General features: G+C 41.6%; 2 protein-coding genes and 1 long non-coding RNA gene across 3 annotated transcripts; 2 read left to right on the top strand and 1 right to left on the bottom strand.

Moving 5' to 3' along the window:
* Nucleotides 1–33,379: 33,379 nt before the first annotated feature.
* Nucleotides 33,380–161,942, top strand: LOC124144162. Its single transcript, XM_046513423.2, has 16 exons — nt 33,380–34,244; nt 78,201–78,525; nt 83,872–83,936; nt 97,359–97,433; nt 107,328–107,407; nt 112,257–112,377; nt 116,634–116,725; nt 117,397–117,523; nt 121,015–121,131; nt 129,812–130,007; nt 132,683–132,747; nt 138,803–138,910; nt 140,052–140,228; nt 143,829–143,926; nt 156,109–156,250; nt 157,586–161,942. The coding sequence occupies exons 1-16, from the start codon at nt 34,181–34,183 to the stop codon at nt 157,849–157,851; spliced, it is 2,118 nt and encodes a 705-aa protein (XP_046369379.1). The 5' UTR covers nt 33,380–34,180; the 3' UTR covers nt 157,852–161,942.
* A 42,579-nt stretch (nt 161,943–204,521) lies between these two features.
* Nucleotides 204,522–205,784, top strand: LOC125376212 (dentin sialophosphoprotein-like). The gene has a single exon (XM_048388166.1). The coding sequence runs from the start codon at nt 204,522–204,524 to the stop codon at nt 205,782–205,784; it is 1,263 nt and encodes a 420-aa protein (XP_048244123.1).
* A 26,778-nt stretch (nt 205,785–232,562) lies between these two features.
* LOC125376034 lies at nt 232,563–244,566 on the bottom strand. Its single transcript, XR_007218920.1, has 3 exons — nt 244,480–244,566; nt 243,680–243,722; nt 232,563–232,802 (listed from the first exon to the last, which is right to left on the bottom strand). It is a non-coding gene; the product is annotated as an uncharacterized LOC125376034 (long non-coding RNA).
* Nucleotides 244,567–261,831: the final 17,265 nt, after the last annotated feature.

The raw sequence follows: 261,831 nt of genomic DNA, 5'->3' as shown, positions 1-261,831 counted from the left end.
AGTGATAATTAGAGTTGCAGTTAAGATATCTAAAATATCCAAATTAGAGACGGACAGTGGTCTATTGTCTGTTTACAGTTGAGCTTTTTATGATGATACTGATCAAGGCAATGCCTCTGATCACAGGCATAAGTGAGTGAGTGAGTTAAAATTTAACGTCGCATCGGCATTGTCTCAGCCATATAGCGACCACAGGTAGAAGTAGTCAAATTCATTATATTAGAAAATTACATGATAAATTCTAACCCGAGATGCGGATTCCTTAGACTGTCTCACAGCCCCTGAACTATATCATTTCCTCTTCGTCCCACCCTTGACTGTTATGTCATAGCACTGCCTGAAGCAAGTCGGGATTTCAGGTCTGAATCCAACCTCTTACTGGGGTTCTCTTTCCGTTTTGATGTATAGTTCTATGACAATTATATATTTTCGGAGACCAAGCGTTAGTCTACGGATTCCGGTTTTCTGTAGGTAATTGCCAACTACTGTATATTGATGTCCACCGTACATCTCAAGTCAAAACCACCATTCGGCAAAATGGCTAAATAGAAAAAGGAAACACAATCACGCTTTTTATATGAAAATAAGCTTCAGTAACGTGAAGTTTGAGCGAAACAACGACAAAATAAATCTTGTTTGATCCTTAAATCGTTATTCAGGGCATTTATACGTGTCATAAATTCTCATTCATAGCACAACGCCATTACACATAATACACCCTCTTCGTCAGCCGGCAGATTGAACAAACGTGTTTACCGTATGGTAATTAGAGTGTTACCGATATTTTTATATGTACGATATGAAAAACCTTATGTATCGGTACAACATCAATTGTGAAAGAAATATATTCAATGAACAGAAGTTGTCATATCTTAAATGAACAGAAGCTGTCATATCTTAAAGTTAAAGTTACAAATTCCCCCTTCACACAGTACATGAAAATGATAAGGTTAATATATACAGTCGTGCCTCGTTTATACGGACACTTGCGTCATTTCACAATTCGTCCGTTTCAACTTCCCTTCAATTATGCAACTCATGACAGATGACAGAGCAAACAGATACAACCACTCAATCTTTATTCAAGACATACACGTTTCAAAAAATCTGTCATGGAAGTTTGAACTTTACCACATGAATTTTAAACAATAATTCCAAATTGTCAAGATCAATTGTCGATTTTCCTATGGTATGTCCAAATTCAGTGCCATAATGCTTACTAATGGTTACCAAACTTGCTAACGGGTGTAATGTGATCGGATAACAGTCGTGCTGTAAAATTGTACTGTTTATATTGGCAAAGTAGAATATGTTTTATCAGTCGTGTGGAATCTAAGGGGGAGCACTCTTGCGGTCTTATTATCCATGCACATTATGTATGAGATGTTGTGGTAACAGGCACACTGTACGAAATAAATGAGAATATGTTTCCCTGTTTTCGGTCTGCAACATTAAATTCTTGTACAGATGGAAAATGCAAAAACGTTTTGCATGGAGTAATGCGAATTGCTAGACTGACAAGTGGACAAATTGCTAGACTGACATTAATATATTCAGTCGTCACAACCAACTCGTCACTTCGTCTCACCAGAATTGTACAGAAACCATGCCACACGGCAGCAATGTTTCATTACACCATTCGACAACATAGTCTCGCTCGTAAATCTAACAACATAGCCATGCCCCCTCAAAGACGCAACAAAGTTTCGCCATTCAACTTTAAACCACAGCTTGCTAGCCCCATCTACACCGCCGTCTAAAGAACATATCACTTCATCCCACTACACAACCATGTAACGTTACTACAACTAACAAACGTACCTCAATCTCACAACCATGTTACGTTCCTGCAACTAACAACCAAAATACGTACCTTAACCTCACAACCATGTTACGTACCTACAACTAACAACCAAAATACGTGCCTAAACCCCACAACCATGTTACGTCCCTCCAACTAACAACCAAAATACATACCTCAACCTCACAACCATGTTACGTCCCTCCAACTAACAACCAAAATACGTGCCTCAACATCACAACCATGTTACGTACCTACAACTAACAACCAAAATACGTGCCTAAACCTCACAACCATGTTACGTCCCTCCAACTAACAACCAAAATACATACCTCAACATCACAACCATGTTACGTCCCTCCAACTAACAACCAAAATACGTGCCTCAACATCACAACCATGTTACGTACCTACAACTAACAACCAAAATACGTGCCTAAACCTCACAACCATGTTACGTCCCTCCAACTAACAACCAAAATACGTGCCTCAACATCACAACCATGTTACGTACCTACAACTAACAACCAAAATACGTGCCTAAACCTCACAACCATGTTACGTCCCTCCAACTAACAACCAAAATACGTGCCTCAACATCACAACCATGTTACGTACCTACAACTAACAACCAAAATACGTGCCTAAACCTCACAACCATGTTACGTCCCTCCAACTAACAACCAAAATACGAGCCTCAACCTCACAACCATGTTACGTCCCTCCAACTAACAACCAAAATACATACCTCAACATCACAACCATGTTACGTCCCTCCAACTAACAACCAAAATACATACCTCAACATCACAACCATGTTACGTCCCTCCAACTAACAACCAAGATACGTGCCTCAACCTCATAACCGTCTTACGTCCCTCCAACTAACAACCAAAATACAAACCTCAACCTCACAACCATGTTACGTACCTACAACTAACAACCAAAATACATACCTCAATCTCACAACCATGTTACGTCCCTCCAACTAACAACCAAAATACATGCCTAAACCTCACAACCATGTTACGTCCCTCCAACTAACAACCAAAATACATACCTCAACATCACAACCATGTTACGTCCCTCCAACTAACAAATTACGCCTCCTTACCTCACAACAAAAGAAAGCAACACTGTCACATCACTCTACTAGTAACACTGTCACGTCACGCAACTAGCATCACTGTCACGTCACTCGACTGGCAACGCTGGCACGTCACTCGACTAGCAACACTATCACGTCACTTAACTAGCAACACTCCAACGTCACTCAACTAGCAACACTGTCACGCAACTACCATCACTGTCACGTTACTCGATTGGCAACGCTGGCACGTCACTCAACTAGCAACACTGTCAAGTCACTGGACTAGCAACACTGTCACGCGACTCAACTAGCAACACTGTCACGTCACTTAACTAGCAACACTGTAACGTCACTTAACTAGCAACACTGTCACGCAGCTAGCATCACTGTCACGTTACTCGACTGGCAACGCAGGCACGTCACTCAACTAGCAACACTGTCAAGTCACTCAACTAGTAACACTGTCACGTCACTCGACTAGCAACACTGTCACGTCACTCGACTAGCAACGCTGGCACGTCACTTAACTGGCAACACTGGCACGTCACTTAACTGGCAACACTGTCACGTCACTCAACTAGCAACACTGTCGCGTCATTCAACTAGCAACACTGTCACTCAACTAGCAACACTGTCACATCATATCACGAGGTCTTGATTGGTACAAGCAGACACGCGCACACGCACACGCACACGCACGCACACGCAAGCGCGTTCCTGCACGTCGCTATATAAGCGCAATAACCTTGATCGCGACGTTAAACCAAGTTTCTCCTCACCTAAAACAGCCCATTACTTTCCCCAGACAAGTAAGTCACGTCACGCCACAGAATCATTTTAACATTGATGTGGTAATGAAATGTCATTCTACCTTAACATAAACTGGTCTGCTTGGTACAGACTCGATAATTTACAGTTCCCCGTGATATAGCTGCAATATTGCTGACTGCAGCGTTAAACAACATTCACTCATTCACACACTCAACACAAACTCGTACTGTTCCACTCCATCTCATTACAGCTGGCAAAAGAAGCTGCATCTCTGCTCCTTCACCCATGAGCAAGCATCGTTAACAAAACGCATCAAGTATTAATCCTTGAATTTTCACTCGTAAAATGAAAGAGAAAATGCAATAAATAATTTCGTTAAGTTTCGCCCCTCGTGTAAGCGAATTAACGGAATTTTCGCACAAACTTGGGAAGAGAGAATGAATTTTTAACGGAAGTGGTCACTCCCGGATTGGCATCACGTCCGTCCGTCAAACACGACCACATTACCGCACACATCCACGCTCAAACTCGGGGACTCCGGCGAACAAACGCCGGATTTAATTACATTCTTTTCTGTTCTACAATTTCTATAATTAGCGGTCTGTTTCATCTACAGATCTCGCCTCTAATATGACATATCGTACACTTGCATATTATATAACATTATATACGCTGATGCATCATTGATGTCCTGAAGATTAAACACCTCTTTTTAGGTGTGATTGACATTTTGAAATTCCCTGATTGGACTTAAATGCGTTGTGTGTTTGACACGTGATACAAAGTTGATGAAAAGTAAAATCAGGCAAAGAAGATGCTTGCGTCACAATTCGAGATTTTTTTCTATGTTTTGGACCAGATGCCACGAGAAAGTAAAATGCTATGTGTTAAATATGCAGCTCAGTTCCACGATGAAAACAGCCACGGACCACTTAGATTTAGTTTGTTATCAGGGAACTTCAAAAAAGGACAAACAATTTCAATTCTTTAATGATGCAGTTGTTTTTCCCCCGACATTAGTCTCCCATACAGACCCTGAAACAAATGTATCCAATACAGCCCTTGCAAGTCTATAATGTTTGGCAAGTCTAGATTACTGCAGTATGAGAAGAAAGTCTCTGGGCTCCTTTTTATTATATTTTATAACTATCATTTAACAACTATTCTTTTCTGTAAAATATGTTCATTGCAGAGACTAGATGTTACTCTTCACTTACAGAGGCTGTCAGCTGTCAGGGCAGACATACAGTACGTGAAACCCAACTACACCATGGTCATTCCTGGGTCTACACGGTTTATTCACATCCTCGATTATCCAGTGTATAATATATCATGGGTTCGAGTCCCAGATTCAATGCTTGGTTTGTCAGCACCATACTTCTGCTAGTTTGTCAGCACCACACCCCGCTCGTGGGTTTCACCAAAGCGGCAAGCATGTACAACCTTTGGGACTTTTAGCTTTCCTCACACATTAAGTTGACGCGATAAGAATGAAATAAAAATGGATTTTGAAACATTCACTGGTGCTGCCATTTTTTTCGGGCAACCGGAATACATCTTCAAGACCAAATTAACATATTTTGTTTTGTTTCTTTGTTGTTTATCGTCGCACTTACGACCAATTGCTTAAGACCAATTCTAACCCGGGTCTTCTCGTGGGAGCATCATAATAACTTCGATATATTGGGAACATGTATTAATATGGACAGCCGTTTACCTGCCGGGTGTGGATACCCGGGGTGAGTTTTCCATCAAGCAGGGAGCACGATGTGTCTTATATACATATTTCACAGGGTTGATTGAACCGGCGGAACTCGGTCTATTTTGCAAATGGGTTTACTTTGTACTTTCTATTTCTGTCAAGTATATCTTTTTCGTTCCATAAAAGAACAATATAAATTGTTTACTTGTTTTCAACTATACTTCACAACATCAGAAGATTAAAGGTGCTCAGACGTTGCATTAAAACGAAACCAAGCGTGTCTTAAAAGGCAACACTTTTCCCCAAAATGCACTTTTGTAAACCATACGATGCAGGTAAAAGAGTGAAGATTACACCACTATGAGAAAATTCAAAGCAATATCAAGACACTCTCTTGGATCTGTTTGTTTGTTTGTCTGCAAATAATCTAGCCTTAACCAGACAATCCAGTGATTGACATCATGAGATCGATCTACGCAATACGATGACGTGCATCAACCAAGACAGCGAGCCTGACCACCCGATCCCATTAGTCGCCTCTTACGACAAGAACTGGTGGCTGAAGACCTATTCTAACTTGATCGTCCCGGTTTCACTATCATGGAAATGACACACGGTGACATGACGTCGTTACACACTACAGTGAGTGAATAAGGTTTTACGCCGTTTGTAATATTCATCTCACAGCAGGGAGACACCAGAAATGGGCTTCACATTTTTTTACAAGTCGATCCCGGGTTCTCTGGATCAGGAGCTTGAACATCTAGGCTGTCCTATCACCCGAACTACTTAACGTAGGTTATAAGATATGAAACCATGTGGGCATTCAAGGTCAGAGTGAGTGAGTATGGTTTTTACGCCGCTTTTAGCAATATTCCAGCAATATCATGGCGGGGGACACCAGAAATGGGCTTCACACAATGTACCCATGTCGGGAATCGAACTCGGGTCTTTGGCGTGACGAGCGAACGCTTTAACCACTGGGCTACCCGACCACCCCATTCAAGGTCAGAATAGGTCCCAGATGTTCAGGCGCGATGACTGGGCAGAGTGCATCGTGTCCCGAATGCGTGGATCGCTGCTTATGATTTCACTCACTGGTTTTCCCTGGTCCAGATTTATTTTTTTACAGACAGACGTGATGTAGATGAGACACTTGTAACTGCGGCGTTAAACAACATAGACTCTATGTAATAGGAACAGAAAAGAAAATGGAAAGATGTCTTGGACTCATGTGCACGAAGCGATTTAACAACCAATAGCACAACGCACACGTAAACAGCCTTAGCACTAGTATAAGAACGTTTGTGAACGTTGGCCCAAGTAAGAGTCATGGTTAATCATTAGTGAGAGTGGGTGTGTTTAAAATTAATGTCTCTCTCACACACACACACACACACACACACACACACACACACACACACACACACACACACACACACACACACACACACACACACACACACACACACACACATTGTACCTTATCATCTTGCACTTGTTGCCTTAAATGTAAACCCGTGATCCCGCACTAAATGCTACTAAAGAACCAATATTCACTCCGGTGTAAGCGGAAGTCGGCGGATGGCGGGCTGCATGTCGAAAGGACATAGCAGTGAATTACCGGATAATCTGCGAAGTGTTTCCAACAGATGGTCATGCCGTATACAGTCGACTCTCGTTAGGTGGCGAGGCAAGGGACAGTGCCAAAGGTGTCTACTTTTCCAGAATTCTACTTATCCTGTGGCGTGTTCTTGTATTCCCATCATGCACCGCGGCTAGACGTCGCGCAATGAGTGCGCCCAAACAGACCACTCTTCCTGATCGAATTATGCAGTATTGTACCAAGAATAAATAGTCATGTGCTGACTAATTCTATACCAATATGAAAACAAGCCGGCGTCCGTGAAGATGATAACACGCTACAGCCGTGGGTAACACGGAAAACGGTAGACCAACGCTCGACTGGATGAAGGTCATGGCGTTGGTTTGTTGTTTAACGCCGCACTCTGCAATATTCCCGATCTGTAAATAATCCAGTGGTCGACATCATGGGCATCGATCTGCGCTTTAGGATACGATACATGCATCCACCAAGTCAGCGAGGCTGACGACCCGATCTAACTGGGATCTTCACGGTTTGACGGCGATCATCATCATCATCATCATCATCATATTATTATTATTATTATTTTCTATAAGTCTATAAGAAACAAAGCTACTTAGTCATGCGAAGCATCCCCTCGAATCCTAGATTTACTCTTATTATGAACCATGGTCTCACAGCAACACACGAGTGGAAGATGTCACTTTCTTTCGCCGACTTTTCCAAATAAACCCGATACGCCGCTTATTGACATGGCAGCGTAAAACTAAAACTTACGATTGTGATTGATTCGTGTTTCGTATTGGGAAGTTGTGTATCGACACCAATGCAAATGATTGCATAGGGCATGCACCTGTACGTTAAGTTTCTTTTTTTCCGAGGGTCGGTGGGGTAACCTAGTGCTTAAAGCGTTCGCTCGTCACGCCAAAGGTCGCGGTTCGATTCCTTACATGGGCACAATGTGAAGTCGATTTCTGGTGTCCCCCGTCGTGGTATTACTGGAACATTGCTGAGAGCGGCGTAACCCAACTCATTCACCCTTTTTCCGAAAGTATGTAGGCGAGTCCTCAAGCCATTGTTTTTTAAGACTTGACTTTCCTTATTTAGAGTTCATTGGAGCATGAACCTTCAAAGCTTGGGGGCTAAACATTGTCTGAACGTCGGAGCTTGCCGTTTTCTCTTGTCGAGAATACATCCATCTGTATGTATGTATGTTTATTTGTTTGTTTCTTCTTTAACACCGCACTCAGGAATATTCAAGCTATATGACGACGGTCTGTAGAAAATCGAGTCTGGACATGACAATCCACTGATTGATATCTTGAGGTTCAATCCACGCAATTGTGATACAATGACATATATCAACCAAGTCAGCGAGCTTGACCACCCGCTCCTGTTCGTCGCCCCTTACGACAAGCATAGTCGTCTTTCTCCCCAAGCATGGGTTGCTGGAGACCTATTCTACCCCTGATCTTCACGGGTACAAATCTGTAGGTACCCCTCCAACCAACGCTACACAATAAAAGGAAAAAAATAGCAAAAGCCTAAACAAACTATATCAATATACAAGTATAAACCGAAAAACACACAGAATATAAACATAAACATAACCAAACATTATACACATCTATGAACTTTAGGCGAATACTATCACATTTATCAACATATAGATCGTAGATCATGAGGATGTCTGATGCTATTTTCATAGAACGCTTACGGTTCTACAGGATTCGAACCAGAACAGAGCTGACAAGACGACCAAGGAACAGTGACCCCAAATGCAACTAGATATACAACTAACCTCTCCCCACGGAGCGCCAGATAAGAGGGGTCTGTGGAGAGATAGCAAGATGTCATGATCATTTGTGTGAATGTGTTCAATGGCAATCATTACCTGATCAATAAGCCAAGACAATCAGGACATGATAGCGGACGCGATCTAGTAGGAGCCAATCTTTATTGATAAGGTGTTAGGAAGATTCCTCCACCGCCGCCGTCACTGGGACAATAGCTGGATCTCTGGCGGGACGGGATCGTCAGGAAAGATGTACAAATGGTTAATAAAATGTCATCCATTGATCTAACTTGGGAACAGGTGAGGTGAAATGGGGTTTAACGTCGCGTTCAAGATTATTTTACTCGTATAGCGACGCCATGCACGTGTGTGGCTGCCTGTACTTGTCCGGACTTACGTTGTTTTACTAGTGCTAGCCCACTTGGATACCATGCCGCAGTTTAACATGAATACCCCATTCAGACACAGTCTACTTCGAGCCGGCGACCTTTTGCTGTACCCTGTGAATGTCGAGCGCCAGGCAGGGTAACAAGAGGTACAATCTTGTTCCGTCTTTTGTCTCTTTTGTTGTCAGGGGATCGAACCAAAAACTTTCCACTCTCCGAGCAGACAACGGAGGCGGATGCCTCGGGAACAGGAACTGGATATACATTTGTACATGGAGAATCGTACCACAAGTTGTACAAAAGAGAGGTTTAAAAATTCATGGCTTGTCTTATTTAACATTGTTACATTATTGTAACGAACTATCGATTTAATGAAGTTCGAGTTAACCAGGTTTCACCGTATAGGTCTTTCATCTGTCAGGTCAGGTCATGCTTGTATTGACCTTAAAATCCTTAGCGTACATACAGTGTTGAGTGATAGACAGCCTCATGTTCCATAGCATTAATGGCGATGAGTGAACAGTTTGGGAACCCCTGGCGCCAATCGAATACATACTACTCATAAGAAGTTAACATCAACCCGAATCCTTCATAATACTATAGTTAATCTGTCATGTGACTACATGGTTCTTGCTCTTGGTTTTAATAATTTTAGGAAGGAGTTACATAGATACATGTTGTATACGAAGGAGAAGAGGCATCACTGAACGCTCAACTGATATGGAGCTGCTGAGAAGGCCCTGTGCATATTCTTTAGATTTAGATTGAGTATGTCAAGATTATTAAGATGACATTTAGACCTGGCAACCATAGCCATACTAGATACGACCAGGGCCCTGTAAATCAATAACATAGTTAATTCATCAGCTCCCACTTAGTTTTTGAAATATAGATTGATGAGATCTTATTCCATGTGTTATACAAATGAGTTACATGGTGTGACCATGTTCATCTTTGACCAACATGAACACACCAAGAACACACCAAGAAATTTGAACTCTGACACAATTTGCAATTGATGGTGCCCGAGAGTTTGGTTGATATCGTAAGGTAGATTTCGTCTGATACTGATACTGAAACTGATGTAAGTTAAGAAGTTTTGGATAGATTCCAAGACAAATTGAAAATGATAAAACCCTCTCCAAAACGATCAATCATCTGCAGTCTGTTCAGCATTAATATTTAGAGGCAGGTCCTAGAAAAAGTAATTGATCATGATATTGAATAAAATTGGACTTACAACACTTCCTTGTGGGGTACCATCCCCAATCTCATGCACGCCCAACAGTTCTTGACCTATGCGAACTTGAATGGTTCTTTTGGATAAAAAACACCATATCCACTTAAACATGTTACCTCTAATTCCAAGTTTCCGCAAATTGAAAGCAAGCCTTATCTCCAAATCTTGTCATAAGCCTGTTAGATATCAAGAAACACACACAGCATGTACTCTTGATTGCAAATGGCTTCCGTTTCCAGACGAACATGCTGATCTACACATGAACGTCCGTTTCTGGATCAATACTGGATTTGGTTAAGAAGCTAATTTTGTTCAAGTTGATAGTTCACTCGATTAGTAACTATTCTATGCATGATTTTACATAAATTGGAAGTGAGTGCAATCGGTCTATAAGCGATGGATCTTTTCCTGGTTCAGGCACTGGAACTATTAAGGCATGTCTCCAGGTCTTAGGCAAGGACCCAGAACACCAACTTTAATTCAGCAACAGCTAGAGCAGAATGTGACATATGCTTCAACATTTCATACCATAGCTCATCTGCACCAGGACCCACTTGCACAAAGCGATCTTAGCGCTAAGACGATTGTAACTCCCATACTTTAACACAGGCTTACAATAGTCTTATCGCTAAGCTCGCTTTGTGCAAGTGGGCCCAGGAGACGAATTATGTGTTTTTGATATGGCTGCATCGTGAGTGAAAGCAGCATTTAGTTCCGAGTTATTTTCGAACATGGCAGAAGACAATCCAGGCAGAAAGTTTGTTTCAAAAACTTGTTTATATGCTCTCGAATCATGACAAGAAAATTCTGAACTGGTTACAGATTTGAATAATTTAACAAGAGCATTTGCTTTCTTACTTTTCATAATTAAGTTTCCCATTGACGTAAAGGCGGTCGAATGTTAGATCCACTGTTCGTTCACACCCTGGACCAGAGTTTAGTTAAAGGTGTGAACCTATTGATATTAGAAACGCATTCCCGCCAGATTGGACGTTTAGTACTACAAACATTATGCTGGAACATGGCTCGTCTTTGACGAAAGTCTGCCAAGTCACGTGGTAGTGATGAGTGACAAACCTTATGTCCTTTTGTCCTTGCGATGTTGGCCTTTTCACAGCCGCCATTTCATCATGACTTTGGAGAGAAAGCCTATTTATCACAAATGCTTTACCAATGGTCACCTCCGCAAATTTAATTATTTGTGTTGTGACATTTCATAAGACATAAGCTTATTTGAATTTCCACTGAAGGGGCGTTTTCACAAGAAACAAGAAGTGGTCGGTCCTGGGCCCACTTGTACCAAACGGTCTTTGCGCTAAGATGATCATAACTCCCATACTTTAACAGTGCCTTACGATAGTTATAGCGCTAAGATCGCTTTGTGCAAGTGGGCCCTGAATTTTAGAAAACACGCTGAAAATGGTCACTACCTTACGCATCTTCTTGAAATCCATCCCAGTTACAATTACTGGCTATTGGTGATGATATCATTGAGAGATCTAAAGGTGAAAAGGTCCATTTGCCATTTAAATTTTACCATAATTTAAATGGACAGGGGTGCCGCCTCCGTGGTCTTGTGGTAGAGCGTCCGCCCGGAGAGCGGAAGGTCCGGGGTTCGATCCCCGGCCGCGTCATACGTTAAAAGATGGCACTTGTTGTTACCCTGTCTGGCGCTCGACATTAAGGGGCTAAAACAAGGACTGGTCGGCTCGGAGTCCGTATACTGTGTCTGAGTGGGGTATTCATGTTAAACTGCGGCATGGTATCTCAGTGAGCTAGCACTATAAATCGGCATCAGTCCGGACTAGTACAAGCAGCCACACACACACGCGTGCATGCACGTCGCTATATAAGAGCAATAATCTTGGACGCGACGTTAAACCCAATTTCACCTCACCTAAAAGGACAGGGTCTTCTTCATCCGAAATACTACAGCGGAAATGAGTTCACTCCCTTCGTTGGAGGTTTTTGTTCTTGGTATTTAATATAAATGAAATGGTCTGTCAATCAATGTAATCATATAAACGATGCTAAGAAGAACAGCCACGTCCTACTCCTCAAACATCCGATGAAAATCGAAAACATTTCTGTGAACTGGTCACAAAATTGAATATCAAATATGTCCCACATTGACCGAACCCCGTGGGGCCTATCTTAGGACCGACCATGCATACAACTGAAGGCTTCAGAGGCGGTAACAAGGCCGGATCCAGCATGGCTGTCCCAGTCGTCAAAGGCGCGTCACTTTGTTGTACAGAGTTGCGTTTATTGGTCGTGCCAGGTTCCAATGGTCATGGTTTCGAATCCCGATGTTTCTAGGTCTGTCAGCACCACCCCGTACTCGTTGGTTTAACCCTTATGGTGGGGCGGTCGGGTAGCCTAGTGGTTAAAGCGTTCGCTCGTCACGCCGAAGACCCGGGTTCGATTCCCGACATGGGTACAATGTGTGAAGCCCATTTCTGGTGTCCCCCGCCATGATATTGCTGGAATATTGCTAAAAGCGGCGTAAAACCATACTCACTCACTCACTCAAGCGGCGTCATACCAAACCAATTCACGCAATGATATCACAGTGGGGCTGGGGATGCTGGTGCTGCTAACTATACGATGTAATAGTCCTTATGTGTACGTAAGGACGTGTTTCCCTTCATCTTCATCACCTGTTTAATCTACGTAACCCCTAATTAGTTTTTTTTCCGTAAGTAGATAAATATCGTTTCTTAGACCAGATCCACCAAGTGCTCGTTAGCTTGGATAAGAGGACTGGAATAGAAACCTGTCATTAAAATTTCAAAGCGTACGTGTCGGTCTGAATTAATGAAAAAAATATATTTCGACCCTTTATATTAACTAGACATCGTTTTGAATGTTGCATTTAATAATTCTACCACTTAACAGATGCAGCCCTTGGAATGGCCTTTTCACTGATTTACCAACACATTGTAAAGGAAAAAAATCGAAAGCCCATGCTAAATGTTTGATTAAATGCAATAATCAAACAATTTAATATTTCAGGGATATAAATAAAACGTTTGATTGAGGGATAGTTTCCTGGATCGTGTTAGGGACAATTTGACAAAACAAAATTTGCATCTATTGAAATTGAGCATTTCTGTGCGATATTATTGATTCGCCAGAGGGCGTTGTGCTGAAGAGACGAGCGACCCCTAGCGGCCTTTCTTCAAGATTGACACAACTGTTAATATCTCCAGTTTTCATTTTTTATTTTAGAAATAATCAGATTGAAATGAAATATTAACCGCTCACGTTCTGATCTTCAGGCGGTTAGCGTCAAAATGAACTATCAGCAACGAAAAGAAAGCGACCGACGGAAACATGCGTAGACGTCTATGAAAAAGAAGTTAAAGACTATAATTTATATATAATCTGAAAAGAATTCTCCCGGGCCAAAGCTATTTTTACACAGCGCTTCGTTTAATATTAATGATTGGCGATTTTAGGACAATTACATTACACTTTGCAACACAAATTAATCAAATCTCAGTAGGTTAAATGGAGAATCTCAGCCGAGTGATTTGTATATCAAATATATCAACACGAGTGGATAAAGGTTTACATCTCCAAAGATTGCTGACATCAAAAGTCACAATGGTGAGATTCCTTTCGTCATCCAAAACCATTCTTCCAACTTTCTAAGTTTTTATGCAGTTATAAGCAGTACGTGTCTTGTATATAGCTAACCAGCTCCAATGACATAGGGATAAGGTGATGTCATTTGATTGTGACGTCATGGTAACCGAAGACGTCACAAAGGTCTGCAAATCATTGTGATGGTTTTAATTCCCGTCATCTTTTGATGGAGTAAAACGAGGTTGCATAAATACAGCGAGAAACAAGTTGGAGAAAAACAGACCAAACTGACCTTTGACAATTTAAAACTGGAAGTGTTTTACGAACACCCGAACAACCCCTTTAATAATACGACTAATAGAATTATGGTTATGAAGTATACTCTTTTATACGTATAATATCGACATTAATCACTCTCTCATAAGCTTTGATTGCGTTTTCTGACGTTTACTGCCGTTAACCAAATTACCAGTGATCTGGTTAAAATGGACATGGCCCCCACGGCGTACTAGATACAGTTTGCGATGCGTAGGGAGCATTCATTACCTAGCGCATTAACGACGTAATCGCTCCTAATTCACCCAGGCAATGTTTTCTACTGTGAATAATAGCAATAATTTGGTGTCTAATATGTAATCATCTTACAATACAAACCATATCAAAATAACAAAACAACAGACACATCTGGTATGATAGATCTTGTGAAGTTAACCGATCAGATAGAAACACGGTTTTAAGTATTCGGGCATCCTAGGGCTATGTGGCACCTGGAGACCCGAGTGTTGGATTACCGGGCACGAATGTGGCCTGGTTGTCACTCGGGTTGAGAAGGGTGTGGCAGAGGGTGAGATCTGTCTGGAGTAATTTGCCGCCGGACGAGTCTAACGTGTCTTGATAAGGTGAGGACAAAACCGCATAGTCAAACCATGTCATACACAATCAGATCAGAATGTTGTCGTGATCGGTCATCGGTCATACGCAGCTGTGGGCACTAGGAATAGAGATTGAAATGGCCGATATAAAACCTACAGGGTGCCGTTGTACAAAGAGGTCTCAGCGCTAAGCTGACCGTAACTCCCATGCCTCAACATAGACTTACGACAGTCGTAGTGCTTAGGTTGTTATGTACAACGGCACCCTGGGCAAAAGAACTTATACACTTTAAACTTGGCTTTTGATGAACACATTACAATCATTAGGGACTGAACCGTTAGGCTGTTATGTTTAGAAGTTGGTAAGTAACTGTAAACACAAGCTATCTTATGGATGACAACTTCTTTATTCTATTATTATGCAACGTTTCGGCATTGATCCTAATACCGTTGTGAAGAGTGTTTACTTGATAAGGATCAGTTCAGGGACCGGTCTTTTATTTAGGGAGTCGGGGTAGGGGCAGGATGGGTGAGCGTTCGTTGAGATTAAGATGACATGAAATGGGGGAGGGCGCCGACATTGATCACAACTATATGGGGGTGGGTCATGTACAAATGACACACTTCTATTTTTTCAGATAAAACAAATATGAATTTGAACATTAATCAGCATAAATACTGGCAGGATGTAGATACAGTGTGAGTGAGTGTGTTTGTGTTTGTGTGTGTGTGTGTGTGTGTTTGTGTGTGCTTAAGGAGGCATGAAAAAGTATATTAAGTGTGTGAAAGTGTTTGAGTGTGTGTGTTTGCTTAAGGAGGCATGAAAAAGTATGTTAAGTGTGTGTGTGTGTGTGTGTGTGTGTGTGTTTGTGTGTGCTTAAGGAGGCATGAAAAAGTATGTTAAGTGTGTGTGTGTGTTTGTGTGTGTGTGTTTGTGTGTTTGTGTTTGTGTGTGTGTTTGTGTGTGTGTGTGTGCTAAAGGGGGCATGAAAAAGTATTATATAAAATGGGGAGAGATACAGTCCCCACTCACTCACTCACAAATGTTATAGTTCATTTGAGTAACGCAAATCGGATCGGATATGACTAATTGATTGTAACGTCCTGGAATACGAGTAGAGTTATTACAAAGTATAAATTTCACATGGTTCGGTTGCTGACCAGTGGTTAAAACGTTCGATAGCCAGGTTCAATTCCTCACATGGGTACAATGTGGGAAGCCCATTACATGTGTTCCCCGTCGTTATCTTGCTGACTGTTGGTAAAGTCGCGTAAAACAATACTCACTCACTAAAACCTCCACCTATCTTTTAAACACTTGAGTGTCGACAAACTATTAATATTAAAAACAAAGAAACCTTCTAGCACGCTTGTGTATGTTTAGAGGCATAGGCATGACGTCTTCTACGTCGCCAAATGTCATGCGCGGAACAACTTTCTTCTGTGGTTTCTAAATTTGATAAATACTATATATTATTAATATACTAACGAAAAAAGTAACTGTGCTTCATATAAAGTTGTGTAATTGTTATGTTATTGAAAATAACAACATAATATTTCATTCGTCTGATCAATGTTTTATCATAACAAATCCGTTGACAAAACCCATACCTGTAACAGGAGACACGCCCCAAGAAAAGATTGGCCCAACTGAGCCAGCCTTACCGGTTGGTCCTGTCGTAGGCGTCGTTACATCATATCCCAGATATGTTCTATTGGGGAGAGGTCTGGAGAAACAGACGACCATGGCAGTACAGAACAGAACAGAACAGTCGTATATTCAAGGAAAAGACTTGGGCTCAATCCCGTCTACTTCATGCTGCCTCAAAAGGTCTGTAACACCACGTGCAATATGTGGGCTGGCATTGTCCTATTGCAACGCCCCTGCATTTGCACAGAGGGTAGAACATGATCTCGTCGATGTCGACCCGGTAGCGTACGCCATTCATTAACAATGATGAGTTGAGTTCTCCCATGAGTTGTGATTCCACCTCACACCATTACACTTCAACTCCAAGATGAGGTGAAATGGGGTTTTAACGTCGCGTCCAAGATTATTGCACTTATATAGCGACGTGCATGTACGTGTGTGTGTTTGTGTGGCTGCTTGTACTAGTCCGGACTGATGCCTATTTATAGTGCTAGCTCACTGAGATACCATGCCGCAGTTTAACATGAATACCCCACTCAGACACAGTGTACTGACTCCGAGCCGACCAGTCCTTGTTTTAGCCCCTTAATGCCGAACGCCAGACAGGTTAACAACAAGTACCATCTTTTAACGTCTTTTGGTATGACGCGGTTCTGGGATCGAACCCCGGACCTTCCGCTCTCCGGGCGGACGCTCTACCACTAGACCACGGAGGCGGTACTTCAACTCCAAAGTGACGACATTGAGTAACCCTGACATCACTTAAACGTTCTCCTGGAAGCATGTAGACCCTTCCACAACCATCAGAAATGTCCAGAAGAGTATTCTACCCAAGTCTTCTACACCAGGCTAGACGTGCCTGGCGGTAACGTGGAAGCCAACGTGGGCGTATACGCTGGCCGTCGGGGCCGGATGTTGTGCTCCCTCAACTGGTTGTGTACGGTTCTCCCATAAATTGGTCTCAACCCAGGAATTGTCCAAGCTGTCAGTGTGGAAGTTTGGTATCAATTCCGTCGATGCACCAACCGAAAATGGTTTATTGTTGACGTGGCGTCACACGTGGACGACCGGCCCGTTTCTGGTAATAAGTGCTGTCCTGCTGTCTCCAAAGAAATGGTATTGTGTTTCGATCAACATAAAACTCGCTGGCATCATTGTTTTGCGCCATTCCTGTTGTCAGCATTCCCACAGTGTCTAGACGGAGATTTCTAGCTGGCGATGGCATTGCGTAAGCTATAATTACGGTTTAACAAAAGTGTTTCTATGTGCACCTAATAGCTAAACAATCACTGTGTGCTGTGCACATTCATAAACCAGGTGTAGGAGTTTTATGCTCACAAAAAACACACGCAAACATCCAAACTGTGCGCCGTGCATTAACATGCACGTGGAAAATGTGAATCACGACCTTAAAGTCGTGGATATGTCTTCATGAATATGTGTTGAAAGATGCTTTATTTTTTAAAGAATAAATGTGTTTGTTTTTTACTTCATATGAAGCACAGGTACTTTATTCCGTTAGTATACTTATGTCACAACGGTCTTCGCTTCGTGTTGGAGTCACTGTGACTTCGATCTTTGACGTCATTGACGTCAGTTACGTTGTGGAGATCACGGGCACAGGTATTCAAAGGACAAAACTGCGCTAGATAACAGGGCCACCTTCGTAGCTGGAGCTTGTCATGGGGAACCCCTCCTTCAACATATTAATGTGTCGATAATGTGTTGTCAGTCAAGCACATTACAGACCTCCATTTGTCTGTGTGTCCATATTTTTAAACGTCAATATTTAAACTCGTTCATATGTCTATGCGCCATTGGGGAAACCGTTTTTCACAATATCAGTCACTAGATTGTCTGGTCCAACCTCGATTATTTACAGACCGCCGTTAAATAGCTGGAATATTGCTGAGTACGGCGTTAAACAACAAACCAAACAACGCTCATATTTCTAAGTATCCATATCTGTATGTATCGCCACTCCATTGTCGGATATGTTTTACATATGCCCGTGCATGTAAAACTGTATTCAAGTACAGCCGAACGTATACCTGCATATGCTTCTAACATGAAACATGTGACACTCAGTTGTCATTTTGTAAGCTGGTGTGTCAGCTGAGTGACAGTAGCTGATGTAGCGATCAGCTGATTGATGTCAACAACGCCAACACGGCCTAATCGCCTCAGTCGATCTGTTCACGGGTGAGGAGCGTAAGGAGATGAAGGGCGGTTATCTCCCCTGAATCTCTTCACTCTTCTGACTGTTGTCTGGAATTCTGAGTCTGTCTTGACATTTGTCTCCAGACTTGTCAGCTCGGGAATGTCATTTCCCGTCCATATCCGCGCATTGTAGAGACGCATTAAGTGTTCATGGCCGTTTCCGGTGCGCTGGTGTCGGTTTACGAGCGGAATAGCTACGTTTAAAGTATTTAGTGTCGCGTGTACTGAAGGACCGACTCATTTGACACATTTCAACCACTATTGACTGATGTCACGTGACTTCCAGACATTAGATGGTTCCATTCACCCGGTAGATGGAACATTGTGAGATATATATAGTTGGGCTAGCTATTTAACGTGCTACTTCGAAGAAGAAAACCTCTCAGCAAATACAGAGTTCCTACACAAATATACATCCAATGTCGTCAACGGAAGAATACCGGTGCATAACAAAGCCAGAATGTCCCATTGTTGTCATAAGATGACTAAGATGAGTATGGTTTACGCCGCTTTTAGCAATATTCCAATAATATCACGGCGTGGAACACCAGGAATGGGCTTCACACATTGTACCCATGTAGGGAATCGAACCCGGGTCTTCTAAAATGAGGTCCATGCCAAACCGGAAGTTGGTAGGTAGCAACTACCATTTTCTCGCGGGACTGCAAAAAAATGATTTCTCCCGAGCACATGAAGCGTGATTTAGGCAAGTCTTTAGCCCTTTCAATTAGTATTTTAAATTTTCATAACCAGGGCCATAACCGTAATAGTATTTATATTCAACACTCAAAAATAAGTTCAATATTTTTATCTTGACTTTTGAAGTCATTGGGCGCGATAGCGAGGAATCCAAGACTTGGAGCTTTTCAGCCTGAAAACGACATCAATGATTCGTACTGGCCTACTTTTGTGTCAATGTTGGTTTTATTTTGCTATTTTAGGATTTGTCACCATGTATAACCTTTCTGTGATGAATATATTCTGAAATATTTAAACTGTACTGTACAAAAACCTTACGAGTTGATTGTAGTTGGTTTAAGACTATCTAGGTTGTTGATTTCCTATAAAAGCTGACTGTGGTGGACAACATCTTATTTATACTTTGTTTCTGACTTAATTGCCGATAAACGGGTGGCCCAGTCGTCTAAGGCGCAGCGATTCGCTGTGCAGAGTTGCGAGAAACCTATGATTGTGGGTTCGAATCCCGGTTCGCCGGGAAGAGATTATTCCGTGGCGACACTTTATGTACACAATAAACTCATGTGGAGGTACATGCCAATTCATACAAATAGTCTGAGCTTCACGTCACTTGCCCATTTTGGACTTGAATGTGGGACTACGGACTGTTCTCTTCCTCTGGCCTGATGATCTTCATCTCCAACAACTGTTCTCTCCCTCTGGCCCGATTGTCTTCCTCTCCATCATCTGTCTTCTTCCTCTAGCCCGACTATCTTCCATTCCAACATCTGTATTCTTCTTCTGGCCTGATGATCTTCCTCTCCAACAACTGTCCTCTTCCTCGGGCCCGATTATCTTCCTCTCCAACATCTGACCTTTTCCTCTGGCCAGATTATCTTCCTCTCCGACATCTGACCCCTTCCTCTGGCCCGATTATCTTCCTCTCCAACAACTGTCCTTTTCCTCGGGCCCGAGTATCTTCCTCTCCAACAACTGTCCTTTTCCTCGGGCCAGATTATCTTCCTCTCCGACATCTGACCCCTTCCTCTGGCCCGATTATCTTCCTCTCCAACATCTGACCTCCTCCACTGGCCTGATGATCTTCCTCTCCAACAACTGTCCTCTTCCTCTGGCCGGATTATCTTGCGTTCCAACATCTTACCTCTTCCTCTGGCCAGATTACCTCCCTGTCCGACATCTGACCCCTTCCTCTGGCCTGATGATCTTCCACTCCAACATCTGTCCTCTTCCTCGGGCCCGAGTATCTTCCTCTCCAACATCTGACCTCTTCCTCTGGCCTGATGATCTTCCACTCCAACATCTGTCCTCTTCCTCTGGCCAGATTATCTTCCTCTCCAACAACTGTCCTTTTCCTCGGGCCCGATTATCTTCCTCTCGAACATCTGACCTCTTCCTCTGGCCAGATTATCCTCCTCTCAAACATCTGTCCTCTTCCTCTGGCCTGATCATCTTCCTCTCCAACAACTGTCCTTTTCCTCGGGCCCGAGTATCTTCCTCTCCAACAACTGTCCTTATCCTCGGGCCCGATTATCTTCCTCTACAACATTTGACCTCATCCTCTGGTCCGATAATCTTCCTCTACAACAACTGTCCTTTTCCTCGGGCCCGAGTATCTTCCTCTCAAACATCTGTCCTCTTCCTCTGGCCTGATCATCTTCCCCTCCAGCAACTGTCCTTTTCCTCTGGCCAGATTATCTTCCTCTCCAACATCTGACCTCTTCCTCTGGCCTGATGATCTTCCTCTCCAACCACTGTCCTCTTCCTCTGGCCAGATTATCTTCCTCTCCAACAACTGTCTTTTTCCTCGGGCCAGATTATCTTCCTCTCCGACATCTGACCCCTTCCTCTGGCCAGATTCTCTTGCGTTCCAACATCTTACCTCTTCCTCTGGCCCGATTATCTTCCTCTCCGACATCTGACCCCTTCCTCTGGCCTGATGATCTTTCTCTCCAACAACTGTCCTCTTCCTCTGGCCGGATTATCTTGCGTTCCAACATCTTACCTCTTCCTCTGGTCAGATTATCTTCCTCTCCAACAACTGTCCTTTTCCTCGGGCCCGATTATCTTCCTCTCAAACATCTGTCCTCTTCCTCGGGCATGATCATCTTCCTCTCCAACAACTGTCCTTTTCCTCTGGCCCGATTATCTTCCTCTCGAACAACAGTCCTCTTCCTCGGGCCCGATTATCTTGCTCTACAACATCTGACCTCTTCCTCTGGCCTGATTATCTTCCTCTCCAACAACTGTCCTTTTCCTCGGGCCAGATTATCTTCCTCTCCAACATCTGACCTCTTCCTCTGGCCCGATTATCTTCCTCTCCAACAACTGTCCTTTTCCTCGGGCCCGATTATCTTCCTCTCTAACATCTGTACTTTTCCTCTGTCCCGATTATCTTCTTCTCCAACAACTGTCCTTTTACTCTGGTCTGATTATCTTCCTCTCCAACAACTGTTCTCTTCCTCTGGTTCGATGATCTTCCTCGCCAACAACTGTCCTTTTCCTCGGGCCCGATTATCTTCCTCTCTAACATCTGTCCTTTTCCTCTGTCCCGATTATCTTCTTCTCCAACAACTGTCCTTTTAGTCTGGTCTGATTATCTTCCTCTCCAACAACTGTCCTTTTCCTCTGGTCTGATTATCTTCCTCTCCAACAACTGTTCTCTTCCTCTGGTTCGATGATCTTCCTCGCCAACAAGAACTTCCTCCTCCTCTGATCCGGATCATCTTCCTCTCCAACAACTGTCCCCTTCCTCTCGCTTCGTGACAATGAATTATTGCTTCTGAAACAACAACAACCTTCCTTTGGCCCCAATCTATACCGCTATATAATCTTCTTGTCATCCTGTAAGCCCCTGTCAAAGCAACAATTACATACCAATTAGGTGTAATGCATGTTTCAGTTCTCTTGACTATTGCTGTAGGACTTGACTTCTCCAATCCCTACAACCCCGCTCTTCCATCACGACAATCCGATCATATCTTGTTTGTCCTGTAATGATTAAGGGGGTATCATCACATGAATGTAACCTTTTCAAACTCCAAAATATATAAAATGACAGTTATTCAACTTTATCACATTATTGAAATATTGTCCGAATCTCTGAATCATTCAGATTATGATATTCTATCATCATACCTGTACTAAAAGGTTTAAGTCCACCCACGACCTGTATGTCGTTCCTCCAAAATAACTGGCAGCGACATATAGAAAAACCTCACGGAGTGAGATTGGCTTAACGCCGCTTTGAACAGTATTCCAGCTACACGACGGCGTGTCAGCTTAATGTAGAAGGAAATCCCAGAGTGATGCAGATGTCTCCTAGGTATATCACATTGGTGAAACTCACGAGCACGATTATGGTGCTGACAAACAAGAGACATGATCGGGGATAACAGGGATTCGAACCAACGATCATAGTTTTCATGCACGCCCAGTGAATAGTGGCGCCTTAGACGACTACGCAATACATGCCTTCAAACTCACAAACTGCCAAACGTTTGACGAGGTCATGTCATACCAATAGCACCACACTTGTCTGTACTGGGAGGACACTGCACGGAGGCTAGTGTGACTGGTGTGAGGATGAGGCTAATGTGACTGGTGTGAGGATGAGGCTAGTGTGACTGGTGTGAGGATGAGGCTAATGTGACTGGTGTGAGGAAGAGGCTAGTGTGACTGGTGTGAGGATGAGGCTAATGTGACTGGTGTGACGATGAGGCTAATGTGACTGGTGTGACGATGAGGCTAATGTGACTGGCTTGACTGATGAGGCTAATGTGACTGGCTTGACTGATGAGGCTCATGTGACTGGCTTGACTGATGAGGCTAATGTGACTGGCTTGACTGATGAGGCTAATGTGACTGGCTTGACTGATGAGGCAAATGTGACTGGTTTGACTGATGAGGCTAATATGACTGGCTTGACTGATGAGGCTAATGTGACTGGTTTGACTGATGAGGCTAATGTGACTGGCTTGACTGATGAGGCTAATGTGACTGGCTTGACCGATGAGGCTAATATGACTGGCTTGACTGATGAGGCTAATGTGACTGGTTTGACTGATGAGGCTAATATGACTGGCTTGACTGATGAGGCTAATGTGACTGGTTTGACTGATGAGGCTAATGTGACTGGCTTGACTGATGAGGCTAATGGTACTAGTTGTGGAAGTCACTGGTGTGGTTCAGACTAATGCCCTTTTGTTTGTTTGTTGTTCTGTAAATAATCCAATCTGGACCAGACAATCTAGTGACTGACAACATGAGCACCGATCTACGCAATTGGGATACGATGACGTGTATCGACCAAGTCAGGCCAATGCGAGTGGTATAAAGGATCTGGCTAATTTTACTAATGTGATCATTTTGGTCCTTCTATTTTACCGATGTGATCATTATTGTCCTTCTATTTTACCGATGTGATCGTTATTTACCTTCTATTTTACCGATGTGATCGTTATTGTCCTTCTATTTAACCGATGTGATCATTATTGTCCTTCTATTTTACCGATGTGATCATTATTGTCCTTCTATTTTACCGACGTGATCATTATTGTCCTTCTATTTTACCGATGTGATCATTATTGTCCTATTTTACCGATGTGATCATTATTGTCCTTCTATTTTACCGATGTGATCATTATTGTCCTTCTATTTTACCGATGTGATCATTATTGTCCTTCTATTTTACCGGTGTGACCATTTTTGTCCTTCTATTTTACCGGTGTGATCATTATTGTCGTTCTAGTTTACCGATGTGATCATTATTGTCCTTCTATTTTACCGATGTGATCATTATTGTCCTTCTATTTTACCGATGTGATCATGTTGTCCTTCTATTTTACCGATGTGATCATTGTTGTCCTTCTATTTTACCGGTAAAATCATTATTGTCCTTCTATTTTACCGGTGTGATCATTATTGTCCTTCTATTTTACCTATGTGATCATTGTTGTCCTTCTATTTTACCGGTAAAATCATTATTGTCCTTCTATTTTACCGGTGTGATCATTATTGTCCTTCTATTTTACCGATGTGATCATTATTGTCCTTCTATTTAACCGATGTGATCATTATTGTCCTTCTATTTTACCGGTAAAATCATTATTGTCCTTCTATTTTACCGCTAAAATCATTATTGTCCTTCTATTTTACCGATGTGATCATTATTGTCCTTCTATTTAACCGATGTGATCATTATTGTCCTTCTATTTTACCTATGTGATCATTGTTGTCCTTCTATTTTACCGGTAAAATCATTATTGTCCTTCTATTTTACCGATGTGATCATTATTGTCCTTCTATTTTACCGGTGTGATCATTATTGTGCTTCTTTTCTACAAGTGAGACCTGTTATCTTCCTAAACTCCCACACTCTCGTGCAGGGTTATATGTTATAGTTCCATTGAAACCATCAGTAGATACATTATGTTATCAGTGATCACCACCACAAACTGGAATGTTGGAACATATACACAACTTTATTTGACGGCAAACTTTTCACGTAAATAGGGATGATAGCAGGTGTTCGCGAATAGCTTAGCGCATCCTGCCTCACCGGTGGCACCCGACATAAACACATGCACAGCCATGTTTGGTTAGAGATGTAAAATGAATATAAATGAAAGCGACACAAACCCTTTCCCTAATCAAAAGAAAGCTTCACCAAAAGCAGATTCCACTGTACGATTTTAACGAGAGCATAAACATATGTTTATGAATCACTATAAAAAAGTGATGATATCAGATGCTCACGAAAAAAGTGAGGGTATCCTGACCAAACGGTGACAAACACAATAGCAAGTCGACAGTACACCTCCAAAATACACATAGTCAAGGACCAACCTGTAGGTCCCGTGACCAAATCATGGAAACAAAGGTTTGAAAGTGTTTTTGAGTTTCCTGATGTATACTGAACAATTTTGACTTGGGCTGCCCGGTTGAAAATCCCGGGCATTTTGGGGAAGAGTCAACAAAGGTCAAACAGGGGTCAAAATTCAAAATTGTGTCGATATGCATATCAAATTACTTGTCCAGTCATAAGGAACCTAGAAATATATAGTTTGTTATACTTCCGACCTTAAATGGGGTAGCTATGGCCAAAAACGTTGAAAGGTCAACGCACTTTTGGCAGTCGGTGAAATTCACAAACACAGTTAACATTGTCCGATAGTCATGATTTTAGTGTCTAATAATATGTTTTCTGACATGACAAATTCAACCAAGCAACTTTTAAAAGTAAAAAAGGTTACCTTGACCTTGAAAATCGAAAATGGTTGCCATGCTTCAGCAAAGTCATTGGAAACAGGATCCTTGGCCAATAACGCAGCATATTTCAGAATCCATTGTCCAGAAATGCTTACTTGCCAATACGGTATTCACAGCTAGCACTGCCTCTACATCTGAGTGATGCCAGAGCAAACTGCTCTGTAGAATCGGACACAGATTCTAGATTCAAGTGATTGTGACAGTGATTCCGACTCTGCATCTGATCGGTATGACACAGAGTAGGATGATGAACTGTGCACTAAAGTAAGGTTAGAAAAGCATTACTGGACAATGGATTCTGAAATATGCTGCGTTATTGGCCAAGGATCCTGTGACTTTGCTGAAGCATTACAATTCTTCATGCAGCCAACCATTTTCGATTTTCAAGGCCAAAGTAACCCTTTTTACTTTTAAAAGTTGCTTGGTTGAATTTGTCATGTCAGAAAACATATTATTAGACACTAAAATCATGACTATCGGACAATGTTTACTGTGTTTGTGAATTTCACCGACTGCCAAAAGTGCGTTGACCTTTCAACGTTTTTGGCCATAGCTACCCCATTTAAGGTCGGAAGTATAACAAACTATATATTTCTAGGTTTCTTATGACTGGACAAGTAATTTGATATGCATATCGACACAATTTTGAATTTTGACCCCTGTGTGACCTTTGTTGACCCTTCCCCAAAATGCCCGGGTTTTCAACCGGGCAGCCCAAGTCAAAATTGTTCAGTATACATCAGGAAACTCAAAAACACTTTCAAACCTTTGTTTCCATGATTTGGTCACGGGACCTACAGGTTGGTCTTCTAGTAACATCTTTGAATTCAACTTTGTTTAAATCATCTGATCCGCATATATTGGATCCGCTTACTCTGTCTACAAAGGCATGGGAAAATAACAACAGTTGTTTAATATTTAACATTTATCTTTCTGCTCCGCATGATTGTGTCATCGTGTTTTAAGATAATATTATGGATAAGCGATGTCAGTGCTTATATAACTGTACAGCGCCGGTAACGAACAAACTCTACGTGTGACACGATAGGCTTCTCTTGGTTGCCAATCCGGCCCTGTATATTCATATGGAATAAATACGTTTAAACCATCTATTTTAGAACGATTCTGGATGTGCGCCGTTAACTTAAGTATAATATGTGTTATCGCTCGCGTAGCTCGCATGCAGGAACTACCGAGTCATTGTCACACCTGTATAGAATTCATTTACCCCCTGCAAAGTTAACACCTGGCCGAGATGAAACAATCAGAGGGGTCAGTGCCTAAACGCCGTGGTAAGTCACCTGGCCGGGGGCTTGGCCGCTGAGGTACGCTGATTAACTGGAGAAAACAGGTGGTTAATAAGTCATTTACAGGTGTAGCGAAATCTAATCAGTGTTTGATGTCGTCAGATGCCCATCGGTCATCCAGGTGAGAAAAAGGCAGAAATGACAGCTACCTGGGTAAATGACTTCTGAGTGACCTGCTTGTGGTATATGGTGTAACTGGGGTGCGAATCTAAGTGAATAGGTGTGAAGTTTGTTTGTCTGTTTGTTTGTTGTTTAATGCCGCACTCAGCAATAGTTCAGCTGTATGACGGCAGTCTGAATCGAGTGTGGGTTACACAATCTAGTGATTGATATCATGAACATCGATCTACGCAAATGTGAGACGCTGACATACATCAACCAAGTCATCGAGCCTGACCAGCCAATCCCTTTAGTCGCCTCTTACTACAAGCATAGTCACCTGTTACGGCAAGCACGGGTTGCTGAAGACCTATTCCGGACCGGATCTTCACGGGTCGCATAGGTGTAAAGGTTTTTTACAAGCCGCATTCAAAAATATTTCAGTTATAACACCGTCATTAAGCTTGTCGTGTGAGGAAATATAAAACGTCAACGCCAGAGAATAACCAGTCTCGATTATCTGCCGAAACAGATTCCATTGAGAATAGTGATGAAAATTATATGAATGGGTGGCTGAAAATCAGTGATGACACCAGGTGTTCGCGAAAAGGGTACAGATGTCCTACTCTACTGGTAGCACTGCCACTCATACAATGTTCATAATACATAAGCTTATTGTTAACGCCATACCCACCCATACAAATAGTTGTCTGGATCAGACAATCCAGTGACACGAATCCCGAAGATATGCATGTCTTCGATACATTTAATCGCTTTCATAAAAAACATAAACAAGTGCGGGTATGGTGCCTAGCAATCAAGATTATTATCAATGGGGATTTGGAATTCGAACCCACCACCATGTGATCATGGCACGCCTAAGGGACGCAACTCTGGACAGCGTATTGCGGCGCCTTCGGCGACTGGGTTACGCCAGCATCACGTGACACCGAGAAACATGATAGACTGTTGAACAAAGAAGCAAGTGGGAACCATTGACGACGAAATTCGGGCATCATTAGTTTCATATACGTACCTTTAACAAGCTAAAGAATTAATTACGTTTTAATACAATCACCCCACTCAAAGACGTATAGAGATATATACGTCTTTGCCCCACTCCACGATTCCCTCTCAAACACTCGTTTCATGTGTACGACAAGCATGGATTGCAGGAAATCAATTGTAACTCGAATCTTCACGGGAATGTGTCTGTCTCTTCCCCTTTTCTTTTCCCTATCTCTGTTTGTTTCACTCACATGTTTCTATCACTTAAATAACTCCTTAATTTCTCTCTCACCCCTCTGTACCTCTGACCCCCTCTCTCAATGTGGGATTTACTCAGTACATTACCCAACCTCATACTCTACAATGTCCACTCTTTGTTCAACGATTAAACCTATTCTAGATTGCCTTGAAAACAAAATATAAATTATACAACTGACATTAAACACATCTATATAAACTAATTAACCATGTGGCTTCTCTCGGCTTCTGTTTCGCAGGCATTTGTAAAAGAATTACCAGGCCGAATAAAATTAAACCATTAAATTGATAAACGATTCAAGAAAACATATACTTTTAAAATTGATGATAAAATTAACTTTTAGGTGTCTTAATAGCACGTCGTTCTTATACGCCACGAAGAAATAAGTTAACCTCGGCAACACAGGTCGAAGTAATACTATAGGGCGAGTGTCGGCAGAAGGGCTTTTTCTCTGTTATTTGATGAACGAGAAGTTACCTAATCTAGTTACCGCCGTGTCGATACCCTGCAGATCACAGCATAAATACATGTATACAATTACGCTACACAAAATAAAAACAACGTTTACATTGGGGTTTTTTAAAATTCATACGAACAGTGAATGCAATATACGTTAATGCTATAGATGTTTGTTTTTTAAATGGTTCCTTGAAGGTGAAGTGGTCTCACGTGTTTCCCGGGGGGTGGACATGTTTAACCTTTGCGCGAACACCTGGTGTCACTACTGGTTTTTCAGTGGGCCATTATCATACGGTTTTCACCACCGTCTTGCTGTTTTTTTCCAATGGAATCTGTGTTTCGGATATTCGAGACTGATTATCCTCTGGTATTGACGTTTTTTTATGTACATGAGTATATGTACTACGGAAACGTCTCTAAACGTTTTGACGTCGTGGGACATATTTACGTAATTTATTGTGATCATTTTAGCCATGTCGACATTTTTTGCGTCAATTTATATTAATTATTCAAGCAGGAACGTTTCGTTATGATTTCGTTCATTTTGACAAAAATTACATGCGGGGGCGCTCAATTGTTGATTTACATGCATGGGCGCCAAGTTAGTTCAATTGTTGATTTCCATGCATGGGCGTCAAGTTGGTTCAATTGTTGATTTCCATGCCGTGATATAACTGGAATATTGTTAAAAGCGGCGTTAAAACCAACTCACTCACTCACCCACTCGTTATAACCGTAGTTTACTGTATATGCTGACTCAATAACTGGGCCAGGAAAAAGGTCATTGAACAATTGTAATTGATCTGAAAAAGAGTTACCCAATGTTTTGTATTGTACCATATAGACGGACACGAACACTATATAGGGAACCTTGGAAAGCTGCCGCCCACACGGTGGGTAATATTTACAAGTATGATTAATGGATGTGTCAGCTTGGCATAATAGACTGTCGATATTTCTATTTTGTTCCAAGGTCATAAAAATGATAGCAGAGGTTTCTTGTTTGTCGTGTAAAGAAAATATCCGTCATTAAGAATGAACTTTGCTGAACAAATCTTGCAACAGAACTTCCTCAACCCTGGTGCACAAATAATAGTCTGATACGTATCTCAATTTAGATATTATCCGCCATTATTGCATTACAACAGTAAGTGAATGTAGGTGCCACCAGTTTTGTACCAACCTACTATTAGACCGTTATCCACTGACCTTTTCCTGTTTTTGTAATGCCCACATCTATTGTTAAAGTTTAAATTGTTTTGGTAAAGTTAAAAAGTTAAGAGATTTCACATCTATAAAAATAATTTCTAGTTCATATGTTTTAACTTTATCAGGTATATGCTCAACTCAATAGTATGCTATTTTATATTCGTACAGTTGATGTATTATGGGTTGTTTGCCTAAGCTACCGAATAAAGTGTCTGTCGGTCGGTCTGTCTGTCCTTAAGGACTGATGATATGCTCGTAATTCATTCGACAACTGATCTGTTACAAGGCCGGTGTAACGCTATACAGCATTGCTATCACCGTAGGATTTGTGCCTTTGGGAAGATTATTTTTTTTATTGCAATCTGAATTGTTCAACAAAAACTCAACTTTCAATTTTGATGCATTTAACTGGATTAAAACCCAGTATGATGACAAACATCCATTTAAAGTTTTCACCACATTTCAGTGTTCAACGTTCTCTGAGAAAAGCTGTTTTTTCACAAATCGTCTACAATAGCGGAAGCGAAATTCCGTCGATGATGCGTCGAAGTATTTATTGTGATTGCCATTCACACAAAGAGTTAGCTCTTCCTGGCTCTTGGGTTTCTAAGTAGATCTTAAAATAAAATACAAAGAAATCTTTTTCAGTTTTTTGTGGCATATCCTAACTCATTGTGACAGAAATTCACGATGGGTTTTGAAACAAATGGAAAGCCAGCATGTTGGGAAAAGCAGGGAGCCATCGTTTACAACAATCAAAGATAAAAGCCGATTATGATGTTAATAACAAACTTGTCAGACACTATTTGGGGCCATTATTATTATCACAAAGCGTTACCTTCTACTTGGTCTAGTGGATAGAGCGCCTGCCCGGAGTGCGGAAGGTCGTGGGTTCGATTTCCGGCCGCGTCATGCCAAAACAAAGAACGTTAAGAGATGGCCCTGGATAAAACAGACTGGTCGGTAAGGTAAGGTATGCTGTGTCTGTCGGGTACACATGTTTAACCAGCGGGATGGTATCTCATGGGGCTAGCACTATAAAACCTGCATAAGTCCGGACCAGTACAAGCAGCCGGCCACACGAACGCAAGCACGCACGCACGCACGCGCGCACACACACACATACACACACACACGTGCACTTACGTCGCTATATCAGTCTAATAATCTTGAACGCGACGTTAAACCTAATTTTTGTTCACCTTACCTGACAAAGCGTTAGCTTTCTGGACAGCTGAGGAGGTGTTACCAAACCTCGATGACGTCATTGGTGGAAACATGCATGCAAGCATTTCATTAGGCCGCTGAGAGGACTTCGAGTGAACGCGGCATAACTGCATATGATGCAAACAACTTCGGATAAAAAGATTATTGGTTGTAACGAACCCTTTTGCTATCTGCAAGCTTTATGTCTTTAAGTGACATTTATGATATGTGGAATAATGAAGACAGGTGTATTCGATATTCTTTGAATGCTACGTGGGGCCATGGCGTAGCCTAGTGGTTAAAGCGTTCGTTTGTCACGCCGAAGCTTCCGGTTCGATTCCCCACATGGGTACAATGTGTAAAGCCTATTTCTGGTGTCCGAATCAGGAGGAATATTGCTAAAAGCGGCGTAAAACAAAACTCACTCACTCTTAAGAAGTCCACAATGTTGAAATAATTTAAGATAGGGTGAAATGGTGTTTAACGTCGCGTTTAAGATTTGTGCTCTTATATGACGACGTACATGCACACGTGTGTGGCTGCTTGTACTAGTCCGGACTAATGTTGGTTTTATAGTACACGCCTACTGCCACAGTTTAACATGGACGACCCACTCAGACACGGTATACGGATTCCGAGCCAACCAGTCCTTCTTTTATACCCTTAATGCCAAGTGCCAGGGTACAACAAGAACCATCTTTTAACGTCTTTTGGTATGAGGTGAGGTGAAATTGGGTTTAACGTCGCGTCCAAGATTATTGCACTTATATAGCGACGTGCGTGTACGTGTATTTGTGTGTGTGGCTGCTTGTACTAGTCCGGACTGATGCCGATTTATAGTGCTAGCTCACTCAGATACCATGCCGCAGTTTAACATGAATACCCCACTCAGACACAGTATACTGACTCCGAGCCGACCAGTCCTTGTTTTAGCCCCTTAATGCCGAGCGCCAGACAGGGTAACAACAAGTACAATCTTTTAACGTCTTTTTGTATGACGCGGCCCGGGATCGAACCCTGGACCTTCCGCTCTCCGGGCGGACGCTCTACCACAAGACCACGGAGGCTGTCTCTTTTGGTATGACGTAACCAAGATCGAACCACCGACTTTCCGCACCGGGCAGGGGTTCTGTCCACAAGACCACTCACTCATTCATAAACTAACAGGGGTGATGGAATAGCCCTGTGGTTAAGGCGTTGGCTCCCTCGGGCTGAAGACCGGTGGTCAACTCTCAACATGGATATGATGTGGGTAAGTCCTGTTTGTATCCCTTATAGTGATAACGCTGGTTTAATGATAAAACAAGTGCGAAAATTGTCGTCGTGATTAAAAAAACCATAACATGTTCATTTCCCATGAAAAATATGCTTAATAATTAAAAATAATATTGGAGGATAAAAATCAATTGTCGCTAAAAGTACTAAAACGCCTCACAAAGGCTTGGATTTCAGTAAGTGATCTATTTTTTATGATATGCTTGATATTAAAGGACACTCGGGACACATCCTCGGAAACATATTCCCTTCAGCCAGTACAACAGAGATAAAGTTTAGTAAAAAAATGAAAAGATTCCAAGCTCCCTCGATATACAAAACCTTTACATCCATCTTACTTTTTCAAGTCATGCATCACTTCGAGCTTTCCCCCCACATGAAACTGAAAGGACGTGATATAACTGAAAAACTGTTCAAAGCGGCCTTAAACCAAACTCACTTACTCGTATTTCCGACAGCTAAGTCTTGCGTTCGAAGTACCGCACATATACTGTGTATCACATACAGATCGCTTGTTTACACCAACACAACAGAACATCTCCGCGTGGTGAAATCAACTGAAACACACCCTATAACCTCTTCCAGTGGCATCCGCACTCTCCCCCTGCGCTCTCCGGTCCCATCCCCCTTCATCAGCTGATGTTCAATTCAAATCATAAACAATGTCTGCCTGTACACCATCCCGCTGAGTCCATTTCTTCATCAATAATTACGACTCTTATATCACTTCGTTATGTTGCGGTGTAGCGGGTGTTTGTCTTTACTGATATTTGTTTTACAAGTGATTGCTAACTGTATGTTAATACGGTCGATACTTCCCTCTCTGCGAGTTGTCTTACAGTTAGTCCTCTCTCGACAGTCGAGGGAAGAGCCTGCCCGCCCGCCCGCCATCGGTCTGCGTCCCAATCAGCCAACCAGCAATAGAGCGATCACCAAGTACTCCGCTCGCGCTCATCTCGTGAGTCTCGGGGTACACTCAGTATAGGGGCAGACTCCTAGCATCACCGGTAGGAGGGTTCGGACATCAGCGGTTGTGAATGAGTGACACGTCGGTCTTAATTGACACATTTGAGCACCTTTGTTTCTCCCAAGACAGTGGTGTTTCTGAACGGATTGTCACAAATTCGGGACTAAGGAAACTTTACTTAGAGCATCTTGTTTTGGATACTTGGAACAGTGTCTCAACATCTTTTCATACGGATGATATTATGTCATTCTATCTGTGAAATTTCCCGTGAGGATCATTTTAATTATCTTAATGTCAAAGAACATAATTATAAGGTCTGAAGGCAACTTTGCAATGTGTCTAATTAGCTTTCGTAAATAAAGTCAACGAGTCCGCAAGACTTGAATATTCAAGGGCCAGATTAGCAGCGAAAGCTAGGTATCTTATCCAATTCTTTGACCAACACCTATCATCATGTCATCTTAACAGCCGCTAGCCACGAGATGTTAATTTTTAAAGAGCTTCATTGATACTGGTGGCGAATTTGGAAGAACTAAGGCAATTAAAGGAAGCTCCTTGACGATCCTGCTCAGGAGATACATCTTTGGTCTCGGCGGAGGCAAGAAGGATAGGCAGAGGATACCGGAGTCGTGAGGACCTGATTGGGAGTACCCCCAATCAGTGATTTGGAAACTTTCTGTGCTTCGTGTTGCTTCGAGTTATGGAGTGTTCTGGAATGTTTATTGCGGGGCTTGGTGTGTTTATCGTCATCCTGCAGGCTCCAGGTACGTTGTTTATTGTGCATGTCTACTACAGTGGTATGTTGTCTCAGTTAAGTGCATTCAGACGTAGCGCTAGGTAAACGATTTGACAAAGTGGTGGCGGCGATATTAAACTGGGATGATTACACTTTTATTGTGTATATATGAACAGTTAGAGCAGTAATAGTAAGAACAAGGTGATGGAAGATTACGACTGCATAAAATTTAGACGTTTTGACCAAAGGATAAGCAATGTCTACTTTTCACCTGTAGGTTACATAACGGTATGTCGATAACACGCTTGTGCTTAGACTATTTATGAGTTATAAAGGAAATGGGTGGATGGTATAATGCTAAGTGCCACATCGCGTCACGGGGGCACAAATAATCCTTAGTATATAAGGACATCTAACAGAACACAAGACGCTCTTAATGTGGAAGAAAAGGTGTGTGGATACGCCACAGTTGGTGACCACCACTGTCACCGAGCCGTCCACACTCGAATCGCATAGACATCACAGCAAGCGATGGCGACTACTCTAGGTCCTATGTGTTTCGGTAAACCGCCAACCATATAAATTATTTTGTGTATTTTGTTATCTTTGGTTGGAAACGTTCAGCGAAAATAAGATAGAGAAACACTAAATTCTTTATGTATAGATGGAGATTGATTTTCTATCCGTTAATGATATCGGACGCATATAGGTGGGATATCAGTTACGTTTCTTTTAATGTTTAAACATATTTCAAGTATTTGTGTGGAATATTACTCTCGTTTGTAATGTAACGATGACGAATGACTTATAGAGCATCACAATATATTTGGCAGTTAATTAATCACAAAATCAACGCTTTGGGAATAAGTGCCCCCGTACCTTACCATATTGTATAATTCTGGAGGTATTTAGGAATTAATGCTAAAATTATGTAATCTTTCTATGATCAAACAGCACATCTATTGCATGTATATTGCATACTGGCGCTGGACCATACAACATTGTGCTTCATCGCGAGCGATACAGAAACGGACAAATCTACTTGTGCTGGACCTTCACATGTTAACGTTTATTGCATGGGGTGATATACGGGTGGGGGAGGGTATTCTAACCCTGGTGTAGAAGTAAAGATTTCGAGTCGACAGAAACATATGGTATTCTTCCCTGTAGCTCAGTCACCAAAATAAGATCGAAATTATTCAAAATAGCTGTGACATATCACTGGCGACACCGGGTGTTCTCGTTCTTTTCAGGGGTAACACGCTGGGTGTTGAAAGGTCGGGCTTTGAGCAAATGACACAGCAAGTTGGAATCGAGCTGATGAATGTATTGAAACTATAAACGTCAATACTATAGTTGCACTAACATCGGGCATCCACCACACTGGTGTAGCTGGGTACATGCGTACTGTCGTTGTGTCGGTGGGGGGTGGGTTTTTTGGGGGGTGGGGTGGGGGTCGGGATTGTGTGTTGTCTGATGTGGTGTGGTGTTACGTCTGATGTGGCGTGGTGTGGAGTGGTGTTGTCTGATATGATGTGGCGTGGTGTGGTGTGCAGTTGTCTGATGTGATGTGGTATGGTGTGGTGTGGTGTGGTGTTGTCTGATGTGGTGTGGCGTGGTGTGGTGTGGTGTGCATGTGTCTGATGTGATGTGATGTGCCGTGGTGTGGTGTTGTCTGATATGATGTGGCGTGATGTGGTGTGCAGTTGTCTGATGTGATGTGGTGTGGTGTTGTCTGATGTGGTGTGGCGTGGTGTGGTGTGCATGTGTCTGATGTGATGTGATTCGCCCTGGTGTGGTGTTGTCTGATGTGATGTGATGTGCCGTGGTGTGGTGTTGTCTGATGTGGTATGGTGTGCCGTGGTGTTGTGTTGTCTGATGTGGTGTGGCGTGGTGTGGTGTGCATGTGTCTGATGTGATGTGATGTGATGTGCCGTGGTGTGGTGTTGTCTGATTTGATGTGGTGTGGTGTGGTGTGGTGTGGTGTGGTGTGGTGTGGTGTGGTGTTGTGTTGTCTGATGTCGTGTGGTGTGTATGTTCGGACATGGTGTGTTGTGTTGTGTTGTATCGTATGGTGTGGTGTGGTATGGCGTGGCGTGGCGTGGCGTGGCGTGGCGTGGCGTGGCGTGGCGTGGCGTGGCGTGGCGTGGCGTGGCGTGGCGTGGCGTTGGGGGAGTCTCTGATGGGGGGTAAGGGAGGAGGGGGGTCGATCCGATGAGGGATGACAGTCATAATCAACTGGAGAATATTTCTTGCAAGTGCAATTCTCCCCGATAGCTTCACCATGACACACAGGGCCAGCAGGACATCCCCACTAATTACATAACGTCCGTGTCGGCATCATGGTCACGGCGTTGTTCACAACCAGTAGCGTCACAGTGAGTTTACCACCCGGGGACGTTTAATTCAACTGCAAAAATAAAAATATTACATTAATCTTTCAATTTGTACCCCAACAAGTGGTAAACCAAGTTAAGGATTCTGTAATGTACACAAATTATTTCAACCACTCACTCCGAGTATATTTTCTTAAAATACCACCTGACGTCCACTAGTCCCCGCTTAGCCATTAGCTTACAGACAAGCCACGTAATACCCGATGCACAAGCACTCAACCGACAAGCTATTATTCGAATAGATGTATCTTGGGATTAACATTCAAATAATATAAGCTTGTTTTGATCACCAGAAAAAGGATATTAAAGACAAACTTCAAACATCGCATCTACTATCATGTATATTACATACAGACAAAAAAGCCTACATCAGCTCCTAACATAAAGAGCGATGCCTCATCACGGTTTGGGGGTATGTGAAACGCGTTTAACGTGCCTTGTTTGTCAATTCGAAGATAAGCGTTGGTTTATACATACTGTAGCAGATTCTTTGTGATTGGATATGATTCCAGAAATTACGTTGGAATTCTTTATATGGGTTGGAATTCTATGGGATCAATAGGGTATTATCGTGTATCTCGCCGCTTGTAAAGATGTGACATTTTGAATGCCAGCCACTAGATCGTCGTTGTGAATGAACTATTTACTCTGTCGATCAACTCAATTATTCATGCACTATTATCATGAAGTTTTCATGAACGTGTTTGTTTTCATTTCAATTCATCATCCATCACATGTCATTTAATACCCCATCACCCTGTACACGTAGGTCTATGTTGTATACACCAGCAGTAGGACACCAATGTACAACTGACAAGCGTTCCAGATACATAACACATTAACAATCGTAATATGAGACTCATTTGAAGTCATGACAATACCAAAGGGGTTAGGAGAGACTTTTTTCAGCAAGCATTATCAGTGACTACCAAAAAGATCACTAAATATTTATGACAGAAAATGTCACAGATCACTATCATCTACAAATATATATATATATATAAACTCAGAGTTGCAATATATATATATATATATATATATATATATATATATATATATATATATATATATATATATATATATATATATATATATATTGCAACTCTGAGTTTCACGCACCCATGTTATTGCGTACGATCATCAGGCATAATGAAACATGGTTTTTAGTTTGACTCTTTCTTTTTTGCTCGGCTTGGGGGTTTTACCATGGCGACAGGTGGAAATGAGCTCGCTTCTTTTGTTTAGCTTGTTGGAAGAGAAGCTCGAGATTCTCATGCTAACATCCAATAACAACGCAATAACATGGTTGCGTGAAACTCAGAGTTGCAAAATGATATAAGGAAAGTGTATCCAAATCTGTATGTATGTATATATATATATATACATACACACACACACACGCACGCACACACACACACACACATACACACACACGCACGCACGCACGCACGCACGCACGCACGCACGCACGCACACACACACACACACACACACACACACACACACACCCTATGGCCTGATGAGCGCTAGCCAATAAAAACTGTGTTCATTCTTACTCCACTTATTTAATTATTACTACATTGTGCCTGAGAGTTAGAACTTTACTGTGCTTTTTCTACACACACATATGTTATATAAGCCTGTCATTAATGCGGGTCAACCTTTGACTTATTTTCATTCTATTCCCATCATACAGATTATACATTTTATACATACGAGGGGCGTTCAATAAGTTTTGCAACTTCAATATAAGACCAAGTCGCAGAATATCTTTTGCACTTTTATTTTTCAATATAATCTACATTCACCTCAATACACCTATTCCATTTGTCCTTTAAGCTTTTAATACCACTTTTATAGAAATCCGCAGATTGGTCCTCTAACCACGCCTCTGCAGCAGCCTTTATGTCCTCGTCATCCTGGAAGCGTCTTCCACGTAGGGCAGATTTCATTTGCCGGAACAGGAAATAGTCACTGGGGGCCAAGTCTGGGCTCTACAGTTAAATCACTCACCCAACAGCCCTGGTCTTATATTGAAGTTGCAAAACTTATTGAACGCCCCTTGTATAATACATTTTATACACTACACATGTATTTTTAATACATTTATACATACAATGCATTTGTTATACATTTAAATATATGTTTTTAATAATGTTATACATTTTATACATATACATACGCATATACATTTGTTTATACATATTATACATATTTGTGTATTTGAAGAAGAAAAAAACCTCGGAGTGATGCAGGTCTTTCACATCTTCCAATTTTGTGGAACGTCCGAATACGGGCAAGCTGACACATCAAGAATCATAATCAGTGCGAATCTGGGATTCGAACCCATGATCATAGTATTCCGGCACTTGTAAGGGACGCAACTCTGCACCCTTGATCGGGAATAATAGCAATATTCTCATGATATGTAGATTTTTACATATATATGTATTTATATCGTATTGTAATGCCCTCATACCGCGAGAAATCGGGATGACCTATACACGTCCCTTGATAGTGTTATGTAATCAAATTATATGTAATGCTATAAGCACTGTAAATCTGTATCATGCCATTATCGATCGGTTTCCTAAGCTATGGAAGCGTATGGCATGCTGTTGCATTGTTTTATTTTGCTACATTTACTGCGGACTTTGTTTTCGTGAACAAATTATCGATAATCATGACACGCCGTAATTAATCATTTTCTGTTAATGCTAAGGATGCCGCAGTCCGCGTAAAAGGAAGACAGTGATCTAAATTTATCCCACGAGAATCAACCAATCACAGGTTGACAGTGAGGACACCAGGTGTTCACGGACTGGAAACGAGGCCGTAGTGTCCCCGGTGACACCAGCTTAAACAAAGGGACTGTGGGGTAGTCTTGTGGGTAACGCGTTCTTTCGTCACACCCAGGTTCGATTACTCAAATGGGTATTGTGTGGGAAGCCCATTTTGTTATCCTCTCCCGTGATATGGCTTGAGAAATCATATCTATAGAACCGCTCCTATAACGGTCCAGTATAAGCAGACACACACACACACACACACACACACACACACACACACACACACACACACACACACACACACACGTGCATGCACGTCGCTACATAATTAAACCCCATTTCAACTCACCCGTTGGGGTGCACTGGACAAAGGTGAGGTGAAATTGGGTTTAACGTCGCGTCCAAGATTATTGCACTTATATAGCGACGTGCATGCACGTGTGTGTGTGTGTCTGCTTGTACTAGTCCGGACTGATGCCGATTTATAGTGCTAGCTCACTCAGATACCATGCCGCAGTTTAACATGAATACCCCACTCAGACACAGTATACTGACTCCGAGCCGACCAGTCCTTGTTTTAACCCCTTAATGTCGAGCGCCAGACAGGGTAACAACAAGTACCATCTTTTAACGTCTTTTGGTATGACGCGGCCGGGGATCGAACCCCGGACCTTCCGCTCTCCGGGCGGACGCTCTACCACTAGACCACGGTGGCGGCAGCACTGGACAAAGCTGAACAACATTGCACACGACTTGTTGAGACGGCTAATATCAAGATATCGTCTTTTAAACTATAGTTATGTGAAGTGATTTAACAACACGACATTAAGGATATAAAGCAGATTAGATTCCCGAGATTTTGATTCACTAAATGGCTATTAAGGCAAGCGTTGAACGCCGTATGATAGCGTATTGCTTATCGGTCCATAGTTGTTGGGGCGGCCGGGTAGCTTTGTGGTTAAATCGTTCGCTCGTCACGCCAAAGACCCGGGTTCGATTCCCGACAGCCCATATACATGAGCGCTAGCCAATAAAAACTGTGTTCATTCTTACTCCACTTATTTAGGGGCGGTCGGGTAGCCTAGTGGTTAAAGCGTTCGCTCGTCACGCCGAAGACCCGGGACCGATTCCCGACATGGGTACAATGTGTGAAGCCCATTTCTGGTGTCCCCCGCCATGATATTGCTGGAATATTGCTGAAAGCGGTGTAAAACCATACTCACTCACTCCCAAAGTTGTTATGTGTCTCAATTGCACTGATGTTTATCGTGTTTATCGAGGTCGGTTTCATATAAACGATTTTGACTCGTGGCCACTAGTCGAATAAAATAGTATTCAAGAAATATACTCTGCAAAAATAAGAAGTAGTAAAATCGTAAATGTCTGACAGGGTGTTGCCGACGTCCATACAAAATATCAAAAATAAATTGGTCATTCCTGCATGGATTGGGATTGATTTGTGTGGAAAGAATGAGGCACTGCAGAAATTTGGTGAAAAGATGGAAACATCGCAAAAACACAACCACGTGAGAGCCTGGCGCCGAAACACACCAACATGACATGCACGTGCAACATCACTTGTTGGGTGATGGCCACAGCTACGATGGAGACAAGTTTGGTTTAGTGACGAGTCACGTTTCGTCCTTCGCCTTGCGGATGGTACACGTCGTGTTTAGATGCGCCGCGGGGTACGTTATGCACGAAACTGCATACAGAAAGCGGACAGATTTGGTGGTGGTAGTGTTAGAAAGAGGGCAGCCATCTCCTATGCTGGTAGCAAATTGGTGCAAGTTCTGGGGACGTTAAAAGCACAACCTTACACGGATGAGATTCCTCGGCCACACGTCCTTCCAATACTTAATCCATGTGTTCAGAGTAAGACCACAAGAGACGAGGGACGTTTACAACACTGGTGAGACCACACCAGGTATATGGGCATGACTAAGGATCATAATCTGGGCGAAACTAAGATTCAAACCCACGGAAAAAGGATCCTGGCACAGTTAAGGGAAGCTACCCAGGGTAATCACCCAAATAGCCATTGGTCCGAATTAGATAAATTAGAGTTTCATATTTATATTTATCACGTAGATTGGAGCAGCTTTACGTCAAGGCAACGGAAATGAGAATGATATAACGCCATTATCAGAGTTTTGAATAGTAAGCTCAAACATAACATATACATTGGTTAAAAATGCACAAATTTCATTTTTCCCTGCGCTCTGTGGTCTGCGAATCTGGTTTTGGTTTAGTGTGGCATCAACGGATTTGTCCAGAAGAATCTCACAGGAGAACGTTATCAGATCATTCCATGAGCATACCACATAGGCAAATGGCGTTCCTGGCGACAAGAGTATCTGGCACCTTTCACATTATTGTCAACGATTGTTATCATTTCTACTGCTAAAGCTTCTATTACCGATTTCTTTATCTAGTTTAAAATTCTGTAACGCTAACACACTGCAAGCAGCTGAAAATAAAATCATACTGTTTTTGTGGATGATCCAAGCAACGATATTAAATATAGATTTTTACCATGTTTTAACGCCATCTTGTTCAAGCCATTCATATTATTATATAAGGTTTAATAATTAAGTGAGGTGCGTCAGGCTCCGATGTCAGCACCATACTCGATTTCATGGTGTCACGTGGTGGTTATCGTTAAAAAAATGCCTCGTTTTGGGCTTCCTGACACATTGAACCGACACGCAATGACGTTGCTGAAGTTGTTAGCAAACACAACACCTCACCCAGTATAGACAAGTATCAGCTGATATCATGAAGTTAAAAAACACGTTATTAAAGTGGGCACGGGCGACCCAGTGATCTAAGGCGCCGCAATGCCGAGCGCCAGACAGGGTAACAACAAGTACCATCTTTTAACGTCTTTTGGTATGACGCGGCCGGGGATCGAAATCCGGACATTCCGTTTACTCGAGCGGACGCTCTACCACTAGACCACGGAGGCGGTCGCTTTACTCAATAGCTTGAAAGTGGCGTTAATCTGCACATTACTCACTCACCCATGGAAAACGACCAGAATGGGGCAATACCCTTTATATTTTATATAAATATAAATATATGAATAATCAGCCTCAAATATCTGCCGAAACAGGTTCATTTTTGGCATACAAGACAAAATAGTGGTGAAAATTATAAGAATGCATTACTGAATATCAGTGATGACACCAGGTGTTCGCATGTCCTGCTCCACCGGCACAACCCGCCACTCACACTATTTGCATTAGGTCTGTGTTTGTTGTCTGACGCCTACCATGGGACGACCTGTAAACAATCGAAGAAAAATGAAATATTATCTTGAGTTATATTACCCCCCAGTGTCGTGTGCTCTTGTAAAGACAGTTAAGTATATCTGAACGTCACGACGGGCAGGCTATTGGATGAATAAGCAATTACAAAGTGTATCTTGGTTATCTACACAGACATTCAGCATGATCACAACCTGCAGAAGACATGTTAAAAAAACCAAAATGTTAAAGGTTCTCCTCAAGACTGGTTAATGGTTTATGCTGCTTAAACACTTTGAGGTCGCTGTGACGTTAGCGCTATCATCGCATTGTTCTTCAAGTCAGGAAACCTCTAGGACAAACCATCATCAAACGTCAGTACAGATAAATATATAATGTATGTGTATAATTCATAAGGCTGATCCCCAGTTGTAAGACTGTATTCTACATGGGCCCATTAAACTGACGTAAAACTTTGACATTGTGAAAGATGCATCAGCATGCGTTGGAACTGTTTCAAGGGTAATCGCATTATTTCGTTCATATCATGTTTGCCACAGATGTAATTTTAAACTTGTGTTTCACAAATATCGCGTTCATTAAGACTGAATGTTTTACGCCAAACTCGTACTCTATATGTAGGTATGTGCATTGATTAATGTTAAAACCTTGCATGTCACTTCATCATGTGTACTTCGGCTGCAAGGTCATGGATGGCCAAGTCGCCTATGGTGCCGTATTTCAACGAGCACAGTTCCGGTCTTAATGTTCCCCAGACATCTATGATCGTGGGCTAGGAGCCCAGATTGGCCCTGATTATTATTCTAGATTACCCGTGCTCGTGGAATTTTATCAAAATGTCTCAAACTTACATCATTTTGGACTTTCCTCCCACACCAAGCTGACATGCCGTGATATTAATGAACTACAGTTCAAAGCGGCGTAAAACACAACTCAATCACTCACATGTATATGGCAGATTTTGATTAATTAGAATTGTGTAGTCATTGTGAATTAAAGATACATGTACTTTGAAATACTGTAATTCCCTTTTAATGTCAACACAATGCATATTAATGCCTAATGAAAAGAAAAGAATCAAACAAACTAAAAACCGCATGTTCAAGAACTACACTTACGAATCACTATAAATGTATTATGGCACCATGCCACCATGTGTTCACGAAACGGGTGAGATATATAGTTATGTGAGATATATAGTTATATGTGAGATATATAGTTATGCCTCACCGTTATCACCCCTTGTGAATGAAGGGGAAGGTCAGGGTGTCCGCCATGCAACAATGACGTGAGTATATATGTGAATATGGAAACGTTCGCATTAAAGTTTATTTCCGTGCAACCAAAACTGTATTCATTTACACTGAAATATCATGCTGTAGACATGTTAAACTTTTATATCTGCATTTATAAAAATGTCTGTAATTCATTAAAACCCCGAGTGTTGATTCTGAATCACAAGAGCATTTATGCTTAAACTTAGTTACTGTGAATATAATCTGCAAGGAGTAATTTATAACACATTTTGAGTGTTTATATATTATATAAATCGACCTTCCACTGTACACGCGTATATCATAAATATGAACTTTATAATACGTCCATAAACATACAGTTTGTGACCAAAGGTGAAACCACACTGGACAAGACGAAGAATCCATGTCACTGTGAGTTGCATTAAATATTTTCCCATACATCATGTTTGCAAAGTGAATCAATATTTCAATATTATCATTTACAAAATAATTATTACTCTTGTAACGAAATTTTAATCGCAAAAGAGATTACATATTAAAGAGAACTGGATATCAAACAGAAAATAGAAAGAAAAATGTATGTCGTACAACATGAGAAGTAAGAACGCTTGCAGTATATTGAAAGGCAAATCAAATCGCTAATACAAACCACACAAGGACCAGGCTGAGATGCACTTGCAGAACGAATATTTCCTTGCCTAAACTGAGGTCTAAACAGACATGACAAGACGGCTATTCAATATGCCCGAGCACGATGCATAACGGAGGTATTGAATGTTGTATTGATTGCTGACATTGCCATTAAGATGTATCATTACGTCTTTGCTAAACTTTCCCGTCGACTAAATCAGTGCAACAACAGGCCCATGCTTTCAAAAGCATGTATTTTTTCTCTGTGGCTAAAATCTCTTCACAGATAGCGATGTGTGATATCAATGAGGGCTTCCTTCATATGATATGGAAGAATGATGGCCTTGCTGTATGTAGGCCTGCTCTGGTAATGTATGTACTCGATGGTGGTAACGTCTTCACGAAAACATAGGACGTTTGTTGTTTGTTGTTTTACGCCACACTCAGCAATATTCCAGCTATATGACAGCGGTCTGTAAATAATCGAGTCTGGACCAGACAATCCACCGATTGAGATCGTGGGCATGAATCTACGGAGTTAGGATACGATGACATGCATCAACCAAGTCAGCGTGCCTGACCACCCTATCCAGTCTGGAATTCTAACCCGTATCTTCACGGGTGCATATGCGTATAGAGAATTCTTATCAATACGAAAAGGGTTTTGTCGCTTATATTAGCATTCTGCTACTCTCAGTTAGTTGTTCTTGGTAAAAATGATAATTTCGTGAAAGGGAACACAATATATTTTAGACCGACAAACAGAAACATTTTATTTGGCACAAACCCACCTTGGCCTCATTCATTGTATTTCAATATGTGTATATTTCTGGACCGTCACATTTTCTGCTGATCGAACTGTTTCAACCAAACAATCTTCAATACCGACTGATGATGATATTATTTCTAAATATGACGTGATCTGAGGTGGTCAAAATGATACTCATCTTCTAATTTATTATCCCTACCATTTGTACAAGGCCTTTCCGCCCGAGGAATCAGATTGTTACCATGTCTAACGGTCTCAATACATAACGCATGAGATGACAGTATTAACCTAGTTAGAGCAACACAATGTTTATGATTTAAAATATTACTAATATAATTTCCGTAGCCAAATACTCCTTTAAATGGCTTATATAACATAAAAGTAGACGTATCTCTAAGTTTATGATACCATAATGTAATAGACTGATCCTGCAAACGTTGTTTTAATAAAGAAACTAGATTAACAACCAGTGGTGACATCCAGACTTCAAACCATTTAATGTTACAATATATTTTATCTTACTGTACCACTTACAGGATACATCTAGTGTAGAATACATATCTTTCAATGTACAATTGTCAGTTCTGATAGCTTTAAACCAACATTTAACCATTTATAACAGACGCTGAATATGTGGGAATCTACCTGACTCCATATACCAAAACATTACTTTAACTCCCAAACTATTTTTACAAAATCGTCGGTGAACTATCTATGAACAATGAAGGTCACTATTCCCCATATCCCACAACCCTAATGCAATACTAGGACAACACATATATATATCAAAACATTACATGTATCCCCTTTCTGCTAATATGTTTATAGCCGCACGGAAATTACCATTTTGTGTCCATAATACATCCAAGTAGCCAAGTCTACTTAAACATTTTGATGGTACTGCTTCGTAATGAACAACAGATGTCTGTGGATTTTTTAAATTTAATTATTTTGGTCCTGTTAATATAAAGTTTAAGTTCCCAGGTATTACAATATTCTAACAAACTATTCAAATGTACACGTAATCCATTGCTGCTTTATTTATAATAAACGATCATTTATATCAATACCTGAAGTTATATATTCTTGTAATTTAACTTCTATATCCTTAATATAAATGAAAATAATTGGAGATAACATTTCACCCTGTCTTAAACCTGCGCCATAGCATAAACAATAATCACTGTGTTCGCTTTTGTATTGAACAGATGGTTTGACATCATTATACATCTCGTGACAAATGTAAATATATTATTAAAAATCATTTATCTTTGACACTGACACCTTTAAAAAAGATATTAATCAGATAATTTATTTTCAATTATCCAATCTTTTACATCCATGCACTTTTTGTATAGCCTCATTAGATACTGTTGCAGCATATTTGTACGCAAAAAAGCCGTTGATATCAGCTATGCGGTGTATCATATTCGTGACAGCACATATTACAGCTGCTTAAAATTGTTGACATCAAAGGAACTCCTGCTAAAGCCTGATGTATACCACCTACTTGGCTGAGCCGCATGGTTTCACGTATAAATGATTTCGCAAGCATATGTCATGGCATAAAGATGGCATGGAATCCTTACGCGTTTCAGAAAGTTACATGAATAATTCCATATACCATACAACTAAATATAGGTGTCAATATTCACGCAAGAGCAGCAAACGCAAAAGAACTGCCAGTCATACCGCGCGTTATACCACACCTAAGAATATTGCGTGTTCAACTGTATCTTCTTGTCTGCGGATCTTCACGCGGGACAGGTTTATCGATAAATACGGTCAAATTTTAATGCGAGGGGCAATAAAATACCAGTCCTTGTAAGTGGGGGATATGAGATGGAACCGTTTGCTTCAGTAATCCCACAGAAAGCAGAAAGTGTCTTTTTCATACAATAGTAATATATTTTCAGTAACTTTTTCATGAAATGGTTTCAGACCATGGTTGTACGACACAACGGAGAGCTGAAGCGTATTGAGAGCGTGAAAGGAATATTTGGGTAATGGGTTTGATGTAGGGAGGCAAATATGGGATGAATGGGAAGAAATATGTCCCAGGCATCCTAGATTCTCCAGTGTGTTATGTCTCAATATTACGGCAAGTACCCTGGATCCATTCACTAACATTGCTTAGTTTCGGAAGCGGCGTATCTCAATCTCTCTATACACTAAGTGTGGGACCGGCACATCGAATTTCCCCCAAAACAGTCTTCTTGTTTTTACGATATCCCCGTACCGATATATCGAATCATCAGATTCACTCAAGCAGAACAGGTACCGGGAAATTGAATTATCAGATTCAGTCAAGCAGAGTGGGACCGGCACATCGAATTTCCCCCAAAACAGTCTTCTTGTTTTTACTATATCCCCGTACCGATATATCGAATCATCAGATTCACTCAAGCAGAACAGGTACCGGGAAATCGAATTATCAGATTCAGTCAAGCAGAGTGGGTACCAGGACATCGAATCATCAGATTCACTCAAGCAAAGCAGTACCGGGACATCGAATTATCAGATTCACTCAAGCAGAGCAGAACCGGGACATCGAATTATCAGATTCACTCAAGTAGAGTGGGTACCCGGACATCGAAATGACAGATTCACTCAAGAAGAGCAGGTACTGGTACATCGAATTATCAGATTCACTCAAGTAGAGCAGTACCGGGACATCGAATCGTCAGATTCACTCAAGCAGAGCAGTACCGGTACATCGAATCATCAGATTCACTCAAGCAAAGCAGGTACCGGGACATCGAAAGAACTTTTCTTGACGCATTACAGATGTTCGATGTCCCGGCCAAGCACTGAATGTGTACAGGATTTATCTCGCCCATGAGTGAGATTTGATTGGACTGTTATTTTTATAGTGTCATTCGAACCGGTCTCAAAGAGAGGATAAGGTCAAGAATGGTTCGAGGGTATTTACCGTTTTAGAATAGAGATATGATACCCTGGGTAATCGAGGATACGTCCTAGACGGCTATAGTACTAGCTCTTCGTGAAGAATTAAGCCATGTACATGTTTAAAGTAAAACCTCGTTAGTCCTATCGGTTTATTCGTAGAACGAGACAAGCGGTATTATATCTCGTTAATTCGAAAATCGAGTTTTTCGTAGTTCGAACAAACGGAGAGCTGATGTTACCACATTGTTTGATAGAAGCTATTGGAACCATCGAATTATATCCCATTAAATCGATATATCGACTTGATGAAGTTCGTGTTAAGCAGGTGTTACAGTGCATACATACTATCCCAGACGTATCCTTCATCATCTTGAGGTTACTTTTGCTGTGGGCGATTTACCTCGACGTGGTGCATCACGTCCCTGTGGACACATTTGAAGAGCATTCAAACACAATGTGTCGTTTGATCAATAATTGAATGTCTCAAAGTGGATTGTAGGAGTGTCTGTTTGATTTATCACAATATATATCATATGATCAGTGGACCTAGAATCTCCCTTTCCCCTCTTATGGCTGCGATACATACTCAATCGTGTCTGCATACACAGAATTGTAGTGAGTGAGTGAGTGATTGAGCGAGTGTTATCGCCGCCCATCATTTTTGATACCACCCAAATATTTATGGATGATTTTGGTGTGCATATGAATACTGATAAGTTCCTACATCTCTGATACATGGCTTTCCCCATCACAAGCACACCATCACCACCACGTATACTACTACCACTGCTGACTGCATTACAAAATTACATCTACGTGGTTTTCTAATAGTGCCACAAGTTACAACAGGGAGTGTTGCATGAGCATTTTCAAGTAATCATATATATATGTACTGATACAAACAGGCATGTGTGTGAGACCACAAGTAGCCGGGGGTAATTGACTGACCATGTGTGTGATACCACAAGTAGCAGGGGTTCACTGACTGACCATGTGTGTGATACCACAAGTAGCACGGGGTCACTGACTGACCATGTGTGTGATACCACAAGTAGCAGGGGGTCACTGACTGACCATGTGTGTGATACCACAAGTAGCACGGGGTCACTGACTGACCATGTATGTGATACCACAAGTAGCAGGGGGTCACTGACTGACCACGTGTGTGATACCACAAGTAGCAAGGGTTCACTGACTGACCATGTGTGTGATACCACAAGTAGCACGGGGTCACTGACTGACCATGTGTGTGATACCACAAGTAGCAGGGGGTCACTGACTGACCGCGTGTGTGATACCACAAGTAGCACGGGGTCACTGACTGACCATGTGTGTGATACCGCAAGTAGCAGGTGGTCACTGACTGACCACGTGTGTGATACCACAAGTAGCAGGGGGTCAATGACTGACCATGTGTGTGATACCACAAGTAGCAGGGGGTCACTGACTGACCACGTGTGTGATACCGCAAGTAGCAGGTGGTCACTGACTGACCATGTGTGTGATACCACGAGTAGCACGGGGTCACTTTTATTTACTGAACAATCCTAATATTGTACAATTGGACATTAAACCAAATAATGAGATCAGATTTGAACAGTTTTAAACTGAACACAAAAATAAGTTCAGTAATTAAAAAGCACCTTTTTGAAAAAAAGTTCACTTTGACGCATCAGTGACAAAATAATGTCCGATGCAATTCCCTATTTTGACTTGTACCGTATGTTCCCGTGGTTTTTAGGTGAACATTTGACGTGCCTTTGCATGTATTTGTGACACGTGCCTTCGCGAACACCTGGTATCGTCACTATTTGAAAGTGATTCATAACACATACTCATGACATAGTCGGAATCGTACAATTTAGGCAGACAATTATCATAAATATGGAAAGGGTTTTGTCGCTTGTGTTCTATGATAGTTTGTACTGTTAGTGACTAATTTCAGAAGCTCTTGAAATAAGGCACGTCGTTCTCATAGTTCTGCCCGGATCAAGTAAAATCGTGGAAGTGAGAGTCAATCATTATATTATCTTTAGCTGTTAGACATACCACTGTTTTGCGTATTCCATCATGGGCTACTGAGACAAATATACGTATAACTGTCATATAGAGCATACCTCTGTGCTTTCACAACTGTTAATTGACTAAGAGGAGACGTTATTGATCTGGCCAAGGCCAGGTGGGGCCCAGCGGGAGGCTAATGACGGCTTGTACAGGTGCAGGTGCCGCGTATCTATGGAGTACTGGAAGGGACGTTCCCGCGATCATATTCAAATGTCGCATTAGGAATTTTGAGAATGAGGAGTATGTACTTACATCACAAGAAGTATTATGTACTAAAATCACTAAAAGTATTATGAACTCAAATCACTAAAAGTATTATGTACTAAAATCACTAAAAGTATTATGTACTCAAATCACTAAAAGTATTATGTACTAGAATCACTAAAAGTATTATGTACTAAAATCACTAAAAGTATTATGTACTAAAATCACTAGAAGTATTATGTACTAAAATCACTAGAAGTATTATGTACTGAAATCACTAAAAGTATTATGTACTAAAATCACTAAAAGTATTATGTACTAAAATCACTAAAAGTATTATGTACTAAAATCACTAGAAGTATTATGTACTGAAATCACTAAAAGTATTATGTACTAAAATCACTAAAAGTATTATGTACTCAAATCACTAGAAGTATTATGTTCTAAAATCACTAGAAGTATTTGGCACTGAAATCACGAGAAGTATTTGGCACTGAAATCACGAGAAGTATTTGGCACTGAAATCACTGGCAGTATTATGTACTCAAATCACTAGAAGTATTATGTATTGAAATCACTAGAAGTATTATGTACTCAAATCACTAAAGTAATGTGTACTAAAATCACTAAAAGTGTTATGAACTAAAATCACTAGAAGTATTTGGCACTGAAATCACGAGAAGTATTTGGCACTGAAATCACTGGCAGTATTATGTACTCAAATCACTAGAAGTATTATGTATTGAAATCACTAGAAGTATTATGTACTCAAATCACTAAAGTAATGTGTACTAAAATCACTAAAAGTGTTATGAACTAAAATCACTAGAAGTATTTGGCACTGAAATCACGAGAAGTATTTGGCACTGAAATCACTGGCAGTATTATGTACTCAAATCACTAGAAGTATTATGTATTGAAATCACTAGAAGTATTATGTACTAAAATCACTAGAAGTATTATGTACTCAAATTACTAAAAGCATTATGTACTCAAATCCCTAGAAGTTTTATGTACTAAAATCACTAGAAGTATTTCGCACTGAAATCACTAGAAGTATTATGTACTTGATATCGCCAGAAGTATCATGTACTAAAATCACTAGAAGTATTATGTACTAAAATCACTAGTAGTATTTTGTACCCAAATCACTAGAAATAGTATGTGCTAAAATCACTAGAAATAGTATGTACTAAAATCACTAGAAGTATTATGTACTCAAATCACTAGAAGTATTATGTATTGAAACCACTAAAAGTATTATGTACTAAAATCACTAGAAGTATTACGTACTCAAATCACTAGAAGTATTATGTACTCAAATCACTAGAAGTATTATGTACTCATATCACTGGTAGTATTATGTACCAAAATCACCAGAAATATTATTTAGCTAAAACAACCAGAAATATTATGTACAGAAATCACTGAAGTATTAAGTACTTAAATAACTAGAAGTATAATGTACTCTATCACAAGAAGTATTTTGAACTGAAATAACTAGAAATATTATGAACTAAAGTCACTAGAAATATTGTGTACTATATCACAAGGAGTATTATGTACGATATCACAAAGAGTATTATGTACTAAAATCACTTGAAGAATTATATATCAAATCGCTAGAAGTATTTTGTGCTAAAATCGCCAGAACTATTATGTACTAAAATCACTGGAAGTATTATGTTCTAATCTCACGAGAAGTATCATGTACTATTATGCACTGGTCAAATTGATCGAATATGTCTGTTTCAGTTTGGACACTCGTAGGTGTTAACTTTGAAGTAACAGTGCCGGTTATAAACCGGCGTCACGTGACCCAATGGTGAAAGGTGCTTCATACGGAGACACTAGTACTGTTCCCCGGATGGTGTATTGAGCCCCAGGAGCTCGGTGTTCGTGATAACGCGAGACCATTGTTGCAACCATGCGTATAACAATGACTTAACGAAAAAATCGTTACTTGGAAAATGTCCAACCGTCAATGAAATGTTTAATAGATGAACTCACAAATGTTATATATATACATTAGCAGTGGTATGAATAACACATGATAGCCATTGTCGGATCCTCAGATTTATATATTAATCTGGGCCACCTACACGTTGTTGTGCCCTGTGGGACATCCTGGTTAGAAAGGCCCCAGCAACACATGTTGGTCCTTGGTGTTGGCAACCAAATGGATCGGGTGGTCAGGCTCGATGACCTGGTTGATTGAGTGTCATCGTACCCCGACAGCGTGGATCGTTGCTCATAATATCAATCACTGGATTGTCTGGTCCAGACTCGATTATTTACTGGCCGCCGTCTTATAGCTCGAACATTGCTGAGTGCGGTTAAACAACAAACAATGCTGATAACCCGTTAGGCGTTGTAGCAAACAACACCTTTCTGGTTGCCGTTAAATTATTTGTCGGCATCATTCAGGCAGCATATACCTATATATTCTTTAGATATAGTGTAATATTCTGAAACATTTAGCTGGGAGAACGAAAGGAGAGGAATTTCACCTTCATGTCAACTACAGAAATCGATTAATTTCAACATACTTGTGAAACCAACCCACTATCTAGCTACGTGTGAACTTCATGGGAGGCGGAAAAAAACGCTTTTCACGACAAGCCATTAATAAAAGATGTATAAATCAAGATTATTGACGGTTTTCATGTATGTTTTATATTTGTAAGGGGTTTTCTTTAAGAATAGAATAGAGCATTGTGAATAATCCACGGCTGTTTTGTTTTAAAAAATGTTATCTAATAATAAATATGCCAGAACATATGCATGAAGCATAAACAACTAAAGTCCAAACGCTATATAAACACCATGTGTTCTGGGTTTTGCTGCGACATGCTGGCAATTACGTACACTTCTTAGCCTTACATGTCACACTCATGTTGCATCCATAAACACGCTTTTCTCTTTCTAATATGATTGAATATTACAGTTTTGCCCAGTAAGCAATTTCGAAGAATATTTTGTGTTTATTATATCAGACTCGCCTCTTGCCAAGCATCGCGGCATCAACATTTGCTTAAATGGACCAGCTACTGGTGTGTCTTGCAAATAATTTGATTATGTTTAGTGCAAACATAAAAAACTTCCAAATCTTGTCTGGTCTTAATCTTCATTTTTAGCCAGTCTCAGGGGTGTTCATGTAAACCTAGCGATTGTGGATTAAAAGCCATGTTCTTCACAAGAACATATACTTTTTGCTCTTAAAATAAAAACGTTATGACCTTTTATTTCTATGGTTCCGTTTTGGTAGATGTTCACAGACAGTTATGGTTTTCAATAATATTGTGTTTGTCTATAACTTGTGGGGAGATCTCGCAATTCTAATCCTGCTTCGTGAAAGAAATATGTTGTACTTTTGTTTACGTGGCTTTACAGCTCGTGTTCTTGTTCTCTAATCGTTCAAGGTCATTGCGTGAACTTGGCGTTTACTATTCTTTCTATTTTTGATACTAACAGAAGACGATGGCTCATAGCAGATATTGCTCTTGGGTAGGCATTTTTTGTTCTATTCATTCTTACTGTTCCAATGCTTGTCAAAACTAGTTCAGAAAGGCACATGAGACGCCGACGTGTATGCAGGGTGTTGAAGACGAGGGGGGTAGTTATATACATTTAGAGACCATCATGTCATGGCTGGGTTTTATTATTTCATGTGACTATGCTGAAACCTTTCTTTGTTGTCATTATGGTTTAAAGGTTTTTTTTGGTAACGCGGATGATACAAGATATGTAACTTGTTGCTGAGGTTTGAATGCTAAAATTAACTGTAACTAATACGACCAAATTGACGAATGTGACTTACATATTAGCAATGAGTCCATATGGATATATAAATGCGTGGTGAATATTGGAAGGCGATAAATATGGACATTAACTTATATGTAAAATGTAGACAATGACCAGAGATGAATCAAGGACATAGTCGATACGAAAGGTATGGACAATGGACAATTGACAATTAAATACGGAGATGGTGATTTGCAAAATGTGTACAATAATAGACAGTTATATAGAGCGAGTGAGTATGTTTTGAAGCCAGTTTTAGTATATCCAGCAAATATCGGGGCGGAGCACACCAGGTATTGGGTTAACGCATTGTACCCATGTGGGGAATCGAAGCCGGGCCGTCGGCGTGCCGAGCGAACTCTTAATCCACGAGCTACCCAACCGACAAGTGAGGGCAACCAGAATATGGACAATAACGTACGTTGAAATATGGACATTACCGACATGTACACTATGGACAATGACAGGGGTTGAGATATGGACATTGAGTTGTGTTGGTTTCATGATGAAAATGTCTCTTTTCCCCAAATCATATCTAAACTGCCGGGGAAAAGAAAGCATACACTTGAAAATTGGACTTGACTTACAAACGTTATCAAAACGTTACTGGGCTGAAACCAGTCGCCGAAACACTTCAGAGTTGATGTCCAAAACATAACTTTGATGCCCGAATCAAATACTTCACCATCAAAAATCCATTGTTTGTTTGTTTGTTTGTTTCATTTCAGCCATCATCAATCATGGGTGTATAGGGCTTTTCTGCCCGACAGTTTAGTAAATATCATAAAAATAAATATGTTGAAATATATTCCCACAACTTGGTGACATGATCAAATTATACAAGTAATGCATTAAGTGAATAAGTAAATAATCAGATTTAATCAGGCAGCAATGTTATAAAAGATAATTTAAATCTAATTCAATATGTGTGTATGTATCTACAACCATTGTGGATGAAATAATGGAAGTGCAAATTCCCATTTTTCCCCCGTTTGATTTGTTAAAAAGGTTGTGGAAAATCTAAAAAAATCCACAAAATCTTGTTTTTTCGCATGACTTAAACTTAGCAAATTTTCAAGAGTGCTAAGTCCCGAGGAAGAGGCGCTCCTGCAGATTACAAAATGGCCACTCGGAAAGACCAAAATGGAATGGATTTACCTTTGAAATCCAAGACGCGTGCAGTGATGATGCTAAACATAGTCAATTAATGACATAAAGCTAAATCAAAAAATCAAATTTAAAAAAACCAAGTTAAAAACTACATTAACACGAATATTCTTTTAAACTAAAACAAGTTTATCTGTACAGTCATTATTAATATCTGTTCAGGAATATTATGAACCTACAGCTTTACGTTTTTTTCTGAAAGTAATATAACACTACTATAATTTCAATCTGGTTTGAGAGCCGTGATGAAGCAGATCCAGTTTCTCAGATGGGTTACCATTCTAAATGTTATCTGTTCAGGGTACGCTCACGAAATGTATTTGACGTGAAATTATGAGGCTTTCAATGCGGAAAAATGCATTTCTGCGTTATTTAAGTTGTTTTTCAATTGTAAGAAAGCCAGCAGGTTTACCTTTGGGAAGTTGTCCACTGTGTTACGTCGAAACGTCATAATACTTGGAAGCATACAGTGAGGCATTCAGGGTTTAGGTCTACTGTTCCCTGGTCATCAAAGGGCTGCGGTCAAGTTTAGTGTTTAGTTTCATCAGAAGTCATGATAATCGTTGCAATGACGACTTACGATTATCGTAGTAGTAGTAGTAGTAGTAGTAGTAGTAGTAGTAGTAGTAGTAGATCCCACCACCCTCGTTTTTCCCTCAGTCGCTCATATTTACCAATCACAGAGGGAGGGCGTGATTGATTGGTTGATTTGATTAACGGATTTGATTAACGTTTGGGCTCTTCATGATAGAATTGTTTTGTGCACTTTAGCGCACGTTTATTTGTCTGATGATCCTCTTGTGAAGCATGTCAAGACTCATGATGAAAACAAGGCATTCCACAGTTTTCTAAAACGAGCCAAGAATGTGGGACATAATCTCAATGTCAATGTTGATTTTGTTGATGGTTCTGTACTGCTGGACGGTACAGAAATGAGTGTCAACCAAGCGAAGTGCCATATCAAATCGGCCCAGACTCAGTTTTTCAAGGAGAGGCTATCTGACCACTGCATCGAGTTTATGTGCAGTGTGTTGAGAGGGGCAGCATCCCTGCAGAGTCCTTCGCTTGAAGTCGGCTGGCCTGAAAAGTGAAACAGAAGGCTTTCTGTTTGCTGCTCAGGACCAGTCACTTCCCACCCAAAACCGTCAATGTGGAATTTTGCATCAAAATGTAAATACGAAATGTAGATTATGCAATGAATTTAAAGAGACTGTCCAACACATTGTCAGTGGATGCTCAGCTTGTCACGCTTGCATCCAAGTACCAAGTTGTCCGACTCCCCATTGTTCTCGGTGCCTTAGGTTTGGTACCTCCCAATCTGTTGACTGACATTGGGAGAGTATCAGGGTTTGCTACCAGGAATACAGCCCTTCTGACAATCTGGGTAATGCAGAAGGGTGCAGCGTTGGGGAGTCTCCACATTCTCCGAAAAGTTCTGGGTGCGTTTGACTAGGCAGCGCTTCCTGGGAGAAGTCCCATTCGCTGTCTGGGCTGCGTGTAGAGGGGGCAAGGCCCTGAGCTGATGATGAGCCTAACCAGCCTGGCTGTGCCAGGATCACCCAAACCGTCTTTGCTGCATTTTTTATTTAAATCTGCTCATAATAATAAAAGCAACAAAACCCTTTACAGATTCACAAGAAATCTCTGCAAAAAGCAGAATCGGTAAGACGATTTCGCTTATATCATGAACATGTCATGATAAGAAATGGAAAGGCTTGCGATTATTGCAGCGCTGTGGTGTGCTAATGACTAAAGGTTACAGGCAGAGTGGAATGACTGGCGAGTTTAGTCTGTTAGTTAATCAATATTCACAAAGGTTTGCAAATTATGAGAGAGAGCTTGAACAGCACATGACAATAGAACTTTTTCATTTCATTTTTGACAAAGGCAATGTTACGGAACAAAATACGAAAATTTTAAGTCATAACCTAAAATATATGATTGATTTGACCCAAAGACTTATCTTGTCGATTTTACTCACAGACACTGTTTCTTCTAGAGAAAGGTGATTGGTTTGACCAAGAAGACTTGATTTTTCTCAAACCTTTGGCTCTCCGAGGGACATGCTCGCGAATTATACAACAGCGTGTGGATGGTAAGCCAAATTGACGAGAACCAGTAGATCTAGCACGGGACAGACGCGATTAGCCTGTTATGAGGCGTTAATTACTTGATTTACAACGTTAGCATTGCCCGTAGGAGATGGCGATATTGGTTCACAAAATGACGCATTGGATCGTTCGCTACTGATATGACCGTATCGTATCAAAAGATCACGGGCTTTTAAACATTCTCATTTCCGAAATACTACATCAACACAAACATGGCCTCGGGACCAATTTGTGCATATAAACACATCGCTAGCCCAAGAAGCAACATGTATTTTCCGAGTATGCATTTCATTCGAAAACATGTAAATTTCTAGAACCTTTCATTATATTTGCGTTTAAACATTTTCTCTGGCTGAGATTGGACATTATGGATCAGTGTGGTGCATGGCTCCCACACGAGCATGGCTGGATATGTGTTTCCTGGTTGTATGATCAATGGGTAATATGATAATGCTGTATAGTGAACACCCTAACTGATTTAATAATTGGATGACAACCCTGCCGTTGCTCCATTGATGTTGCGTTTCACTTCAGTAATGCCATTGCAGTATTGTCAAATAAAGTTAGACAAGAGAGGGGCTGAGGGTTGATGTATGTTTTAACTCGCTTCATTAAGGTATTCTGTTACCGACAAATAAGGCATATCGTTGTCACGCAATGCTGCCCTTAAGACAGACACTCTACAAACTGGCTAGGGTGACATTGTTGGATTGGGGTAAACTTGTTGGTTACACGCAACATAGTTACGTGAATTGGTTCAACTTGTCAGTAATGTGGTTCATCTCGCCCAGTCTGAACGGTCAACGGAACAACGGCCTGTGCCCACCCAACACAGACCTAAGTGTCTTTCTCACTGTGTCCGCTAAACGCAGACCAAAGTGTCTCTCTCACGTTGTCTGGTTAACACCGTCCTAAATGTCTATTTCAACCCGCCCGCCCGACACGGGCCTCAGTGACAACTCACCTCATTCGTCCAACCCCGACCCGATGGATATCTCATTCTGTCCATCCGACCCAGACCCGAGCATCTGTCACACCCAAGCCACCTTACCCAGCATAAACGTCAAGCATCTGTCACACCCAAGCCACCTTACTCAGCCTAAACGTCAAGCATCTGTCACACCCAAGCCACCTTACTCAGCATAAACGTCAAGCATCAACATGTCCCGCCCTAACCGTATCAGCCTTAGCGTCGATCCCACTCATCTCACGTCGGTCTTAGGACTCACTCCGTCCACCCTAAGGATCCACCACGCCCACCCCACATCGGTTTAAGGATCCACCCCGCAATCACACATCGGTCTAGGGAACCACCACGCCCTGCCCTGCCCTACCCACATTGGTCTAATTATCCACCCATCCCACCCATCGGTCAAAGGATCTAACCCGCCGATCACACATCGGTCTAAGGATCCCCCCGCCCACTCTACGTCATTCTAAGGATCCACCATGTCCACCCAAGATCGGTCTAAGGACCCACCCCGCCCACTTAACGTCAGTCTAAGGATCCACCACGCCCACCCCACATCAGTCTAAGGATCCACCCTGCACCGCCACTCACACATCGGTCAAAAGATCCACCCAGACCCGCCCGCCCACCCCACATCGGCCTAAAGATCCAATCCACCCCGCACACCCCACATCGGTCAGAGGATCCAACCCGCCCCGCCCGCCCACCCCACATCGGCCTAAAGAGCCAATCCACCCCGCACACCCCACATCGGTCAGAGGATCCAACCCGCCCCGCCCACCCCACATCGATTTGAGGATCCAACCCGTCCCGCCCACCCCACATCGATTTAACAATCCATCCCGCCCACCTCACATCGGTCTGAGGATCAATACTACCCACCCCAAATCGGCCTAAGGATCCAATCCACCTCGCTCATCCCACATCGGTGTGAGGATCCAACCCGCCCCTCCCACCCTACATCGATCTAAGAATCCACCACGCTCATCCCACATCGGAGAAAGGATCCATACTGCCCATCCCACAGGAGTAAGTCAACATTAAGACCACCCACGCTCGCCCACCCGTCCCAGCCCTTTAACTCCCGAGAGCCATTTCTTGAACGGCAATAAAATACACACCCCCAACCACAAACTGACATGGTCTAAGAAATCCCCGTAACAGGAAGGGCCGGGTTAACCACACACGAAGTGTCAACCCTAATTAAACCGTCTAGTGTACATTTCCAAGGGTACAATTTTCCGCCGATCAGTTAAACCAAGCCCGACTCATTTCTGCCTAAGTGTAAAGCATGTTACGTAAGGTGAGAGTCCCTGTGGCGAGGGGGGGGGGGGGGGGGGGGGGGGGGGGGGGAAGCCAGCGAGCAATCCACTCCCCGGGGATCCGCTGATCAATGGTCGATGTATTGGTTGTCAAGTTGGGAACGCTCAGGCAGGGGGGGACGCCCGACCAATTAGCCAGCATCGGATTACCTGGATGTCACACTATTGACGAGAATCTCGCGAGATCTGTGACGTCACCTCTTTATCTAATTATAAACTTTGGTGTCGCCCCCTAGTGGCAAGTCGTTGTCTCGGGCAATCAAAGTCAAGATTTGGGAATCTCTTCCGAATTAATGTGATTAAGGGTCTGCTAGTGTTTGGAAAGGCCTTTCTTTGCTAATGTATGTGTCAGTGCGAGGGTCGGCGTAATCAATAGCCTTCGCGCCTCCCGACCCCTTGCCCTGCTGATTCACTTAACTTTACTCCCAAATGCCAATAGAAAGAGACCGCCGAATGCAGTTTTCTTAAAAAATAGCTATTGACCCTCTATTAAATTTACAAGACGAAGAATAAGGAAAACTTTTCTCGGCAAAGACTTCATGGTATGAATGGCGCCGTGTCTACTGACCAAATCCAATGAGTGACGTCACAACAGCGATACGTGACATGAGTTTAAGCGAGACACTTCAATATTTCGCTAACGACAATGATAATTTTGGCAAAGAAAGCTTTCAGGTTTTTAATGACCAAACCCAATATTCACAGCAATTTGCACACTTATTGAGAGCTGCCTTCCCCAAGTGGCTGGGGATTACATAGGGATTCTGGGAAGTGCACACACTCTGTGCCGGGAGTCACGTGGCACAACTCGAGATGTGTTATGGATAAAGACCATCCTGTGTGTAAATGGCTATCTGAACAAATATATGGTTTCTCAGATAAACCGTACATTGTTAATGAAAAGTATTTCAGATTTTGTAACATTTGGTAGAATTATTTTATTACGTTCAACTGATGCTAAACAAGGTGGTTGAGCTCTATTGAGGTTCAACGTTTCGTTCAAGATTATTAGGGTGTGGGTATGGGGGCTGCCGGTTTGTTTGTTTGTTGTTTAACGCCGCATTCAGCAATATCCCAGCTATATGGCGGCGGTCTGTAAATAATCGAGTCTGGACCAGACAATCCAGTGATTGACATCATGAACATCAATCCTCCCAATTGGTATGACATGCATCAACCAAGTCAGTGAGCCTGACCACCTGATCCCGTTAGTCGCCTCTTACGACATGCATAGTCACCTTTTAAATCAAACATGGGTTTCTGAAGACCTATTCTACCCCGGATGTTCACGGGTTGGGGACTGCTGGAACTTGTCCGGACTAATGCCAGTTTCATAGCGCTAGCACACTGAGATACCATGCCACATGAATACCACACTCTGATACAGTATACTGACTCCGTGCCGACCAGTCCTTGTTTTGTCCACTTAATGCCGAGCGCAAAGCAGGGTAACAACAACTACCATATTGTAACGTCTTTTGGTATGACGGAGCCAGGGATTGAACCCCGGACTATTCTGTGACTGAGTGGGGTATTCATGTTAAACTGTGACATGGAATCTCAGTGGGCTAGCACTATTAATCGGCATTAGTTCGGACTGGTAGGACTGCAGTCACAGACACACGTGCATGCAATATTCTTAAACGCGACGTTAAACTCCATTTCGCCTCACTTCACCCAGATATTTCCTACTCAATAGACAGAAAAAAGCTAGGGAATGTAAGCTTCGACAGTTCCCGTAAAGACAATCTAAGTGATATGGTAATTAGATCTGCACGCCTCTCCCAAGCATTAAAAACGCATTAAATTCTCGTCGTAATTAAAAATGCACGAGACCCACCTGCAAGCGAGATACTGTTTGCGTACAACTGACTACAGCCTCTGTGGTGTATAGTATTGTCCTTCGACTAATCATCAAGGAGAGGTCACGACACTGCTCTGGAAGGCTCTCAGATCGCCGGATCTGTTACGGTAACTTCACAAGCTTTGCAACTTGCATAATCCAATTGTGTTTCACTATCAATAATTACTTCTCGGGTCTGTATTCTTAATCAATGAGTTGAAACATTAGCAACAGCAATGCTCTCCCCTTGACCTAGTCAGGTGCATGCCTTTTTAGGGCAGGTCTAAAATCTTTAATCAGTGAAACAGCTGTGAAGGTTAGAGGCGTTGTGACTTAATATGTTTCAATTCTCAGTAGCACAATTATGATGGTGAATCGTTATATAATGACATGCGGCTTTGTGGTTTGTACGACGGGGTAGAATACGCTCACCTTTTCGGGAACACCTGGTGCCATCGCTTTTTGATACATATGCTTATGATGTTGTCGGGATTGGAATCGGAAGCAGACTCTGCATTTAGCAGATATTTCTTAGGATTATGAAATGTTTTTTGTCGCCTTTATGCATTTATCAATGGCAATACGACAGACATTATATTCAAAAATGTATATATATATATATATATATAGGGGCGGTCTGGTAGCCTAGTGGTTAAAGCGTTCGCTCGTCAAGTCGAAGACCCGGGTTCGATTCCCGACATGGGTACAATGTGTGAAGCCCATTTCTGGTGTGCCCCGCTGTGATATTGCTGGAATAATGCTAAAAGCGGCGTAAAACCATAATCAGTCAGTCAGTCAGTATATATATATATACATGACCATATTTTATGGACACTTTTATGGATTAAAACATGACACAACATTAATTAAGTAATCCTTATCAAATAATTATATGGAGGTCACGACAGTAATCGTGACATTCGTTCTCTTCAAGCACTCCTTGAAATGACCCCCACGTCTGTATAACAATATAACGCCAACGGGCGTTGTACTTACCAAGGTGTTAACCCGTGTATTTAAAAGGAAATCGCTTAGTACTAAAGTTCCCTTACTCGGAGTATAAATAGGCTGGTCTTTTCTGCCTATATGAACAACAGATACTCAGACCTGTGATTTACAGCCTAGCTCCGAGGCAGGAGGAAGCTTTGCCGAATCCCAAGAGAGTACTGTGTGGGGAGTTTTTCCTCCCAGCACCATGTCCCGCTCTTTGATTGCATGAAAAACAGAAGCCTTCTTCAAACAGAGGACGATTTATCACCCCCAACAGTTGAAACAGTTTACTTTTTAAAAAAACATGTGATTAATTTCAAACGTTGATTTTTTTTGTTTAATGCAAGGAAACTAGGCGTTGACTTGTTAAATTGTACTTTTTTCACGTTGTCTTCAGAACATGGAGTCATATTTTGTATCTCTTTATTCCTTGAATAATTATCAATAAACATCAATATTATTATTACGATTTTATCAAAAGAACGACGTAATAATGAGCATATTTACGGAGCTCTTTCGGTGATAATGAAACACTTTAAGTATTCAAGATGTTGTCTCTCCATTTCCCGTTGACCTACATTCATGCATAAAGTCACATGGCCTCAAGTAGGATTCACGCACACGCCACTCCATTATTGGAATCAAGTATATTTCTAACTGAGATCAAGTGTTATATGGGGGCACGGCTTGACCAGTCGTCTAAGGCGCCGCAATTCGCTGTGCAGAGTTGCGTCCCTTGGGCAAGCCAGAAACCTGAGATCATGGGTACAAATCCCAGTACGCCCCGATTATGTTTCTAGGTTTGTCAGCACCATACCCGTGCTCGTGGGTTTCACCGAAGTGGTAAACGTCAAGACCTGCATTACTTCGGGCTTTCCTCCCACATTAAGCTGACACACCGTGATATAACTGGAATACAGTAAGCTGACACACCGTGATATAACTGGAATACTGTTAAAAGCGGCGTTAAACCCAACTCACTCATATTCTTCCTGAAAGTTACATTGTTCATTATTGCCTCACTTAGAGTGAGCGAGGCGACCTAAACGTCGGAAACGATGGGAACACCAATGGTTATCACGCGTCACGGAATATCGAGAATCGAACCCGGACCATGTCCGCAACAAGCAAACACACTATCCATTTCCCTTTTCTGCTTATGTCCGAAACGCGAAAGCTTTGATCAACCAACATAAGAAAGGAGATAAGCTTTCCTCGCAAATATCATTCACAGACTATTGAATTACTAGTTTCATCCGAGAAAGATATTGACATATTCAGCCCCCCTTGCAAACGTGATATCTTCACAAGACCAGTTAATTTGTTTACTACTATTCCACAGTCTACATAGCAACCCCGACCTAATATTCCCTCAAAGAGCCAACAGATGTGATAATCCATGTTGTTTAAACCAGCATCTACTCGTTGACCCGTAGTGGGACCACTCTATTGCTCAGCAAGTCGAAGGATATGTTTCCTCTTTATTTAGCTCACGTCGGACAATTACATAATTCTGTTACCGACCCCAGCCTTCATCGACCGCTCCCCTCCCTCTCGCACCCCTCCCTATCTACATCCCCAATCTTAGCCAGCTTTTCACCAATAGCGAGTTCCAGCGAACCGGCCGACATCGCGGGATAGGAAACGTATTACCTCGGCTTCGATTATTTATCTACGCGTAATAAATTTTATTAGGCTTCTAATTCACCTTTTCCTTCCACATCGAGTTTGGTAAATCATATTATAAAGACATTGTCCCTTTGCTAATCCGATTACCATGACCATCCATCAATAATAAAATCGCTGTAAGAAAGCTCAGCCTCGGAGTTTGGCAAGGGATACTACAGACGTTCACCCCAATAACACACGCCCCGCTTTGCCAGCCCAGCTCGATGCCTCAGTAAAGCATATATTTGAAGTGATAACTTCGGGTCGCGAAATAAAGCTACGGAATCGCGCGAGGAGAATGATGTATGATGAGAAACCACTTGACCAGATAAGTCTTGACATCCAATATGATTTATAGGCTCTGAGACATATGGCTTGGTAGTACTCCGTCTTCTCATCGGGATCTTGGGGAGGAGAGACCGTGGAATAGACTGAGCAAGAATCATTGTCTTCTTTGGGAGGGGGGAGAGGGGTATTACACTCATCCCACGTTCATTAAGCTGATTGGTTCCTTCCTGTATCCACGATGCGACGGACACACTGTCCAAGGCGAGCTGTAGCTGTTCGTCAAGCAGACATGACCCTTGAATGACCTAAAATGATCCTTTGGTCCCAACCACAATTCGATAATGTCCTGATGAAAATTTGATAATATCCCTACAGAAAACTTTATTGTTTTGAAGTCTTTCTATTTTATATGGCAAGCTCAGCAACACATCCGTGTGTCAAATCTTGTTAGCGTAGACATTCTCCCTGTTGTGGCCTTACTGTTATTCTGTCTGTAGTGTTACGTAATAGTTTATGATGACTTGACATGTGTGGTATCATATAGGAAGTCAATGAGCAATGAGATTACTACCCTAGACGACTGTCAGAACAGCGTTAGCAGATTCGTATTGATTCACGCAGATGTGCCATTCGTAATTGTATTGAACAGCTCCATCAAGACCAGTCCGGATATACTACCTTCCATCTGTAGACAGTGTAAATATTTTGACGCGTTTAATAGAACAAAGATGATATGGGCTCCAGTAACTTGTGCTTATTTTTGGAATTGAAACCAGGCTTATAGTACGACGAGGGCAGCCCTGTGTGCGAGGTCCCACGCCTCTGTTAGCAATATCACAATGGGGGACGCCTGAAAAGAAATTCGCTCCCTGTACCCATGTGGGAAAGCCGGCTAAAGAGAGAATGTTTTTACCGTTAGACTACCCACCCGCCCGGTGTAACGAGGGAACTTATCCAACCAACATGTACGTATTTTATCCCCTCCGGTAACCGGAAGGAGGTGAATAATGATATGAATCTTACGAATGGCAACTGTCAATCCCCCGCCAAAACTCGTTGTTTGAATGGGTACCCGGAAGGAGGTGAATATTGATATTAATTCAACGAATGGCAACTATCAATCCCCTTACACAAACTAGTTGATTGAATGGGTACCCGGAAGGAGGTGAATAATGATATGAACCCCACGAATGGCAACTATCAATCCCCTTACACTAACTAGTTGTTTGAATGGGTACCCGGAAGAAGGTGAATAATGATATGAATCTGACGAATAGCAACCATCAATCATCTTACACAAACTAGTTGTTTGTATGGGCGCAAGTGAATAATTATATGAACCCCACGAATGGCAACTGTCAATCCCCTTACACAAACTGAATGGGTTACACGCCCACAAGAACAGTGCTCCTCCCCCTTCTGACAATGTTTTCCGAGAGCTGAATGGTTTGTGCACAGCGCCGAGGAGTTAAACAGAAATACTTTGTGTCTCACTCAAACGGTAATTGGAATAAATCTTCTGTTGTCCACGTAACGGCAACAGCACAAAGAGGTACAAAGTAGCTGACCGTTATTTAATGTGATCACAAAGGCTTTTTCTTTTTCATTCGGAAACCAACCTAGAGAATAACGAGTGAAATATGTCAACTGATTCCCCTTTGTTGTGGGGGCAATTCCACAGTAAATGAATAAAATGGTAGAAATCCGACTGACTTATATTTTAACGACATCCTTAAACGTCAAAAACATGTCACTGAGGCACCCACTTAAATTAAAGTCAAAGCATGCTGTTACTTCAGAGATTTCTGGCTGCTGTTTCAAAAGGCATACTGTATTCTTTCTTGGCTTGCAAAGTTAAAACGAAATTAGAATATATAGCAGTAGGGCATTACATTAGGGAATACTAATGTAGAATATTGTCCACGGCATTGTCAGATATAAGAACGCCCTTAATGATCAAAAGTTTACATTCTCGCTATTTTGAAGTCTTAATATTGTTTGTTACTTTTAAGACCGCATTAATTTGTTCGGAGTTTGTTCGCATTTTCTTCTTTTAGCTCACCTGAAAGTGAGCTGTTGAAGACGCATGTCCGTCAGTCATAAACGTTCACATTTATCACACCTCCTCTGACACCAAGGTTTATATCATGAAACTTTTCATGGACGATCCGGGCAATAACGTCTCTCTTTGATCACATAATTGCGGTCCAATGGTCCAAATGTCAACAGGGTAGGCATATTGAACGTATCAATGTTGTCAATTACATCGTAATTTGTTGAGGTATAATTAAGAGATTGTATTTGCTGTAGGTATATAGAAGATGAAAACATGTGATATGTTTTCTTGTATATCTAACAATTTGACAAAATGTATGTACGAGTAATTTATCATACAAGCAGCGAGGATGTTTGTTGTGTACAAACTGCTCTGTATCACATAATTTGAATGACCCTTGTCCGGATTGGATTCGATTTTCTAGAACAGAAACCAGGTTAGCTAAAGGGCAGTGTGGCTCGGGTATGCTCAGTTTGAATTCCGCTCAGGACTTGAATTTTAATGTAGCACTTCTGCATGACGACCATTATCTCTTGGGCCATGAAGGTATTATTTCATTTTACCATTTTTTATTCAAATATTAGCCGTCGTAATCCTACAATACAATCTCTAAACAACAATGCTGGAACATCTCCGTTGAAGGACCCTGATGGCGAGCATCTCCGTGGAGAACTGATAATGAATGGTTTCTTGCATGAATGCAAAAACTCTCACCTTTTGTTGCATTCGTAAATCGAATTTTTTGTGAAGCATCTTCATAGTGTATCCTTATCTACAATTAAAATCGATATTTCAGATGAAATCTACACGTGGCAATTATTTTGAAACACCCTAAAATGGTGCGTGGTTTTGGTGACGAATCCATACCTTCTGTAGAGACAATAGCAAATTGTATTATCAATAGACGATATGTATATGAAATATGAACAACGCACGTGCAACAAAGGATCACTCAATAGCCAGGAATCTTCACAAGGAGATTCCTATTCCTGATACAGTCTCACAGAGCAAACACCCCATAGGCTAACATCCGGGCTTCCAGTTCACAAAGCTGAGACCGGAAGTGTAAAGACCGGCCACGTGATCCAGGCAATGAAGATGTTGGAGCGCTACCGATGTTCCAAACTTAGAATTTCCGGTGTTGAAAGAGGTCCCATGTCGACGTGAATAACTTGTGATATTGCTGAAGCATTTATGACCCATGTCAGTTGCGTCGTCCTTCGATAGCCAGTTGGAGTCAACAGAGCAATAGCTATTTCAGGATTGGCCTTTTTCCATTTAAGCAGTCGGTGTTTCTGACCCAATTCCAACACCGACGACATAGTGTTAATCACATCTTACCATTCACAACACACGTTTGAACCAGAAACCTCCCAAAAGGTAGAGGAGCTTTATATAGTCCTCACGAACCAATGCTCATCTGGTAAATACTCTACGACACCTATTTTAAATGGACTGTGTTGCATTCATTTGTGATTAAATCATTACATAGACGAGATCAACGTCTGTTTAAATGGAGGAGCTAAAGTGTATAGCCCTCCGCGAGGTGTTTGTGATAGGATTATGCATAAAACAATACCATATCACCACGGGTTTCGACGTTGACAATGATGGCTATTGCTTCTGTCATCATGCAGGTGTTAGTGTTATCAATTAAGTGAGTGAACGGGGCGGTAGTGAAGCCCAGTGGTTAAAGCGTTGACGCGTCTCGCCGAAATCACTCACTCACTCACTCACTCACTCACTCACTCATGATCCTTGATGTGTCAGCTCGATACGCGTGATAGCCGGTTTCAGTAAAATGTTTTTTGTCCACAACATGCGACACTTCATACTTTGTTAAGACTAAAATATCGTGCATTTAACCCGACATACTTAATCGCTCATTTTCTAACCAAAAACACCACCTTCTACTGTATATCAAAACGCCAAAGTCATACCAAACAGTTACGTAGCCTAGTGGTTAAAGCGTTGGCACTTCATGCCGAAGACCCGGGTTCGATACCCAACACGAGTACAATGTGTGAAGCTCATTTCTTGTGTCTCCCGTCGTGATATTGCTGGAATATTGCTAAAAGTGGTGTAAAACTATATTCACTCACACTTAAACGTTGTTTCCCAACGCTGCTCGTGAGGATAGGGTCTTAGTTTGTAACTTACATCTTTCCCGGACTCGTTTGTGCTTTTCTTGTAACAGACCCCGTGGATATTCGGGGTTAGGAGAGGCCCCCAGCAACCATGCTGTCGTGAGAGGCGACATCCGGTGGTCAGGGTCAGTGACTTGGTGGATTACGTGTCATCGTACCCCGACGGCGTGCTCACAACATCGATCACTTGATTTACAGGCCGAAGTTATATAGCTGGAATAATTATGAGTGCGGCAACACATAAACAAACAAAACATTGTGACAGAGATTAGAGTATGAACAGCTCACGGCCTTGACGTTCTTTAATGTTCTGCCTGTTTAGTAACATGCTAGTCTCTCCCGGTGAACATTGCCCCTTCGTGTACCTTCCTTTTGACGTATAGTTGGAGTCTTTGTGTTCATAACCAAGTCAGCCAAATAATCAGAAATCAATTCGAACATAAAGTTTGCTTTAATCCTGGACGTGTCATTCAGTGAAGCACAACCACATCCATACCGCGGCTGCTTCACCGTCCATGCTCCACATTTCCACTAATAATGTTATGTTTGACAAACACGTCGACCGCGACGACCAAACGACGACCACAATGGCTGACCTTATGAGGTTCTGTCCATCAGTTGACCGAGCGTGAAAACCTTGCCTCACTCGCTAGGAAACAAAACCTACGTCCATCAGTTGAAATAGGCAATAATTAGCTCCATACACTGAAAATGAAAACAATTTACCTGCAATCGAAGTTCAATAGAAATCACACAGGTGAGAAAGTAGCCATGCTTGTATGTTATAGTAAAGATGGCACTCAGCAATGATTTTTGTTATGTTTACATTGTGGAATGTTATATTAGTTTGTTATATATTTATGAGAAATAAACAGGGACATATTTATGTTTCTTGATTGAGCTCAATGTTTTGTGTGAGTGTGAATGAAACGCCTCAAGGAAAGTCTTGGTAAAGCAAAAAAGACTTCACAGATAATAATGAAGTGTAGTTTGATCTATAGGATAGATTCATTTGATCTATCATTGGAGATATTATTATTATCACAGCGAAAGCTAATTATCTCGAACCTCACTTACTCGATACAATCCGGACTCGGCATTTAAACTGAAATCGTCAGGACTAACAAATGTCCAGATTGACGAATCACGTTCGTGTGAATGTCAGTTTCATTACTTACGAGGGGTGTTCATTAAAGATTTCCCCTTAACCACTTAGGGTTATCATATTTGGTTGAAATTACACATGTGTAATGGTACATGTATCTATGGGTTATGTCTGAATTTGCAGCACCGAACTATTAATCTTACCACTATTAAAGGTGTTATGATCGAGTAGGGTGTGACAATGGAGCCAGTAGAATACCGAGCAGTGATTAGGTTTTTATATTTGAAAGGTCGCACACCAAAAGAAACTTTCGATAAAATGAAAGCAACGTATGGCATCGCCAGTTCAAGTGTGGTCGGACATCTGTGGAAACAGCTGCCATTCCTGGTCGCCCCCATTCAGCCATTGATGAGGACACTATCCATCAAGTGGAGACCGCAATTTTGGCAGACCGACGTATAACTGTTCGCCAGTTAGCATAAGATGTTAAGATCATTGTAGGGTCTGTGGAAAAAATCACCCATGACAATTTAAACATGCATAAGGTGTCTGCACGATGGATTCCCAGGTTGCTCACACCTTTCCAAAAGCAGGAACGAGTCAATTGCTCAAAGGATCTTTTGGATATGTGCCAAAAAAAACAGGCAACTTTTTTGACAGACTTATCACACAGGATGAAACATGGGTCCATCACTATGATCCTGAGACTAAAGTTCAGTCGATGCAATGGAAGCATGTGGAGTCACCACCCCCAAAGAAGGCAGGTGTCCAACCCTCTGCAGGCAAGGTCATGCTCACGGTGTTTTGGGACCAGCACGGAGTAGTGGGCGACAAACAGCGTGCATTGAACGACGACTGTGGCGACCGCCGTGCCTTAATTCGGCGACCACTGCAACCCTTGAGACACCATGGCCCTCATTTGAGCTACCTGTAATGCCTCCTCAGCCTGCCCATAAATAGAGGGCTTGTACCTGCAGTGTTTCTCTGTGGTTGCAGACATAGAACAACTCGAGCAGTTACTGCTGAACAACTGCTGGATCAGTTGTATAGAAACATGATTTTCTGGGTTCAGGCGACCATTGAGCGTCCTGGCCAGTTTTTGATCGCTCAAAGTTGGCACAAAGGTCGCAGCCCTGTGTAATGGGGCTTTCAGCCCCGAAGAAGTGGATCCCGTTTCAGACGCGATCGTTAGGCTACGACTGCTGTAAGTATATATTTAAGCATGGGACTTACGGGAGTCGTAGCTCTAATGTGATCGTAACTCCCATACTTTAACATAGGCTGATGACAGTCGTAGTGCTATGATCGCTTTGTGAGACGGGTCCCTGATAATGATAAATGTATTGAAGGTCGGTCCATGGCCGAAGTGTAGACATAATAAGTTGTAACGGAACCGATGGTCACATTTGTTCTTTAATTCCTTTGTTCCTTACTTGCGAAAACATGTACGCCATTTTGACACCACCACCACCCCCCCCCCCCCCCCCCCCCCCCCACCACCCCACCACCCCCACCCCCGATTTCATAGCATCATTCCCCGTCTAGAATGCAACACTGTCTTAAACGACAAACATACTGAGGCATTGTCTTTGTACTTCCAGAGTAAACATCCGCTACAAGACTGATATATACTACTCAAAAGAAATAAGGATGAGAATTAATGGATGAACAACTTATTTAATACAATTAAATGCGACGTTTCGGTGTAGGCTCTAACATCGTTATATATACCTGACTGTATATATACTTGTTTACTTGCTTGATAACGGTGTTAGAACCTACTTAGAAACGTCGCTCTTAATTGTAATAAAGAAGTTGTTCATCCATATATTCTCATCCCTCCTTAGTAATCCAACTTCTAAATGCCTATCAAAGAAGTTACGCAAAAGAAGTTAAAGAACACCTAATTCTTTCATATCATAGTTAACCTGAGTGTTTAACTTCTTTTGAGTAGTATGCTTCTTAAATATAAAGAACACAAAGTTAACTTGAGATACTTGAACCAAGCCTGCCGTTACTGCCAGTTGATCCGAGGGATGTACTCCTTAAAGTGTCTACTAAGTGTGATTTTATTTATTTTAAATCACAGCTTATATGCCAAGATAATAAAAGAGGTGAGAAGGATACAAAATAATAAACCGGACGTGATTCCCACTGCACGAGGACACACCGCCCCTTGTGTGATGAAGGTGTATAAACAGTGTCCACTTTGCAGCCGCTATTAGCCCTGGCTATTCATCATCCGGCGATAGTCATCTGCAGGGGTCGCAAAACGCTGGATCAATTGCTGGCTGTTTACAGTGTCGGTTCCACCAGATTCACAATGACAAAATAGATGACTCGGTATGTGACGTCACGGCGTTATCTGCACGTGCAGGTCGACGGTTCAACATGGAGGACACTACACGGTGACCGGTCAATTGTAGGCAGTCCCATGGGGTTATGCTATCGGAGGATATCGATGTCAGGGGACTGTATACTCTTCACCAGACTACTCTGTACATTATACACCAGCTTTCATGTTGAGTGTAGTTTTAGTTAACGCGGAGTTATCCATGACAATCTTAAGTATTTGGTCTTGTTTTTGTTACTAATTCATTTATGATTTGCTTTACACATTACTCAATCGAATCAGGATAAAATGAACGATACCGTTCCTCGTGGAATCGTCCTGATTAACTTATTTCTGCATTAACGGTGAGGGGAAATTTTGGTTTAACGTCGCGTCTTATTACACTTATATAGCGACGTGCATGGTCTGCGTGTGTGTGTGTGTGTGTGTGTGTGTGTGTGTGTGTGTGTGTGTCAGCTTGTACTAGTCCGGACTGATGCCGATTTAGAATGCTAGCACATTAAGATACCATGCCGCAGTTTTAACATGGGTACCCGACTCTGACACAGTACACTGACTCCGAGCCGACCTGTCCTTGTTTTAGCCCCTTAATGCCGAGCGCCAGACAGGGTAACAACACGTACCATCTTTTGGTATGACGCGGCCGGGGATCGAACCCCGGACCTTCCGCTCCCCGGGCGGACGCTCTATCACTAGACCACGGAGGCGGTTGCATTAGAAGGATTTGGGTCAACGCAGCTTTGAACAGTATATCAGATCTGTCAGCTTATGTGGGAGGAAAGCCCGAAGTGATGCAGGTTTCAGACATTTACCCCTGTGGTGAAACCCACGAGCACGGGCATGGTGCTGATCCCCATAACCGGGGCGAACCGGGATTCGAACCCACGACCAGGTAGGCTTCTGGTATGCCCATGGAAACAACTCTGCACATCAAATTGCGGCGCGCCTAAGATGACCGAGCCACCCATGCCTCAACTGAATTAGGAAATCATGGGTGGTTAGTTATGGCCCTTTCATTATACAAAGACGTTCGAGACAATAACTTCTTGCCAGGATCCGCTGAGCAGTTGTCGGTTCGAATCTCCCTGATTATGATCCTCGGTCTGTCCGCAACAAACCAAAGACAGTGGGTTTGACCAAGATGATAGACGTCTACGGCCTGCCTCATTTGGGGCTTTCCTCCTGTACATGTCAGACACGCCGTGATATAACTTATATTCTGTTCAAAGCGGAGTTAAAAACGACTCGCATTTATGGATGCAAAAGCGTCGAAACAATTTCCATATTTTTATCATAATCAAAAGAAATCGCAGTGTCCTTTGTACGATTCCGACTATATCATGTGTTTACGAATCGCTATCAAGTGGTGGTATAAGGTGTTCGCGAACCGGCGAGCGTATCTGGCCCCACCGATGGCACCCGTCACCAACACTTGCAAAGGCCGGTCATTTCAAGTTGTTCGTGTAAATGCAGGAACTAAAGATTCAGTTGTCTGATCAAGTGGGTGTCAGCTGTGTGTTAATGGAGATAGCATTGTGGTCGAAGCTGAACATCCTACTCACTGTAACACCTTGGGGATAGCAGGCGGGGTGTGGTATGCAAGCGGTATACCATTCTTATAGGAAGTGACTTAAGTGAAGACGCATGCTGTACCCTGTACCAATGGGTTATCTGCCCCAGGTTTAAATATATATCTGAAAGTGTTGACTGCTGTTACTGAGTTACTTTTGAAATCAAAACTCACTGGCCTGTTTGTATGACATTTTGGAGGTGTTCTGGAGTTTGACACTTTGCAGCCCCGTGAGGATGACTGTCGCGAGAGGCGACTAAATGCATTGGACTCCATGACCTGGTTCACTGTTGTCATCGTACCCGGGTGGCGTTCACCATTCCCGTCCTTATCAAATAAGCGCTTGTGCCTTCGTCATATTGTAGATTCAGCATTACGTATACTCCCCGGGGAGTTGAGAATAAAAATCGAGTGCACACTGATCCACTGACCGGGGTAATAATGAACGCTTTGAGCATGGTTTATGGTGTGAGGTGAGGTGAGGTGAGGTGAGGTGAGGTGAGGTGAGGTGAGGTGAAATGGGGTTTAACGTCGCATCAAAGATTATTGCACTTATATAGCGACGTGCATGTACGTGTGTGTGTTTGTGTGGCTGCTTGTGCTAGTCCGGACTGATGCCGATTTATAGTGCTAGACCACTGAGATACCATGCCGCAGTTTAACATAAATACCCCACTCAGAGACAGTATACGGACTCCGAGCCGACCAGTCCTTGTTTTAGCCCCTTAATGCTGAGGCAGATTAACAACAAGTACCATCTTTTAACGTCTTTTGGTATGGCGCGGCCGGGGATCGAACCACCGACCTTCCGCTCTCCGGGCGGATGCTCTACAGCTAGACCACGGAGGCGGTCGTTTATAGAGCGAATTTAGCGCATGCACAAAAAGTATTATTAAGTTGACACATTGTCATGTAACAAAAAACCGGTCAAAGCGGCGTTAAAACCCAACTTATTAGTATAATAGTAACTACGTGCCTCCAAAAATATTTACATGACCTGTATAGGACATGTGTTTTAGTGATCCAATTAAGTTGAAGACCGCGTCATCAGTGAAAGATTAAAATCAAGGTTCATTTCATGTTATAGAACTTGTTAATTAAGAGTGCAGATGAACGGAAAGCTTAGAATCCTCACTGGCCACGCGAATCAATGCTCTTGCTGTTCCCGAAGTGACCATGTGAACAGTGCTGAGGGTAATCCCTTGTGCAAAGAGAGGCCAATTACTGCCATGTAAGATGAGAGCAACAAGGATGTGACTCTGTCCAGGCTCCCTTGGGATTCGCTGCCTCCCGGTACTGTCTAAACGTGGTGGGCAGCTACATGTTTCGACGGCGGTGTAAACATGATTGTTAGCCTGATTTCTTGATAGGCAACGAGGCTGTTCGCATTTTGAAATTGAACTGTGTTGAGTTTTTTATAGATACTATTGTGCAAAATGTGGCTTTTGTGATAAGACACAAGCATATAAAAATAACGATATTCCTCTCCTATAGATGCATATACAGTGTAAGTAATCTTTCTTATAAAGGTGCATGTGTCAATTTAGTGTTTCAAAAGTTTAAAAATAACTATATTTTATATTTTATTTAAAGTATCTTTTTAAATAAACTATATCATCTGTATTTGTTTACAATCCCGTTTTAAATAACATGATTTCTTAAATCTTGTTCTGTGTTTAAAGACAATGTTTTGAACTTATGAGATATTAGCTAAAGTCAAGTATCTGTATGTTCATAGCTGAACATTAATTGTAAATTTACGAATAATCAAGAAACATTCAACATTTAAGATAAAAGTGTTATGTACATAAATTTTTATAGTGCAACAATTAAGATAACTTGGTAATATTCTTTTTGCTTCCAATTTTCTTATCTGTTTCCTCATTTGGAATTTATGGAAATTACATAGGAAACTTTTCAATGAAAACCATTGAAGTTAGTTGTAATATTTCTTTTAGAAGCGATTAATGTATCATATTCATTTTATCCACACCACAACTGTGCTTGTTGTCTTTAGTTACACATTTTAAGTGTGGGATTGTGTGAATAACCGTTATCTGTAATGTTAATATGAATTTGTTTTCCCATTTAGATAGTTAGATATGGAATTTATTCCACTGTCCTTCACAAACATGAAGAAACACACGTGAAGATTTTTACACTGACATGGTACCATTTCCCTATACAAACCGTTAGCATATTCCACATCATGCTATATCAGTGGGGCAGGGTACGGTCACTTATTCGCGAACACCTGGTGTCATCACTATTTGATAGTGATTCATAAACACATGGTCATGATATAGTCGGAACATACACACACGCGCACGCACACGCACATTCACACTCACACAAACACGCACGCACGCAAGCACACACAAATCCGCACTCACACTCACGCACACAAACACACGCACGCACGCATACACACGCACGCACACACGCGCGCACGAACACTCCACATCAAAACATACGTGTTTTGTATGCTGCGCTGACCTAGTATACGACATTTACAACCCCCCTATCCCCCCAAACACACACACACCCCGTCATAATATACGTGTTTTGTTATGTCTGTCACACTGACCTCGTGCACGACATTCACACACCCCTCTACATCTGGTCAAACACCAGATTAGAATGTTACACTGATACGATATACCCTCCGGTAGGCATTAACTGTCGTAAATAATAAATAGGAATAGTTTGACACATATTGGAAGCACCATGAACACGCCATGCAGATAACAATTGATTTAAAGAAATAGCAATCTTCTCTTATCGTTATTGTCTCATCAGCATGGCCACATATCGGACTTCAGGACGACATTCAGAATGCAATTTGTCAAAATAAAAAACAACTTCTGATCAGAATGGTTGTTCCAGTCGAAACCCATTGTAAGAAAACATTGCTGGTCATTGCCAGATATTTAATTATTAAATGGTACTAATTAATGGTTGGCGTAAGAGAGAGTGAGTATGGTTTTACGCCGCTTCAGCAGTATTCCAACACTGAACCATTGGACAATCCCACCGCCCGCCGGTCGTCGTTAGAGTCAACTAATTGGGTTGGGTGGTCCGGCTCGGGGGTTTGGTATGTTTAACGTGACCCGACGCCGTGAGACGTTGCTCATGATATCAATCACTGGTTTGTCTGGCCATGATTCGATTATTACAGACCGCCGTGATAAAGACGGAATATTGCAAAGAAACAAACCTCATTGAAACAATCAATGATTTACCGCCTTTGTTTATGAATTCAGTCAGTATAAACTCACGCGCAAATGAATGTATGAAGGTATACACCCATGTTATATGGTGGTTAAAAATGAAACAATCCAAAAATGGTTATTCGATGATGATGTATTTGATGCGGGTATTATAACTTTGTTTTGGCCTTATGTTTGCAGTGTTTTCAGCCTTTTAACGTTTCGATAACGTTTATAATATTCATACATTCTTATATATACGGTTTTCAAGCGTTTAAATTATCAAGTGATTATATATTGTTTTTCGGAGATGCCTGTTCTTCATTTTCACGAATTACGGAATACATATATATGGCACTGGTGTTGAAAAATACTGAAACACTTGTGTAACTACAATTTTCCGTGTTCCTGATGTCATCACTACTTTACATTGTTTCGCGAACACCTGGTGTCACCACACTAACTTTGCAATCATACGCATACACCAAGTGTGATAATGGGTTCATAAATTTCTCATTCTGAATTTTGTTTTCCTTTTCTTGTGATACAATACGTAATGGAGAATCAACAGATTCGAGTGATTTCTCCGAAACAGACCATGTGGATATATTTTTTCTATATAATTTTGCATAATGACCTATAGTTGCGTCAGTTCTACTTGTTAAAATGCACGTTCAGAATGGCCAGTGTATTCCTGGCTCATATTAAACTGCAACAACAATAGACTGACTTTATCAATATGGTTCCGGGTAAGGATATTTATTATGTGGCATATGTACTGAGGAACCGTGAAGATCCGGGATGGAATAGGTCTTCAGCAACCCATGCTTGCCGTAAGAAGCGACTAACGGGATTGGGTGGTCAGGCTTGCTGATTTTGTTGATGCATGTCACCGTATCTCAATTGCGTGGATCGATGTTTATGATGTAAATCACTGGATTGTCTGGTCCAGACTCGATTATTTCCAGACCACCGTCATATAGCTGGAATATTGCTGAGTGCGGCGTTAAACAACACACAATCAAACATATGGTCTGAGTATTCTTACACAACAAGCTATGATCAGTCATATACAGGTTGACTTCTTGCTCCAGGTACGTTTGTCCAGACAACATGCGTGTTCCCCGAGTTCCTACAAAGCCCGTCTGAAGATGGTTCGCTGAAACCCTGGAGTACCCGGATGTGGTGGCTCAATCTACGTCACCTACCGAGATGGGTGGAGAAGCAAGACGTCTTCATAGACGGCCCGTGGCTGTGGCGGCACCGCGACATCCTCAAGAACTGTGACCGAGTGACCAGGCGAGCCTACAGGAAGACCAGCTTCGGCCAGTGCTCCCAGAGACAGCTTGTGTACAACAGAACATGTCTGGCAGCCAAGGGATTCAATAAGTTCCAGGTGGTACAGTATGGGCCGGACAGGTGAGTCACTTCTCACTTCTGACTTTAACGGAAAGTCTTATCGCAAAGAATTGCTACCTCTTCGGATCTGTTGAGGATTGAGCGGGTTCGATTTACGCCGTTTAAGCAATATTCAAGTGAGTGAGTGAGTATGGTTTTACGCCGCTTTTAGCAATATTCCAGCAATATCACGGCGGGGGACACCAGAAATGGGCTTCACACATTGTACCAATGTCGGGAATCGAACCCGGGTCTTCGGCGTGACGAGCGAACGCTTTAACCACTAGGCTACCCGACCGCCCCAAGCAATATTCAAGAGTGATTGTGAGTGAGTTGGGTTTAACGCCGCTTTTAACTTTATTCCAGTTATATCACGGCGTGTCAGCTTAATGTGGGAGGAAAGCCCGAAGTGATTCAGGTCTAAGAAATATTCAAGAGAGTGAGAATTGACTCCACATCATACTCATGTACAATCCAGCCCGTGTTATCAGCGTGACGACAAACGCTTTGAAGAAGCTGCTACAGCATCACCCCTCTTTGTGATAAAATGAGTGAATATGGTTCTACGTCGCTTTTAGCAATAGTCCAGCATCAGAAATGGACTCCACTCAATTTGCCCATGTGGGTAATAGAAGCCGGGTCTTCGGCGAGCGAACAATTTAACCATGTGGCTCCCCACCGCCCTTTTTGTGATAAAGATAAGAATGGGCTCAGTGACTGTATTGTATTGACCAAGTAATTTCGACTGATATATCTGGCGTTTATATGTTTCTCGTGCAAGCATGCAACGAAACGGGTGCCACTTCCCAGACTTTGTATTACTGAGTGGTTCATATTTGAGTAAAATCTGTGACAAAGCAGGCTTATTTCATACATTGATCAACATGTAAGAATCAGTTGGCTAATTGGAGACTAGATAGAATAGCGTGATCGTGGTGATAACGTTACAAGAAAACTAAATGACTAAAAAAGCATTTCCCCTTATAAATATTGCCCAAAGTTTTCATAAAGCTTTTAATAAAACATATCACGCGTTTTGCGATTGTGGGTTTGTAAGGTAGTTTGCAGAGGTTTAAGCAGTAATAAAAAAAGCTAGAACACCGATTTAGGTTTTTATAGAACCGTGCCGAAATTGTGTGACCCCCTTAATTCTATCTTAATCATTCCTAATTAGGTTTGCCTCACAACACTTGAAGCTAACGTAATTCTAGGGTTTGTTGTAAGGTCTTGGCCACAGAGCATCGGTATCATCGCAGTAGGGCGACGGCCAGAACATAAACTACACCGATGGCTCACGTATCGAGACCACGAAACTGGAAGACTTCGAGAACCATAATAACTAATCAAGTAAAGATTTAACCGCTGATTCAAGATCATAAAATGTACGTTTACTTGAGCCATATCACTTTAAATCAAGATGGTTTTTTTCTACATCAGGCCTTGCATTTTTTAGCTTAGTTTACGCTCCCAGCGACCACAAAAATCGAAAATTCAGAAGAACAAAAAATATGAGAATGTTACGTTTTTTTGTACTGTTGACAGTAAAGATCGCTTTAACAATAAAAATAATCCAAGGGATTTTTTGTTTGACAAAAAACAGAATTGTTTTCAACGATAAATCGTTATTTTATTTTTTATCATCTTACCTATGTTTACAACTATGGTAACAGAACAGCTTACAATGCAATGTACCTGTGCACAATGTATTTTATTTTTTTATAAGTTTTTATAATTTTTCACCACCAGTATCCGTCAACCAAAGAGAAAAATAAACTCTGGTCTCATTTTTTCTTGGGATCACAATTTCATGAAGGCTGTCGGTGCGTATGGTAAAACCTGGGCCAATACAGGAGATGAACCTGTCGAATATATTTCAGAGTGGGTTTAGTCAGTGCGTGGTGTTGTCATTGGAGGAAGGCACAAACTGAAAAAGAGGAAAAAGAAAAGGAATAAACCCATTCTGTCCCTAGCTGTCATCCGATATCTGGCTTTCCTACATGAACAGTGTGTAGCTGTTCCCACTGACAAGGCCTCAAAAACAATAACCATTATATGTAAGCGTCACTACATTACTTGTTTGGTCAAAGACATTTATATTAGTGACATTCTAGAGACATATAGTCAATACTGCCACATAGGAGGCCAGCATGTAAACTTAGGAAGAATCCTGCAAAGACTACGCATCAATACTATAAACGTTTGGATTGACGTTAAGACATGAAGACATGTTCTCTTCTCCCAAAGCTTCATAAATAGCCATACAAAGAGAAAAACATCGCAGGGTCCAGCAAATGTACCACCAATTCCCCGTTTCCAAGATTAACCATAATCCTTAAAGCAATCAGGGAAGTACTCTCTCAGAAAGCATTCGAGACAAGTGGAATTAATATCTTGTCTGGATTCTCAAAATGTTCTTGATTTTTTGCCATCTTACTAAAGACCAAAGTTTAATTATGTCAAATCATTTTATTTTATACTTTGCCTGAAATGAAAGGATATGTCATCTGAAGTTACTGTGAAAACAATATGTGAAATGCTAGACATGATTTGATCCAAGATGTCTGACAGTCGAAATGCGTATAACGAACTACGGTTATGGCGAACTAAAATTAATGGTTCCCTTGGGTTCGTTATAACCGTAGTTTGCTGTATAGAAAAATTAGGGATAACACATTTTGGCAAGAAGTTATCATCTCCATGGGCACCAATTGTGCTTCGCTCCTTGCTGATCTGTTTCCTGGCACAAAGGAATCCGAACTTCTGCTCGGATACATATCAAAACACGGGAATTCGGCCAAGAAATTGAACTTTAAGGGCAAGTCTCATGAGTAGGTACACCTTTGCAGAGTTAGAACGTAACATCGTTAATGCAAATATCGTATTCAAAACATCGAAAGCGGCGCGTAAATAAGGTTAATTTGCAGATAAATCGTAGATCTGATATTGTTTAATAATGGTCAAAATGCAATACTTTCCGTAGATTTACTCACCTGAACTAGAAATACAAAAGAACACTGAAACCGCCTCATCTGTTTCATATTTAAATCTATGCATAAAGATTCAGAGTGGCAATAAAGTGTCCACAAGACTGTATGATAAGTGTGGAGTCAATACAGTGTCCACAAGACTGTATGATAAGTGTGGAGTCAATAACGTGTCCACAAGACTGTATGATAAGTGTGGAGTCAATAAAGTGTCCACAAGACTGTATGATAAGTGTGGAGTCAATAACGTGTCCACAAGACTGTATGATAAGTGTGGAGTCAATACAGTGTCCACAAGACTGTATGATAAGTGTGGAGTCAATAAAGTGTCCACAAGACTGTATGATAAGTGTGGAGTCAATAAAGTGTCCACAAGACTGTATGATAAGTGTGGAGTCAATAAAGTGTCCACAAGACTGTATGATAAGTGTGGAGTCAATAAAGTGTCCACAAGACTGTATGATAAGTGTGGAGTCAATAAAGTGTCCACAAGACTGTATGATAAGTGTGGAGGAGTCAATAAAGTGTCCACAAGACTGTATAATAAGCGGGAAGACTTCATTATTCCAACAGTCAACTTTTCCTTTATGTCGAGCCATATTCCAGCAGCTCCAGCCTGGGCTGTTTACACTTCACACCTTTTAAGGTATAATCGAGCACGATCTTTCTACGAAGACATCAAAGGACATTTGCTCAAACGTTGTTCGATCAGGTTTACAACATCAGTAAGGCTTTCAAAAAGTTTTGTGGTAGATATATGGAGGATATTTCCAAATTTGACGCATCAGTGACAAAACTGAGTTCCGATGCAATTCCTTATTTTGACCTGTACGATAGGCTTCCGCGTGTTGTTAGGTGAATAAATGACTTGCCTTTGCATGTGTTTGTGACAGGTGCCACTCGTGGGGCAAAAATACGCTTACCTTTTCGCGAACACCTGGTATCATCCCTAAATGATGTAAAGAAGATGTTGGACTAACGTGGACTTTATTATTTTATTATATTTTACATGTTCACCGAGTGAACATTTACCTCATTTTGTGTGTGTGTGTGTGTGTGTGTGTGTGTGTGTGTGTGTGTGTGTGTGTGTGTGTGTGTGTGTGTGTGTGTGTGTGTGTATATATTGTGTTAGGAAGCATAGCCAGTACAAACATTAATGATTTAATACACCATACTAGATTTACTGTACAGTCCAACCAGTTCAGGTTATGAAGAGAAATTAAATTTCTGTTAGAAAATATATTGACAAAATCAGGGTTCGAATCCTCTTAAGGGTCATAAAATAAGTCTTGGTAATCGCCCATGATATTGCTGTACGATTGCTATCAGCCTCGTTAACGCTCCTCACTCATTCCTCAGCAGGGTTGTACAACAAGGAGATTATATGTCCCCCCTCTTCTTGTACTAATCAAGTGAGTCAACAGAGAATGAGCCGCAATTATACCTTTACGATACACCATACACCCTGTGGCACTGTGTGGAGTCTAATTGTATTACAGTCAGCGAGGGAAGATAGGTTGTCATATTAGGAGAGACTGAGAGCCCGCCTGTGACAGTTAGGGGCAATTTTGTACTCAACTACTGGCATGTAATGACCCAAACGGAGATTGATTTGTATGACTCGTGCCATCAATTTCATGTCGTTTATCAACACATACATATATCATTGCTCTAGTCGTAAAGACCGTTTGTTCGTCACCAAAACTATTTTTGGAATAGGTTTGAGTGCGTACAACGTCTTCCTTCAAACGTGCATGGTGGGACTTCACTAACGGCAACTGTTTTTAGTTCTTTGAAGAACGTGGTTTCCGAAATTTTATTTATGGAAATTCAAAATATCGGGATTCATACTGATTTAGAAGTACATGTAATTGATGTTGGTTATACAGAAATTAAATGACCGCACTTGGTGTCATACCGTGACTCCAATACAAAGCAGTGCGTGATGCATACAGTGAGGGATTCTCTAGACAATAGGCGTTAAAAGACGGTATTTTTTGTTACCCTGTCATCATGTTAAACTGCAGCATGGTATCTCAGTGAGCTAGCACTTAAATCGGTACACACACACACAAACACACACACATACAAACACACACACGTGCATGCACGACGCAATATAAGTGCAATAATCTTAAACCAAATTTCACCTCACCTCACCTCACCTCACCTCACCTCACCTCACCTCACTTCACCTCACTAGACAATATACACGGGTATTTCAATAAAGATAAGGTATTTTGATTTTCTTGGCCTGGGGTGTGTGTGCTCCTACAGTCTACTTTCCCTACTGTGATTAAATATATTACCAGATGATTTCATGGAACAAAACTCATCTGTAACTATTGTATACACTCTAGCGGATATACATCTTGTTTTCCAGAACACCCAAGTTCGCCTGTATGAAGTTTCTTCGTCGGAGCGAGAACGTTGTTCAGGTGCTAGAAAGTAAGTCGAATTGTGTTTGTTACATTGTCAGCATCAAAAACCTATACGTGCTTTATCGTGGTCAAGATGCATGACTTCGTTGCAATCTGGAGCTAGTGCACCACAAGTAAAGGACCTCCCGATTCCTTCACATTACTATCGTTAATTTGTCATGGTAAATATAGATGAACTATACTAATATGAGACCGCCTCCGTGGTCTAGTGATAGAGCGTCCGCCCGGAGAGCGGAAGGTCCGGGGTTCGATCCCCGGCAGCGTCATACCAAAAGACGTTAAAAGATGGTACTTGTTGTTACCCTGCCTGGCGCTCGGCATTAAGGGGCTAAAACGAGGACTGGTCGGCTCGGTGTCAGTATACTGTGTCTGAGTGGGGTATTCATGTTAAACTGCGGCATGGTATCTCAGTGAGTAGTACAAGCAGCCACACGCACAGACACACACGTCCATGCACGTCGCTATAGCTATAGCCCCTTAATGCCGAGTGCCAGGCAGGGTAACAATAAGTACCATCTTTTAACGTCTTTTGGTATGACGCGGCCGGGGATCGAACCTCGGACCTTCCGCTCTCCGGGCGGACGCTATACCATTAGACCACCGTGGCGTACAATCACTTGTTAACAAGGATGCAAATGTCATAGAATCTTGGTCAGCATATTCCCCTGTCTTAATGGTGCACATATTGAGCACACAAGAAGAAAATAGTACTATTTTGGCTGCATATTGGCAAATTTGGTTTCTCTAGAATACTACATATCGCCCAATTTCAATAAGTAAATACATTGCTTTAATGAACTGGACTCCTTGTGCACGACCGTCACATATTCATCACAAGAATGCATGCCGCGCATTTCTGTTACTTGCCTAACCAACCAACCGAAAGCACATTCAATGATGACTCTTCGTCAGTTAAGTATTTAACACCGAGTGCAACCGTTATCAAATGGATCAGACTAAAAAAGCCAAACAGGACGTGTAAAATACATCAGGAAACACGAAAACCTTTTAGCTTTCGATTCATCTTCGACTACTTTATCCAAGGATCTCTAAAAACGCGACACCGCTGAATTAAGCTTTAATTTCGGTAAGCGATTGTTGTTGTTATTACTCGTTAATATGAGCGACCATTTACACAGACTCGTTACATACTTGAAGCCACGCCACCGTCTAAAGGTTTGTTTAATACCAGATTAAACTCAGTGCTCCTTAAATATAGACTACGAATCAAGTCAATGTTTGATTGCCCGTATGTAAGTGTAAGTCCCTTAGACATAAAAACCGGTGATACACGCAAACCTGGATGGGTGCAAATATTCATCAAATATTTAGACATTAAGAAAAAAGCGGTTAGCATGGTGTTTATAGATTTCTCCTTGAAAGAACTTCGAAAACAACACTAAATAAAGCTTTTAAATAAAATCAACCGGAAAATACTCGTAATGTTTTGAAAAATTCATGGCAAACCAACCTGATAATACATCTTGATTGATCACGTGACAGGTTGGTAACATGGAGCCATTTTCACTGAGTTTTTATTGTTTTTTAGATTGGAACATCTTCCGTGTTTTGTAGGATTGCAACGTCATCAATATTACGCATAAAAAAATATTTAAAAAAATATTACTCATAAATGGGAATGTATACATTTAAAAATTGGATTTGACTAATATATTGCAAACGTTATCAAAACATTACCAGGTTAAAAACGGACACCAAAACACTGAAAACGTAAGGTCCAATGTTTTTTTGTCAATACTCATCTGGGGACACGGATGGCAGTGTGGGCTAAAGACTAGCGTCTCCTTGGTCGTGGATACGAGTCCCAGTTTTGCTCCGAAACCCGTGAGCACTATATCTGTATTCGGGGGATCCTTGTCGTGATCTCCTGGTTCATCGCTATTTGACAGTGATTCATAAATATATAACGACAACGGGAATCAGCAATCTGTCTCGGTTGTACGCCGACACAGATTCCATTGCGTAAATAGACAAAATAGCGGTGAAAATTATATCGATGGATCACTTAAGATCATTGATGACACCAGGTGTTCGTGATAGGGGAAACATGCCCCGCTCTACCGCTAGCACCCGCCACTGGCACAATTTGCATAAAAAGAAGTGTTTGTTTGCTGTCTGACGCCCCACACCTTGTCACATCGTCGGAATCGTACAACTGACTCTGTTTTAAGCCGTTATTTCTTATTATTAAGGATATGGCTTTGTAGCTTTTATTTTCACAGTTTTCAACGTCTACGACCTGCGTCAGGTTTGACTTTTCACCCTTAAAAAGATGACACGAAGTGATGTAACTGAATCCCACTCACTCACTCATCTGGCCACCTACAATAAAATAAAACACCCTCTGATTAGCATAGAGACACAGCAAGTTTGAATATCCTCATTCTCATGCCACTATAACTATAAACGACGGTGGTATATTTGTTTACTAGGGTCTTTTTCCACAAAGGCGATCTGTGTTAAAGTGTGCGAGTTGGCGTTATCATGGCGTTAACAGGGCCCGACTATATATACAACTCAAAGTTTGCTATGGATCATGTTTTTTTTATGAAAGAAACTCATCCACAAATAAAGACTGAAATATCCCTGGACACTATAATTGGGTAACCCACATTTCATGACGAACGGACAGCGGTATGGGCACGATGTCTGCGGGGTGCTTTAAAACCTGTGTTTGGATGTATCGTGACAGAATCTTTGCACATCATTATCAGAGAGCACACCAACATTTGCTACTGAAGATTGCAAGATCTGAATGCACTTATGCCCACTCAGCGTCAGTGACGACTAACTAATCAGGCAGATGAAAGGCATGCTTGAGTGAGTGAGTGCTTAGGTTTAACGCCGCTTTTAACAGTATTCCAGTTATATCACGGTGTGTCAGCATAATGTGGGAGGAAAGCCTGAATTGATGCAGGTCTGAGACGTTTACCACTTCGGTGAAACCCACGAGCACGGGTATGATGCTGACAAACCTAGAAACATAGTCGGGGCGAACCGGGATTCGAAACCAAAATCATAGGTTTCTGGCGTGCCCAAGGGACGCAACTCTGCACAGCGATTTTTTACAGACCGCCGTCATATAGCTGGAATATTACTGAGTGCGGCGTTAAACAACAAACAAAGAAACAAGTAAGACAGTCAAAGTGCGGTGATCGCCTTATTGAACGGGACCCTACTGTCAGTAATATATGATACAAGGATACTAGACTAAAGGCGTTTAATTAAAGGTTAAAACAAAAGGACCCGGTGTTTAATCTTTTTTAAATGGTTGGATAAAACTGAAGCGTTTCAACGATTAGACGCCAGGTGTCCGCTGGCTCTAACCTAATTAAACCGTGGCCAGTACACACAGAACATTGGCACCTAACATGATGATACACCATTGTTTTGATAACAGTATTTAAATAGTTCTATCATCAAAGTCAATGACAGATAAAAGAAATTCCGTTATTTCCAAGTGGTGTTATTTTATCAATTCAGTCAGTTGATGCGCAGTCAGAAACAAACGAGACACAGTTCAATCTGTCCCTATTTAGTTTGGACTCGTTTTGAACATGCCAATGTGAATTTGAACATCCTTAAGATATTAACGTTATTGACTGTCAGTCTAAATCAATATTACGCTATCCATTACCTTAATACGTGAACTTCAAAACGTGAACGGGAAACAGCGACCTAAGTATTAAAATTCATTTGTTTAGTCCAGTCATATGCAAAACCATCCCAAATGTACAATGTCATTATTTATCATGATCTTGAATTAGAGCCTTGGTTGTGTACTCGTGTTTTGCTGAGGATGGAACCATGGTTATTAACACAAGACAAAGAAGACACCTCTGTGTTTACCTGGCCCATCGATCTCTCTGATCTGATTGCAAGAGACACATGTGCTACTGACAGCACTGGGATCACCTAGGACCCATTAGGTTATATGGTGGCATACAACAATCAATATGTAATGCACATGCCCTCTCTGTCTGACTCATGACATGGCCGAGTGTTGAGAAAAGTGTTTAATAAAACACACGAACGCATGCTCTGTGGATAGATTATTTCAAAGTTAGGACCAGTTATTTCAAAGCTCATAAGATGAGGGCTTAATATTTGTCACTCTTGGTAAGTAAAAAAAAATACCAAGAAAAGAAGAAGACAATAACAACATTTTCAAATATTGCCATCCGCATACCGGATAACCATTTCAAGGCATCCGGCGTACTGCACTGCATCCGGAATACCGTCTAACAGTGCTCGGCATCCGGCGTACAAAAAGGGGTTTGGCACCCTCAATGATATCACGGCGTGTCAGCTTGGTGTGGGAAATAAACACGAAATGATACCAAATATCAAAGATACGATTCTGATCAACCAATTACGAATATGAGATTCGAACCCAAGACCAGCGGATCCTGACACGTCAAAGCGCGCAGCTCTACACAGCGAGTCCCGAAGCCTTGGTCGTTATGATAGAGCATCATCATGTTCTCCACCCTCAGTTAAACAGCGGGTCATTCAGTGCAGCGCTGGCACTTGCTAGGTGTACCTAACAAGTACAATTCCTGGGTTCCCTTGGGGGGTTACTGTCGCTGTTGCCAGGCGTCATAGTTCGTATTTATAGATAATTACAAATGAAAAATATTCTCAATACACAGGTGACTACTCTACAAAATGGAAGGCTAACAGCGTCAATACAAACACTGCATGGATAAACATCTCGCTGTTTTGTTATCGATGAATCGATAGACGTACCTATATCATTCCATCGTTTATATAGATAGGTAAAGATCGTATATTAATTTAAAAGAAACGCAAAGGATGTAAATCACAGAATGTCTGTAAAACGATAAGATTAACATTGTTATTATTCGATTGGGTTATTTAAAAGTGTTAATTCGCTTTATTGGTTTAATATTGGAATGAAAGTATCAGCTAAGCACATACAATAACATTGTATATTAATTCTATAATTGATTTCAGACCAAATTTAGCATCGCTGAAATTAATCCTATATACCAACAGAGAGAATGCGAGTTTGAATTTCAAAGATGACGTTGAACACATTATCTACAACTTACGTTCGAAAAGAATGTATAAACTGATCTATTATTCTGCTATACGTATTGCTGACAGCGATACACATCATAACGAGAGCTGTTACTCGAGCACTTATGTGATACATCTTACAAACATGCATGTTTTTTTAACATTTTTGAATATTTTATTTGTTAGTTTTGAGCTTACTTTAGTGCGTTAAAGGTCAGTAAGAGGACAAATAACACGAAACATATCCTACAGTAATTAAATGCCAGGTAAGAATGAGTCACAAAGGTCAATTAGAGCAGGATAGTACGTCGTGGTACGGAAGCCTTTTTATAGTGTTTTGTTTTGTCATTTATTTCTTAATAAATCAAGAAGTTATGTTGAAATTTCAAGATACATTCTAAGTTGAGTGAGTGAGTGAGTATAGTTTTACACCGCTTTTAGCAATATTCTAGCAATATCACGGCGGGGAACACCAGAAATGGGCTTCACACATTGTACCCATGTCGGGAATAGAACCCGTGACGAGCGAACGCTTTAACCACTAGGCTACCCGTCCGCCCCCATTCTAAGTTAAAATTTCAAGATACATAAGATGAAATTTTAAGATATTAACTTGAAATTTCGAAAGGTTATGTTGAAATTTCAAGATAATAAGTTGGAATTTCAAGATAAAAAGTTGGAATTTCAACTTGGTATCTTGAAATTTCAACGTAGTATCTTGAAAATGCATCTTAGTATCTTGAAATTTCAAGAAAAAAGCAAAAAAGGCTACCGTACCATGGGACTTTGTAATACATCAAGCATTATAACGTCAACTAGAACTCGACTGCTGTACGTATGCATGTCATACATCTTTCTCACATACATATTTCCATTTTTTATATGTATTTTAGTGGCTGTTTGAAAGGTCAATAAGTACGTATAACACACCCAAGATATATCTGTGGTTAAGTACTACAACTTAGACATTTCGGTTTTCCAGTAGATATGTCGACTCACAAAGGTCAATAAGTGTAATATATCACATCATACCATGGGACTTAATGCCATGCAATACATCAATAGTTTATCAATCAGTATCGAGTTGACAGAGGGCATTTTTACCAACTCCAACCAAGCCTTGCAAAAACTTCAGTATTCATTTGTCGTAAGTAGCTATGGAATTTGTCTGTCTGTTGCTAAACAATAACAATCAATTACCCTTAGTAGCTGTCATCCCTGCTTCTGTGAGTATTGATGATCTGTCGAGGTAGAAAGCACAACGAAATCAGTTAAGTATAGGTTTCATGAAAACATGAACTTTGAGCTGGAAATAATTAATGGCAAGTGATTGTTACTTTCAGTTAACAAAGTAATTAGAATTACATCCAGGTGAGCTGTGCTCACGAAGGCTTGGTTGGACGCATTAACATCTTACGATGTAACTATGTAATGTTTCAAGATGGGGTCGATGGATATGTTGTCAAAGGGATTTGAAACCATGAAGTACACGTCTAAATTTGTCCATCGCACACTCGTAACACTCAGCTTGTAACTGAGTAATGACTGTATATTTTAGTAGGAAAATATGATGTTTTTAGAATGTTCGATTTTCCGATCAAATCATGCTGAGAGCGTTTAAAATCGCGTTTCTAACATTTATAGTGGCATGAGGTAGGGGACGCTTGAGTAGCAAGTTGTCGTTGAATGCATCAAGTTCCAGGTTTCGATTCCAATGGATATTTAATGTGGAACCATTTGAATCCTCTGCCATATTATGACTGAAACTGAAATATATAATATATTCGCTCGCTAATTCAACAAAAAATGTGTTTCTTCGAACAATCGTTGTTCTTACAACTGCGCTGGGTGTGTTTAGATGCTATTCCGTATTTTGACTTGTACCACATGTCGGTGAAAGAATTGACTTGCCTTTGCATGTGTTGTGACGGGTGCCACGTGTGGGGCAGGATACGCTCACCATTATACGAATACCTGGTGTCATCACTATTTCATAGTGATTCATAACCACATGCTTATGAAAAAGTCGGAATCGTACAATAGAATATGCTTTTAGCTTTAAAACGTTGATTTAAAGGCTCATTAGTGCTGTATCGTCTACTGGTATTTACCAAAGATGGTAATGACTCTCGAAACCTCGAGTAGATATTCCTCCGGTAATAGAACATGCATTGATTTTTTTTAAAAAGCAATACTTTAGGTATTGTTATCAAATGTCTCGTATGTCGAACGTCCTCCTACATGAATACTTCCAAGAGTGAGTGAGTGAGTATGGTTTAACGCCGCTTTTAGCAATATTCCAGCAATATTCCAGCAATATTCCAGCAATATCACGGCGGGGGACACCTTAAATGGGCTTCACACATTGTACCCATGTCGGGAATCGAACCCGGGTCTTCGGCGTGACGGGCGAACGCTTTAACCACTAGGCTACCCGACCGCCCAATACTTCCAAGAAAACGACAAGGCCTGGTCAGAGCTGAGTGCACTCGGTTAGTCAGTTTACATCATGTGTCGAGATCCCGTCATCTTCATGACGCTGTGGTAGAAGTAATATATTTTTTGACGTACTGGAGAGAACGTAAGGAGACCCACATCCAGTCTCCAATTAAGGGCTTCCTCTGTGGATTCAAATATGGCACGTTATTATTTTAACTATGTCCCATGTCCCCTTGAAGTAATCAAGCTGACAGTATCTCACAGATGCCTTCTATCGTAGTCCTTTGTTCAAGGACATACTCCTTTTTTAAAACAAAGCGTTAATCATACAAATCATATTATCGTCAAGACCTGGGGGTAGAGGACGATGCACAGTTTGAGTCATTATAAAACTATGTATTCAAATATCACCTTGCTTAAAGCTCAATACAGCTGTCGTGGTCCTTGTATAAGTACGGATAACGTAAGTGAGAGGGATGGGATTTAATGGTACAACCGGTTACTACTGATTACCAAACTCATACTCATTTATTCTCAGAAAAAACACCCACGATGGTACATGAGATACAACTATATACAATTTGTATTATGTACAAAATGACAGCATTTAACAAGAATGATAAAAATAGGATGCGTGGATACTAATACAATTTACCAGTTGTATTGTACACATTGTTAAGGAATTAAGATAGGCTTTTTACTCTTACGCTGTTAGTGGCCATAAGTTTCTTAAATTGGGACAGGTTTGGAAACTTAAGATATTGCTTATTTAAGAGTTCATATCGCTGTTGGTGAAAAGCCTCACATCGGAATGAATAATGAGAGAACAGGCGGTGTCGTCGCTTCAGAATAGACGGTGTCATCACCGCATAACAGGCGGTGTCATCACTGCATAACAGACGGTGTCATCACTGCATAACAGACGGTGTCATCACTGCATAACAAACGGTGTCAGCACATCATAACAGACGGTGTCGTCGCTTCAGAACAGACGGTGTCATCACCGCATAACAGGCGGTGTCATCACTGCATAACAGACGGTGTCACCACTTCAGAACAGACGGTGTCATCACTGCATAACAAACGGTGTCATCACATCATAACAGACGGTGTCGTCGCTTCAGAACAGACGGTGTCATCACCGCATAACAGACGGTGTCATCACTTCATAACAGACGGTGTCATCACATCATAACAGACGGTGTCATCACTGCATACAGACGGTGTCATCACTGCATAACAGACGGTGTCATCACTGCATAACAGACGGTGTCATCACATCATAACAGACGGTGTCATCACTGCATAACAGACGGTGCGGTCACTTCAGAACAGCCGGTGTCATGACCGCATAACATACGTTGTCATCACATCATAACAGATGGTGTCATCACCGTATAATAGACGGTGTCATCACATCATAACAGACGGTGTCATCACTGCATAACAGACGGTGCGGTCACTTCAGAACAGCCGGTGTCATGACCGCATAACATACGTTGTCATCACATCATAACAGATGGTGTCATCACCGTATAATAGACGGTGTCATCACTTCAGAACAGCCGGTGTCATCACTTCATAACAGCCGGTGTCATCACAGCATAACAGACGGTGTCATTACAGCAAAACAGACGGTGTCATCACTGCATAACAGACGGTATCATTACCATCAGTGTGTACTGTGTATATCTACATGCCCTAAGCTAATGAGCGTGGGTCAAATACTTGCTCGTATTCAAATATTAAAACAAAGATTCCTGAAAACCAGCTTCATTGAGACAATTTAAGCCTCGCGTACAAAATACGTGTTGTTATAAGCCAAAAACAGGCACGTGCGGAGATGGAGAAAATCCCACCCGACGCATCTATCTCTGACACAACGCTGTCTTCTCCCACCTGAACCCATCTTTCTCTCCCGCCCGAATCCTTCTCTATTGGACGCTTTCTCTCTACCCTAAAATGTACTCCTCTCACAGAATCCTTCAGTCTTCCTCCCTCCCTTTCCCCCTCTCTCTCTTCCCCCTCCCTTTCTCTCCCTCCCTCCCCTCTCTCTCCCTCTCCCTCTCTCTCCCCACTCCCCCCTCCCCCTCTCTCTCCCTCTCCCTCTCTCTCCCCTCTCCCCCCCTTTCTCTCCCCTCTCCCTCCCTCTCCCTCTCTGCCCTCTTTCTCTCCCTCCCTCCCTTTCTCCCTCCCTCCTTCCCTGTCCAACTCTCCCTCCTCTCTCTTTTTATCTCTCTCTCTCCCTCCATAAGTACAGTTATAACCTTATTGCGTGCATATCTCTCGACGACATTATTGTTTACGTCAAAAGAGAAGAGTCTGTTGAGATGTGTACAGTTAATCCATTAGATGACTAAAAGCGCGACTTAACAGCCCTTCCCCAGCACTCGTGGCGCAATTATGCATATGATACGCTGTGTATGACGATTGTACTTCCCTTTGTGAACTACGGGGTGGCACTGGTACTATACACTGTGTAAATCAATGTATAATAGATAGGTGCATATGTTCAGGCACCGCGTGTACTGGGTAACCTTGATACGCCATCATTTATCGCTGAGTGCATATTACAAACACAAATAGAGTATGTATTTTATTTTTACCAAACAAAAATTCAAGAATTAAAATGGAATGATTAATGACGCCATTTTGGTAATATATATGATTATGCTGCGTATCATGTTTGATCTTACTGTGGATATCGATACTTAATTTATTTCAAATTGACAAAAAAAGGTATTACCATGTAAAATTGGTTTCCTTTAACTCGCTTAAGTACCATTATGTACCATAAAGGCAGTACCCTTATCGGCGTTGTCTAACATGGGTATTTCGCTTGTCTCGAGCTACGGATAGCTCGATATATTGACAAAATTGTCTGTCTACGACATGCTGAGAACGAGACATCAGGGCTCTACGTTAAATATTGAATGTGTGAGTGAATTGGGTTTTACGCCACTTTTAGTAATATTCTAACCATATCACGAGGGGGTAGGGGAGTGACCAGAAGTTGGCTTTACACATTGTACCCATGTGGGGAATCGAACCCTGTCCTTCGGCGTGATGGGCGAACACGTTAACCACTAGGCTACTCCACCGCCCCCTTTACGTTAAAAGAACTTCAGCCGTTCCTGTGTACCGACGCTTTCATATACATGTACGATAGTGTAACCTCATCAGCTGCGATACGGTTGGCACGGTGGGCGCACTTCATCACCTCAACATGTCAGTAACTCACGGCAGGTCTTGAATATTGATCTACCTGTCTTGATTGTTCTGATTAGCACAGAGAACAATAGGTAGGTATGCATTGTTTACCTACCTACCTATTGTCCGTTTGTGTGCGCTCTTTGGAAGACATGGTATAGCACTAGTGACGCACATTTCATAAACACGATCAATATCTTGACATGTGGTAATGTTCTGTATTTCGTTAAAGGGGTTACACACAGGCACAACATTATTGAAACGATAGCCGGCTAGATTTATCATCTATTTATTTTGTTTGTTCCATCTATATGACAGCAGTCTGCAAATAAATCGAATTTGTACCAGACATTCCAGTGATTGACACCATGAGCATCGATCTCCGCAAATGGGATACGATGATATGCATCAACCAAGTCGGCGATCCTGACTCCCTTTCCTTTATGAAGATGTTATTCAAAACTAAAAAGTGTTAAAGTGACCTATACATGCGATTATAATGTAAAAAAATACAAATACCAAGTACAATCCTGAAAAAAACGGTTCATACGTGTACGTTATCGGTTGTTTATTGTCTAAAAGGATGCTACAGAGGAAAACCCTGGTAGTCTGGAAATCTCGCTTTCTGAACGACTTCTGTTAGGAACTATACAGTAAACTACGGCTATAACGAACTCAAAGGGACCACTAATTTTAGTTCGTTATAACCGCAGTTCGTTATGAGCCCGGACTAAAAATTAAGTTCGTTATATCGGTCAGTTCGTTATAAGCGTGTTCGTTATAACCGTAGTTTACTGTACGTGATTTAAACAGGCTATAAATTCAATTAAAAAAAAATTTCAATCCGGACTTTGTCACTGTGAACGGATCCCGTCCGGATTAATGTCTGGGTTAACGAGGTTTTGCTTTAGTTCGGTTAATGCGAAATTCTGAATAATGTTCCAGACATAAATGTTTGTTTGTTGTTTTACGCCGCACTCAGTGTATAGTGTATTCGATTTACTACACATGAGTATTTGTTTGTTTGTTTGTTTGTTGTTTAACGCCGCACTTAGCACTATTCCCGCTATATGACGGCGGGCTGTAAATAAGCGAGTCTGGACCAGAAAATCCAATGATTGGCATTAAGAACATCGATCTACGTATTTGGGATACGATGACATGCATCAACCAAGTCAGCGAGTCTGACCATCCGATCTCGTTTGTCGCCTCTTACGACAAACATTCCAGATACAAATGATAGACATGCATTTTGAGCAGTATTATCACGTAGCTGATAGTGTTCTATTGCGAATCAGCACGCTATGTAAACCGTCTCTGTGATAGGCATGTGTGATATCTAACAGCCGTTGACTGCGAATCAGCACGCTGTGTAAACGTTCTCTGTAATAGGCATGTGTGATGTTTTAAACATCGGTTGTTGATTGCGAATTAGCACAATAAGTAAACGTTCTCTGTAATAGGCATATGTATCACTTGTTGATTGCGAATTAGCACGCAGTGTAAACCTCCGCAATAGGCATATGTGATAAAATTATATATCTGTTGTTGATTGCGAATTAGCATGCTAGGTAAAAGTTCTCTGCAATAGGCATGTGTGATGTTATTAAATATCGGTTGTTGATTACGAATTTGCATGCTAGGTAAAAGTTCTCTATATTAGGCATGTGTAATATATATCGGTTGTTGACTGCGAATCATCACACAAGGTAAACGTTCTCTATAATAGGCATGTGTAATATATATCGGTTGTTCATTGCGAATCAGCACGCTAGGCAAACCTTCTCTATAATAGGCATGTGTAATATATATCGGTTGTTGACTGCCAATCATCACACAAGGTAAACGTTCTCTGTAATAGGCATGTGTAATATCTATCGGTTGTTGATTGCGAATTAGCACACTAGGTAAACGATATTGACGGCGTTACAGAAGACTAAGCATAATTCCTTAACAATGTTACCAATTTCATATCCATAAAACGGAATTAAACTGTTAATGCAAACATTTAATTTCGCTAAAGCATACATGCAGAAAGGTCTTATTGTTGAACCGTATAAAACGCTATGACATCCCTATAATGACAATTGCATTAAAGAACAACATTGATAGACGAGAAATCGACTACATTAGAAACATATGCGTCTCGATTTCGTTGCCTCCTTCAGAGCTCAACAATAGGCGCCCGGTCTGCACAGAAGCCGTTCGTTTGACAAGATAGCAGAACCATGCTGATTTAATTTACAGCAATCATATTTTCTCGATATGCTCATATTTACTACAGAGAATCGATGAACTTTTGACTGCCCCATCTTGCGTTTAAATATCGCATAGTTATCAACGTGTTTAATCGTTAACTCATGCGTTCAGTCTAGTTAGGAAAGACCTCTGTATCTGCTTGTGTTCATGTAATCAAATAAGATATGGATTTTTAATGTGTTAGAAGCGAATGTGGTTACCAGCTTATTGTAACATGATAAGCTGTTTAGGACGAGAACGTCGCCAGGCCTTAGGGAAACTCGCTCTGATGATTGGTAATTTAGTTTGTTAGTTTTGACACACTTTCCCGGAGCAGAAATCATTTATGAAAGCGGGAGCTTTTATTAGATAATTCCTTGCCCATGTGCCAATCAAACTTTGTCAGCTGTCCGATTATTGCTTAAAGGTTTGACCAATCAGATGGAAGTTCAACTGTCACGTGTGGTTCTACTTTCAGGTACACCTAGAGAAACCAACGATGCCGGACTTTGTGATGAGAGTAATCTCAATTTGGACGAATGGCCTTGGGTTGGTAAGTGCTGGAATGCATTCATCCTCGTTGAAGATTTGATTTGAGAATATATGTATCGAATGTTATTTTAGACGAATGCCGAGGTATTTAATCCCAGCTATATGCCTTTTCTCTCTCTCTACACGGAATACTTTCTCTCTCCCAGACCAACATCTTATCTCTGCGCCAACTCCACACCTTCCCTCTGTCCCAACCAAAGTCACCTCTCTCACATCCGATGCTTTCTTCTCCCACCCAAATCCTTCTCTCCCCGGCAACTTCTGTCGACGTAACCGACGCATTCTTCTCCCAATCGATGCTTTCTACTCCATGCCAAACCATTCTCACCGTCAGTCTGCCCTCACCACCGCCTACCCGCTGGCGTAACCGAAGCTTTCTTCTCCCACCCAAATCCTTCTATCTCAGGCACCGTCAGTCTGCCCTCACCACCGCCTACCCGCTGGCGTAACCGAAGCTTTCTTCTCCCACCCGAATCCTTCTATCTCAGGCACCGTCAGTCTGCCCTCACCACCGCCTACCCGCTGGCGTAACCGAAGCTTTCTTCTCCCACCCGAATCCTTCTATCTCAGGCACCGTCAGTCTGCCCTCACCACCGTCTACCCGCTGGCGTAACCGAAGCTTTCTTCTCCCACCCGATTCCTTCTATCCCAGGCACCGTCAGTCTGCACTCACCACCGTCTACCCGCTGGCGTAACCGAAGCTTTCTTCTCCCACCCGAATCCTTGTATCCCAGGCACCGTCAGTCTGCACTCACCACCGTCTACCCGCTGGCGTAACCGAAGCTTTCTTCTCCCACCCGAATCCTTGTATCCCAGGCACCGTCAGTCTGCACTCACCACCGTCTACCCGCTGGCGTAACCGAAGCTTTCTTCTCCCACCCGAATCCTTGTATCCCAGGCACCGTCAGTCTGCACTCACCACCGTCTACCCGCTGGCGTAACCGAAGCTTTCTTCTCCCACCCGAATCCTTGTATCCCAGGCACCGTCAGTCTGCCCTCACCACCGTCTACCCGCTGGCGTAACCGAAGCTTTCTTCTCCCACCCGAATCCTTGTATCCCAGGCACCGTCAGTCTGCCCTCACCACCGTCTACCCGCTGGCGTAACCGAAGCTTTCTTCTCCCACCCGAATCCTTCTAGCTATCGCTTTCCTCCCTCACCTGAACCCGTCTTTCTCGCCCACCTAAATCTCTCCCCGTCTCACTCTCCCTCCCTCTCTTCGACCCTCCCTCCCTATCTCTCTCCCTCACTTCCTCCAACTCTCACCGTCTCTCTCTCTCTCTCTCTCTCTCTCTCTCTCTCTCTCTCTCTCTCTCTCGCTCTCTCTCTTTCTCTCTCTCTCTCTCTCTCAAGTCTTCCATGTCCTGGGAAAGTATGACTGGGAGTCCCCCCCCCCCCCCCCCCCCCTCCCCCCGACCGCTAGAGCCGAGTAGACTCCCCATCCCATACATCTCTGTAATGGCTGCCTAGTATTCACCTTCATATTATCTCCCCAGTCATTAAATGATTTACAAATCATGCTGCTTGATGGATCTGACTTTTAAACATCACGGGGCGTATTCGATTCGCCAACTCCGTTTAATGGCGTCAACGGTGAGCTTTCATTAACAAACATCAAGTTCTTTTGTCCGAGGCCTTTCTCTGTTGACAAGATTATATGTCCAAACGGATTCTTCGGAATGTCTTCGTGGATACTCGGATCACGGAGTCAGTGTTTCGAATTCGCCCGGGAGCATCCTTAATAGAGCCCCAATGTTTATGCATTGATGCCCGTATGGGCAGCTGTGACTCCACTAAGATCTGAAGTAAGACATAGCTGATCAATGCCTCCCTACTGTTCTAGTTTGTTGGATGGGTAATTATTGCCGAGCTTCTGATGGCACGTCGGTACATACTTACCATCCTCCGGAGGGGGAACTTTTTCTATGCTTTTCCTAGTTTTTTCTTTCAAAAAGCCAATTGATCATGCCCCCGAAAATGGACAGCAGATTGTTTGACGGCCGTCTTGAGGGTAATAAATTTGAAAGAAAGCCATGGCTTAGTGATCGATCTACGGAACGATTGGGCCTCTCTACGGATAAGTATCTCAGTCAAGCACGACTTCTCACCATTAACTAATCCTAGGAAAATTGAGAAATAAGAGATAAGCTGAGAGAGGCATGAAGAAACGGACAGTGATCTCCCGCCAATTACCACGTGCACGCCGATCTGCACACGGCCCGCATCCCACGTCCCGCTTCAGACAAATGCACCGGACTCGGGGGACCGTAGGAAAAAACTACTTTTACCATTTAAGCCAGACGGTAGACTTTCTTCGGTCATCTTAATTGTATTTTTAGTTTTTTGGTGTGAAAAAGGAGTTTTTTCTAAGACTCGGTGTAATAATGATTTTTTGGGTCCTTGTGAGTTGACATGTTACAATACTTACCAATCTGTCATAACGATTTATTAGCTGTTCGACGATTTATAATTTATACGATTATCATGACTTTCTCATGATGTAGCAGTATTTCCGCAGTTCGGCCTTATGCTGAAATGTCATAGGCGAAATATCCAATCTCATGTATTTGAACCACATTCCATGAATACACTTAGGGAGCAGGTCAAAAGTTGAATGGCAAATAAAAATCTTACCTTTATACACTTGTTCCATGACTTGAGTCTTTTTCTACCTGAAAATCTTTTTGAGGATTTCTTTTATTACATTTAAAGTGTTTTGGGGTATACATCTCAAAACGTAAAGAATTTCTTTAATCAGACATCCAACTTTTGAACCGCCCGCTCACAGAAAAAGAGTAAAGATCGACACGTTGGCCTTGTGGTACAAAATATAAGTCCCTTGGTTTCAGGGTTCGAATTCCGAAATATATACATTATTGATGTATCCCGTAGTTTTGTTACTGCAAATTCCTAGAACCACGAAACATGTCAAAACATAAGCTGTTTGTGATTTACGCGCTTGGTCACAAGCTGATCATGTGATCAGTCCGCAATCTATTCACTGAAGACATTGATCAAATAAAACATGCGCTGTTTGTGATCCGTTAGACGGAAGTTACAGGGAAAACGTCGATATCAGGTTTGAGGCCAGAGAGAGGGTATATCAACATAGACAATAGCGACTGACTTTCAGGGAATGTGTTTCATTTCCTAATACACTTGAACGCTACATCAAATAAACCTATTCTTAGAGGGGCATGGGTGGCCCAGTTGCCTGAGGCGCCGCAATCCGCTGTGCAGAGTTGCGTCCCTTGGGCACGCTATGAACCTATGATCATGGGTTCGAATCCTGGTTCGCCCCGATTATGTTTGGCAGCACCCTACCTATGTTCGTGGATTTCACCAAAGTGGTAAACGTCTGAGGCCTGCATTACTTCGGGATGCCCTCCCACAATATGCTGACACGCCGTGATATTGAATACTGTTCAAAGAGCCGTTAAAACCAAAATAACCCACTAGCTCACTCAATTCATAGATTCGAGCCGTCTCCATTATTACACAAAATGCAAATAATGTCTTACATTCCCTTAAAGTAAACCAAAATACAACAAATTATAATGATTTGAAACATTGTCCCCAAAAATGGTATATCAATTGTTCCTATCTTTTATGCATTCGGATTCGCTCGTCACGCCGAAGACCCGGGTTCGATTCCCGACATGGGTACAATGTGTGAAACCCATTTCTGGTGTCCCCAGCCGTGATATTGCTGGAATATTGCTAAAAGCGGCGTAAAACCACACTTAATCAATCAATTATGCATTCGGAACACACCAGTGAAAAGGAAAGACATCTCGGACTTTTTATGTTTAATGTTTTTAGTTTGTTTTGAAAATAGGGATTTCATTGAGTGTAGCCTGGTATTCGACTGTGGAAACCTTTATATATCAGAAAAGCATAAAATAGAATTGACTTGAAATACAGCCAGATTTACAGATGCAATCAAATTCAGACCACAAGTAACACTGGTGACCAGAGTTTTCTTTAGAAATCCTGTTTTTGAATATCGGAGTGTTGAAATTGCAGCAGAACTGGTGACTAAGAGATTCCTGGCACGGCTGCACTGGGGTAGACACATGGACAGTTAGTCTCCAGTAATTTGACATTACTTCGCCTCACAATAGCCAAGCTGACATCGACTGAGTGATAGATAACTCGGCAAGCAAGTCAAATGTAAATTTATAGTCAAATTACCAATTATTAAAGCAATACTTGTCCCGTTTATGTATTAATCGTATTACTTTAGGTTCATTTAATTGGAAGTAATGATATCGAAGAAAGGAACAAGAACTGAATAGGATTTCGGTTCGAAGGGAGGTCGTTTTTTGAGTAAAAAACTCCTCACTTGACTGAAGACGTTGCAAGAAGCTTGGATAGGTATGAGAGTAACTATAATCTCGAGACAACCTGACTGATGTGAAATTGAACGGAAACATCTCGCGCAACCGGATGTAATGATTGGAGATAGGTTTTCTACACAAACGCCGGCCCCAGCTGAGATGCCCTGTTTAAAGAAAGTCTCAAAACCGGAAGTGGGACTCGCGGAGCGCGTGAATAGCACGCGCACCTCATGTCTACGCTGTGTGTCTCTCGTCTCATTACTAGCGTCTTAACGGCAGGCTTACATTATCGTGTCTTTGCAATCCTTTTCTCAATTACGACGCTGATTTTATCTTTCATTCGTGAATATCGCCAGCAGTCGCTCGGAAGAATGGAAAACGGAAACATTTAAGCATCAGCCTGCTTGTAAACCGCCAACATTATCGCTGCGAGAAGAAAAGCCAGCATATCGAGATTGAGCGACTGCAAGGCGAGAGAGTTTGTCAAAGAAGGGTTAAATTAACGGCTGTCAGCACATTAAATGGCTCTCTTATCTGCTTAAATCGCTACTCTTAAATGAGCTGGAAATACCAAATAAGGAGCTATCACTGTAGATATAACTATCTCCTTTCTGAGTCAACATCATGTTTAAGTCAACGCCTGTGAAGGTCACGCATACCGCCGCAAATTACTGATCGATAATAGCCCAACTCTAAACAGCGGTATCTGAAAAAAGTGCCCATTTTTTATAACGCAATAACTCTTCTAACAGCTATACATTTTTAACCCTGTTGGTGTTAGATTTTAAAAGAGATACTACGGTAGAACGAGGCGCGGAGATAGAGACTTCTATTAGATGCTATCCTACAGTTTCCGGTTGGCGGAGTGATATTTGTTCTGCACTGAGGCCGGACTTCCGGCCATTGAACAAGTGTTTGTACTGGTTTTACGTTCCGCGACAAATAAGTGCGTTTAAATTGTAAAAGAAAACTGCCTCGGTTAATTGTTTCGTGGGTTCCTTTGTCCGATAAATATTATAGAAATAGACAATGCACAATAATCATCTTTACTATATACACGTATACACAATATATGATGTAATAATTGAAGTAAATACAAAATATATATCTGCTACTGCTACTAGAGGTGAGGTGAAATGCGGTTTAACGTCGCGTCCAAGATTATTGCACTTATATAGCGACGTGTATGCCCGTGTGTGTGGCTGCTTGTACTCGTCCGTACTGATGCCGATTTATAATGCTAACTCACTGAGATACCATGCCGCAGTTTACCATGAATATCCCACTCAGACACACCGACAGTCCTTGTTTCAGCCCGATCAAGTATCATCTTTGAACGTGAGTGAGTGAGTGAGTTGGGTTTTACGCCGCTTTGAACAGTATTCCAGTTATATCACGGCGTGTCAGCTTTATGTGGGAGGAAAGCCCGAAGTGATGCAGGTCTCAGACGTTTACCACTTCGGTGAAACCCACGAGCACAGGTGTGGTGCTGACAAACCTAGAAACATAATCGGGGCAAACCGGGATCATTGGTTTCTGGCGTGCCCACAGCAAATCGCGGCGCCTTAGACGACTGGGCCACCCGTGCCCCCCTCATCTTTGAACGTCTTTTTGTATGACGCGGCCGAGGATCGAACCCCTGACCTTCCGCTCTCCGGGCGGACGTTCTACCACGAGAGCACGGAGGCGGTCCTGCTAGTAGAATTCTACATAAATTAATGATGACTTTTCCGGAACACCCGGTGTTATTACAGATTATCAGTGATCCATTCATATAATTTTCTCAGCTAATTTTGCCATTTGTACCCAATGAAATCTGTTTCGGCTTATAATTGAGAATGGTTATTCTCTGGCGTTGGTGTTTTATATATACTAGATAAATCTAACCGAGGAGGTTAGATATGGTTAAATCAGCAAGCCAGTAATTTCGGTCATATCCATCGGATATTCTGAAGGCATATACTGTTTATTCTTCTACACGCCAACAACACGTATCGCTGTGCTAAAAACAGAACTCCATTTTGCTTGTTGATACACGTGCGACACGTGCGTTTGCACCTTTGATGTTTCTGTGTCAACGAGAGCGAATATTAATCTGATGTTTGGTTATGTTTTCGTGACGAGGGTATCGACTTCTGTCGATGGGTAGCGAGAAGGGTGATATATGCCGAACAAACAGTACCGTTACACCGGAACACATACAACCCGTGCAAGACGTGCACTGACTTGACCTTATTTATCAGAGAGCTGATGGCGCTCCCCGAACAGCCTTTCATCTGAACAAGGACCACTCTGAACAAGGACCGTTGTCGAGCAAATATAATTCAAGGTTAATCATGAGCTTTGATGTTATAGTGACTCGGATATATGCCCCTAGATAGACGTACGTGCTTACTGTCAAATATTGGAAATATGTTGATAAACATGGAATTCTCAATCTGTCATGTAAATATATTTTTTATGTTCAAGTTATATTTAAATAGGTCCATTGATTCTGTCTGCATCGTTGCGGTTAATTGTGAACAAGCAAAAAGTGATTGGTAGCCATTCCAGATAAAAACAGGACGACTGGTACCTGATGAAAAGTTGGTTAAAACTCGGCAATATCTTATGATGCAAAGAAACACAGGAAACAAACCCAAGGGTAATCAAATACAAGATGTTTTTAGATAATTAATTTCGCTTTCTTTATTTCAATGAGAATGTCACTTTGTGACAAAAAAAGATTAATAAAAGATATGATTTAAAAGTGTCTATTTTATATGGAAATATATGAAGAGCTGGGTTTAACAGGTGTGTATGTATTTCAAGCTAAAAGAAGACGAAGATGATGAATTTATTTGTTGAAGTGCCACACATTGTACTACATAAAAGTGTTATAATATAGGATGTTTGGTATCCATTATGTCTGGGTTAGAATTGGTCTTCAGCAAGCCATGTTTGTCATGGGAGGCGACTATGCTCACGGGATCGGGTGGCGAAGCTCGCTGACTTGGTTGATGCATGTCATCATATTCCAATTGCTTTCATCAATACGCATGATATTAGTCACTGGATTATTCTAACATCTTTATTGTGTCAAAATCGGAACAAAATAGGCGAAAGCAAAGGAAACGAGTGAATGAGTTGATTTAACGCCGCTTTAAACAATATTTCAGTTATATCGCGGCGCGGCAGCTTGATACACGAGGAAAGCCTGCATTGATGCAGGTCTTAGACGTTTACCACTTTGGTGAAACCCACGAGCACGGGTATGGTGCTGACAACCAAGAAACATTAGCCGGTGAAACAATCACAGGCATCTTGCGTGACTAAGGGACGCAACTCTGCAGCACCCTAACAACTGAGCCACCCTTGCATGGAAACGAAGCTAGAACTAGTTTTGAATACTGGATTCGTTAGCTGCAACTGTTTATTGTGGATATGTTTGTGGATATGCATGTGACTTTATTCTTCAGATTAATTCCCTTTGCCGTTTTAATGTATCCTGTATCAACGTCATTACACGTCTGTAGTCTGTTCCGAACCATCAACACCCGAATTCATTATTGTGATATTGAAATTATTCATGAGTTTAGGGTTCTGAACTTTTGTTCATTTCAATGGCAGTATTAATATATTACAGGTCCTGACATTTCGTGTGTTTTTTCGTATGACATGTCGAGATTGAGTTTAGAGATGAAACTACGCATTGGGGAGGCCTTTGGTGTTCGTTGTGACGTTGACATTAAAACAGGATTCAGTGGAAAGTCTACATTCCACACCTATAATACCATTATTATACCATGTATATTACACCATGACAAACTTCAGGAAAATCATCATTCCTTGATCCCTATGGCTTTGGTTACAAAACGTGGTGAACAAAGGTATATTTACATATCTATTTTCAGAGGTTCAGGTGAATTTGTCAAAAATGAAAGCAAATGCCTTCCGAAGTTTAAATTTCACAATGTTTGAGGTACAATCGAGCATGCCCTGTCAAAGAATATTTCAAGAGCGTCATGCAACACCTGCTCAGAAGGTGTGGTATCAGTGTTACAACATTCTAGGCCCCAGTTGAGGTTTGTAAATGTTTTATGGTAGACATGTGGAGGACATTTCCAAATTTGACGCATCGGTGATAAAAATGATGTCCGATGCGATTCCCTACTTTGACTTGTACCATATGTTCCCGTGTTGTTGCTTTTCAGGTGAACAATTGACTCGCCTTTGCATGCGTTTATGACGGATGCCGGCGTCGGGGCAGGATAAGCTCAGCCTTTCGCGAACACCTGGAATCATCACTATTTGATAGTGATTCATGAACACAGGCTCATGATATAGTCTTAATCGTACAATCGACTGTTTTTGCAGATACTTCTCATGAATGTGGAAATCGTTTTGTCACTGTTATTTCTGTTAACTCCCTCATTCCAGTTTTACGCCGATTTAGCAATATTCAAGCAATATTCAAGCAATATTACGACGTCCATCAAGAATTGCCGTAACACACTGTTCCCGTTTGAAGAATCGAACCCGGACCTACGGCATAACTATATGACACTTAAACCACAGGACTACCCCACCGCCCTCTGACGTAGTAGAGGCCGAATTCACTGTGCAGATTTGCCTCCCTTGGGCGTACCAGAAGCCTGTGGTCGTTGATTCGAATTCACACTGATTATGTTTCTCTGTTTGTCAGCACCATACCGGTTCTCGTGGGTTTCACCCAAGTAGTAAACGTCTTTGACCTGCATCAAGGTCCCACATTAAGCTGCCACGCGGTGATATAACTGAAATACTGTTCAAAGAGGCGTTAAACCAACAAAGTCACTCGCTCTTACACGTGGACCGTGTTACTGTTACCGTGTTTAGACGTTCGAGAAATGCTGTCTTATCAATAATAAACAAGCAAGCACATTAAAATCAGATCGTATCTCTTTCTACCGCTATACAAAGGTGAGAGCATCCCATTACAGGTCACGCCAGAATGACCTTTCATCCGACCAATCAGAGCGTCGCTTATGAGATCACGGAAGTGAAAGCACGAATGTGTTTCCTAATCAGGCAACTTCAAAAAGCTTAACACGGGATATTCCGTACGACACTTACGGGCTGTTCGACTGATTCTGAATTCTGGACATCGCCTACGTTTCTCGGAATTGCACAATCGACTCTGCTTTTGGCAGAGATTTCTTATGAATATGGAAAGAGTTTGGTCGCTTTTATTTTTTCAATAGGATAAACATTTGAAACGGAAGAAGCTTTCCATAGCCCGTGGGTTACTACCATAAAATCTCGACTATCTATTAAATATTCCAGACTTTGTCCAGTTTCCAAAGTTTGAATCGAGAACTCTGTCGTGAATCGCCATTTTCAAACTTCTGCCGTAGAGCTCGAGATAGCTGCTTTCTGATTGGCTAATGTCGACTTCCTGTTAGTCATTTCATTGGTGGATCAAAATGCCCGCTTAGATCTTCGGTGTAGCGGTAGGGAGCACTAAGATCTGATTTTAATGAGATTGAATAAAGAAGTTGTCACCAAGAAACCATAATGTTTTTCATTACTCTTCAGGTCCCTATACAAGCAGGCCATATTTTTGTCCAATCAGCGGCGGTTTTACGTTTCGGACATTCAGCAGACTGACCAATGAGGTACGTTGTTACTTTTTATTACACGATCACACGATCAATCCTTATGTATGGAGCAGTAAAAGGCGACTATGCTTGTCGTAAGAGGCGACTAACGGGATCGGGCGGTAAGGCTCGCTGACTTGGTTGATGCATGTCATCGTATCCCAATTGCATGGATCGATGCTCATGCTGTCCATCACTGGATTCTCTGGTCCAGACTCGATTATTTACAGACCGCCGTCATATAGCTGGAATATTGCTGAGTGCGGTGTTAAACAACAAACCAAACCAAAACCAAAAACCTTATGTATGGTATTACTGTTATCCTCTTTTCTAAGTCTTGGTTTACGGATCCATTTGTCATTACCATAGAGAAGGTAGTACAAAATATATAGAAATAATGCAAATTGAAAATATGGTTGTATATATTTTGTAAAATTTTTGAACAATTTTGAGAGACCGATCATTTAATATCTTGGCTTATTTGGTGGAGGCAAACTACTGTTCTGCCACTGCTTCAAAACATGCAATGTTTTTCTCTGAAAGTAGGAACAAAAACATTCATTTTTTTCAGCACATTTTTTTTCAGGACATCAAGATTGTCCAGTGACCATGTCTGTTCTTTTTGTAAATACTTATTCACAGTATTAATTTGAGCAAATAAACAGCATGGTCTTGTTGAATAACATGCCGCAGTCATCACAAACAACATTCTCACGCAGTGTTCTTAAGAATCTGTAGTAACCATGTTCTGTGGCCGAACAATAAACACGTTGCCATTGTCCTGCCACAAAACATGACCTTACAGAAGCATGTGAGGGGCGGTCGGGTAGCCTAGTGGTTTAAGCGTTCGCTCGTCACGCCGAAGACCCGGGTTCGATTCTCGACATGGGTGCAATGTGTGAAGCCCATTTCTGGTGTCCCCCGCCGTGATATTGCTGGAATATTGCTAAAAGCGGCGTAAAACCAAACTCACTCATGGTTACCATGGTTACTGCAGATTCTTAAGATAAGTAGTCGGAGGTTGAATATCACATTAATGAATGATCACTTGCATCGACACTGGGCTAATTGATTTTACTGTATAAAAGTATTTACGTTGCACGATCTTAAAACGTTTTCCATAAGATGAATGAATAAACAGCAATGTTAGGTTATCGAGGCTTCAGTATTAATTAGTAAGCAGGTAAAAAATAATGGACATACGAGTAGAAACGCGAGTGACCATTTTTAGGAACCAGGGTATGTGGATATGAAAGGATCCATATGTTGGCCAGTTTCTGCCTGTACAATTACAAGACAATAAAGCTCTTAGTGGCAGGTGTATGGTGTGGTAACCTTTGTCTTTCAACATCCAAATTACTGCCCTAGTTGGTCGCCCAGCTGCACGACATCGCTACTTATCACGGTGGGTGCGTTTAGGAGAACGGTTCCATGAATGAAAACATGGAGCCAGTAGTAATTTATAGATTCATGTTTCCGGTCACTCCAAAATGGGGATTGATTTCTCTATGAAGCTGGTTGTAAATAGATTTAATTCTTGAGACGGAATATTGCATGTGATTATATCATTCTTATGATTATGGAAAGTTTCACTTTAAGATCTCGTCGCTTTTACTAATTATAACCATAGGTTACATGAGGTTGTACACGTAGGTTGTAAACATCATTGATTAAATACTGATAAGACGGTGTCATGCTGAATCCGCTCAACCGGAAGAGCTAGTCAAATCTTAGATGAGTGAGTGAGTTGGGTTTAGCGCCACTTTGAGCTGTATTCCAGTTATAGCACGGTATGCCAGCTTATGATGTAGGGAAGGCCGACGTAATCCTGGGTGTGGTCACCGTAATGGAAACGCCCGGTTTTCCTATTTTGACATTTATCGTGGGTGTAGAATCCTTAATATGCCTTGCCAATGTTACTTTTAATGTGGTTGATGCAGCTTTTATCATACGAAGGCGTTTATGTTTTAATCCTACTCATTCACCAAATATATATTTTCATTTTCTAATTTTGGATTCTGTGCTTGAAGCCTGGACAATTATTGAAAGTGTTTTCAAATGTTTCATCTCATATAATATATGGGATGAGAAATATAGACAGCGCGTGATGCTGCTGTAGGGCAGATGTGACGTGACCTCGAATCCACCATTATTGTTAACAAAGCTAGGAAGCAGATGATACCGTCTGATTGTCAGTGCAGGCAGTGCACTGGCTGTAATGAAAGAAAAGAACTTTTTCATATTTCTGTACAAGATCAATGACTAGAAGTATCAAGTTTCAAATATGACGTATTTATTTTAAAATAATACAAATTAATACATTGATAAATCAATCGACATCGTATCAGGCAATCGTATTTGTATACATGTATCTTATTTACAAAATGGTAACTGTGAAAGGTAATTAACGCTTTTAAAAAAAAGTAACAATGCAATTTTAATTGATTAAATATATAAAAATGTGTTAATCAGTAGCTAAATATAAAACGTCAACACCAGAGAATAACCAGTTCGATTATCCGTTAAACAGATTCCACTGGCGTAAAATAATGTAGTTGTGAAAATCATATGAATGGATCAATCAAAATTAGACAGAACACCATGTGTTCGAGAAAAGGGTAAACGTTTCCGGGCCCCTGTATCACGTTTAAATGTATGTAAGCCTTTTATCACAGCTATTCGGATTTAAGATACATTAAAATATTACTATTTTGATAACTTATTTGATTATTTGTCAAAATGTTAAATAAAAGACAATAATAAATGAGACATGGCTGGAATTTGCATTTATGCGCTAAATATCACCAGCTGATTATATAACATGTTCTAATTACCTATTTTAAAAAAAACAAAAAAAACAACATGTATTTTAGTTCCACTGGAACCTTTATCTAAGTGTAGCCACAAATAGTCTATAGCTGATAAAACGATATATCTCTATCTTAAAGACCTCTTTTGGATGTCCCCTTTGTACGCTAATGCCCCTTTTACAGCCCCCAGCTCCTTCGGGGGATGCCATTATATGTCCCGGTAAAAGTCAACCGCCAGCCTTAATTAGTTCTTGTACACTCTCTTTAAACCAATGTGGCTTTCCTCAAGTCAAAAGGACCTTGATGAAAATAAGACTCTTTAGTAATGGCTATTGGATTATTCCTAATTCAATATCTGTAATAGATTGATGCACAGAATGCTGAAATGGAAAAATCCGTCGCCTGCTAGCGACTTTGAGGGACGATTTGACATAATGTTAGTGGGGTTGTACGCTCTTAACATTAGGTAGAGATTGTCACTATCTAACTTGCATGGATCCAGCTTATAACGAGTTAATATGGCAGCTTCAAATCAGATTCCACGGTAAAGAAAATGTCAATAAATGGCTTTTAATATTTTGTCCTCAAAGTTTTTATAGCCCCAACAGCTATTTCCACAAATCAATATTTCCATTCAAAAATAACATTTAAAAGCACACTTAGCATTTCTTTGCGAAGATGTTAGTAACTTGTCGACAAAAAACTGGTTGTTTTAGCGTTCCTCGTTCTGTTCTAATGTTACAGAAAACTAAACGACAAACTGTTAGAATTTTGGCATTTTCCTACAAAAATTACAGGAAAGCAAATGAAGATATTTCAAACAAAACAAACGACGACATCTCGGAAAGAAAACACTTGATGAATGGCCCAGTTTATTACACTGGCAGAACTTCTGCTCTTTCTCGTGGCTCTGGACTCCAAGGGCCATCACTTAGAGCCGTCGTGGACATTAATTTAAATCTTGACACACGTAGAACGGGAAATTCATGTACAGTGAATGAAGATGGACGTTTCTGCTTGTATATAGTGTTTGTATGGTATAACAGCGGAAAGCTTCCCGGGGAACGATTTCACCATGAGCTTGGTGGCTATATGGAGATTTAAGGAAAACACAATTAAAATACAAGTGTCCGATCTAGCAGTGTCTTGTCAATTCGACGTCCAAGAACCCATTGAATAACATTGCGAGTTATCCGTTATTTGAGTGAGTGAGTGCTCTGATAAAAGAATACCAGTAGTAAATGACTTATCGAAATTGGGATTTCCTTCTCCATGAGTCAGACACGTGATATAGTAGTGAGTGAGTGAGTGAGTGAGTGAGTTTCACTCGGGAGTTTCACGCCGCTTTGAACAGTATTCCAGTTACGTATCCCATACTCGACCCGATTAAGAACCTTGCTCTAACAGAAACGGCAGTAGTAAATAACTTACCGACATTGGGATTTCCTTCTTCATGAGTCAGACACGTGATATAATAGTGAGTGAGTGAGTTGGGTTTAATGCCGCTTTGAACAGTATTCAAATTATGTCATTGCACGTCATCGTGATGTGAGAAGAAGGCCCGGATTGATGCAGGTCTCGGACGTTTACCACTTCGATGAAACCCACGAGCACGGGTATGGTGCTGACAAACCTGGAAATATAATCGGGGTGAACCGGGATTCGAATCATTGGTCGCTGGCGTGCCCAAGGGACGCCGTAATTCGAGACAAGCAGCTTGCCTGTACCAGACCATTGTACTAGTATGATTTGGTGATTGAGGTGACATCTACATAAATCATGGAAATCGTGCTAACGAGGTTTCACTGCACAGCAGACCATCGTTAATCCAGAACATGTCCTTCAACCACAAGCTGTATCGCCACAATACATGAAAAGTTTAGAAACCCCTTTATCTTATTGAAATCTTTTGGATCGTCATGATTGCCGTTAGAGTAATCTTCGTTCATTAAAGTTCATGATCAGTTATGTTTGCCACGTTTAGCATTAACGTCATTAGTAACTTTATACAATCATAAAACGTCACTTCCGGTTCTACATATTACGTGTTGTTTCAGGACGTTTGCGAAGATGAATGGCGACGGTCGCAGCTAGAGATCGAATGCTTGAGCGGGGACGGACTTGACTTCATCGCTCCCACGGGCAGCATCTGCAACCCATTCCTGAGACACGGTGTTTGTAAGTACCAGTGTCATTCAAAAACAAACCTTACAGGTGTCAGACATCTTGAAAACCTGGTGCTGAATTTATGGGTGTGTCAACATATGTGCGTCAAAAGTAACTATTAACGCACACTCTTTGATTACTGAAACATAATATCATTATGACATTATGGACCAGATGACTTTACAGTTTAGTCTATCTTCTAACCGTGAACAAACAAAACAGACTTGCCATTGCTGACCAGGAGAGCCTGATGGCGTTTAAATGCGAATACGAGTAAAACTAAAGGTTAAATCTCAAAGTTCTTGTCCCTTTGAAAAAGCAGTTCATCTGCAAGGGTAATAAAAAACCTATTTCGCTTTGTTTAAATTTTAATTTATATAAGTAAAACTATTTAGAAAGACTGTGTCCAATTAAGTAACAGTATGCTTCAGATTTTGAAGAAAAAACATAAGACTTTAGAGTTATACTATTGCTTCTAAATATCACAATATGGTAAATTAGAACTTTATTCCAGTTTTGTTTGTTTGTTTGTTTGTTTGTTGCTTAACGCCGCACTCAGCAATTTACACCTATATGACGGCTGTCTGAAAATAATCGAGTCTGGACCACACAATCCGGTGATTTACATCAACGGTGACATGCATCAACTAAGTCAGCCAGCCTGTTACTCTTACTTGGCAGCAAGGATTGTTATGGGTATTTCTGAAAAGAAATTCTAGAAAGAAATATCACTATCCCCGCCATGGGACACATTTGATTTTTTTTGTTCATATTGTTGTGAATATAAACTATAAAAAAGAGTCCTATAAAGCCTTAAGAAGAGACAGGCACTAGAGACGCTTTATGTTATCAGAAAAAAATGATTAAATGCGAAATTAATACACATGAAGGGGCCCTTCTCTGGAAAAAATAATTTATGGCACCAATTCTCGAACTCGAAGTCTTGATAAGTATCTTTTAGATAAGCTAACTTCAGTAGTTTGTGATAAAACCTGTTCTAATTGCAGACACTATGCACTTTGCAAAATAACATGGAAAAAACTCATGCCCCATTTCACGCAGTATGTTCTCAGTCGAAAAGCACAGAACAAGAACCATAACTCTGTAAAAATGAATTTAAGTTTCGTACACATTTAAGATCACGACCAGTTATGCCAGTGTGTAAAATTTCATTTCTCTAACTTAAATAGTTCTTGAAAAAGTGTCCCCTTTGAGAAGCGGACGGACGGAGGAAGACAGAAGGACGGACGAACTCCGTCCCTATATCCCCCGCACAACTGGCAGGGAAAATAACCCTCTTGTAAGGTCGTTAGGTTACCTGTGTCAAGTGATTGATCTATAGTGGGTTGGTTTGTTCCCACGCAGCTTTGACAGATTTCAGTAAAATCACGTGTGTCAGCTTAATGTTGGGGTAAGTGACGCAGGTCTTGAGTTTACCACTTTGTTGAAAGAACTTTAAGTACCACATTCGACTGTGACATACTGGATAAATCATGTAATTATTCATTTTAGTCTCCTTGACAAATTCAAGCTGATTAAAACAAAAAATACGTTTTTTTAGTCGATCTTTTTACAATAAGGCCAATGTTCTAAAACAAACCTTAGTTGAAAACTTCCACCCTTCTGGTATATTGCATGCACAGCCAAACGTCACAAGTGCAATAAAACGAACAGTTAAACCTGCAGTAAAATACGTTTATAACGAACACGCTTATAACGAACTGACTGATATTACGAACTTATTTCTTGGTCGCGACCATTTGCTGTTTATATTCTGTATATATGCTTATAACGAACTACGGTTATAACGAGCTACAGTAGTGGTTCCTTTGAGTTCGTTATAACCGTAGTTTACTGTATGTAATTTAAACGATTCGAAATTAAGTGTTTTCCCAGTTTTTTATACCCGGGGAACGAGAGAAGACAAACATAGCCAACGTTTTAGATAATGCCCCCTCCAGGCTTGGCCAGGAATCATTTGTCACATGACTAAATGAAAGAATCGTCGTGTTGTGGAGTGTGTGCGGTTGGGAGGTTTTTGGCCTCTGGGACTTGTCTCTGTGATCTGTCCACAGAATTACACATTGAAGGATGGGATGCCCTCTCTTGTTATAGAAATTACCGTTATTCTGTCATTGAGTGCACCCATGTCTAGAGGCAAAGTGGGCCAATACAAATTGATCCTAATATGGTTTTCATAATGCCTGTTCTGGAATTATTTCCAGTCATTTCACTTTGGTTTTACTTGCGAGATTCAATAAGACTTTGTGTTAACCTGATCACAGTATGGTTAGCTTCTGTGTATTACATATGATAGTATCCTGTGACACACTACCTTAAGGCAATTCGCTGTGCAGAGTTATGTCCCTTGCGCATGTCAGAAACCTATGATTGTGGGTTCGAATCCCGGTTCGCCCCGATTATGTTTCTAGGTTTGTCAGCACCATACCCGTGCTCGTGGGTTTCACCGAAGCGGTAAACGTCTAAGACCTGCATCACTTTCCTCAAGCTGACGCCGTGATATAATTTGAATACTGTTTAAAGCGGCGTTTTTAAAAAAGAAGAAAGTATGTTGATGTAAGACTCTCTTACTAAGGCACCTGACTCAACATACATGACGTCAACGCAGGGAATAGCCAGTCCGATTCTCAACCATGATAGTCCATAATAACTGCTAAAGTATTAAGTTTTATTCTATTTTTTTCCTATGTAAATAAAGGATATTTTTTTCAAGGAACCGACAATGATATTAATGTTTCAAGACATTCACGAATACAACATGTTAAATACAACTAGGATCATTATTTAATGGTGGGGGCACGGGTGTCTAAGTCGTCTATGGCACCGCGATTCGCTGTGCAGAGTTGCGTCCCTTAGGCACACCAGAAACCTATGATATTGGGTTCGAATTCCGGTTCGCCCCGATTATGTTTCTAGGTTTGTCAGCAGCATACGTGTGCTCGTGGGTTTCACCGAAGTGGTAAATGCATCACTTCAGGCTTTCCCCCCACATTTAGCTGACACACCGTGGTTTAACTGGAATACTGTTAAAAGCGGCGTTAAACCCAACTTACTCACTCATAACACATTGGTTCTAAGGATTGCTGATTTTCTGCTGCGTATTCAAAGCTTGGCGGTCATCCAAACAACCGACAGTCGCACCTTGTACCTACTTCCCTAAGCTTTTACTTTAGACCATTGTGCAGAGTCAGCAAGTTAAACCCGGCTCATGTTACAGAAGCTAAGTAACTAGGTCTTTGAATGTGGGTCCGATGAGGAAGGAGTATAGCCCCCCTTTTTACGCTGCATGCAAAACTTGACAGATTTCCCTCAAAGCCGAGTAACTGTGGATGGAGTTACATTTGAACAAACTCTAAAACGAAGCCTTCCCTCAAGTGCTTTGTACTTGGATCCAGCGATTTCAACAAACCGTTAACTCCAGTGAAAGCTGTTTCGTCTTATCGCTGCATATATCAGTAACCTATAGCAAACAGTGCAAAGCTTGTTTGTCAAAGACAATGAGAATAATTGTTCCATACAAACTATCTTCTCTTTGTTTGTCACAGTTGGATATGTGTTTTTCCTTTATCGTTAAGGAATCATTTCCTTCAAGACTGTGCACTGGTCCGGAAAGACAACAATAAATAATTGATTAAATTTGATATCGTCAGTTTGTCAAACAGATAATCTGTAACACTGCCATGTATTTCTGTAGATATAGATATAATTAGAACGTCGGCCTTGGGGGTTTCCCCGACTGTGTTTCAAGCACAATGGAAGAGGCTTGTTCACAGAAAGCTGCGCCCAAGAATCGTTGTGATATAAGGCCAGGTTCTTGCTGGAACGGGAGATCATATCCTGCCCTACGGGTAGCACCCGCCCAGGAACGACTATATGTCATTTTAGTTATAACAATGCTACAAGGCGAAGTTACACAACAATTCCATAAGACGGAGTTACAAGACAATGCTTCAAGACTTTGCTTTACAGCAATACTTTCAATAAGTAAACACTAGAGTTCGGGTATTGTGTTGACTGGTGATGATGATGATGATGATGATGATGGTGATGATGATGATGATGATGGTGATGATGCTGATGCTGATGATGGTGATGATGCTGATGATGATGGTGATGATGATGATGATGATGATGATGATGATGATGATGATGGAGAAGAAAAAGAAGCAGATAGTGTCCTTATTCTGTTACAGCTCCTTATGATATATCTTTATCCTCCATGACTGTGATGTTTCCGTCTGTTTCAGGGAAGAGGCTGACGTGCTGTGCAGGCTGGGAGAACAATGGCTTCATATTCATCGTTGCCTCGGACGTATCGGAGAAGCCGCGCTACTGCCTGGTACGACCACTGTCATACAACATTAACTTGGTCTTAATGAATATGAGAGCGTTCGTTTTTAAAAAATAAATAAAGTAATATTTAAAAAAAATATATGTATCAGATGAAACGTGCTGATATTTTAAAGTTACACAAGATAACGATAACGATACACATACGTCTTTATATTTGTCTTATTTCATACACAATGTGTCACACTTGAGATTCTTCGGTATACCTTTCCATTTTGATTGTTGTTTAACGCCGCACTCATCAATATTCCCGCTACAGCGGTCTGTAAATAATCGAGTCTGGACTAGACCATGCAGTGATTGTCATCATGATTCTTCCATTTGGTGTTAGTGTAGAATATGTCACCCAATGAAAAACTAGATGTCTCAAGAAATATCATTTAGTATCTCTCCACTGATCTCGCGTGCCCCTTCGGCCCTTAGGTTTAGTTGGGTAGGTTACCCACTTCTATCCTTAGATACTTAAAAGAAAATCGTGACGTACATATTCAATAGCGGCGCCTTCATTTTTTTTCCATATGCACATGTCAGTTCAGTAAAAAATTTCGACCCTTTAAAAACTTCCAAAACCCTCAGTAAATCTCGCAATTGAGACACATCCCATTATAAATCACACGTGTTCGCATGTTATTTGACACTGTCACTCCATTGCTTCTACAGCGTTTCCCCAAGAACCAGGATGGGGAGTTCTCTGTTCTAATCTACTTCAACGTCATCTGTCCAGAAGAACCAGATGGCAAACCTCCTCATGGAATAGAGTACTACGAAATGCGCATGCGCAGACGAGGTAGGAGGTTCATTATCCAGATACTTACCACTAGTAAAACCGAGACATATCGTGGGGAATATACAGCATTTATATAACTCATAGGGGCACGGATGTTTTACAGTAATCCCCACTGAGCATGATTAATTGTCGCTTTATGCTTATTAACTAGCTCGTTCTTATGATTGATTTCATTGTTTGCTAAGAGACCCGTAACATGACGTCATTTAACGCATTATTGCAAAATTAATATATGTTAGTGAAGATGACGTCATCTATTTTTCATGATTGCCAAATTGGTTCACCCGGGATAATTATTCTGTAAATATTTTGCTAAGTAGACGTGGTTTATGGATAACAACAACATTATCATACTGTGATAGCAACGTTTCGGTATAAGAGCCTCAAACATACCGTTGTGAAGCAGGACTGACTGCAAGTTGATATCCATGAAAGTTTGTCTTCTTTGTCATCCGTCAACTTCTAAGAAACGCCTTTCAAACACTAGATATTTACTCACATGATAATAAGCCACTGGGGGCGGTCGGGTAGCCTAGTGGTTAAAGCGTTCGCTCGTCACGCCGAAGACCCGGGTTCGATTCCCGACATGGGTACAATGTGTGAAGCCCATTTCTGGTGCCCCCCGCCGTGATATTGCTGGAATATTGCTAAAAGCGGCGTAAAACCATACTCTATCACTCATAAGCCACTGTTACTGTATGGCGTGTTTATTGCAAAATGATCTTAGGGGCGTTAATATTATGGGACACTTTCCATCGTAATCGTTCCCTTATTTATTTCCGTCAGTATTCGATTTTTTAGGGCAAAATTAACGTGGTCAGATGCCAAGGGAGGAACATTAATAACAATTATTTTTTGTGAAGCCCATAGGAACATGGTTGTTCGTTAACTATGAAGCTCTCAGTGCCTCTGCAAATGACCACGTGGAACGATACTGATATACTATCTGATTACAATGCTTCTTTTAAAACCATCGACCTTTTCCCATTCTACGACATCAAAAACGTATATTTGGGCAGCACATTTGCACTTCTGAAAGACAATTTTTCTTGGTTGATCGAAACACTAGGGTATATTTCCACGGGTCTCGTTCAATCATGTTTTCATTGTACAGACTACAGTATACCGTGTTAGTTCTGTCCCATATTGTGACTTATGATATTAACATTTGATGCTCTATCAAATATGGGTCCTTTGTTCACTTGGCAATGTCCTTAGAATGTTTGATTTCCTGGTATATAAAAATTATCTAAAAACATGACAGGATTGTCATACGATGTTAAAAACAATTTATGAAAGTTGAAGAGCAACTCTGCTTCACAACCTGACAAAGATTCTCCGCAGTTCGTGGCCCACTCCACCCTATTTCTAGTCGCCATATTTAGGGTGTATGAAAAGGAAAAGCAGTTTGGTAATTATTAGCTGATGTATTGATATACATTATAAACTTTGGGTTGAAGATAAACAGTTCAGGAAGACCTAAACTTGTCATTTGCCCTAGCCTCTAAAAAAGGGTCTGGTCCTGACAAATTGACAGTCCGAGAAATTTGATTCAATTCGTTCAGTGCTTCTTTTATGTGTAAATTCAAATTCTGTGATATTTGGCAATCTAATTGTAAAACTTGCCCCAATTACGAGTCTCAACATCACACATATCACCAACTACAACGCCTAGATGTACACACAAAATGGACGCCCGACAGTATAGCATTGTCTCCCTTTAAACCAGTGTTTGCAGCGAATCTGGGAATCAGACCTTTGCTATAGGTTTGGGTCATCAATGTTTAATTAAAAGGATTTACGTTTCCGCCATTCGTTAATCCGTGCTGTTTCACATGGTACGGTGCAGTTCGGATTACAGTAAACTACGGTTATAACGAACTCAAAGGGACCACTAATTTTAGTTCGTTATAACCGTTTTTCGTTATAAGCATATATACAACATAACTACAACAGATAGTCGGGACAAAAAAGTAAGTTCGTTATATCCGTCAGTTCGTTATAAGCGTGTTCGTTATAAACGTAGTTTACGGTAATAGGCTTTAAGGTTCATTTATTTAACATTAAGTGTTGAAAAATGTAAATTCTAAACAAGATGTCCCTTGTTATCAACTAAGCTATAATGATAGACGCTGTAATTAATTGGTATCATTGCAAAGTTTGTGTAAGTCCAATTGCTTAATAACGCCTGTGGCATCACTACCAATTATCCTTGTGACTATAGGCGACTCCCTTTGATGTGAAACTTTGGTAAACGAGATGACAGGTGCGCGAATACTGAATGCCACGATGTAGTCAGCACGACCTGTTCCATTCAATATCTCCAGGATATTTATCATCTGACGAACTGTATTATTGTAAATATTGTAATATAGATTGATGTTTTGTAAACGTCATAAATGACACTGAATATACCCATCAGGGCTGTCTGCAGTGCTTATCAACCGAAAAAAAGTGTTTAGGATAAAGGATCGGTGTAGAGGATGTATACAACGTAATTGCGGACGTAAAGGACGGGTTTACTTGATTTATACAAAGGCATTGCTATCAATACCTTCGGCATAATATTTATGTACATATATGGCTTTGGACTCGGTGGAAGAATCAACATTAATAAATCAGATTGATGACAAATTATACCAAGTTTGGCTGTATGTATTCTAGGCGGCCCAAAATAAACATATAACCTGGTGAATGATTTTAGGACGGCAGCACGATCTAAATGCAGACAGCGTGTATCATTAACATAGTTGTGTGACCCATTATCACATTTTCCACATTATATTCTGTTCCAGGGTGTGCCAATATATTTTAACTCACTTACTCACTATTCTAGGGTGTGATTGTTTGTTGTTGAACACCGCACTGAGCAGTGCGTATGAATTAAGTGCAAGGTAAACCCCCGTCAGTGTGTATGAATTAAGACCAAGGTAAATCCCCCGTAAGTGTGTATGAGTTAAGTGCAAGGTAAATCCCCCTTAAGTGTGTATGAATTAAGACCAAGGTAAATCCCCCGTAAGTGTGTATGAATTAAGTGCAAGGTAAATCCCCCGTAAGTGTGTATGAATTAAGACCAAGGTAAATCCCCCGTAAGTGTGTATGAATTAAGAGCAAGGTTAACCCTCCGTCAGTGTGTATGAATTAAGAGCAAGGTAACACCCCACCCCCGTCATTGTGTCTAATTTAATACCAAGGTAAACCCCTCGTCAGTGTGTATGAATTAAGAGCAAGGTAAACCCTCCGTCAGTGTGTATAAATTAAGAGCAAGGTAAACCCCTCGTCAGTGTGTATGAATTAAGAGCAAGGTAAACCCTCGTCAGTGTGTATGAATTAAGAGCAAGGTAAACCCCCGTCAGTGTGTATGAATGAAGTCCAAGGTTAACCCCGCGTCAGTTCAAGTGACCGGTAAATGCAGCTAGTGGAATGTTTGCATATTGGCGCTTGCTGATGACGTCATGAAGACCATCATTATTACATGAAATATATTACAGATCCGAACCGGTGTGAGGATGATGACGACCGGAAGTGCCGCGAACTGCTCTCTACAGGGGTTTGTGGGAAGGACATCAACGTCAGTCAGCACTGCAAGAAGTCGTGTCAGATGTGTCGTAAGTACAGGCCGTGACTCTCTGCTGGTGTGATTATGTAGCAATTGATGCTTCTTTCAGTTGGACGTTGGAGTTACGTTACCGGAAGTTTAGGCGCCGTCGACCCTGGTGTCACGTGACCGGAAGCACAGTGTACAGGTGTATCGCTTTCAAAAGTACCATTTCGCTTAGGCTACATCTCGCGGCCTACGACATCCACCAATTTTACTCTGATCTAAACTATTATGTTTACATTATTTCTTCTCGTGTTCCTGAAGGTTCTACCATGGGCAATATGAATCAGTGCATGTGTAGTGGTCCACTTTCATCTTTGCGATAACTTGTATAAACCATAATTGTCTAGGAAGTGCATTCCTTTCAGCGATCTACTAATGTAGGAAAATAACGCATCTCTTTCAAAAACACCATTTTCCGTTTATCTTTGTTAACTGAAATACCTTCTCATTGAAACAATTAAAGACGTATGTCTGTGTTCGTAAATATAAGTAAATAAATAAGCGTTGGGATGAGGCTACTTACTGTATCCACTCGTTCACCCATGATGGCCACCGTTGATCAAAGAGTGGAGAATACCAGTACCTTTCGCAGATTGCCATCCTGAGGATTGTCCGCTTCAATGAATGGATGAATGATTAAAATTAATGGCGGTAGCCTGTAAATGATAATCTTGACGGGCCACCTGACCTCCTTCTCGCGCCACCCACCTCTTACTGAGCCTCGTCCCACTTCCGACATTGAGTTACTGGGGGGTCGCATTCTTACTCTTGGATTATTAGTTTTGTGTTTTAATAATATTTTAAACCCTCATTCCAAATAACGGAGTTGAGACTGCACTCCTGCTACATTCGAACAATCATGTTAAGTTTATAACTGTCCTCTCTGACTTTTCTGTTGAACATTAGGTACGGTTGGCTAGCCTAGAGGTTAAAGCCTCAAGCCGAAGACCCTGGTTCGATTCCCCACATGGGTACAATGTCTGAAGCCCATTTCTGGTGTCATCCGCCGTGATAATGCTGAAATATTGCTAAAAGCCGCGTGAAACCATACTTACTCATGTTGTATATTAAAATTCAATCGTTTGAAGATGCTACATGTGTTACACTTTAACAGCTTCCTGTAATCAATAATTCAAGGGCGCGAGATAGTCACTTTGAAGAAAGTCGACGCATGCGCATTTCTCCTCAAGATTGACAAAGATCAACTCTACCGGGTGGAAGAAGCAGCACCACAAAAAGTCAATCGCTATTCATGTTTGATAGATAGATTTTCCGACCCAGTTATATATAAAACCCTGCAAACAATGGTCCACATTCAGCAGAGACGGTGGTCAGAACTAAAGGTCATCTTTGTCAATACAAAAAGCCAGTTTGTTTGTAGTTTGAAAGGCTAATCCTACGTCCATGCTCCCAGGACGTTTGGAACTAAATGATTCATATCGAAAAGAGTGTTTTGATTCAAATGTAAAGGACAAACGCATCCAGCTGATATACGACTGTCGAAAGAGCCCTGTGAATACTATTACAAACACATTAGAAGACTGCAAAGTTTTGTCAGACGTTGAAGCTGTTGGAAACGAGGTGTTTACAATCATAATGACGAAGTAGCAAATATGTGGTCAGGAGAGAGATTGATGGGGATTGTGAACATCCTTGCTTGATGACAGCCGGGATGTCTATATTTTCATCCCACCGACGTCGACCGAATTGCGACTTTTACGTGGCTGATTACTCTATTAACGGACGCCACTGAAGACGGTTCATACACGTGCTAAGCCTGGCGTTTGCTGGGTACAAAGTGGACGTAGTGGTTGCTGGCGACGTGGGCTTCATTACGTAGATGGAGGCGTCTCGCGTGGGGAAGAATGGCGGGGTTGATGCTTGATCCTTGGGCGTGATGCTTCTATAGGATGGTAGAGGGTCCCAGATTGCCGCAGATCGCTCGGATACGACCAACACACGCCTATCCTCACATCCCGGATCAACCACGAGAAAACACGCGTGAGAACGTGACCTCAGCGCCGTCTAGCGGCATGTTTCGCTCTTCGATAGAAACTGTTTACAAGCCGGTATTAGATTGAAGGCGACTGTTTAATCATCTAAGTACCTCCCCTATACAATGCCGGCGAGGACTGAAAGGGTAAAAATGGATGTTTCGCAATTTAAAACGTTTCCTGATTAGAAATGAAGCCTTGATTTTATTCCATGTTATGACGTCAGACGTCGGTTGTCGTAATCTGCCATTGTACATTGCAAGTTAATAAAACATCTTATTGCAGATTGAAGATTTGTATTTGAAACCTGTTCTTGATATCAAATGAGAAAGAGATTTGTGTAAGGGGACATTAAACCAGTGCCACTTAATGTAATCTCAGCTCCGGTCAAAGGTCATCCGTCTCAACGCCAACCTGTCATTCCCACTTCACACACATTGACGTGAACACAACAACGACTGACTTTCAAACCCAATGACAACTTGCCACAAAGCCAAATGAAAGTGCCGCCCTACCCATATGATTGTCTTAAGCGCTGGCGATCAATAGTGACAACATTTCAACAACAGATTCGCTTCATTTAGCCCACTTTATGCAAACATGCAGTTTTGTCTTGATGCCAAGAAGAAGAAGTTGCTGAGTCTGGCAATGATATCATCTTCCATCACCTCGCACGTACACGGCAGCATAGCCCCGTAACCCAACCATCTTCATCACAAGCTTTCAAATATATTTGGAATCAATTAGAGAAGTTATACTTTGGACGGAATAACGAACGTGACGTTTCTCTTCGCTGCCAGAACAGAGGAGACGACACTCCGTAGACATGGCGATTAAAGTGTTTCTGCTCTGGACCGCTGCGGTAGTCGGTAATTGGAAAATTGAAATGAGAAGGTATAAGCCACGCTGTTGTTGTTGGACATGGCGTATATTGCTGACTTCGCCAAAGCGGACTCGCAGTTGAAGAGTTTATTCGAGTTGAAGTGAATCTCTCCCGCCATCCGATGATGTAGTTGCTCCCCGAGTTTCGTAAACACGGAGCATTAATCTTCAGTGAGGATTACAGATTCACCATCACGTTACAGACCCATCAATCACGTTACAGACCCACCAACACGTTACAGGCCCACCACGTTACAGACCCATCGCGTTACAGACCCACCACCACGTTACAGACCCATCACCACGTTACAGACCCATCACGTTACAGGCCCACCATCACGTTACAGATGTTGCAATCAGTATACCACTACGGCTAGGGTAGGACAATGTTACAGGCCTCCACCACGTTACATACCCACCACCACGTTACAGACGCTGCAATCAGCACACCAGTACGGCTAGTTTAGAACAATGTTACATACCTCCACCACGTTACAGACACTGCAATCAGCACACCACTACGGCTAGGGTAGGACAATGTAACAGACCTCCACCACGTTACAGACACTGCAATCAGTACACCACTACGGCTAGGGTAGGACAATGTAACAGACCTCCACCACGTTACAGACGCTGCAATCAGTACACCACTACGGCTAGGGTAGGACAATGTAACAGACCTCCACCACGTTACAGACACTGCAATCAGCACACCAGTACGGCTAGTTTAGGACAATGTTACAGACCTCCACCACGTTACAGACGCTGCAATCAGCACACCACTATGGCTAGGGTAGGACAATGTTACAGACCCACCACCACGTTACATACCCACCACCACGTTACAGACGCTGCAATCAGCACACCACTACGGCTAGGGTAGGACAATGTTACAGACATCCACCACGTTACAGACGCTGCAATCAGTACACCACTACGGCTAGGGTAGGACAATGTTACAGACCTCCACCACGTTACAGACGCTGCAATCAGTACACCACAACGGCTAGCGTAGGACAATGTTACAGACCCGCCACCACGTTACAGACGCTGCAATCAGCACACCACTACGGCTAGGGTAGGACAATGTTACAGACCTCCACCACGTTACAGACACTGCAATCAGTACACCACTACGGCTAGGGTAGGACAATGTTACAGACCCACCACCACGTTACAGACGCTGCAATCAGTACACCACTACGGCTAGGGTAGGACAATGATACAGACCCACCACCACGTTACAGACACTGCAATAAGTACACCGCTACTGCTAGGGTAGGACAATGTTACAGACCTCCACCACGTTACAGACGCTGCAATCAGCGCACCACTACGGCTAGGGTAGGACAATGTTACAGACCTCCACCACGTTACAGACGCTGCAATCAGCGCACCACTACTGCTCGGGTAAGACAATGTTACAGACCTCCAACACGCTACAGACGCTGCAATAAGTACACCACTACGGCTAGGGTAGGACAATGTTACAGACCCACCACCACGTTACAGACACTGCAATAAGTACACCGCTACTGCTAGGGTAGGACAATGTTACAGACCTCCACCACGTTACAGACGCTGCAATCAGCGCACCACTACTGCTAGGGTAAGACAATGTTACAGACCCACCACCACGTTACAGACGCTGCAATCAGCGCACCACTACGGCTAAGGTAGGACAATGTTACAGACCTCCACCACGTTACTGACGCTGCAATCAGTACACCACTACGGCTAGGGTAGGACAATGTTACAGACCCACCACCACGTTACAGACGCTGCAATAAGTACACCACTACTGCTAGGGTAGGACAATGTTACAGACCTCCACCACGTTACAGACGCTGCGATCAGCGCACCACTACGGCTAGGGTAGGACAATGTTACAGACCCACCACCACGTTACAGACGCTGCAATCAGCGCACCACTACGGCTAGGGTAGGACAATGTTACAGACCTCCACCACGTTACAGACGCTGCAATCAGCGCACCACTACGGCTAGGGTAGGACAATGTTACAGACCTCCACCACGTTACAGACGCTGCAATCAGCGCACCACTACGGCTAGGGTAGGACAATGTTACAGACCCACCACCACGTTACAGACGCTGCAATCAGCGCACCACTACGGCTAGGGTAGGAAAATGTTACAGACCCACCACCACGTTACAGACGCTGCAATCAGCGCACCACTACGGCTAGGGTAGGACAATGTTACAGACCTCCACCACGTTACAGACGCTGCAATCAGCGCACCACTACCGCTCGGGTAGGACAATGTTACAGACCTCCACCACGTTACAGACACTGCAATCAGCGCACCACTACTGCTAGGGTAGGACAATGTTACAGACCCTCAACCACGTTACAGACACTGCAATCAGCGCACCACTACTGCTAGGGTAGGACAATGTTACAGACCCACCACCACGTTACAGACGCTGCAATAAGTACACCACTACGGCTACGGTAGGACAATGTTACGGTATAAGAGGCAACCTTCAGTGTAGAGTCTGGGAGGCCAGTCTTTCGATCAGCCTATATACTGTAATGGAAACTAGTTGAAACAGTGAGTATATATCACGTCCGCAAGGAAGTTATTATCTTTCATCATTCTTATCATATAAATGGAAATCAGTAAGAAATACCGAAACGTTACTATATTGTTAAAATAAACTTGTCAATTATCAAACTCGTAAAACAGCTGACGTGTCAATCATCCAACTTTCTCCGTCCTCTTTTCTCCCGTTCATACCTCAGTCAGCCACCCGCTGAAATATTGCCAATCAGTTAACCCTACCGCCCCAATATACAAACTTCAACGATTGATCACTTACATCAGTTCTCGTACTGATTTGATTCTAAACTATTGACTACAACCAGCCTATGAAACCTCGTCACAGGTCACGCCCCAAGTGTTGTCAAGATTGATAACGTCTAGAAGGCTTCCTTGCGATGTTTCATACACTTAGGCGGAGTTTCTTTTCCTCTCGTTCTAAACGTCATTTCGCTGTTATTCGATTTCATATTATTTGATGTCGTGACCTGATACACAATTGACAGTGACTAGACAATCCTTTAAACTGGTTCTCTGTCTTATCGACGATTCCCGAAGTCCGGCAATCTTACTGATGAGACAATGTATGTTCTGATTTATTTGCAACGATGTAGGGAGAGAGAACTTATAAACCACTGTCTGTACGCTAGCTAGGTAGTTACCGTGACGAGTATCAGCCTTTTACGGCGTAATTACCTTGGTTTTTAACGTATACCGTTGTGGCAGTTTGTGCGCAGTTGACGTAGAGTGGAGAGGTTAAGCGGAACGGATATATTGAAAAATGTATCTGCACTGTACCCATGTTAGTTCTCTGCTTCAGACATGTGTCTCGTGTTCTCAATAGTTCACAACCATGGGAGACAGTAACTGTTCAGGCGATGTCTGATACGAACCCTTTTTTTGCTCACCGGAATTGACATTTGAAAGTTTGGAATATATTAGTTTAAATTTATCAACAAGGAGGCTTAATTTCATCATTTGCAATTTCTTGAGTGGGTTAGGGATTTGGTTTGAACAGTATTCCGGTTATATCACGGCATGTCGGCTTGATGTGGAAGGAAAGCCCGAAGTGTTGCGTGTTTCAGACGTTTACCATTTTGGCGAAACCACGGGCACGGCTATGGTGCTGACAAACATAGAAACATCTTGGATTCGAACTCTCGATCATAGGTGTTTGGGACTCCCAAGGGACGACACTGGTGACGAATCGCGGCGCCTTAACGACAAGGGTCCTCGTGAACGCTGCAGGTTCTTGAACAACATCGACTGCAACGATATGATTCCAACTTGTTCTACATTTTCGTATGCAACACAGTCTAATAATGAAATATAATATTTGGTTAGTAGTAGGTTAGGTGTGAAACCCAACTCATTTACACTTGCCGCAGGAACATTAGCAATCGCGTATGAATACAATGCCACGAGCAGGGTGAACCGCCCTATTTAAGATATAGTGCCACATGATTCTGCAGCCATGTGTGTTGACGGAAACACATACGCCAGGAAAACCTCCATCTACAAATATTGACCAAAGAGGCAATGGGTATTGAACCAGTTGGCAGCTCACAGAAAGTAGTTCCGAATTATATAGCATATTTATCGGATCGTCGTAGCAAGTTTATCGCATCATGATAACACGGCAGTACAATTTGTCTCTGTGCGTTCTGGAAGCACCTGTTCACGAAGCTGTAACGTTAACAATGCTGGGTAACGCATATCACTGTGATCAGTGTCACTCAAATGTACCCCATCGTACTTCCTTCTTGATCACTGTAATGACCAATTACTACGTTCCCTCTGCGCACTCAATCTGGGGAAATAATTAGATGGTAAGATTAAAAGTACATGCTAGTAAATTCAATTACGCCGATGATGAAGGCTCATCGCCTTACGAAGACAATATAAAAATACATGTCATATAAATCACAAAAAGTCAATATTAATTATTTAATGTTTAAATATATGTCTTGACATGAGCTAATGTAATACTATTTTACCTGACATCGTAGGGGATCTCGGGAAATCATAACTCGATAATAACATGCACTGTGTCAAGGCTACAGTAACCGGGAAGCTCTAATGGTTTATTACCGTCAAAATATACCCGTATCTCTCTCCATCTTACTCACGGGGCGGTCGGGTAGCCTAGTGGTTAAAGTGTTCGCTCGTCACGCCGAAGACACGGGTTCGAATCCCGACATGGGTACAATGTGTGAAGCCCATTTCTTGTGTCCCCCGCCGTGATATTGCTGGAATATTGCTAAAAGCGGCGTAAAACCATACTCACTCACTCACTCATCTTACTCACTTTCTGTTTCTTTCTCCGCTCCCCGTCTCCCAATCCTACATCAGAAATTCATCTTCATCCTCTGTTAAATCAATCCGACGAATTGTATGTCTTCACTTTGTTATCTTTCTTCCTATTTATGACAGTAGTCGTTCAGCCCATGGCATGCCGTATTTCTTAATATTGAAGAACAACATTGAACAGAAGTTACATATCATGCCCATGCTTGCCGTAAAAGGCGACTATGCTTGTCGCAAGAGGAGACTAACGGGATCGGGTGGTCAGGCTCGCTGACTTGGTTGATGCATTTCATCGTATCCCAATTGCGTGGATCGATGCTCATGATGTCAATCACTTGATTGTCTGGTCCAGACTCAATTATTTACAGACCGCCGTCATATAGCTGGAATATTGCTGAGTGCGGCGTTAAACAACAAACAAACAAAATATATCATGCAGTTTATAGACATGACAATTAGTTGTCATGGAGTTATTAGACATGACATTTAGTAGCACGTTGCCATGGGGTTTATTGACATGACCTTTGGTATCACGTTGTCGTGGATCAGTGAGTTTGTTTTAACTCCGCTTCAAACAGTATGTCCGTCATATCAGGGCGTGTCAGTTTGGAGTGGGAGGAGTGAGTGAGTGAGTGAGTGAGTATGGTTTTACGCCGCTTTTAGCAACATTCCAGCAATATCACGGCGGGGGACACCAGAAATGGGCTTCACACATTGTACCCATGTCGGGAATCGAACCCGGGTCTTCGGCGTGACGAGCGAACGCTTTAACCACTAGACTACCCGATCGCCCCTGGAGTGGGAGGAAAGCTAGACATGTGAATTTATATCATTATGACATGGAGTATATGGACACGGAGTTTCGTACCACTGTGTTAATAAATATTCTGCACAATACCAGTGTATTCTAAAGTATGAATTATACACTCTCCTCCCCAGAGGGCCAACCACGTCAGAAGTGTCGGTTCGACCCCAAGCTGCACGGAGACTGGATGCTGTACGACAGGGACAGGAACGAGGAAATCACCATCAACCACAACAAGGCATCATTCTCCAAGTTTGGCAGGTTCTCGTGCCGGGAGACGGGATCTAACGAGAACCAATACAAGACGGTGTCCGAGTTCACCAATGGCTGGTAGGTCAATATCATAGACTGCTCAAAAACAGGAAGCACCACCCGATTCCTTCATAGAGCCATAGTCAATCTGTCATGCCATGGCTGAAGGTGGTACTTAACGTCATTGAGTGGTATATAAATATATACATGTAATAGAACATTGTTTCAGTTATATCATATCATGTAACCTTAATGGGCATCGAGCGGGGGAAGTGATGCAAGTATATTTTGACGAAACTCACTATGATGTGTTTGGTACAGACAAACCAAGGATTATCATCGGGGCGAATTTTGGAATCGAACAAACGACTGTGGTAAACAATTCGTCCTCCTAAGATCAAGCAGGGTGAATTGTGTTTAGATCTCATAAAACAGTTGAGAGAGCGTAACTTGTCTTTGTAATCGGTTTGTATACAGACCAGTGATTGATAGCATGATCGCAACCAAGCGTTTGAAAACTATCAGTCATTCTGATTCACCATGCAATGCTTTTGAACATTCTGGTGATTGAAACATGTCGTAATAAATAAATCAATAAACAATAACGTTTTTGGATGTTGATGTAGGAACTAGTACTGACTGACAGAAGATGTTGCGGCAAATATGACTCCTCCAGTATTCGAATAGGAGTATTCTTCAGACCTTCGTTTAACTGTACGACAAAAATGGTCACTAATCGTTGCCGAACCAGAATATCAACAGATGAATATCAAAGGCGGAGGTCGTAGATTAAACATTAGGCTTCATATTATTTGTTTCTCGGGGATGAGTTTTTTAATGTAATGAAGGTCGGGAGGATCGTTATAAATTCGCGTTTAGAAACAAAATATTACAAAACTAAAATGGAAACAGCTTCGTGAGCATTGCCAGTGAACAAAACACTAATTTCCTACAACATATCATTAAGATAAAGTGCTCGTGAACGGATGACAAAATCACTGAACATACGATGCGGGAAATGAAATTATAAAATATATACAAGTGATCTGCAGGTTTTTTAAAGGAAAATCCCCTGTTAGCTTTATTAGGGGCCATACGGATCGCTGACCAGACATTTCAACATAGGTTACAAAATATCATAATAAAGAAATTGACCCCCCTTTGGTAGGCAACTCCTTTTCCCTGTGTGTTAGAAAGCCATAACAACAGGCGATCTGAAGAACAAGGAGCATGAGCTTGACAACCAGGGCATTACGATGTTATGGCAGAGAATAATGGCCATGTTTCTATTATCATTGGTTTATTTGTTTGCATGTTATTGTGAAATTGTATATACATTAGATTCGCTAATCAGTGATGGCAGATTAAAATGGCTGACTCCGAGATAAGATGATCAGACCAATAAGTTCCACTCGCCAACGACGTATTGGCTTAATTTACTTTGGGGTATTTAGCGATGTCTATATTGCCCGTTAGGGGTCCATTTACGACATAACAGGAATATTAGACAGATTTGGCGTATTACGACTCAGTACACCATGTTTCATGGATTGGGTTGGTGTTCGGAAATTGTCTGATATCGCCATGCTTATCTAGCATAGCATTGAGATAGATGAACACATTAGTGCCTTTGGCTAAACAGCTGCTCGAGGTGGTGGCGAGGTGGTATAGTGGACTAACACGGCAGGCGTGAGGCGAGGTGGTATAGAAGACTAACACGGTAGAGGTGGGGCGAGGTGGTATAGAAGACTAACACGGTAGAGGTGGGGCGAGGTGGTATAGAAGACTAACACGGTAGAGGTGGTGGCGAGGTGGTATAGTGGACTAACACGGCAGGCGTGAGGCGAGGTGGTATAGAAGACTAACACGGTAGAGGTGGGGGCGAGGTGGTATAGTGGACTAACACGGCAGGCGTGAGGCGAGGTGGTATAGAAGACTAACACGGTAGAGATGGGGCGAGGTGGTATAGAAGACAAACACGGTAGAGGTGGGGCGAGGTGGTATAGAAGACTAACACGGTAGAGGTGGGGCGAGGTGGTATAGAAGACAAACACGGTAGAGATGGGGCGAGGAGGTATAGTGGACTAAGAATAGTGTACGTGAGGGTTTTGTGGACTAACAGGCTGCACAGGGTTGGGGCAAGGTGGCACAGTGAACTACGGGGTAGAGGTGGGGCGAAGTGGTATAACGGTGTAGAGGTGGGACAAAGTGGTATAATGTACTAACGGGGGCGAAGTGGTATAACGGAGAAACGGGGAAAAGTGGGGTCAAGTAGTATAACGGGGTAGCGGTGGGGCGAAGTAGTATAATGGACTAACGGGGGCGAAGTGGTATTACGGGGTAACGGGGTAGAGGTGGGGCGAAGTGGTATAACGGGGTAGAGGTGGGGCGAAGTGGTATAACGGACTAACGGGGTAGAGGTTGGGCGAAGTGGTATAATGGATTAACGGGGCAGAGGTGGGGGGCGAAGTGGTATAATGGACTAACGGGGGCGAAGTGGTATAACGGATTAACGGGGTATAGAGGTGGGGCGAAGTGCTACAATGGACTAATCTGGGTTTCGAACCCTAGATCAAGTTCCAGGCGCGCCTAAGGGACGCAGCTCTGCACAATGAATTGCGGGGTGTTAGACGACTGGGCCACCCGTGCCCCCACGCAAAAGTAGAATGTACTTTGTATGCCAGTGTCTAAAGTAGGAGATTTGTTTTATGACTACATATATAGCATACATAACCAGCCTCTTCTTCCCACAGCTCTCCTCGATATACGTGCATTGAGTTTCACCGCCGGAACAACAACGTTCTGCAATACCGGATAAGTAAGTATAAGCATTTTCCTTTACCTATCGTGGTCTGAAGCATCACATGGCTAATCGTGTAACTTGACTTCACTGTCTCCAGAGTGGCTGTCTTCTCCTCAGCTAGACAATTAGTCCTTTCCTCTGTCTCTATATATACACAACACACAGAAATTAAACCTCCATCAAGGGACACATGAAAAAGGCTTACTTTCCCACAAGGAGCACCAAGTGACGGCCGCATATCAATGGCAGTGGTGTATTAGCAGCTGAAAGGAAAGCAGTATCTACATCACCTTGGTCTGGTTCATATCATATGAACATGTAGTGATGGTGTTCAGTGAAATCGATTATCTCATTTGGCATTGATATCGATGTTATCTTCTAACTATTGTATCTTGGTATTAAGTGTTGTAATTAATTCCCTGGAGTCTATATAAGAGATGTAAGAATGTTTAGAGTCTGTGTGAATCTTTAAACATATTTTTCCTATAAATATTTATAATTAAATGGTCTAAGATCTTGTGACGAGGAAGCATAGGTATGTAGATCACCGGGTTCATTCCATACATGAAATCGAATTTTGTTTCTGTCACCTCTCCAAAACACAATTTTGTTTTTCACATCGTTCAATACATTATATTCTACCCTCAAACAAATTATACTTTTAAACGTCTAACATGTCTCATGATCGATTTAATAGTAATACTAACTAAATTTTGAGTGAACAGACAAACAAAGTTGGTATCCAAATTGAATTGAAAGCGAGGCTAGTCCAACCTATAACGAAGTACCAAATACGAAATATGTAATAGATGTAATTACTGACACGGTGAATACCTACCTTCTCTCACTTAATTCATACAATTATATGATGATGTATACGGAGAAACATTAAATATACTGCAAATCAAAACTAAGACCAATCGGTAGGAACGCCACATTTGGGGACAGCATGTATTCCACGTGCAACGGAAGAATCCATTTTCCCTGTAGGGGAGTGCGGTGCGGTGCACGTGGAGTTCACGCCCTGTCTGTATTCACCAGTACGCCCACGAACACACTTTCCAACCTTGCTGGTTTTTTTACCTGGTCGAAATATGTAGATCCGTGAGTTTTATTTCAGGTCGTGATTGTTCTTAAGTTTGATACCCACAGTACCAGCATGCCTTGGTAGTAAAGTATGGTAGTAGTGCATCCAACATTATACCTCTCCAGTGATTACTTCCTGCAACATGGACAAGCGGCAATTCATCATTTTCGTAGTTTAAAAAAAAAAAATTGGTGTTAATGTAAGATCGAATATCTTTCCTGTTTTTACTTCGAAATAGAAGTAAGCGAAATAAAAAACTGAACTACTAAAATAGCTCCATCTATTATACTCTCATTCAGAGGTGACATTTTTATTGAGACCAAAATGAATTGCTTGCTTGTCTCGTTTAAACAGCCACTGCTATTGGGGTAAATAACTCCGAGGAAAAACGACTTCATTCAGGTTTGAAAAATTGCCAGTGTTTCTCCCAAGTGCCCACTCTGCTGACCGCAGGCTAATTGGGTCATAACTCTTGATCTTCATTCATCAATAACGACCATCACCACCAACGTTAATAAAAAAACGAACAAAATGATCTGTCACTTTTCTTTCGCTCATACTTTCTTTATTAAACACACCGGTTGGGCTAAATATTATATTTGACAAATTTCGTGTCTTCAATCGAGTGGCGCCATTGTAATTGCAAAGTTATCTCCCCTGGGGCTCACTAAACACCTTCCGCCTTGTACTGTAATGGATGTTCCATGCTCCCGCACGTTCAACCAAGGCAAGGCTATCATATTTGGCCTGACAATGCGTTAGGATATCGTTGTACAGACTAGACTGACAACGATGGGTGTATACCATGTATTATTCATACATTACCAGCATAAGACCCATGTAAAGCACACAAGAGCTTCCCCACGATCCCTCAACAGCTGAAAAGGGATCATCACGAGTAAATCAAAGCATTCGTCTTCTAAGGATGTTATCTTTACTTGGGAATACTTGAACCCGCATGATCTACAGGATTGATCTTTTTGTAACCAGGCCCGCGGTGTGCTATCTTCGAATTGCTTTGCATCTGATCCCCAGCCCTTTAAACGCCCAACAGTAAGTGTTTCTCCTGTGCAAGGTGCGCATCTATGGATTAAGAAACAATATTTGGTACGCGTTTGTTATTTTCGCATTTACGTCATACGTGGTAGTTGGTGCATCTGGAATGACATTCAAGACAGTAAATGGGTTGAGGTTTTACATAAGTGGTGGCTAAATGCTCTAAGCGTTGTCTGGCTATCTGGGGGTCGAGGGAAGGGTTGGGGGGTACATTAACTGTCCCTACACCAGCACAAGAAGCCGCGGACCGGTAATGCGTGGGGTCAGATCAGGACGAATCATTGATTTCTTTTTGCTGCAGTAGTTGTGATGTCACCAACGCCCATCATAACACATCAACTAAATGTCTGTTTGTACGTACTGGGGTGGCAGGATATTGGAAGCATTACTTGGCGGCGGAAACATGGCGGTGACCTGAAAGGTTACTGCACATAATTAAGACTAATATTAAGTCATTATGATGAAGCTTACGCAGCATGCACTTGGCCGTTGTTATCCAACACAGCCACCTGGCGCCCCTTCTTTGAAGCGAATACTTCGGCTGCCGTAAGTGTATGTTAAAGTATGGGAATAAGGATTGTCTTAGTGCTACGACTGTAGTAAGTCTATGTTAAAGTATGGGAATAAGGATTGTCTTAGTGCTACGACTGTAGTAAGTCTATGTTAAAGTATGGGAATAAGGATTGTCTTAGTGCTACGACTGTAGTAAGTCTATGTTAAAGTATGGGAATAAGGATTGTCTTAGTGCTACGACTGTAGTAAGTCTATGTTAAAGTATGGGAATAAGGATTGTCTTAGTGCTACGAATGTAGTAAGTCTATGTTAAAGTATGGGAATAAGGATTGTCTTAGTGCTATGACTGTTGTAAGTCAATGTGAAAGTATGGGAGTTATGATCGTCTGAGTGCTACGACTGTCGTAAGAGTATGTTAAAGTATGGGAATAAGGATTGTCTTAGTGCTACGAATGTAGTAAGTGTATGTTAAAGTATGGGAATAAGGATTGTCTTAGTGCTATGACTGTTGTAAGTCAATGTGAAAGTATGGGAGTTATGATCGTCTGAGTGCTACGACTGTCGTAAGTCTATGTTAAAGTATGGGAATAAGGATTGTCTTAGTGCTACGACTGTCGTAAGTCTATGTTAAAGTATGGGAGTTATGATCGTCTTAGTGCTACGATTGTCGTAAGTCTATATCAAAATTTGAGAGCTATCACTATCCCCCATCCCTTCTAAAGATATAAATATGTGATCGTATGTGATCGTATGTGATCGCTTAAAGGAACGGTGTCTGCAGCCCAGTCCTGTAAGGTTGTCGTAACACTGACTGAAATAGTAGAGTTTACTAACTTAGTGAATTTCACTGTCACTCAGACGCTAAGATGTCAGAAGACTTTACTAAACAGTTTGTATTTTTTACTAATTAGATTAGTAAGTGGCCTATGGCAGATTAGTAAAACTTTCTACTCAGTCATCTTCCCGAGGCAAGGGAGTTAACTGACTATCAAAGTACAGATCCCGCCCTTGCCGAACGAGGCTGGAAATCCGGAGTTACATTTTGGCTGGACAAACGAGTCAGTGCATAGTCCAATCAAAACCGCTCAACGAACTAGACATCCGCTTCGTAAACAACATGGATTTCAACGTGCAGATTTCGGTCGACTGAAGGATTTGCATAGCTGGTGTACCGCCAACTGGGCATCGACAGATATTTTGCAAATCGTTTCATGTTTTTAGTCAAGGTACTCAAGTGATTTAATGAAATCGTGGGGTACGACCCGTTCTAATACAATAAAGGTCTTGAGTATCGAAGAGATCGTCTTGACTGGGCGCCGCCGTTTTGTTCGAAGCAAATGCAAGTGATATGAGAGATGGAATCTTGTTGGTCAATAGGAGAGACATAGAAGGGACACAACTCGTAATAGCCACTGATGGCGCTGCGTTCGACCCTGGAAATTCCAGCTTAGTTCGGCAAGGGTGGAAACTGGACTTTTATAGTAAATTAACGCCCTTTACTCGGGAAGATGTACTCAGTTAGTAGAGATAACTATCTATCCTCCAAAGAACTACCGATTTAAGTAGTGAATTCTACTAATCCTCTCACAAATTATTAACTCAATAACATGTTTATTAACCTTGAAGTAAGTTTTACTTCTCTTTAATGAATTAAGGCTTGTATCTTGGTAATTTTGGGCTCCATGTTAAAAGTTGCGAAATACAATTAGCTAAAAATCAGTAAATACAAAATGACATGGACAATGCAGGCGAAAAATATCACATTGATTTCCAGTAACATGTTATGTTTGTTTGCACAATACTACAAATGTAATTGACAGGTAAATATAATAAACAAATCTTGCTTTACACTGGACAACTTAACTAACCTCCCTTCTTCATCGCGTACATGCTATAACGTTCATAATTCTGTCAGTGAAATAACATTAACAACGTTACAAAGCCTATGTACACCTAACACTCTGACTCATAATCATCACAAGATATCTATATCTCTTTGTGAAGAAAAGTGAACAAGATAGTAAAAAATACAAATTTACACATATTGTCATAACATTGACCATGTTAAAAGTAAAAAATGTACATATTTATAAACATATATTTACTGTCTAAATTCATCTTCCTTCCACCAAAAGACGTTAAAAGATGGTACTTGTTGTTACCCTGTCTGGCGCTCGGCATTAAGGGGCTAAAACAAGGACTGGTCGGCTCGGAGTCAGTATACTGTGTCTGAGTGGGGTATTCATGTTAAACTGCGGCATGGTATCTCAGTGAGCTAGCACTATAAATCGTCATCAGTCCGGACTAGTACAAGCAGCCACACACACACGTGCATGCACGTCGCTATATAAGTGCAATAATCTTGGACGCAACGTTAAACCCAATTTCACCTTCACCTTCACCTTCACCTTCATCTTCCTCCCCTTGATTAAATGAGTGATGGAATTACCGTTACCCGCCCTTATTTGGTTTACAAAAAGTGACGTAAAATCACTCAGGGTGCATTTCCCATCCAAACGCACATTTAATGAGCATTACACACAAAGGACTCGAAGAAATATCAAGGGGGAAATAGTTGAATCTACAAACCTCTGTTTGTTTGTTTGTTGTTTATCACCGCACTTTACCAATATTCCAGCTATATGGCGAAGGTCTGTATGTAATCGAGTTTGGACCAGACAGTCCAGTAATTGATATCATGAGCATCGATCCACGCAATTGGGATACGATGACATGTATTAACCAAGTCAGCGAGACTGACCACCCGATCCTGTTAATCGCCCCTTACGACCAGCAATGTCGACTTTTTACGGTAAGCATGAGTTGCTGAAGATCTGTTCCATCCCGGATCTTCACGAATCCTGAACCTTTAATCCATCAAGTCACCTCTTTCGACCAGCAGAGGAGGATGGAGACCTATTCTAATCCGAAATCCCAACAGCGCTTAAAGCATTCAAATATACAACTCAAATCACGTTAAGGACAATCCGCTTCCATCCTATTACTATAGCTAATCTGTCATGCCATGATAAGTCATGACAGATTGATAAATAAATAGTAATGTGGAATATTCGGGTGGTTCTTAACTTGTGTCGAGTAGCATAGCTCAGATTGCAATAGGAACATGCCCGCAAAATAGAAATTATAATGTGTTCTTTGTTACTTTGTCATCGTTGCTGTCATCCTTTTAAATCGCTCTCGTCACAATATGGCTGAAATATTGCCGATGTGACGTTAAGCTTTAACTCACTCACCTTTTAAATCGCACTGGACTGCATATGTTATTCTACAAGCAGATGACACACTATTGAACGATGTAGAGCTATGAAAAAAACATTAATATACGTCCACTCCGTCACAGGAAAATAACAATAACTGAAATCCTCCTTCTTATACATATTCTTGTTCCGGTAGGTAAGAGCATGCGCACTGATGCCGACCTTGAAGACCTGTGTTCCTTCCACGATGACCCCTTCCCATTGGGCGACAGTTACCGGAGCTTCTTCTACAAGAACCTTGTCTGTAAGTGAAAGGAAACTCGTTAGGTCATGGATCGTACGCTGCAGTGCAACGTCATTGAACTCGTCCATGTTCCATATGGTGTTCTAACCTGGCAACATTTTGCGTTTCTCATAACCTTATATCGCCACGAATAGCTGCAAGACAGCTCGTGCGTTAAGAAACGCTGTCTCACTCACTTATAACCATATTTATCACATGTCAATCATGCACATTATTAAGTAAGATTTCTGATTTCAAGGTTCTGGAGAAACTGTCTTTTGCAGACAACCTTGTAACCAGTCAAACGCATTTTTCATCAGTCTTATTGCATTTGTTTGACAGACATAACGGAGGCGGTGATCTTATGTTTTCATTTTTAACGAGTTCTCTTTTGTATTCTCGTTGTAAAAACTTCTGACAGGATTCAGTTCTGATATATGATGTTTAAGAATGTGTTTATTAATATCTATTCAACCAATGATGTGCTGAACGTCTCATTTGGATCCCTGAGGTATCGGAGACAAAGCGTCTTGTCTCTCAAGGGTTGACGCAGTTGTGTTAATTACTCTACGGTGACATACGGTATTTTCTAATGATCTCTTACTGACCTAGTTAGTGTCTAAGACAAGGATCTCCTCTTGTTGAGATTTGATGCAATAATGTTATGCGCACAGTGCCAATGGCCTAATGTAGTAATGTTTGCTGAAAGTCCTTTAGTTTCTTAATTGTTAATCGCCGCAATATCTCAGCAATATTCAAGCTATGTTACGGCGGTCTGTAAGTAATCTAGTCTGGACCAGTCAATCCAGTGATTGATGTCATGAGCATCGATCCACGCAATTGGGATACGATGACATGCATCAACAAAGTCAGAGAGCCAGACCACCCGATCCCGTTAGTGCCCTGTGTAGTGTCGAAAACAAAGGTCTCCTTTTATCAAGATCTGATGCATACTGTTTTATACACGGTGCAAACGACCGTTTTGCTGGCGTGTGGTATTTTCCCTACACGGCGACAACAGCCTTATGTATTTCTGTATGTTGAAATTCTCATATTACCCCATTTTCAAGACACGGCTCTTGTTCCCCTTTTTTACCGTTATGTTGTGATGTATCTGGACCCAATGGCCATATGTAGTTCTCAGTATCCTATCCCCCCTCAGTGTCCAGGAAACTATGGCCATCCTACTGCGGCCTGGACAGCACCATCCCCTTCAACGGCTCCTTCAACGGGGAGCACTGTGAGGGCACGGTGTCGGACTGGGACGAGGAAAGTTGTACCACCAAGGGGACAATCCTGCTGAGGTCTCACACCTGTAGTTCCCTCCTGGCTCCCATGGGTAAGACAATTCAAAATACGGGAAATAAGGATATTTCTACGGGTGAGTGAGTTTAACAACGCTTTGAACAGTATTTCAGTTATATCACGGCGTGTCAGTTTGAAGAAGAGAATTTACAGATATCAACTTCGTTATTATGAGGAACACAACGTGTATGATTGTTCCTTCATCAGGTGAAAGAGTAAGCATATACTCCGAAACGTCGTGTTCCTCATAATAAAGTTGACATCAGTAAATGCTCTTCCTTAAGTGTATCACATCTAAATGCCTTTCGAAGGCCTGTCATCCCTGAGGCAGGTCTTAGGCCTCTCTACTTGTTGAAACCAACGAGAACGGTTCTGGTGCTGACCAACCTAGAGCATAATCAGGGCAATGTTTGGATTCGAACGCAGCATCAGTTATTTCTGGCGGAACTGTGCGAAACAAATTGGGACGCCCATGACGACGTGGTCATTCGTTCCCCTATATGTCTTAGAACTGAGGGGCGGTGAGGTAGCCTGGTGGTTAAGGCGTTCGCTTGTCACGCCTAAAACCCGGGTTCGATTCCTCACATCGGTAAAATGCGTGAAGCCCATTTCTGGTGTCCCCGCCGTGATATTGCAGGAATATTGTTAAAAAAATAGCGTAAAACCATACTCACTAACTCACTCGCTCACTCTTGGAACGTGAAGACCACTGCAGTATGAGTATGTTTCTGAAATCAGAAGTTACTTTTTTACGTGAACATTTCAGAAAATATTGTTGAGATATGAACTATACACACTACAACTGCAACAAGAGCATGTTCTGGTACCTACACATATACTCCACAACTCGTGAATAATTGAAGTGAATTGCTACAGTCTGTATTTTTAATGTATATACATTGTATATGTCAACTGCGTGTGTATGCGTCTGTTGTGTAGTGTCTGTGGCGTCTCTACTTCATCTCACTTCAGTGCGCATGCGTCATATATAGCAACACGCTACGTGTGTCACACAGGTGGTCCCATTGTTAGTGCACCCAGTTAGTGGTATAACCTGGGTTCGGTTCCTCACATGAATAAGATCTGTGGCACGTCTAAGTTTCTATTGGCATAATATGCCTACAAATAACTAAACGTTATTGACCCTCATTCCATGAAAAAACCAAATCAGAAATTTGTATGATATCCCCCTTAAACTTCTTTTTCGTGTTTTAAGTTTTCAAATATTTTTGATGTTTTAGGATTGCTGTTTCTTATCTATTTACAATATCATTCCTTTGATGTGTCTTTGGCATGAAAATTTCGTGATCCTGCATCTTGAATTGATTTTGTTAAAACATAAAGGAATTTTATTTCTTATGCCGTTTTCTAGCCGTTTACTAAAATGATTTCCTTGCACCTGCCCCAGTAAGCCATGTAACATGTTTTTGTTGTCATCGTGACAGTCGTATTTTTCGCTGTATGCATTCAATCGCAAAACCAGTTTAAGGAGTCGCGTGAAGTTGCTGAAGCTTTTGAAATATTTTCCATTTGTAAGCCTACTTCTCGCACACATCAGTATGAAGATGTGAGACAGATTTGTTATACAGCCTGTGTTGAATAAGGCAGGAAATAGTTATTAACCTGAAACGAACTCATTGTAAACTCATTATCCTGCACATCAAGACCTCCTTTTATCAAACATCCTTCCCCATCCCTCGCTCCATCACCGCTACATCGCATAACTCATATTTCCTCTCCGCCAACCCCTATTTCCCTCAACCTACTTCCCCTTACCCCTACTTCCCTCATCTATCTCTCTAACCCCTAGTCCCCTCAGTTCTCCCACCCCTTCTTGCCTGTGTCCTCTTCTCCCACCCCTTCTTGCCTGTGTCCTCTTCTCTAACCCCTTCTTGCCTGTGTCCTCTTCTCTAACCCCTTCTTGCCTGTGTCCTCTTCTCCCACCCCTTCTTTCCTATGTCCTCTTCCCTAACCCCTTCTTGCCTGTGTCCTCTTCTCTAACCCTTTCTTGCCTGTGTCCTCTTCTCCCACCCCTTCTTCCCTGTGTCCTCTTCTCCCACCCCTTCTTCCCTGTGTCCTCTTCTCTCAGCCCTTCTTGCCTGTGTCCTCTTCTCTAACCCCTTCCTGCCTGTGTCCTCTTCTCTCAGCCCTTCTTGCCTGTGTCCTCTTCTATCACCTTCTTGCCTGTGTCCTCTTCTCTCACCCATTCTTCCCCATGTCCTCTTCTCTCACCCCTTCTTCCCCAGGTCCTCTTCTCTTACCCCTTCTTCCCCCGGTCCTCTTCTATCACCCTTCTTCCCTATGTCCTCTTTTATCACCCCTTCTTCCCTATGTCCTCATCTCTCACTGCCTTTTCCCCAGGCCCTCTTCTATCACCCTTCTTCCCTATGTCCTCTTTTATCACCCCTTCTTCCCTATGTCCTCATCTCTCACTGCCTTTTCCCCAGGCCCTCTTCTATCACCCTTCTTCCCTATGTCCTCATCTCTCACTGCCTTTTCCCCAGGCCCTCTTCTATCACCCTTCTTCCCTATGTCCTCTTTTATCACCCCTTCTTCCCTATGTCCTCATCTCTCACTACCTTTTCCCCAGGCCCTCTTCTATCACCCTTCTTCCCTATGTCCTCATCTCTCACTGCCTTTTCCCCAGGCCCTCTTTTATCACCCCTTCTTCCCTATGTCCTCATCTCTCACTGCCTTTTCCCCAGGCCCTCTTCTATCACCCTTCTTCCCTATGTCCTCTTCTATCACCCCTTCTTCCCGCGGTCCTCTTCTATCACCCTTCTTCCCTATGTCCTCTTCTATCACCCTTCTTCCCTATGTCCTCTTCTATCACCCTTCTTCCCTATGTCCTCTTCTATCACCCCTTCTTCCCTAGGGCCTCTTCTATCACCCTTCTTCCCTATGTCCTCTTCTATCACCCTTCTTCCCTATGTCCTCTTCTATCACCCCTTCTTCCCTAGGGCCTCTTCTATCACCCTTCTTCCCTATGTCCTCTTCTATCACCCTTCTTCCCTATGTCCTCTTCTATCACCCTTCTTCCCTATGTCCTCTTCTATCACCCTTCTTCCCTATGTCCTCTTCTATCACCCCTTCTTCCCTAGGGCCTCTTCTATCACCCTTCTTCCCTATGTCCTCTTCTATCACCCTTCTTCCCTATGTCCTCTTCTATCACCCTTCTTCCCTATGTCCTCTTCTATCACCCCTTCTTCCCGCGGTCCTCTTCTATCACCCTTCTTTCCTATGTCCTCTTCTATCACCCTTCTTCCCTATGTCCTCTTCTATCACCCCTTCTTCCCTAGGGCCTCTTCTATCACCCTTCTTCCCTATGTCCTCATCTCTCACTGCCTTTTCCCTAGGCCCTCTTCTATCACCCTTCTACCCTATGTCCTCTTCTATCACCCCTTCTTCCCTAGGGCCTCTTCTATCACCCATTCTACCCGCAGTCCTGTTCTCTCACCACTCACTTCCTTCAGCCCTCTTTCTCGCCCGCACCATCTTGATTCACACCAACGTCCTACCCTTATGTCTCTTGTCCCTATCCCCCTACCCTACCCATCACCCGCACCCGTGTCTTTGTCAAAGTGCGTGTTTTGCCTGCTAATTATCGGTGTAGAGCCTCGTGACTGCCTTTCAGAGTTCCAGTGCCTGGCCTACATCCGGGAAGAGGAGACAACTCAGCAGCAGCTCCTCATCACCAGGAGTATGGATGGCCGGAACGAGTTCAACTGCTGGGTGAGGATACATGTTGTATGTTGTTTTACGCCGCAGTACGGTATCCGGATGACTGAATTCTGTTAATTATCGCCTCTTTACCACATTATCCAGTGATGGATATTGTAAGCAAGACACAAGCTGTCTGGGTACGATCACAATCAACCCAGTCTGACCACCCGATCCATTCGGTCGTCTCTTGCGACCAGCATAGATTATTTTGGACCTATTCTAACACGAAATCCCTTCGGGAACATTTCGTATTAGTGCTGAAAGCCGTGTTATCGTCCATTGTCGTGGAACACGGTCTTGTCATCAACTCTGGAGGTGCAGAATGTTACAGACTTTACACTTGGTGACCCGGTCCACTGGATCAGGGTAGATCCACAGTCATCTCATTCATGTTTGTATCAGGGTGCCTCAAGCAGAATCGCACAGATGGACAATTGTGTGTTTCAGTCTTGGGGAAAGGTGTGAGGTTTGGTCGGTAAATAGAATCACTTGTGTTGACAAATGAGAAATAATTTGTCTCGACTGAAAATGTCCAAAACCCTCACTTGATCAGTCCGTGTAACCTTGGTGACATGAGCTGATTCAATAATGTTTGAACCAAATAACCTATACCGAAAATAGACGTCTCTCACAGTAGGTCCCTGTAGGCCTGACCTGCTTCAATCTGACTGCTGGCCTAACTGCTGCATGGCTGGCTCAGAGGTCTATGTCGCCGTAACTTGCTGCGCAGAGTTGTGTCCCTTTGCCGTAAATGACATGCTTGTCGTGCGCTCGAATCCCATATTCGACCCGATTAAAAAAAACTTGCTCTGACAACGGCATACCACTGATATACGACTTGCCGATATTGGGATTTTCTTCTACATGATACACGTTATATAATAGTGAGTGAGTGAGTTTGGTTTAACACCGCTTTGAACAGTATTCCAGGTTTTAAATCAAAACGTGTCAGCTTAATGTGGGATGGAGGCTCGAATTGATACAGGCCTCAAACGTTTACCACTTTGGTGAAACCCACGAGAACGGGTATGGTGCTGACAAACCTAGAAACATAATCGGGGCGAACTGGAGTTCGAACCCACAATCATAGGTTTCTGGCGTGCCCAAGGGACGCAACTCAGCACAGCGAATTGCAGCGCTTTAGACGGCGGGCCACCCGTGCCCTCTATATAATAGTAGTCCCGGGCCAGTTAAACCCAGCTGACTCACTACACGCAGAATACCAACGGCGTGTCATTCATGCAGTTTAAGGCATGGAGTGACACACCTTCGTCTCAAAGTCTGATCAACCGGTCCCAGTTAACATTTCCACAGTTAAACTGAACAGTTGGGAAGCATAAAATAGAGGAGATCCGTCAAACTCCTCTCACCATTAATATCAGTGTCAACATGGCTTCCACGACAGCCATATTGAGACAGTAAAGGGGTCGTTAGTTTACAGCAGGTGTGAACGCATCTGTTTCATGTTTGCCATGGTATTGCGTTTTTTGTCATTCTGACTATCACCACAAACTGTCAAGGAATTGCCTGACACCTCATCTGGGTCACCGAGAACCATCTTGCTGTATTGGACACATCACTTGACATCTCCTATATGGTGTTAAATACTTTCATTAGTTGATGTATCATCGTGTGATGTATCGAAAATAATCATTTAAGCCTCAGCATCAGAGGCTTTTTTTGTCTGTTTTGTCCAAGACACGGTGGCTTTGTTCGACCTGACATGTTTTTCATACTGGCCAACAAAGCGCCCTATATTATAAAGGACACGGTGTTCTTTCAGTACCGGCAAAAACTATTAACGCTTCTGTCTAAGATCAACTTTTTCCCTAAAATACTGTCTTCATTATCTTGCGAAGTCGCTTCACTTTGACATCTACCAATACAGTTAATTATGCAAAGCTGAAAATGGTAAAAGGTCGGCTTCCTCAATTGTGGAATTGGCCTTGGCACCAGTCAAAGACTGAGCTGTGAGTGAATCCAACGGCAATATGGGACGCAGACTATGAGTAGCTCGGAGATGCATGTGGCACATCTCGTCCGAATTATGAAGACAATCAGCTTTGACCTTTACCTGCTGTCTTCAGCCACTGATCTCGCCAGCAGGCGGGAAGAGACCGAGATCAATCTAAATTAGTGTAATTAGTCACCTAATTAGTCACTTAGAGCGACGCGAGACGATGAGACAGGTGTCAGTGGCTGAGGTGAGAAGCTCTCTCTGTCAGGCTCGGGCAGCGGAGGAATCACTCACCTGGGTTGTGCACGGGCTGAGGTGAAAGTAGTGCAGGAAGAGGATGGATGGACAGCATGTATGCGCAGACATGGGTGACCCTTTGACCTCACAAACCTCAAGTTGTTTATGTCTAATTTTTTTAAAAAAAACGTCGTACTATGACAAAGAATATACCCGAGTGCCCATATGTAGTGACGATTTAATTTGAGTTATGAAATAAATATAATGTTTTCAGTGCAGAACTATACATAATATCCTGCAGATTTGAATGCGCTTAATTGCATTTTGAACTGAACTGGCATTATTAGTTTTCGAGGCGATGCGACCGTCAAATCAACTGTTTCAATCAAAGGCTTTTTGTGACTTGAATCTTTTGGTTAACAAAATGAGAATCGAGTATTTTCCGTCATAATTTAAGTCCTGTTCTGCACACGACAAGACTGTTATCACTTCCAGTTAGAACGTGTCTTTAGAAACAAACTTTACGCTGAAACAATAGCACGATAATTTTAGCCTCGTTCTGGTATAAGCAGTGATTTGAATGAGTGGTGGATGGTTACCTCTGGAATGGCGAGGGACACCAAGAAGTGGCTTAACACAATGAACAAATATTGGGCATTGATCACATGACACAACGAAGTCCAGTTAACATGGCGATGTAAACCAATGCCCAATACTGATCTTTCTTGACACAACGATATTGTCAGCGATCACAACCATCACGCTGATCTGATGAACACGTTTTCCTTGCTGCAGGAGACGATCTCCGTCAAAGCTTTCGACACAATGCCGAGACTGGGCCATCTAGATATATTAATGAATAGTATTACCTACTGACGATCCAAGTATAGAGGTTTTTGTGTTCACATGGACTAAAGGAACTTGAATACCTAGCTCAATTTAGACACATCGTTTTCATCAGTGTGGATATAAACTAGTCTATGCCCCGTTCTCACAATTTCCGTTCATCTCGTCGTGTGTCGGAGCTTTTGATCTTGTGACAAAAGCATTACAATACCATAGTAAATAATGCATAACATAGTGAGTCGTGTATTTTTTTACGCCGTACCAGCAAGTTTCCGACAACAGACTATAGTTATGGTGCAGTGAATGAGACAAAATCAATATGATATATTTTGGGAATAGACAAATGCATACTATCATCATTGTTAATAAGACTAATACATTAGATTCTCATTGAAACCAAGCGTCATATTGTCACTGTTAAGATCAAGGCATTTTTATTGGACCCGTGAGGATCCGGGGTAGAATAGGTCTTCCCATGCTTGCCGTAAAAGGTGACTATGCTTGTCGTAAGGGGCGACTAACGGGATCGGGTGGTCAGGCTCGCTGACTTAGTTGATGCATGTCATCGTATCCAATTGCGTGGATCAATGCTCATGATATCAATCACTTGATTGTCTAGTCCAGATTGGATTATTTACAGACCGCCGTCATATAGCTGGAATGTTGCTCAGTTCGGCGTTAAACAACAAACAAAAGCGTAAGACCAGTACATCACATCCAAAAGACCAAGCAACGAGCACACTTTAGCTAAAATCCGACAAATGTGGACAAACCAACTCCCTATTGAGAGATAAATAGCTGTTACTATAATTGATAAAAAACCCTCTTGACAGCAACGTGGCAAATCATTCTTTTGGAATTAAAAAAATGTATGTTAATCGAGGCAAGCATTGTGTACTAACAAATTCAAAACGTCAACACCAGAGAGTAATCAGTCTCGATTATCTGTCAACACAGATTCTATTGGGCCTTAAAGGCAAAAAAGTGATTAAAACTACACGAATGGACCACTGAAAGATCAATGCATCCCTATAACGACACACCAGGTATTGACGTTGTTTTAACGGGTGACTTATTCCTAATAGCAATGACATCCAGGCCACGACGTATAGAATTGGCAACCACTTTTAATTGATCGTCAGTTTGAGCCAAATATCCCCGACTAATGATCGTTTCATATTAACACTGTTGTCACCTAGGGTGATATTAATTGGTCTGGTAAATAAGAGACATGTTCATAGTATTAACCCTTTTGAACAGTTGAAGCAAGATCGATGGCAAGACATCGATTTAATCGATTAATGGGATCACCAGTACAGAGTAGAAATAAAGTGCCTGGCAAAAGAAAGCATACACCCATGTTTGATGGCTAAAAAATTAATAAACAAGAAATGGTTATTCGATGGTAATGTCTTTAATACTGGTATCACAGTGGTGCTTTGGACCTTAAATTTGCAATGTTTCGGCGACAGCCTAGAAACGTTTTGATAACGTTTGTAATTTTTTTTATCAATTCCCATTTTCAAGTTTATACTTTCTTTTGCTCGGCAGCTTACATTAAGTTTCCTTTCCGCCCCATCTCCAGCACAGATTCGTGAATATTTGTAACGTAAATATTTAGAACAGAAATAATATGCTTAATACGATTGTTGTATTTTTTTAAAAAGCATGTAGACATTATGTTTTATGGATGTGTTGATATACAGTATTATTTTTTCAGAATTAAAAAGGTACAAATAAAAAACGATGATAAATGTTGCAGGCAATGTTCATACTAATTATTGAGCGTTTCGTGTGGACAAACGGCACATTTGCCTATCTCCATTTAAGCGACACTACTATGTTAGATAACACAAACATAGCCTCAGTCTGGCGTAAGCTACACACCTCAGCACTGAACCAAAAGTAAAACTTTCCGTAAAAGATATGATTTGCATTTAACGGTGATTAGTTGTACTGATTACACAAATTGCTGTGTGTTCAGACCCTTCGGAAATTGTCTTGGTGAGAACAACTGTTTTATATGGTCATCAATGCAATGTCACATGATCCAAATATTGACCAACGAAATGGTCAATAAAACTACAATCGATTCATGTTATGGAACTTATGGAAGTTTGGATGTGATGTCATCATTCATTTCTACGTTAACCATGTTTTCCGTGTACAGTACCCTTTCCAAACTGGATGTATTTCTGATTTGAAGCCTTTGGCATCAGTCAACACGTGTTCATTGAAACATGCCGCATGTGCATAGAACCTTGTCGCGTCGTCCGGATTGTGTTGGCAACGAAACAAATGCTTAAAAATCCTTTACATAATCATAAGACATTTCCACCAAATTGTCCATTATACAGTTTCGACGATATTATAAGCATATACAATATTAAACGAGCTCCAATGTAATACCAATTTTATGAAACGAGTGAATAGTTCATAGATGACGTAATTTGTGGAATTTTGTCGCAAGATCCACCAGCGAAACAATGCCATGTGACGTCAGCCTAGCAACAAGGTTGCTGGGGTCATCGAGTGGGCATAAGCTCCTCTCAGTGATCTATCATCTACACACGCAATGTCGTTGAATAAGCCAAGGGATGTCGAGAGCTTTCAATATTTGTTCGTGAAACGTGTTCCGAGAGTACATAAGCCCGCGTTTTGGTATGCAGCTGTATGTTTATTAAACGGGTAGTCTCTTCACGGGCAAGTAATAAATGCGTTTATGAATCACTATCAAATAGTGATGACAGCAGGTGTTGGTTTGATGGCTACTAGCGTACAAACAAATCGTAAATGTTAGCTGGAAAGTTTAGATATCTGACAGTTGCGTATATTTACAGTTACTTTGTTGTCCGTAATGTTAATTACATTGTTTAGGCTGACATTCGAGTTATCAAATGACTTGTGTACGTCCTGAAGTTTCTGTTTTTGAAAGGATGTTGTCTCTTTCATTTAGATTACTGGACACTCTGGTATAGAGGGAAGTGAGAGAGTTATTCCATTAAGCGGTTACAATTTCAGTAGACCATTAAAGTGAAACAATTTAATATAATCGGTATAGATCTCACCAAACCACTACCAATTGCCCATATCTGTCAACCAGCCAACGTATCTAAATATACCATAGCCATTGAATTTAAAATTAGCTGAAATCTAAGGGAGACAATTCTTCATCATATTGTGTTAACACTGATCGACTGATATATCCCCATTGAACCTAAAGTAAAGTTTGTGTGAACACAAAAGGTTAAAGGAATTTTATTTTTGTGTGAAATCGAAGCTAAAATGATCCTATACTAACTGTTTTAAACTGATTCCTATATATTTTGAATTTTAATTGATCCTGTAATGAACTCCAATGAGTGGCATGGCGTGTTGCATATGGAATCCCAAGACCCTTCCTGCATCCGGACTACGTTAGACGAATCCCCCTTCCCCTTTCTCCAACCCCATCTACCAGTGCTCGACGGCTAATACACCGAGTACAGCTACTACCACGATCAACAACGCCTACCGTCCAATAGTTTTACTACTACAAAGAATGACTTGAAAGCACTCTAGCACCGAGTTCACAGGCTACAAATCCACTACAAGCGTTGACCAGAATTTATGTCTACACAAACTATGATGCCATGTGTATGTATGAGACCTGTATGAGATTTTAAAGAGGGGTTTGACGTAAAAGTCTTGCATTTCAGCTTTTAGCTTCACGAAAGACGAAGTTTGAAAGGCGAGTGTTCTGTTTGTATTCCCGCTGACCCCTTAATTAGAAGAAACTGTATTCCAATTGCATTTCCTCCGTGCAGTTCTTTTCAACAACTTTTACAGAAGAATTTAATTTGTCTAGAATGACAATTTGTCCGATCAGAACCCGTTCGCAGAGGATAGAAGCGGGCTTGTATTAATTTAAAGTCCATGTCTGAGGTTTGGAGAGGAACGAGGAGAAATTCCTCCCCTATTCCTCCACATGTTGTTGTTATCGATCCAAGATAACGGTTAGTCCCCTTACCACAATGGCATCTTCGTCCATTTTTAATCAACTTCAAACACGTAGAAAGAAGGGAAACTATTGCAGGAATCTATCATTCATGGAAACAGATGGTGACTGAGTGTGTCTTTGTACAACAATATAATTAGATTTTGATGTACCATGCTCATCCATAAATGGCTATACATTGATGCAGAAAAACAAAAACCTAGCTTTTAGAGGTAGTTAAAACATCTCCTTAAAAACAACAAGTACAACGTGTTGAACGGGCACCTGGTGGATAGTCATGGCTCTGTTTTCGGTTCGACAATGCTGAGGAAACAAGAAAGCCGTCAGTCAATTAGGCAATCGATCCTAAATTTCTATACATCTTCGTTTTCAGAACGGCTCACCTGATTAATTGAATAATCTCAGCAGTTGCCTTATAAGCGAGACATGACCGCTACAATTGAGAATTTAAACTTCTATGATTGCCGCCGAGCTTTGGAAGGCGTTAGAACGGAGAGGTGGAGAAATGAGAAGGATAATGGCATTAATACCGACCAACGACGATGTTGTTGTAGCTGAGGGTGGCGTCGACCTCGAGGATCCTGTTTATTGTTATAGTTTGTGTTAAGGCTTCCACGATTGTTGGATAACAGCAATGCCGACAATGGCAAAGAGAGTCAGACATTGCTGTTTCCCTTTGAAACTGATCATGCTAAGCGGGTTCACTTCTAACCTTGAAACAATGGGTAATTGTTTGAAACTGTTGATAGATATCCCATCGACTACAAAAGGACGGCGAGGCGCTGATACATGAGACCAATTAAAACTCTACAATTTAAATCCAAAATAATTTTCTTATTTTGATTTTATACGAGTACATGCGTCGTTCTGATTTGTCTGTCCAAAACTGTAAAATACTCTTTTGCGTATTATCTTCGTTTCATATTTACGGTATATCAGTGAGCTGTTAATGAGATGAGTTGTTAATCAATAATAAGACAGACCCGGTTACCTGCAGTGACTTGCTGTGGCATTCGGACGGTTTAAGGAGCAGTTCCTCAAGAACCGATTGCAAAGTAGAATATATACTTTCAGGGTTATCATAGATAACTGTTTAGTCATAGGTTATCAGACATAGATGTCGTCCCACGTTGAATATATATGTCTGGTTAATTAGATATTATAGATGTTGTGCCACGTTGAATATTTAAGTCTAGGTTATCAGATATAGATGTTGTGCCACGTTGTATATTTAAATCTAGGTTATCAGATATAGATGTTGTGCCACCTTGTATATTTAAGTCTATGTTATTAGATATAGATGTTGTGCCACGTTGTATATTTAAGTCTAGGTTATTAGATATAGATGTTGTGCCACGTTGTATATTTAAATCTAGGTTATCAGATATAGATGTTGTGCCACGTTGAATATTTAAGTCTAGGTTATCAGATATAGATGTTGTGCCACGTTGTATATTTAAATCTAGGTTATCAGATATAGATGTTGTGCCACGTTGTATATTTAAGTCTAGGTTATTAGATATAGATGTTGTGCCACGTTGTATATTTAAATCTAGGTTATCAGATATAGATGTTGTGCCACGTTGTATATTTAAGTCTAGGTTATCAGATATAGATGTTGTGCCACGTTGTATATTTAAATCTAGGTTATCAGATATAGATGTTGTGCCACGTTGTATATTTAAGTCTAGGTTATTAGATATAGATGTTGTGCCACGTTGTATATTTAAATCTAGGTTATCAGATATAGATGTTGTGCCACTTTGGAAATGTATAAGTCTGGGTTATTAGATACAGATGTTGTGCCACGTTGAATATATGTCTAAATTACCTGACATAGATGTTGTGCCACGCTGAATATACATGTATAGTCCTTCGTTATTAGAGATACTAGTTGAATGTCACATTCAATATATAAACATGGGTTATGAGAAATAGATGTGGTACAAAGTTGAAAATAGTGTCCTTCGTTATAGGAGATGAATGCACAGTCCTGGGCTATCAGACATAGATGTGGTACGAAGTTTGATATATAATCCTGAGTTATCACAGATAGCTGGAATATAACGCACTCTGCTTTTCAGATGCATTTTGAGTGTGTTCCTCAGATCAATAGTTCGAGTGTGGGGCTCTCCTCATAGTTGCAGTGTTACTTGGTCGTCATGGCCTCGTGTGTACATCTTTGAAGTGATGTCATGGTGTTGTGTGTCAGTACGTAATCTGGTATTGAAGTCGACATGTCATGAAAAGGAGGAGGCGAGTTGGTGTTTACGAGACTGTACTGATGATCCCTCCTCTGCGGACACATCATAGGCGGGCGCCAGTGACGGAGGACACTTGGTTGTATTGAAAACCAGGATGGAAGTAGAACTTATTAAAACTCAACAATTTCATAAACATTGATACCATTCGGTAAGATTGCAGGGAAATATACCCGAATTTCATTTCAGCCTGCACTCTTTCAGGGAAGATTTCCTTTCGGAATTTACCATCACCCGATGAGCATGTAGAACGTGTCCTCTTCTCCCATCAACACCTATCAGCATGTGCCAGTGGCTGTGTCTGTTTGTTGTTAACGCAACTCTCTGAAATAGTCCAGCTACAGCGGGGATTCCGGGGTAGTATTGGCAATCTGTTCTTGTCATACGAGGAAATTCAGCGGTGTGGAACGTGGCTCATAATATCAATCACTGGGTCATAATTACAATCACGGCTCCTCATAATGATCGAGTCAGGATCAGATAGATCCTCTCGTTTTTAGTTCAACAACGTTTTAATTTGTTAAAAAATATATGTATAGGATCCGATATAGGATCAGATAGATCCTGACTTGATCTTTATGAGGCGCCGTCTAAAAGCTGGAATACTGCTGAGTTAAACAACAAACAAACAAACAAACAAACAAAAACCAGGATGGGGGCTCACGTTTGGGATGAGTATACCCATTCATTTCTCGAACCGTTGGTGTCATCATTTTACCGTTTGGGATGAATATATCCATTCATTTCTCGAACCGTTGGTGTCATCACTCTAATGTTTGAGACGAATATGCCTATCCATTTCTCGAACCGCTGGTGTCATCACGTTACGTTTGAGATGAATATACCCACACATTTCTCGAACCGCTGGTGTCATCACTCTAATGTTTGGAACGAATATGCCTATCCATTTCTCGAACCGCTGGTGTCATCACTCTAATGTTTGGAACGAATATGCCTATCCATTTCTCGAACCGCTGGTGTCATCACTTTAACGTTTGGGATGAATATACCCATTCATTTCTCGAACCGCTGGTGTCATCACTCTAATGTTTGAGACGAATATGCCTATCCATTTCTCGAACCGCTGGTGTTATCATTTTAACGTTTGGGATGAATATACCCATTCATTTCTCGAACCGCTGGTGTCATCACTCTAATGTTTAAGACGAATATGCCTATCCATTTCTCGAACCGCTGGTGTCATCATTTTACCGTTTGGGATGAATATATCCATTCATTTCTCGAACCGCTGGTGTCATCACTCTAATGTTTGAGACGAATATGCCTATCCATTTCTCGACCCGCTGGTGTCATCACGTTACGTTTGGGATGAATATACCCATTCATTTCTCGAACCGCTGGTGTCATCACTCTAATGTTTGGGACGAATATGCCTATCCATTTCTCGAACCGCTGGTGTCATCACTTTAACGTTTGGGATGAATATGCCCATTCATTTCTCGAACCGCTGGTGTCATCTCTCTAATGTTTGAGACGAATATGCACATCCATTTCTCGACCCGCTGGTGTCATCACTCTAACGTTTGGAATGAATTCACCCATTCATTTCTCGAACCGCTGGTGTCATCACTCTAACGTTTACAATGTTACTTGGAGGAAAAATATTAAATGGGTGGCCTAAATATTGTTTTCGCTTTATATTTGTTCATTGCTACAGAGATTCCCATATGTTCCCAGAAGGTTGTCATGTTTTTAATTCAACACACTCGGCTTGACCAGGAAGAATTACCTGGAAATACATATCGATTTAATCTGTTAAAAAATATATTTCTGATGAATGGGCACACGACAACGTTCTAAGCGTGGTTGTCAACGTATCAAGGAATGCTCAATTACCAGTTTAATTATGAACATGTAATATGTATCAACTGGCTAATTACTTTAGTTGCTTCATCTTGCTTTTAAACATACATGGAACTCCAAGCACACCAAACCAGTACGATTAATTGCAGCTGGGTGCTAAAACACGAAACTGGGGCCATTAATTTAATAGCAACTTTCAAAGAAGATGTAATCTTCCGTGCAATTGTCTTCAGTAAAACCCATGACAGGCACGTGACCAATGGCACCACTCGTTCCTGCGATGTCGTGGCACCAATAGTAATTTAGAGCGGTTACCGCGCATTAAATACCTGCATCAATTACCCTGGTCGGAAGTCGCTGACAAGGAGAGAGGGCGGTTTTTGCGCGACGAACAGGTGCGCGTTGGATCAGCTGATAGATGTTGCACGTGGTTGCATCTGCCAATCACTAGCTTAGTTTCTTTTCATGAAATCGGTCCTTCCGCTCTGTCGAGAAATCGGGCTTTTATCGTTAACAATCAGGTGACGTTATTACTTTGTGTGTTTAACAAATATTTCGCCACGATTGCCACAAAGTGGAAAATGAAAGTTTTCAATGCTCATCAACTGGAGTCCATGGGGATACATGGGTAGAAGTTTTAAAAAAGCCCAGCCATATGACTATTCGTCTCAAAGTTGTAACAATATGCATTAAAACTGAATTCTGTACTAATCATTCTATAAGAATGGACGAGTTCTCTGAGCGCGTTTTATTCCAAAGCCTAAAAGAGCATATAATTATATATAAGTAAACGTTATTAAACTTGTGCCGATATTTTGATACTGACGCACACTCTCTGCAAAATCCTGCGTGTACTGATCTGTGGCCAATAAACCTAACTATTATGCACCAACAAAATAGGAAGGATTCTGAACCGAGAACTCCAGGCTATCCTACAAGTTGTATCTCAAAACCTTCCTTGTCCGTTTGTCAACTCACTACATTTGGCTTCCGACCTCCGATCTCGAGACGATGTATACCTAAGATTACCTGTGTGTACCTTTGTTTACTTATCCGAGTGTATTTTCAGGTGATCACCAACTACGTGTCTGGGGGAAGGTGGCCGTGGAGGGCCATGTACAGAATGCCCACAACACAGTGCTCTGTCCTCACAGATGTCGAGATCGACTCCAACATACTTAAACCCAAGGCAGCCCTCTACCTGGAGGACAGTAAGTAGACGTGTGCATTCCGGGGAGGTCACTCTCTACCTTGCGGACAGTAAGGAGACATGTGTGCTTTCAGGGGAGGTCACTCTCCACCTGGAGAACAGTAAGAAGACATGTGTGAATTCAGGGGAGGTTACCCTCTACCTGGAGAACTCTAAATTGATATGTGTGCATTCAGGGGAGGTAACTCTCTATCTGGAGGGCAGTAAGTAGACGTTTACATTCAAGGGAGGCAACTCTCTTGCTGTAGAACAGTTGAGTAGGCAGATGTGAATTCAGGGGAGGTAACTCTCTACCTGGACGACAGTATGTAGATATGTATGTATTCAGGGAAGATAACTCTCTACCTAGAGGACAGTAAATTTACATGTATGCATTCAGGGGAGGCATCTCTCTATCTGGAGGACAGTGAATAGACAGACGTACATTCAAGGGAGGCAACTCTCTACCTGTAGGACAGTAAGTAGGCAGGTGTACATTTAAGGGAGGCAACTCTCTGCCCGGAGGACAGTGTGTAGACAGGTGTGCATTCAGGGTACATTACTCTCTACCTGGAGGACAGTAAGTTGACATGTATGCATTCAGGGGAGGCAACTCTCTACCTGGAGGACAGTTAGTAGACAGGTGTACATTCAAGGGAGGTAACCTCTCTACCTGGAGGACAGTTAGTAGACAGACGTACATTCAAGGGAGGCAACTCTCTACCTGTAGGACAGTAAGTAGGCAGGTGTACATTTAAGGGAGGCAACTCTCTGCCCGGAGGACAGTGTGTAGACAGGTGTGCATTCAGGGGAGGTCACTCTCTACCTGGAGGACAGTTAGTAGACAGGTGTACATTCAAGGGAGGTAACCTCTCTACCTGGAGGACAGTTAGTAGACAGGTGTACATTCAAGGGAGGCAACTCTGTACCTGTAGGACAGTGTGTAGACAGGTGTGCATTCAGGGGAGGTCACTCTCTACCTGGAGGACAGTATGTAGATATGTCTGTATTCAGGGGAGGTAACTCTCTACCTGGAGGACAGTAAGTGGATTTATTTGGATTGGGGGGAGGTCACTCTCTACATTGAGGAAAGAAAGTTGATAGAATGTGGTCAGTCAGGGGACGTCACTCTGGAGGACAGTAAATAAGTACCTTTCAAGAAATCGCCTGCGGTCACGCTCGTTTCGATCATTTTTTTGTCAATCACAGAGGGGTTGTAACATTTTCAAGGGTGTATCTTCCGATTGCTCCAACATATTAGAATGACGTATCCCGGAAGTATACACAATTGTCAGAAATGTTTCCCTATAAATGAATGCTCTCATGAGGTTATAATGACGTCCTGTTCTTCCTCCAGGATCCCGGAGCAAGGTGTGCAAGCCCGCGGACATATCGCCCGTCACCGTGTCTGTCCGCCTGCTGACCAGCGCCATGCCAAACAGATATGACATCGACACCCAAGATAATGGACGGATTGCAAATACAAATATACCCCGCGAGTCACCACGGGAACAGCCTGGAGCGCCAAACCTCGGCGTGATGTACAATAGCGCTGGCAACGTTTGCCTCCCGTCGTTGTTGCTGTTGCTGGCAGCAACGTCCGTGACAATCAGTTCTCGGTGACGGCAATCACGACTGACTCTTGTATGCAATACTTGCTAGCTGATCTTCACTAAGTGCCAAACTATAGAGCAGGGATAAAGCAGATGAGACCGCGACGTTCATTGGCTTGCAATACAGTGACTGGAATGTAACATAGAATATGATTGGTTTGATCTTGTGAGGCGAATGAGGTCATAACAAAGGTTTCCATTGGACATGAGACATATAACGAACGCCCTGATTGGATGTTTGTTACTAGTTTGTTACTAGTAGTAACTGAATAAACCGCCTCCGCTTTGTGTGAAAGTCAAGAATGAAACTGCATAGCGAACGGACTGCTTGTGGCTTGCTGCGCCGCCATATTGCGCTGAGTTTGAACAACCGACGCCCTAGACGCCTAAAGGGGCACTTTCTAACCGGTTCTAAGTCCAGACATTAAGCAAGAACCTTGTGAGCTTATACCCATGCAGTATTCTTAGCCTATTACAAGGAGTTTGCGAGTCAAGTCATCGTTGTCCTTTGATGTCTGGTGTAGAAGTCACAAAACCAGACCGTTGTCGCTGTTTGATACTAGTGTTTACACGCAACACCCTGTATACCGATGTTCGTGTATGACTATGTAGGTTTATCACTGTTGTGTTTAACGTTAAAGTTGGACGACTACGTTGTTTCAGGAGTCAGTTACAAATGCCGGAAACAAGTTATGTTTGTATATTTTATTATCATATAATGTATGTATGTTATTTGTATAATGGTTTACTAGATGGAATGTTAAAGACGTTAGTTTTAACGTCCCCAAATACAACGTTCCATGTACATACTCGTAACTGTTGTTGGTATATCCGTATCAGTCTGTCAGTTTGGATCCGTTTCGTTCTCAGCAACGGTCCTCAAATAAGCAAAACATGTAGCAGTGAAAAAAAGCTTTGTATCTAGCAGATTTAAGGTAAATTGTTATGCCAGTATGCCAAAATATCAAAATTTATTTTTGCTATTATTTGCAACTCGTATATAAATAATGAAGAAGCCGTTGTATATTGCTACCACGTCCTAGTGTGTGATTTGCAAATTATTCAATAGACATATTTTATGAAATAGGTATGTATAGAAATGATTACAGAGAGCTTATGTCAAATAATCTGCTAACCTATTATTGATGTGTAAAGAAGGTATATATGTGCGAGTTGTTCTTAACATGTTCAACAATCCGTTGAAGTGTCCACCCTATCGGATCACACTGAACATGCTTGTGTTATGGGCAATATGCTACCACGATCAGTAACTGCGATGTACTTTGCATCATGCTTGAACACACTGTGTTGTTATGTGTGTTGCACTGAATACTATTGGAGTGTCTTTTATGTTATCAACCAGTCATGCGACAATCACGTGTTACACTTGCAACACGGAGTCAGCATGCAATCCATGCGATACTGTGTTTAATCAGCTGATTAGAGAATGGGATAACTGTATATGTGTATTTCCTTTTTGTGAAAAGCCTGCTAATAAGAAAACATTTACTTTGGGTCAAGGTCATTACAGGTCAAGGTCATTAACTTTGACCTTGCTTCAAGCTGGATATAGAAAGGAAGAGCTTGTTGAAAATATACTAAAGTTATCCTAGTCCATATAACGTAGTATGTATTAATGTAAATATTGTGAATTAATTCATGTTTCCTAGTTCATATTTTAAAGTTATATTTTAAGTTAAAAACATTTAAAAAAAAAGATATTTACAAGAACAAATACGGTACTGATGGTCGAACAGCTCCTTTGCAGTGCAGTGTGTGTTCATATCTATCTTCGTGTTTCCTACCCATATTACCTCCAAACAATTCAAGCGGCAGTCCTTGATCGATCGTTTGTTTTACGCGAAGCATATTTTCTAACAATGCTGTTTTCTCAGCCACAACGAATTGATTCAATGGTCGTCGAAACAGCAGATACATTTAATCTCATTTATTTTATTTTAGTGGTGATTTCGAGACTTAAATAACCACGTTTGTTAAACTGTATCTAAAAACAAGCCGACTTAAACATTATATAATTGAGTTTATTTTGACTCGGAAACTCGTTTATCCGGGCAGTCCGGATAAGCGAGGTTAGACTTAACTTAATCCACCCTGAGCAATACAGGTACATTGTGCAATACAGTCTAGCCACAATGTGCTAGATGTACATCAGGGCATGATAATGAAGGGTGCCCAAGTTACCAGTCTAAATAAGTCTCGCCTCAATGTGTAAAACAAGATGGACACATATTATATCAGTGCATTGTGGCATAAGATAGAAATTAGATTTGAGAGAATACTGATGACAGTAGTTATCGTAGGGTGTAAGGTTATGAAGATGTGTTGTGCAATGTCATAAGCATCGTGGACATCTCCCAAAGAGCGAAAATAACCGGGGAGGGAAAGTAGAAAATCCAGACATCAACTCGGGAGATTTCGGAATTTCCCGTAACCCTACCCAGGTCCATTATGCAATGTTTTACCTGTTTCTTATATTTGTCTTGATATAATCGGAATCTTACAATCGACTCTGCTTTTAGTACAGATTCCTTATGAATATGGAAAGGGTTTTGTCGCTTTTATTTAGGAGTGGTCTGACATAACATGGTACACTGTGTCTGACATAATTATGTATTCTAAACAAGAATACAAGTTGTAGTATCGGAGACATTTTTCGATAAAAATAGTAACATGAAACTCATCACTCGTTCCTCATTTTCAACCTTGTTTTGAAGAATGGTAGTGTCAAAACCATTTGTTAATGCGTCTTATAAATTGTCACTTTTCAAACTGGGTTAATCACAGGTCATCGTTGTTATTTGTCCTCAGTTCGAGGCGACTGTCAAATTCCATGACATAGTTTGCCTAGAACAATCGGAGGATGACAGTACCCTTTAGTGTGGAAAGACTCAAAGTCGCTTGGAATGCATATATCGGGATCCTAGGTGATACAAAATAGGTTACCCGTGGAGCCCGGGTTAAAATAGGTCTTCAGCAACCCATGCTAGGCGACTAATGGTGTCGGGTGGTCAGGGTTGCTGACTTGGTTGATGCATGTCAAGGTATCTTAATTGTGCGGATCGATGCTCATGATGTCAACCACTGGATTGTCTGGTCCAGACTCGAATATTTACAGACCCCCGTTATATAGCAGGAATATTGCTGAGTGCGGCGTTAAACAACAAACAAACAATATAGGTCCACATTCATGAGGGCGAACATGTCATTGACACACGGTTGGAACCCATGGACATATTTGTCCCACCCTGAATGTACAGAAATTATGAATGATAAGGTGCGTGTGTCTGGAAAACTCGATTACGACTAAAGGTCACGTGATGGTAATCCAGGTGTGCCGTTAGCTGTTCAATAGAATCAACCTGTAGATACCTAAACTCCTTGATCATAACAGGGCACGGGTGGGCCTGTGCTCCAAAGAGCTACAATTCGCCGTGCGGAGTTGTATTCCGTAGTTACGCCAGGATACGATTATTGTGGTTTGAATCCAAGATTAACCCTGATAAGGATCCTTGGTCTGTCAGCACCAAACCTGCGGTCGTTGGTCTCACCAAAGTTGTAACCGACAACGTCCTGTGTCACGTTGGGTGTTCTTTCCAAGAAAAACTGTATGAAATACTGTTCAAAGCCGTTTTAAACCAAAATCATTTCTTTGATAATACTAGATATATATTATTTCCGATAGAAATAAAGGCGTGTTTTGCCAGCTTCCTATGTTATCCAAAGTTATATCTCAACCCAGGGAGGTTCATTCTACGTATCAAGTTCCTCAACCAATGGAATGAATATAGCTAGTTGTCTGTCGCGTAGTATGTCACGTCAACACGCATTAGGAACAAGCAATGAATCTTATGTTGGTCACCACACATTATGTATATACATGGTTCATATGAAATCGTACTTTCCTCACGACTGTATATTCATCTCAGTACCGCTGTTCTCCTACCCGCTGTTGTTCGTTGTTGAGTGTTCCCCTCAGGACCCATTACCAACCGCTAGCCTGTAGATTTCTTATTGTGATACAGAAAGCAGTCGTTAACATTATAACTATTGTGAATAATTGAATATGTGAGAATAAAACTATATACCATAGGAACTGTTCTATGTTGTTTGTCCACTTTCCAAAGAATTTGCCAGTTTGAATACAGGAATCGCGCCATACATAATTTCAATACATTTTTTTCGCAATTTATGAAGAACTTCATTTAGGGGGCGACCATTTGGTATTTTTTGGTGGTGGGGCGGTGAGATCATGAAAACCAAAACATCTGTCCCCGATAATGCTGGAAAGAAAAAAAGTTCATTTGACATAGAGGGTGTGCTGCAAAGTAATTTGTTGTGGTACCCAAAAGTTGTTTTTTGATTCTTTCAAAGAAAAAAACAATTGTCTTGAAGCGCTGACCTAAAAACAGTAATCTGTCTCTGACAAGATCCCAGCCCATGTCACGTAACCTGCCTGGACAAACTGCCTCTCTTCAGGGACTTGCAAGAAAATAACTTGTAGACGCGTCTTCAACATCTTTTCTTCCTTACGTTGGGCGGTCGGGTCGCCTAGAGGTTAAAGCGTTAGCTCGTCACGCCGAAGACCCGGTTCGAATCCCGACATGGGTACAATGTGTGAAGCCCATTTCTGGTGTCCCCCGCCGTGATATTGGTGGAATGTTGCTAAAAGCGGCGTAAAACCATACTCACTCACTCTTCCTTACGTTGTTGTCTAATATTCGTGTCTATATAATGTCTTATTTGTGTACTCACATGTACTTGTTCGAAGCTTCCAGTAATGTTGTAAGCGAGTGAGTGATTATGGTTTTACGCCGTTTTTAGCAATATTCCAGTAATATCTGTGAAGACTTTTTTCTATAGACATCATCGACAAGGAGCTGCGCCTGATGCAATGGTGCCACACATAACTTTACTACCTCAGTGCAGTTGGGTCAATTCAAGTCATTTTATTCTCAACACCATCCACGGTGGTACAAGAGCATATTTCTCAGCATATTTATTATTATGGAAATATTACACGTGATGAAAGACTCATAAACTAAGAGTATGATATACATTTTCAGCCGAATTATTGAAATATATTTAGCCAGTATGGTTTTACGTCGCTTTTAGAAATATTCCAGTAATATCACGGCGGAAGACACCAGAAATGGGTTTCACACATTGTATCCATGTAGGGAATAGAACCCGGGTCTTCGGCGTGACGAGCGAACGCTTAACCACTAGGCTACCTTCACCGCCACAATGTTGTAAAAGTCAACTGACCTTTATATAACATGGCCGTTAGATCCCTTGAAAATGTTAAACAATCACAACTAAATCCGAGGTTCTGTCCCTCTTATCATAACGTCAAAGTGCAATCAAACAACTTCGATGGCACATCTGTCCGGTGTTCTGTTGCTCGTTGGTGGACCAGCATCCCTCCCACATCCTCATCCTCATGCGCGTTCTGTCACAGTGTACACAGTTGATAAATGCGTTTCAAAATTGTATTAGCAGCACCATTTGCGTTTTGTTCACTAAAACTCCTTAATATCTCCGAGGTATTCATTTCAAACGAACAACCTACTGGGTTTTTTTCTGAAAATACTCCGCGGACATTCCGGGGCAACCTTGCATCATCAATCACGACAAGGCCACAGGCGATCTTAAAGTAATTTTATCAGATATCTTCTACCAGCTGATCTGTCAAGTCCGGGGGCAGATGACACTCGGATCATGCAGACGCTGACTTGGGGATTATGTTACTGTTAAGATGAATAGAGTTCAGGCCTTATTTTTCTAATGTATTAAAGTGTTAAATACTTTGAAATGATGCTTCTTCGGCTTATATCGGCAGTGATACATTGCACATATAATGTCATGGTAACACCAACAGGGGAGTTAATGTCACCTGACGTTATTGATCGGTCTTGGGCTAAATTGCCTATAAAGGTTATCTAAGTGCTCTTTCAGTTTAACATGAGGCGACTTTTTAAAATATCTCGGACATAAAACGCAAAACTACTGATTCGGCGTGGAACAATACTCACTCAAACATGGAAATAACACAAACGATAACTCCTCTTGTAGAGTTATCTCCCTTAGTTAAGGGGTGTGTTACGTTTCCGAATAGGTCCGACGTTGTTCACATCACACATGACCTACCAGACGTTCAGAGTAGCAATGGTCGCATTCCGTATTAAGGGACGCACAGAGTAGCAATTGTCGCACTCCATATAAAAGGACGTTCAGAGTAGCAATGGCCTCACTCCGTATAAAGGGACGTTCAGAGTAGCAATGGCCTCACTCCGTATAAAGGGGCGTTCAGAGTAGCAATGGCCTCACTCCGTATAAAGGGGCGTTCAGAGTAGCAATGGCCTCACTCCGTATAAAGGGGCGTTCAGAGTAGCAATGGCCTCACTCCGTATAAAGGGACGTTCAGAGTAGCAATGGTCGCATTCCGTATTAAGGGACGCACAGAGTAGCAATTGTCGCACTCCGTATAAAAGGACGTTCAGAGTAGCAATGGCCTCACTCCGTATAAAGGGACGTTCAGAGTAGCAATGGCCTCACTCCGTATAAAGGGGCGTTCAGAGTAGCAATGGCCTCACTCCGTATAAAGGGACGTTCAGAGTAGCAATGGTCGCATTCCGTATTAAGGGACGCACAGAGTAGCAATTGTCGCACTCCGTATAAAAGGACGTTCAGAGTAGCAATGGCCTCACTCCGTATAAAGGGACGTTCAGAGTAGCAATGGCCTCACTCCGTATAAAGGGGCGTTCAGAGTAGCAATGGCCTCACTCCATATAAAGGGGCGTTCAGAGTAGCAATGGTCGCACTCCGTATAAAGGGGCGTTCAGAGTAGCAATGGTCGCACTCCTTATAAAGGGACGTATAGAGTAGCAATGGCCTCACTCCGTATAAAGGGGCGTTTAGAGTAGCAATGGTCGCACTCCCTATAAAGGGACGTATAGAGTAGCAATGGTCACACTCCATATAAAGGGGCGTTTAGAGTAGCAATGGTCGCACTCCATATAAAGGGACGTATAGAGTAGCAATGGTCACACTCCATATAAAGGGGCGTTCAGAGTAGCAATGGTTGCACTCCGTATAAAGGGGTGTTCAGAGTAGCAATGGTCGCACTCCGTATAAAGGGGTGTTCAGAGTAGCAATGGTCGCACTCCGTATAAAGGGCTGTAAAGTGTAGCAATGGTCGTGTGGGTGCTCGCGCGTGTGTGTTTGTGGTGGTGAAGGTAGCCTTGTGCTAGTGCGGGCTTATCCTCGTTTCCAATGTGCTAACCCTCTGTTTAAAATGGATACTTTATCTCGGACACATATCCGAACAAATGTTTCTTAAGGCAACGGAATCTTGTGGCGTATTATTCAAGTTTTATGTCTGAGAGTCATAAGCTACTTACCCGAAATGAACCACCCCCCCCCCCCCCCCCCCACCCCCACCACCCCCACCACCACCGTCCACCCACCACCCACACGCACCATACCCCAAAACACCAACCCTCCCCAACTCGTCAATCAGCATCCAACTGACAGTACAGCAAAACATCAAACAGCAAACTCTGACGTTAAAAAAATGCACAAAACAAAAGGTCCCTGGTCCCAAAAGGTGTCTAATGTACGGAGTCAATACCCACTCTAACCTGCAGTAAGCACTCGTGAGCACTAGGCTATCAGGAAGACTACACTAATCCCCATAAATATGTTTACCATGGACGTTAAGCATGGCACCCTCAAGGGTATTGCACGGTTCCAGAACCTTCAGGAGTACCAACCAGAGGCTTAATGCCACCCGATAGAGCCCTGGAGATCTTCCACCGTTTATGTGCCGTGCTTCTTTCGAGAAATTATTATTACTTCCCCACAATATGTCAATGCCTTTGCATAACTACAGAGCCTCCTATCATAATTTACCGACAGAGACAGGCAGATGGCGTGGTCTGCCCCGCGGGGACAGAACATGCCGTCATGCGACTAGCTATCTATTGCAGGCGAATTATACTGACAACTTAAACGTCCTTATTTTAACTCTCATAGATATATGTATTTACAGCAAAATATTTTCTTGTCTAAGCCTATTTAAAATTTAGAATTAACGACAAGACTACAAGATATCAAGAAACTTTCTTAATATAGGGGCGGTGGGGTAGCCAAGTGGTTAGAGCATTCGCTCGTCACGCCGAAGGCCCGGGTTCGATTTCCCACATGGGTACAATGAGTGAAGCCTATTTCTGGTGTCTTCCGCCCTGATATTGCTGGAATATTGCTAAACGCGGCGTAAAACCATACTGGCTAAATATATTTCAGTTATTCTCGCTGATAATGTATATCATACTGTTAGTTTATGAGTCTTTCATCACGTGTCATATTTCCATAATTGTAAATATGCTGTGAAATATGCTCTTGTACCACCATGGATGGTTTTGGGAATAAATGACTTGAATTGACCCAACTGCACTGGGGTAGTAAAGTTATGTGTGGCACCATTGCATTAGGCACAGCTCCTGGTCGATGATGTCTATAGACAGTAGTCTTCACAGAGTCTCACATGCGACTAAGCAATACCCTTGGAACCTAAACGCTATTGAGGGAACGGAGCTCGTATGCTTGACCATTCGTTCTTATATCACCAAACTTTTCAAGGTAACTAAATTACTTGCGAAAATGCAGATGTGTAATCCTCTATGTTATTGGTTTTGTGGTTTAGCTTTCAAAAATCTCAACACCCTTGTGCATTGAATACCGTAATTCATACTAACGTTGGGTCATTTGTCTCTTGTGTCTTTCCTTCAGGAAAATATTAGTATTCGAATTTCTATGGAATACTGTAAGGGACATTCTCGCGATCTCGCATTCTCGCGATCTCGACCTTTGGAAACGAGGTAAATATGCCCAAAACACGAGAATGCGAGATCGCGAGAATGTCCCTTACAGTATTCCATAAATTTCAGTATCTTTCCTTTGATATTTTAGGGCACCAAATGCCAAAAAAAACTTCTTGGTTTTGTGTTGTCTCCATCTTAAGAGCACATGCCTATGTATGTTGTAGAGAGATGCATGTTGATCTTGGCCCCACCACGGCGATAATACAATCATGTCTTCTACTTGACATACTGTCTGTCACCATTGCCACAGTCCCTGTAATGGATCAAGTAAGTAGTGGCTGTGAAGAAGTCAATGACTGAACGTGCAGCGAGATGGCTGCCAGATGTGATTGGAGGACAGTGCGTAAAATGAGTTCGTTGAGGGGTTTATTATCTACACCCACTCAGCAACTAAAACTGACTATGATTTTCACTATTTAGTCCTGTACTTTTAACATTGTCACTTATGTTGAACGTGTCCACAGATATAAGTGTCATATTGTGAACAACTGCGGATGGTGTGCTTAGCTCCCTTTGCTCAGTGATGTAGGTGGGAAGCCGGCTACGTTTTGTATTTAGAGTGAGTGAGTAGTGTTTAATGCCGCTTTTAACAACATCCCGGTTATATCACGGTGTGTCAGCTTAATGTGGGAAGAAAGCCCGAACTGATGCAGGTCTTTTACCACTTCGGTGGAACCCACGAGCATGGTATGATGCTGACAAACCTAGAAAGATAATCGGGGCGAACTGGGATTCGAACCCACTATCATAGGTTTCTCGTGCCAAAGGGACGCAACTCTGCACAGCGAATTGCGGCGCCTTAAACAACTAAGGCATCCGTGCTCCTTTGTATTTAGAAGGAATAATCATGCATGCACACGTGTGCATGAATACCGAGGTATTTCAAAAATGTATAACGTCACTATAGATGCCTTCAAGGTTTTCTGGTCTCTTCTGAAAACAAGAAACAACAACTGGTAACTTTTTTAAAGTCTGCTTTGATTTAAAACTTTTAAAATAAAAATAATACATAATACACAACTGATGAGTATCTTTGACATCTTATTTGAAAACAGAAAAATATGCTTTTTTCGCACATGTACCACATTTCAAACATGGTAGGGATCGTGTGGTTAAAAATCCATTTCTTACCCCAGACTTCATTGAACCAAGTTACTTTTACACAAATTACCCAGCTACAGATTACGTTTTACAGACGGCTGCTGGAATGAGTGATGGGTGAATAAATATAATCCTCATGCATAAAAACAAGCTCGGTATACTTTCTTTTGTCCCTCAGTTTACTATTTCGGTTTCGATTTCGATTTGTTTGGGTGGCAACAAACAAACAAACATGAAGGCCACCTGAACAGTTTTATACCAACTTTCAAACGATTATTTGATAATCTTCATCAATAATCTGACTAAGTTTGCAGTGTTTCGGCGACTGTTTTCAGTCTAGTAACGTCTTGATAACGTGTGAAATATTTTGGTCAAATCCAAGTTCAGAGTGTGTATCTTCTTTTTCCCGGCAGTTTATATTTTTTGGTCAAATCCAAGTTCATGTGTATACTTTCTTTGTCCAGTAGTTTATGTTAGGTCGTTATCTTTTTATATCTTTTATTGAAGTCCTGACATCCAAAATTTATTATGTGGAAAATTATACTTGTGTGTATAATGTATAAAGTGCAAGAACGAAGACATGTTCAATGCGCTGACAATAATAGTGTATGAATCATATTCAAATAAATCTGTCTGCCTGTCTGTCTGTAGGAAAATATTTGGTTGTGTGTAACCTACTTGAATGATTGATAGAAGGCATTACCACTATTTCTGACAGAGCGACATATATAATATACACTTTCCTGTCAAGGATTTCACTTTCGTTATTAATCAGGTTCAACAACACCAAATCAGAATCAGTCGTTCGACCAGCAATTTTGGAAGACTGAAAGTAGATTGAGAAATCTAGCAGATGTGATTGGATGATTTTGTGTCATATTTTTATGTTTTTTAAATGTACATCCATCCAGTAATTAAAACTGACCATGTTTGTCAATATGTAGTGCGGTCTTTTTTTACTTTTTACATGATTGCTTACGCTGAATCTGACCACAGATATTTTCAAACAGGTGACATTTGCTGCGGAACTGGGGGCGGTGTGTTTAACTTGCTGCACTCGGAAAAGGAACCGGATAATGTTGCCAAAATGTTTTGTTTATATTGTGGCTTTAAGACCAGACTGGGTTCACATGTACACGTAATAGCTGTTGAATGCCTAGTTATTATATCAAGGATGTTTCACCCGTTTGTATAGTATCACACCTGCTGCGGTACCTTTTACCTACTAGTATATACAACACCGTACTGCATATGAGTGTAACCCATGTTACACGCATGTTACCTGTATCAACCATATTGGTAGGTACTAAATAAGAACTTAATCGGTGTCAGGTTGGCCAGCGAGTCAACTTTAGGCACGTAATGTATTATAGAATCAGTGGACACGACGGGTGTTCCCGGCGGGCAGGATACGCTCACGTTTTCGCGAACACCTGATATTATCATTATTTGATAGTAATTCATTAACACATGTTTATGATATACTCGGAATCGTACTATGGACTCTTTCTTACGCTTATGGAAATGGTGTTGTCGCTTATATTTGTGTAAATACAAACCTTATTAATCCGACCAAACTAATGTCGGAGCAAGCGGAAAGCAACGTTTCGGATTTTCAATTCAAAACCTCTAGTTCAGCACTTTTGTTACTGTCTGTGATTAATTCATGGCCAGATCTATAACTCTACTTGAGAACAATGCCAGTTGTTCTGACATCACAATATGTTCCAAACGACAGTTCTTCCTTTCTGTCTGCCTGGCCCAAACCTAAAAAATGACCAGTCCACATGGCTCAGACATGTTTCGCAAAAACCAATTTAGCAAAGAGACGGGAAGAGGAAACAAGCTAAAAAAAGTAATTGTCTGATATTTCTTTATACTTCGATGCCACAATGTCACGTAGACATTTGCCTACATTTGTTATCACGGTTTAGGCAGTTCCCAATACATTCCACCAATTACACACACAAAAACTATTGGCACAGTCGGTCTGAAAAACTGATTGCCATCATACAATCACATCTGTATTGCATCAGAATGGTTGAGAGAGAATGCAGGATAGGTAGTACTCAACAAAGGGCGATCTCAGTACCTGAGTCATAAGCATGAGGTGTGAGCTCCGCATGGTCACCATGGTTACAAGACCAGAATTGGCACCTGGTCCTGAGTTTAATATCTGAGCTACGAACTGATTAGGAACGGTAAGGAGAAGGCGTGACTCTCTAAATCTTCTATCGGAGCGGACACAATTATCACACAAGTTACGCCGAATTGCACCTTCCACAGACTATTCCTCCGCGGCAAACTAGGTTATGTTACCATAGTCTTCTTTGCTTTCCAACGCCGTGATCATTTCTTTTCAGAAGTTATTACACGGCCTGCCTCATAAGACGCCAAGTATGAAATATTCACTCTGGTTTGATGAAATATTTATTAAATATTGTCATATTCTTCACACATTATGCCAAGCAAGATGATTGGACTTAAAATGATGTTTGAACGGTGAGTTAAGCTCGCATTTCCTACAAGTGCCACGGGACGAATTTAAGAATTAAAGCTTCTTTAAAACTAAAAACAATCATGTCTTTAAATTTGAAAGGTCACCAATGTGTCCTGCAGTCGGAGTTGTAATGGCTGATTGTACTGGAGGGGGTATTATTTTACGACGTGCTTTTGCAATATTCTAGCACTGCCACAGTGAAGAACCTACACTAGCATCGCTTGCATCCTGGGCATTCAAATAGTTGGCGACCGCCTCGGTGGTGTAGTGGATCGAGAGTCTGTCCAGAGAGCGGCAGGTCGGTGGTTCGATCCCCTGGCCGCGTCATACCAAAAGACGTTAAAAGATGGTACCTGTTGTTACCCTGCCTGGCGCTCGGCATTAAGGGGGTAATGCCAATAACTGATTTCTCCCTTGAAGATCCGGGTTAGAATTCAGCAACCAACGCTTGTAAGAGGCGACTAACGGGATCGGGTGGTCAGGTTCGCTGACTTGGTTGAAGCATGTCATCGTATACCGTTTGCGTAGACCGATGCTCATGATGTCAATCACTGGATTGTCTTGTCGGGACTCGATTATTTACAGACCGCCGACATATAGCTGGAATATTGCTGTGCGGCGTTAAACAACAAACAATAACTGAGTCTTGACATTTCAAGCTTGAGTTCAATCTGAACCAAGAAACAGAAACTGAAATAAAGATGGTTGCGACATTAAACCATGACATCTTGTTCGCCAATACAATGTTTCTATCAGGTCTGCACTACCGCCATATCAATGCTAAAGTTGGTGAGCTGGTTTTTAGTCGGCCTTGAAAATGAAAGAACTGTAGTTAAATTTCATTATCTCTCTTTAACCATAATACCGCTGATAAAAAGCATTAAAAATTCATTCAATTTAAATTGCAGTAGACAGGTTGTTTTGTTAATCTGAAATAACATACTAAACCTACACGAGTCTTAAAATGTAGTAACCGCTTCCGTATTGTGAAAAGGTTGTACCGTGAATTGAATCCACTCATCTTTTCCTGAAGCCATTGATTGTGATGCATGACTCGAGGCATTGCGATTCCATGGTGTAAGGGAGGTAACTCGTTAATTACGAAACAACCCTTGGCAATCACAGTACGATGCCTGCTGTGTTACATATCTCCTTACTCGGTTACATACTCTCTCTCTCTCTCTCTCTCTCTCTCTCTCTCTCTCTCTCTCTCTCTCTCTCTCTCTCTCTCTCTCAATGGATCAATTCAGGCGTTTCTCCCACGCCATCACCCACCAATTTGTGATTTGTGACAGCAGAAGTACAACTATTGACAGATAGTTGACAGATCGATCCCCCAGGATCGATTATTTGGAGGTCGCCATGATTTAGTTGTTTTAACTTACTTGAAGAACAATATCCACTCAAGTACTTAAAGCAATACACGCTACCTATAAAAGGTCAATTGAACCGTGTTCGGGGGGTTCACTAGTGTTAAACGGGCAAGGCTTTCCTCCAACAACAAGATAGCCTGCAATGATAATACTGAAATACTGACTGTTTAATGTTAAACCAAACTCACACACTGATACGTTGTGATGCCCTTATCAACAGTAAGTACATGTTTGAGTATGGTTTTACGCCGCTTTCAGCAACATTCAGCAATATCACCGCGGGGGACACCAGCAATGGGCTTCACACATTGTACCCATGTCGGCGCCGCGATTCGCTGTGCAGAGTTGCGTCCCTTGGGCACGCCAGAAACCTATGATTGTGGGTTCGAATCCGGGTTCGCTCCATTACGTTTCTAGGTTTGTCAGCACCATACCCGTGATCGTGGGTTGCACCAAAGCGATGAACGTCTGAGACCTGCATCACTTCAGGCTTTCCTCCCACATCAAGCTGACACGCCGTGACATAACTTGAATACTGTTCAAAACGGCGTAAAACACAACTCACTCACTATAATTATTTTCGCTACATTTTAGTCATATTATCAATTTTGACGATTTCAGATCGGAGCTGTCTATGACTGGTGTGGTTTCAAAAGTGTGTGCTTTACGGAGTTATTCCTTTTTCATATAGGTTTGGGTTTTACACAACGGACAAAGAGAAAGAATAAAATAATATTTAAATTATTTGTTTTATATATAAACATGTTCGTATCACAATATGGCAGCTACAAAACCGTTATTTTACATTTCTCCAAGACGAGTGAGTGAATGAGTATGGTTTAGGCCGCTTTTAGCAATATTCCAGCAATATCACGGCGCGGGGACACCAGAAATGGGCTTCTCCAAGAAGAAGAAATGTAAATTAAATATTTTAGAACCGTTCATGAGAATATTCAAGTTTAAATAGTTAGTTACTGTATTACATCAGCTGAAATCAACTCAAACATTGTTGTTTATCAAGTCAAAATACAAATTTTGAACGAGAATTGAAAAGCGGTGTGTAAAGTTTATTACATGGTAATCGAACCAGCAAACTCAAATCATTCATTCATTTGTCGTTGCAGAGAGCACTCCGTACCGAGTTATTTCCCTTAGTCCAGTCACTGTTAGGATGCGCAGCAGCCCGGAACCAGTTGCTTGTGGTGGCTTTGAGGATAAACAGTGTTCAACATATCTTACAGGATCATATGGACTATATACTACAAGATTAACAAAATATTCAAATGTTATTTGCTGTGTTTTTATTTATTTTCACACCCATATGACTTAACACAAGTTGTTAAGAAAAAAATGTTTCAGATGTATTTGGGCTTAATCCTGTTTTTCACAACGCACACAACGACTTAATCGACAGTTGACGACCATCTGAGGACCCGACACCTTGCATTCGCATAACCATCTCATCCTACCGGGTACCCATTCGCTGCTCGGTGGACAGAGGTAGGTTTCGTATCGACTGGTCATTACTACATTAACCGCGACGCCAGGAATGAGTGACCCCCTGTCAGACTGAATATATGCATGATGGGGGTCTGAGTCTAGATCTACGACAAATCCTTTCCTTTGTCTCGTATACAGCACGCGTACGCACACACAGGCACACGCGCACGCACACACATACACAGGTGCACGCGCACACAAACAGCACGTACACATACACCACGCACACACAAACACACGCGCAGGCACACACAAACACGCGTAGGCACACATACGTGACGCACGTACACTAGAATTTGACATTGATATCTTTTGGTTATCTTTGAACCGACACAAACATGTGTTTTGTAAGCTGGCTACAATATATGATCCGACTTATTCTTCGATTCCCACCCAGGTGTCGTGAATAATCGGTGCTCTTGCTATCACCCACCAATTTGTCTGGCCCAGGATCAATTATTTGGAGGTCGGCATGATTTAGTTGTTTTATCTTACTTGAGGAACAATATCCACTCAAGCACTTAAAGCAATACACGCTACCTATACAAGGTCAATTGAACCGTGTTCGGGGGATTCACTAGTGTTAAACGGGCAAGGCTTTCCTCCAACAACAAGATAGCCTGCAATAATAATACTGAAATACTGTTTAATGTTAAACCAAACTCATACACTGTCAAAGCTAAAGCTACAATAGTTACCACTCATTGTCCGTGATGGAAGTGATACGCTGTGAAGCCCTTATCAACAAGAGTGAGTGAGTGAGTGAGTATGGTTTTTACGCCGCTTTTAGCAATATTCCAGCAATATCACGGCGGGAGACACCAGAAATGGGCTACACACATTGTACCCATGTCGGGAATCGAACCCGGGTTTTCGGCGTGACGAGCGAATGCTTTAACCACTAGGCTACCCGACCGCCCTTATCAACAAGAGAAATACATCCTGCTGCTATCATGAACAATGTGCATGTTGGCCGATGTCATTGTTACTGCCGCTAGCTTAGTTTGCTGATTTGTTGTTTAACGACGCACTCAGCAATATTCCAGCTATATGACGTCGGTCTGTAAATAATCGAGTCTGGAACAGACAATCCAGTGATATCATGAGCATCGATCCACGCAATTAGGATACGATGACATGCATTAACCAAGTCAGCCAGCCTGACCACCTGATCCCGTTAGTCGCCTCTTACCAAAAGCATGGGTTGCTAAACCTATTCTAACCCGGCTCCGCTAGCTTTGAGTGATGATGTTTCATCTTCAGCGATATACTAGTCACTTCATAACTAGGTGGGCGATATTTTCTCTTTTTTACACACGCTAAGACTATATTAGCATCAAATACCACCTAACATCCCTGAAGTCTTATTTCAGAAATGATATTAAAAATATTCGAATTACATAGGCCATACTACATTTCCATGTCTGCCAAATGGGCAGACAGTACATGGTAGGACCAAAAAAAATGTATTCTGAAGAGAGAAAAGGATATTTAAGATGAAATAATGTCTTAAAGTTTTCAAATTGTGTTAAGCTATCAATCCTGATTCCGGTCAGTGTCATTTTAAGCAAAAGATTGAGTGAGTGAGTTGGGTTTATAATTACATGACGGCATGTCAGATGATTGAGTGCGTAAACCTCAAAGGAACGCAGATCGTAAACGTAGTTTACCACTTGGATCACAAGAACCATAGATTGAAACCTATATGTATGGTCAGCGGATCCTTGTACGTGATGGGGCACAACCCTGCATCCACCCATGCAACCCTTTTGACCTCTGGCTATCACTGTCCCTTTCTCGAAAAATACATGTAAAATAATTTATGCACAACATAAACACGTGTTTGTAATAAAAAAAATATTTGCCGGCAAGATCTATCAAAATTGGTTTACAGACTCCTGTGTGAAAGATCGAGTCTTCAGCTTTACAATTGCCACCTCGCCGACATTGACGCCATAGGTGACGATATGGAATTTTAGTGAAAATAATTTCAATAAAACTGTTTTCATAGCACATATACCTCAACGTTGACAGATTACAACGCATGACCGGTGCACCACGACAGTTATTGTTTTACAGTCGGTTTTACAACCATCATCCATTATCTTGACTTCTGTAACAAAGATATGTTGACAGGACAGTCGTATTCTGCCTCGGCTACGTGACCTCGGCATACCTTAACATACCTCGGTCGTTCCGTGGTGCACGTGTTAGGAGCACACTACCGTAAATCCTACCCTTCTCAACCGTCAGGCCAAGAGAACCGCTGACAGAGATACATTCCAGATTAGCGATCGTAAGCCTACGGTGGTCGTAAGTAGATGTGTATGGCTAGCTGAGAGGATCGGATGATATATGTTGCACCTAAAACGAAATTCATTTTACGTGTAAAGCTATTTGAATTACGTGTAAAGCTTATTATTTTACATGTAAATTTATGTTTTATTACGTGAAATTTGTTGTTTTATGTTACACCTAAGGCGAAAATTCATTTTACGTGTAAAGCTATTTCAATTACGTGTGAAGCTAATTATTTTACATGTAAAGGTATGTTTTATTACGTGTAAATGCAGTTGTTTTATGTTACACCTAAGGCGGAATTCATTTTACGTGTAAAGCTATTTCAATTACGTGTGAAGCTAATTATTTTACATGTAAAGGTATGTTTTATTACGTGTAAATGCAGTTGTTTTATGTTACACCTAAGGCGGAATTCATTTTACGCACAAAGATATTTTTACGCTCAAAGCTGAATTCATTACGCGTTAATACTTTGACCAGTGAAACTCCCATGCATGATTATGATTAATAAACTTCTTAATCTTTTCGCGTAAAGACTTTGACCAATTCCATGTGATTTTACACGTAAACAAATTACTACGCGTAAAGGTAGTATTTAACCCGTAAAGCTAAATTCATGACACGTAAATGGTTCAACAAATATACATTCTTGGCCATCTAATGTTTTAAAAAAATAGAAAAGCGTCCATTGTATCCATGATGCTGTATTATTGTGTGCATAGCGCACGGTATTTTATGGCTGCTGCTACCTTTATTGGAAAACCAGATCAAAGGGGGGCGACTCTCAACAGAATTGGTATACATGATAGGGCTAGATTACAAATACATTTACGTCACCAAAGGCCTTTTCAAGTAAAGTGAGTGAGTGAGTATGGTTTTACGCCGCTTTTAGCAATATTCCAGCAATATCACGGCGGGGGTCACCAGAAATGGGCTTCACACATTGTACCCATGTCGGGAATCGAACCCGGGTCTTCGGCGTGACGAGCGAACGCTTTTAACCACTAGGCTACCCAAAAGCCCCTTCAAGTAATGATAACTACTTTTTATAGTATGTGTAGGGTGATTATCGGATAATGAGGTGTGTGATTGTGACAACAGAGCCAACAATGTAAACAAGGGCACTTCAGCTATTGCCTCAATCGTAGAGTTACAAACCTGTGAAGATCCGGATTAGAATTGGTCTTGCCATCTCATGCTACCGGGAACCCACTCACTGCTGGGTGAACAGAGGCACATTTCGACAAAGTCATTTCGCCCAAGGGGACGCCACATGTGTTACATGTGCTTCACTATGGGGCAGGACCGAAGCCCTAGAAACTCTCAGGAGACAAGTTGCCGGAACGCGGTCACCAATCCAAGGGCTCTCCGCGGCCGACGTTGCTTAACGTCACTTGATTTGTGTCCTCTGCTCTGTCGTGCGTGTGTACTGAAGGGGGGGATTATTTCACGACGTCCTTTGCAATATTCCAGCAATACCACAGTGAGGTCGCAGTTTTCGCAGTTTATTACCCATCTTCCCGAGACAAGTGAGTCAACTGACTGTAAAAGTCCAGTTTCCATGCACCCCTGCCGAAATAGGCTGGAATTTCAAGGTTCGATCGCAGTGGCTATTACGAGTAATGTCCCTTCTTTATCCCTCCTTTTGACCAATCAGGTTCCATCTCTCATATCACTTGCATTTGTTTCAAACAAAATGGCGGCGCCCGGTCATGATGATCTGATCGATAATGAAGATCTTTATATTGTCGGGTCTTACTCCGCGAAGTGCAATCAAAGAACTTGAGCACCTTCATTAAAACATGAAAAGATTTGCAAAATATCTGTCGACGCTCAGTTGACAGTGCACATGATTTGCAAATCCTGCAGTCGACCGTAATCTGCACGTTGAAATTCATGTTGTCCAGTTCGTTTCGCAATTTCGATTGGACTTTGCAAAGACACTTTAGTCCAGTTAAAATATAGGTCCGGAATTCCAGCCTCGTTCGGCAAGGTGAAAACTTGACTTTTATAGTCAGTTTACGCCCTTGCGTGGGGAAGATGTTATTACCTCAATCGGGTCATTTTATCGAAATATTGGCTGAATCGCGGCTGTCGGTCACGAAAGTAAATATAATCTCCGCGTTCAATGGCGTCGAGCGCTCGGGTTGGTCTTTACACTAACAAATGCACATGGGAATATTTACTAATTTACACTGATCGACACTGATTACACCACTTTGCATGAAGCAGTTATTTTTTTTTCTTTTATAGCGAATTAAGCAGTTTTTGAACTTCCACGACAAAATGCAATGCATTGCAATATTTGTGGGAACTGTTAGGCGTGAAGAAACTGGTTATAAAAATGTTTCATAAAAAATTAAATCTGCATTCTCCACGTAAGTCTCTTAAATCCAACAAACACATGCCTACACTGTCATATATCCTTAAAGATAAACCGGTTTGTGTACACATTCGCACATTTATGACAACAAATGCACGATTTGATTGTCACTGCGTACACCTGTTCTGAGCCACCCGTTACAAGGGGTGCTGTGCGGTATAACAAATGAAACGTTGTTAGGCATACATCATCCAGTCTCACCACACGCACATCAGATGGCAAATTGCAGCGTGTGAATAATAGGTTTGTTGCAAGCATAAACCTTCTTCCCTTTGTTCTCTGTAGCTGGCCATTGCTGGTCATATTGCACGGCATATTGTCTAATAGTATGTTTACGACGCCATTATATTCAGTTGTCATAATACCGTGAACCGATGTGTATTTTAAAAAAGGCTTCTGCACATCTTTTTGTAAAGGTGGTGTGGGTGGGTTGATTGATGCAAGATAAACGTAAAATTTTATCCGGGAAACAATAGCTGTAGCAGAAGCAGTAGTAGTAGTAGTAGTAGTAGTAGTAGTGGCAGTAACAGTAAAGTAGTGGCGGTGGTGGTAGTTGTAGTAGCAGCAGTAGTAGTAGTGGTGTGGTTGTATGTGAAGGAGTAGTAGTAGTACTAGTAGTAGTAGTAGTCGTGGCAGTAACAGTAGTAGTAGTTGCGGTGGTGGTAGTTGTAGTAGTAGTAGTAGTGGTATAGTTGTATAGAGGCAGCGGCAGCGGCAGTAGTAGTAGTAGTAGTAGTAGTGGTAGTAGTAGTGGTAGTAGTAGTAGTGGTAGTAACAGTAGTAGTATTTGTGTAATAGAAGCAGTAGCAGAGCAGCAGCAGCAGCAGCAGTAGTAGTAGTAGTAGTAGTAGTAACAGTAGTATTAGTGGCGGCAGTAACAGTAGTAGAAGTTGTGTAATAGAAGCATTAGCAGAAAAGCAGCAGAAGTAGTGGTAGTAGTGGCAGTAACAGTAGTAGTAGTTGTGTAATAGAAGCAGTAGCAGAGCAGCAGCAGCAGCAGCAGCAGCAGCAGCAGTAGTAGTAGTAGTAGTAGTAACAGTAGTATAAGTGGCGGCAGTAACAGTAGTAGAAGTTGTGTAATAGAAGCAGTAGCAGAAAAGCAGCAGAAGTAGTGGTAGTAGTGGCAGTAACAGTAGTAGTAGTTGTGTAATAGAAGCAGTAGCAGAGCAGCAGCAGCAGCAGTAGTAGTAGTAGTAGTAGTAGTAGTAGTAGTGAACAACGACCAACGCCGCCGGAGTACAATGGCACGGTCCCGCCTCGCAATATAACATCCCGACTCTTCCTTCCTGACATCCGCGTGGAGCTGTGCCATTAATTACAACTTAATTACAGCGCTTAGGGCCACACACACTTTATCCTCTCGGCAGTCACAGCGTAACTACGCCTAACCGACGTGACCTTCACCCCGGCACGTGGAGTCACGTAGTTTACAGGTGACCCCGTTTCCTGATGTCGGCAGCGTCGCTGATATCGGTGACAGTTTGGACAATGTCGCCTTGTCTGTAGATCATTTTGTCACCCGTTTTTCAAAACATTTATTGCCCAATCGTGACATCGTGATTCCAGAATTGTCCGTCTGTTGACCCAACCATCCAATCCGTTTTTTTCATTAGTCGTTTTATTATCCATCGGTTTTATTGAACGGCATCACACTTTTAACCTTTTTTGGCAGTCTTGTGGTTAAAGTGTTCGCTCGTCACGCCGAAAAGCCAGGGTTCGATTCCCCACATGGATACAATGATACATGATATTGCTGAAATATTGCTGAAGGCGGCGTAAAACCATATTCACTCACTCACTCTAGTGTAGAGGGTACGGGTGCCCCATTGTTCGGATTAACCCATTTCCGAAGCCAGTGAGTGGGTGTGTCGGCACAAACACGGTTTCAGTTCAAATCCTCCCTCATACACGATTTTTCAGTCTATTCTATCTCTACTGTTAGTGAGTGAGTGTGGTTTTACGCTGCCTTTAGCAATAACCCAACGATATGACAGCTAGGGTCACCTGGAATGAGCTTCACACATTGTACCCATGCTTGTTTTGCTTGTTTGTTGTTTTACGCCGCACTCAGCAATATTCCAGCTATATGACGGCGGTCTGTAAAATAATCGAGTCTGGACCAGACAATCCAGTGATTGACATCATGATCATCGATCCATGCAATTGGGATCGATGACATGTATCAACTAAGTCAGCGAGCCTGACCACCCGATCCCGTTAGTCGCCTTTTACGACAAGCATAGTAGCCTTTAACGGCAAGTATGGGTTGCTGAAGACCTATTCTAACCCCGGAATCTTCACGGGTCGTTGTACCCATGTGAGGAATCGAGACCAGTGACGATCGAAAGCATCAGACTCCATTTAACGATTAGTCTCCCCACGCATTATATTACTAATAGGTCTCATCTTCTCTCGACTTCGTATATTGCTGCAGCAGATATGTACGTCTATTCTCAACGAGACATTCACCTTGCATCGCTGTTGACCCCCACATACTTATTGTGTCAAAAGAGGCCAAAGTTTCTCCTGCTACACCATGTTAGTGTCATCTTCGATAATACGCCCCGACAAATACAAGTAAACACAGGTAATACCTTTATTTGGGCAGAAGAACGCTTCAGGTATTTCCACATACCTGCGTAGGTTAAACAAAAATGGAAAGTGCCGTTCAAGTGAAAAATGTAATAAAATATGTATATTTCATTTTAGAAAGTTTTTGTCGAGAACCGTCCCCATAAAAACAGAAGTCATTTTGAATATTTAAGAAATAAACGGCGAGTGGGAGTTGTTTATCGTACATTATAGCTAAAATGGATAGAATTATTGTTAAACCGCCCGCATGTTATGACAAATTAACCTTATGTAGAGCCTCTTTAGGGGGTAAGTAAAAAGTACACGCTTTAAACATATTTACCCGTATTAAATAATGATGACTCCCTGAACAGAATCCGACCGCGGTCCAATTTATGAACTGGGGGTTAAATTTGGTCTTTCCCGCATATTCTCACAAGTTCCACGTCCATTATCTGTACCTGTTCCCCCAATACCGAGTTTAACAAAAGGTTCAGGTATATCGATGATCTGATATCGTTCAAATAGCCAATTCCCTACGACTGATTTACCCACCTGAACTAGAAATAAAGGATACCAGTGAGACCGCCTCATCGGTTTCATATTGAGATCTATGCATAAAGATTCAGAGTGGCAAACCACCGTATTCCAGCAGCTCCAGTCTTTGGTGTTTACATTTAACAGGTTTTGAGATACAATTCGAGCTTGCGCTATTTACCAAGATTTCAAAAAGCGTCACACGCCTCTTGCTCAGAATTTGTTTGATCAAGGTTACAACATTCAAGGCCTCAGTAAAGCTTTCAAAACGTTTTATGGTAGACATGTGGAGGACATTTCCAAATTTGACGCATCATTGACAAAAATGAGGTCCGAAGTGATTCCCTATTTTGACGTATACCATATGTTCCCTTGTTTTTTCAGGTGTACAGTTGACTTGCCTCTGTATGTGTTTGTGACGGGTGCCACCGCTGGGACAAAAATACGCTCACCTTTTCGCGAACTTCTGGTATCATTACTACAAGTGATTCATAAACACATGCTCATGATATAGTCGGAATCGTACAGTCGTCTTTCCTTTATGCAGAGATTTCTATTTACAAGAATTAGAGTTAGGGCAAGGTCAAAATTTCCATCACGGTTACGTCTTTTTTTTTTTTGCACTGATGACCAAATGCATATATGATCATATAATCATGATTTTCCTATATATTTCGCACCTGTTCATAAAATGGCAACACCATAATCTCTTCGTCAAATGAAGCCGATGGATTGCCGCGAAAGCCAAGTAAAAACAATTTAATTTGTGCAGGCAATTGTTGTTTTGCATATATACTGTATATGTAGTAACGCCACCGTATGAGAAACAGGTTTCAGTTGGAACTAAATTGGCTACTGTCACTGTCACTTACCCTCTGACGTGATATACATTGATGCGCAAATTTCAGGAAAACTTGCAATGTTTTGGTAATGTTTGTGAGAGATAGGAAGAGATTTCGGAGAACGATATTATACGATAATGAGGTTGTCATGTTTGTGTGTTTGGGGATGGTAAATCCAAAATATTAACGTTTATGACATATTTTATATAAAAGTACATTCAGGTGGGATTTTATTATATGAGTTTTCTGAAGTTGAGAGAAGGGATATTTTTTATTGTTGTGAACATAACACTTTGACGAAACAATTGTCATGCAGGAGTTACCTCCCCGCAAATTGTCTCCCTTTATCGTAAGTGTTTCGCTTGGGTTGAATTCCTTTTTACGTTAATTCCACATTGACAGGACAAACTAATGACAGATGGTCATCTATGAAGTTAATATCGATTCTTTCCGTTTGTTATTCTCTTATAAATGTTTCGCTATAAACTGTATATTTCTCATTTAACTCTTCAATCGAGACTGTTCGTTTCGCAAAGCACCATTTGTGTTACTTGACCAGCCTGTATTACTTCGCTTACAACAGCCGTATCGTAGGTTTCAAGAATATTCGTTGTTAAAGTTGATTGTGCATATAATCAGATGTATGATGTATGATCAAGAAGTTTAGTGGCCTCAAATATTTATATAATTATATATATTTTTTAAATTTTAGACCCGGAACTACTTTCTAAGTCGCAATTTCAAGGAGTGGTGAAACGTCCCTGCGTGTTAGTTTGGGAGAATTTACGTTTCAAGGGTTGTACATTTGTAAAAATACAAATCAAAACAAGTATAATTATAATAAACAGGATATTCCATGTGTCTCCTTTAATATTGCCGAGATAATATTATGAGATACATGGTATTTAATTCGACACGTAAAATAGCCTCTATATAGTATACCACTGGGTATGATGAACCCGGATATAACGTCGTGCCTGCAAGATGGAAACGCGTTTCCTTTATGGCATACGGTACACGGACCATGTTACACCAGTAATAAATAACCTTTACTGTGTGGTTACCTTGACCCACGATTCTCCTGACAACAGGACACTTATGTTCACTGGGAACGCGAGTACTTAGCATCAAGTAGGAATCAGCTGTGCTGTAGTTCATGGGGTTGTAGCTTCCGATTTGTTCCGAATCATTTGTCATGCTTTTTTTCATCTGCACTCTAAAAACAAGTGTTTCTGTTTAAACACAGAAATAAACACTGATGATGCAACACTTTATAGACACGTCCACGTGTATATATGTTTATAAACATACGTGTTTATGTAGATACAGGACCGTTTTAAATTAAATGCACATTGAGACGTTTATAAATAAACACAAAAACATGTTTATACTCTTGCAACACTTTATAGACACTTATACATTTTTATGTTAGAATACATGTTCAGTGTGAGAAAGATTTGTTTGTTTGTTTGTTTGTTTGTTTCTTGTTTAACGCAGCACTCAGCAATATTTCATCTGTATGACGGCGTTCTGTAAACAATGGATCCAATATTGACACCATGAGCATCGATCTACGCAACTGGGATACGATGACATGCATCAACCCTAGTAACCGAGCCTGACCATTCGTTCCTGCACAGGGGCGGTCGGGTAGCCTAGTGGTTAAAGCGTTCGCTCGTCACGCCGAAGACCCGGGTTCGATTCCCGACATGGGTACAATGTGTGAAGCCCATTTCCTGTGTCCACCGCCGTGATATTGCTGGAATATTGCTAAAAGCGGCGTAAAACCATACTCACTCACTCACTCGTTCCTGCACAAAAAATCGATGACGTAAATAAACACGTAAACAAATCCAGTTTCAAATTATATAACACCAAGTTTGATGAGAAATGGGGTTTAACACTGCATTCCCGATCATAGCACCTCTATAAAGCGACGTGCATGCACGTGTGTGTGGCTGCTTATACTAGTCCGGACTTATGCCGGTTCTAGACTTATAGACCTAGAGATACTGAGATACCATGCCGCAGTTTAACTCGGATACATAAAACTAACACCGAGCCCACAGTTCTTGTTTTAGCAGCTTAGTGCATAATCCTAGGCAAGGTAACAACAAGTACAATCTTTGAACGTCTTTTAGTTTGACGTGCCTAGGGAATCGAAGCCCCAACCTTCCGCTCTCCGGACAGACGCTCTACCACCTGACCTGAAACAAAGTATTTCGAAACAAAGTTAAAAAACAACATGAGCCGGGTGCAACTGTGTAGAACAGTCGTCTGATTTCAATTCAACAGACTGCGCATTGTCAGACCTCTGGACAAACCACACACTTTCTGTTCCTGTTCCTGGCGTTGCGGGGGGAGGGGTTTGGAAGACAGTCATCAGGTCACGTGGGCTCGAGGCAGTGTCGCCCCCCGTCCATGACGGCGCCGCATCCTGCTGTGAACCTGGGAAGGTCGCGTGCATGATTCACGACATATACCTGCTCGGCCTATTGAGTTATTACATACGGAATTGTGTTTGTAGTACTTAAAACAGACCGCCTATATTGGTAGGCATTTTAACGTTCAACAGTTGTAAAATTTGTGTACCCTTATATCAGCATGTGGGCCCTGAGTGCATTGTATTGTATTATTCAATGTTATAATATTCATATGATTACAAATTTCATTATATAACATAATGGGCAGATCAGTACATCATGGTACTGCATATGTACACTGTGTTGTAATCCTACAGATGTGCTCAGAACACACACCCTGTGCCCTTGCCTAGCCTAACCTAAGCTCAGCTTAGATCGAAACCAGATCTGTCTGTTTGTGGGGTTTTATCAGGTGTAGTTCCGGGAAAGTTGTGTTTGTTGACGTGGCTTATTGCGTATTTTACAATCGTCAAGAACTATATATTTTACTTACAAATATTTAGATGTGTGGATTTTTTCTCCCTCTGTCTCTCTGTCTGACTGTCTGTATGTCTCGCTGTCTGTCTCTGTCTCTCTAGCTAACTGTCTGTCTGACTGTCTGTATGTCTCGCTGTCTGTCTCTGTCTCTCTAGCTAACTGTCTGTCTGACTGTCTGTATGTCTCGCTGTCTGTCTCTGTCTCTCTAGCTAACTGTCTGTCTGACTGTCTGTATGTCTCGCTGTCTGTCTCTGTCTCTCTAGCTAACTGTCTGTCTGACTGTCTGTATGTCTCGCTGTCTGTCTCTGTCTCTCTAGCTAACTGTCTGTCTGACTGTCTGTATGTCTCGCTGTCTGTCTCTGTCTCTCTAGCTAACTGTCTGTCTGACTGTCTGTATGTCTCGCTGTCTGTCTCTGTCTCTCTAGCTAACTGTCTGTCTGACTGTCTGTATGTCTCGCTGTCTGTCTCTGTCTCTCTAGCTAACTGTCTGTCTGTCTGACTGTCTGTATGTCTCCCTGTCTGTCTCTGTCTCTTTAGCTAACTGTCTGTCTGTCTGACTGTCTGTATGTCTCGCTGTCTGTCTCTGTCTCTCTAGCTAACTGTCTGTCTGACTGTCTGTATGTCTCGCTGTCTGTCTCTGTCTCTCTAGCTAACTGTCTGTCTGACTGTCTGTATGTCTCGCTGTCTGTCTCTGTCTCTCTAGCTAACTGTCTGTCTGACTGTCTGTATGTCTCGCTGTCTGTCTCTGTCTCTCTAGCTAACTGTCTGTCTGACTGTCTGTATGTCTCGCTGTCTGTCTCTGTCTCTCTAGCTAACTGTCTGTCTGACTGTCTGTATGTCTCGCTGTCTGTCTCTGTCTCTCTAGCTAACTGTCTGTCTGACTACTCTCTCTGGCTCTGTCTGTGTCTGTGTCTCTCTCTCTCTCTCTCTCTCTCTCTCTCTCTCTCTCTCACCGATTAAACATCTCATTGCGTAACTCCATAGACGTCTGTCCCGCACATGTATGATCATGAGTGTGCATATGACTCTACCTGAATAACGCACTAACTATAGATATGACGACACTTATGAATAAAGTAGACGTGTTACAGCTGGTCGTGTTTATACGTGTCTAGATATGACATGTCGTGGCACTCAAAGTACATGGTACCTCAGTCCCAAACCCTAATAATTTGAATTTATATTCCGGATGATAAAACTTATGCGTGGGTGAACAGCAGCATCCGGGTAGTGATTTCAATTTCAAGTGGGATGGTTAATAGGTCAAACCAAGGCCAAGATCGTTTTGTTCACCACTTCGCACACAACAAACAAAACCTGATCCCCCGAGATAAGCATACAGATATCGCCATATTGAATGACACACGAGGACACCGTAGTGCACTGAACGCTAGTTAAAAAGCCTCGACAGGGAACCAGCCCCAAGGTCAGGTATTTGCCGTCGTCAAAACGGCCGTCGCCATAGCTGATAACAATAATTATCAAATCATTTCATGACGCAATGGGACTTAAAACACGAGTATCCCAGCTTACTTGGGTAGAGTGCGGTGTCAACTGGGTGCGCGATAACAATCCGGCGTCATTTCTGGTATCATCTGTGATAATGTTGAAACAAGTTACACAGATATAGGCAGTTGTCTTGATTTCGTTGCAAAAGCAACATTTGACTCAAACTAGATCATAGAGTTCATGTTGTTTACCTACATAAGATAGTTTTGTGATACATATCTGAACTTATAAGAGGGGAGCGGTGGGGAAGCCTCTTGGTTAAAGCGTTCGCTCGTCACACGGAAGACCCGGCTCGAATAACCCTTTTAAATTCCTGGATCCGCCCCTTCAAAACCTTAACGATAATGTTTCTGTAGGGAAAACAGATCGTTCTCTGCTCGACACACAGATCAAGTGACAAAGTATAAAAGTTTCACATAATAAGTTATATAAAACGACAAAGGGCAAGCATTATATAACTAACACTATTTAGAGTTATCTCCCTTATATCGTTTTCACTGCGTCGTCCGCTTCGATCCAGATTCTTCGTTGTTTATGTACATTACATGTTTTGACAGATATTTCACATTGTCTTCCGCGTGCATGGTTGAAGCTTACATAATCTTTGCGTCATACATTGCTTAAACAAACACGGAAACGATATCTTACTGAAGTAAATAATAAAGTTGCCTTGAGAATATTTAACAAGGCGGAAACAGGGCTGGAAAAGTGTAACTACACACATCAGTCTTATTTGTCAAGTCTATTTATGAAACTGTTTCGCTTTTTCTTTCCACCAAGAGCCTTTATAAGTAATAACTCAACACGTCAAGATTATTTAAATACGTGTTATAAAAAAGTAATTAATGTAGTGAAACTTTAAGTCGAACTCTAAAAACTCGACATAACGTTTAAGACGAATAAGCTTTTTGGAACCGGCGGAATCGTATCGGCAACATACACCAGTTATATAAGGATCTGTACATATTTCATACATTATGCACATGTTCATATTCGTAAGTAATCAATTTGGTGGATCATGGAATAAAAGTAATATCTAAATAAAAAAATGAGTAGTATAGTTTATAATATCAACAACACAGAGTTCTCACTATTCTCCACTGTAGGTGCTCCGTTCTTGGTTCGGTGTCACTGAGCGATCGTAGCGTTAAGATTGCCACAGTTTAACATAGACTTACGATAGACAGGTCCATGGTGCCTTATATTTATCATCAGAGCCGGCTAAAAAGGCATGGGGTCGGTGATCTGACGTGACTGATTGTGTATCATCGGTTCCCGATGGCGTAGATCGGTGCTCATGCTTTCAGTCACTGGTTTGCCTGACTCGATTATTTGCAGAGCGCCGTGATTTAGATTTGGAATATTGCCGACTGGCATCCCTCTCTCACACTGGCATCCCTCTCTCACACTGGCATCCCTCTCTCACACTGGCATCCCCCTCTCACACAAGTCTTAATGAGATTTCATTGTTCTTTTTTGAACATTCTTTACATCCGAAACACATATATGTATGTAGGTAAGTATATATCGGCATGTATCATACACATGACAGGAATTATGAGCTGATCTGACCCTATGTGAATTACCCAGAAAGCTTATCCAGATTATGTTTTATTTATTCTAATATGATAAATACTGAAACGAAACTATGGTAGCGGATGGGTCCGTGATGTTTTTTTCACAATAGAGATATAATACACTGGATAACTGTGTATGAGTGAGTGAGTGAGTATGATTTTACGCCGATTTTAGCAATATTCCAGCAATATCACGGCGGGGGACACCGGAAATGGGCTTCACACATTGTACCCATGTCGGGAATCGAACCCGGGTCTTCGGCGAGACGAGCGAACGCTTTAACCACTAGGCTACCCGAACGCCCCTTAACTGAGTATGAGGGAGGATTTGAATTGAAACTATGTTTGCGAAGTAGTGGTCCGTTCATTGCAGCAACACAATACCTTTAATAGCATTTCTCGACCAAGCCCACTGCATAGCAAATACTTCACTTTAACATTAACTATAATATATTCGATTTGAGACACACCCGTTTTCGTATCAAACACAAAGAAAGTTTACTTAATCTTGGGTGGATACTAAATAGTTTGACAATTGATTTGCTTGTTTACGCAATCGTTAAAAGTGTGACGAAACTACATAGAATTCATGATCTCAATGTAATTAGTTTTTATTCCGCAGTCATTGTATTTCAGTATAGCTGTTTGCGTCACACAGTCAACTTTCAACATGACTGTCCATGTTTCGAAGTTGTTTGTTATCTGCGTCGGGTCTTGTTCCTTTTGCCCGTCACCCCTGTTTACCAAGCACTCGAGGGTGTCGTCACTCCGAATGAAAGCTATAAACGGACGTCAGAACGAGCTATGCAGCTCAGATTTAAATCTTTCTTTTCAAATTATTTCCGTGTTGGGTAGCTGAAACCGCCCTCTGCTCACAATGAATGCTGGGCCATGTGACGCGGAAAGATAGGGATCACGTGTGATTGACAGCTGAAACATACACCCGCAAGTGCGTCATCCGGGTACGTCTACGGGTGAATGCAGCGCCACATAGCGTGGAACTTACTCATTGTTTAAAAAAACCCAGCCAAACCTGCGTCAATCAACGTATTGCTATTATTCAGCTTACATGAATTTTTTTAGAAAAATGATATTGCATTTTTATTGTCGTGTTTCACAATCAGAGCTCCTGCTGGTAGTTCTCAGATATATAAAGCGGTAGCCTTGGCTTGCTTTTTACCTAACCCGCAAGAGCGTCATCCGGGTACGTCTACGGGTAAATGCAGCGCCACATAGCGTGGAACTTACTCATTGTTTAAAAAACCCCAGCCAAACCTGCGTCAATCAACGTATTGCTATTATTCAGCTTACATGAAATATTTTAGAAAAATGATATTGCATTTTTATTGTCGTGTTTCACAATCAGATCTCAAGCTGGTAGTTCTCAGATATATAAAGCGGTAGCCTTGGCTTGCTTTTACCTACATAGCTGGCATGTAATTCAATACCCTGTCTTGTTATTGTGAAGCTATCTTTATTTTGTGTGGGCAACTGTCGCTCTTGTCGTCTAGTTCATGAATGAGGTATAGTATATGGTGGTGTTAGGCCGTTTTTAATATTTCAGCAATATCAGAGCGGTGGACTCTAAAAATGGGCTTCACACATTGCACCCATGTGGGGAATCGAACCCAGGTCTTCGGGGTGACGAGAGAACGCTTTAACCACTAGGCTACCCCACCGCTCTTCATGAATGAGAATATGTCTTCCATTAAAAGTGAATTTGTTAAGGAAGATATCCAAAGGAATGAGATAAGATGTACATTCAAGCTTTTAATCTTGTTTTCAGATATTAAGCAAGAAGTCATAGTTATACTCAAGTTGATTCTGTCTGATGTAATGTTTATCAGGCTGACGCCTAGCAGTGTACATGAATCATTGGTTTATGTAAATACATTTAACTGTCACCATTACGTCACACTTATGGTCCGAGTTAAATAATATCTACGACATTTAGTGCCGGGTGTTTCATAAAGTGATGATGTAGCAACACTGTTTAAATCTACAGACGTGTTTTATTCCCAGTTGTATAGGTGGCTCACAATGTTTGTTTCAAAACCATTGTCATTAGCTACAGTCGGGTAGATGGATGAAAACGTCGTCGTCGTCACCAAACAATAAAGGTTTTTCTTTCCTTTTAAGCCTGTTGTTTCAATACGTATAACCGTGTACATGTACTAATGTATGTGAGACTCAGTAGCAGATTCAACTCATTGTGTCTACAGCTCATTATGCAACCACTCATTGTGCCTACAGCTCATTATGCAACCACTCATTGTGCCTACAACTCATAATGCAACCACTTATTGTGTCTACAGCTCATTATGCAACCACTCATTGTGTCTACAGCTCATTATGCAACCACTCATTGTGTCTACAGCTCATGATGCAACCACCCATTTTGTCTACAGCTCATTATGCAACCACTCATTGTGCTTACAACTCATTATGCAACCACTCATTGTGCCTACAGCTCATTATGCAACCACTCATTGTGCCTACAACTCATAATGCAACAACTTATTGTGTCTACAGCTCATTATGCAACCACTCATTGTGCTTACAACTCATTATGCAACCACTCATTGTGCCTACAGATCATTATGCAACCACTCATTGTGTCTACGGCTCATTATGCAACCACACAATGTTCCTACAGCTCATTATGCAACCACTCATTGTGTCTACAGCTCATAATGCAACCACTCATTGTGTCTACAACTCATTATGCAACCACTCATTGTGTCGACAGCTCATTATGCAACCACTCATTGTTCCTACAGCTCATTATGCAACCACTCATTGTGCCTACAGCTCATTATGCAACCACTCATTGTTCCTACAGCTCATTATGCAACCACTCATTGTGTCTACAACTCATGATGCAACCACCCATTTTGTCTACAGCTCATTATGCAACCACTCATTGTGCCTACAGTTCATTATGCAACCACTCATTGTGTCTACAGCTCATTATGCAACCACTCATTGTGTCTACAGCTCATTATGCAACAACTCATTGTGTCTACAGCTCATTATGCAACCACTCATTGTGCCTACAGATCATTATGCAACCACTCATTGTGTCTACGGCTCATTATGCAACCACACAATGTGTCTACAGCTCATTATGCAACCACTCACTGTGTCTACAGCTCATAATGCAACCACTCATTGTGTCTACAACTCATTATGCAACCACTCACTGTGTCGACAGCTCATTATGCAACCACTCATTGTTCCTACAGCTCATTATGCAACCACTCATTGTGCCTACAACTCATTATGCAACCACTCATTGTTCCTACAGCTCATTATGCAACCACTCATTGTGTCTACAACTCATTATGCAACCACCCATTTTGTCTACAGCTCATTATGCAACCACTCATTGTGCCTACAGTTCATTATGCAACCACTCATTGTGTCTACAGCTCATTATGCAACCACTCATTGTGTCTACAGCTCATTATGCAACAACTCATTGTGTCTACAGCTCATTATGCAACCACTCATTGTGTCTACAGCTCATTATGCAACCACTCATTGTGTCTACAGCTCATGATGCAACCACCCATTTTGTCTACAGCTCATTATGCAACCACTCATTGTGCTTACAACTCATTATGCAACCACTCATTGTGCCTACAGCTCATTATGCAACCACTCATTGTGCCTACAACTCATAATGCAACAACTTATTGTGTCTACAGCTCATTATGCAACCACTCATTGTGCTTACAACTCATTATGCAACCACTCATTGTGCCTACAGATCATTATGCAACCACTCATTGTGTCTACAGCTCATTATGCAACCACACAATGTGCCTACAGCTCATTATGCAACCACTCATTGTGTCTACAGCTCATAATGCAACCACTCATTGTGTCTACAACTCATTATGCAACCACTCATTGTGTCGACAGCTCATTATGCAACCACTCATTGTTCCTACAGCTCATTATGCAACCACTCATTGTGCCTACAGCTCATTATGCAACCACTCATTGTTCCTACAGCTCATTATGCAACCACTCATTGTGTCTACAACTCATTATGCAACCACCCATTTTGTCTACAGCTCATTATGCAACCACTCATTGTGCCTACAGTTCATTATGCAACCACTCATTGTGTCTACAGCTCATTATGCAACCACTCATTGTGCCTACAGATCATTATGCAACCACTCATTGTGTCTACGGCTCATTATGCAACCACACAATGTGCCTACAGCTCATTATGCAACCACTCACTGTGTCTACAGCTCATAATGCAACCACTCATTGTGTCTACAACTCATTATGCAACCACTCACTGTGTCGACAGCTCATTATGCAACCACTCATTGTTCCTACAGCTCATTATGCAACCACTCATTGTGCCTACAACTCATTATGCAACCACTCATTGTTCCTACAGCTCATTATGCAACCACTCATTGTGCCTACAACTCATTATGCAACCACCCATTTTGTCTACAGCTCATTATGCAACCACTCATTGTGCCTACAGTTCATTATGCAACCACTCATTGTGTCTACAGCTCATTATGCAACCACTCATTGTGTCTACAGCTCATTATGCAACAACTCATTGTGTCTACAGCTCATTATGCAACCACTCATTGTGTCTACAGCTCATTATGCAACCACTCATTGTGTCTACAGCTCATGATGCAACCACCCATTTTGTCTACAGCTCATTATGCAACCACTCATTGTGCCTACAGCTCATTATGCAACCACTCATTGTGTCTACAGCTCATTATGCAACCACTCATTGTTCCTACAGCTCATTATGCAACCACTCATTGTGTCTACAGCTCATTATGCAACCACTCATTGTGCCTACAGCTCATAATGCAACCACTCATTGTGCCTACATCTCATTATGCAACCACTCATTGTGACTACAGCTCATTATGGCAACCACTCACTGTGTCTACAACTCATTATGCAACAACTCATTGTGCCTACAACTCATTAAGTAACAACTCATTGTGCCTACAACTCATTAAGTAACTACTCATTGTGCCTACAGCTCATTATGCAACCACTCATTGTGTCTACAACTCATTATGCAACCACTCACTGTGTCGACAGCTCATTATACCAACCACTCGTACCTTCAGCTCTTGATGTCAACCACACAATATACGTGCAACGTATTATATGCGCACATCTCGCTTTGCTAGAATTCATCTCGTACACCGAATGTGTATGTTGGCGACTATACGTCCAGTATATGTTTATAACGGCTTTTTGAGACCACATGACAGACGACGACGACAACGACAACGACAACGTTCATAAGGTAAACATAGATTTACGATTACCGTCATGGTCATCTTGAACACATGCAACAGTGCCCAACGCATAAGCCTTGAAACACCCAAATGAATTTGTTCACGCATGCGCCTTTATAATAACGCACACTTAGAACATTCGTCATGCATTGTCGTAACGGACATTTACAATTCACACACGTCGTTCGTCACGCTTATGACGTCACGTCACGTTTAGAGTTCATGCGTGTGTCCGAACAAATACTTCCGTAGTCATCACATATTAACTTATAATTACGTACGCTTATAGTTACGAGAATCATTATCCTTATGTATTTACTGTACAATCGCCAATTATAATACATCGGCAAATATTTTCAACTGCCAAAACATTCATGTATTAATGTGTTTAACATACTATTGTAATATTTCTATTTTCTTTAAAACAGTCGGAAAGGTTTTATTTCTGTCCGTGATATGAAACAGTGAATCTGTAATCTACAAGTAGTGTATAGTCGGTTGGACTTTGAGTGGTCAATCGTGTTACATAATAATCATAAATCACACAGATTTCCGTTATCTACATTTCTACCAGTTTAAGAAGACTTCGTTTCGTTTCAAACATAGAGTCAGCCTGTTTCAGGTCTGTCATACACGATGACATAACAGGATAGTTAAAGTTGTAAATTGAATTGTCACCGTCTCAGGAGGCGCAGAGACAACGTGGCGAGTCGTATGTCACAGATGTTGCCGTGCCTGGACGTGAATAATTATTATACCGCAGTCAGGGACGTCGACTGACGTAATGACATTTCATTCATGGCCTAACTTAGAACAGTTTTACAGATTTGAGATGTATACGATGTATGCATGCATGTAAACTGTCAGGCATAAGAAAGTACACACCCATGTTTGATGGTGGTTAAAATGAAACAAACACGAAATGGTTATTCGATGGAGAAAACCTAAGTCACTCTATGAAAGTTCAGATGCCAATGAACTCACACAAAGTGAAAGTCAATTTTTAAACTTACAACAGCTACGTAGCCTACATGGTCTACCCACCTTCAGCACGGCTAATGCTCTCTTCAATTTTCTTTCCCTGTTTTTAGTTTTCTTCCCAACTTGGTAGGCAAGTGATAACTCTCTTGCTGTTTTCTTAGACGTTTTCTGCAAACATCATGAACATACCACTTGTATTAGAGACTTTAGAAAAAAATCAATAAGGAACAACATAAAATTTGAAAAAGGTAAAAACTGAGACTAAAATTGAAAGTTTTACAAAAAATTGAAACTTTATATACTTATCCTATCTCACACTATGCATTTCTCGTTCTTTTGATCCTGGTGTGGAAACACCCTAGAACAAAGTTTCCAGCTTCAAAAACATTTCGCTCACACACACGGGTACTTAGCTGTAACAACACGTTGTTGTGACGTTGATCAATGTTATTTGCATACTATATACTCGGCGTAGGTTCTCGGTAGGTGTGAGTGAGTTGAGTTTAACGCCGCTTTTAACAGTATTCCAGTTATATCGCGGCGTGTCAGCTTAATGTAGGAGGAAAGCCCGAAGTGATGCAGGTCTCAGACGTTTACCACTTCGGTGAAACCCACGAGCATGGGTATGGTGCCGACAAACCTAGAAACGTAATCGGGCAAACCGGGATTCATTGGTTTTTGGCGTGCCCAAAGGACGCAACTCTACACAACGAATCGCGGCGCCAAAGACGACTGGGACACCCGTGCCCCCTAGGGAGTGAATCGAATCGATGGCTGCGATATATATAAGTTTACTTTATAAAGGAAAATATATAAACAAGAAGCACTCTGTGCCATGTCAGCCTATATTGATAGTAGTGATGGTGTTGGTGCCCCGGGGCACCCAGCCTCATCCTCACTAGGCTAAGGGTAAGACCTTCTCTCTCTGATTTTCATCTTTGGACCAAGTCTTATATGGCCAAGATCACCTGACCTGGATTAAGTCATAAATATTAACAGTTATTAATCAGTGACATAATTGCACAGCTCGTTCAGGATGGCAGTCAATGTACAATACAATGAGGATTACCAATTTGGATCAGCATCTTATACATAACGACAATTAATGTCATCGCTACAGGGTATTTTGCCTTTGGAATAAAATGGACATTCAGACAATGGTTGTCCAAAATCGGTCACTCTGACAGTGTGCTTTGGACGTTACGTTTGCAGTGTTTCGGAGATAGTTTTCAGCCAAGTACCGTTTTGTGTACTTTCAGTATATCTGAGATGCTTCATGTCAACCAGTGACGTGTACATGAGGTCACAAGGAACATAGGGTCGCAATTTCACACTACACCGTAATGAACCGAGTCAAGTGTGAATTTCCAAGGGTAAACTTTCTTTTGCCCGGCAGTATACATGTATATGCACCTCAAACTAACAGTAAGGAAAACCCATGACCCGAATTAACGATTTTCCACGTCGACAAATGTTCATGAGAACGAAAGAATGTTCTTGTGTATATGGGCTTTCGAAACGTTTATGGGGGCGGTCGGGTAGTCTAGTGGTTAAAGCGTTCGCCGAAGACCCGGGTTCGAATCCCGACATGGGCACAATGTGTGAAGCCCATTTCTTGTGTCCCCCGCCGTGATATTGCTGGAATATTGCTAAAAGCGGCGTAAAATCAAACTCACTCAATCACTCTAAACGATAATAGTTCTGAAGGCGGGGTTTCTGAACTAACGAGGTTTCACTGTATCGAGATACTCAAGTTAAACTAGCGCTAAACAAAGATTTTAGAACATCCATTACGGGTCACGTCAGAGCGACCTTTCATCCGACCAATCAGAGCGTCGCTTACCGGATCAGGAAAGTGACAGTCGAAATGTGTTTTCATATCATTGAACCTCGAAGAACTTAATACGGGGTATTCTGAACGACAGTTACGGGCTCTACGACTGATTGCATACAATCTAGGCCATCTATCAACCTTTTCAACATGGTCTTTTGTTCAGTTTTCAAAGTTTTAATCGATAATGTGTCAAAATAGCCGTCAGTTTGAAATTGGTGCCGTAAAGCACGAGAGAGCTGCCTTTTGTTGGCTAATGTCGACTTCTTGTCAGTCATTCCATTGGTCGGTCAAAGTTCGCAGAAGGTTGGCCTGACGCGACCCATACTGGGATAGCGAGAACTAAGATATGATTTTAAGGAGATTGATGAAGACGTTGTCGGCGGCGGTCTGAAAAGGTGTCTGTCAAGGGGACCCCGATACAATGTATCATTGCACTCTCGAAGAATGATCGTGTCAATTTATCAATTCACTTCCAGAATGATCGATACTGCCGATATATCAGGACACTTCCAGCAGTGGTGGAGCAGTGTGTTGGAGTCAACTGACGATTGATCTCTCATTTATGGTATAGTGTCTGTAATGATTACAGCGTCGGGAGTTAACCAAGCCCTGACGAATAAGTCACCTTAACTATGAAAAAGCGTCAATACGAGATGCTATGGAACATTACTTTTCTTCGATAGAGTTACTGACGAGTCGCTCGTCACGATATGGCTGAAATATTGCCCATGTGACGTTAAATTATAACTCACTCACCCACTGACGAGTCTAAAGTTCCATTATTATCGATGATACCAGATTTTCGCGAAAAGGTCAGCGTATCCTGCACCGCCGGTGGCACACGTCACAAACACACGCAAAGGCTTGTCAAGATGCCACCTGAACAAACGGATAGTTGCATATTTGTGCATATGCATCCTAATTCCAATCAAAATAGAATCCTTCGGTATATATAACATATTTGGAGGTGAAAGATAATTGTATTCAACACATATAAATGATCACTATCGAAGGAACTATTGCAATTTAAATCTTAAACGCTATTATTTGATCGACCATGGTGCCTTTACTGTGTATTTCCTTTTCCATTCGAGACCGCTCCGTGGTCTCGTGGTCAACGTGGCCTGGTGGTATCACGTGGCCCAGGTAGCGGGAACGGAAGCGTCCGCAGTGAGCGGAAGGTCCAGTTTTCGATCCCCGGTCGCGTTATACCAAAAGATGTAAAATAGGGTACTTGTTGTTACCCTGTCTGGATCTTCCCGAGGCAATAGCGTCCACTAGCCTTTTATCAAAGTCGTGTTTCCTCCCTCCGCCTATATGGATATGGGATCGATTCTACCAAGTATATCATTTCTACGTGTTGATTCCCAAATTGAAATGTGAAGGCTAACCTAGAAATCGGTACGTACAGAAATTAATTGTGAAATCAGGAAATAACCACGCACGATCAATGAATAATTAAATTATATTGAAACACACAGGATTAGGTTAACAGGTGCAAAAGGCAATACAATGGGTCAAATATGTGTCAGCAGCAATAAATTACAACTCTATATTTAATATCAGTGCACTCACGAATGTTTATTCAGCCTTCTAGAAACTGTTATTTCGCGAAGCTTCTCGAATGTGGTAGTCTGTACCAACTAACCACTGTAATCAATCCCCTAACAGCGGAGCTCTCTATATCTCGTGGGTAACGAAGGTGTCAAATCTTGGATGTAAACAACTGAGGGTTCACTCTAGATATACGAGCTACCGCCACTTTCTAATTTCGAGATTATACGAGCGTCTTATATTTGCTGACACTAACACTCATCAGTAATAAACGTACAATAGATACTGACACATGACACTACGCAATGCATGTATGTTAAATAACGACACTGTCCAGCTGCCGTTATACGCTATCAGCTGTATGCTTCTTGACTTGAAATCCAAGAACTGAAATTACTTGATTGATAGGTTTTAGAAAATAGTTATGAATATCTATATGAATATCTATGAACTGAATATCAACTGAATATCTATTTTTCATCTCTGTTTTTTTCAGTGTAGAGCATATATTACCTACAGTTTTAGAACTTAATCAAATAGCTCTAAACAAAACACCATTATTCGAAGTTGCAACTTCCTGTAGCCAGGCCTGATTCGCATTGTGACGTCACAGTAATGACGTCAAAGAAGCCTTAAATCTTCCAATAGCAAGCTGTCTGGAGTCTCTCAAATGTGAACTATTGACAGACTTATTGTGTTTTTTTGCACAAAATGTATTATTACACTCTAAATATTCTAAAATTGAGAGGAAGTAAGTCTCACACAGATCAGCTTCAGCTGTGATTACCTCAACAAGAGGCATGTTAGTGTGATTTGAAAGCTCTCATCGACTAATCAGATTTTGAGGATTTTCAAATCAATGGCGTTTTGAAATTAATGGCAGAATTGTTACGCTCTTATTTAAAAATCAAGTTGTCTAAACAACCTTTCGATCACCAACCATCTGATGAAATAATCCTTGTTATCGCGAATCCCTGGTATCATCACTGATTTTCAGTGATCCATCCATTTAATTTTCAGCGCTATTTAGCCTATTTCGCCCAATGGAATCTGTTCGGCGGATACTCAAGTTTGGTTATTCTCTGGTTGACGTTTCATATTGTGACAGCCGATATACATTCTTCCTGTGCGTTATCCCTCTCCCAGTTTCCCCAACCCCGACAACAAATAAGGGTTGATGTTAACACATATATACTTATCTTCCTCTTGTTTATATAGATGACGACACCAGACCCTGCGCTGGGATCGTGGCTGAAATACCAAATGCATAACAATGGGACCCACATGCATGCATGCATACTCCAGGAAATATACTCCATAATGAATTGAGAACGTTATCTCTATATTCATGATATACACCATCAAGTCCCCGATCAACTGCCAGTTCTGGTGTACGATCACATCTCGATATTAATCTAATGAACACAGTAAAGTCGTTGCGGGATAGTGTTATACGTGTGCTCAATAGGTGACAGATATAACTGTCTTCTATCAATATTGATGAGAATATAATTATGGTAAAGATGCAAACCTGAAAACAGTTCATATGGTGCTGACATGTGATATCCCAAAGGAATTAATGCCCAGCTTAACGTCGCACTCAGCAATATTCCAGCTGTATGGCGGCGGTCTGTACAAAGTCCAATCTGGACCAGACAATCTTGTGGTGGATGTTGTGAGCACGACACAAACCAAGTCACCAAGCCTGACCGTTCTATCCAGTCAGCCTGGATTTCCTCCTTCAATAGAAGGTACATTTACCCTTTCAACTGAAGGTACATTTACCCTTTCAACTGAAGGTACATTTGCCCTTTCAATAGAAGGTACATTTGCCCTTTCAATAGAAGGTACATTTACCCTTTCAACTGAAGGTGCATTTACCCTTTCAAATGAAGGTGCATTTACCCTTTCAACTGAAGGTACATTTGCCCTTTCAACTGAACGTACATTTACCCTCTCAACTGAAGGTACATTTTCCCTTTCAACTGAAAGTACATTTGCCCTTTCAAGAGGAGGCACATTTGCTCCGTCAAAAGAAGGCACATTGCCCTTTCAAAAGAAGGCACATTTGCTCTTTCAAAAGAAGGCACATTTGCTCTTTCAAAAGAAGGCAGGTTTTCCTTTTCAGTAAAAAGTACATTTATCCGTTCACAGGAAGGTACATTTGTCCTTAAGCGTTAAATGTTTATTATTTCAAGAAACGGCAGCATATACATTTTTGACTTAGTATATATCTCAATTAGACTTTCAAGAGACGGGAATACATACATTTCAATTAAAGGTCATCATATTTTTCCTTTCCATAGACGATGTAATTTAATCCTTCGATAGCAGCAAAATAATGCCAGGGAAAATGGATGAAACGGTCCTGATGAGGCCACACTCAGCCAGACATAGCGACGTGCATGCACGTGTGTGTGTGTTGTGTGGCTGCTTGTACTAGTCCGGACTCATGCCGATTTATAGTGCTAGCTCACTGAGATACCATGCCGCAGTTTAACATGAATACCCCACTCAGACACAGTATACTGACTCCGAGCTGACCAGTCCTTATTTCAGCCCCTTAATGCCGAGCGCCAGACAGGGTAACAACAAGTACCATCTTTTAACGTCTTTTGGTATGACGCGGTCGGGAATCGAACCCCGGACATTCCGCTCTTCCGTTAGTATAAGAAAGTTACATTGATTTGAACAGATTTCAACAGCAGTGATATTGATGAAAAGGGTTCTGATGAAAACATTGTAGTATTCTCTCATAGGTGGCTTTAAACAAGAATGTATATTCGCTCTTTTGTTGAAAGGATGCGACATTTCCATAATCATAAAACATCTCTTCTAAAATCAATGTCCATTATCCGATTTCGACTGTATTATATTATATTGGTTTGTTTGTTTGTTGTTTAACGCCGCACTCAGCAATAATCCAGCTATATGACAGCGGCCAACTATATTATAAGCCTTGGTTAATGCATCACTATCAAATAGTGATGATACCATATGTTCGCGAAAAGGTGAGCATATCCTGCCCCACCTGTGGCACACGTCGCAAACACATGCAAAGGCAAATAAAGTGTTCATCTGAAAAAAATGCATCGGACATAATTTTGGCACTGATGCGTCAAATTTGGAAATGTCGTCCACCATAACATTTTGTGAAAGCTTTGCTGAGGGCTTGAATGTTGTAACCTTGATCACACAACTTCTGAGCAAGCGTTGTGTATCCCTCGTGGTGGAAAGAGTATGCTCGATTGTACCTCATAAGTTGTTAATACCATGTTGCAGTTTAGCGTGAATACCCCACTCAGACACAGTAAACTGACTCCGAGCCGACATGTCCCTGTTTTAGCCCCTTAATGCCGAGCTCCAGACAGGGTAACAATAAGTACCATTTTTTAACGTCGTTATGTATGACGCGGCCGGGTATCGAACCTCGGACCTGCCGCTCTTCGTCTACAACTAGACCACGGAGGCGGTCTGTACCCATGCGGGATTTAGGCGTGACGAGTGAACGCGTTACCCACTAGGCTACCCCACCGCCCATGTAAAGTAAGATATATTGAACTTATTATTGAGTGTTCTATATAAATACTATAACGATTGGGGCCCGGAAGCCCCTCGGTGCATGATATAAGTTAGATTTAGTTCAAATTATTAAGTATAAAGGCTAAAAACTGGCTTAGACTATGCTCCATGTGCTCCGGTGAAATCACAATTTTTTCTGTCCTGCGAGAAAATGGTAGCTACCTACCAACATTCGGTTTGGCATGGAAAGCGCTTACCCCATGTGTATGTTGATTCCCGTATTGTTGTCACCAGATGCGTATTTAAGAAATTAGCAACTGTCTAGATCTTAACTACTTCCGGGAAACGTGACTCCAAACACATGTGGCTAATTACCGAACTGTTGTGTCTGACATGCTGAACTGTCGCTCCAAGCTAAACGACATAACTCGAAACGTAATTGGTTGTTTTCTCAACATACGCAATTGTTGCAAAGTTCCACAATTTTGAAAGCAGTTGATCGCCTGTGGGGATAGCCTCAATCGTTTATCTTATGTTGATAATTTTGTTAATCTCATTTTGTGGATGTAGACGAGAGCTACACAGCAGTGTTTGTTTGTTTGTTGTATAACGTCATACTCCAGCTATATGACGACGGTCTGGATCAGACAATCCAGTGATTGACATCATGAGCATTGAACCCCGCGATTGGGCCACGATGACCTGCATTAACTAAGTCAGCGAGCCTGACCACCTGATCCCGTTACAGCGGCAAGCATTGGTTGCTGAAGACCCATTCTCTACCCGGATCTTCACAGGTCCTACACAGGAGTGAGTGAGGCGGGTATAACGCCGCATTAACTAGTATTCCAGTCATATGACAGGAGGAGGAACACCCAAGCGATGCGGGCAGTTGACGTGTACCACTTGAGGAAACTCACATACATGTCTGTGTAGACCAGCGGATCCTTGCTCGGTTAAGGGACTCAAATCTTCATAGCAAAGTTTGGGGCTTTTTACCACTTGCAAAGCATAGTTTCAAGCCGTGAAAACATTATGTTCAACATAAAACTAGTCCTTGTACCGTAATTTCTGTAAATCGAATCCACATATGTCTGTTTGTGGGGTTTCATCCCGGGTATGGTGGTGACAAACCTAGAAACATAATCGAGGTGAACCCGGATTCGAACCCTCAATCATAGCTTTCTGGCGTGCCCAAGGGACGCAACTCTGCACAAAGAATCGCGGCGCCTTAGACGACTTGGCCGTAATTTCTGTAAACCGAATCCACATATATCTGTTTGTTGGGTTTTATCCCGTAGGTTCCCGGGAAAGATTTGTTTGCTGACTTGGCAGATTGCATTCTTTGAGGCCATGAGGGCATATCACACTTGAAATATTACTAATTAATATTAGTATTAATATTACGGTGGTCAACAACGCTATATTATACAATATTGATATGAATAATAATAACCCTGTTGATTTCGAAAATAATATTCAATTTAGGGTATTTACAATGCTTATATGTCTGTTCAAAATATTTTAATTACATTTTTCTACATTATTCATAAAAGTAATAATACTGTGACATATCGTGTATGAGGCCTCGTCTATTTTAGTTCAGTATTTCCCTACATTCTTCCCCCCACCATCAATCATTCAACAACGCGCGTACATCACAATGAAATATGCAAGACAACTGACTTGTTTGAACAATGGCGAGGTAACAATTTCCGGTGCTGCGCAAGAGACATGGTTTGATTGTCGGGTGTGGCAGACGCCGGAAAACAGATGTCATAATATATCTTAGAGGAAGTAAATTATACATCACATCTGACAGAGGCTTTCAGCAGTAGAGTTATACAGCTATTGGCAAAAACTGAAAATTCAAGTAGATGTGTGAGGGTTCAAATGTATAATATAAAGGTTTCAAATCAACGATAATATACCACACAATTTAAAATACACTATGCTCATTCATTTCTATTCTACACGGTGTTCAAGATCATCTGTGATTTGTTGTGTGTAGATTTTCGTTATGGTGCAGATTGGTTTGTTTGTTAGGTGATGAACATCGCAGTCATCAATATTCCAGCTAAAGACTACAATTGATTAAACCTACTGTACAACCTTGGAACCGTATGTACAACCCTTCGAAAGGAATAAAACATGTCCCCCAAAAAATATTCCAGCTTAAGTAGTGCGGCTATAAATGATGGATTCTGGACCAGACAAACCAGTGATTTGTACTGTGAGCAAATATCCACGCCTTTGGGGTACGATAATAAGATTGATGTAAGGCTTCAGGAATTTCACGGCAGGGGCACCAGAAATGGGCTTAACTCATTAAATTAATGTGTGGGTTTTCGATGAGATGCCTTCAGTTGGTTTTCCTAGTTACATGTTCATGTAGAATTGTCATGGTCGATTACAAGAGGATTGGGTGAAACCAATGCTTGTGGCAAGAAAGTCGATTAACATGATGACTGACTGTGTGCCATCGTCTCCCTGAAGTGTGAATCGCTGCTCATGCTATCAACCACATGGTGACATAGCCCAGAATCGATGACTTACAGGCCGCAGCTATACGGCTGGAATATTGCTGACAATCCGCTCATTGGGTTGATAATAATTAATAATAGTTGTTTTCATCCGTTGATATTTGGATAAACCAAATATGACCACCATCACATTCTATCTCTTGTAATATCATACAAATATACTGTCATATATACATATCGATATTTAAGTCTACAAATACATTTTCATTGTTAGTTTTGAGAACAATGCATAACAAATGTAGTAGACTCTACACCGACAGGCTGTACGTGGCTGTAACACACACTGCTGTCTCATGTGATAATGTCATTGTCACGCCTGGGTACGCGCGACTTAAGTGCACTACCTCCGAAATCCATAAACATGTTGTCCATAAACGACTTCTCCTACTGCTTGAAGATTATAACTGACTGGCTCAGTAGGGTTTAACGCCTATTGGAACAGTGTTCCAGTTATATCACGGCGTGAGGGTGGGGTCAGGTAGCCAAGTGGTATTAGCGTTCGCTCGTCCTGCCGTAGAGTGAGTTGGGTTTAATGCCGATTTTAATAGTATTCCAGTTATATCGCGTTGTGTCAGCTTAATGTGGGATGAAAGACCGAAGTGATGCAGGTCTCAGACGTTTACCACTTCGGTGAAACCCACGAGAACGGGTATGGTGCTAACAAACCTAGAAACATCGGGGCGAACCCGGATTCGAACCCACAATTATAGGCGTGCCCAAGGGACGCAACTCTGCACAGCGATTCGCGGCGCCGACATGGGTACAATGTGTGAAGCCCATTGCTGGTGTCCCCCGCGGTGATATTGCTGAAAGCAGCGTTAAACCATACTCACTATCAAGGCGTGGGAGAAACGCCCGAATTGATGCAAGTCTTTCACTTCGGCGATTTGGGGCGTCTCAGACGACTGGTGTCATCCGTGCTTCTCTTGGTATATGTTCTATGCCCAAAATCAGTCTGAGGTCCAGCACCTCGGACATCAGAGTAAACTATGACGCCAGTACCTCGGACGTCAGAACAAACTATGACATCAGTACCTCGGACATCAGGGCAAGCTATGACACAAGGTCCTCGGACGCCAGAGCAAACTACGACACAAGGTTCTCGGACATCAGAGCAAACAATGACATCAGTACCTCGGACATCAGAGCAAACAATGACATCAGTACCTCTGACATCAGAGCAAACAATGACACAAGGTCCTCGGACATCAGAGCAAACAATGACACCAGTACCTCGGACGTCAGAGCAAACAATGACACAAGGTCCTCGGGCGTCAGAGCAAACAATGACACCAGTACCTCTGACATCAGAGCAAACAATGACACCAGTACCTCGGACGTCAGAGCAAACAATGACACAAGGTCCTCGGGCGTCAGAGCAAACAATGACATCAGTACCTCTGACATCAGAGCAAACAATGACACAAGGTCCTCGGACATCAGAGCAAACAATGACACCAGTACCTCGGACGTCAGAGCAAACAATGACACAAGGTCCTCGGGCGTCAGAGCAAACAATGACACCAGTACCTCTGACGTCAGAGCAAACAATGACACAAGGTCATCGGGCGTCAGAGCAAACCATGACACCAGTACCTCGGACGTCAGAGCAAACTATGACAGAAGGTCCTCGGACGTCAGAGCAAACCATGACACCAGTACCTCGGACGTCAGAGCAAACAATGACACAAGGTCATCGGGCGTCAGAGCAAACCATGACACAAGGTCCTCGGACGTCAGAGCAAACCATGACACCAGTACCTCGGAAATCAGGGCAAACCATGACACCAGTACCTCGGACATCAGGGCAAACAATGACACCAGTACCTCGGACATCAGGGCAAACAATGACACAAGGTCCTCGGACATCAGGGCAAACAATGACACCAGTACCTCGGATGTCAGAGCTAACTATGACACCAGTACCTCTGAAATCAGGGCAAACCATGACACCGGTACCTCGGACATCAGGGCAAACAATGACACCAGTACCTCGGACATCAGGGCAAACAATGACACAAGGTCCTCGGACGTCAAAGCAAACAATGACACAAGGTCCTCGGATGTCAGAGCTAACTATGACACCAGTACCTCGGATGACAGAGCTAACTATGACACCAGTACCTCGGATGTCAGAGCTAACTATGACACCAGTACCTCGGACGTCAGAGCTAACTATGACACCAGTACCTTGGACGTCTGAAGATCATATGACGCCATCACCTCAGACGCCAGAAGCACCAACAACCGAGACGAGTACCTCAGACGTCAGACTAAACTGTGACACCATCACCCCTGACGTCAGAGGAAACTATGAAGCGTCAGAATGAACAGTGCTGCGCGAGGACTATCAGGTCACACTACGTCAGTTCAGTGATGCACGTGGCCAACAGGTGTTGTTGTTATCGCCTGCCGTGTCTAGGTACCGTCTCAGGGGAACGGATCCGCCGACAGGATACACAATAAAAGACTTAGACGGGATACACAGTAGACAGTGTGAACACTAAAAAAAACTTAGAAAAATAAGCCTTTTATTGTTCACACTGTCGGCTGCGTATCCTGTCGGTGGATCCGTTCCCTGTGAGACGGTATCTAGTTTGCACGAAGAGGTGACAGACACAGCAGGTGACTGCAGCATTTTAATTTATGAATTGACGTATGGATATTTTGACTAATTTTTTATATGTTTTATGTAAAGGAGTGAGCAAGTGAGTATGGTTTTGCGCCGCTTTTAGCAATATTCCAGCAATATCACGGCGGGGGACACCAGAAATGGGCTTCACACATTGTACTCATGTCGGGAATCGAACCCGGGTCTTCGGCGTGACGAGCGAATGCTTTAACCACTAGGCTACCCGACCGCCCCTTTATGTAAAGGAAGTATGTAAATGGTATAGCAAGACAGAAGCCTAATGTTGTGTACTTTGTAATTTCGGTTTCAGAACAAAAACCGTAAAGAAGGATATCCCTCTATTGTTTTCAAAATGAATCAGCAGGAAAACTCATGTTCTCGATCCGGAAAGAATACGAAACTGTTTCGTTATCAATGAACAACGCGACAAAGTGACTACCGCTGTGTAGAACGTTTGCGACGGGTAGGCACATGGGTAAGGGTTCACGCTGACGACACAAGGTTCTATTTCCTTCATAGGCGTGCTAACCCCATGCATTGTGTCAGCTGTAGAAATATTGATGGAATGTTGCTAAAACCAACGTAAATCGTACTGAATCACTGGGATTAACCACAATGTAAAGGTTGGTTCAGTGGGCAACAGCAATAAATGGTTTCGTGCGAAAGGATTAGGTTTGATGAACTTGGTCAGTGTGGTTCCATGACCAATCTCTTTGTCTGCACACTGATTTTTGTCATATACTCAGCGTTATTTGGGGGTCACCGAGGTACGGAGGGTGTCAAACATGAACATATGTCAACAACCTTCAATGTGTCTGAGTATGTAGACGAGTATGTCTTCTAAGGCGTCGCGATTCGCTGTGCAGAGTTGCGTCCCTTGGGCACTCCAGAAACCTATGATTATGAGTTCGAATCCCGGTTCGCCCCGATTATGTTTCTAGGTTTGTCAGCTCTATATCCATGCTCGTGGGTTTCACCGAAGTGGTAAACGTCTGAGACCTGCATCACTTCGGGCTTTCCTCCTACATTAAGTTGACACGAAATGATATAACTGGAATACTGTTAAAAGCAGCGTTAAACCCAACTCACTCACTCACTCACTGAGTATGTAGACAATGTGATTAACAGTGGAAGAACATGTTGTTTGTACCTAATTACACTCATTGGATGCTTTTATGAAAATGGTAAACGAATTTTGATACACCATAAAAGAGCAAGATTGGAGGTGATGGGGAAAAATACCACAAACCCACTCCTGAATGTAACCAGTGGTTTACCCGTCCATGTGCAATACATGACAAGTGACAGTCAATGTGGATATAAAATGGTTCATTCCAGATGCAACTGAACTGCACTCTTTGAAGTTGAAAATGCGACGTTTTTAATACATTTATATTTCTTATCTCTTTTATCTGCGTGACGTTTCAACAATAACGCTGAGTATATGTTTCATATCTATCCAGCAGTTACCCTATTTTATAAAAAAGCAATATCCCAGTTTCACGCAAGGCATTAAGTCAACGTCTGGGTGTGTAAAGCAGAGGGAAGAGGCGTGTCTAAACACAGTAAAACGTCTTGTATGACGTCGGTATGATCATGTGTAATCTCGTATGATCTCGCGTGGTCTAATGTCATCAGTCAACACGTGCACCAGGGACCACAATGATGTCCGATGCAGTTTGACTTGTACCATGTGTTACCATGGGTTATTTAGGTGAACAATTGACTTGCCTTTGCATGTGTTTGTGACGGGTGCCACCGGTGGGCAGGATACGCTCACTATTGCGTGAACTCCTGGTATTATCACCATGTAAACGTGATTCATAAACACATACTTATGTTATAGTTGGAATCATACAATGGATTCCGCTTTCAACAGACACTTCTTATGATTATGGAAAGGAGTTTGTCAGTTTAACACAACGTTTAGGATAACTGCAAAATTTTCAGTAACAAAATTATACTTTAAGGTGTTTAAACGAGGTAAGTAACGCCTGACTATATCAATATGTGGTCTTTTCAGCAAGTGCTTAATGGGTAGCATGTTTTCGAACACCTGGTATCATCACTATGTGATAGTGATTCATAACCACATGCTCATGTTACAGTCGGAGTCGTACAATGGCCTATGCTTTTAGCAGAGATTTCTTATGATCATGTAAATGTTTTTGTCGCTGTTTCATTTGTCAATTTGACAACAGCAACCAGTTAAAGATAACCCTATCAAACACGGAACAGTGTGCACCTGCATTCTCCACTCCCTGTGTCGGGGGCGTAGGGTTTCAGGGTGAGGGTAGGGCCGCTACATGCGGTTTCATGTCCGTCTCACATGCATAACGAAACAATCAATTCTTACGACACCGTATGTGTTTACATATGACAGAGGAAGAGCCAGTCATACATATGGCGTCAGATGTCCCGGGGCGGAAAATGGCTCAAAACAAATAATAGTGAGAGGAAGAGTAGGGTGATTGCGGGGTTAATGGGTAAGAGTGGGTGTATTCGTGTGCGATGTTTGGGGGGGGGGGGGGGGGGGGGGGGGGTTCAAACAGGATGTCAAGTACACCTAAACCGCTTTGAACGATACTGGTTTACTTGCGATGACAGTCATTATGTCGTGAAGGTTGTTCTCCACAGCGTCAGTTGAGTGTTGTCTGTTTCCTTGGGACCGCCTCCGTGGTTCGTGGGTATAGATGGAGCGTCTGCCCGGAGAGCGGTAGGTCGGTTGTTCGACCCCCTGGTCGCGTCATACCAAAAGGCGGTAAGAGATGGCAGTTATTGTTACGGTCCCTGATAAAACAAGGACTGGTCGGCTCGGCGTCAGTATAATGTGTCTGAGTGGGGTATGTATAATAAATTGCGGCATGGTATATCAGGGGGTTAGCACTATAAACCGGAATTAGTAGTCACACACATACGCACACGCACACGCACACGCACGCATGCACGCACGCACGCACACACACACCCTACTTTTGTGCGGGTGATTACCATTTTAGTATTTAAGATCGCGCCGCTTTTAACCACATTCCCACCGTTTCAAACAGTTTCACTTATTTCAGCATATGTCTAACACAAATTGTCTTTGTTGGGAACAGAACCAGCATCATTAGCGTGCAAGACAACGCTTTAACCACTCAACCACCAACTTCTTTTTAATGACTGGTAAGAAATACAAGGGAATAATTATTTGCTCTGGACGAAAATGAAGAACCTTCAACAATATTTCCATCCCAAACAAGTCAAATTAGAGCATGTGTTCCCGTGGTGGGTTTTCCACCATCATGTCCGACCAACACGGCCACCAAGCCCCTAGGCCTATTTATTTATCCCGTTCACTTCCTCAACCTTGACAAGCATATACACATTAATACATCATACTTCACCCATTCCTCTGTGACAGCTACACAGGCGCCTGTACTGTCACCGTCACAGACATGCCCGGAGGCGCCACCTCGGGGATCGGGTAAAACCAACCCGGAAGTGCTTACCATCTATGGCAAGTGAGCGGCGATATCAAAGAGCTTGATTGAGCTGTCGCCAGTTGCGGTGTTAATACTGAAATTGTATTCTCTCATGATAATACATCATACATAATAGATTAGTTTAATGTGGAGAGTAAGACGCGAGGTTAGCTGATGAGTACTCCTCATCGAATTGAGACCTGTCGAAAAAAACGCCAAATACGGACATAGCGGCACCTAGTGGTACGACGTTGTTGTCATAGTAACGCTGTGGCGACTGAAGTTTCCTTTGGTAATGTTCTACATCATCACTTTATCTTTTTTTGTCAGTGTCGACCACATTGCTCGAACTGTTACCATTCCGTCAGCTTTTTGAAAATCAATATATTTTTTCATTCGCATCCAAGTGTATGTATATAGGAGGTATTATTAAAAATATCTATTAAAACCAGTTGACTTTTTCTCACCAAGCATAAGATACATGTTATTTGTGGATAAAAGAACTATTACATTACAAAATTATCCATTAGGCCAAAACGTGCCTCTTTTTCTTGTGGAAGCGTTGGATTAGCCTAGGGGTTTAAGCGTTCGCTCGTCACGCTGAAGACCCGGGTCCGATTCCCCACATGGGTATTATGCATGAAGCCCATTTCTGGTGTCCCCCGCAGTGATATTGCTAAACGATAAAAGCCACCGACAGCAAAACTCTTTTTTGTGTCAACGACGGCATTTTGCAGCCTATTAGTACACAAGGGGAGGTCACTCACACCAGAGAAGGAAACGTTGCACGAGCCGCCATTATTGCTTAAATTGTATCCTTTATGTATTTGCCTATCTTAAGTGACCTTGGCCTTGTTCCACAAAACGATCTTAGTGCTTCGACAGCCTCCTGTAAGATAGCTTTGTTGTAAAGAGCTCATGGTCCGTAACACAAAGCGTCCGTAACGCTACGAGCATCATAACTCGTAGTTACGACATAGAGCTACGAACGCTTTGTGGATGGTGTCCAGCTGTGTAGATGTGAAGCGGATGTCGGCTATTGAGAAGTTAAATGACGTCCGACGACGACGACGACTACCAAGCTCCATACACCAATCAACTAAACTGAGGCTGTCAGGGAGTCGTGTAAGCGCCACATTTCCTCTTTGATGGTCCCCAAATATCTCCAATATCTGTTTACATAAGTCAGTATTTCCGCTGCCGATCTCGAGCAGCGCGTGATCAATCATGTCACGACCCTCATCGTGATAATATTCGCGACAGCATGTAGGGCGAGGCTGACGTCAGACAAGGTGGTCTTTCTCGCGTTACTCTATTTCATCACTTAAACCTTGAACACCATCTCCATTAACGAAGTGAAAGACGTATTTTTATGTAACTCTATACGGATAAAGATAAGACACTTATTTAATTGGCAACGGAAGGCAGGATAAAAAATGCGATTCATAATCAACGGAATCTCGTTAGTGCGTGAGTCAGTGTTGAAATCTTTTGGATTAACAGGTTTTTTTCAGATTAACGAATCGTGGTACGGAGTAATGGCCCTTAGAATTGTAGAAGATTCCAACTGTAGACAACCGCAACCAAGGCCTAGTGGATCGAGCGTCTGCCCGAAGGGCTTAAGATTGCTGGTTCGATCCCCAGTCGAGTCATACCAATAAATAACATTTTTGTCACCGAAGCGTCAAATTTTGAAATGCCCATCATAAATACCATAAAACTGTTTAAAGGTTTGACTGAGGCCTTAAATGTTGTAATCTTGATCAAACAACTAATTTTCAGCTAGAGTTGTGTGAAGCTCTTTGAAATCTTGGTAGAAAGAGCATGCTCGATTGTACCTCAAAAGTTGTGAAATGTAAACACCAAAGGTTGGAGCTGCAGTAATATTGCTTGACATGAAGGGAAAGTTGGTGCTCATCCATCTTGTCGTACAGTTTTATGGGGAGTGTTTTGCCAATCTGAATCTGTATGCAGAGATTCAAATAAGAAACAGATGAGGCGGTCTCACTGGTCTCCTTTTTTCCAGTTCAGGGCACCGTTCCACAAAGCGATCGTAGCGCTACGACTGTCGTAAGTCTATGTTAAAGTATGGGGGTTACGATCTTCTTAGTGCTACGATCGCTTGTGGAACGGGGCCCAGGGGGTTAAATCAGTGGCAGGGAATAGGCTTTTTCATGGTTATTCAACGATAAAACACGTTACACCATGGTACTTGTCGTTACCCTGCCTGGCGCTCAACAGTAAGAGAATCAAACAAGGATGGTCGGCTATTTTAAGGTCCCTGGTTAAACTGTGGCATGGTATCTCAGTAGGCTGGAATTAAAACACCAGCATTTACATGTCTGGACTGGATGCCCAGCTTTGACACAAACACAGTATCATAAGCGACATGATGAGTGGCTCGATCAATTTATTACCGTATTTGCCATGCTTGTGGTTTTGACACGGAGGTCCATCCATGGTACGACACAGAATATGTTGAGGGCGTCATGGAAAAGGATCAATACAAAATTCTTTGGAATAGGCCCGTATACAGCCTCAAACCTAGCCAGACCACAAACCTTATCTTGTCCTTTTTGGATAATTACACTGAAAGCATTTATGTCATTGAATTTTCTGTCACTTTTGACGCTAATGTGATTGACAAGATTCAGGAAAAACAGCAAATATGCGGATCCTGCTTACGAAATGATAATAAAAACAAAGTACTTCATAATGACACTTCACTGTATATTGATGTTTCTGCTGATTCTAAAGATAACTATGAGGTATAACGCTGCTTTGAACAGTATTTCAGTCTTTCAACTGTACTATCTTTCTTTATTTCACATACTGAAGAGGCCACAGGCCTATAGTACAATTTGAAGAATATACAGTTTTATACAGTTTATGTACATATCTCACCAGATCACCTCACGTCATTCCACCTCGCATTTCAACGCAGTCACATAATTTCACACATTCAGTACAATACCATACCCTGTAATTTCATAATTTCTATATTACCATATCACAACTTGTTATATCATACAACATATTCTATAACATCATATCGTATTGTATCATTATTATAAGATCATACTATATAGTATTATTTCATATAACATTATTATAACATACTATACATACCATCGTACCATATATCACAACTATATTGTATCACATTTCAACATGTCATATCACACAACACATTAGCAATGTCATAGCTTGTCTCATCATATCTTATCATATCATACCATATAATGCCATGTCATTCTATGCCAATTTATTTCATATCAATCAATCAATATTTATTCAACACTGTAAGACCGCAAGCCATATAATATGTACACTAAAAAAAACACTAAAAAAACAGTATTTACACAATTTCTATAATACACATAACATATTGCATCATATCCCCTCATGTATCATATCACACCACAACACTTCATATCATATCACATCATGTCTTGTCACATCATATCATTTCATATACATATAACTATTTCAACTGTATCAGGGGCGGTTGGGTAGCCTAGTGGTTAAAGCGTTCGCTCGTCACGCCGAATACCCGGGTTCGAATCTCCACTAAAAGCGGCGTGAAACCATAATCACTCACTCACTCGACTGTATCATATTTTACATATGGTGTGTAACATGTTTACATGCGACCTCCACCAATACATGTAACATTTTCAGTCCCTAAATAATGTTCAAATTTATATTACAAAAAAACATATTTGAAAAAGTAGCACTGTGTCACGAGCATGGTATGGTGCTGACAACCCGAGGGTCATAATCAGGGCGATTCAAGGATTCGAACCAATGGTCATTGGACGTAACTCTGCCCCAGTCAATTTGACCACTCTTGCTGATACTGAAAGGTATATCAACGTATGTCAACAACAGATCTGCTGGATATTCTTTAGGATGTTGAAACAAGACAATAGACCGACAACTTACCAGTTTGTCATTGAAATACGCGCTCACCTGTCCCGATGTGAGTTAATTACATGATACAAGGAAACAAGTATGTATACATGTATATAAACAGTGCAAGATGAACCGACAATGTACAGTCAATAAATGTGCACATTTCGTATTTCATGAATAATTAAGGTAAAATTGGTATTTTTAATGTCTCAATGACGAAAATACAGTTTTCCTGAAAATCAGAACATAGATCTTGCAAATCATTGGTCTATGTAATAATTTGATCAAAGATACAAAATAGTCCATTGTTAATGATAGTTATACAAAAAACGCTTATATGACACGTACATGTAGATGCAACTCTTTTACAGAAAGAGGTTTTTGGTACAAGGTTTTTGGTGTATTCAGATCCTCTGACTTACAGTACGCAAGTGGATTTAACGTATATAACAACACGTAGAGGTAGGAGAGGCACAGATATATGAGAATCGCTCAGAGCTTATTTGGGAGCATTGGTGACCAAATGGGTTAAGGTGTGCCGCAGTGTGACAAGAATACCCCACTCAGACACAGTATATTGTCTCCGAGCTGACCAGTCCTTGTTTCAGCCTCTTAACGCCGAACGCCAGGCAGGGTAACTGGCGGACGCTCTACCTCTAGATCACAGAGGCGACCTTTATGTGAGTCCTTCATGTCGAATAACATGGGGATTGGGTGGTCATGCTCTGTGGCTGGCTGTTTATACGTCGTCGTCCCTTTATGACATGGATCTTTGCTCATGCTTTCGATCACTGGTTTGTCTGGCACAGCTGTGATACAAGCTGGGAGACTGTCCACTCATAAAATATAAAACGTCAACGCCAGGGAACAACCAACCAGTCTCGATTATCCAGTGGAGGTGAAAGGCAAAATATCAGTGAAAATTATATGAATGGTTCATTGAAAGTCAGTGATGACACCAGGTGTTCGCGGAAAGGGTAAATATGTCCTGCTCTACCAGTAGCATCCGCCACTCACACAATTTGCATAAAATAGTGAAACATTCATTCAGTCACTTGAATTGTGGCATAACTTCAAGGATACTTTTTTCTATTCTTGTGCACGTTTTCAATACGTATATGATAAACAAAACCAACTCTAATTTTAACATTGTTTCCGCTTCCACTACAAAATTACCCTCAAAGAGCAAAGCTATTATGTAAAGTTGAAATTTCCTGTGATTTTTATAAATATATAACATCATGCAATGTATACCATCGTCTAAACCTGTTGTCATAAATGTCACTAATTTATTTAATAAAGCCAAAAAACAAGAGTTGGATACCGAAACAGCCGGACTTTCAGTGATCCATTCATATCATTTTCACTGATAAGTTGCCTTGCACCCAATGTAATTTGTTTTCGCGGATGATCGAGACAGGTTATTCTCGGGCTTTGACGTTCTATATGTACAATATCATTGTGTGTTTGTTTAATATCATCTTGTCCATTATGGTGAGGTGAAATGGAGTTTAACGTCGCGTCCAAGATTATTGCACTTATATAGCAACATGCACGTATGTGTGTGTGTGTGTGTGTGTGTGTGTGTGTGTGTGTGTGTGTGTGTGTGTGTGTGTGTGAGGGAGAGTGTGTGAGTGTGTGTGTTGGAGAGAGAGCGTGTGTGTGTGTGTGTGTGTGTGTGTGTGTGTGTGTGTGTGTGTGTGTGTGTGTGTGTGTGTGTGTGAGAGAGAGAGAGTGTGTGAGTGTGTGTTGGAGAGAGAGTGTGTGAGAGAGTGTATGTGAGAGAGAGAGAGAGAGGGATTGTGTGTGTGTGTTTTGTGAGAGAGAGAGAGCGTGTGAGTGTGAGTGTGAGAGTGTGTGTGTGAGAGAGTGTGTGTGAGAGAGAAATTGTGTGTGTATGTGTGTGACAGAGTGTATGAGTGTTTGTGTGTGAGTGTGTGTGTGTGATTGAGCGTGTGTGTGAGTGAGTGTGAGAGAGAGTGTGTGTGTGAGAGAGAGAGCGTGTGTGTGTATGTGTGTGTTTGAGAAAGAGTGTATGTGAGAGAGAGAGAGTGTGTGTGTATGTGTGTGTTTGAGAGAGAGTGTGAGTGTGTGTGTGTGAGGGTGTATGTTTGTGTGAGTGTGTTTGTGAGAGAGAGAGAGTGTGTGTGTAAGTGGGAGTGTTTGTGTTTGAGAGAGAGTGTGTGAGTGTGTGTGAGAGAGAGTGTGGGTATGTGTGTGTTTGATAGAGTGAGTGTGAATGTGTGTGTATGTGTGTGTGAGTATGTGTGTGAGAGGGAGATAGTGCGTGTGTATGAGTATGAGTGTGTGTGTGTGTGAGAGTGTATGATTGTGAGTGTGTGAGAGAGAGTGTGTGTGAGAAGGAGTGTGTGTGTATGTGTGTGAGAGAGAGAGTGTGTGTGATAGTTTGTGTGTGAGTGAGTGAGTGTGTATGTGTGTGAGTGAGTGGGTGTGTGTGAGTGAGTGTGGGTGTGTAAGTGGGTGTATGTGTGTGAGTGTGTTTGTGAGAGAGAGAGATAGTGTGTGTGAGTGGGTGTCAGAGAGAGAGAGAGAGAGATAGAGCGTGTGCGTATGTGTGTGAGAGAGATTTTGTGAGTGTGTGAGTGAGTGCGTGTGTGTGAGTGTGTGTGTGAGTGTGTGTGTGTGAGTGTTTGTGAGTGTGAGCGGGAGCGTGTGTGTGTGTGAGTTTGAGTGTTTGTGAGTGTGAGTGTGAGTGTTTATGAGTGTGAGTGTGCAGTGGAAAAAAATCAATTGAATATAACAGCAACTGATTATAGGGCGTCTGGCGGCGGAAATGAAAGTTGTCATTTTGTTTATCTTTTCACCAGGTGCAGCTGAGTTATCAACCAGGGTTCAAGACTTTTGGATAACCATGCTTATAGATTTTCTAACAATCTACAAAGTGGAAACAAAATCAGTGCATTATCAATGGTGTTCGGACAGGTGTTGCTTGTATGTACGGGCACTTGTGAGCTACGAGGAAGACACAAGGGTTTGTCCTTGTTCTCTTATCAGCTGGTGGTATTTCCATGTCTGTTATTGAGTACAAATAACACGTGTGCATTTACTTCTACCATATCCGACATTTCAAACTCTTTTGGCAAAATCGAAATTACATTTAATTACTTTCGTATTATGTTTAGAAAATTGTATACTGTTATTCTATTATCTGCTTTTTTTACATGAACTTACTTCTATAATAATACCACACATAGGTTTTTGTTTGTTTGTTTGTTGTTTAACGCCGCACTCAGCAATATTCCAGCTATATGACGGCTGTCTGTAAATATCGAGTCTGGACCAGACAAACCAGTGATTGACATCATGAGCATCGATCCATGAAATTGGGATAAGATGACATGCATGAACCAAGTCAGGGAGCCTGACCACCCGATCCCGTTAGTCGCCTTTTACGACAAGCATAGTCGCCTTGGGTTGCTGAAGACCTATTCTACCCCGGATCTTCACGGGCCACCACACATAGTTAATACATGTTCTACTGCATATGTGTATATGTTCTTCAGTTAAAGGGGGATTCGACTCAGACCAGTTAGCAGTCTCAGCACGTTTGCAAGTGACTTAATCCGTGGATTGTCCACTAACAGTCAAGGATTACCCTCTTTACGCAGAGGGGGCACGGGTGGCCCAGTCGCCTAAGGCGCCGCGATTCCCTGTGCAGAGTTGCGTCCACGCCGCGATATAACTGGAATACTGTTAAAAGCGGCGTTAAACCCAACTCACTCACTCACTCACTCACTCTTTACGCAGAGGCAATGCCCCAGGTGTGCTCATTGCAATGATGTAAATTTTAGCCGTAGACTGGAAACTGGCAACAGGCAGTGAAGCAAACTCCCACTTTAAGTGTCAATAGAAGCACCCAAACATTTCTGTAAGCATATGAAATCTCTACTAAAAGCAGAGTCCATTGAGACTATCATTAGCATGTGTTTTGTGTATTCAATAGCCCGAGCTCATGTACTACCCAGTGGCTAGCTTCACAGGTGGAACAAATACTTAAAGATCAATTTATCCAAAAGTGGAGAAATGATGTTGCCTCGAGCTCCAAAGGTCTTTATTATAAATATCTCAAGGCGTATCCATTATTTGACTCATATCTATCTTTTCCAAAGCGATTCTATATTCATTTACTAAGATTTATTATATCTAATCATAATCTACCGATAGAAACTGGCCGCTGGGAGAACCTACCACGATGTGAGAGAACTTCAATCTTTGTAAATCTTTCTCTATTGCTGATGAATTTCATTACATATTTTACTGTAAAACTCTCTGTGGAGCAAGAAAAATGTACTTACCATCTCTCATAACAAAATATCCAAGTATACCAAACTTTGTTAAATTATTTACAACCAAAGGCGCCAAAGAAATTATTAATCTATCAAAATAACCTCTCGAAGGTATTATCTCTTACAAGAACAGTAGAATCTTAACTCCAGCCATCTTGTATAATGTCTTGTATTTATTAATTCTGCATTTCATCATTGTGTATTAATTAATTTTTCATTTGTCTTTGTATACTGTATATGCTCTTGTACCACCAAACGTGTTTTTTGAGAATAAATGAACTTGAACTTGAACTTGAATTTCTATCATATGGTGATGACAGCGGGTGTTCAGGATATAACAAACTGTATGAGACCCACATTAATGTTATATCCGAGGCTTATTATCACATAAACAAAAAGGTTGGTTATCGAACTCCCTTATATCGAAAGTTGATCTAAGATAAGTCAGAGACCGTATCTTCTGTCAGTATTTGATACGTAGATTAATAATTATATTCTTATCATATACAGAGGGTAACATATCCTGTAAATAATCAAACATGGCATTACGTACAGAGCACTCATGTCAGGACAGTGTCCTGTCACCACATAAGCAACAAAGGTGACAATGATGGGAGATAAATGGGTAAGATTGTGCATAGATTATAGGATAGTTAATCATGATAGCGGGTGTCAGGATAGACCGTTACTTTTGGGTTGCAGTGATACGACGCTGTGTGACACGAGGATAGGAAGCGATAAAAGAGGTCTCAGCATGTATGTACATGAAACGTAGCTGATAATATCAGAATCTAGGAGTAGAGTATTGATGATTAAAGTTCAATCAATGCCCATATTGGATTGCATGTAGGAAGTAATTTTGTATATGTTGTGTGTAATTAAGAGGTTGGCCTATTTTGACCCTTGTTGCGTCCTGATAAAATGAAATGACAAAGAGGTATTAAATGTACATGAGAACTCACAATCTGATAACCCAAGTGTGTAGCAGCAATGACTACAATACAAAGTACATAGCCTTGAGGCTCTGAGTAATGAATACGCTTATTGCGTTGTTGTTATGAATAGCCATAAGGAAATGAGAAATGTTGGTCACGCTTCCTATCTCATTGTTACCGGATACTGCCGCTCACATTATTCAGCATGAACAAAACAAGCTCACAGTGTAAGCCCCCTCGACAGCACCCCCCTCCCCCAGTAACCTTACAACAAGCGTCCTTCAGCTATGAGGAAAACGCTATCTGCAGATGTTTGCTTAAGGTGATATTTTTCCTCATAGTATATAACCTGACGATAAGGAAGAAATTTGTCATTGTTAAACTCCCTTGCGGAATGGGGGGGGGGGGGGGGGGGGGGGGGGGGGTATAAAGGTATCTCATTTGTTTCAAGTCGCCTTTCTCCGTTTGTCCCCATCCCTACAACACCACTCCCCCTTTGGCCCCGTAACTTCAATACCACCCTCCTTGCCAACACCCTCCTCCCCTCACACCTCACCAATGTTAATATGTGCTGTGATAACTATAGACTGATTATGCTACTAAACGTTAAATAGTTTATGGTTTATTGTCAACAGAGCACCTTTTCCTGTGTGTTCTTGCATTTCTTGCACTCAGAAAATATACAAGCCTGCAATATGTTATGTTATAAATGTAATTGTTTGCTGGTTTATGCCTTGTCACAATCAAACGATTATTTACAGTGTGGCGAGTATCCTATGCTAATACATGTTCTAAACTACATGTAACTGACATTCAAATATGATGATAAATGCATATTCCAGTATGTTAATACAAGCAAGTTAATGACACCTGACATACAAATGTGGAATGAAATAATTGTCACTTTATACTGATGTAGGTGTGTATATACAACCTGATATAAAAATGTGGTATGAAATAATTGTTGCTTTATACTGAAGTGGGTGTGTATATATACAACCTGACATACAAATGTGGTATGAAATAATTGTCACTTTATACTGATGTAGGTGTGTATATACAGCCTGATATATAAATGTGGTATGAAATAATTGTCACTTTATACTGAAGTAGGTGTGTATATCGAACCTGATATAAAAATGTGGTATGAAATAATTGTCACTTTATACTGATGTAGGTGTGTATATATACAACCTGACATACAAATGTGGTATGAAATAATTGTCACTTTATACTGATGTAGGTATGTATATACAAACTGACATACAAATGTGGTATGAAATAATTGTCGCTTTATACTGATGTAGGTGTGTATATACAACCTGATATACAAATGTGGTATGAAATAATTGTCACTTTATACTGATGTAGGTGTGTATATACAACCTGACATACAAATGTGGTATAAAATAATTGTCGCTTTATACTGATGTAGGTGTGTATATACAACCTGACATACAAATGTGGTATGAAATAATTGTCGCTTTATACTGATGTAGGTGTGTATATACAACCTGACATACAAATGTGGAATGAAATAATTGTCGCTTTATACTGATGTAGGTGTGTATATACAACCTGACATACAAATTTGGTATGAAATAATTGTGGATTATTTACAGTGTGGCGAGTATCCTATGCTAATACATGTTCAAAACTACATGTAACTGACATTCAAATATGATGATAAATGCATATTCCAGTATGTTAATACAAGCAAGTTAATGACACCTGACATACAAATGTGGCATGAAATACTTGTCGTTTTATACTGATGTAGGTGTGTATATACAACCTGACATACAAATGTGGTATGAAATAATTGTCGCTTTATACTGATGTAGGTGTGTATATACAACCTGACATACAAATGTGGTATGAAATAATTGTAACTTAATACTGATGTAGGTGTGTATATACAAACTGACATACAAATGTGGTATAAAATAATTGTCGCTTTATACTGATGTAGGTGTGTATATACAACCTGACATACAAATGCGGAATGAAATAATTGTCACTTTATACTGATGTAGGTGTGTATATACAACCTGACATACAAATGTATCAAATGTGTGTCAGTCACCGCTGATGTAGATATGCATATATAACTTGACATACAAATATAATTTAACGAGTGTCACTGCTATTTTAGGTATGAACACGTAACCTGTCATACAAATGTGATATCAAATGAGTGTCACGCTATGCTGATGTAAGTATGTAGCCAGATACAGGTATCATTTACAGGTGTGAAAATGCCCCAAATGACCACCCTTAAAAGACACAGACCACCCATGCCCCTGTGCTACTGGTTATCATGTTGTGCCAGCCCGAGGGATTCTGGAGTAGAAGTGACCTTCAATAATACATATTTATTGTAAGTCTCAAATGTTGCATTTGACTGGGATAACAAAAAACGCTTGAAAAAATGTTTTGTCCTCGGGTTTTACAACAACAACAGCAACAACGACAACGACGACGACGACAACAACATATCGTTCACTCGACATACTGGAAGTTCTGAAAAAATAGTGTGTTTGGCTTATTCCTTCGGAATAAAAAAACGTATGTTTCAAACAATAAAGATTATTTGAAGATCCGGGTAGAGAATAGATCTTCAGCAACCCATGCTTGGCGTACGAGGCGACTACCATGATCGGGTGGTCAGGCTCGCTGACTTTGTTGATGTATGTCTTCGTCTCCCAATCGATACTCATGATGTCAATCACTGGATTGTCTGGTCCACAATCGATTATTTACAAACCACCATCATATTGCTGGAATATTGCGGCGCAAAACAACAACTTTTCGTCAACAGATTTTGTTTTTAAAATTTCAAAATTGACTTTTTACTAACATCATTCAAACTAACTAATATTACTTGCTACATTTTTATTTTTATTTTCAAAAGCAAGAAATAAAAATGTTTTGCCCTTTTTAAAAAAAACCAGCCATATACGTCAATGCAATTTACAGTATTCCCTCAATAAGGACTTCCTTTTGTTAGTCTTAATTTTCCTCCTTGTATGACGTCAGTGGTATAAGTAGGGGAGATGACTCGCGCACAACACGGAAATAAACTTGTTTAAAACATGCCACTCCGGAATCTGTCCCTGTTTAGCTGTTATGTTTGTCTTCCGCAACCAGACTTATCTCTGTACACTGTACCAGCTGACTTGAGTTGTCGAGTTGATCAGCTGATTCACACTGTCCTGATTGTCTTCTCATCACGTGATGGTATAGCGCACCCGCATACTCCGGTTACAAGGGTAGTAGGGTGCGGATGTAATCTGTGAAGGTCACGTTACTTGAAGATGAAGATGGGAGTTACTTTATGTCACACCGTGTACTATCAAATCTAAAACCACGGTGAAAATAAGTTTCCGTTCACAACCCGGCCAGAAGACACCAACATACACTTATAAACATGATAAAAAACAAATACGCTGAAATAAATTGTATTTGCCTATATGCAAATGAAAGTATGCACCCATGTATGAAGTTGGCTAAAACGGAATCAAACAGGAAATGGTTATTCGTTGGTGATGCGTTTGATACGGGTATCATTGTTGTGTTTTGGACCTTGTGTTTCGGTGACCGTTTTCATAGCGTTTGTTATCTTTTTTTTCTTTTATTGTTTTTTAAAAAAGTACCTGTTACATAAAATGTGCTTCCGCCCAGGGTAGCAGAAAGCCCATGACATAAAGCACAACTAACCTATCAGTGCATCTTAATTGGGATTTTTTACAGAAAATAACATACTTCTCATTCACACATTCACTCTAGTATTACACATATACTGCATATATCAAGTATGCATAAACTATTAAAGTTTATATATCATATTGCAGTGTAGGAAAGTACATGGTCTCAAATATTAAAGTCTTAAGTACTAAACTAAAATTAAATTGAAAGCTGCTCCTCATTTTCGAAAAGTTGATGATACAGCACTCAAGCACCATAGAATTTCTGTTGATAACCTGTCTTGAAAGCAATTTCTTTTTCGATGTTGTATCGTAAAAAAGTTTCCTTTTTATAAACATGAAAGTGAGATTTCGTCATTTGGAATTTGCATCTATTAATATAGAATTTTGCAATTGGTAGAAGTAAATCAAACACTTTATCAGTTCTGTTTTTATATTCTCTTTAACTCCAAAAAGTATCAATTCTGCACAAAATGTCATATTATAAACATAAAAGCACTGGTCTATCCACACTGACACTTCATACCAAAATCGTTGTATTACATCACATTCCCAAAACAAGTGAGTAATTGTTTCCTTTTCATTGTGACAGAAGGAGCACAGATCATTGTGAGCATAATTAAGTATATACAGAAAAGTATTAGTGGTGAGAATTATGTGGATAATTTTGTATTGAAATCATCGCAGTTTGACATCCTTTGTTGTACTGAATATTCTATTACAAATATTGTTCCAATTTAAAATTTCAAATTGTAATTCCCACTTTTCCTGCCCTCTAGTTTTCACTTCTGTAGAAATCAATGAAAAATAAATATGCTTTGAACCGGACTTGGAACTACAAATAGTTTTTACCACACAGCGCTAGTCCTCCACAGAATCAGATTATGAATAGGTGGATGAAACGGATAGTTACACCAACTGGTAGGGTGGCAATCTTTAAATCCTTGATGATTTCAAAACTCAATTATCTATTGTCATCACTGCCTGATCCCCCGAACGATTTTCTTGTTACTTTAAATGCTATGCTTTTTAAATGTTTCTGGAGTGATAAACGAGACAAAGTAAAGAGGATTAAAGTTTGTCAACCTGTGAAGAAAGGGGGCTTAGGTATGGTGAATATTTACATAACATCTCTTAAATCCACATGGATAAGGAGACTTGTGTCCTCAGGTGATCAAAAATGGAGCCCTATTTAAAACTACATATCCTTATTTGTGTAAACTTGGTGAAATTGGTGTGACGTTCTTTGAGAGAAATTCATCTTTGATAAGTAATGAGTTTTGGAAAAGTTGTTTTCAATCATTTATTGTGCTTGATAAGAAAATCAAGCCAGAATCTTTCAGTATTTTTTTAACTGAACCAATTTTTTATAACCCTAATATTAGAATTAATAGGAAATAATTTTTCTTGAAATACTAGTTTGAGAAGGTTGTCTCCCAAATTATGGACTTGGTCAAGGCCAATAAGGAGTTTCTGTCATATGAGGAATTCAATGAGATGTATGGTATTTGTTCAATCTATTTGGAATTGTATGGTGCTGTCAGCAGCATTAAACAAATTTTGGATCGGGGAATTGCTCAATATATCTGCGTTTCAAATTATGGAAAAAAAGTGTGGACATTATAGAAATCATTCATTTTAATGTCACATATATTAGAACGGATTGCCTATAAGTGACTCCGTGCAAATTGCTAACGACAACATCTGGCAGGTGTCACGTGCTTGACGCTTCAGTAGTTAATTACACTGAATGCCACTAACACTAGTAGTCAAACTGTAACATGGTATGGTAATGTGATAAATATAACAAATGTATATCAAATTGAGATATTTTTTATAACATTCTGCTCAATGTTTGATGCAGATACTCATATATTTACCAAATATATCTGAAGGCACCAGAGAACTCCTGGTGGCCCAGTTGTCGATTTCAGTCGTCGCTAGGCAGAGTTGAGTCCCTTTGGCACGCCAGGAACCTAATATCCTATCCCGGCACTCCCCGATTATGTTACTAGGTTTGTCAGTACTCACCGTGTTCGTGTGTTTCAGTCAGTCCTAGACCTTCATAACTTCGGGCTTTCTTCCCCGAGCAAGCTGACAAGCCCTGATATAACTGGTATATTCTTCAAAGCGGCGTTAGACCCAACTTACTCACCCATAATTTCACACATTGTTTTAAGCGCTGCATATAAGTTCCACTTTCGGATAGACAAGAGTAAACTCTAAGCTTGATTCCTAGCCACAACACATGGGCACCATGCACACCATGTGGGGATTTGAACCAAAGTATCAGGTGTGACGATCGAACGCTTTAACTACATGTCCACTCACTCACTCACTCACTCACTCACGCACTCACGTACTCACTCACTCACTCACTCACTCACTCAAACCAATAGAACAAAGACTTACGCATGCCTCCTACAGTCAGAAGACCCGGATTAGAACTGATCTTCAGCAACCATGCTTGTCGTGAGAGGCAACTAACGGGATCTGGTTGTCAGGTTCGCTGACTTGGTTGATGCATGCCATCGTATCCCAAATGCCTAGATTGATGCTCATGATGTTAATCACTGGATTGTTTGGTCCAGTCTCGATGATTTATAGACCGCTATCGTGTAGCTGGAATAAACAACAAACAACCTCCCAACAGCAACACTACATACAGTCACAAACATCCCACAGGGACAGATTCTTGATCCATGGTTAGGTGAGGTGAGGTGCAATGGGGTTTAACGTCGCGTCCAAGATTATTGCACTAATATAGCGACGTGCATGTACGTGTGTGTGTGTTTGTGTAGCTGCTTGTACTAGTCCGGACTCATGCCGATTTATAGTGCTAGCTCACTGCGATACCGTGCCGCAGTGTAACATGAATACCCCGCTCAGACAAAGTATACTGACTCCGAGCCGACCAGTCCTTGTTTTAGCCCCTTAATGCCGAGCGCCAGACAGGGTAACAACAAGTACCATCTTTTAACGTCTTTTGGTATGACGCGGCCGGGGATCGAACCCCGGACCTTCCGTTCTCCGGGCGGACGCTCTACCACTAGACCACGAAGGCGGTCTCGGATCCATGGTTAAATGGGTTCGATTTTATTGATTGTTGTTCAAGACCGTCCTCTGTATTCCAACTAATATGATGGCGGCCTGCAGATAATCGAGTCAGGAGGAGACAATCCAGTAACTGGCATAATAAGCATCCCGTAATTGAGACCATGAGCAACGATCCACGCAAATGATGTGTAATCCACGACCAAGTGGTTTGATGCATGTTGTTGCCTGCTGCAACAAGAATAAATCGCTTGGGACCTATATTCTAACTCGGAATAGAGGGTTATAAAGGGGTTTGAACATGTTTAACCAACCAACATCAACTTTAACACCATCGCAAACAATACAACTACGGCCACAAACACCAACACCGCCACAACCCGACTCAACTTTAACACCATCACAACCAACACAACCACGGCCACAAACACCAACACCGCCACAACCAACATCAACTTTAACACCATCACAACAAACACAACCACGGCCATAAACACCAACACCGCCACAACCAACATCAACTTTAACACCATCACAACCAACACAACCACAAACGCCATCACCGCCACAACCAACATCAACTTTAACACCATCACAACAAACACAACCACGGCCATAAACACCAACACCGCCACAACCAACATCAACTTTAACACCATCACAACCAACACAACCACAAACGCCATCACCGCCACAACCAACATCAACTTTAACACCATCACAACAAACACAACCACGGCCATAAACACCAACACCGCCACAACCAACATCAACTTTAACACCATCACAACCACAAGCTGTCCAATGCCAGTTCTCTGATACGATTTCCATAGAAACAAACTGATGATTTTAACCGATGATTATTCTAAATTGGTGTATATTAATGCTGGAATCAAATGAAATGTACGCCAAAGTTTCTTCCTTCCAGGCTGTAATTGTGAAAGCATTTATTGAGATGTACAAAACAAGAAAAAACAGATTTGAACATGGTCTATTATTACCCATTGACACGACGTCTGTTGCTCGATGTGTATTGATCTGTGGTTACAGATGTGTATACACCAGTCATTTATTACACATACTATGATAAATTCAATGGCCAATGTTATTGTGGAGGGCTGTTCTACTTACGGAGTGACATTGTCCAACTATGAAGCTACGTCCCCAGTGAACTGGCAACCGATACAGGCGTGTGTTGTACTGAATGTGTGAGTGGTTTACTATCTTTGATACATGGTGATAGATGTGGAATGGGGTTTAACGTCGCGTTTGAAATTGTTGCACTATTATGGGGATAAACCATATGTGTGTGTGTGTGTGTGTGTGTGTGTGTGTGTGTGTGTGTGTGTGTGTGTGTGTGTGTGTGTGTGTGTGTGTGTGTGTGTGTCTGTGTGTGTGTCTGTGTGTCTGTGATACCATGCCGCAATTTAACATGAATACCCCACTCAGGCACAGTATACTGATTCCGAGGCGACCAGTCCTTGTTTAAGCCCCTTAATGTTGAGCGCCAGGCATGGTAGCAACAAGTACCTACTTTTAACGTCTTTTGGTATGGCACGTCTTGGGATCAAGCCCCCGGACCTTCCGCTCTACCACTAGACCACGGAGGCGGTCATACAGGGGCTGAAACAGCAATGTCTAATTAAGAGAATACACATTCCAGCCATATCATGGCGTGGTGTGAATAATCGTGTCTGAGGCTGAAACCTAGAACATAAATACAGGAGAACAGGGTAACCTAAACGTGGAGTACAAGGGACCTAAACGTGGAGTACAAGGGACCTAAACGTAGAGTACAAGGGACCTAAACGTAGAGTACAGGGTAACCTAAACGTGGAGTACAAGGGACCTAAACGTAGAGTACAAGGGACCTAAACGTAGAGTACAAGGGACCTAAACGTAGAGTACAAGGGACCTAAACCTGGAGTACAAGGGACCTAAACGTAGAGTACAAGGGACCTAAACGTAGAGTACAAGGGACCTAAACGTAGAGTACAAGGGACCTAAACCTGGAGTACAAGGGACCTAAACGTAGAGTACAAGGGACCTAAACGTAGAGTACAAGGGACCTAAACGTGGAGTACAAGGGACCTAAACGTGGAGTACAGGGACCTAAACGTGGAGTACAGGGACCTAAACGTGGAGTGCAGGGACCTAAACGTGGAGTGCAGGGACCTAAACGTGGAGTGCAGGGGGCTTAAACGTAGAGTACAAAGGACCTAAACGTGGAGTGCAGGGACCTAAACGTGGAGTACAAGGACCTAAACGTGGAGTACAGGGAGCTAGACGTAAAGTACAGGGGACCTAAACTTTGAGTACAGGAGACTAAACGTGGAGTATTTGGGGCCTAGACGTAAAGTGTAAGGAACCTAAACGTGGAGTACAAGGGACCTAAACGTGGAGTACAGGGACCTAAACGTGGAGTACAGGGAGCTAGACGTAAAGTGTAAGGAACCTAAACGTGGAGTACAAGGGGCCTAAACGTGGTGTACATGGGACCTAAACGTGGAGTACAGGGAGCTAGACGTAAAGTACAAGGGATCTAAACGTGGAGTACAGGGGACCTAAACGTGGAGTACAGGGAGCTAAACGTTGAGTACAAGGGATCTAAACGTGGAGTACAGGGGACCTAAACGTGGAGTACAGGGGACCTAAACGTGGAGTACAAGGGATCTAAACGTGGAGTACAGGGGACCTAAACATGGAGTACAGGGGACCTAAATGTGGAGTACAGGGATCTAAACGTGGAGTACAGGGACCTAAACGTGGAGTACAGGGGACCTAAACGTGGAGTACAAGGGACCTAAACGTGGAGTACAGGGGACCTAAACGTGGAGTACAGGGACCTAAACGTGGAGTACAGGGAGCTAGACGTAGAGTACAAGGGACCTAAACGTTGAGTACAGGGGACCTAAACGTGGAGTATTTGGGGCCTAGACGTAAAGTGTAAGGAACCTAAACGTGGAGTACATGGGACCTACACGTTGAGTACAGGGACCATAACGTCGAGTACAGGGAGCTAGACGTAGAGTACAGGGACCATAACGTCGAGTACAGGGAGCTAGACGTAGAGTACAGGGACCTAAACGTTGAGTACAGGGAGCTAGGCGTTGAGTACAGGGACCTAAACGTTGAGTACAGGGAGCTAGACGTAGAGTACAGGGACCATAACGTCGAGTACAGGGAGCTAGACGTAGAGTACAGGGACCTAAACGTAGAGTACAGGGAGCTAGACGTAGAGTACAGGGACCATAACGTCGAGTACAGGGAGCTAGACGTAGAGTACAGGGACCTAAACGTTGAGTACAGGGAGCTAGACGTAGAGTACAGGGACCATAACGTCGAGTACAGGGAGCTAGACGTAGAGTACAGGGACCTACACGTTGAGTACAGGGAGCAAGACGTTGAGTACAGGGACCTACACGTTGAGTACAGGGAGCTAGACGTTGAGTACAGGGAGCTAGGCGTTGAGTACAAGGGACCTGAAAGTGGAGAACAAGGTAACCTAAACGTGGAGTACAGGGGACCTAGACGTGGAGTACAGGGAGCTAGACGCAGAGTACAGGGGACCTTTACGTGGAGTACAGGGGACCTAAACGTGGAGTACAGGGAGCCTAAACGTTGAGTGCAGGGAGCCTAAATGTTGAGTGCAGTAAGCTAGATGTGGAGTACAAGGACCTTTACGTGGAGTACAGGGGACCTAAACGTTGAGTACAGGGGACCTAAACGTGGAGTACAGGGAGCTAGACGTAGAGTACAGGGGCCTAAACGTGGAGTACAGGGACCTAAACGTGGAGTACAGGGACCTAAACGTGGAGTACAGGGGACCTATTCGTGGAGTACAGGGACCTAAACGTGGAGTACAAGGGACCTAAACGTGGAGTACAAGGGACCTAAACGTGGTGTACAGGGGACCTAGACGTGGAGTACAGGGAGCTAGACGCAGAGTACAGGGGACCTTTACGTGGAGTACAGGGGACCTAAACGTGGAGTACAGGGAGCCTAAACGTTGAGTGCAGGGAGCCTAAATGTTGAGTGCAGTAAGCTAGATGTGGAGTACAAGGACCTTTACGTGGAGTACAGGGGACCTAAACGTTGAGTACAGGGGACCTAAACGTGGAGTACAGGGAGCTAGACGTAGAGTACAGGGACCTAAACGTGGAGTACAGGGACCTAAACGTGGAGTACAGGGACCTAAACGTGGAGTACAGGGGACCTATTCGTGGAGTACAGGGACCTAAACGTGGAGTACAAGGGACCTAAACGTGGAGTACAAGGGACCTAAACGTGGAGTACAGGGGACCTAAACGTGGAGTACAGGGACCTAAACTTGGAGTACAAGGGACCTAAACGTGGAGTACAGGGGACCTATTCGTGGAGTACAGGGAGCTAGACGTAGAGTACAGGTACCTAAACGTGGAGTACAGGGAGCTAAACATTTAGTACAGGGACCATAACGTGGAGTACAGGGAGCTAGACGTGGAGTACAGGGACCATAACGTGGAGTACAGGGAGCTAGACGTAGAGTACAGGGACCATAACGTGGAGTACAGGGAGCTAGACGTAGAGTACAGGGAACTAGACGTAGAGTACAGGGAGCTAAACGTGGAGTACAGGGACCTAAACATTTAGTACAGGGACCATAACGTGGAGTACAGGGAGCTAGACGTGGAGTACAGAGAGCTAGACGTGGAGTACAGGGACCATAACGTGGAGTACAGAGAGCTAGACGTGGAGTACAGGGACCATAACGTGGAGTACAGGGAGCTAGACGTAGAGTACAGGGACCATAACGTGGAGTACAGGGAGCTGGACGTAGAGTACAGGGAACTAGACGTAGAGTACAGGGAGCTAAACGTGGAGTACAGGGACCTAAACGTGGAGTACAGGGAGCCAGACGTAGAGTACAGGGACCATAACGTGGAGTACAGGTAGCTAGACGTAGAGTACAGGGAGCTAGACGTAGAGTTCAGGGACCATAACGTGGAGTACGGAGGACCTGTTCTGCCGGGCCCGGCATACCGGGCGTGGTTTTACAAGTATAAGCTCAGGTCGCTGCATGCATTTCCGGAACACGGTGCTTGCTTCTCCCGTGACATCCATACTGTAACAATACTACAAAGCTCTGCAATATGTGTCAGTGATAAATGAATAGATACTCGCTGTTTTGAAATGTTAGATAGGTGTTACAACGGTTACCTTGTACAATGGCATAAAGATGAATGAGGAGTTTAAACTGAAATTCCTAGTCACTAACGGAACATCACTGACAATTCCTGGTTATCAAGTGTCAAACTCTTTAGACAAAACCAAATTCTCAGAGAAGAAAACGTGTTTTAAACATGTTGTAAATTCAGATTTCCTTATCGAGTATCGGAACATTGATATCTTTACCATCGGGGCTGGTATCAAAATTATATCACCCTATTTTCCGCTAAAATAAAATGTGTGATTTGATAGTGTTGCAACAGCGCAGAAGGGATACAAGAAGAAACGATTTTAAAATGAAAATGAATTATCAGTACGAATGTTATCTGTAGTTATAAACTAATTGTTGCTTTCTAACGTTTCCTTTGAATGTTAACCCATTTTACGCGACACACCCAGCTCCTGAGAACAAGAGCGGAACATGTATGTTGGTGTACTCTTACTCTCAGGGTCAAGGTTATGAAAAAAAAATAAAAAATTCTGAAACCCTGAAAACACACCTTACAGCATTGGACATAAAACATCACTCAGTCAAGAAAGGGGATGTGTGTTGCAAAATAGTCAAACTTAAATGTCACTCTTAAATTCCGACTAGGTAGCTGATATACCGTCCCTATGGTCCGTGGTATCGGATGACAAGTTGTGAGGTAGAAACCGGACAATTTAAACCGGGTCGCCAAGCTACCCAACAATGAAATAACAAGGCATGACCCGGGTAGATTTTTGTTGACAACACCCTTATCGCATCTTGTTATGTAGGTCATATGTGTATATTCACCGTGACTATTTCAAAGAAAGCTCCTGTTGAAACTTGCCCCCAGTCGTGGAGCAACCTTTAATCCCCAGCGCTCTTCTGGATAGCTCCCCACACCGCCAACGTCACCCGACAGATAAGGAGCTATGGGTTTGTTTTGAGGGAGTCCCATCCAACAGGGAACATACTTGTTTGAACGTGTTTGTCACTGGACAAACACGCCTCTGTACACAAGTGACTTGGTATTTTCTCTCTGACGTGTGTATGAATAGCAACACAGGATATATGTAAAACCGGTCAATACATTCAGATCAGATCGATAGAAGTAAAAACCGTACTATTCAAATGATAGTGCTTGGTACATTAATCAATAGACACATTGTGTTTCTGGTTTCTGGTTTCATGATATAGAAACATAAAAAGGACACATATAACTTGAAAGGATGTCGTGAACGTTTACTTCCTTTCACTAGTTGTCATATCAGGACGACTCGACCCGATACAACTTGTACTAGTAGAGAAGTATCCATCATACAAGCCGACACACTTGTATTTACTGATCCGTGTCGATGATAGTGTGTGTATGAAGATGACTAGTTTTCTTCAGAATGAAGCATGTTATAGTTATACGTAATGTGTATAATTAGCTATGATTCATTTAATCATAGTGGTAATTATTTCTGAGTGGACGATCCTGTTCTCTCTGTTTCAAGGTTAAAGAGAGGGTATGCGCTGAACTGAAAAGGTCAATGCGAGACAATTCCTGCTTTGTCGTTTGTTGTCGTGAAATAGTACAAGGGATAGACATGACTCTTTCAGTCATGCGATGTCGATATCTGACGAAAGTATCAACTTGACTTAACTCCTACAACAAACACGTCACATTGACTTCCACACACGGTAAAAGAGGATTTGAATTGAGTGGAGGTTTTTTTCTGAACTGTATTCAAACTTAACTGACTGAGACATACAGCTTTGCCTATCTACGCATCGGTGGGAATGATGATTATATGAAATGTTGTGTATATTTTAGTCACAACAGCCTCATAAAATAAATATACAGGTAACGCCCATTCTCCATTCCACGCCCGCGTACATTGTGCACAAATTCCTGTTCGTTCTAGACGATTGTGTTACAGCGGTGACCGAGATCGTCTGGCACATGTACTCGGACACCCGTCACGGTAGACAGATTGGTTGAGCTGGCAAATAAGGAAGCTTGTCTCGTTACGTTGACAGAATAATCTGAAAAGATTAGACATGATATTAAATAAGGCGCGAGCTGAAAACGTAAAAGTTCCTTATAAAAAGCAAGTGTTTGTTCCATACTGTAACTGTAACATTATTTTGTTTTGTTTTTATTTTATTTTTTTTGTTCTTTAACGCCGCACTCAGCAATATTCAAGCTATAAGACGGCGGTCTGTAAATAATCGAGTCCGGGCTAGAAAATCCAGGGACTGGCATCATAAGCATCGATCCACGTATTTGGGATACCACGACATGCATCAACCAAGTCAGCGAGCCTGACCACCCGATCCCGTTTGTCGCCTCTTACGACATGCATAGTCGCTTTTTACGGCAACCATGTGTTGCTGAGACCTATTCTAACCCGGATCTTCATGGGTCTAACATTATGTAACGACGTCATTGTGATGGACGATAACAACGGCAATAACAGCAATGATACACTTCCACTAATAATAATGATACACACAGCAAGGACGACGACAACATATATTTTTAGCATCATCATTATTGTCATTATATCTATCAATACTATTATAATGGTGACATATACTAATGATATTAACTAGTATACGTGGTTGTAGTTGTGAGTGAGTGTGGTTTTACGCCGTTTTTAGCAATATTACAGCAATATCACCAGACACCAGGAATGGGCTTCACACACTAGTACTGTTCCCATGTGGCGATTCGCACCTTCGGCGTGACGAGCGAACGCTTTAACCACTAGGCTACCCACCGCCAGTTGTAATCGTGATGAAGGTATAAAGGCAAAAAGAGATTATATGTATAAAACCAGTCAATACATTCAGATACATGTCGATAGATGCGAGGGTCAAAAACGGTGCTGTTAGAGTTCAATGACAGCACTGGATGCACTAATCAATAAACAGCCTGCCTGGGCCTGTTTCAGGTTATACAATTAGTAAACATCGGGAGGAGGGACACATATATCTTAAGGTTGAAAGGATGCCTTCATCCTCCTTTATACTCCTAGATGCTTGCCATCTTAAACAAATGTTTATTCAACACATGGTGTAACTACATGGTTGTCAACTTGTATAACGGTGTATCATCAGCCATCACAATACAGAGTATTTTTGATGGTGGTATTTCACGCTCATTAATATATAAAATCTTTACATTTAAAACTGTGCACAAATATTGATTTGATTGATATTTAGTTTACGACAATTTAAACCCACTGACATCAACTTTATCTTTTTGTTTACCATCATCAGAACATAATTGCACGGTATCGACAACAATATTCAATTATTGGTGTCTATAATTTAATTAGTTCTGATGTATAACACACGTACACTTACGCAACCACACACACACAGACACACACACACACAAAAAAAAACACACACACACACAGACACACACACAGACACATGGATTAACCACATAAAAGTGCAACAATTTCAAACGCGACGTTAAACCCCATTCCACATCTATCACCATGTATCAAAGATAGTAAACCACTCACTCATTCAGTACAACACACGCCTGTATGGGTTGCCAGTTCACTGGGGCCGTAGCTTCAAAGTTGGACAATGTCACTCCGTAAGTAGAACAGCCCTCCACATAGACATTGAATTTATCATAGTATGTGTAATAAATGACTGGTGTATGCTGGTGTATGATCCCACCTCTGGTCACCAGTATACTGGTGTATACACATCTGTAACCACACACACACACACACACACACACACACACACACACACACACACACACACACACACACACACACACACACACACATATATATATATATATATATATATATATATATATACTGAACCGCAAAAGAAACATCACCCCAAGTACCATTGCATGAAGAGTTGTCATTTAATTATAATTATCTGGGTAATTGTTGTCAAAGTTTCTAAAATTTCCCGAAAAATGAAATTTGATGATAAAAAACAAAGCAGATGACAATAAAACCGATCGTCCAAACGCATCACGGCAACGGTCATGGTAACCTGGGCACGAGAGTTCCGTGCAAACTGAAATGCACATGCGTTCCCCCATTTCTTGCCCTATAAAATCCACCCAGATCGGATTACATTCATTCGTTATTGAATTGCTAATACATGCCAAGATCGACAAGAAATCAGCGAAACCAAGTCCTTGGACGATTGCAAGCTGGACAAACCGCCCGCAAGAAGCCAATGCATTTAAGGTCCACGTAAGGACCATATAAAGGCTCCAGCAACGGTACCAGACCACCAACACTACAGATGACCGACCACGTAGTGGAAGACCAAGGGTCACCACCCGACGTCAGGATCTTCAGATTGTGCGACAGCATCTTCAAGATCGCTTGTTACTGCTGCGGAAACTGCTCGACAGACCATGGGGACATACAAGCGACAAATTAGTGCGGACACCGTGCGTTGACGATTGACGAGCAGACACCTCCACTGTCACAGGCCACACCGAGGACCCATTCTGACACCACGTCATCGCCGGGACCGTCTTCAGTGGCAACACAGCACCAGCAATGGCGCCACCAGCAGTGGAGAAGAGTCCTCTTCTCAGACGAGAGCCGTTACTGTATCTCAACAGCAGATGGCAGAGAGAGAGTCTGGAGACGCCGTGGGGAACGTTATTCGGATGCTTGTGTTGTTGGGAGAGACTCGTGTGGTTGTCCAAACATTGTGGTGTGGGGTGGAAATGGTCTTGCACATAGGGTCGGCCATGTGGTCTTCCAGAACATCGGTCCTGGGAGAGGCAATTGTGTCACAGCAGCTCGGTACATTGATCAAGTCTTGAGACCACACGCCATACCTCATTTGGCATGTCGCTGCAACCACGAGTTTCAGCATGATAACGCCCGTGCCCACACTGCGAGAGCAACAAGAGACTTCCTCCAGCTGAATGGCACCTGAACCATGCAAAGACTTATCATTTAGGCCTATTGTTTGAGGCCCCAATAGGCTAAATCAACGTTTGAGCAAACTTAATAGATATAATTCTGAAACATCTCACGAAGAAAGTTCCAAGTTTTGTTCCAGATGATATAGTTATACCAACGGATGCTGTTGTAGTGACCTTTGACGTGACAAGTTTGTATACTAATATACCCCATGATCGAGGACTTGAAGCGGTGCTTTATTGGTTGAATCAGCGTTCAGATGCCATTGACTGCAATTTGACGCATAAGTTTAACATGGAATCTTTGAAGTGTATACCGGAGAACAATACGTTCTATTTCAACAACAAGTTATATCAGCAAATAGGCGGAACAGCCATGGAAAAAAGTAGCACCCACATATGCCACCCTGGTAATGGGATACATAGAAGAAATGTTATATTCCAAAGTAGAGCATTTGATGGATGTAAATACAGCTAAACATATTCGTGAAACATGGAGAAGATATCTCGACGACCGTTTTATTACTTGGTTCTCAACAGTGAAAGAGTTACACAATTTTGGGAAGATTCTGGATTCGATCCAACCTCTGATTTCATTCACTATGGAATGTGACCACAATGAGATTTCATTATTGGAAGTGAAAGTTATTAAGCAAGGAGACCAATTGAAAACGGATATTTACTGCCAGCCGACGGACACGCATCAGTACCTACAATTCAATATATGTCATCCGCGGCACACTAAAATTAATATTCCATATTCGATGCCAAGAAATGTGTGTACTAATGCTTCAGATGTGGACACAAGAAACCTAAGAAAAGAAGAATTAAAGACATGTCTCCAAGTACTCGGATATTCATTAGGAGTGATTAAAGACGCTGTAAATAAAGAAATGAAAATTCCACGAGAAACATTAAAGAAAACAAAAGAAACACATACAGACACGGACATTTGTGTGTACCTACAATCCTAGAAACTGTAAAATTATGCCCCTTATAAAAGCAAATCTTCTAATTTTACGTAAAACTATGAAAGCATGTTTATCTAAGTGTTAACTTATACGCAGCATTAGACAGCCTCAAAATCTCCAAAAAAATTCTTTGTCCATCCAAATACTTACAAACTACAAATACCGTCAGAATATAACACACACCTCGGTGTGGAACTGCAAATTTCAACTGTGCAAAGATTTACTATTTACTGTTAAAAACAACATGAACTGTCGCAGTAAAGATGTTATATATGTTTTAACATCTGCGGGATGTGGTGAGCATTATTTTGGAGAAACAGGTATGCAACTAAGAGACCGAATCAGTGTACACAGACAACACATTCGAGATCCAAATGTACGTTGTATGAATGCGGGAGTGGTCATCTTACTGTCTTTCCGTTTTATAAATTGTTTAATCATGACAAACATTTAATAACTGAAAAAGAACGGATGTATCCCAATTGTGTGGATTGATGCTCATGCTGTCAATCACTGGATTGTCTGGTCCAGACTCGATTATTTACAGACGGCCGTCATATAGCTGGAATATTGCTGAGTGCGGTGTTAAACAACAAACCAACCAACCAATGTGTATTTGTGATATAATTATTCAAATAAGGTTTGTTTAAAAGAGAAAAGGATTAACATGGTTTTTACCAGCTGTTACTACATTATCATTATCTATCTATATCTACCTACGATCATGTTCGATATGCTACTATAGGAGCTGTAATTAACTGCACTAGATAGCATATTGTATAATTCCTTTAGTTAATATACGTGTAACAACAACAAAAATATGCGTAGGCACGCTTTTTTTCTTGGAGTGAGTGAGTTCATTTTACATTATAAGCACATTTGTTTGTTGATTAAAGCACGCGGGTTGAGCTGGTGCATGGTCACAGTTCATATGACACAATAAGAGGGGACCATTTCAACAGTATACTGAACAAAAGAAGTAACGGATCATTGTTGTTGTTGTTGTTGTTGTTTAACGCCGCACTCGGCAATATTCCAGCTATATGGCTATAGGACGGCGATCTATCAAAAATCTAATTTGGGCCAGACAATCCAGTGATCGACATAACGGGTCAATAACAGGTGGCCCAGTCGTCTAAGGCGCCGCAATTCGCCGTGCAGAGTTGCGTCCCTAGGGCACGCCGGAACCTATGATTGTGGGTTTGAATCCGGGTCCGGCCCGATTATGTTTCTAGGTTTGTCAGCACCATACCCGTGCCCGTGGCTTTCACCGAAGTGGTAAACGTCTGAGACCTGCATCACTTCGGGCTTTCCTCCCACATTAAGCTGGCACGCCGTGATATAACTGGAATACTGTTAAAAGCGGCGTTAAATCCAACTCACTCACTAACTCACTCAAAATATTCATGACCCCTAACTTGTTTTTGTTCTGTATGATATATACAACTTTGGCGATGTTAATATATAATAATGTATAATTTCTCGTGGTTAATTTTGGTCAACAGTGACGTGTTCACGGCGCTTGTTTATATTAATAGGATAAAGAATCCCACTGAAATCCCACGGTTGATTCAAGCATATATACATTTGTTTGAAAATAGAGGTTGAGTTTGTGAAGAATCAGCATTTGTATGGTTAGTTTGACCTAGCATCTATTTGGATGTTCGCGGATTCGACCAAAGGGTCTCCAAAAGGCAAATAAAACTAACATTCTATTATAATACGCATTCGATCGCTGTAATGGAAACAGACCAACACCAACCAGTGCTTCCACTGACGACGTTGGGAGAGTTGATTTGAATTAAATAACACATTACTTGGAGTTTTTTGTAATAAATTAGTGTTTCAATCATATCACGGGAACGCCTCCGTGGTCTAGTGGATAGAGCGTCTGCATGAAGGAGTTGATTTTGAATTAAATAACACATTACTTGGAGTTTCGGTAATAAATTAGTGTTTCAATCATATCACGGGAACGCCTCCGTGGTCTAGTGGATAGAGCGTCTGCATGAAGGAGTTGATTTTGAATTAAATAACACACTACTTGGAGTTTTTGTAATAAACTAGTGTTTCAATTATATCACGGGAACGACTCCGTGGTCTAGTGGATAGAGCTTCTGCGTGGAGAGCGGAAAATCGGTGGTTCGATCCCCGACCCCGGAGAGAAGTTAAAAAGTTGTACCTATTGTTACCCTGCCTGGCGCTCGGCTTTAAGGGGATGGTCGGCTCGGAGTCAGCATACTGGTCTGAGTGTGGTATCCATGTTAAACTGCGGCATGGTATCTCAGCGGGTTAGCACTATAAAACTGGCATTAGTGCAGACTAGTAAAAGCAGCACTCACACATGCATTGCATGCTATAAGTGCAATAATCTTGAACGCGGCCTTAAACTTAATTTCACCTCACGTCATATCACGGAGTTCAGCTTAATGTGGAGGAAAGTCTGACGTGATTCAACTTGTAGTGTATCATTTTGGTTATACCAACGAGCACAAGGAAGATGCACACATTCAGAGAATTATAAGCGTAACTGATGGTTATCCTTGATGAACCTTCTGCGAAATACATTACAGATATGTGGATGATATGGCTTTATTTGATACTCGTATTGCATTATTAGACGCCGGTGTCTCCCAAGAAAGTATCTACAAGGGCAAAGGTCGAGTCGAAAATATTGCAGTATCCTGTTAGTATCCCGGCGAGGGTACCGTGGTTACCGTTGGGATATACCTGATATCCCCGAGGGCGCTATATGTAGATATCACCGTGTTTTGACGTCACCCCGGAGCTCCACTTGACATATCTTGCAGCCGCTTCAATAAGCCGTAGCATCCCATAGGCAGCTTAAGAGACCTCGTGCGCCTAGCTTCTTCATGGGAAGACTCAGTTTGCACGTGTTAATCTACACTTGAAAATGTGTAGGACAAAAAGTGCCAGATACTGAACATAATTTCCTGGAACATTTAGCATGTATATGTCATGTGATCCTTCTATCGCAACATAGAGAACTAAAAATATCCCGTAGCGGGATGCCAAAACGTGCAATATATCAATTAATAACAGACGTAGTACAAGGTACGTGGCGGCACACGAGACAGGGTATGGTACGTCCCGTGTGCTATAGTAACATCCGGAAAGAATCGTAAGACTGATTTGATGATGGGTAATCGGTTGACAGAAGGGAAAGGTGCTAATGGTAACAACCGGCAAGCCCAACGAGGTAAAATAAATAGGACAAGGAAAGCAAGGCAAACACGCAGAGCAAGACAAAACCAGTAATATAAGCAGACCAGGAAGGCTAACCAGTAATATAAGAAGACCAGCAAAATAAAACCAGTAATATAAGAAGACCAGCAAAACAAAACCAGTAATATAAGAAGACCAGCAAGACAAAACCAGTAATGGAAGCAGACCAGCAAGACAAAACCAGTAATATAAGACGACCAGCAAAACAAAACCAGTAATATAAGAAGACCAGCAAGACAAAACCAGTAATATAAGAAGACCAGCAAAACAAAACCAGTAATATAAGAAGACCAGCAAAACAAAACCAGTAATATAAGAAGACCAGCAAGACAAAACCAGTAATGGAAGCAGACCAGCAAGACAAAACCAGTAATATAAGACGACCAGCAAAACAAAACCAGTAATATAAGAAGACCAGCAAGACAAAACCAGTATTATAAGAAGACCAGCAAAACAAAACCAGTAATATAAGAAGACCAGCAAGACAAAACCAGTAATAGAAGAAGACCAGCAAAACAAAACCAGTAATATAAGAAGACCAGCAAAACAAAACCAGTAATATAAGAAGACCAGCAAGACAAAACCAGTAATGTAAGAAGACCAGAAAAATAAAACCAGTAATATAAGAAGACCAGCAAGACAAAACCAGTGATATAAATAGACCAGCAAAACAAAACCAGTAATAGAAGGAGACCAGCAAGACAAAACCAGTAATATAAGAAGACCAGCAAGACAAAACCAGTAATATAAGAAGACCAGCAAAACAAAACCAGTAATATAAGAAGACCAGCAAGACAAAACCAGTAATAGAAGAAGACCAGCAAAACAAAACCAGTAATATAAGAAGACCAGCAAAACAAAACCAGTAATATAAGAAGACCAGCAAGACAAAACCAGTAATGTAAGAAGACCAGCAAAATAAAACCAGTAATATAAGAAGACCAGCAAGACAAAACCAGTGATATAAATAGACCAGCAAAACAAAACCAGTAATGTAAGAAGACCAGCAAAACAAAACCAGTCATAGAAGGAGACCAGCAAGACAAAACCAGTAATATAAGAAGACCAGCAAAACAAAACCAGTAATAGAAGAAGACCAGCAAAACAAAACCAGTAATAGAAGAAGACCAGCAAAACAAAACCAGTAATAGAAGAAGACCAGCAAAACAAAACCAGTAATAGAAGAAATCCAGCAAGACAAAACCAGTAATAGAAGAAGACCATCAAAACAAAAACAGTAATGGAAGAAGACCAGCAAGACAAAACCAGTAATATAAGATGACCAGCAAAACAAAACCAGTAATATAAGACGACCAGCAAAACAAAACCAGTAATATAAGAAGACCAGCAAAACAAAACCAGTAATAGAAGAAGACCAGCAAAACAAAACCAGTAATAGAAGAAGACCAGCAAAACAAAACCAGTAATATAAGAAGACCAGCAAAACAAAACCAGTAATAGAAGAAGACCAGCAAAACAAAACCAGTAATAGAAGAAATCCAGCAAAACAAAACCAGTAATAGAAGAAGACCAGCAAAACAAAAACAGTAATGGAAGAAGACCAGCAAGACAAAACCAGTAATATAAGAAGACCAGCAAAACAAAACTAGTAATATAAGACGACCAGCAAAACAAAACCAGTAATATAAGAAGACCAGCAAAACAAAACCAGTAATAGAAGAAGACCAGCAAAACAAAACCAGTAATAGAAGAAGACCAGCAAAACAAAACCAGTAATATAAGAAGACCAGCAAAACAAAACCAGTAATAGAAGAAGACCAGCAAAACAAAACCAGTAATAGAAGAAATCCAGCAAGACAAAACCAGTAATAGAAGAAGACCAGCAAAACAAAAACAGTAATGGAAGAAGACCAGCAAGACAAAACCAGTAATATAAGATGACCAGCAAAACAAAACCAGTAATATAAGACGACCAGCAAAATAAAACCAGTAATATAAGACGACCAGCAAAACAAAACCAGTAATATAAGAAGACCAGCAAGACAAAACCAGTAATATAAGATCAGAGAGACCAAACCAGTAAATATAATATAAGCAAGACAAAATCAGTAAAAGAACACCTGCAATCCAAACCAGTAGTAAATGAAAAGCAAGACAAACACCAGCAAGATGAATAAGACAAGGCTAAATACCTACACGATAAAAGAAAACAAGACAACGCCGATAAGACAAACATGACAACACCTACGAGATCGACATGACAAGAACTGACGAGACCGATAGAACCGACACAGTGATATCGATATAGTAGATCCGACGAGACCGACATGTCAAGTCCGATAATACCAACATGACAAGACCGACGAGACCGACATGTCAAGTCCGAAAATACCGCCGTGACAAGACCGATAGGTTTGACATGACAAAACCGATGATACTGACATGACAAGACCGATAGGTTTGACATGACAATACCGGTGAGCCTGACATGACAAGACCGATAGGTTTGACATGACAATACCGGTGAGCCTGACATGACAAGACCGATAGGTTTGACATGACAAAACCGATGATACTGACATGACAAGACCGATAGGTTTGACATGACAAAACCGATGATACTGACATGACAAGACCGATAGGATCAATATGACAAAGCAACTAAACACGACAAAACAGATGATTCCGACATGTCAAAACCGATGAGACAAACATGACAAGACCGATAGGACCGACACGGCAAGAACGACTTTACAAGACCGATGAGCCCCACATGACAAGGTCGATTTTGACAGACACGGCAAGACCGACTTTACAAGACCGATGAGCCCGACTTTACAAGACCGATAGGACAGACACGGCAAGACCGACTTTACAAGACCGATGAGCCCGACATGACAAGGCCATAGGACAGACACGGCAAGAACGACTTTACAAGACCGATGAGCCCGACATGACAAGGCCGATAGGACAGACACGGCAACACCGACTTTACAAGGCCGATGAGACCAACATGACAAGGCCGATAGGACAGACACGGCAAGACCGACTTTACAAGGTCGATGAGACCAACATGACAAGGCCGATAGCACCGACACGGCAAGACCGCATTTACAAGGCCGATGAGACCAACATGACAAGGCCGATAGGACAGACACGGCAAAACCGACTTTACAAGGCAGATGAGACCAACATGACAAGGCCGATAGGACAGACACGGCAAGACCGACTTTACAAGGCCGATGAGCCCGACATGACAAGGCCGATAGGACAGACACGGCAAGACCGACTTTACAAGACCAATGAGACCAACATGACAAGGCCGATAGGACAGACACGGCAAGACCGACTTTACAAGACCGATGAGACCAACATGACAAGACCGATAGGACCGACATGGCAAGAACGACTTTACAAGACCGATGAGACCAACATGACAAGACCGATAGGACCGACATGGCAAGAACGACTTTACAAGACCGATGAGACCATGACAAGGCCGATGCTCTACATGATATAAGCAATATTATGAGTCTTGGCAGTCACAACTAGTGGAAAGTAAATCATGAGCTGCCAAGTCCACGTTCTGCAACACGTTCCTATAGTTTATACAACTTGGATGAGATGTTGTTCGTAAAATACAAAATGAAACTGTTGAGGTTTTCTTTTAATATTGTGAGACATTTAGGGGGAATATCAATTCCCTTGTTTCCAAATTTCAAACTCAGGAACATGCTGTCTTTTTTCCATTTATTGGCGTCTGTTTCTGGTTTGGCCAAACGTTTCAAAGCAACATCAAGGTCGATACTCACCAGTAACTAACTATTCTCTCCGGTAAGACTGACACGGCAAGACCTAAATGATAAGTAAAACAGGAAAAGATCGAGAAGAACAGACTAAGCAAGATATATATTACAGGACAAGCAAGACAAAATTTAGCACTGTCGAGTGTTCAAACCTACAAACATAAATTTACTAACTATACAGGCTGAAAAGTAAATGATGTGATGATAGTTAGCAGCACACACTTCTCGAATTAAATCTAATCTAAGCACTTCTTAGGAATTTTTTAGTAATCTTTATTTTTTGAAATACCAAACCTAGCCCACGCAGTTACGTCACAGGTAAGGTATGTTGGACAAGACCAAGATAAGCGGATGTTACACGAGTGTCCAGCTAATTTTGTGACAGGAACCCGGTGCCACGAGTTAAGAATTGTAATACAGCCCAACGCCATGGAGCAAACCTGTCGCATCTCGTTAAGACCAACTGTCTCTCGTAAAAATGTACACGTAGCAATTAAACTGAAATATATATCTTATGTCTTTGGGGGAAACTGGACCTAGAGACAGAGACGTATGGATTAGTGATGTAGCCAATGACGTCATCGTGATCCCAAGTGAATTAATATTACCCATTTGTGTAACAGCACGTGCTAATCTCCCGCTATACCATATGATGCGATACGTGGCATTCAATTTGACACAACTTGACGTGTGTCTCAAAAGAATACTTACACCAAAACGATTTTGAAAAAACATGTTGGCAGACATGAAAACGTTAAAAAATGTTGTGTGTTAAAGGCGAATACCCCATTTCTGTAAATACGTACATTGCGACGCCAATGACAGATAACACGTGTCACTGTCTTCCACACCACGTGGGGACCCGGGGTAGTTGTGTCACTAGCACCCCTGTGAAGATCCGGGTTAGACTTGGGCTCGATCGCAGCGCCACCAGCGGTTATTATGAGTTATGTCCCTTCTATGCCTCTCCTACTGACCAATCAGATTCGACCGCTTGTATCACTTGCATTTGCTTCAAACAAAATGGCGGCGCCAATTCGAGACGATGTGATCAATAATTAAGATCTATGTTGTGATAAAACGAGTCTTACATCGAAAGTGCTTCGAATAACGTGAGCACCTTGATTAAAAACATGAAAAGATTTGGAAAATATCTGCTGACGCCGAGTTGGCGGTGCACACCCTTTGCAAATCCTGCAATCGACCGAAATCTGCACGACAGTTTACAAACCGGATATCGATTTCGTTACGCGATTTTGATTGGACTATGCATAGACTCGTTAGTCCAGCCAAAATATAACTCCATTATACCAGCCAAGTTCGGCAAGGGTGGAAACTGGACTTTTACAGACAGTTAACTCAGTTGCCCCTAAAACATATGTTGATAATCTCATGGTTGAGGCAATGCTTCACAATCGTGGAAAAATAACATATTGCCCACGCAAAAGAGATAACAGAAGGTCATTAACATCATAATTTGGCGTTTGTCGTAGTCGGCGTAAGGAAAGCTTCCTCTCACGAACATCGACAATTATACAGCGAAAACCAAACAGAACATATGAATTATGATAAATGCTTTTATGTTCAATGACGACAGATTGATACATTATAAGATATTACAGAGACAAGACTTAAATACCCCGTGTTTGCTTACAACTGCCTGCCGCTATATTTCCATCAATTGCTAGAACGTGGGCCGAGACTCTACTCTGAGTGATGGAGTTGTATTTAATGTTGCTATGAACAGTATTTCACTTTATGACGGTCTCGTCAGCTTACTGTTTGGAGTCCGAAGTGAAGAGTGAGTGAGTCAGTTTCAGTTGAAGCCGCTTTGAGCAGTATTTCAGTCATGACCTGTCAAGTTATTGTGAGCCACGGGCGTGTGTATGATGCAGACAGTTCAGGGATCATAATCAGATTGAATCTTTGCTTAGAAATATATCTCCGTGAGTGTGTGTGTGCGCGTGCTCGGCCGCGGACTAATGCCGAGTTTATAGTGCTACCCACTGAGATGCCACGCCCGATTCAAGATGAATACGACACTCAGACACAGTACACTAACTCTGAGCCGACCAGCCCTTGTTTTAGTCCCTTTATGCTGAGGGCCAGGCAGGGTAACAACAAGTACCATCTTTAAACGTCTTTTGGTATGACGCGGTCGGGGATCAAACCCCTAACCTTCGTCTCTCCTGGCAGACGCGCTGTCCACTAGACCACGGAGGCGGTCAAGCAGAGGGCGGGAAACGAGAAAAGATCCTCCCAAATGCTCACATTGTTTACCCCGGGCACTCGCACACTCACTCACTCATTCAAATGCTTCGACGTGTGCATGAAGCACTCAGTCTCTCTGACTCACTCACTCACTCACTCAGCCACGGGTTACTATACAGCGTGTTACTACCTGTGTGAGACACAAACCCAACCCTGACGCACGATTCAGCAGCACCCTTGCTTGTTCATCAACCAGGGAGAAGTCTTTATTGTCAGTTGTTGCGGGTGAGTCACAAGTTCCTAAAATCATTTTTAAATTTGTTACAGTATACTGTTGTTCAAGACTTATTGTTTCCATGGAATGGAAGATGTCTTTCAAGAATGGTGTTAATTATGCATGGATGAGATCACCTCTTTTCTACTCACGCCTCACGCTTTCTGAAAATGGAGACTATAAATATATACATTTCCAAGTATGTTATACCTTCGTTTAATCGCCAACATTCGTATGTCCACGTGATTAAAAGAATTCGTGTTAAGTCGGCAAATTTCACATTCTATTTTCCGCAAGTGATATAAAAGGGAGAGTGTTCGATTACGGGGTTGACCTTTAGAAGAGTTTCTCCTCATTCTTCCTTTCTCGTGATACGGACGAGAAATAGCGAGAATGGATGAGACCATTTTGAGCAGACATTAGAAGGTCGGCATCGCAGAGTAACAATATGTCTTGGGGTGTGTGGGCGGTAGCAGACATTGGCGAGAATAAATATGATGACAATACAAATCTTGAACAACAAGCTTGATGATCTTCCATTAACAACGCAACGACAATGAAGTGGTTATAGACTTTCTCGAGCACGTGGTGTCATCACTCATTTTCAGTGATCCATTCATATAATGTTCAGCATTGTTTTGCCTGCTACCCCCGTTGGAGTCTGTTATGGCAGGCAATTGAGATGACAAACTGTAGACGTTTCATATTTATACAACTTGGAAACGGTATATTAAGCCATATGGTGCATCAATGGTGTAGAAAGTATCCCTCCTTTGAAGCTCAGTATTATATAGAGATACGGTATATTCAGCCATAAAGTGTATCAATGGTGTAGAAAGTATCCCTTCTTTGGAGCTATGTATTATATAGAGATACGGTATATTAAGCCATAAAGTGTATCAATGGTGTAGAAAGTATCCCTTCTTTGAAGCTAATTATTATATAGAGATACGGTATATTGAGCCATAAAGTGTATCAATGGTGTAGAAAGTATCCTTCGTTTGAAGCAAAGAATTATATAGAGTGTCACTGTACAACTAGCTGTCACGGGATTCGCTGATCGTAGGTTCGAATCCCAATCTATCATAAACATGGTCGCTGGTGAATCACCAAAGCAGTTAACGCCTATCATCCGCGTCAAACAATTTACCTGACACGCTGTCCATGTTCGGTGACAATGCAAACTATCATGGGAACTTGAATGTATTTTCAGAATCAATGTATGCAAATACGACTACTAAAAGTAATGGCAGCGAATGGGACCAGGGTAATAGAAAGGATATTAAAAACCCGGATTATCGACGATGCAAAACCCATGCATGGAAATTCATTTGAAAAGTAATGGACGTAAGGTGTTCATGAAATTCGAGGACTGTCACTGTCCTATCTGTCTTGAGTGAAGGTCAATATCAATGGACGTTAGGAAGTAGAAAGGAATATGTTAATTAGTGAGTTCTGTTAAAACCATTATTTTCAGCAACATTACAACCAATTCTCGACAGTGGACACACAATAGTGGTGTCATATATGTACACATGTTGGGAATAGAACCCGGAATTTCGACGAGACGAGCGAACGCATTAACCACTAGACAACCCCACCAAACATTTGTAGCATCCCGGTGTTCCGCAAATGAAATCAGTCTGTTGTAGGTCGTTGTATCAGCCTCTATGACCCATGCCACACCTGGCTGAGTTTGTATGTCATCGTACCCGGACGGCAAGTGGTTCTACTTGTGCTATTTGTTTGTCTCAACCAGAGTGGGCAGCACTTTGCCAGTGGCTTGAGTTGATACGTCGTTTACGTCATAACAACTTTGTTGAAATTGGCGACTTTCTATTGTAAATCAGGTCTTGCCTATATTATAATATACCGATGTTTTTGTCGATTGTAATAGTCCTCGTTGCCATGGTTAAGTGTGACTGTATATATGTCAGAGTGTGTTGGCGTCCTAAAGAAACGCTAGAAGACAACACCAGGGAGCATCTCACTGTGAAATAAGCCTTACTGCATTTAAAACGTGTCTGTGCGTATCAACTAAACGATTTGCTATGAATGCCGTAAATACAATGAAGTAGTTTCCTGTATTTACTATCAAATTCCTTTATAAGTTCTTAGTAAAGTCTGATATCTGTGTCAGTGGAGTAAACTCTGATATATGTAGTAATATGGTGAAATTTAAGATCTACATCAGATTTCCAGATCTGTTTGGTAAAGTCTGATATCCGGATATTTATAGTAAAGCCTGATATCCGGATCTGTTTGGTAAAGTCTGATATCCGGATATTTATAGTAAAACCTGATATCCGGATCTGTTTAGTAAAGTCTGATATCCGGATATTTATAGTAAAGCCTGATATCCGGATCTGTTTGGAAAAGTCTGATATCCGGATATTTATAATAAAGCCTGATATCCGGATCCGTTTGGTAAAGTCTGATATCTGTATCTTTTAAGTTAAGTCTGATATCCGAATGTGTTTGGTAAAGTCTGATGTCCGTATCTCTATAGTAATAACGAATATTTCATGTGTCGAGTGAAATATCATGTTTCTCACAACGAGTGACGGGGGCAAAGGGGATATTTTCACGAGTGTAGAGCCACGAGTAAAAATATCTCCTTTTCCCACGTCACGAGATGAGAGAAAAGTGATATTTTACAAGACAAATGAATATCCTACATATTATATACTTTATGTGTAGTTGTCTACAGGAAAATTAAATTATTTCATGACCAATGTGAAAACCTGAAACGAAACGTAAATTCTCCGTACCTAACACTCAGGGACTGTTCGTCAGCCCTTGTATTTGCGTCTTAAAAAGAAGTTTTGTGTTTGTGAAATCTTAAAAAATATAAACAAAAGTATCAAAAAAAATTTAGGGTCACGAACATTCTTGACCATACATTTAGAAATGATTAAATACAAAATAATCATAATTATATAATTGTATAATTATATACAAAATCAATCTTAGCAAAAGAAGCGAAACGAAAGAATAAACGCTGGTCAAGGTCTCGAACAAACGAACAGTCTCGAACGACGAGTTAAATGAAAGATATGCAGTTTATTATGAAACATTTTCGAGAGAAAGACAAAGGCAAGAAGTGATATTAGCTCCACAAAAGACCATCTGTCATTCTTTTGCCTTGTCAATGTGGAACTTACGTAAAAAAGACGTCAACAGTTTGTGAATGAGCTAGACACTTACGATAAAGGGAGACAATTGGAGGGGAGGTAACTCTTGTATGATAATAGTTCCGTCAAAGTGCAATGAAAATATCACTTTTCCCAACTTCAGAAAACACACTTCTTTCACACTGAAGTATAAGATAAAGTCTGATGTCTTCATCTGTTCATTAAAGTCTGATGTCTACATCTGTTTATTAAAGTCTGATATCTACATCCGTTTCTAAAAGTCTGATAACTACATCTGTTTAGTAAATAGAGGTTATCACCCGAATGTGTTTAGGGATGGTAAATATCCTGTGTTAGGAATAAATATTGTACTTTGGGAACCTGAATCTGTGTAGTATCTGTATCTGTGGAGTAAGGTCTGATATCTGTATCTGTGTAGTAAAGTCTGATATCTACATCTGTGGAGTGAAGTCTGATATCTGTATCTGTGTAGTAAAGTCTGATATCTACATCTGTGTAATTAGGTCTGATGTCTGTATCTTTGTAGTAAAGTCTGATATCTACATCTGTGTAGTAAAGTTTTGATATCTGTATCCGTGTAGTAAAGACAAATATGTACTTCTGTGTAGTAAAGTCTGATATCTGTATCTGTGTAGTAAAGTCTAATATCTACATCTGTGGAGTAAAGTCTGATATCTGTATCTGTGTAGTAAAGTCTGATATCTACATCTGTGTAGTAAAGTCTGATATCTACATCTGTGTAGTAAAGTTTTAATATCTGTATCCGTGTAGTAAAGTCAAATATGTACTTCTGTGTAGTAAAGTCTGATATCTGTATCTGTGTAGTAAAGTCTAATATCTACATCTGTGGAGTAAAGTCTGATATCTGTATCTGTGTAGTAAAGTCTGATATCTACATCTGTGTAGTAAAGTCTGATATCTGTATATGTGTAGTAAAGTCTGATATCTGTATCTCTGTAGTAAGGTCTAATATCTACATCTGTGTAGTAAAGTCTGATATCTGCATATGTGTAGTAAAGTCTGATATCTACATCTGTGTAGTAAGGTCTTATATCTACATCTGTGTAGTAAAGTCTGATATCTGTATATGTGTAGTAAAGTCTAATATTTACATATGTGTAGTAAAGTCTGATATCTGTATATGTTTAGTAAAGTCTGATATTTGTATATGTGTAGTAAAGCCTGATATCTGTATATGTGTAGTAAAGTCAAATATCTACATATGTGTAGTAAAGCCTGATATCTGTATATGTGTAGCAAAGTCTAATTCTATATCTGTGTAGTAAGGTCTGATATCCACATCTGTGTAGTGAGTCTAACATAGTACCGTGTGTGTTTGTGTTTGCGAGTGACGGATACACGACGGATACTAGTATATTGTAAGCGTACATCCTATGTACATGCTAAGTGGTTTGCTCTTGTGAGTGGAGTACACTCTTGATCCTCCCTCTTGATACACCACTTGACACAGTTTATAACAGCTATTAATCCCAGCTAGTTGACCTATAAAAGGTATCTACTGGCCTACATTCTGCTAATGGAATACCTAAGAATGTCAGGTTCTGCCAACGTGTTATCTGTATCCCTACCAGAAGTAATGCCAGATGCACCAAGGCCCGCCAGTCACCAGATGAGCAGGAAGCTCACCAAAACATCAACATAGACGTGACTTTCACTTCCGATAGGACACTAAAAAACACGTTAACACCCCAAACCCCAGATATCCTGCAACTGCGGACACGTATACACTGGAGAGACTACACGTCCCACAGTCACCAGAATAAAAAAAAACGCAATACCTCTGTTGAAAAATCTGACATGAAATCTGCCCTTTCGGGACATCTCATTAAAACTCCTGACCATCATATTTCCTGGCTACAAACAAAAATTGTCGAAGACAGTCATTGGAAAAAGAAAACTTACAAGAAACCATCGAATTCCAAAGAAAGAAGCCAGCCATTAACAGAGACCAAGGTATCTGCCTACCCAGTGTGTTCTTCCCTGTGCTATAATCACATCATCAACCACAATGGACATCTTGATTACCTTATTGCTTGTGTCGTCATAGCCAGCACTAAACCTTCAAGGTTCATAATTGAATTCCTTCCCGTGAATCTTATTGACGTTGTCGTTATAGTATTATCTTTATACATTCTTCCCACCTTGTGTTGTGTAACACACCATTATATCGCAGACAGCTACGCGATAAATCGCAAAGAACAATTAAGAACGAAGCGTGGTGTATTTCACGATAAAGCATTGTTCTATCATGACGTCATTCCTGGACATTCGAACACGAGCTTGATGACGTCAAATTAGACGACGTTATATTTTAGATGGAAGTGGATAGTGAGTTGTTCCTCATAAATGTTACTCGACAGCATAGATGAACGCAATGGCCGAACGATCGCACCACAATTGGGATAGATATGACAAATGGTACTGGGAGAAAAGGTACAGATAATTCAAGTGAAAACTGTGAGAATACCCCCAGTACATAAAATGGAGTCGTCCCACATTGCCGAGTCCGGATTGTATTCGGGGAGTCATCATTATATAAATACGGGTAAATATTTTAAAGCTTGTTAAATTTATTGACATCCTTAAAAAAGCTGTACAAAATGTCGATATCTCATGTAAGAAATAAACGACTCGCAATTTTCGTTTATCGTACAATAAAACACTGCAGGGAGAATAAACCACTCGGGGCTGAGCACCTTATGGTAAATTATTAACTCTATGCATTTGTTCAGCGTTCACCTGATGAAGGGTCAAGAAGTAGCTCTCAAACGTCGTGTCAAGAATAGAGGAAGTAGTTATCCACAAAAAATGTCATGTACAGTAAACTACGGTTATAACGAACTAAAGGGACGACTACATTTACTTCGTCATAATCGGGATTTCAAGCGACGGCACATATTAGGATGAACTAAGGATGTGGCCATTTGACATTTAAAAGAGAAAACTGGTATATTTGTTGAAGACAATATATCTTCGGTCATTTTATTTTTCCCAAAACAGTTAATTTAGGACACCCAGCCAAAATGTTTACATAATTTGCAAAACCTGAGGCCAAATAATTTATTTTTAAAACATCAACCACAAGGTGTTGGAGCATCAGTGGTCCATCGATCGCAGGCGTCACAATTCGCTCTGCGTTGTCTCCCTTTGCCGTGACAGGACTCCGTCGTCGTCGGGTTCGAATCCAAGATACTCATTCATTTTGTTTATTGATGTCAGTTTCACCACAGAGGCGAACTCGTACGACCTGTGAATTACGGCATTGAATGTCACAGTTGTTTTGCAGATGCTGTCATGGCAACTCACCTAGAAGTTGATATTGTCATGAAAATGACGGAAATGTAACGTCTTTAAAAGTTAACATGAGCGAGTGATTGAGTGAGATTTTACGCCTGCAGAATAGTCAAACTGAAAGTAAAAGGTATTCTCTCAGTCAGTGTTGTTCTATACCGAGTTTAGTTGGAATACTACATCAACTTTAGTTTGAGTCTTTCCCAATATGTATTGGTTATGTTAAACTGTGACTCAAGCTCTCAGCATCCTATCTCCTGTAGACCAGCCTAATATTAGAAGTAAGTTGGATTACAACCCTTACAACCGTAGGTATTGTCTTAATTGATTACAATATCCACTGTGTGACAACTGGCACAACGGAATGTGTGACAAATGGCAGTGTAACAAATGGGAGGAACCATCCACTCATATAATTTGTCCTCTATTTTACCTTTTACGCCCACTGTAATCTGTCGGATAATCGAGACTGGTTATTTTCTGGTGGTAACGATTTATATTTCACCGACAGCCAGACACGGTTCCTGAGTACACCAATCGTGTCCTTCCCTGTTTCCTTTAAGTGGTTCGTTTTCTATATTTTTTTCTATAAATATTATCAAAAACGTCTTAACGAACAATTTAAAAAATGACGAAATCCGGCATGTTAAAAAGAATGTTTATAATGAAGTGATCCGTGGAAAAGGCTTGCAGTATTATACCCCTTGGACACAGCGTAGCCATGCATAATTAACACTTTAAACCGTCCGAACCAGGAAGTGATTTGTGGTACTGTAACAGTTTATACAATGCTTATCGGCCCTGGTCGTGTACATTTCATCAGGAAACTGCTAAAATAGACAACAGGCGCTACACTGGTGACTCACAACGATGTATGACTACATAACAGTTGTGACTAACGGTTCATTGACTTGTTGATGGCATCGAACGAGTATTTCCTTGATCTATTCAAGGCATCTGTCATCCATTAAGTTGGAACAAAGGAAGGTGCAAATAATGTTTCATATATGGTAAGGTTTGTTGACCGTGAACCTACTTTATGTCGTACCCGATAGGATGCTTTGAAACGCTGAAATCCTTTGATCATTTTGAAAAGTCATTAAAAATATATTGATTTGTAGTAAACTGCCGGGCAAAAGCAAGTGTTCACCCATGATTGGCGGTGGCTAAACGAACAAGAAATGCTGACTAGTATTTGATGGTAATGTATTTTTAACGAGTATCAACGTTTGTAGTGTTTCGGAGTCTGTTTTCAGCCTAGCAACATTTTTATAACGTTTGTAATTTTGTGGTCAAGTCTAAATTCTATCGCTGCTTTTGTGTCCCACTATCTCTGAACTGACATGTGCTTTGCTGCGAGTTAGGGTTGGTGGGTAGTGCGTGCGTCACGGTAAACTCGCTGTTCTTGGGGTTTTGGAATAGTATTGATGGAGGCGGAATATTTTTTATTCATTTTATATATTTTGTATTATTATTTTATTTTATTTTATTCTATTTTATTTTTCTTATTTTTTTTATTGAATCCTTGATATGATAATGTCAGCATTATACTTATACTTATACTTATTTGCATTATTCATCCAGCATTTTTGTGTTTCATGTGCACTTCAAAACAATTGTTCATTCTATGGCTTTCCGTTGGCACGCCGTGGTATATATGGAGTATGTTTTTACCCACCTACTGTATTGTAGTGATACTGTATTGTAGTGATACTGTATTGTAGTGATACTGTATAGTCGTGATGCTCCGATATGAACCGTTAGTTCACTTTCGAGCTCTAAACAACAAACCATTGATCAAGAAATTATAGTTGACCTTCCACAATAAGCACGGATGTATATCTCCGTTCATAGATGGAATAACGTCTTGTCATTTCAACATGTTTTAAAATCTGTACAATACCTATTCCAGTATATTGTTGTGTATTCGCAAATATTTCTGGCAGCGCAGTAGAAGGCAGCAGGTGATTCACTGTACTGGGTTTCACCATGGGTACCAACGCGCATTGTCTCCAGGCCGATTAATTTATTGATAAGGACCCGGATTGCGAGGATGCTCACACTATCAACCACTGGTTTGTCTGCATGTGACGTTAAATGTGCAAGCTGTATCCGAACACTTCCACTACACTTAGTTGAGAACACTTAGTTAAGGAACTACGATTTAACACCGATAACTCAAAGATAAAGCAACCTTTTGAATAGGGGAATACGGTTGTTATGCGATCGAGGCCAACCTGATCATGACAACGACCGTCTCGCTAGGCAAGTGTTACAGCTAGGGCCAACCAAATGGGTAACGGCTTTCGCGCATATCATATGCATGGGCCCTGACCCTGAAGTGAGACTTTGGGAATGGGGAGTGGGGATTGGGGGGGGTGGGGGGGTGGGGGGGTGGGGGGGGGGGGGGGGGTGGTCGGGGTGCACGAGTGGCCCAGTCGTCTAAGGCGCCGCAATTCACTGTGCAGAGTTGCGTCCCTTGGGCACGCCAGAAACCTATGATTGTGTGTTCGAATCCCGGTTCGCCCCGATTATGTTTCTTGGTTTATCAGCACCATACCCGTGCTCGTGGGTTTCACCGAAATGGAAAACGTCTGAGAGCTGCATCACTTTGGGCTTTCCTCTGACATTACATGCCGTGATATAACTGGAATACTGTTAAAAGCGGCATTAAACCCAACTCACTCATTCACTCACTCTACTAGAGTCACGTGCATCAGCTACAATCTTCACACACAACGGATTCTCCTGCAAGGGCCAAGTGTATCGGATTCAACCGTCGCACTTAGCGGGTTTGTTGCAAGGGTTAACTATAACGGCCCTCTTGATCCGCAGCTTCTTCTGTAGAGAACGGCTTGCTCATCCACTCATCAAACACGTGTGTCATCATTGATACACAATAAATCATATGATACACTGTTTAGATTGTTCCACGAAGGTCGATGGTTCAATCCTTGACCACGTCACATCAAAAGACGTTACCACATGGTACTTGTTGCTGGTCGGCTCGGGGTCAAGTGTGTCCAAGTGGGGTATCCATGTTAAACTGAGGCATGGTATCTCACTGGGCTAGCATGATAAAACCAACATTAGTCCAGACTATCATAAGCAGATAAACGCACGTGTATAATCACGAACGCGACTTTAAACCCCATGTCACCACGTCACCCATCTTTGTCATACTGCTTCGTGATGTCACTTAAAGATAACATAACTTTACACGGTACTATTATATTTATGAGGGAGACCTACTGTGTTTAAAAACTAAAAAGAATATAAATCAGAGGTATCTAATCAACGGTTAGACTACCCAAAAGACCCGTGAAGATCCGGGTCAGAATAAGTCTTCAGCAACCCATGCGCGGCGTTAAACAAACAAACAAACACAAAAACAAAAACACACAAAAACACACAAAAAATACCAAAAGATTCACTGCAGGTTTATTTCCATTCTACCATGACGACAAAAACGCTTGGAAAACGCTACTGTTTTTGAACACGGAATTGCACATTAAATAGTTAGATGTCTTAGAACATTCCCAAGGGCTCCCAAGTAGTGAAAAGCGAAACAAATATTACTCAGGTTCCAGATTAATTACTTGTATGAATGAAAGTTAATAATTATTAATAAGAAATAACGGTGACAAAATACATCATTTTTACATATGGAAGTGATCAAATGGCCTTCCATAGATACATATAATGAAAAAAAAACGCCAGAGAATAACCACTATCGAATATCCAACCAAACAGATTTCAAACAGATTGTAGAATATCGACTGAACGTGAAGGGGTTAGAGTTTCGCACGTGGGAGTTCGAATTCAAACATTGGAAAAGCTGAAACCTATTCTGCTGGTGATTTATCGACCAGTGTGAACTATGTGTAGCAAGTGATGGTACAACTGTGTGTGCAGGGCCGGGTCCATCGGGCGAGCCAGAATCGTATGGTCGTGGGTTCGAATCCCAGATTCGACCTGTTTATGGCCATTAGTTCTTTAGCACCATTCACTAAAACCTGCATCGCATCAGGCTTTCATCCAACCACCCTGACACGCCGTCATATAAATGAAATACTGTTCACAGAAGAGTTAAAGTAAGAGAATAAACGCTAGAAACTAACCAGAACCGACTGGTGAAACAGATTCCATTGGGCGTACTGGCAAAATTGCGGTGAAAGTTATATAAATGGATCACTGAAAATCAGTGATGACACCAGGTGCTCGCGAAAAAGGTAAGCATGTCCTGTTGCTACGTGCGTACTACTTAAAGGCGTCTATATACCAAAAAGAACTGCTCAAAACACACATGCATTTACAGTGGAACATAGTGATATAAAGATGTACGTAGAAATATGAGGAAAACATCTCGCTCTCTTTTCAAAGTCACTTTGTCCTCTACACCTATATAAGACGGAGGACATGCCTGCTTGACTGTTGGAGTTGAAGAGAAAGGCAGGTCCCTCAATGTCATGTCGTTTTTTTCTATCATAGAAAAAATACAAATGTGACTTGTTTATTCGCATTGCTTCTAGTTACTCTTATTGTGTTACTGATAACGGCGATACCGAGGTAAACCGTTGCTAGGCTCAAAGTAACAGATCGCATATAGCGATTAACGCACCGCTATACACCAAACCCAGAGTACAAATATGTCGGCTGATGGGTTTCTTGTTACACACTTTCCTGCAAGATGTGTGTGTGATCTCTCAAGGTTTAGGAATAAGGCAGTTGAAGTGCTCAAAGGTAACAACATGGCAGGTTCCTGTACCCGCCGGAAATAGCACAATGCGATGAACGCTGATAGATCTTGCGTCCGTTGTTGCCTAGCGACAACAGTAAACAAAGAAATACGTTTCCGTTACGGATTGTTTTCTTAAAAATGAACATATTCAACTTTAATATTTCATTTCTAGTCTAGGAAATAAAGCTATTGACTTTCTATTCAATTTTGTTTTTGAAATCTTTGAGAGGTTTTTCTTTGATCTTTGAGATAACAAAACAAAGAACCACGGTCTACGTGCCTTCTCTTCTGTTTTGATCATCTTTCATGATTCATTATCTTTGTGAAAGTTGTTAACTGTTTTCAGAGTAGTTTTGAATAATTTCTTATTGTCAGACACAACACGCTACTTTTGGTAATATTTGTAAGACGAGATCAAAGCACAACTTCAAAAGAATCTATAAAGTAGAGATAGTCCAGAAAAAATGATGTAGTATTTAGAATATACCCAAAGTCAATATATGATAGTACTAAAGCACAATTAATACTAAGGTACTGAGGCTCGATTATAACTGACGTTACACTGTTTACTATATCATTGAATGAGTTGTGTTTTAGAAGTGATTGAGTATGGTTTTACGCCGCTTTTAGCAATATTCCAGCAAAATCACGGCGGGGGACACCAGAAATGGGCTTCACACATTGTACCCATGTCGGGAATCGAACCCGGGTCTTCGGCGTGAAGAGCGAACGCGTTAACCACAAGGCTACCCGACCGCCCATAGTGTTTTAGAACAGTGTTTCAGTTACACCACAGTGTGTAAGCTTAATTTGGGGGGAAAGCTCGACATTTTGCAGGGGTTAGACGTTTACCACTTCGCACCCTCGAGCACTGGTATGGCATTGACAAACCGAGAAACATACTGAGGTAAAATCGGTATTCGAACCAACGATCGTAGGATTCTGCCTCGCCTAAGGGACACAACTCTGCGCAGCCACCCGTGTCCTATATAGTATTGAGAGGAAGAGGGGAGTATAGTGTTCAGGATAACAACAAACTATTTTTTGTCAAAATAACACACACACCCCTCCCATCCCTCCAACACACCCCACTTCTCCTCCCCTACCCACAAAATGGGCGGCCCCTAATTCCAGAAATCCCGATTACATTGCGCTCTTCAACAATTCAGTTAGTATTTTGTCGGTTTTCATCGTATTTATCGCACTGAGCCCATAAGCACTTGCTATTTACGTCATTTAACACACATTTGGATTCTTTACCTACGTCAGAAACATTGCCCACTCGTTCTATTAAATCAGAAGGTATTATGCTCTGACGTCCATCGTCATTGTATCAAATTTCAATTTATTCACGAAGAGTATGCTGGGACTATATAGGTCATTGAAAATCATTGAGCTATCCCTTTTGTAACAGGGGCGGTCGGGTAGCCTAGTGGTTAAAGCGTTCGCCCGTCACGCCGAAGACCCGGGTTCGATTCCCGACATGGGTACAATGTGTGAAGCCCATTTCTTGTGTCCTCCGCCGTGCTATTGCTGGAATATTGCTAAAAGCGGCGTAAGACCATACTCACTCACTCACTCTTATGGTGGTATATCGTCCACAACATGGTAGCCATCTTCAATATACTTACAGTTTTGGGACAAACAGAAATCGCAGAATCGTTCGTTGTGGGAGTGCTACTGTGTCTTCCAGGTACAATGTGTGAAGCCCATTTCTGGTGTCCCCCGCCGTGATATTGCTGGAATATTGCTGGGATATTGCTAAAGCGGCGTAAAACCATACTCACTCACGCACCCTTTTGTAACAGGCCATTGTTACCGGGTTGGGTAGTGGTGGGGATGGAGACTGGCGACCCTCTTAATACTTCCTACTGTGTACTGTGTTACTGCATGTGGAAGGCAAACCAACGTGTCAACAGTTTCGTTTTGTTGAGGCGGTGTACATAAAATATGAAAATTGAGAAAAATCATCTGAGAAACAGTTTGCGTTTGTTAGCCAAAAATCAGTCAATTGATTGTTGTTTTTGTTGAGAACATGTCAACAAATTATTTAGTTGTATGTTGTCTCATACGTCAATGTACGAACTGTACTTCTAACCCTTGAATATCCGGGGAAGAATAGGTCTTCAGCAACCCATGATTGCCGTAAAAGACCACAGTGCTTGTCGTAAGAGGCTACTAACGGGGTCGGGTGGTCAGGCTCGCTGACTTGGTTGATGCATGTCATCGTATCCCAATTGTGTTGATTGACGCTCATGATTTCAGTCACTGGATTGTCTGGTCCTGACTAGATTATTTACACAACCGCCGTCACGTTAAATAACAAACAAACAAACAAACAAACAAACAAACAAAAACTATGCTTCAGAAGGGCGATGTACCCCTGCACAACCCATCCCGCGACAGGATCTTTAAGATCGCTTTGTTACTGCTGCGGAAACTGCTCGACAGACCATGGGGACACACCAGCGACACATTAGTGCGGACACCGTGCGTCGACGATTGACGAGCAGCCACCTCCACTGTCACAGGCCACGCCGAGGACACCATGTCATCGCCGGGACCGTCTTCAGTGGGCAATACAGCACCAGCATTGGCGCCTCCAGCAGTGGAGAAGAGTCCTCTTCTCAGACGAGAGCTGTTCCTGTATCTCAACAGCAGATGGCAGAGAGAGAGAGAGAGTCTGGCGACGCCGTGGGGAACCTTTTTCGGATGCTTGTGTTGTTGGGAGAGACTCGTGTGGTTGTCCAAACATCGTGGTGTGGGGTGGAAATGGTCTTGCACATAGGGTCGGCCATGTGGTCTTCCAGAACATCGGTCCTGGGAGAGGCAATTGTGTCACAGCAGCTCGGTACATTGATCAAGTCTTGAGACCACACGCCATACCTCATTTGGCATGTCGCTGCAACCACGAGTTTCAGCATGATAACGCCCGTGCCCACACTGCGAGAGCAACAAGAGACTTCCTCCAGCTGAATGGCATCTGAACCATGCAGTGGCCTGCCCTCACTCCCGATTTAAATCCCATTGAGCACCTGTGGGACGAGATTCAAAGACGGCTGAATGACGTCCGACCAAGGTCGACAACTGCTGTTGAACTGAGTCAGGCGTTCCTCAGAGTGTTGGCTGGATGCTTATGGCCTTCACTAACCGCCTCATCCATTCCGTGTCATTAATGCACATGGCGGACACACGAGATACTGACTTGTGATGCCAGTTTCTCAGAGACTAGTGTTGTGTTTCACTTTAAGAACATTTGACACTTTAATTTCAACCTTGATGATCAGTTTTGCCAAGTTTCATCTTTTGAATATGTCTCAAAGTATGTTTACAGTGTTGGACAAATAAGGCTTCTCATATATCTATCCATGGTGACATTTCTTTTGCGGTTCAGTATATTTTACGATTAGCCTACAGGCTGGTCCGTTATCTTCCAACTCTCGCAATGGGATAGGTAAATATATATTTGTACACGTTGGAACACGCGACCCAAAGATTCTGCTTAGTCATTTATTATTATTATTATTATTATTATTATTATTATTATTATTATTATTATTATTTACAGATTAAAATTTAAAAAATGCAGAAAAAAGGGTTTGGGTGATCCTGGCCCAGCCGAAAGCTGGTTAGGCTCAACGTCAACCCAGGGCCCTTGCCCCCTCTACACGCAGCCCAGACAGCGAGTGGGACTCCCAGAAAGCGCTGCTAAGTCAAACCCACCCAGAACCTTTCGGAGAATGTGAAGACTCCCCAACACTGCAGCCTTCTGCATTACCCAGATTGTCAGAAGGGCAATATTCCTAGTGGCAAACCCGGGTACTCTCCCAATGCCAGTCAACAAGTTAGGAGGTACCAAACCTAAGGCAACGAGAACAATTGGGAGTCGGACAACTTGGTACTTGGGATGCATGCGTGACATTTCGAAAGCGATGTCCGCATATTTGCCATGTTTTTCCCCAATCTTGTCAATCACCTTAGTGTCAAAAGGGACAGAAAATTCAATGATATAAATGATTTCATTGGATTTATCAAAACGGACAAGATCAGTTTTGTTGGCCTGGATACGTCTGAGGCTGTAAACGGGCCTATTCCAAAGAATTTTATATTGATCATTTTCCATGACGCTCTCTACATATTCTGGGTCGTACCATGGATGGACCTCTGTGTCAAAACCACAACCACATAACAAAATGATCGAGCTACACCATCATGTCTTTTAAGACATGTGTTTGTGCCAAATCTGGGCATCCACTGACAATGTGTTGGACAGTCTCATTAAATTCATTACATAATCTACATTTCATATTTACATTTTGATGCCAAATCACACATTGACGGTATCGAGTGGGAAGTGACTGGTCCCGAGCAGCAAACAGAAAACCTTCTGTTCCACTTTTCAGGGTAGACGGCTTCATCCAAGCGAAGAACTCTTCAGCATTGCTGATCTTCTCAACACACTGCA

This window comes from Haliotis rufescens, unplaced genomic scaffold (assembly GCF_023055435.1).
Source record: "Haliotis rufescens isolate VD_foot unplaced genomic scaffold, xgHalRufe1.0.p SCAF_7, whole genome shotgun sequence".
Taxonomy (NCBI): domain Eukaryota; kingdom Metazoa; phylum Mollusca; class Gastropoda; order Lepetellida; family Haliotidae; genus Haliotis; species Haliotis rufescens.
This window is presented reverse-complemented; position numbering and strand designations above follow the sequence as displayed.

Excerpts from the sequence above, each read along its gene's own strand:
- LOC125376212 (XM_048388166.1), top strand. The coding sequence starts at position 204,522 with ATGCCCAAAATCAGTCTGAGGTCCAGCACCTCGGACATCAGAGTAAAC.
- LOC124144162 (XM_046513423.2), top strand. The coding sequence starts at position 34,181 with ATGGAGTGTTCTGGAATGTTTATTGCGGGGCTTGGTGTGTTTATCGTC. Across the intron at positions 83,937-97,358 it reads CGTTGTTCAGGTGCTAGAAA|GTACACCTAGAGAAACCAAC; the intron begins GTAAGTCGAATT and ends TTCTACTTTCAG. Across the intron at positions 143,927-156,108 it reads GGAACGAGTTCAACTGCTGG|GTGATCACCAACTACGTGTC; the intron begins GTGAGGATACAT and ends GTGTATTTTCAG.